At 47.9% G+C, this 288,358-nt stretch overlaps 1 protein-coding gene across 1 annotated transcript; it reads right to left on the bottom strand.

The window, feature by feature from the left end:
* Positions 1–32,860: 32,860 nt before the first annotated feature.
* On the bottom strand, positions 32,861–217,681 carry RRP7A (ribosomal RNA processing 7 homolog A). Its single transcript, XM_069652696.1, has 7 exons — positions 217,204–217,681; positions 191,990–192,132; positions 157,403–157,528; positions 118,850–118,970; positions 118,532–118,629; positions 79,563–79,761; positions 32,861–33,087 (listed from the first exon to the last, which is right to left on the bottom strand). The coding sequence occupies exons 1-7, from the start codon at positions 217,289–217,291 to the stop codon at positions 33,002–33,004; spliced, it is 861 nt and encodes a 286-aa protein (XP_069508797.1). The 5' UTR covers positions 217,292–217,681; the 3' UTR covers positions 32,861–33,001.
* Positions 217,682–288,358: the final 70,677 nt, after the last annotated feature.

The raw sequence follows: 288,358 nt of genomic DNA on the forward strand, positions 1-288,358 counted from the left end.
TGTCCTTGGCCTCAAGCCCAGGGATCGTATCTCTTCAGGACTGAAATCTCTACACTGGCTCCCTGTGGCTGCAAGGATTAAGTTCAAAACCCTCTTGATCGTCCACAAGGCCTTCTGGGGCCTGTGACCGCAATACCTTCAACTCTCTCTTCCTAAATACCTTCCTTCTCGAGCTATTCGCTCATCTGCCTCAAACTCCCTCAGGGTCAGTCGCTTCTCCAAGCAACGAGTTGGTGGTAGATCTCTTTCTTTGGCCAGGGCCTCCCTCTGGAACAGCATCCCTGAAACTTGAGGAGAATCATCTTCGGTTCCAGAAGCACCTCAAAACCTTTCTCTTTGCTTCTGCTTTTTCTCCTCCTTGCCCTTGCTGACACTGACATTGCACTGGTTGCCTGGCCGCCCTCTGATCTCGGGTCCAGGTCCCCTCCCCCGTCAGTCACACTCCTGCACTGCCCTCCTGGCAACCCTGCACTTGGGGACTGTTTTCTGTATCCCTACAGTCCCACGACCAGCACTTGACACATGATGTCTGCACTTACCCTTGCCACCTGCTGGCCATACTTTACTTACTGTTTATTTATTTCCTTACCCCATGTACTGCACTGTCCTCTCCCCCTTACCCCCGCATTTCTCCTCCTTCCCCTTCCCATGGACTTGTGCGATCTGAATGACACTTGGCCTAGTAGGATCGTCGTCTGTCTTCCCTCAGTTCCCCTCCCTTGCCTCGTCGCGCCTTGAAACGCCTCTGTATAGGCGCGTTATAAATGTCATATCATACACCTTTCCATACCTGGCCTTTCCACACAGTCTCTCTACAATTGTTGCTATCGTCTTTTCACGCTTAGACTGTTGCTAATGCCCTATATCTGGGGGCCCCTGCATCACAACTAAGAAAACTAACAGGTACAAAACACAGCTGTGAGGCTCCACCTTGCCCTAGGCCCTAGAGAACCCATCACACCCACTCCTCCATGTCTTTCAATGGCTGCCAATCAGCGACGATCCACCTGCAAGGAAATGTGCATCACCGACTAAGCTCTCCACAAATCAGGACCAGAATATCTGCAACACAAAACTACCCGTTACAGGCCTATTGGAAACCTCATATAAGGCGCTACATTCCTCCTTGTCGTTCCAGTGGCAAAATCAATCAGAATAGGAGGCACCTCTTTCTCAGTCCAAGCACCCACCATCTGGAATTCGATCCCATTTACTAGCCGCCGCATAGAGGATCACCTCCTCTTCTGGATGGCTCTCAAACCCTGGCTCTTCACTTCAGCATCCTCACAGACTTAGTCCCTCCCCTGGGTGAACTATTACCCACCCCGACAGGAAAGCGGGTCCACCTGAGGAGTCAACAAGGTTGGATATGGCCCACCTACAATAGAATACAGCTGTGTCCCACGAAAATATTTGGTCCGGCTGTTCACATAATCAGTCACCTGACTGATTATGTGACCTCATGGCACCCATCCTCTCATCTGATATCCTTGGGCTTCTATTAGGGACCTAGCCACCTCCTACCTACCTTTGTGCTGGCTATAAATGCACACACGCATTTTTCCTTCCTTCACATATCACATCTCTGACTATGGTCCTCCAAAGGGCATTCATCCCCACTGCACTTTGAGGCCATACCAATGGCAGTAGGCATTACACAAATGCCATATAACATAACATAATACTGTGTTCTATTGCTATTCATACTGTGTTTAAAAGTAGTGTTGGTACTTGTTGTCCAGAACACCCCAAAAGTGAAAGTAGTAGTGTATGTTTAGTGACTTACTTAACTTTGATTTTTCTATTGCTAAGAATTCTCCAAGGCTAAACAATAACTATCTTTATACATGCTGCACAACTTGTATCATTAAGAGTGATGTGTGTGCTTAACTGAACCCTTCACCACTCTCACATTCTCCTAAGTATATGCCTTGCTGCCCAGTCACACAACCTTAAAAGGGTTTCGCTAGACATTATGGTCTTTCCGTGTTCACCAGCAGAGGGTGGCCTCTCAGAATCCGTCCACAGGGCAGATTCAGAAAATCCATCTCAACAGAGACCAACTCAGGGGTCACAGTGCATACACATATGGAGCTCAGGCACAAAAGTGACCAATTTGCAAAAAATGTGGAAAAGCAGAGTGGATACAATAGGCAAAGAGAAGACACTTTAGACATAGGCTGTAAACAGAAGCAATACAAACACTTAGAAGGCACCAGGGAGTGCTGGTACACAGGAAACAAAGAATCAGAACAGGTACCTATCAATTCTATACAATACCCTCTTGACACTGTGTCTAGCACCCACTGATCTGATGTAATCCTCTTCCATGTTATGCAACCCCCTCCCACTGGGGTGACTTTTGGTGGGGCGTGAACGCTGGAGGTATTGTTTAGAGGCAGATGACGAGACTAGAGGTTGGTCCTCTTCCGCTGGGTTTTCCTATAACCCAATGCCTAGAGGGGGATGCGTAGGCGTGCTGTTGAGGAGTTCCTGTAAACCAGATACTTCCCTCATTTTGCATGAATTGAGCTGTTAGCTGAGAGAATGTGTTCAGCTGAAAAGAGCGGTTTGTCTGAGCTCCTCTAGACGGAAAAGACCTGCCTGACATTTGGCATAATATCTTTAGTGCGTCATGGCCCTTTTAGTCCTTTCTAGAGTTCCATTAACCTCTATACCAAACACGCGTGACCCCTCTATAGGTTTGTCTAGTATGGTTACCTGGGTATCTGATCCTCTAAGCCATGCATGGGGATTTATAACAGCTGTCCCGGCAATTGGACATCCGGCTGTGCCCAATGCATCAAGCTGGTTATTGATGATAGCATTAGGTGTCTTTTCCTTCCAATAATGTTTTGCGGAATGTTGCATGCACATCCGCTGGGAGTAAATCCTCCATATCGTCCCACTGTGCTATGCTGTACTTGGACATTACAGCAGTTGCGTTTGCAATTTTAGCACTGTATGCAGGGTTTGTAGCTGCCTTTTTTCCAAAATGGTATATATGCCTGCTCTCATAGGTCTGGGGGATACTGTGTTAGTCATGGGTGTATTTGCCCTTTTTCTTGTCGTGGTGACCACCAGGGAGTTTGGTGTGAGTTGCCCTCTAATGTATAATGTGTCAGAATTGGAGGGGTTATGTTTCTTATCCATTCTTCGATGTTATGTGTAGGCGGTTTTAAGTAAAGATGGGGTATCCTTTTTTTATTGCTGACAGAAAAGGAATACAATGAAATACCATCTTGTTCTCCTCTAAGATGGCCCCTCTAAAGTTCTTTTCTTGAGCTGATTCTGTAGAAACATTTCTAAATGTTCTGCTGCTCTTTAAAAGAGTTCTGAATATGCAAAGTTGTCCTCTGTTGGAGATGAGGAAAGTGAAGGGTCAACATCTGGGGATGGCACTATGTAGTCCACTGGGTCTATGTTTGGTACTCCTGATGCGAATAAGTGCCACCAGTGTCCACAAAATCTTCCTGATCTGAGAAAGAGTCTGAATGAATCTCTATTTGGCACAGAGATTTGGTTTTCTTTGAAGGGGGGTTTACCTTCTGCAGTGCTCAATGATTTCTTTGGAGGGAGACTCATGGTTTTCCAGAAGACAATTTTGGACATGATCTCCTTGAATTGCTGCATAGACCATTTGTTGTGATGTTTAGTTGTTTGTTCTGAAGCAGTATAACTAAGTCTTGGTGTTGAGGCTGAAATGTCAGCATCAGCGCCCTGGTCGTCTGCTATATTGTCTTCCTCCTCCTCGGAATGTGAGGATCTACCGTCCTATCTCTTTGCTTCCTTATCTTTCTAAAATCTTCGAACGTGTGGTCTGCACTCAAGTCTTGTCCTATCTTGATCACAACTCTTCTCCCTCTAAGCCAGGGGTCTTCAAACTGTGGGGCATGCCCCCCCAGGGGGGCGCAGCCCCATCCCAGGGGGGAGGGGGGAGGAGACGAGAGCCCAGCATGAAATGTGTAAAAAAAAAAAAATATATATATATATATATCTACATATATTTTTATTTTTTTAGATTGGAGGAAATGGCCAGGGGCAGCTCACATGGTCAGACTGGACCATAAAACTGCCTTAGGCATCAATGAAAAAGTGGCCACCAGTTGCAAATGGATATTCAGTCCTTAAGTCACTGACTGTTTGAATAGTACCAAAGGTGGTGTTTTTTGTTCAAATGTAAACAAATTGTGATATTTAAAGAATGTTTATTCAGCAATAATGGTCAAAACTTCTAGCTGCATAGTGAAGTAACTCCTCAAACTGGCCCACATTTGCCAAAAAAGTGGCCCATTTTGACTGGCCTACACTAGCATTTTGCATTTTTGGTACGGTCATCGCCCTATAGGCCAGTCCAAGTCTGGCGGCTCATCCATAATGGGTGAGGGGGCCTCCACCCACTGGCCCCCTCACCCATTATGGAGGAGCCAAGGAGCCAGCCCAGTGAAACACTGAGCACTCCCTCAGCTGCTTTTCCCAGCTGAGTGAGTGCTCCTGGGCTGGCTGAACTGTCAAAGGGAAACACTGTTCGCCTTTGACAGTTCAGTTCCCCAGCCGCACAGGATCACTGAGCCATGCAAAGCTGGGGGCATTTTGCTTCGCCAGCCTTGCATAGCTCATTGGAAATGTTGGCTGGGGCACTGCATTTATGTATGTGTGAGAGGGTGCTCCTACGCCTCCTCGCACATACGGGCAGAGCAAGCTGGAGCAGGGCATTTTTGCAACCACGTGCAGGCCGCTGCAGAAGGTACGTTTATGGTGATTTATCTTTTTATTTAAATATGTGTATGGATGCGTGTATGATTGTGTTATGGGACTGTGGTGGGAGCAGGATGGGCGAGAGGACTGGGATAGTGGTGGGAGCAGGGTGGGGAGAGGCCAGGGTCTGTACTGGGAGTAGGGTGCAGTGACGGTGTGCAAAGGTTCATCTGGTACATTTGGGGGGGCCCGGCCTGCCCATATTTTGCTCAGGGGGGGCCCAGATCAAAAAAGTTTGAAGACCACTGCTCTAAGCCAATCTGGGTTCCTGCTATTTCATTCCACCAAAATGGCCCTTCTCTCTGTCACAAATTCTCTCCTATCTGCCTGGCACTCTAAACCGTCCTCTATTCTCATCTTATTTGATCTTCAAGCTGCTTCCAATACCGTGGACCACTGTACCCTCCTGTACATATTACATTCTTTGGGTTTCTCTAGTACTGCTCTCTCCTGGTTCAAGTCTCATCTGTCTAACCAATCATTCTCGGTTTCCTGGGGTGGCAACATTACCCCTCTTTTTCCCTTGCTTTCAGGGTTCCCTCAAGGCCTAGTCCAGGGTCTCCTTTTTCATTATACACTTCACCTTAGGTGGAGTGCTACTTTGTATCCCCCTTCTCTCTACTCCTGTGACTTTCTAGTCACAGTGACAACCCTACAGTTATGGTTGGTGGCAGTGGACATGTTCTGCCAACTATTGTGCTATCTTTTACCACAAACTGTATTCACAGTCCCGATTGTGCACAATAGGGTCACATATGTCCTAACATGGTGGCTCCTTTCTTTTTCGCCTTTTCTCATGTTATGTTATATTATTTTGCATTTATATAGCGCCTTATATACCATTGGTATGGTCTGAAGGCGCTGGTAGGTTGAATGCCCTTGGGAACCGAAGTTCAGATCAGTAGAGGGAGTCAAAGGTGCATGTGAGCACCGGGTATGTGTGCAGCTGGTGCGGAATTCATGTAATAGCTGCTTTTTAGCGGTAGGTGTGGTGGTTGAGAGATCTGTAGTATGTGTTGGTTCTGGCAGGATTTATCCAGACCGAATGTGGCTGCGTTAGGCCTGAGGATAATGCCTGGCTGGGGGGTGTGTAACCAGCAGTGTTTACTTAGAATGATGGCGAGTGAGCGGCAGGTGTAGGTATGAGAACAGTTATACCGAATGGTGTCATAGTATCTCTGTATTCTAGTTGAGTGGTGGTGTAAAGAAGAGAGTAAGCATGGTGGTGAGATGAACAAGTTCCTCTCTTACCTGGTAACGTTCTTTCGATGGGATGGTCCGATGACGTATTCCATATCTATGACCGGTAATGTCCACAGCTGTGCTGCTTCGGAAAATTTTCAGCGCCTGTGTCGATGACGTCGATGCGCCGTCCCTGAGGACCTTCTCCGACGGCCGACGTCACCCGATGTGATAAGTAGGACACACGACGCCCGTAGCCTCAGTTGTAGTTTTTTCCCCCAGAACGTGCAACACCAGTTTTCCGCCAGTCAGACACACCAGGCCTTGTGGAACGCAAACTGCAATCGCATGAGAAATTCTGCAACAGGGAAGGTAGAGAGGGAGCGATATGGAATACGTCGGACCATCCCATCCAAAGAACGTTACCAGGTAAGAGCGTAACTTGTTCTTCGAGGGGATTGGGTCCTCCGACGTATTCCATATCTATGACAGACTCCCAAAGCAGTACCAAGCAAGGAGGTGGGAAAAGAATTTAGAACACAAATTTAGCATGCCCAATCAAATTGCGGAATAAAGGACTGCCTTGCCAAAGGCCATATGCTGCCCTCGGATGGAATCGAGGGAGTAGTGACGTACGAAAGTATGTACCGAAGCCCAGGTGGCTGCATCACAGATGTGATGAATAGGAACACCCCTCTGCAGGGCAGTAGACGCAGCCACTCCCCTGGTAGAATGGGCCCGCAAGCCAGCCGGAGGGTCCTTACCCGCCAACCGGTAACACTCGGAGATAGCTAAAATAATCCAACGAGACAAAGTCTGTTTCGTCACAGCTTGTCCCAAACGCTTTCCAGCGTAACCAATGAAAAGCTGATCGTCCACTCTGACCCGGGACATGCGCGAAATATAAAAGTTCAATGCTCTCCTAGGATCAAGCCTATGGAGCCTCTCCTCTTCCTTACCAGGATGTGGAGGAGGATAGAACGCCGGAAGAACAACCTTCTGGCTCAAATGAAATTCGGAAACCACCTTCGGAAGAAAGGAAGGACGAACTCTAAGGACAACCCTGTCCTTATGAAACACAGTGAAGGGTGGCTTAACTGAAAGTGCCTGTAACTCACTCACTCTGCAAGCGGAAGTAACCACAACCAAAAACACCGTTTTCAGAGTTAACAGTCTCAAAGGGCAAGAATGCAAAGGCTCAAACGGAGCACCCATAAGAAACTTAAGAACAAGGTTCAAATCCCAACCGGGCACCAGAAAAGGCGACGGAGGGAACACATTAGTGACCCTTTCAAAAACTGAGAAATTAAAGGAATCTTAAAATAGGAACATTCTTCAGACGAGCGCTTAAATATGGACAGTGGTGCCAGGTAACCTTTAATGGTCCCCACTTGCAAGCACCTGTGGGCCAAGGAAAGAAAAAAAGACAGAACCATGGGAATGTCACACTCAAAAGGATCCACATTCTTAACTCTGCACCAGTCGCAGAACTTCCGCCAACGGCAACGGTACGGAGACTTTTTTGCCGGCCGCCTGGCCGAGAGCAACACCTCCATCACGTCTTCCGGGAGGTCCCAATCCTTATACCTCAACCTTTCAGAAGCCAAGCGTGAAGGTTGAGGGATCTGACGTCTGGATGGAGAACCTGACACCCGCCGGAGCAATGAGGATCATACGGGAACCGAACCTCCGTAACCTCTGCAGTACTTGCGGGATGACAGGGACTGGAGGAAACGCGTACAGCAGTGGGAATGACCACTCCACCACGAACGCGTCTCCTAAAGCTCCTTTTGGAGGAAATTCCCGCGAGCAGAACCTTTCGCACTTCTGGTTGACACTGGAGGCGAAGAGATCCACTTGAGGGGTCCCCCACAGGGCGAAGATCTCCAGGAGAATCTCCTGAGCCAGCTCCCACTCGTGAGAGATCGTGCTCTGCCTGCTCAGAGCGTCCGCCGTCTCGTTGTCGTCTCCGGCCAGATGAACAGCCGAGATCGAAACTTCATGCTGGATGGCCCAGAACTCGAGCTGCATCGCCTCCCTGCACAGAGGAAGTGACCCTGCCCCCCCCCCCCCTTTTTGTTGAGGTAGTGCATGGCCACCGTTAGAATCAGGACACTCTTTCCTCGCACAGTCGGTAGAAAAGCCTTCAGGGCTAGCCTGACGGCCCTCAGCTCCAACAGATTGATATGGAGTCTGGACTCTGACAGAGACCAACGACCGCTGACTGTCAACTCGTTGGCATGAGCTCCCCATCCCGTGAGGGATGCATCCGTCACGATCGTCACCTCCGGCCAGGGCAGCCAAAATGGGGCCCCCCTTCATCAGATTGCCTTTCGACGGCCCACCACAAAAGGTCCTGAGCGACCGAGGCCGGCACCTGAACAGGGTCCGACATCCTGCCGGAGGACTGAGACCACTGGAGCTTGAGTGCCCATTGCAAAGATCTCATCCGCAACCTGGCCTCTGGCACCAGAAGAATGCAGGATGCCATGAGGCCGAGCAGTCTTAAGAACACGGACGCTGGGAGAGTCTGGGCAAGTTGAAACTTGTGCACCATCTGCTGAATGTGAAGAGCCCTCACCTGGGGAGGAAAACACAGCCCCAGGGATGTGTTGAGCACTGCTCCAATGTACTGGAGCCGCTGTGTTGGCGTCAAATGGGACTTCTTTAAATTGAGGGAGAAGCCCAGCTTGTGAAGGGAGTGGCAGGTGACGGACAGATGATCCAAGACTTGCTCGGGAGAGCTCCCCCTGATCAACCAATCGTCCAGGTAGGGGTAGACGTGAATCCCCCCCCTTTCCTGAGATGCGCTGCCACCACCACCATGAGCTTGGTGAAAACCCTCGGGGCAGAGGTCAATCCGAACGGCAGGACCCGAAACTGAAAGTGCGAGTTGCCAACCGCGAACCTCAGGTACTTCTTGTGCTTGGGATGGATCGGCACATGGAAGTAAGCGTCCTTGAGGTCGAGAGACACCAACCAGTCCTGAAGTTGAAGGGCCTGGAGGACTTGTCCTTCCTGAGGAGTTTGTTCAAACCGCGCAAGTCCATGATGGGTCTCAATCCCCGTCTTTCTTCGAAATCAAAAAAATAAGGGGAATACCATCCCTTGTTCCTCTCCACTACAGGCACCAGTTCTATGGCGCCTTTCTCCAGCAGGGCTTGAATTTCCTGCGCAAGGAGCGGATCCGGACTCTTCAAAGAGTGGTTCCCAGGTGGACTGTCATGAGGCCTCTGCCGAAAAGGAAGACAGTAGCCGTGGGTTATGCTCTCCAGAACCAACACATCTGACGTAATGGCACGCCACTCTACAAGATGCTTCGCCAGCCTTCCCCCAACCGCCGAACCATGGGACCTGGCCTCATGACTGAGTGGTAGCGGCTGCGGCGTTGCCTGAGGGCAAAGAGGCAACTGCCCGAGCGGCCTTGGCACCTCGAGTACCCTGTTTTCCACCTCTGGCACTCTTACGGTGGCCTCTTTGACTGACAGCTCCTTTTGCGTTACTGAAGGACGAGTAATAGCGAAAGGAACCTCCCGTCCATTGTTGTCCCCTAGGACGAAAAGGCGGAGGTTGTGGAACTGCAGCGCCCAATTACTTCGCTGCGGCTTTGGAGGTCTGCAACCTCTCAAGGCTCTCGTCAGCTTTGCTGCCATAAAGATGTTCACCGTCAAAGGGCATGTTGAGGAGCCGGGACTGCACATCAGGAGCGAACCCAGACTTCCACAATCACGCAAACCTGCAAACCTGCGTATTACGGTGCTCGCCGCCATGGACCGGCTGACACAATCTGCCATGTCCAAACCCGACTGAACAGCCTCACACATGCATTCTTGCCAACCCTACTGATTTAGGCGGTAGGATACCGCTTTTTAAGCAGTCCTACCGCCTACCGATTTATTGGCACCAAATACCGATTTTTTTTGTAAAAAAAAAAAAAAGTGTTTATTTTTTTTTTTACATTTTTATTTTTTTGCCCACGCCAGCTCGGGGGAGTCTTTCAAGGGTTCCCCGAGCTGGCGTAGCGGGAGAAGGCGGGGCATGCAGGCTTTTGATGTCAAAGGCACCCATGGCGGTGGGCTAAATGCGCCCCTCTGCCACGGGTGCCTTTGACTAAAGGCGCCATTAGCCCCCCACCACGCCAGCGCGGGGGAGTCTTTCAAGGGCTTCCCCGAGCTGGCGTAGCGGGAGAAGGCACAGCATGCAGTCTTTTGATGTAAAAGGCGCCCACGGCAGTGGGATAAATGTGCCCCTCCGCCATGGGTGCCTTTGACAAAAGGCGCCATTAGCCCCCCCACCATGCCAGCTCGTGGGAGTCTTTCAAGGACTTTCCTGAGCTGGCGTAGCAGGAGAAGGCGCAGCATGCAGGCTTTTGATGTAAAAGGCGCCCATGGCGGTGGGCTAAATGCGCCCCTCCGCCATGGGTGCCTTTGACAAAAGGCGCCATTAGCCCCCCACCACGCCAGCTCGGGGGAGTCTTTCAAGGGATTCCCCGAGCTGGCGTAGCGGGAGAAGGCTCAGCATGCAGGCTTTTGATGTCAAAGGCACCCATGGCGGTGGGCTAAATGCGCCCCTCCGCCGCGGGTGCCTTTGAATAAAGGCGCCATTAGCACCCCACCACGCCAGCTCGGGGGAGTCTTTCAAGGGCTCCCCCGAGCTGGCGTAGTGGGAGAAGGCACGGCATGCAGGCTTTTGATGTAAAAGGCGCCCACGGCGGTGGGCAAAATGTGCCCCTCCGCTGCGGGTGCCTTTGACAAAAGGCGCCATTAGCCCCCCACCACACCAGCTCGGGGGGAGTCTTTCAAGGGGTTACTCGAGCTGGCGTAGCAGGATAAGGCGCAGCATGCAGGCTTTTGATGTAAAAGGCGCCCACAGCGGTGGGCTAAGGGCGCCCCTCCGCCGCAGGTGCCTTTCACAAAAGGCGCCATTAGGCCCCCACCACGCCAACTGGCGTGGCAGGCACCTCATTGTCATTGAATGCACCCGCGGCGGCGGACTCATTCAATGACAATGGGCTGCTGACGCGCCCTATTCCTATCATTACCTCCTCGCCTGACTATTTTTTAAACTTTAAGATTCCTACAGATTTTTGGTCACAGAATGTTGGCATGTATGCACATGGCATCCTTGCCATCCTGAACCATAGCAAGGAAACCATCCCGTTCGTCCCCTTCGGGAATATGTTCAGCTGCTAATGCAACACAGTTCCACAGAGTGTGTGTGAAACGAGACAAGGCACATACGGAGTTGGCCGCCTGAATCGCCATACCCCCTGAAGAAAACACTTTCTTCGCCCAGCCGTCAAAACGTTTGTCGGTCCTATCCGGAGGGATGGTAGGATACGACGCCTGCTTTGCCGGGGCCGTAGCCGCCTGCACCACCAAACTCTCCGGAGTGGGCTGCCTGGACAAGTAGCAGGGGTCGCTACTGGCTGGCCGGTATTTTTACGACAAAAACTTGCCCACTGCCGGGAGACTCTCCGGAGCAGTCCAAGCCGCCGCCACCCTTCTCTGCAGAGCCATATGAAACGGCAGTACCAGGTCAGTGGGGGGACCAAGATCAAGGATGTCTGTGAGATCATCCTGAACGAACTCCCCTGGGGGAGACGACCAACCCAAGTACTCGGAGACCCGAGACATAAGGCGCCGGTACGAAGAATCGGCATGAGTGCCAGGCTCCGGCCTACAAAACTCCACCTCTGGAGAGGTGTCCAGTCCACTGGCATCATGCAGTGACTGCCTCAGGTCATCAAATTGGCTATGGCCCGAGAGAAGCTCATCTGGCACCGTGACCGGAACCAAGCCTTCATCAGAGCCTTCATCACCCTCTGAAATGTACTCCAGGCGGTGAGAGGAAGACACCTGTGGACCAAAGCTATGCCTGACCTTAGCCAGAGCCTTTCTAGGGGCTAGCCCCGTGCCACGGGGACCCTCCGACACCACCGCCTCGAAAGGCATCGAGGGCGCTGAAGGCGCCAGCGTTGAGCGAATCGGCGTCGGGCGAATCGGCATCGACATCAGCTGCAGCGCCGCCAGCATCAACGGCGTTGACACAGGCCTCGAAGCCAGAGCTCCGAACGTGTCTCTCGACGACCTAGGCGCCGACAGCGTTGATGACCCCCTCGGAGGCGGAGCCTCGAGAGATCGCCGACGACCTCGGCGCCACAGGCGTCGACGTCTACCTCGAAGACGGCACAGGATCACGCGGGTTTGAGAACGGCTACCCTTGTCCGAGCGGGACCTCTCCCGCGAGCCGTGCCGACCACCCGAGCCCGAAGGCGTACGAGCAGTGTCTCTCGACCGGTGCCGACTGACCCCACTCAGAGGCGCAGACGGACCGGTGCCCTGTGATTCAAGAATCTCGAACATCTGCTTCCCGAAGGAAGCCCATTCCTCCGGTGTCGCTTGCATGGTTGGATAAGCGACCCGCCGACGGGCGTAGTCCTCGGAAGAGGACGGGGAAGGCAACCTATGCTGGCGCTTCCGGGAATGCCTCGAAGAGGCACAGGAGCGGCGAGACCGACTCCTGGAAGGATACCCACTGGACCTCCGACGATGATGCGAAGAGTCGTCTCTCGAGTCATCCGTCCAAAGCCCCGTAGACCTCGACTTTCGGGGCTTAGACACTCGACCTACCGACAACTTCTTCTTGCGCTCCCGCAAGGCCTTGTCCGTGAGCAACTGGCAGTCGACACAGTCGTCCGTATCGTGGGCCTCCCAGAGGCACCAGAGGCAGGCGTCGTGCGAGTCCGTGACCGACATCTTGGACCCACAGTCCCCGCATTTCTTTAAGGCCGGACGCGGGGTTGAAGACGAGGTAGACATCGTCACGAACAGGTTTTCACAAAAACAAAACAGGTTCAAAGACCCGAGAAGAATACAACAAACTCCAAAGAGTCGAGGCGTACCGAGATTCACGAAGCGAACACGTTCGCGGAAAAAACGGAACTGAGGCTACGGGCGTCGTGCGTCCTACTTATCACATCGGGTGACGTCGGCCATCGGAGGAGGTCCTAGGGGACGGCGCATCGACCTCATCGATGCAGGGCACAGACGCCTTACATTTTCCAAAGCAGCACAGCTGTGGACATTACCTGTCATAGATATGGAATATGTCAGAGGACCCAATCCCCTCGAAATTATGGGTTATATGCTCTTTCAAACATTCCCAGGTTTCCAAACCATGCTATGTGACGCAATTCAATGCGCTCCAGTCTGTTCCATGCACTCTTATTCGTTCCCCCTCTACGCACTCATCCTTTCTACGCACTCATCCTTTCTACGCACTCGACCGCTCCCTGCACTCAACCGCTCTGTGCACACTACGAAAAATATGGTTACGATATCACTGTAAAGTGATATATATTTCATACAATGGATCACCATATGCATCCTTAATATCAGTGCGTATAGGCCCATATTACCAAATCACTGTGAATGCAAGCAGACGTCCAAGGCCAAACGATAATGATGTGTTGTTATAGAGCACTTACGCTTAAGCGCTTCATATAGAACAAATATACACACAATATCATCCAACCTGTGTAGGTACTCATTTATCAACCTCAGCAGGATGAAAGGCTGAGTTGAACTTGCTGGGAGTCGAACCTGCAGATCACACACACTGCAGCAGCCAGCGCTCAACCAACTGAACTATGTTTCCAGCTATAGCCATCAGCCACTCCAGAAACAAAGAGCCACATGCTGCTGGCACAGCCCATGATGCCTTTGGGCTATGGCGCGGTAGAAATAAATGAAATGAGCCTGAATGTAAAACCCCTGGCCACCCCTAAATGATGTTCATGGCTACCCTCCTGGAGGGTCAATGAATGTCCGGATGTCCCCCAAGGCTCTTTTTAAAAAGGGATTGAGACTCTTATAAAAAATAAAAACAACTAAGAAATATGAGCAGTTAGAGCTATAGTGTGGGGGTCGGGGTGGCTTAGTGCAAGCAGTGCTCTGGTCTGCCAGCTTGCTCCCTCTCCACACATGGCAGCCAATCCCCTTTCTCTGCCTCCTCCCCCAGGCACCTAGCCCAGGGATGCGCCAAATGCAGTGAGGGATGAAGCATACACAAACATAGCCGACACCCTCAGCAGCCACTTCCCGAGGTCAAGAATCCCATCCCCCCTACGGCAATAGGACAGGCGGTGGGCAATGGGAAGGGTCCCTTTACAGACTGGGGGCATCAGGGAAAAGGAAGAGGGGAGGGAGATGTAGGCAAGGTGTGAGAAAGGGGCAGGTGGGGGGCGAGCCAGGCCATCCCCTCAGGGCATGCTTATAAGCACAGGTATGGGGTGGAGACAGCCTCAATCTTCAGCGCCATAGGGAGACGGATCCCGCTCACCCTCCCAAGCGATAGGATCAGGGGATGATAATGCGTTGTATGTATTAATATATGTTTGAATTTTACAGCAGGATCGTCGCAGTGGCGGTATATGGTGCTCCAGGCTGGTAGGCCTGCTGGAATCCATGAGGGACTGGCAGTGGCCGAGTTTGACGGCAGCGGAGTACCTAACTCAGCAAGCCAGGGGAAAAAGGGGTGGTTATGTGCGGGTGGCGAGAAGGAATGTGGGGGTGGACAGGTGCAAGGATCAAGGTGGCAGAGGACTATGCAACAGGTGGTATGGACTGGTAGGCACAAGGTAACAGAGCGCAAGGGAATACAAGTAGTCGGGAAAGGGGACACATGCACGGAAAACCGGCACAGCCACGTGGGGAGTTGGCAGAGGACTAGTGGTTGGGTACCAGGGGAGAGCAAAGGGGGAGGGAGTCGCGGTTGTGGGGGGAGAGAACCCCCAGGGGAGCGAGGGACAGACAACGGGGGGAAGAAAGGAAGGGGACAAGCGCAACAGGGAATGAGGGAGAACAGGAAACAAAATGGGGGCATGCAAGAGGGTAAGTCACACAAGCAACGGGGAGCGAGTAGTAGGCATGGAGACCGGGGAGGAGAGGCAGAGGTTAGGCACCAAGGGAGGGGATGGGCAAGGAGGCGACAGAGTTACAGGCCCACTGGGGGGCGAGGAATGAGATAGGGACCTGGAAGCTGGGGTGTCAGGGTATGAAGGGGCTGGGGTAAAGGGAAGGTTTCAAGCACTTACGCCTGGCCAACAGGGAGAAAGGGGGGGGCAGGCGACATGGGTGAAAAGATGTTAAACGATCCTGCACCTGGGAAAGGGAGTAAAGTGGCTTTGGCTCAAAGTGAAGCCTTTGCTGAATTAGGGAGTAACTGCGTCAGTTTCGCTTAACAGATGCTGCTCGCCACCAGGATGGAGTTCATGCCAAGTAAAATTGGAAAGTAACAGCGTCAGTTCCGCTTAACGGAGGCTGCTCGCCACCAAGTTTGGAGTCATGCTAAGTGCAAGTGGAAAGGTAACAGCGTCAAATCCGCTCAACGGATGCTGCTTGCCATTCAACTTAGAGGGCATACCGATTATTAAAGAAGTAGTGTCCTTTGTTAGCCCTTCTACCACTCTGGGAGTGCGAGGTGTGTGTGTGTGGTTTTTGCCTTTGGTGGGAACCATTGGGTGTCTTCGCATTGGCTTCAGTGCCTCTGTAAAGGCAGGAAGTGGGGGAGGAGTTGAACACGCTTTGCCCTTTGTCTGCCAGAGTACCTGACTGGAACCGGTTCCTACTGGGTGGCTAGCTCTCCCGGTTTGACAGCCACCCGCCCACTTCTGTAAAATGTTAAGTGAGTGGGAAAATCGAATATAAGGTGCAGTTCCAGAGGTAGAAGGCAAGTCTACCACTGGAACAGAAGATCCAAAGCTGAAGACAACCAGAGACGCCTGCAGACCCTTCAAACTGAAGCGGCCACTGCTGTCCTGACCCCATTTTCTTATCGACAGAGGAGCTCCGAAGAGGACTGCTTCCCTTTGGCTGGTGGGGCCAACTAACCTCAAGACGAACTACAAAGCAAGCCATCTCTTGGGGTGCTGTGAACCTTCCTGGGCTGCAAACCGCGAATACCAGGAGACCTCTGACCCATTTGCAGTGCAACGTCTTTGCAAGGCTGAATCCGTCCAGGACTTTGCTGAGCTCCCGTTGGAACTCCAGAGGCACGATCCCACTCATCTGATCCCACTCATCTAAGCCCCCTCATCAGAGTGCAGGAATACAGAATCTAAGAAGATCGACCGGCCGATAACGGTCCTTTGTTGGAGCTGATAAAAAGGTGCCAAACTGCAGACCGACCAAGGAGACTGAAGAACTTCATGCCAAGGGTCCTCCCTCGCGTTCGCTGGTGCGACATCCCATTCAGAGTCCTTCCTTTCGTCACCAGCCCAAGGAATCAGGAGACCAAGTCAGTCGCATCTGCACAGGATAGAATCCAGCTACATTTGCTTCTTCTAACCTAAGGTACTGTGGGGCTAAAGGTAGAACTTGCCTTAAGCTGAAGAGTCGCACCAGTGTGACTGGAGCGAGTTACAAGGTGTTTGGGTGTCCACCCATACCTCTGGCCCAGGCTGCACAGCAGTTCTCCTTTAGGGTGTCCCTCGCCCCCTCCCTATACTTGTGTTATCTTGCTAAGCATTTTGATTCTAGTGACTAAAGTAGGAGGAACTTTGCCTTTCCAGCTGCTACATAAGTCTTTTTATTCACTCCTACACTGACTTTGTTGCTAGTTATGGATTGGATGTACAAAGCATTAGAAGCCTTACAAAAGTGTTACTAGAACGTCTAAAACTGCTCAAGTGTGAATAATCATCCTTTTCCTTCCCACAGACTGTCTGCTGTGACTTTATGATCTAAATGCCATTACCGTTTATAATCTATGCGGGTGTACGTCTTTACTAGCAACACGGTAGAGCTGTCATTAGTGTCCTTCACTGCAACAATCGTAACCGCGAGCAACTACAAATGACACGGTCACCATTGAAAAGTAGTGTTGATATTTCCTATGCGTTTTGGTTATCTAAAAATAGTATTTACTTACCTGCCTATGTATATAAAATAAATATATTTTGATATAACTTTAAGTGTAGAAGTGTTGGGGGGCGTGGCTAACTGGCCATGCAATAGGACGTGCTTCGTGATGTGCTCCTGACGATCCGACTTTGCCTTTGCTAAAACTGCCCACTGAAACTGTTGCGAGAGCCTGGAACTTTGGGGATCAGGTGTTGGAAGCTACACGCTGCACGGGGCTAGAAGGAGAAGTTAATCGTGCTGGTGGATTGCGAGTAAAGCGTACTTTCTTGGGAGCGGCCGAGTGGATACTTTGTTTCCAAGATGGCGGCGAACAAAGAAGAAGCCGGCGACGAGAAATTAATTGGCTCCCTTGAACTGCGGGACGCGGCTGCGGATGATTGCCTGAAGTGTAAACATTGCTTTTCCCGTGGAGATTTCGGGATTCATCTATACTCCCGGGCTGGAAGGAGGCGGGGACTGGATATTGCCACAAGATTGCTAGAACAGCGCTGTAGACGGTGTCCGCCTGCGCTACCGAAGAAAGGCTGGCTCGGCCGCTTACTTGAAGCGGAATGCGGGGGGTGATGCAACCCCATGCCTCGCGTCGTGATGAGGACCGCTTGCAGTGTAAGCAAAACGATAAGCGGCAACAAGCGCACGCAGAGCGCGGACGCATATAGTGTGAGCGGCGCCGGCAAATTTAATATACGCGGCTAGTGTATGGGAAGCTGCGCGAAGCGCGTAGTGAGCACGAATCCCCGAACTGTATGGACGGCGAGAACCCTGGAAGATACGGGTGTCGGGTGGTGCTGAAGCCTCAAGACCTGCGGGGATCGGCGGTGTGGGGGCCACTGCAGTTAGACACAGGTGGAACTTGGGGAGCCGGCCTGGGACGATTGAAGAAGGTGCTGGACACTGTGCTGGCTGTGGTGCGGCGGCCGTGCGCTTATGCCTACACCGTGCTCAGAGACGAACGTCAATCAGTAATCCAGCTAAGATAGCTGCACGGTGCGGTGCAATATACCTCACTGTCATCGGAGGTGGATGCACCATATTCACTTTTACAAGAGGCCAAGGTGGCCTATGATGCTAGGAGAGTGCAGTGTTTATGTACTCCTCTATGGGACGTCAGGCGACTCTGGGAAGAGATAAAACAACAGTATGGAAAAGTGCCTGAAATAGTCCCGAGGGGGCGCCAGGCCTGGCTTGCACCAGAGGGACCTGCGTGGCTTGATTGCAGGAGGAAGTGACATTGGTCACTTGAGGCGTCTAGGCCTGCGATTGTTAAGTATTACGTGGGAGGCCACAACCCATTGGAAGGACAATTCTAAACCCCATATTGGATGTAAGTTGGACAATTGAGACCCAGACGGCCGAAGGACTGCATACATTGTAATGCTTACATCGTGCCGGAGCCGCACAGAAGTGAAGGGAAGCACTATGTCGGCGAAAGGACAGAGTTAAAACCAAGCAACCTACGCTGGAGGTATTTACGAAAACGCAGAGGACCCCCTCGACGTCTGCACAGAGCATGGCTGGGACTCCTGTGGAAGATGCCCCAGAGGGAGATAAGCACCAGATCCTAGAAGCCATAACGGGACTGAGCGCTAAATGGGACTTGGCAATGGCAGACTTATGCACAGCACTTGAAAATAAGATTGATGCAGTGGGAACAGAACTCACCTTGCTGCGTCAGGATATTAGAGCATTGGCAGAGAGAACTAGTGGCCTGGAGAGCGAGGTAAAGATCAACACGGATGTTAGCACAAACACCGCGAAAGAAGTTCATGTCCTGAAGCAGCAGGTTGCCAACCTAGAAAATAGAGTGGAAGAGGCAGAAGGAAGGGCGAGGAGGAACAACATACGTGTGGTCGGACTGCCGGAGGGGGAAGAGGGCCAGGACCACACGAACTATGTGGAAAACATGATCCTACAAGGGATTGGAGCAGGGAATCTTTTGCAGGGATTCACGGTGGAACGGGCGCATCGCGCCCTAATGAGGAAACCTCGGCCGGGGGCCCCGCCGAGACCGATCATCGCAAGGATCCTGAACTATAGGGACAGAGAAAAGATCCTAGAATATTTTCGCAAGGGCGGAACGATAGAGAGAGCATCCACCAACATTACAGCATACCCGGATTATACGATGCTGGTGCAGAGGCAGAGGTACAGCTACGTCGCCGTCAAAAGACGGCTGCGAGCAGCAGGAGTCAAATACATGCTGCTGTACCCGGCGAGAATGAAAGTGCTACACAAGAGTAAAGCGTTTTTTTTTACATCCTGGAGGATGTGGCGACGTGGCTGGACCTGCAGGGTTGCCCCGAGCAAGAAGCGGATCGTGGACCACAGGAGCAGGACAAATGAAGATCTTGTAACAAGGCACTATGGGGGTAAGTGGGAGGGGGACACTGATTAGAAAGGGAAACTGACACCAACTGAACATTGAGCAACGTTTGAGCCCTGTGCTCTACAAGGACTAGAATATAGTGGGTAAAATGCAAATGATTACTGTATAGCATTTATAATATTTTTGAGAAAGGAGCAACAGAACGTGGACGACCTACCCCGATATAATAGTAGTTTAGCGGCCATTAGGGCGGCTTCACCCTACTGAGCCCTGAGTCTAGGCAGGGCTAGATGTGGGGGTGCCTGAGATCCAGGAATGGAGCTGGGCAACAGTTGGGGAGGGTGTTGTTGGGGAAGGGATGGGTGGGGGGGAGTGGGGGTGGCAGGGAGTTGAGTGTGTATATGGTTTTGGGGAGTTTAAGTTTTTTTATGAGCCTACATGGAGTAGTTAGAGTTGCACATGTGTTACATGAATGGGTGGGATTGGCAGAAGATAAGGGGAGGGAATACCAACTACCGATGGGAGAGCTCAAAGTAATAACATGGAATGTCAGGGGCCTTAACAGTTATCTGAAAAGAAATAAGGTTATGCTGTATCTGAGACAGCAAAAAATAGATATTGCTTTGCTACAGGAGACGCACTTGACACGGGAGAAGCTGGAACTGGTTGGAAGGAAGTGGAGAGGGACTGTGGTGGGCTCGCCATACTCTGCATATGCTCGAGGGGTGTTAATCTGGGTGGCGCCGCATGTACCGTTTCAATTGTTACAGGAAGTGGTTGAGACAGATGGTAGGATGGTCATATTGAGAGGGTTAGTGGAAAACAGAGAGGTATGTATGGTAAACACATATGCCCTAAACCAAAATACGGCGGCATACATTAGAGCTCTGTGCACCAACCTTAGTAGGTGTGTAGGGAGCACGGTGATTTGGGGTGGAGACTTTAATTGTGTGTTAAACCCTGTGGTGGACAGATCTGATAGCAGGATGAGAAGGCCCAGCCCGGCGGCAAAAGTGTTGCAGGTACTACTAGCGGATTTTGGCCTGATTGATGTGTGGAGAATGACACATCCTAATGAGAAGCAATACTCGCACTACTCAGCCCCGCATCAACTGCATACAAGGCTTGATTATGTCTTTGCTACAGCAGACATAATGTCAGAGATTACTCAAATTGAATATAAGGCAAGGATCCTCTCGGACCACTCGCTCCTGATCCTCGGATGGCAGTATTGGCCCCCGAGGACGAGGATCCCTACATGGCGCCTCCGAGCAGAGGCGCTTAAAGATCCGGTCTTTAGAGAGGATATAAGGGAAGAGATCACTAATTTCTTTGAAGAGAATACTGGGAGTGTTGATTCTGCGGGTACGTCATGGGAAGCCTTTAAGGTTGTGATGCGAGGGGTGGCCATTGCTAAATCAAAGGGGTTGCAGGGTGGGGCCTTGGCTGACTTACAGAAGACGAAAGGTGAGCTTGAAACAGCATTAAAAAGTGGTGATGTTGACACGGAGCTGGTACTCTAACTGCAGCAGCAATGTGTAGGGCACTGGGAAAGGCTTCGTAACCTCAACTATAGGAAGTATGTTGAGAGACAGCATGCGGGTGGGGATAAGACTGGCCGCCTATTGGCTTGGCTATATAAAAATGAGACCCCTAGGCCCCCAATCAGGACCATAACTAGAGAGGATGGGGATGTCGTAGCCACACAAGAGGGGGTTAATAAGGATTTTGCGGATTACTACAAAGTGTTGTACGGGGATGAAGGGCGGGGATGACCAGCAAAAAATAATTGAAACGTTAGAGGATATAGGACTGCCCAAGATCAGTGAAGAGGAGAGGGAAGAGTTGGATGAGCCAATTACCTTGGAAGAACTGGAGGCGGTTGTGAAGCAGTTGCCCACCAGTAAGACCCCGGGAGCGGATGGGTTCCCTAGCGAATTCTATAAGGTGTACAGGGAGGAAGTTCTCCCCCCAATGCTGGATATGCTTAATGAAGCGTTTGAGATGGGGCAGTTGCCGGAGTCACTTAGAGAGGCGATCATAGTCCCGCTTCCTAAGCCCAACAAACCAGGGCATAGATGTGGCTCCTATAGACCTTTGTCGATGCTGAATCAGGACAGCAAGATTCTGACGGCTGTCCTGGCAAACCGACTGTGGAGAGTAATTGGTAGATTGATACATCCTGACCAAACGGGTTACGTCCCAAACAGGAACATAACTCACAATCATAGGCGTCTTCACCGGGTGGTCGAATGGGGTTGCAGCAATGAGGGAGAAATGGCGATTGTATCCTTAGACGCAGTGAAAGCTTTTGACTCGGTCAGATGGTCATGGTTATTGGCAGCCTTGAGAGGGTACGGAATGGGGCCAGGTTACGTTAGGTGGGCGAAGATGCTGTATAGTGAGCCGCTTGCCAGGGTCCGAACAGGATCGGTGATATCCGAGAGATGGCAACTTAGTAGGGGCACCAGACAAGGGTGCCCCTGGTCCCCGATGCTATACATCTTGGCCCTAGAAACCCTAGCAATATACCTCAGGGAACAGTATGACATAACAGGTATCGGGATAGGGGGGGAGCGACATTTGATATCCTTGTATGCTGACGGTTTGCTATTGTACTTGCAATACCCAGAAGAAAACCTCCAGTACATACTTGAAGCGATGGAGAGGTATGCGGAGCTGTCGGGTATAGCAGTGAACCCTCAAAAGTCTAGCATATTCCCGTTAGGTACCTATAAGGGAACCCCTGTAAATAGGTTACCAGTACTACAAATACCATGGGCAATTAGCTCCTTTCGTTATCTTGGCATAGACGTGTATCACACGGTAGAAGAAGAACATAGACATAATACAGAAGTGGCCACTGAGAAAATCAGGAACAGCATGAAGTTTTGGGTAAAGTTGCCCATGGCAATGATGGGCCGAGGGGCTATGCTTAAGATAGTGGTCCTACCTAGGCTCCTGCATTATTTTAGTAATATTCCATATCTGATACCCAAGAAGTTTTTTACTAAGTTAAATAGTATGTGTAGGGACTTCCTGTGGCATGGTACTTGGAATAGAGTGGCGCTGTGGAAATTGCAGAACTTTTATGAAAACGGAGGTATCAGACTACCTAATTTTGAGGTTTACTATCTGGCAGGTCAGCTACAGTATGTTGTTAAGTGGCTCTCTGATGAAGTGACCCCTGAGCACAGGTTGCTTGGGCAGGACTGCACTCCATTTTATTTGCGGGAAATGATCTGGTTACCTGATACCGAAATGAAGGCGCGCCCTGAGCTGATGATGCTTGGGTGGAAAATCTGGCGTCGGGCATGCCGGTTGATGGAGATTTCATGTGCATGCCTCCCGCAGATACCGTTGGTTGCTTTCACGGGAGGGGATACGCAGCTGAAGGTGATTATCAGAACCTACTGGGAATCGGTGGGGCTGGTGACGCTAGGGGATGTTTGGCAGGAGGGGACCATTAAGGATTTTGAGGAACTTAATGAAGAGGCCGGGCTACACACGGGCCAATATGTTACGTATAGTAGATTGGTGCGGATGATTCGGAAAACTTGGTCAGAAACGGTTTTGGCAGAGGAGCCAGATGCAATTGTGGGAGCGATATATGATATATCTGAAGGGGGGCATGAGATCTCGAGACTATATGAGATGGGGATGGCTAAAGTGGGAATGGAATTGACACAGCTGAGACTGGACTGGGAGGCTGAAATGGGAGCTCCGATGGAGGATGGGGTGTGGGAGCGGGCCCTCGGCTATCACAAAAAGGTATCGAGAAACGCCAGGTTGAAACAAATACAGCTGTATATAACGCATAGGGCATACTTGACCCCCTTGAGGATATCTAAGTTTCATAATGCTGGAAGACAAGCGTGTCCTAAATGCAATCTAGAAAATGCCGACATGGCACACATGTTTTGGTCATGCCCTATAATTGAGAGTTTTTGGGGGGAAGTAGCCAGAAATTGGCAGATAGAGGGGTTACGCTTGCTATAGACACGGCCTGGGCCTGCTTACTGGGGGGGTTCCCCAGATCACGGAAACTTAAGCATGTTGAGAAACTAAAAGATTTGGCATATGTGCTCGCAAAACGAAGGATTGCCATGGGATGAAAGAAATGCCATATGCCATGGGCAGATGTATGGTGGGCAGAGTTGCAAAAATGGGCGGAGGCTGAAACAGTGGTATGGCAAGAAGCGAGTAGTGGGTTTGGAGAAGAAGAGGCGGGCACCCTGTTGGCATGGAAATCATCAATAGCAAAATTGTTTGGAGTAATACCTGACCCAACCGACTCCGAAGGAAATGAGGCCCTGCCGCATCTAACCGACACTGGACGAGAATAACAAATAGGCTCATGGGGGGATGGGGGATTAAGGGAGCAGTGTTTAGGGTAAAATGATGTATGATGGAACTGTTATGATTATACTGCTTGTTTGGTTTGCACAAAATTAATAAAAATATTAAAAAAAAAAAAAAAGTGTAGAAGTGTTTCTTTAGACTATTGTATTGACTGGGTTCAGTATTGACTGGGTTCAGTGTACTTGCCTACAGCTCACATCCTCCCCCCAAGAGAAGCCTGACTGCTCTTCCATTCTACCCGAACCTTTGGGTAGTACAGACTTATACTAAGAGTTGAGGGCCTGTATACCAAGGGATAGTTTTATAGAGTCTTACCCCAAGTGGACTTCAGGAAAATGAAGTTACTTACCTGTAACTGTTGTTCTCCAGCGGTTCTACGTGATTTCGCCGACCTATTTTTGGTCGTGGTACTTTTCATCGCCGGATTTTACATCGCCAGAAACCCTGTTTTTGGGGGGGGGAGTGGGGTTATTAAAAGGGGGGGGGCACACCTCCCCCTTACTATTATAATAATAACCCAACCCCAACAAAACACCCCCCAAAATAAAAAATAAATAAACAGGGTTTCTGGCGATGTAAAATCCGGCGATGAAAAGTACCACGACCAAAAATAGGTCAGCAAAATGCGTGTATACCTCTCCAGCATGGGTCTGGCATGGACTCACATGCTCATGAATATTCCCCATCAGGCTGGGAATCCTCGGTAAAGAAAAAAGTTTGTTTAATTTCTGAAGTGTCTTTCTCCTAACAACCAATCACTGAGCTCTGGGTCATACTGCCCCCAGCCAATGACTGCCCTCTACCTAAGCCCCTCCTCTGGCAGCCATCTTCAGATTTCGTAGCACGTAAAGTGGCAGTAGGACCAAGAGAAGAGCCGCAGAAGTGTAGGCGGGAGGGTTCGCATGTGAATCCATGCCAGACCCATGCTGGAGAACAACAGTTACAGATAAGTAACTTGTTCCTTCTCCAGCATGGGGTCTGGCATGGATTCACATGCTCATGAATAAAGAATACACAGCAGTACACGCATGCAACCACGCGAGGTAGCAAGGCTCAACATAAATATCTCGTACCTCCTCACCAGGCTCATCTTCAAGCGAACAGGTTGCACAGCACTGCTTGGCTGACTCTGGACTCCTCCCTGGAATCCCTGTCGACGCAGTACCATTTTGTGAAGGTGTGCGTAGACCTCCACGTCGCAGCCCTGCAGATGTCCAGCAGGGGCACACCAGACAGGAACGTCGTCGTAGCAGAGATCGCTCTGGTAGAGTGGGCTCTCGGACGGCCAGGCAGCAGTCGATTTGTCAGTGGGCGATACAGCCGGAGAGCCACCTGGAAATGGAAGCCTTGGACGGGGCCTTCCCATGGTTCACAGGACCAAAGTTCACAAAGAGCTGAGAGGTTTTCCGGAAACTCCTTGTGCCGGCCACAGAACTTCTGCAAAGGCCTTTCAGCCGTTGACAAAGGCATCAGAAAAAACACAGGTAACACCAAGGGCTTGTTTAGATGAAAGTCCAACGGCACCTTGGGCACAAAGGAGGGGTGCGACCGCAGTGCCACCCTCGTCTAATGAAAAGTCAAGTAAGGTGGTTTACAGGAGAGGGCCTGGATCTCCCCCACTCGTCGTGCAGAGGTGATGGCTATGAGAAAATCGATTTTCCATGACAAAAATCTGAGTGGTGCAGAATGCATAGGCATGAACGGAGATCCCATGAGCCTAGTAAGCACCACATTGAGCACCCACGCTGGGGCCGGAGCCTTCACCGTCGGGAATGAGCGGAATAGTCCCTTGACAAATTCCATGACCAAACGGTGCGAAGACAAGGATGGTCGTCCTGGGGATCTGGTGTAGCGGGATATAGCTGCCAGATGAACCATGGAGGCGTGGGTCAGTCCCGATTTGGCCAACGACAGCAAATATGGAAGTACCTGAGGAGATGTTCTGGGAACACCACCAAATAGGAAATCTCTTCCACTTGAGTCCGTAACATTTAAAAGAAGACGATGCTCTAGCCTTGGCGAGCACTTCCTCACAGTCCGCCGTGAGATCGTATCCACCAAATTCTAACACTGCAGGAGCCAGGCCTTCAGGTCCAGAGACCCTGGATCGGGGTGAAGAAAGGCACCTCTGTCCCGGGCCAAAAGGACAGCAACCACTGGCAGCTTGACTGGTGCTGCCACTGACATGCTGAGGTGGTCCGGGTACCAGATCTGCCTCGGCCACGCCGATGCGACGAGGATCATCCGGCACCAACATTGTTTGAGTAGATTGATGACTCGAAATAACAATGGCAACGGAGGTAACGCATACAGAAAGAGGCCTTCCCAAGGGAATGAGAATGTGTTCCCCCATGCTCCCCTGCTGGCAAACCTCCGGCACTTGGCGTTAGTCACCATCGCAAACAAGTCTAGCTGGGGATTGCCCCATTTGCAGAACAGAATCTCCATTAGGTCCTGCTGAAGCTCCCATTTGTGGCACGAGCAAAGTTCCCTGCTCAGAGAGTCGGCAACCATGTTCTTTACTCCTGCCAGATGAAACGAGATGAGGAACATCCCCTGAGCGATGGCCCAATGCCATAAATCCTGCGCTTCTTTGCAGAGTGCCGAGGACCTGGTACCCCCCTGCTTTCTAATGTAAAACAGTGTGGTGGTATTGTCAGTGAAGACCCGCGCCACCTTGCCCTTGAGGGACGGCAGGAACGATTTGAGGGCCCAAAATACCACCCATAGCTCCAGCACGTGGATGTGCAACATCTTTTCCTCCAGCAGTCACAGGCCGCTGGCATGAAGACTTGCGGTGTGGGCTCCCCATCCCTCCAGGGAGGCATCCGTCGTTACGATCTTCAGATGCAGTGCAGTCTGGAAGTCCGTAACTCTCGTCAGATGAGAGTGCACGCCCCACCTTATAGCCCGACAGAACCCCTCGTTGAGAGTGATCTTGTCCTGGAAGCTTCCAGACACTGGATCAAACGGGCGTCGAGGAACTCCTGCAGTGGCCACATCCGTAGCCTGCAGAGCCAGATGAGGTAAATGCATGACATCATGCCGAGCAGAGACTTGATGGCCCTCACCGTGGCGATCTTCAGAGCGAGCAGGCGTTGCACCATGCCCAGAATGGCCACCACTCTCTCTTCCGACGGTGACGCCAGGCACGACAATGTGTTGAGCCAGGATCCCAGCAACCGCGCGTCCTGCGATGGAGTCAAGCAGGACTTTGCATAATTCACCAAGAACCCCAGATCCGTCAGTAAGCGGACGGGCCTCGCCATGTGGTTGACGGCGATGCTCCTTGAGCTGGCCCGGATGAGCCAGTCGTCCAAGTAAGGGTAGACGTGGATCCCTTGCAGTCGCAGATGCGCCACCACTAGCACCAGACACTTGAAGACCCTTGGCGCTGACTTCAATCCGAAGGGAAGAGACTTGAACTGGTAATGCTTCTCTTGAACGACAAAACACAAACTTGCGGTGTCCCTTGTGAATTGGGATGTGGAAGTACGCATCCTCCAGGTCCAACGATGACAGGAAGTCTCCCACTTGTAGCTGACCTAGCACGTGCTGAAGAGTGACCAATCAAAACTTCCGGGACTTCAAGTATTTGTTCAGTCGTCAGAGGTCGAGAATGGGCCTGCAGCCCCCGGTCTTCTTTCCCACGAGGAAGTACCTCGAGTACACTCCAGACCACCGGAACCGCTTTGGGACAAGCTCTATTGCCCCTTTCTTTAGCATGGCCCGAACCTCCAGCAGCAGCTGAGGGACGTGGTTTTCCTGACAGGCCACCGGTTGTATTTGTGGACACTTCCGTTGAAACTCCAGGGTGTGTCCGTGGGTGAGAGCGTCCAGCACCCAACGGTCAGTGGAGATGGTCTTCCACACGCTGACAAAGTTTGCCAGCCAGCCTCCCGCCAGGGTGCACGGGTGGGGGCCCAACGTCACGGGCGGTTCATTCCTGCTTGGACGTCGACAGGCCGCCTTGGGGTCCCTGGTGACAACGTCCTCCTCCGTAAGCCTTGGAACGTCCCCTGTTGGTCTTCTGGGCCGAAGAGTGGGAGGGCTGGCGGTACGAAGAGGAACTCCCGCCGTAACCCTTGGCAGAATGGGGAGGCGCGGACGCTGCTGAGGAAGAAGCGCCAGACGACTATTTCTTAGCCACTGCCAGGACCACCAAGTCTGGTGACAGTTGGGCCCGCAAGCACTTGGGCGCAGAGTCTGGCACCCAGTACTTCTTCTCAAGGCGATCCCTCCTCGCCAGGGCTGTAGAAGGGTTCTTCATGAGAGACAGGCCTTCGTCCCAAATGTCATCCAAGAGTGGGACCGAAAGGATGGTCTTCCTCTTCGCCTCAAGGCGCTGTACAGAAAGCCCTCTTTCTCTTCTGGAGCGAGCTGGAAGAGCTCTGAAGCTCATCGTGTGAAACAAGCCGATCTCGTTCAGTGGGGAGGATCTGGGAGGCAGCAACGGGATGTCCCCCATACCACCATCATCCGTGCCAGTCATCACCGTGTCAGGGTCCGTCCCAAACCTCGGGGGAGGGGGTGGGAAGAGGCGGCGAGGGGTGGCAAGGAGGCAGTGGGTTCCTCTTCCTCTTCTTGGCCGGCGGTTCCCCCGTCACCAGAGGGTCGGCCATCACTGGTGCCACGGGAGGGACCGCCGGCGCAATAAGCATCCTTGTCTGTATCTTGGAGACCAGAGTATATAGTGCAGAGAGAATGTCCACAGAGAGATCTCTAGGTGGCAGCTGAGGTGGAGATGCAATAGGAAGCTGGGGCGCAGGCAGAGAGCCCAGGCCATCGTCTCCCTGCGGCTCTCCATCGCCTTAGACGGTATCCTCGTCGGCGCCTTCGTCAGCACCCTCGTCATAGGGCCTGATCCCAATGTTCTCCACCTCCTGGATGATCTGTAGGTAGACGAGCTCCTCCTCCTAGGAGATATCCGTGCCCTGGACCTCCTCCGCCCCCCGCCCCTCTTCACGTCAAGAGGGGACGGTCTCGGGGAGAAGACCGGCATCTTCTTCTTCAGGGTCTTCTCTATGGGCTGGAAAAAGACTCCCTCCTGGCCAGGAGGGACACTCTTGCCTTCGGGGGTGCGTCCTGCGGGTCCACCTCCACGGCCTTCTAGAGGGACGCCACCACCATCTCGATCGAAGGCAGGGCCTGTGTCGGGTGTACCTGGGCCTTCACGGTCAGGACCCGTCCCTTGTCCTGCTTGGCCTTGGTCGTCCCCGACACCTTGTCCTGCTTGGCCTTCTCCTTAGGGGGAGTGTCAGAGCACCAGTCCCCCTTGGCCTTCTCCAGCAGGTTGGTCTTGGACTTCCCCTTGGCCGTCTCTGGGGCCACCTTGAGTTTGCCCGGATGGTCCGACTTCCTCTTTGACGATGATCCCGAGTGCCGACTGAAGTCGCTGGAGACGTCAGACGCACCCTGGCCGCTGAGGAGCCCTCCACAACGGCGCTCCCGTTGCCAGTGGACTCGTGGTGCTTGGCCTTTTGTTGGACCCCTGTGCGAGGGGCACCCTCAAAGGACTTAGAAGCCTGCTCAGCATTCCCGGATCCAGGAGAGGCCTGCTTCTGGGACCCACCAAGTGCAGAGGTCTTGGCCTGTAGCCATTCCTTCAGCCATCTACGACGATCCTTCATCGTGCATGTCGAGAGCTCATGGCAAAATGCACAATCTTCCTCCTTGTGTGTCGGGTACAGGCAGTAAATGCATTGGGAATGTTTATCGGACATATAAACATTCTGCAGTCCGCAGTCGGTACAATCTTGAAAAGAGCGGGACATTCCTCCTTCTCGTCCGCCATGATCCACGCAGTGTAGGCCTTGTAGAATCTTCTGGAAGCCTCCACAAAGAAACTCGATGAAATTTGCCCTTGAGGGGTGTTGAAAAATATCAAAACGGATCCATGTTAATCGGAAGGTTGATCGATGGAGCACAGGTGCTCGATTGACTGAAAAATAGAGTAAAACTCTTCCAAAAAAGCAAAAACGCAGAAAAAAGCTCGAGAGCTAAGCATGATGACTGCCAGCACTTGAACATGCAGTAAAAATCTGAAGATGGCTGCCAGAGGAGGGGCTTAGGTAGAGGGCAGTCATTGTCTGGGGGGGAGGGGGAGAGGGGGGATTATGACCAAGAGTTCAGTGATTGGCTGTAGGAGAAAGACAGTTCAGAAATGAAACAGATTTTTTCTTTACCAAGGATTTCCAGCCTGACGACTGGGAATATTCATGAGCATGTGAATCCATGCCAGACCCCATGCTGCAGAACTCACCTAGTTATGCTATAAACAGAGTCTCTGAATTTGTGCAAGAAGCGGTACAGGGCAGCGGGCTAGCAGGATCTTAACACCAGGTGAGCAGCTGCGAGTCCTGCAAGTAGGGCATTATCCCTGTCAATATGCGAGCTTACTAGCACCACTGTGCACAAGTCTTGGGGAGGAATGAAGGGCTTCATCTTGCGAAGCGTAAATATCGGATAGTTGGAGCCTTTTTCGGAATGTGCTGTTGGAAATACAGACTGCTATCCATAATGAAGCCTATGGATTTTGCTGAGTGGGTGAGGCGAGGGTTGATCCCCATCCAAGAGCATTTTGATCAGCCACCATGGAGTGGCTTCTACTTCGAGGTGTGGCACAGGAGTATGAATTTGGTCTTGGTGGGGTTAAGATGCAAGTAGAAATTGGTCTTCCACATTTGAATAATTGCAAGGCATGATCGAAGGCGAGCAATATCATGTGGCCCTTGACCTTTCAATATAATGGTTTATCATCTGGGTGCAGATGTATGTACACAATTTTAAGAAGGTCAAACACACTGGCAGAGTAATTGCCACCAAAGCCACTGTTTTGAAATGAAATACCTAAAATTTCATGAAAGGACCTCTATTCATGAAAATGGGTACTTCCTGCTATTCTCTTCTCCCACTCACCCGGGTTATCGCAGAGGGCTGAATCCTAATCCCCGTGATCTGCAATCTGTCCATGGAGTCCTTGAGGACCCAATTTCAAAATAAAAACATTGAGCAACTTCAGAATGCTGATGATAGAGGATTATTAGTATCTCAGATACAACAGTAGGGCTCCTTTCCCATGTTAGTGCTTCTAGTGATCAAGCAGTCAAGCCCAGCCTCTCAGGGGTGGAAGATACAAATAGAAGTAGGGCTAAAATACTTGTTATTTTATAAAGGTTTTTACTAACACTGAGAGGCAGTTCCAATGTCTACGTTCAATCGTGGCATTTCACTAACCATTAGGTTGAGGTTCAGGGTATACTGGAGGTGGAGTGTGGGACGAGGTGCACAAGCCGCTTTAAGTCTTACTGGGGCTCTGCACTGCCCATATGCATTTGGTGAGTGTGACCAAAGGGCGGTGGAACCTTCTCAGCTCAATGAGAGTACAAAGCCAACTTGCGATACAGGACAGTTTCCTGAGTGGTCCAAGTTTGGCTGAGCAGAAGATGGTCCTCATGCGGAGCAGTTTACTCGGAGGGTAAAAGTAGGGTATGCAGCAAGAATGCTTTGCTATCAATTGGTTTTCGGGTGCCTTGTGCCGTACAGTTAGATTTCTCACAATCCTAATGCGACAGCCTTCTGCGCCGGAACCAGGTTGAGTAAGAGAACAGGTCTAGGTGTTCAGGGTCCGTCAGCTAGTCTTGGAAGGAAGTTCATATTTTAGGAAATAGTATCTACAACTATTTCCAAACTGAGATGTGAAACACTTGGCACCAGTTGAGGTTTGAGAGTGCAGGGGCAATTTTCGACAAGTCCCCAGAGTGCCCGTTAGGTCACAGTCAGCAGTGTCTTGAAGGATGAACAGCTTGACTCTGTGGAGACCATCCAATGAAGCTGGCGTATGTTGCAGTCTGTCTCCGTCTGGCAGAGGCACATTTCCAGGGCCATAAGGCTGTTGATTAACTCCAACGTCTGAACAGGTAATGAGAACCTCCTTGGAGGGTGAGACCATAGAAGGGTGGGGTAGTTCACAGGTTTAGTTTGGACTGGGTAGCTGCTGGTGTCTGACTCGGTCTAGGTTCTCATGCTCTAGCTTCTGTCGCCAGAATCAGCACAGTGACCAGGCCAAGCAAGGCTTCTGGAACACACAAAGTTGAAGAATGGCGTCCGCGATGGCTGGAAGACTAGGGAGCCAAGTACATCTCCTGCTGATATCAAGCAGCGATTTAATGTCAGAAGGGCTTTGGAAGGTTGCAGGTTTCAGAAGGGCATCATCAAACCCATTTTATTTGGCCAGCATATTCTTACACTTCAAAATTGAAAGATAATTGGAACAGACCCTTCACATTTCGGAAGAATTAGGGCGCTCCCAGACTCAGACTGTTGCAGTCATTCAAACATTTTGGTGAACTGCCAGTAGGCCAACACATTCATGATCTAGGGGTATGTTTGTGGACAAACTTCTGATGTGGAATGAACTATGAATCCAGACATCACATTCAAACTGAACTTAGTGTTTGTTAATAGCTATAAAAAGCAGATAGTGTGTCCAATTGTTTTCACATGGTCAAGTTATTATTGTTTGAAGAGGCATAGAAGCAGATGTATGTACTACTTATGTGTATTAGCAGCACCTATCTGTATTTGCTTGAATGCTGCCTGGGAGAAATAGCCTGGTAAGGCCATGGCGTTTGGTCTGCAATGCATATGCATTACAGGTATTGTTCCACGGGTCAAGGCTTGACTGCAGGACATTGCGCTGGATTTTTAAAAGAGGGATAACTTGCAGGCACATCACAGGACTACAGACATTTAGTGCTCCCTACAATTAGTTAAGCAGGGGGCCATCAAGCAGTAGGGCTCTTTATAGCCAGCTATGCAGGGTACATGTGCTAACACTAAACCCTGAGAAATGTCAGGTCTTCAGAGGGTGCACATCACTATTCGCATCCTTGGTAATATCTAGGAAAATGTCAGCAAACTAGCAGGGACAAAAGTAAAAAATTACAGGGATGCTGCTTCAAGCTGGAGCTTAAAACACTTTCATTCTCGCAAAATGTACTAAACTAAGTGATTCCGACCATCCACACTTCCCCCACACCCAGACTCTGTAAACTAGGTCTCAAATAGTCTCGCCATACATCACTTGCAATATGTTAATTATCTTTGAGATGCATCTTCCCCAATATGTACAGTGTTCTATGGCTTTCTGAAAGTCATCTCATGTTCTCGACTGGCTTCTGAGCATAATCAGAGGGTAGCCCTGTTCTTATGCCTAACAGTTGATTGATGTTCTGCAGCTGCTATACAGCCTTCAGCCAGAGCACAAAGTGTGCAGAATGCAATAAGTACTGAGCATAAACAGACCTTTGGTGGCATTTGTGAAACTTTGCTGTTTTTTATTAAATATTTTTCTTTTTTATACAAATAGTACACATGGTCCATCAGCCACTACAAATTACAGTCACCCCCCACCTCCCAAATCAAATGTTCATGCTTTGTCTGCAGTTCAGAAAGGACGGAACTTCCTCTGTGCTCGCATCACTGCGATCTTCTCCTTGTCCTCCTCAAACTTCCTGCGCAGCTGAGCCAAGTCTAGAAACAGAGAGGGTTGTGAGAGATGAAGTCACAAGTGCAAGGTAGGCATTTCTAGCCAGCAATACAGCAAGACGTAGGTTTAATCTGATGATCAGGGTAGGAGAGACTATTATATCATATCAGCCAGACTAGTCAGGGAAGTGTTCAAGGGCAGAAAAGAAATACTGTCCACTAAAGTTAAAAATAGGCTGTGGCATTCCTAAATTATGGGGGTTTGAAAATCAATATTATGTAGAGGGGTTCTACGGGGATGGCTGATACATCCAAAAGAAGAAAGGTAACATTTTACACTAAATGGAGAAAAAAGGTTATTGGAGTTCAGCATGAAGATATTTAGGTCAGTAAAGCCCCATTTGGAAACGGGGGCCTTCTGGACGTATGCCTATTCCTTTAAAGTAGTGTCAAAAATATGAGAGCCCCACTACTAAAAGGTGGGTCTACAATCACGTTTTGGCTAACTAGGCTTTACCAAAGGAGAAATTGCTATTTGTATATCAGTCTAGTGCTGCTTACAAGGACAGCCCAGCACTGAAACACTAGGCAATTCTCTGAACAAGCATACCTACAGCAACCACAGATACGTGGATTTTATGTATTGGGCGTGATCTGTGGCACTCTCTCTCTCTCTAAAGGAACACAACTCAGAGTTCACGTCTGAATTACCTTACTAACTTGGGGTAAAAGGTCTAGCGCAACAGAATGTGTCAAATGTATGAGCACACCCTTCCCCCACTAAGAATGAACAAGGCATTTCAGTCCTCGACTGTCAATGTGGGTGGGGCCAGGCTGATAATGGAAAAGGATATGTCTTCACTTGTAGAGCAGCGAGCAAACATGTAATTACATCCCTAAGTGGGGACCACCCCAAAAAATACGTTAAATGTCCTTGTGCATTCTCAGTAGAGGGGCTTTCATATTCCTGCCAAATTACCGACAATCGTGGTTCATTTTGTTAGAGAACATGATATGTCCTCCTCCGCATTTCCTTGACTAGTGTCTGTGTAGCCTTCTGAAATTGTAGTACTTTTAATAACCAAACAGTAAAGATAAGTGAATGTACTTTTCAGCCTTGAAAGAAAACCTAGGGTAAAGCAAGAGCTTGGAAGATGGGGAAAGGTCTAGAAGATCCAGATTGTAAGAGTTCACCATAGTTTAGTTTATTTGTAGAGCGCACCAAGCCCTGAGGCATCTGGGCGCTTATCTTACAGGTTACACAGTTAAAACAATTATTTTACAAATTACAAAGTTACATATATACAATAGTAACAGAACATAGAACGGAACAGTAGAATTGTCAAGGAGGGGCTTGACAAGCATAGTTACAAATTTACAGTAGTTAAGTTGTATGTGGTTCTAAGCTTATACCAATTACAGGATTGGTGCAAAACAGTACAGGGTGGGCAGTCTCTGCTTTCTAGTGGCTGCTGTACTCTTAGTCAAATATTCCCATTCCTCCATACGTATGGTGTTGGTCACCTGGATTGATATGGGAACTGTCTTTTTAATAGCAAAACCCTTCATAACAATTGGTGAATCCAGAGTGAATATGCAGCACGTAGGACTGCGTTGTCACATCTACAGTCTTTATCAGTCAGTCCTTTTTCATCTTCCTGGGCCAAGTCTAATGATTGCTATGTAACGCGGGAGGGAAGGGAGCTGTATGAAGGAAAGTGAACTATGGATTAGAAGTAAAGCAGGTCACTAAGGTGAGCAACTTTTCTACACTTCTATGTCGCAATTCCTTTCCTCCCTCCATACCTATGGTTGACTCTGTAGGATGAATGAATTGGGAGAGGGTAGCACTGAACTGCATATAGCCTAAGAGGTTACAAAGTGCCTCTTGGCCAAACTGAGTATCATTCAAGCTAAAGTGCATTTCATCAAGTGAACAAAAGGCAAATGCAGAAGCCCAGGTAGTGGCTTTACGGATGATAACGTCTATTGGTACCAGGACTCCAGATAAGGTTCGTACCAGGCCTTTTTATGTATGACAATCTTGTAAATACGGCAGCTTTACATTTTTCCTCTGCACATTTACACACAAGTTTAGCGTTCAAGGCAGTGCAAAGGTCAGGTTACTTGACAGAAACCAGAACGCTTCTTTTTTTAACTGCATGGATGTAAGTGCAAACCATGGAGAAATGCCGCAGAAACAGAATTTATTTCTCTGAAGCCTTTCAAAAAGGAAACTGCACACTGATAAAAGGAATGTTTCTTTCCATTCAGATTCTGCTCTTTTATGTGCAGAAAACAGAAGCAGTGTGCATATTTTCCTAGCATTTTAGGATTGTATAATTAATAAGATGGAAAACTAAGTTGCGATTGAGAATTCATCTTTTGTAACAAATGCTTTATTTTTCCAGTGAAAGCAAACCAGTATTGCACAATTGTATTCTTCAGAGTTCATGTGCTGTGTGCATAATAATGCGTAAGCAGATCATTTTTACACTTATAATTTAATGTACACTATAAAAACAATGTGTAAAAGGAGGAGTATGCACAGACTAGTTTTAACATCCATTCAACCTTGCAGTCAATGGGGTACATTACAATAAATGCTCAGTGCCAGCAGAGTCTTTGCTGAAGGGCGAGTGATTGTCATTACACCAATCACAGGTGTTATAGCCTCTCAAATCTTCAAGACTACAATTAAAACATCCACAACCTGACTCTCCAGGAAGTGCAAGCACTGCTGAAAATAATGTAAGTTATATTTGTAATTGAAATAGAACTCAGCAAAACATGTCCATGTGATAATCTAGATAGGTGTATTTAAATGTATGTAGCACTTCATACATGGTTCGTTAAACATCTAGGCATTGTGATTATTATACCTCAGTCGATACTCAGTTTACTGTACTATGAAGGATGTTAGCCAATAACATAGCTCAGCTGGTTGAGCGCTTGTTGTTGCGATCTGTAGGTTGCAGGTTCGAATCTCAGCAAGGCCAACTCAGCCTTTCATCCTTTCGAGGTCGATAAAGGAGTACCGATTCCGGTTTGGTGACAATTGTGATAAATATATCCCATGTACAGCGCTTTGCCAAAAGCGCTATATAAACAACCATTTGACTATGAGATTAGGTATAGAATTTAGCATTGAGTCCTTGCCTCTCTGCACAGTTGTATCATAATATTGGTATACCATTAGATAGTAATAGCTCCACGAAAGGAGGGGTATTCTGTCACAATGCAAAAAGCTGCCGCATGGTAATGATTTCCATACTGTTTTTGCACACGTCGGATGGATGTCGCATACATTTTACTCTCTTGCAAGGGCGAAAAAGTCATTTTTACTCTCTTGAAATCACATTTACTCTCAAAGTTTTAAAATAGAAAGTAAAATACTCCTACCTCAAAATCTTATCTGGAGCACTGATTGGTACAGATCCTTAAAAGGCCACTGGAGCAATTAATCCATCACAACAAGCACATACCTTCCCAGGAGAAACCTTAGCGGAACCTGTGACTCTTGGGCACAAGGTCCCATACATTTTAGGGGTGGACTTCATCAGACAGAGGGAACTGGGTTGTGAATATTCTCTCTAATCTAACTTTTTCTTGAATTTAATTACATACCCATTGACTACCGGTGTGTGTTCTCTCGAAAGGTGAAGGTATATATGTGATAAATGGTTTTTGAGTAAAATACTTATGACTTGTGTGTTTAGAAAAGCTTAACAAATATAAATAATGGTATATTTCACATACGTAATAACTTTAACTTTTGGTTGTGTTCCGTGTGGTCCTGCAAGTATCCTCTTGGTTTTGGATAGCTGCAACTGCAGGGGGAGACCTCTTGTTCCACAAGTCCAGGGTCTGCCTAGTCCCAAGACAGAACTCGGGACAGGGACCAATGTAGCGAAGTAGCACAGGTGGGAACTGATCCCAAGGCTTCCAAGAGCAGGACCCTCAAGCAGGGGTCAAGACTAGTTGTTCCGACCTGTCCAGTGGTCAGAGCACCAATGGCAGCCTTCTGGAGATCAACAAAGGAGCAGGGATTCGCCAGGACGGTTGAAAAGAACGGTGGTTGGCTGCAACAATGAGTTTCATCTTGTATTTTGGCTTTCTTCTTGCCTCTCAGGGCCGGATTTGCTATATATCGTAAGCCTTTTTTCGCAGGCACAGCCTTGGCGTTCCCAGTAAAGCAGCAGGATGCTCTTCTTCTAAGGTGTCTTGGCACTGAATAAAGATGATCTGCAGTATGGCTGCAAGATCCCTTTCATCCCAGATTTGAGCTGGAGTTAACCCCCCTCCCCGAACCCGCCCCCCATTCCACCAACGATAAGTATCTGTACCAAACTGGCCACCACATCTGCCTACCAACGGCCACACGTTGGCCAGAATGTGGACTGAGACCAGACCGTTCCAGTCCCCTCATCCAACCACAAACACACACTGTCACTTTGCCTGGGAAATCCAAGGTTTTGCCAGGAAACAAGCTTAGCATATACAGCAAATCCTATGTGACAGGGCAGGAAGAAATATTAAATACAAAATGGCCAAAGGAAAAGGTGAAATCTTGCAGCATGTCCCTTTAAGAGTAGGAGTACTGTAAAAGGCATTATGCAATAATATGCAGAAGTACACATGAGAATGTAAAAAAATGACAGTAAAAGAAATAACCGCAGGCACCAGCCCGTTCTGGACATATCATGGAATTAACCAAAAAGCATAAAGTTACCAAACACAATAGAGAAAAGGATACAACATATATCCACCACACTCCACCGTAAGGTGAAGTGTGCAATGTAAAAAACAAACAAGGAATTTCATAATGGGGGAGTCAACCTTCACTGATAAAAGGGACCAATCGGATCGCTCAAAACGGATGAGCTACACAGGGTAGGTAAAGAAAAAAGGCTTTACTTACCTTCAAAAGTCAATTCAGGTTAAAAACAACAGCAAAAGGTTTGGGGGTTCCATAGATGTCTAAATGGGGCAAGCAACATAAAGTCAATACATTCCTAGCACCTGTTTGCAACCATACAATCCATATGATAGGAGGTGGGGTGAAAAGTCTGCTTCCTAAAATCTCCCTTGCCTGGTTGTGATAGTTGGAGTTCTTTCCAAGGACCTCCCCTCCCGCAGGGTAATCCCTAGTGTGATCAGATTGGAAGAGTACTCCCAAGAACGTACGTACCTTCTAAACCTCAAAGGGGCTTTTGTTTTACAATTGTAGCCAACCTTTTGTCTATGCCAAAGCTTGTTCTAATGGGGACTTTGAACTTCCTGCTTCCTATTCAGGTACTTACCTGGCACTCTGACTATGTTGAGACCATGGGTCGGCTTACCTACTGCTGAAGGCATAGGCAAATTAAAATTGTAAGGCAAGTTATATGGTTACTGTTTTAATTATTCCTCACTTTACTACATAGTTTTCCTTGTTTCATTGATTTGAACTGCTTTTACTGTTCTTAATTGTAGAATGTCAGTGATCTCACTTTGAGATCGCCACCTGTGTAGATCTAGGTGCATAGACGTATGTTTTAGTGATAGTTGCCCGACTTGTCAATTGCTTAGAATTAAAGGACTAATATACGTGTACATTGTTGTACTCCTGTGCTGCCCACTATATTTGAATGCTTTATGAGTGGGTAACTACTATTAAATGACACCAAAATCTCTTATGTCCGTCTTGCTGCTCAGTCTGTTACCTTGACTAGCTGCTGTTACCTTGACTTGCTGCTAGGGTGTGACCTGACTGAACGGTCAAATACCACGTGCACTAACTAGAAATACCATGCGCACTAACTAGGGTGGGCTCTCAGAACCCTCCCGTGGGCCTGGTTCTGAAAATCCATCTAGATACAGGACCTCAAGCCATGGTTGCCAGAACGGCTCCTCCTCCACCAACCTATCCTGGCAAGACCACCACTGAAACTCTGAGGAGGTTCAACATCACACTGGAAAACTGATCACCGACTACGAAGCAGCCACTTTCCTGCCACAGACTTTTATGGGACACCCTTTGTTTTTGCTTGTTTTGAACCCTTTCCTGACATTTCTGGAGGCAAGTAACGCCTCCTGCTATACTTCCCTTGCTTATTTGCTCATTCCTATGGGGAAACTGATTAGTCCCCAAGACCATCAGTACTGAGAGACTGTCTCTCTTGTTGAATTTCTTGTATTGTTAAAATTGCACACATCACCTTACAGCAGTAGCATTAAAACCTTTTTATGCCAAGCCCCTCGAGTAAACATGTTGTTGCACAGCTCCCCTTGAGAAAAAGTGGTGATGCCTTGCTCAGAGCCTTCAGAAGTGTCCCTGGACCAACTGGTGGACTGGCCAGCTCTCTCCTGGGCTACCTTGCTGCAGCTGTTGCCTTTCCAAGTGCATCCTTGGAACTTGGTGGATCTTCAATTTGTGCTTCAATTTGTGTAGCAAGATGCCTACTTCATTTTCAGCCTTCTTGAATTAACGGAAACTGTGCTGGTACTGCTCCTTTGTCTACTGAAGATTGCCTGATCGTGGTGACCCCAGTTGCAACACTACTTCTAATCTTCCCTCGTCTGGTCATTCTACTGGAAGCTGTCTGGATCAGATTCTTAAGCACCGAAAACAAATCCGGATGCTGAAAGTAACCTCTGCACCCACGACCCCTGGGCGTTCCTCGATGGGACCAAGCACAAATGATTGTGTCCCCAACAGATTCTGGAACACCAGCAGTGGTCACTGGAGAAATTGGAGTAAGGGGGTTACTGTTTCTGCCCCCCACCCCAGTCCTCCATAGGGCTACATGGACAAGTTATGTCCCATAATCACTCTTTCCTCACTTTGGTCAGTGGAGACGTGTCAAGGATCCCTGCCACGGTCTACTATCCTATCCTACTATCGTAAACAATAGCAAAGACGTGTTGACGCTCGGATATTCCCCTCTGGGCCCGTCCCCCCCTCCCTCCGTTCCCCTGCAGAGGCCTTTACTCTCTGGGCCCTCTGTTCTATGACACCATAGTCTATGTGTTCCCTCCGGGATCCACCCGGTTTCCCAGGGTCCATCGGGCATTGATAGGCTTATAGGTTAGGGCGGGAAATCGCTCATCATATTCCAGTACCGGGCCCCAAACGTTCTGGAATCGGTGGAGCACCCCGGCCTTTGCTGCTGTCACCTTCTCTGCTATCAGAATGTCCCATAGTTTCGTCCACCACTGAGCTAAACAGGGGCCGTCCGGGGACTTCCAACAGCGGGCCAATACCGTTTTCCCAGCTAGAAGGCATTGGGTCAACAGTTTCACCCTGTTCCCGGAGCGGGGGTAGATCGCCGGGACCCCCAGCGGGACCGCCGCCCCTGTGATTTGTGTAATCGTCCCCAGGAATTGTTTCCAGAAGCACTGGATTTTCGGGCACGTCCACCACATGTGAAAGAAGGAGCCTGGGTGGCCACACCCCCTCCAGCAGGATTGGTCCACCCTGGGATTCATGTGATGGAGCTTAAGGGGGGAGATAGTACCACCTCAGCATAATTTTATATGCACATTCCTTGTTGGTGACACAGGTGGATGAGGAGTGCGCTCGAGTCCAGATGTCCACCCATGTCTGGTCTTCTATCGGGTGCCCCAGGTCGGCCTCCCACTGGGCCATGCAGCGGGTTGGTGTCCAGTCAACTGGTCGACTGCAATTTGGTCGACTGCAATTTGGTCGACACCATTTGGTCGAATGCCAAATGGTCGAATTTTTTTTTTTTTTATATATATATGTGTTTTGTGGGTTTTCGTGTGGGGAAAAAAAATAAAAAATAAAAAAAGGGGGTTGGGGGGGGGACCCCCCCCAAAAAAAAACCAAAAAATGGGAAAAAAAAAAAAAAAAAATTCGACCATTTGGCATTCGACCAAATGTGTCGACCAAATTGTCTGTCGACCAAATGTTTTCGACCATTTGACTGGTAACCCAGCGGGTTCTCTCGACCAGGAAATCGCCCAGAAAGCACTTATAGAAAGTGGATATCCTGCCTCGGATCGGGGGGGTCCTTGAGCGATAGTTCCAGGGATGTCGGAGCGCGCGTTGCTGCTTGTCGGATTTGGGGCTGCTAGCACCAATGGCGCAGTTGTGTGTAAGTAAATCTATCCTGTTCCTGAAGTCAGAACTTTTCCTCGCATCGTTCGAATGTGCAAGGCGCATTTCCCTCGTACATCTGCTCTAAAGTCTCCAGGCCACCATTTATCCAGCGTTGGAATTTGCGCGGGTTTGACCCGGGCGAAAAAGCTGGGTTGTGAAAAATTGGCGATTGCGGGTTCAGGCCCCTCGGGACGCCCTTCCGTTTTAGTGCCCAGTCCCAGGAGCTCAGGGTGTGTTTGGTCGCTAGTAGGAGATCTCCCCAATGAGTTCCGAGAGGGGCCGGGATGTGTGGCAGGAATCGTAGAGGTAGGGGCAGCCGTGATTGTTCCAGTTCTACCCATCTGGGGCGGTTTGTGATCGTTTGCCATGCGCAGACATGTGCCAGTTGGGCCGCCACTCTATAGGCCTGCAAGTCTGGGACTCCCAGTCCTCCCATTTTGGAGCCACCCAATAGAGTTTTGTAGGGGATTCTAGCTTTCTTACCTCTCCATATAAACTTCACCATTTTCCTTTGTAAATCTCGTAAGGCTGGTGCAGGAATTGCCACTGGGAGGGAGGAGCAGGCATAGAGAAACCTCGGGAGAAAGTTCATCTTGCAGGCTGTTATTCGTCCCATTAACGATATTTCCTGGGTCATCCAGCATCTTAGGTCCCGCTCCAGTTCTTTAAACAGCCGGGGAAAGTTAGTCTGGTATGTTTCTTTTGGGTCCGCCGAAATATAGACCCCTAAGTAGGGGATGGCACTTTTTTCCCACTTGATCGGGCTCATCCTGATAAATGATTCCCGCTCCTCTGGGGCGAGGCCAATGCCCAGGGCCGTTGATTTAGTGAAGTTGACTGAAAAGCCGGATACCTCGCCGTAGCTGCTTATTTCTGCTAGGGCATGTTTCAAAGAGGAGCGGGCTTCCGAGATCGTAAGCAGGACATCGTCGGCATATAGGGCGATTTTGTGTTGCGATGGGCCGACCTGCGGGCCTTTGATCTGGGTGTTTTGTCTTATTTTCTGGGTGAAGGGCTCGATGGTGAGTGCAAAAAGCAGGGGTGATAATGGGCAGCCCTGTCTCGTTCCACAGGACAGTGAGATGGGGGCCGAGGTGGCTCCGTTGGTCCTCAAAAATGTTTTGGGTTCTTTGTAGTTGGCCAGGACCATTGTCTGGAAAGCTGTTCTAAAGCCAAAGGCCCCCAAAGTGCGTTTCATAAATGGCCAGTCCACCTTGTCGAATGCCTTGGTAGCATCCAAGGCCATCAAGACTAGATTTTGGGAATTTCGGGCGTCAAGGTCTACTAAGTTTAAGGTTCTTCGGATATTGTCCCCTGTTGACTGGTTTAGGATGAAACCAGCTTGATCCGGCTGGATTATCTCCGGCAGGATGCGACCCAGGCGATTCGCAAGAATTCTGGAGTACAGGTTTGCCTCTATGTTCAGCAGTGCTCTCTCGGGTCTTTCCCTGGCTTGGGTAGTAGAATAGTGGTTGATTCCTGCATCGAGGGGGTCACCGATCCAGATTCCCTGAAGGAGTTGAGGAGAGTCACTAAGGGGGTGGTCAGCTGGTGCCTGAATAGTTTTTAGTATCTCGTTGAGAATCCGTCTGGACCTGGGGCCCGTGTCTTGAGCAACTTGATGGCTTTCTCGACCTCTTCTTCTGTAATAAGAGCCTCCAGGGATTCCCTTGCTGAGGTGGAGAGTTGGGGCAGTGCTGTGCTTTGCAGGTATTCCTCCTGTTTGAGCTGGTCTCGCGGAGTAGCTGTCATGACCCGAGTCAAGTGAGCTACCGTCAATTGCTGTTTTTTAGGTTCCGAGTAATGGACGACTCCCTGAGAGTCACGTAGGCCGGAGATAGTATTAGTTCGTTTGATTTTGGCCAGTTTGGCTACCAGAATTTTGTTTGCCTTGTTGTTCTTTGCGTAGTAAGATTGTTTGACCTTGGTCATTAATTGCGCTGTCTGTTCCGCGTAGTGGGCTTCTAGCTTTTTCCTGGCTATGCGTAGGGTTTGCTGCGTTTTGGGGGATGTTAGGGAGAATTCTCTGTTTAGGCTGAATTTCCTAACCTAGTGAGTCCCCCAGCAGCTTTGCTGGATTTTTGGGGTTTATTTTTTTCTCCTGCCAAGAGTGAGACTCTTTTACCCTCACTCTTGGACATGATTTGAGTGTGTTTCTTTGAATCTAGATGTGTTTAATGGGCTATGGGGTCTTTTACCCCATAGGGCTTCATGTGTTTTTGTGATGTGTGTTACACAGCACCCTCAGTGCAGTAACACAGGGGTGTCATAGTGACCCCCCAGTATAGACTCCATACCCTGGGACTGACTACTGTCTCCCAGGGCATGTAAAGTCACCATTGACTTTACTAGTCTTAAATTCTGAACAGAACCAGTACAAACCATCATATTGTGGACGTACTGGCTGGGGCAATTCAATTGCCCCAGGGTCTGTTAGTCGAGGGGGCACGTCTCCGTCCCCCCTGATCGAGTTTTGGCTGGTGGCAGTGGATACTACTTTTTATATTCAACCGCGAATATTTTCCTATGGGATTTCCCATTGTTTTAGGTTATCTTTATTTAATTATTTACGGTAGCCTCGAACATACCGCCGGTTTATTTAATTAATATTAATTCTCCAGTTGGTATTTTTTGCCAAAACTTGATTCTAAAATGGCGTTTGTGTTCTCTTCTGTGACTCCAACCCAAGTCGAGCCTTTTGTTCCACTTTTTGGCGGGCTTCTCCACAGAAGCCCTCCAAAGTGGTGCCACTCTGTCTGGGGTAGTTAGGAGGGGGATTTAGGCACCCTGGACTGAGTTGCCTAGGCAACTCAAGTCGCACTCCGTCCTGATTGGCCCAAGTGGTGAGCCGGCTCACCACTTAGCATGTTTGAGTGACAGCTAGGCTGAGTGAATGGGGGTTTTCTGCATAAAAGCAGGGCTTTGGGGACTGGAACTTCAGAAGTCGCCACAGGACCTAAGAATCCGACGAGGGAGAAGCCGAGCCGACCTGCCACGACACCACCACCGGTGGAGCCCTGCTGGACTGCCTCACCACTTTTCCCAACGACAGAGGAGATCTCCCGCCGGAGAGTCTTCTTCCTTTGACTGGTGGGGATTGCCAGTTTCACCGTCTTTTCGCCTTCCCGACGTACCTCGTGGCCGCCTTGCCTGTGCCAAGCACCCCGGCAACCGGGATACCACGTTTTACCACGCCCGCAAACAAAGGTACCACCTTTAACCAGAAAACTCTGCGGCTGGTTTCTTCCCTGGTAGTGCAACGACCTTCATCTTTCCTCCAAGTCGAGATCTTCTCTTCCCCTGGACGACGATTCAACTTGCACCCACTGCCAGAACAACTGCAACCCTGGAGGATCCTTCCCACTTAAGGTACCGTGTCCCGCCTGGCTTCCCTTGCTACCGACTGTACGGGGTAGATTTAGCCCCTGGCTTTCGAACCTGGGTTAGCCTGGGACACCCTGGCTAAACTTTCCTAAGCCTCTCTAAACTCTTTTTGAACTCTCTGCAAGACTTTCTAAGCCTAGAGTAACTGTGTGATCTTGGGCGCATTTGTGCTCTGCTCTCTCTAAGAGTGGGCCCAGCCTTTGGACTTTGGCTCACCAGTGACTTTTGCTCTTCTGCCTTGCTAACAGTGTTCCTGAATCTTAGAGTGGTGTACCTTTCCATATTCTGTCTTTTTCCCTCCCTTTCTCACAAACTTATTGGAGTGCCATCTAGTTAAGTGCTCACCTCTGTATGAAAATAAGTGGTGTTTACTGTGACTTATCTGATAAGGAAAAAAGGGGTGTACATATTACAATAGTAACTGTGTTTAGAAAATTTTACAACAAGAGTGCTGGAGTGTTTCAAACCGTGTGTTTTTAAATAAATAATTATATACTTTGATACCAAAGCTCTGGTCAGTGTTTGCTTGTATTATTGTACCTGGGTACCTATTGTGTATACTTTGCATACTGTCTAACTCTTCTTGAGAGAAGTCCGACTGCTCAGCCACAGCTACCAGGTAAATCTGGGTGGTACAGACTGCTACCAAGTGGGTTTACTGTCAACACCTGTAGTCTTAAATCTTTTGCAGTGTTCCCTAAGGGAACTGCACAGGTTTCTGCCTAACAGGGGACCAGCCTTTTTTCTTGTGGGTTTCCTCTGCCGCCTTCAGTTCTTCCTCCAGGGCTGTCCGGGTCTGCCTCCTGTTCCGATGATAGGCTACCCCCTGTGCAATCAGGATGCCTCTAATTACTGACTTCATGGCGTCCCAGTTGTTCGCCGGGGAGGTGTTGGAGGCTGGATTTTCTTCAAGAAAGTTCTTGATCGCCGTCGCTATTCTGTCCCTCGCCGACGTGTCATTGAGGATCGGGTCGTATAGTGACCATTTATGCGGAGAATCAGGTGTGGGATTTTGGGCCCGGATCTCCATGATCACTGGGGCGTGGTCAGAAAGGATTCTTGAGCCGATGGACACTTCCTTGACAAAGGCGAGAGTTTGTGGGGACGCCAGGAGGAGGTCGATCCGCGAAAAAGTTCGGTGGACATAAGAATAGAAGGAGTAGTCTATTTCAGTGGGGTGTAACACCCGCCACGAGTCCACCACCTCTAGGGATCTGAATAAGTTTAAGAGGCTCAGTGCCTGGGTGAAGTCGTTGGGGGTTGAGGGGTGCGACTTATCTCTCATCGGGTCTGGTACTCCGTTGAAGTCCCCTTCTATTATCGCCTGGCCCTCTATAAAGCGAGAGCGGGAAGAACTTAGTGAGTCATAGAAGTTCGATTGGCCAGAGTTGGACGCATACACAGAGACAAAGGTGTATAGGTCTCCAAACAGGAGACATTTGACTGCTGTGAACCGGCCCACTGAGCATGATTTGGTGTCCAGAATTGGGGGTTTAGGTCTCTCTTGAAGAGGATTGCAGTGCCTCCTTTTTTAGTCTCTCCTGAGGTGAAGAATTGGAGTGGATACAGTTGGGAGCGGGGACGCCAGACATCTGCTGGTAGCAAGTGAGTCTCCTGGAGCATAGCCACCGCAGCCTCCTCGTCCTGGAGTTTTTGCAGGATGGTTTTACGTTTGGCGGGAGAGTTCAGCCCATTGACATTGAGGGAGAGAAGTTTTAGGTTTTGGTGGTCAGGGGCCAGGTTTTCCCCTGCTGACTGGTTTGGGGGTTAAGGGTCGGTAGTGCTCGGGTCAACCGTCATCGCTGGTGAGAGTGAAGAAGGGGTCATCCTGCACTTGGGTTTTTAACACGAGCCCCCAACGGGAGGCCGTAACTTAAACCAGCGGGTGGGCCGACATTGTGTGAGCGGGCCCACCCTTGGCCAACGGGGCCAACAAATAACATAGTGCTGTGAGTTTCCAAGGACTCAGAGTTGGAACGTTCCTTGGATGGGCATGGGCCGTGGATATAGCCCGCCGCCGCAGCTAGCAGCGTATGTTCCTTACCCCAAAGATGATAGATCCTCGCAGGGCAGGGCCAAACGGACGGCGGGTCTCTGCGATGAAAGCCTTCAGGACGCAAGGCTTGTCCGTCCTTGATTACCTTTTGCGGTTACTCCGCTGCACTTTTGACCATGATGGCCGCCTAGGCTTCGGGTGCAGGCCGGATCTGGGCTTCCAGTTGTCTCCGAGTCTGGCAGGGCGGATTCACTAGGCGAGGCTGGGTGCATGATTTTACTAGCGTCCTCCAGATGACCAATACGTCGCACCACGCCTTTGTATGTGAACTGCAGGGCCATTGGAAATAGCCATCTGTATTGCACCTTTTGGTCTTGGAGAAATAGTGTCAGGGCCGGAGCGCCCTTCTTTTCTGGAGGGTGAGCATTGAGAGATCTTGATAAATCTGGAGCGGTGAGCCTTGAAAGGAGAGTTCATCCCCAGATAGGCTGATCTGGTAGAAAAGAAGTGGACCCTGGTGATGACATCTGGGGGGAGAGCCAAGTCTATTCCCTGGCATGGGCGTAGTCTATGGGTGCAGTCTAACACAAGCTGGGCTTCGTACAGATCCGGGAGGAAGGACCGAAAGAAGTCCCCAACGTATTCCGCCAGGTTTTTGTCGGATACAGATGACTGAATTCCTCGAATCCGGAGGTTGTTGCGGCGGGCCCTGTTTTCGAGGTCCTCTTGCTTGTACTCTAGAATCTCGTACTTGTCCTGTAAGGCTCTGATTGAGCGCTGGACTTCCCCCCAATGTGGATGTGTGTTCCAGAGAGCGGTCCTCAACCTCACCCAGTCTCTGCTCCATCTCAGTTACTCTCTGGTCGGTCTGTTCCACTTTAATGGTGAGTTCCGACAGGCATGAGCGGAATTCGGTCTTGATGTCAGCCATAAAAGCCACTAAGTCTCCCTTGTTCGCGAGGGCTTATTCTCTTCCCCGGGGTTTCTGTGGGGTAAGGCTGGCAGGGTCCTGTTTCTTGCCCTCGTCTGCCGTTGAGAACATAGTGGCTATGTCTGGGTTTTTGCTGGCCTTCGCTTGTTTAGACATAGCGGCTGCGTGGGACAGACCCAAAAGGTGCCAAAGTCCCTAGGAGGGGTTCTAAGATCGTGGTGGAGGTTCTGTAAGCAGCGAACTCTATGGCTTTCAGAGGAGGTGGGTCACTCGGGTTTGAGGCCAGTAGGAATGGGCGTGATGGAGGGTCCGGGGGGTGGGGGCCCTGGGACCTGTCCCGCTCCCCTTGAGGGGGCGATGTAGCCGAGCGAAAGTGTGGGCTGGGGCGCCCCAGGAAGCCTACCGGAGGCGGGTCTTGAAGGGGGAGGACACCGTAGGGGCCGTTTGGCCACTCCAGCGGTTGCGTTGTGTAGGCAGGGGGCCCCCAAGGGAGTGGGCCGTCCCAGTAGCGCGAGGACTCAGGGTGCTCCCAGCCCAGAGGGCACGGATCCGCAGCAGAGGGTTAGAGTTAGCGGCGGCGGAGGGCAAAGTTGGGTGCTGCGATCTTCCTGCGGAGCAATTCAGCGGTGGAGGCCGTGGAACGCAGGGGCAGAACAGTATCTGCGGTCTTTGCTTGCCTTTACAGGAGTCTCCGGACCACTTACTTTTCTATGAGTGGTGTCTCTGCTCTTTGGCACCCATCAGGGCTGAGAGCCTGCTTTGGGCTCCTGTAGGAGGTGGGCCCCAGGGTGACCTCCCGTGCAGCCCACCTTCGCTATGAGGGCCATCAGCATAGCCCCAGTGTGGCTCCCCCCGCTGGATCATGCGTTAGGCAGTGTCGCCTCTAGACACGGGAGCGGGCGGCGGGAACTCCAACCAGCCGCCCGCCTCAGCCGCAGCCCCGTCACAAGTGGATCCCCACCAGGGCCGCTTTCGTAGTTTCCCCTCTTCCGGGGTTCGGGTGCTGTTTGGTGGCCCCCTCTCCAAGGGCTCCGGCTCCAAGATGCCTGCAGGGCGCAGGTTCGCCGCGGTCTCCCCGGCCGCGTGACACACCCGGGAGCTGGGCTGACCCCCCCCCCCCGATTGATGGTCCGCCGGCCCCCTCGCCAATGTGCCCTTAGTGTGTCCGGATCGCCTCCTACTTCTGGATGCAAGCTGCAAGTTGCACCCGGGCTTTCGTCCCCATCGGCTCTTGTGTCACCGCAGGGTCCGCCTCCGAGTTCGTATATGCGCCCGCCATCTTGTTACCTCTGAGGAGTGCCGGGGGCTGAGCTTTAGGCGGCGGTTTCGGGTGCAGGGCTTCTGAACTGGATCCTCATCTTTGGACCGCCTGAGCTCCACCAGTTCCGTTCCCTGCAGCTGGTGTTAGCGACTCATTCCTGCTAAGGGAACCGCATGAATTCTGCTGCGGTAGCGGGCAATCCACGGGCGGCCTTATCGGAGTGACCACATCATTGGTGCTCCAAGCCCGAACTTTAACTTTTTAAATCTTATTGATCATAATCACTGGCATCACAAATGTCTTCATAAACATACCTGTGAAATATCGGCTTTGGAACTGGTAAGGTTTGGGCACAAGTCCCCAAACCATCTGAGGGTTGCACTTTATACGAGCTAGGGAAGCTGCTCTATGATTATCTTGAAGTGTTCTTTCTAGTTTTAATGCATTTTACCTGTGTTTCACTGGTCATTGAAACAAATGCTATTCTATTTATTTATTTATAGCATTTGTTATACGCCCAAACCCGGAGGTGTCACAGCGTAGGTTACATGGTGATCTTGTCTGGTTACAAAGTTAGTTACAGGTTAGGAGGAATTCAGTGCAAACATTAATTACGATACAGTTGGTACATTTCCGAAACACATAGTGCCAAAAGAGCAAGGATATTACAGGATATAGTGATGGGAGTGAGTTCAGGTGGCATAGAGGGTCACTGTTGGTTTAGAATTTGTTGAAAAGCCAAGTTTTGATTAGTCTCTTGAAGATCTGGTGAGAAGGCTCATTTCTGATGTGCATGGGGAGGGAGTTGCCAATCTTGGTTGCAGCTTATTTCTCCAAAGGTCCTAATTATCTCCTTTGGAACTTTGAACTGAACTGGAATGCGCCTTAAAGTGACTCTAGTGTACTTACGTGTGCCTGGAGATGTTTTTCTGGCTCCTCTACGGTTAATTGAGTTCTGGACTAAGACTCACTATTTTATTGCTATACTTGCCTGTGATTTTCTATCCATGTTCTTTTTTTTTTATTATTGATTTTCTGAAAAGAACAACGTACAACCAACACAGCATACTAACAAACCCCCCAATACCCTTCCCCCTCCCTTGACACACCCTGATATAACTTTGGCTGCCAATCTAAAACACAGTCTGCATTAATCATCGTTATCAATGTCACCCCTGAACAGTCATCACAATCTTCCAGCGTCTCTTGTCCCGTGACCAGCATCAAACGGTTAACCCCCAGCCAGCTCACCAAAGTCTTTCATCCAGTGCCACCCACCAAGGACTCAGTGTCTGCAATAGCAGGTTGCTGAAGCAAATAACATGTATACGCATCCCACATATCCAGATCACCACACCGTTGCCTGTTCAACAACCCCCACCCATTCTCCATGTCATTACAATACATGACGTCGTCTTTCCATTGGGAAATGTTTGGGGCTTTACCTTTCCCCCATAGCATGGCCACCCTCCGCTTAGCCAATATGAGGAGCTGGGTCACCAGTTTCCGCGTTCCCCTCGGGACCTCCTTAGTATAGCCCAGTAAACCCATCAGTGGATCCGGGTCCACTGTTCGGCCAACAATCCCTCCAATCGTTTCAAACACACCTACCCAAAACGGTCGTATATTCGAGCAGCTCCACGCAACATGAAGGAAATCTGCCCCCTCCAGGTGACGCTTATTACATCTCCCTGTGGCATCTGGAAAAAATTCCTTAAGTTTGGCAGGCGTATAATAAAACTGGTGGATGTATTTAAAATGGATCAGTTTATACCCTGCATTAATAGCGCCCTTCATTATGCCTTCACAACAGTATTTCCATACGTCCCCCGGGATCCCCCTCCCCTATGTCCTCTCCCATTTTACCCAAGGGTGCGACGTGCCCACGCCTCTGGACTGAATAGCCATTGAATACAATCCCATGGTCACACGCTTCCCCAGCAGGCCCTTACGCGTCTTATCCAGAATGGGGGATATCAGTGGTTGGTCAGGGAAGGTACTAAACACTAATCGGAGACTCGCCCTAAACCGAAAATAAAGAAACACATCCAAGGATGAGAGCCTCCCCCTCCCCCTCAATTCCTCCAAGGACACAAATATCCCCCCAGGGAACAGATCTCCAAAGCTTGTGATGCCCAGTCTTTTTTTTGTCATTTCCACAAAGCTTTTCTCGATAGTAAGGGGAATTCCCGGCGTATATATAACCGGAAGCTGGGGAGAATATAAAACTCCGTCCCTCCTTTTTCGTTCTAGTCTAGTCCAGGCCCTACACGTTACTTCCACCAAATTCTTTGGAGAGCGCGTCCGACTTTGGGCCAGCAAGATAACCGACCGGAGAAAACTAGGCACAGCAACCGCTCTTTCCACCTCAATATGACTCATATCATGCTGTAACCTTTGCCAGTACACCAGAAACCCAGCTTGCGCTACTTCGTAATAGACCTCAAACTCCGGCAACGCCAGACCACCCTCTGACACAGGGGCCACCAAATTGTCCCACGAAACTCTGGTCGGCTTATCTGCCCATATAAATTGGAGTATAGCCGATTTCAAGCATCGAAAGTAGTCCCCGGGGACCACCACCGGGGCATTCAAAAAGATATAAAGGAATCTCGGAAGAAGCGTCCTCTTTATCGCGGATACCCACCCATATAAATTCAGTGGGAGCTTCTTCCACCTATCCAAGGATTCCCTGGCCCCGCTCAGAGCCTTAAGGTAATTGTTATGATACACCAGCACCGGGTCCCTCGCGATAGAGGTGCCTAAGTAATTTGTAGAGGTCATGTGCCATTGAAATCCCCATGTGTCCTGAAATTGGGACGTGGCTGCAGTTAGTGGGAACAAGACTGATTTAGATGTGTTCACCTGTAACCCCGACACATCCCCAAATCTCTCAACCTCCCTCATCACCGGATCTAAATTTTCCCCAGGGTCCCTGATGAACAGCACCATGTCGTCCGGGTACAATGAAATTATTAATTTATGGTTGTACAATTGGATCCCCCTATGCAAATGTTCGTCCCGAACCCTTTCCGCCAATGCTTCAATCACCAAAGCAAAAAGTAGGGGCGACAAGGGGCATCCCTGTCTCGTTCCCCTCTCTAGAGGGATGGTAGACGTTAGTTGGCCATTCACTCTCACCCTCGCTGTCGGTTGTGTATATAAAAATTTCACCATATTTATGTAGAGGGCCCCCATTCCCATACGGCAGAGGACTGAGAACATAAACGGCCATTCAACAGAATCAAAACGCCTTGGTGGCGTTCAGTAAGGCTGCCACCACCGAGTCCCCAGGAGACAACACCGCCATCAACCCGAACATTCTCCTAAGGCCATATGAGGTTGAGCGGCCCGGAATAAATCCCGCCTGTTCCACTAGCACCATCTCTGGCATGAAGGGCGAAAACCTTGAGGCCAAAATCTTCGCTAAAATCTTATTGTCGATGTTAATTAACGAAATTGGACGATACGAAGAGCACTCACTGCCAGGCTTATCGGGCTTCAACAAAACCACTACCAGAGCCTCCCGCAGTGAGTCCGGCAGAAGTCCCGTTTCCAAACTGTGCCGGTACATCTCCAGCAAGCAAGGTGCCAGAGAGTCCGCAAAATATTTATAAAATTCCGCCGTGAACCCATCAGGTCCCGGCGACTTCCCAGACAGCAGAGATTTCATTGCATCAAGAACCTCCTCCAGTGACAATGGGCGATTCAAATGTTCCCTTTGTGCCACTGTACACCAGTGCAGCGCAACCCTATCCAAATAGTCCTCAATATCCCCACTGGACGCCTGCAGACTCGAGGAGTACAATCGCCTGTAAAACCGGAAAAACCGCTGGACAATCTCCAAGTCCTCGAATTTGTTATTCCCCTGTTCATCTGCAATCACCTGGATTCGTCCTGTGAAGCTATACATTCTAGTCGCCCTTGCGAGGGTACGACCGGGCTCATTACCTTCCCCATATTGCCGGCAGGTGGCCACGTTTCTCTCAACGCCAGAGTCTGGAACTTGTGGCGATGCTTAAGGATCTCAGCCCGAATTCGGTCTGAGGGTTCTGGATTGGCTACCTGTAGCTCTCGTAGGATTGCCTCCTTAGCCACCAGTTCCCTTCTAATTAATTTGAGAATACCCGCCTCTCCGGATATACATTCGCCCCGTATCACGCACTTCAGGCTCTAACAGAGTATTCCAGGAGATTGCACCGAGCCCACATTTAGCTCGAGGGAGGTGTTGATCGCTGTTTGTAGACCATCCCTAAATACGGCGTCCGAAAGGCCGTCGCTCTTGAACATCCACTTGAACTCCTCCCCCCCCCAGCCCGCCCACCTACGCCCAATACAAGAAGCACCGGTGCATGATCCGAAAGGGTGCGGGCGAGAATCCAACTTCTTTAACCCTACCCAATAATGACTGCGAGATAAGAAAAAGTCTAGTGTCGAGGCAGACCCATGTGTATCGGAGTGACATGTGTATTGCCGCGCCCCTGGGTGTCTTACCCTCCACACGTCAGCAACATCCCATAGGAAGGTCACATCCCGGAGACGAGCCCTGCCTCTGTTCCCACCACCCTGCACGCCTCTAGATCTATCAAGGTCGGGATGCATCACTGTGTTAAAATCCCCCACCCAAATCACCTCCCCGACCGACAGACCACCAAGCTGCCGATCAATCCAATCAAGAGACTCCACTGTGTCATTGTTGGGCCCATAGTAGTTTATTAATAAATTCTAATGAATTTTTATTAGGCGCCAACTCGCCTGCAAGCCTCGGAGCGCTCACAGACCATACAAACAAATACACAGAGGGGGAGAAAATGGCAGGACAGTGTTAGGTATGATTTTCAAATAACTGGTAAATCTTCCTGACCAGGGTCAACCAGAGAACTTTTTGCTTTACTAGTGGGATATTTTTCCTTAATACCTCAGTGAGTGGGAGCCTTATTCCACACTCATATAATCTTTAACTCTTTATGGGTGTCATTTTTAAGACTCTCCAGAGTGTCTTTTTAAAGTTATCCTCTTTAACAACTTATTGGCAATAAGTGCCTGTTACTGGGTTGCCCTAAGGGCTCCCCTTTTAACTTTCTTTTGCTAACCTTGAGTGAACTACAGTTCCCAAGGGTAGAAAGGATCTTTGGATCCCTTTTACATTTTATTCTGTGAAGCCAGCACACCCCACCTTATGTGGAGTGCTGGGGAGATACAAATTATAAGTTACTCACCGTAGTGACTAACGTACGGTTAGTACATAGTCTCCTTTCCTCCATACTGTATGGGCGTCCCTTCTAAGGTACGGGAGACAACCTTTTCCACCAGAAAAAAACCTTCCCTTTAAATTTAGAGGCGCGCAGGGGTGCGGCCCAGGGAGCATGCGCTGCCCTCACTCCGCCCTCTGGCGCCACACCTCAGTCCCCATTGACGCGTCGACAATAGATTTAACATTGCCTAATGACACTAGTATTATTAGGGGGGAGGTTGGTGGGACGTATGGAGGAAAGGGGACTATAGAGAACGTTAGTCACTACAGTGAGTAACATATAATTACTCTTACGTCCCGTCCCCTTTTCCATACTGTATGGGCGATTACAACTGATTGTAGCCCCAGGGTAGAAAGGAGACCCTCCTTAAGCAAAAAGGTTCCTGAGAACCGCCTGTCCGAAAGCTGCATCAGATCTAGAGCCGGCATCCAAACAGTAATGCTTGCAGAAAGCCGAGGGAGAGGCCCACGTGGCCGCCCTGCTTAAGACTTGCCAAGGGACATGGCGCTGGAAAGCGATGGCCGTTGCCTGGGCATGCATGTTGGCCAGGAGCGGCTTGTGCGGACCCTCATACGCTTCTTTGATGGCAGAGACCATCCAGCGGGATATGGAAGCCTTACAAGCCTGATAGCCTGGTCTTGAGCCGCCGAAAGTGACAAAAAGGGCGTCTGATTTGCAAAGTCCTTGGGTCCTGTCCAAGTAGAATTTCAGGGCATGCCTGACATCCAGGCAGTGCAGCACTCTCTGTGCTTCGTCCTTGGGATTGGGAAAGAACGTATGAAGGACTATTCCTTGTTCAAGTGGAAAGCAGACGGAACCTTGGGCAGAGGTATGTGCGGCAGGTGTCCACCTGCACGGCTAGTGGGCGAGGTGCGCCAAAAAGGAGAGCACGTCGTCCAGGGTGCACGCCAGAGGGTCGATCCCTTTGGAGTCTGCCCGGTGGCAGAATCTGGTTCATTTGCTTTTGTCCTGGGCCCTGGTAGCTTTGCTCCTGGCGCTCTGTATGATCTCCAGATCGGCCTGCGAGAGGCTAAGGTGCCGAAGCGTTACCTGCTCAGGTACCACGATGTGAGGGCTAGTTTGTCTGGCGCAGGGTGGATGACCCTGCCCCCCTGCTGTGCCAGCAGATGTGCTGGGCCCGTCGGGAGATGGATCGGGGGCACTTCCGAGAGACTGAGGAGCTCCAATAACCACGGCCTGGCAGGCCATCATGGAGCTATTAGAATGATGGAGATGGCGAGACTCCTTGATTTTGCAAATTATCCTATGAATCAGGGGAGTGGGCGGAAAGGCGTAGGCTTTCATGCCTGTCCACTGGAGGTGAAATGCGTAGCCCAGAGAGCCGGGGCTCTGGCCTTGCCAGGATGCGAAATGGAGACACTTCTTGTTGCGCCAAGTGACAAAGAGATTCACCTGGGGGCAACCCCAAAATCTCCTGAATAACAAGGTTGTTTAGCTGCCACTCGTAATTGTCCGCTGCCAGTCTGCTGAGCTTTCCGCTTCCAGGTTGGATTCCCCCAGGAGGTGGGCTGCCGTCAGGTAAATGTCGTTTTCCAGGGCCCATTGCCACATGCTGATCGCCAGTCTGCACAGAGGAGGGGATCTGGTGCTTCCCTGCTGGTTGACATAGTACATTCTGGTTGGGTTGTCTGTCTGGATGGGGACAACCTTGCCTCTGAGAAGTGGTAGGAATACCCTGAGCCAGATGGCGTTCAGCTCTAGCCAACTGATGTTATATTCCTGCTCCTGTCGGGACCAGGTGCTGTGGACCGAGAGATCGTCCAGGGTGGCTCCCCAGCCCTCGAGCGAGGAATCTGTGGTGATGGTGGCCTGCGGAGTGGGCAGCCGGACAGGCTTGCCCGTCCATAGGTTGCGGTCTCTGGACCACCAAGTCAGGTCCGGGTGGAGAGATGGAGAAATGTCAATCATCTTGGGTTGAGTCCCCGCTCGTGGTTCCATGAGGCCGCGAAGTGCAGTTGAATCCACATCCTTAGTCTTGTGTGCGGCACGGCTAATAGGTCCTCTGCCAGTAGACCCAGGAGATGTTGGTACCACCATGCCGAGGTCACTTCTCTGCTGAGGAAGTGGGTGGTGGCCCTCTTAATGGCCGATATGTTGTCCTCTGACGGGAAGACCTTCTCAGAGCACGTGTCCCAGATAAGGCCCAAGAATGTCAGAGTCTGCGTAAGCTTCAGCTGCGACTTCTTGAGATTGAGCGAGAAGCCCAGATCGTGCAGTGTGTTCATAAGGGCAAGGAAGAGTGGTGAACCGCTTCCGGAGATGTAGCCCAGATGAGCTAGTTGTCGAGGTATGGGTAGATGTGGAGGCCCTGTGAGGAGGGCCGCCACAGCATTCATGAGCCTGATAAAGACCCTGGGGGCCGAGTTGAGGCCAAAAGGAAGGACCTTGTATTGAAAATGTTAGCCCGTGATCCTGAACCGTAGGAAAGAACGATGGGGCTGCCAAATCAGGACGTGTGGGTACGCATCTTTCAGATCCAGGGAGCACATCCAGTCTCCCTTGTCCAATGTCTCCGCTATAAAAGCTGGCATAACCATCTTGAATTTTCTCAGGGGTAAGGAGAGGTTGAGGGTGGAAAGGTCCAGCACAACTCTCAGGTCCGCCTGGTTCTTCTGAATGGTGAAAATCCTGGAGTAAAAGCCAAAACCTCGCTGCGAGACTGGGACTTCATACATTGCCTGGTTCTCTACAAGCGAACAGATCTCCGCCAAAGAGTTGCTGTCCGAACCTGTGGGAGTGGATGTGAGGAGGGAGGAGAGGCTGGGATAGGAAGGCAGTACCCTGTGGATACTACGGAGAGGATCCAGGGGTCTGCGAAATTCTGGCGCCAGAAGTGTGCATAGAGAGCAAGCCTGCCCCCCACTGGAGACACGTGGACCCGAAGGGGCGCGTTATGCCTTCTTTCCCTCAGAAGCTGTCACTGAGGAGGGGGACTGGAATATGACCCCCCCCCCCCCTTTTTGTTGCTTGCGCTGGTTCTGAGACGGCGAGCGGCCCGGCTGCCTGGATCTGCGTTCCTGGAAGCCGCAGAACCCTCCATACGTACGCCCCCTTTCAGAGCGCTGCTGAGATTGAGTACTTTTTGGGCGTGGTCTTTGTGAGGATGGATAAAGACTTAGCAGTTTGTGAGTGGTTTCTCTTCTTGTCCAGCTCTTCGTCTGTAGAGGAATGGAAGAGGTCCTGACGTGCGGACTGTAGATCTAATATGCGTTCCTGGACATCCGGGTTGAATTTTGTTGCCCGGAGCCAGGCTGTCGTCCTCATGTCCGTGGCAATACAGATGGCACGGCCAGAGGTGTCAATATGGGCCACTCTGGATTCCATGAGGTCATGTGCCACCAGCTTGGCCTCGGCTAGCCCCGCCTTAAAATGTGACTGGCTATGGGTGGGCAGTTCTGGGAGGAAGTCTGCAATTTCCCGCCATAATCTTTGGTTGGCGGCTGCCATCATGGCATCGGTCTGATGCAGATATAATGAAGCGTTGGAATAGAGTTTCTTGCTATACGCCTCCAAGATCTACTCCTCCTTGTCTAGCAGCGCCGCAGAGGAGGCGGGTGAGGACGACTGATGCTTGGAGTATAGTGATGCTGCAGCGATCACCGAGGAGTGTGGCTGAGGGTGGGCCGAAAGCAAAAGTGTATCCCTCTCCATCTGCCTGAACTTGGCGTCCAGGCATCGATTGACCGGTTGGGCTGAGTGGGGTTTAAGCCAGCCCTTCTTGGCCAGGGAGACTATATCAGTCTGCAAAGGAATCCACGATTTGGCAGAGGGGTGCTGTGTGAGGACTTCAGCCAGAACCCCCTCTGCCGGCTGCTCGACCTCGGGTTGGGGTAGGCCCAGATACTCCGCCAGACCAGCGAGACGTTCGTGGAAGGCCCGGGCTGAGGATCGCGTGTCCAGATCCTCCTCCTCCTCCTCCTCCTCCTCCTCCTCGTCCACCGTATCCTGCGGATCTGGGGGATCCTGTGGAGGAGGAGGCGTAGTTTGTGCCGGAGGCTGGGGTACAGGGACCGCAGCCGTAGGCTGAGGAGGTGTCGGAGGTTGAGGAGTTGGCTGGGGAGCCGGAGGAGGCGGCTGCGCCGGGGTGCCGACGGAGGCGTCTGTGGTGCTGCTAGCATGGCAGGAAGGACTTCCCTGATGGCGTCCTTGAGGATAACGCCCATCCGAGGTGACTTCATGAGACTGAAGAACCTCTCAAAGAAAACCTCCTCCCTGACTGACGCAGTGGCAGGGGGTGTTGACGGGGTAGCCGGAGGCTGCTGTGGCCGCTGCATACCCTGTCCATACGGACGCAAAGGAAAGCTGCCCTGCGCATAAGAGGGATAGGCTGTAGGCCACGTACCTGGTTGAAGCCAGCCCCACCTTGACACTCGTTCTTCGCCGAATTCCTGGAATGGCGTCGGACGGTTGCCTCTTTCTGGTACGGCGGCCATTTTGTCAAGCTGCCTGCTACGTGCCTGCGACATGTTGCTCGGCCCGCTGGGCCCGGCCTCCTCCAAGACTCTTGTGTGTGGATCACGAGTACTACCCTGCTCCTCAGGCCTAGGCCCGGTAGGTGTGATACCCTCGACCCGTGGGTCGGTAGAGCTGCATTTAGGCGCCCCCTCGGACGTATTGCCAGTACAAGGGCGGAGTCCCTCGGGTGAAGACCTGGTAAAAGAACTTTCCGGTTCCTCAACACAGTCACCGGGAGAATCGAGGATCCCTCGGCCCGGAGGCAGGTAGCTGCAGCAGCCTCGGTGCACATGCTGGTAGAAGGACCTGACCGGCCCTTCCCGCGCAGGAGAGCCCCTGGGAAGGAATCTCCCTTGCGGGGTGCGGTGAAGAATATCAGCCCTACCTGTGGCCTGGTTCAATGCTTCACGAAGTTCTTGCGGTCCTCTGGAGGCGACTTATGGAAGAGCTCCCTCCACCTGGCTAGTCTGTTCTTCAGTGCTTTCGAGGACAGCGAGTCACACGCTGAACAAGATTGCCAACCGTGGTCTGGGCCAAGGCAACGTAGGCAGAGGGCGTGGGGGTCTGAAGTTGGGAAGAGCCCTTTGCAGGATAGACATCTGCTGAACCCGGTGGAAGTCGACATGCGCCGGGGAGGGTTGTGACGCTGTCAATACGGAAAAGGGGACTGGGGTGTGGCGCCTGAGGGCGGAAACAGGCAGCGCATGCTCCCTGGGCCGCACCCCTGCGTGCTTCTAAATTTAAAGGGGAAGAAGGTTTTTTGTGGTGAAAAAGGTTCTGTCTCCCGTGCCTTGGAAGGGACACCCATACAGTATGGAGGAAAGGGGACAGGACGCAAGAGTATGTATCCTCTTTCACATTAAAACTGTAACAATTCTGTTACAGAGACAAGCTTACCTTCAATGGCTGGTGGCAGTGATACCTTGTATTAATTTGGTACACCTTTACCGCAGGTTGTGTTCAAAGCTGTAGTAAAGGCACAGAAGGGTGCTCATTTTACCAAAATGGCCAGTCTTTTTTCACCATTTCAGTGTTTGTCGTTTCTTGTTCCTTCACCTGTGTGGTATCAAAGGGCTCCTGGTGGAAGCAACCCTATTCTACCCAGGAAGGCTAAAGTTACTAGAACAAAAATGAATGGAAACAATCCAACTATGTATCCTCCTTCCCTTCTATTTTTCTTTCCCAAAAGCAGCAAATACAAGTGCATTGAATCACACGCAGAAAATTCCAAAAAGTTTTACATTGGAAAAGACAAGCGTGTGTCCACCAGATATGAACAGACACTGCTGAGGGCGGTTCTCTGAGAGCTCCCCCGTCGGCAGCATCACGCAAGCATTGATCACGCAGCAGCCAGCTGCCCACTGCTCACACTCGTTGTGCACGGACACAGAATCCGCGCCCGGGAGTCCATTAGATGGGTCATTTTCCGAGCCTATGCCGTTGCTTTTGAGAGACATCTCCTTTTCATTGGCACTATATGTGAAAAGACAGATGCCATTGCGTGCTGACTTTTGGACGTACAGCCACCATTAATAGGTTACCTACGTCACCTTCACCTGTGGTTAGACTTCCGTCCCCACAGCATTTCCTGAACATCCTGACCACACAGTTTTCCCTTCGTCCTGATGAAGACCCTAGGTAGAAATGGCTCACCTAGCCCCGTTATAGGGCTGAAACACCTGGTGTAGGCACCAGTCTGTCTGTGAGAGCAGGAAGTGAGGGAGGAGTCCAAAACTCCCCAGCTCTTTGTCTTACGCCTTGCTTAAATGTGGGCCAAATCCCAGTGGCGGGCTGGCTGTCCTGATTGGACAACCAGACCGCCACTTCTAATAAAATGCAGGGAGAGAATGCAGAGGTTGTGCTGTAGTTCCTGATAAATAATGCAAACCTGGAAGCTGAAGAAAAAGTCGACCACTGGAACTTAAACCAAAGAGGATGGTGAAGGAAAAGTGGCAGAGACGATTTCCAGCGACCGCAAAGAGCCTGCTGTGTTACCAGAGCCTGCTGCAGCTATTCCTTCCAATCGACCCGTGGATTCTGAAAATGAGGACCCCGACCCAGAGCCTGGCGAGACCCACTAGACTCAAGAAGACCTGCATTTTGAGCCATCCCATGCATTGCTGCAACCTTGCATTGTTGCAATACCCTGGGACCTCAGGCCCTCGTGCGGTGCACGGTCTTCCGAATTCCGAATCTCGCGGACACTTCGTGGGCAACCTGATGGATCTCCAGAGACACGAATCGAGTCCGAAAAGTCTCAATAGATTGCTGGACCTTTGTAACAACGAGAATGCAACCACAATTTTCTGTCTTCTTCTCTGCTCCTTGAAAGGGCGCCAAATCCGCAGAACCGCATTCAGCCGCGAGGGAAACCTTGCCTAGAGCCTTCTTCATCGATCCCTGCTGCAAAGTCCCTGCTGAGGTCTTGTTTTCAGTCACCACGACAAGGAATACACTGACCGGGTATTTGGCTGCAGACCCTGAAGTTCTGCTGCTGCAAAATCTTCTACAATGCTGAGGTACTGTGTTGGCTTGGGTATGTACTTACCTTAAACCTGTTAGGATTTCTGTGTAGCTGTGGGTTGTTGTCTGTGATGGGGCGGCCTCTCATCCAGTGCACCCAGTCCCACTGCTAGAATCCTGCTAGGGTGTCTTCTGCGGGTATACATGCATTTCGCCGAATTAAATGTCACCGTGGGACATTTCATCGCCGGAATTCTCATCGCCAGAAACCCTTTTTTTAAAAAAATATTTTTTGGGGGGTGTTTTGTGCGGGTTTGGGTATGATTATTAAAGTAGGGGGGTCGGAGATTTCGGCGATGAAATGTCCCACAATGACATTTATTCGGCGAAATCACGTAGAACCCTTCTGCGAAGCCCCCGGACCCTCTTCTAACCCTAGAAGTAAAGTACTCCCCTGTTTGGCCAGTTTTCCTAATGAACTCTGGCTTTTGCTACTAAAGAACCTATTCTGATACTGCCTGTTGGACACTAGTCCTAGTGACCCCCCTTCTGCCACTGAGAACACGCATGCTCCAAGAATAAGGGAAAGACTTTCAAGGGATTGGGCCATTTGCCTAGAAAAGAAGATACGTGTTGTGAAGGTGTTTTACTCTCCTGTGATTAGGTTGTGCCTCTTCCCAAAAGTAAAGTGGTGGTTTCACCAGATCATTCCTGCAGAGTAATTGTATGAGTGTCCTCAAACTGTGCATATCACCAGATTAGTCCTTTGATGATAATTGTATGAGTGTCCCCCAACTGGTTCTTGCTTTCCCTGACTTGCTGCTAGCCTGTCCAGAATAAGTCTGTATTAGGTTGTTACCTACCTAGAATAACTTTGAGTCCTTCCGTAAAGTGTAACATTCGGTTTTACTTTCCCCTTCATTGGGAGGTTAAAAAAAGTATGTGGGTTTTACTTGCCTTGCGTTAGCTGTGTGCCATCCAAAAATAAGTTACAAGAGTTATTGCTTATCTCTATCTGGGGTTCCCTGATTTCAAAAGCACCGGTAATAGTGTACTAGATTTTACGCACCTAGTATAACTGTATGTCATCACAAAAATAGTTATAGATTTTTACTGCGCCTAGAATAAGTGTTCCACTATTCACCAAAAGTATATTATGCCGTTGACGGATTTAAGTGATTTGTACTAAGAGTCAGTGTCTAACTGGAATGGTCCACTGCCCTTGCATCACTGAATGCAATTGTGAAAAGTAACCATTGGTTTTAACTCCCCAAGAATAGGCTTGACCTATACTGAATGTGTATGAAAAGGTTTATGACTTCCCAAGAACTACTGTTAGGTATTTCACATAAGTTCTATACTTGGGTCTGTGTACCTGCAAGAATAGTGTTGTGTTTTTATATTGTGATTTCATATAATGTGTTAGTTCTTACTTACCCCTAGATTTATCTGGGCCTACCCGTATTTATTTTTACAATACAAAGTGTTTCATTGCTTCTTTGGACCATTTGTATTACAATTTCATTTGCACTGATTCTACAGCCCTCTCTCCCTCCTAAGATATACCTTGCTGCTCGGTCTACGCTACCATGAACTCAGGTGGACAGCCTTATACTAAGAGTGGAGTCTTGTACTGCCTCAGTTGAATGGTTTTACTAAGCCCTTAGTTGGAGTTCAGAAAAACTGTCCTAACAGACGGTTGCAGTCAAAGACCAGAAGAAGGAAGAGGTGACAGAGACCTAAGTTCCTCCTGATTAAATCATCCCTTGCATTTCTGCACTGGTAAATGTACCTGTAACCAATTGGTAATATTGTGTATAGTGTATAAAATATCAGGGAGATAACTATTGTTGGAATGTTCATTGAGATAGATGTTGCTAATGCTCACTGCTGTTCCATCCTCTTTGAGGCTTTAAGGTTTTGCTCTGGGCAATTGTGCATAAATACTGCAGTAAGGGCCCAGGAGGTCTACATTAATGGTGTGTCTCTTAGGCCTAGGGATTGTGAATCAATTTTTCCATTGGGTTAAATTGTGTTTCCCTTTTAATCCCACACCCTGCTATATGTGTTACGTGCTGGCCACCAGGCCTAGTGCGGTTTGCATCTACTAGGGGTTGAAATGAAATGATGTTTTATTTCTATCGCGCTCATACACAAGTGTTTCAGTGCGTGACCAGGCAAAGGGAGGGGAACAGTGGAGAACAAAAACAACGATCTTACTAGGCCCAGTGACATTAAGAGCGTGCGAGTGCATGGGAAAGGGAAAAGGGGAAAGTGCATAGGAGGGGGGAGAAGTGGAAAGTGCGGAACAGAGGAGAGAACAAAATAAAACAGTAATAAGTAAAATAAATAACAGGTAAAGGCAAAAGACTGTGGTAGTGCAGCCAGCATGTGCTAGGTTTGACAGATCTGGTGTATCTGATAAGTGCAGATGAAAAGTGGGTGGGGCACTGTATGGGTACAGATACAGACCCCAGTGCAAGGGGTGGCCCGGAGGCAGGGTAAACAGGTACCTGGGCCTGAGGAACAGAGGGTGGCCAGGTGCATGGTGCCGAAAGAGAAAGCAGATCAGCAGGGGAGAAGAGGGGCAAAGGCAGAAGCAAAGAGGAGGGTCTTGAGCTGCTTCTGGAACCGGAGATGGTTCTCAAGTTTCAAGGTGGCAGGGAGGCTGTTCCAAAGGGAGACCCCAGCCGAAGAAAGATCTACCCTGAGCTTGTTTCTTTGAAAAACGACTGACCCTGGGGGAGTTTGAAGAGGAGCGAAGGGCTCGGGAGGGGAGGTATTTACAGAGGGATAGTTGAAGGTATTTTGGACCCAGGCCCCAGAAAGCCTTGTGGACAATGCAGAGTGTTTTGAATTTAATCCTTGCATCCACTGGGAGCCAATGAAGGTATTTCCGAGCTGGAGAGATGCGACCCCAGGGCTTGAGGCCAAGGACAAGTCTCGCAGTCCTGTTCTGGATTAGTTGTAGAGGCCGGAGAGTGGAGGTAGGTAGATTTAGAAAGAGGCTGTTGCAGTAGTCCAACCTAGAGAGAACCAGAGCTTGAGAGACAGTGAGTTCTGGGGGAAGGAAAGGAAAGGCAGAGTACCTCTAAGGAGATGCAGTAAGAAGTTTGACTTTTTAGAGACGTCAGCAATGTGTGCGGAGAAGGAAAGTGTAGAGTCCAAGATGACCCTGAGGTTCTTCGCCTCGCAGGTAGCAGGGGTAGGGAGACAAGGAAGACCGGCCAGAGAGAGTGAGGGGTGAAAGGATGGTGAAGGAGTACCTATGAGGAGGATCTTAGTCTTGTTGGCATTTAGACAAAGATCGTTGGCGGGACACCAATTTTGAATGGCGATTAGGCAATCAGAGATGAGAGGAGGTGGCTGAAGGAAGCCTGAAAATGAGTTGTGTGTCGTCAGCGTAGAACTGGAAATTTGAGCAGAAGATGCAAATGCAGTAGGCGAGAGCTGCCAGGTATTGGTTGAAACGCCATGGCGAGAGGTTAGACCCTCCCAGGCAACCCCACAGGTAGAGAGGGAGATAGAGGATAGGAAGGACCCAAGTTGAACCTGGGAGGGTCAATCAGAGAGGAAAGAGGTTAGCCATGCCAGAACCTGATCGGCGATGTCCAGGTTATCACGGAGACGATTGAGCAGGATGGTATGGTTGACTGTATCGAAAGCAGAGGAGAGATCAAGCAGGATGAGGACAGAGGGAATGTTAGAATCAAGGTTGTAGAGCAGGTCTTCGCGGATGTTCAGGAGAGCAGTTTCCGTGCTTCTGGCAGCTCTGAAGCCGGATTGTTGGCCATGGAGAGAGCCAAAAGAATCTGAATGAAGGATAAGCTGAGAGATGGCCAGCTTTTCCAAGAGCTTACTCAAAAACGGAGTCATGGAAATTGGCCGATAATTGGCTGGACAAGAAGGATCAGCTGTGGGTTTCGTGAGGAGAGGATGCACAAGGGAGTGCTTCAGAGGGGAGGGGAAAGATCCAGAGTCAAAGGAGAGGTTGCAGAAATCGGCAAGGGCCGGAGCGAGGGCATCGATGTGGTCCTTAATGGTTTGAGGAACAGGGATGGACCTGTTTTGATGAGGCTTTCATAGATCAGACTTGTCTAGTGACCTCATCAGGGGAGGAAAGGAGGAGACGGAGGGAGGGTGGCGGAAGGAGGGTCATCAAACAGAGAAGGAGAGGAGGAGAGGGTGGACAAGATGTCCTGGGTTTTAGAGATAAAGTGAGTTTTGCAAGGTCATTGCAAAGAGTCTGGGAGGCGAGAGGAGGGGTGGAGACTGGAGTGCGGTTGGCTAGTTCCTTACAGATTTTAAAGAGTTTGGCTGAGTTGTTAGATGCCGCAGAGACGCAGGCTTGAATGTGGACTCTCTTCTTGTTGCAGACTGAGAGTCGGTATTGCCTTTGGAGCAGGCGGCAGGCCAGTTTGCCAGAGGATGAGCAAGAAGACCTCCATTTCCTCTCGGCCGCCCTACACTTAAATGTAAGTGTAGCTAGGTCAGAGTCATACCAAGAATTGCATTTGGCTTTGGACTTGAAGGGGATCCTCATGACAGGGGCGAGGGCATCAAGAGTAGCAGAAATAGAGGAGTAGAGCAGAGACAGGGCTGTGTCAGGGTGCGACTCAGCTTGGGGTGGAGGAGGGGGGTATAAGTGGCAGCGAAAGCCTCAACCGTCACACGCTTCATGGGCCGGATGTCCGAGAAGGTGGGTGGCAATCTTGGGGTAGGCTTGGCTTGAGGTGAGGAGATGGAAAGATGAGAGGAAAGGAGGCAGTGATCACTCCAGGAGAGAGGAGTGGTGAGGGAAAAAAAGAGGGGGAGGCCAGATGAGATCAAGACATCAAGTGTGTGACCAGCAGAGTGAGTCGGGCCGGAGTGGAGGATAGAGCGGGAGAGTGAATCGCAGAGGTTGCAAAAGAGTGCAGAAGAGGGACAGGTAGAATTAAGATGGATGTTGAGGTCACCAAGGAGGAGCAGTTGAGTGGTTCAAGCCAGGAGGGAGGTGGAGAGGTCAGCCCACTCTGAGAAAAGAGGTGATTTGACCAGGAGGCCGGTAGAGAGTAGCAACAGTAAGAGTGGCTAGGAGAGAGAGCCTGCAGACAAGGCATTCGAAAGAGGATTAAGTCTGAGTGGGGATGATAGATGCAGGAATCCACTCAGGGAAGATCAGGGCCACACGCCCTCTGGGCCTGGTGGATCTGGGGCGGAGAGGATCTTGTAGCCGTCAGGAAGGAGAGTGTCAAAGCTCATGCCAGAGCTGGCCGTGAACCATGTCATCAAGGTCAAGTTCTTTGAGGAGGTGGCAGGTGTCAGAGGAGTGTTTGACAGCAGAGAGTTGAGAGTGGCAAGATGACGAAAGTTGCCAGCCTTAAAGACCTTCAAGGGGGGGGGGGGGGGGTACAAATTAGAGTTATGCCCTGCGGAGGTGTGGAGGGGGCTTGGGATGAGGAAGAAGAGGAAAGAGAGGAGGGCAAGGTAGCCAAGGCAGGAGAGTAAGGAACACCTGGATATGAGAGGAAGTTGATAAGTCGAGGGAACCGCCTATCAAAGAGGAGGAGATTAGCCCGAGGTCCTTTCAACATGACAGTTCCATTTAGGTAGACATTAATGATGACTCTGGAGTCGAAGGAAGCCATGAAGACGTCCCAGCGGGTGCCACCATTAATGGGAGGATGAGGAGGAGGAGGAGGAGACAGGACAGAGCACAGAGATCATACGAGGGGTCCAGAGAACTTGTGAAGGGACGACCAAGAGGTTAGTGAGGGTTTGTCTGGCAGAAGCGCTGGAATAGGTATCAGCGATGGGGAGACCTGGGTTTGAGGACAAGATCTCCTTTTTAAATTTCTTCGTACCAGACTTAGTAAGAAGGGGAGGATAGTTGATAGAGAAGCAGTTGGAGTAGATGGGAGAAAAAGATAGCACCATGGGCAGGAAGAAAGAGGGGGTAATGGGAGAAATATGCAAATACACTGGTGAGGAACAGTCACTGGTCTGGCAAGTTGCAATTGAGGTCCAGAGCAAAGAATTAACAAAAAACACCCAGGCGCACCAAATGTGACTTTTTCAAAAACGCACACAAATGTGACTTTTTCAAAACACACCCAAATTGGAATTTTCAAAACGCAACCCAAACTGAGTACCAAGGCAGATGTTTAGGCACCGTAGGTACGAGAAATTAGTTATGATGAGTAAGAGGAGAGTGCAGAAATGAGAGTTTAGGGGAGCATGTAGGGAGAACAGTTGCAGCAGGGAGAGTGCAGATCAGTGAAGGGAAACGAAAGGGTAAGCAGAAAGGAGGGAACTAACACATGGAGAGGGAAGTAAGAGTCTTGGTAGTCCAGAATCATAGCAGAGTGAGTTTGCAGCCCCAGGGAGGTTCAGGGTGCGGTTGTAGAATCATTAAGCGACCTGGTAGCAGACAGGGGCCTTAGAAATGGGCCTTTGAATGAAGGGCCGCTTCCGCCTCCTGGTCCAACCAATTGGTAGAAGAAAGAGGTAGCCAATGGTCAGGGGACCAGGTCAGGCTACAGAGGCAGCATGGAAAAGTTAGCAGCCATCTTGGAAAGGGTTAATGGCTGCTGCAGTCCAGGACAAAGGATCCAAAGTCAGGCTGATTCAGTAGTACACACAGTTTTTGATGGCAAAATAACAAATGCTGCACACCACACTGCTTTTCATAGGCAGGCAGCTGCATTGAAAATTGAGCGCACTGGAAAAACAACAAAACTTCTTCTTTTCCTTAGTACTGCCAATTTCACTGCTCACGTGGAAAACAAGAAAAAAAGGGGCCTGTGATAATATTGAGAACCACAAGGCTTACCTTGTTGACAGTGGCTCCACTGCAGGATCAGATTCGGGACTTCAAGGTCAGCTGATCCAATATGATTTGAGCCGCGTTTGCAACGCAAAGTCAGGAAACGATTCAAATGAGCAGCTGATCAAGACTGGAAGTGTGCGGAGGGAGAGAGAGGTCCAGAGTTCTTGCTACAGATAGCTTATCCAAATAGTGTATGCGAGCGGAGAGTACGACGCGGAAAGCCTTGCCACACACAGCTGTTCCGAATGGTGAAAAGCGTGCATAGTGCGCGAGGCAGGCAGGAAATCCACACAAAAATACACAGCTGATCAAGCTTGGAATGAGCGCGTGGGCAGCGCAAGACCTGGAAGGTACAGGTGTTAAAAATAAAAAAAAGGGTTGGATGCTTCTCTAGGACACTGCACTTAGTTGTGCAGGCTACTAGAACCTTACCTGCTTGTTGGGTTGTATAGTATCCTGGTTATCCCCACCCCCTTGTAATTTTATGTTGCTGCCCATTGGCAAAGGACCCACATATAGACATTGGGGTTGGGAAGAGTCCTTTAGGGATTACTGTTTTCATACACATGCTTGTTAACTGCTTAATACTGTGTATTACCCTCTAGAGTACTTATTTGACCTGATCGATTTATATGTGTGACTATATGAAAGTATTGATTTTTCAGTATATCAGTGTGCTGTATTTTCTGGATTTATGTGTGTGGACTAATTGTACTTGTGGCAACCTACAACCCCTACCTCAAAGTTAAGCCTCGTCCGCTTTGCCCACGCTACCCACTTGTAAGAGGTTTGGCTTCCCTTTTTTGTCAGGTGTTTTAGCCTTCCCCCTAGGGTTAGTTGTGTTAGCATCCTCAACAGTGGGTAGTACAAGAACTTAGCCCGAAAGGAAGCACCTTGAACTGATAAAGTGTGCCTCCTATTACAAACCTAAGGACATTCCTGTGTTTCGGGTGGATCAGCACACGGAAGTGAGCGTCCTGGAGGTGCAATGACACAAACCAGTCCATGCGCTGCAGAGTCTGGAAATTCTCCTTTAAGGATTACCATCCTGAACCTGTCCAGGCTGAGAAGCAGGCTTCCTCCCTTCTTAGGGCACCAAAAGGTACAGAGGGTACCACCCGAGCCACTCGTCTGAGGCAGGGACTCTTTCCACACCCCCTTGGCCAAAATGTAGGCCAGTTCCTCAAGGATCACCAGCTCCGGATCTTGGAAAAGAGTTCTGTCCAGGGGTTTTTGGTGAAAGGGGAGGCAGGAACCATTGTAAAAAAAGTTGCAAAACCCACACGTTGTAGGTGACCGGCAGAATATTCTTGGCAAAGGCTGTGATAAGACCCCCAACAGGAGCAGCACAAGAGGAGTACTCTTTAAAGAGGCTTGCTAGGAAAGAGTTACTTTTTGCTGCTTTCACTCAATAGGCATAGAACCCCTCAATGTTTGGCTGTTTTGAACCCAACCTGACTTTGGGAGGTAAATAAAGCATTTTTGCTTTAATTACCTGACTAAGCTCATTTGTTTTTCGGGGCACTGATCAGTCCCCCTATGGCCATCAGTACAGGAGAACTCTGCTCCCCATTGTGAAAGTCCGTTTATTTTTAAACAGCGCAAATCACCTTACATTGAGGTACAGTAGGGATACGTTGTGCCCCTTTACCTTTGCCGTTTGCAACTTTATTGTTATTTGGCATATGTCATGTCCAAGAAGTGCTGGTGGTAGTCCATATTTTTCTTGTCTTATTCTCACGTGCACTTTTGCAGGCTATTGCCTTTTAGAGTACCACATACTCTAAAATGGCAGTGACAAAATTTCGCCTTGTCCTTTGGCCATTTTGTATTTTGGCCTTCTTCCTGCCCTGTAAGGGCCGGATTTGCCATATATAGAATAGTAAGCGCTTGCCAGACAAAGTGGTTGCCGGAAGCTGTCCATGACCCTGCCAGTTTGAATGGTGCAGACCCTTATTATATTGGTGTAGACATTTATATACTGCCTTTTCCCCCATGTGTATGTCCTCAAAGCGCTCTGTGGCAGGAATGCCCTCAGGGACCTTAGTCCAGGTATGACATGCATTACTTACCGTAAAAGCATTTCTGATGGTTGTATCTGCTTAGATTCACATGCTGTGCATATGATCCGACATCCAGTGGTAACCACGGAGTATTGCATCTTGTGTTTCGAGAATCGAAAGGGGACGTCGACATGGTCGTGCCTGCAACACTATCCCTACGTGACATGTAATGTACCCAAAATCCCTCACGCTTCGAGGTCCCTCCAATTGTATTTTTTCTGCCAAAAGGGAGCCTTGTGACCATCGTGAGTACAGAAAAGAGAGAGAAAGTGATAAGACGTCTATGTTCCTTCCATCCGAGCGGGGAGGAAGAATGGGCACATGTGAATCTAAGCATATACAACCATCAGAAATGCTTTTATGGTAAGTAATGCATGCCTTCTGATGTTTGTTAATCTGCTTAGAATCACATGCTGTGCATAGACTAGCGAGCAGTACCCGGAATTGGAGGTGGGTTGTGAGAAGGAACAGTAGTGAAAAGATTTCTTAGTATTGCCTGTTCCACCTGAGAATCAGACCTAGAATGAGTGTCTAGGCAATAGTGTTTTGTAAAGGTGTGTACAGAACTCCAGGTTGCCACTTTGCAAATGGATTCAACGGGAAACATTTGCAATGAATGCTATGAACGCCCCAGTGCCTCGGGTGGAATGTGCTCTAGGCTTGAAGGGCAGTTCTTTCTTAGCAAGATTGTAGCAGAGTGTAAAGCATTTGACAATCCACCTAGAGATAGTGGATTTGGAGACTGCGTCTCCTCCTCTTCCTGCCGCCACCGAAACGAAAAACTGATTAGTCTTTCTAAGTGGTCGAGTTCTTTCCATGTAGAACATGACAGCTCTGCGTACATCCAGTGTGTGCAGGGTTCCTTCTCCCAGACTTGATGGATTTTGAAAGAACATTGGTAGTTCTATTGACTGGTTCACATGGAACTTTGAAATGAATTTAGGCGCAAATCTAGGGTGAGTGCACAGAACCACCTTGTCTTTGTGAACTGTTATGAAGGGATCTAGGAGAGCGCTTGTAGTTCACTTACCCTCCTGATAGAGGTAATAGCTATTTAAAAAAGCAGTCTTAAGGGCGAGGTATTTAAGACTTGCTTGGTGCATGGGCTCGAAAGGAGCCCCCATAAGCCTAGTTAACACCACGTTTAGGTCCCATCCAGGAGCAGGGTTAGAAATGGGAGGGTGAATTATCTTCACTCCCTCCATGAAAGCTTTAATAACTGGTATCTTCCACCATGACACTTTCTGTTGTGATGTTGTGTAGGCTGAAAGTGCAGCTAGGTGTATTTATTGAGTTGAAGACCAGGCCTGAGTCAAGTAAATGAGTTAGGTATAACACAATGTGTGTGGGAGAGCAGTTAATTGGGTTAATGCTCTTTGAGTTGCACCAGATGACAAACCGTTTCCATTTACTGGAATAGCAGTATCTGTTGTTTGGCTTTCTTGCCTCCCTGAGACTGTCCATACATCTCTGAGGGAGTCCAAACTCTATGACCTCAGGAGCCAGGCTGCTAAGTTCAATGTCTGCGGGTATGGGTGAAGCGTCTCCCCTTTGTTTTGCGACAACATGTTGTACGGGCAAGGCAGTTTGACTGGAGGAGATGGGGACATCTCCATTAGATGAGGGAACCAGGGTTGGCGGGCCCACAATGGGGCCACCAGTATCATCGTGACTGGTTTCTGGTGCATGTTGTGCACAATCTTGTTGAGAAGCGTAGACAAATCTCCCTGACCATGTTATCCAGAGTCCGTTACCCTTGGAGCGGTTCTGGGGGTACCTGGAGCTGTAATCTTGGCATTGAGCGTTCTCCAGAGTTGCGAATAGATCTAACCCTGGGAAGCCCCATTCTGCGAAAAGGTTGGAGACGATGTCCCTGTGTAATCGCCATTCGTACTCCTTGGGCCACGGAAAGTCTCTGCTGAGTACGTCTGCCAGAAGATTGAGTTCCTCTGGAACATGTTGTGATAACAGGAACATGTTGTGTTTAAGAGCCCACTTCTAAATGTTCTGGGGCAGTTTGGACAGCCCTGTAGAATGAGTGCCCCCTTGTTTGTTCAGATAGTACATGGCCGTGGTGCTGTCTGTGAGGATGAGGATTGTCTTCCCCTGCAGTTGTGTCTGAACACTGCCAATAGTTCCAACAGGTTTATGTGGTTGGATGCTACATCTGACGACCAAACTCTGTGCGCTGTTTGTTGAAGCAGGTGAGCTCCCCACCCTGTAAGAGACACGTCTGTGGTTAGAGTGGCTTCCACTGCGGGGGTGGGAAAGCATTTCCGTTTCAATAGGTTGTCCCTCGACCACCACTGCAGTGAGAGAACGAGGGCCGGCGAGACGACCACTAGATCGTCCCACTGTCCGCTGGCCTGACACCACTGGCTGTTGAGCCACTCTTGCATTGGGCGCGGGCGCAGGCGCGCGTGAGGAACCAAGTAGATACATGACCCCATCATTCATAGCAGTGGCATAGTCTTGCGTACAGTCACCTCTCGACTGGCTACATACTGAGGGATCTGAAACATGTTTTGGACACTCGCATTGGAGGGGAAGACGAGGCCGTCCTTTGTTCAAATTAGAGCCCCTAGGAACCATTTGACCTGACTGGGGTATAGGCTGGATTTCTTCTCATTGATCGAGAATCCCAGACTGAATAAAAGATCCAAGGTCTTTTGAGTATTTGATAGACATGTTTCGTAAGAGTCCCTGGTTATGAGCCAGTCGTCGAGGTAAGGATAGACCAGGATGGATTGCCTGCGCAGATGTGCTGCTGCCACAGCTAGTACCTTTGTAAATACCCTTGTTGCAGATGCTATGCCGAAGGGTAGCACTTTGAACGGATAATGCTTGTCCTGTATCATAGACCGGAGGCATTTTCTGTGCACTGGCAACATTGAAATATGAAAGTATGCATCTTTCATGTCCAGTGTTGCCATGTAATCCCCGTGTTAGCATTGGGATTACTTCCTGCAGTGTGACCATGCAGAAATTTTGTGGCTTTACAAACTTGTTCGCTGGGTGCAGATCTAGAACACGGCGCATGGTTAGATTCTTTTTGGGTACAAGGAAGTACACTGAATAAATACCTTCTTTTACCTGTGCCAGAGGTACGATTTCTATGGCTCCTTTCTCCTGTAGTGTTTCTACTTCCTGTAGAAGAATGCGAAGATGGTCTGGTGCCACGGTCTTTAGCACCCACTGGTCTGTAGTTATCCCCTAATAAAACACAAGAAAGAGAAGGCTCAAGCTTTGAACCCTCCCGTCCTCTGCACACTGTTGTGTTAGCTAAACCAACTACCGTAAACTCAAAAATGATTAATTCTGTTTGTAAGTAATAATAATAGACCAAAAACAAATTTTGTAAAACACAAAAATGTGTAGATTTTGTTTTAGGGTTACAAAAAAGTTTTTTGAAGGCAATAACAGTCTTGAGGGCAAAAGACTGTTTTTGCCTTCAAAAACCTTTTTTGTAACCCTAAAACAAAATATACACATTTACAAAATTTACAAAATTTGTTTTTGGTCTATTATTATTATCTACAAACAGAATTAATCATTTTTGAGTTTACAGTAGTTGGTTTAGCCAACACACAACAGTGTGCATGGGACTGGAGGGTTCAAAGCTTGAGCCTTCTCTTTCTTGTGTTTTATTATGTGTGGAGGTCTTGTGCCTGGATCTCAGTTCCTCCCCCGCACCTTAATTTAAATTGACATTTGTTTTTGACTATTTTCATAAAAAGTTTACCAGATTAGGAGTGCACCAATTCTTGTATTTTTCCTGTAGTTATCCCCTCCCATGCCTGAAGAAGCTATGTTAGCCGGCCCCTGACCGGGGAGTCATGGGAGGAGACCCGAATCTTTGGGTCATGTTTTGCGCCTGAGGCCGGGGAGCCTCTGGGGGTAGAGATCTGGCCTCTTCCTTTGCCATGGCGTTGACCCCTTTGGGGGTACGGGGTGGTGTATCCACCATTTCCCTGTGTAGAATTCCAGTTGCTTCCCGATGAGTATTGTTGCTGAGGGAAGCGTTGGCCACGAAAAAGCTGCTTGGAACCAGATCCTGTTCTCCTAGAGGGCCACTGTGTGATCTGGTCCAGTGTAAGGTGTCATGCACCTTTTTGCGGTTTCGAGGGCCTCATCTACCGCTTTCTTAAACAGGTTGGATTCTTCAACGGGTTTGTTTATTAGGGGCGCTTGCGTCTCTGGCTTAAATCCAGAGTTCCGCAGCCAAGCATGTCTTTTCTGGGGTGGAATGACCTCTGATATATAGAGGGTCTGATGGAGAAGGGTGAAAGAGTTTTTCTATTCGTGGGTTGACACCTCTCGTGAGAGCAGGTGTCGATAAGGATGGCGCCAGATGTTTCTTAATTGAATTGAGGAGGGGAATGGCCTGGCTGTCCGGTGGTCTTTCCTTAAGGAGGTCTTCCACGAAGTCAGCTTCGGGGACCGCCTCATCCACAGCAATCTTAAAATGATCAGCTGCTTTACGTAACATTACGTTAAAAGTAAACTGGTCATCCACTGGCGATGGTTGTTGACTAGTGGGAGTGGAGAGTCTAGGGACAGGACATCAGGGTCTTGATGATCCAGGGATTGCCATGGTTGGGGGAGGGGTGGGGGGTCACCCACATCTGGGCTTTCTTCCCAGCCTTCTATGGGTTCATGCATGTCCTCAGGGTTGATGAATTCCTCATCCTGGGTATCAGCATGAATGTCATCTTCTATAGGTCGTAATTGTAGATGTCCTCTTCTGACTAAAGAGGGGTCAAAAAGTATTGGAAACTTAGCTTTGGGGTCCATAGGGCTCTCATTCCTTGGCCTCCTTGGTGTGGGTTGTTCTGAACGGGACACAAACCTGTCCAGCCTTTCCATGCAGTTCTCAAATTTTTCTCTAGTCCAAACCGAGGACCTAGAATGGTCGAGGTGGAAAAATGTCTTGATTGTGTTCATCCATCGAAAAGCGTCGAGATTTGTCTCATCGTCGAGAATAGTCCTTCACCATCAGAACTCCTCCTGATGCACCGACAGAGGTGAGACGTCTCTGTGCTTCTCCTTCGACTTATGGGTGGGTTCCGGTACCCCCCTCCCCCTTAGGCCATGCTTGGACCTCGACGGATCCCTGGGCCTTGGCGCATCCCGGGCCTGCCTCTGAGAATCGGCAGCGACAATCCTGGCTAAGCTGCCGGCGACGTCCTCTGCGGTGGGAAGGTGCGTAGTTCATCCTGCGGGGGGGGTCCTTTTTTTCGCCGGTGTTGGGGCCTTGTCCTCAACGGCTGCCTTTTTCGGCAGTGCCAGGGCCTGGTCTTCTGTGACCGCCTTCTACAGCAGAACCAGAACCCTATCGTCGCCGGACGTCTTCTTGCGATGTGTCTTGGCGGAACCTGATATATTGGGGGTAGCGCCCTTTGTTTTTGATTGCCCAGTCGCTAGGTGCAGCTGCGTGGAGGACTGCCGAACCAGACGGTCGGTGGGTGCCACTGGGGCTTCCGGTGTACCCGTTGGCACTGAAGTCTTCTTCGACTTGGCCGAAGACTGACTTGGGGTTGTGTGCTTTGTGCTGTGTACATGTTTGTCTATGTCGCTGGGGTGTTACTTCCCCATAGCAGTGCCTAAGCCGGGGACAGACTATGCGGAACGCGAGCGTTCCGTCGAAAGGTAAAAAACCTCTGGTTCGGAGGTATGATCGTCACTCTAGCCGTCGTCACATTTGGTGGCTGCAGGAGAAAATTCGGCCTTTAACATACTGTAGGCCGCCCACTGCTTGGCTCTACGCACCTTTAATGTTTTAGGGCGGAGGAGCTTACAAGCCGCGCATCCTTCCTCTTTGTGATCGAGCGGCAAGCACCGGTTACACCGTCTGTGCCGGTCTTTCCAAGGGAATTTGCTCCTACAATTAGGGCAAAACCTAAATGGAGTCCTCTCCATAGCTGAGGATGGTTAGAGTGACGGGGACCGAAAGGGAAAGAGGAAGGAAAGGGAAAGGCATTCTCAATTTGTATAGAAATGTCCACCCCGACTCCACTCTCCCTACTGTATAGGCCGCCGGAAGGCACGGCCACGTGGTCGGCAGTGCCGACTGGATCACCGTCTGTCGAGTTCTTGAAGGTCTTCAGCGGAGGTCTGCAACAGCCCTCGAAACAAGGGACGGATAGATAGGGTGGTATGGATATTTTATATAATTATTTGACCAAAGGTCAAGGGGACAATAAGCAAAGTCTTTGACGAGCTCCGCATCAAGGCGACCAGTATACTGGGTGGAAAAAAACTATCTGAGGGACCTCGACACGAGAGGGATTTTGGGTACACTACACGTCACGTAGGGATGGTGTTACAGGCACGCCCATGTCAACCTCCCCTTTCGATTCTCAAAAGACAAGATGCAATACTCCGCAGTTACCACTGGATGTCGGACCATATGCACAGCATGTGATTCTAAGCAGATTAACAAGCATCAGAAAGGAACATTTCTAAGAGTAGAATTAAGATGCGTGTGCAATTGGCCGAGATCAAGGCTTAGCATGGCTGGAAAAGCTCCAGTAAGCAGCCCAAGAGGTCAGGCACATGGGCGGGTGCTGAAGGAGATTACAACAGAGCGCTAGTGCAAGAGACTATGTGTACTCAGCTAGAGTGAATTTGTTGTAGGTGTTGGCTGTATTCTATCAGCAGAGGTGTTGAGGCGAGTCTGGTGTTTCAGCGTGAAGATTAAGTGACCAGCTAAACGAATTTGTCATAGTCTTAGCTGCATTCTAGAATGTATGGGTGGAAAGCAGGTGTCCACCGAAGTGGTGCGTTTATACATACCGTAAACATTTGTCGTCATTGTGTCAGATTTACTGGCACTATGGGCAGGCTACCCCCAAGTGTAAGGGTGATAGATTAGTTGTCGTAGAGCATCTTCTAGGTTGGACAAACATGCTACCATGGAAAAGCTAGGCTAATGGGATTCTCTGAGCGCAATAGCCTGGATGTCCTAGACAATATACAAAAAATTAAATAGACATAGCTACTACATGTCTTCCATTTTCTACAGACGCTGATCCAAGGTAGTCTATTAATAGCGATATCAAGGATACCTGCATATAACTTGTGCATTCCAATGGTTAACCTTAAGCAGTTAAGTGCAATGGGGGTTACTGACAAATATCTTGGAGTATCATGGGCTCCAAGTGGACCACGTGCGTTAACCTGGATGTGCTTTCCTCCAGTTGCTGTTCTAGGCCACCCACATATCAAGGCCCAGCCCCATTGGTTGTCCCTGCAGGTATTGTAGACAGGGCTAAGAACAAAATTGACAGGTCCAGTGCCAAGGCCCTGGAGTAGTGACAAGACATACTGCCATGTTAGAGTACAGTAGGGGCACTGCCAAGACATCTTTGGGCAGTAAGCACACAGGTCTGGTTCTCACTTATGATCTATTCCACATTTCCCACCCCCAAACGACTATTTAAGTGAGTCGGGTTTCATATCCCCAAATCCATCTTAGTGCGTCACCATTCTTACAGCTAAAAATCCATTTAAGTTAATTACATTTCTAATCGTTAAAATCCAAGTAAGCGCATCTCATTCGCTACCTCCAGTAATCCATCTAATCAAAGCTTCAGAGTGCTTTGGCAAGGCCTTTGATATTCGATAAGAGAGGAGCCACCAGTACAAGTCTTCTAGGCGTTACCCCTTGGCTTGAGTTTGGATGTGACCACAGTGCATATTTCATGACCTGACCGTATGTCCCAAAATTTACCAGTGGTAACTTACATGTTAACATCAGATTGTCAGGTGTTGTATAGCGGTCTCCAGAGCACACCAGTCGCAGTGGAAGGAGGCCCGCGAGTTGATGTGGGATTGTGCGCAAGGAGTGGACTGAGGGTTGAGTTTAGCAGTGCGGCTGCCGCGAAAGAAGCCAGCATTCGCTCCAACAAGTCTTGCTGATGTTTCAATAAGTCTGGGGCTGGTGCTTGAGTGAAGAAATGTCATGGGAATGAGCAGGGAGAAGGATTCAGGTTGTGGTAGTGAACAGCCCAGTTTTGAGGGCCTTTCTGAATGCGGTTATCAATGCAGCGGATGCGGAGAGGGAGAGAGTTCCAGATGGTAGGAGCTTGGATGGAGAAAGAGGACCCTCAATCTAGAGGAGTTTCAATGGGGGATAACAAGGAGCAGAGCAGCACCAGATCTGAGGTTCCTGGTGGGTTGATAGTGTACAGGTTTATCCTGGAGGAATTCAGGTCCGGAGCTGTGGAGGGCACGGTGAGTGGTGCAGGGCACGGTGAGTGGTGCACATGGCTTTAAAGGTAGACCGTCGACTAATAGGGAGCCAGTGTAGGAGACAAACAGCAGTGGTTTAGATTCTTTGGAGTTTCCTGGGCTGGAAAGCCAGGGCCCCTAGATAAAGGCAGTTTGCGTAGTCTAAGCGGGAGAAGATGATGGCGAGGATCACATAGCCCTCATGCGCCCTTACTTTGTGCAGGCCCATTAGATTCCTTTTTGGCAGAAAGTCCTGCCAATGTTGCTTATTTAATGCCCTCTGCCATTGTATCGTCTTCTGTGGAACTGCCAACATTCCAATTTTATACATATGGCACCAGTATAAGGCTGTACCATCTGGTAATGGCCTGCCGTCCTTTGGAAATCTCTGAAGCGCAGCAAGGGCATTACTTTGAGCGGTGGGCTATTTCCACACAGTTGCGGGTGAGGAACACCTAGACAGGGGTGCATACTTGTTTCCCTGCAAGGCCAACTTGTTTCCCTGCAGGGCTGAATGTACAATGCAGAGGGCAGCAACATCCACGGCAATGAGTGGGTGGTAGAGGTATCTGTGTGCATAAAGTTAAATAAATCATGAGTTTGAAGGTGTATTTTTAACTTTTTTACTGTAGCACGTGATGCATAGCAGTTTAATGGTATTAGCACTGATGTATTTGTATTATGGGAATGAAATTACATTTTTAAATAGAAGTAAAACCACATGCATCATGATGCAAAGACAGAGACTGGACCATAGAAGCTTCACACGCCAGACATGACCGACTCCGACTGACTGACTTTAGGCCAGGCAACTCTTCATCATTAATCTCATGTGACTTGGAGGGCCATATGTAATGTCCTCGAGGGCCACATTCGGCCCACATGTTGTGCAACACTGACCTGGAACAAGGCAGAGGTGCAGGGAAAGAGTATGAGCGGGAGAAGTGGCAGTGAGCAAGCAGGCTGGATTGCCGGCAGTGTCAAGGAATGTCGGTATGGGGAGCTGGGCAAGTGAAGGAGGAACAGAAAGAAGAGGTGAGGGAGGTAAGGGCAGGGCGATTGAAAATAAAATAGCAGATGCTGTCCGAGTGAGACTAACATGCACATGCTTATACCATCAAATAGAGACCACATGCCCTGCTATTTGGCGCACCAACATTCTAAGGGTGCCAAGAAATATTCCAGCCTTCCCGGTCTACTGGGAAAGTACCAAATATGTAAATGTGCACAGGATCGCCTGCTGGAGTATATGGCAAACGTTTACTATACTGCAAGGGAGTTCAGGAAATATCTGTAATGGGTGAAAAGTACATGAAATTGGAATATTTGCCATGCAGTGGAGCAAATGCAGGGAGAGAACCTTAGAAGAGAGGCGGGTGGACTATGTAAAAAGTGCAAAGAGTATTTTAAGAGGTTAGTACCTGGGAAATAATGTATTGTTTGGAGGGAAAGAATGCAGATCTAGGGGCATCTCTGTTGGTAGGTGTTTCTGGATATAGGTTTATCTGGAAAGCAAGGTGGTTCTTATTCTTGCTGAGACTTACGCTCTCGCTTGTTCTCTCGATGTTGCCAGGAATAGAAGTTCAGCAGCTCCTTCTGGGCCCGCCGTCTTTTCTCACGCTCCAGTACACGTATGTTGGCTGCCTCTGTGCGTGGCAGACCAGGCCGCCGTCCCTTGCGTGTGACTTTTACCCAGCCTTCCTCGTCCGGCACACCCTCCTCCTCCTCAGCCTTTGCTTCCTCCTGTGGGCAACATGGAAAAAAAAAAGGTTCAAAGGTTTATTTTCAAGCAAGACATTCAGATTTTACACTTAAGTGGGAGAAGGGATCTGAACCAAAGACGGGACATATCCAGGAGGCACCTTATTGCTTCTGCTTCTTAACCAACAGTATGGGTTTTGCACCCCAGAAAAAATATCCCTGTAGATCATCTTTTCTGATCCCAACATAATGATTATACAATCTACCTGCCGATCTAATTTACAATGAACAATAGCCTGCTTTCTAAACTCACCCCCAATGATGAAGGCCGTCTATTGGTTACTCATGAAGCGGTAAGAAACTGCACACATTTCTAATTTATCTAAAAGGAATTATATGATGTTGCATCAAACTGCAACACTAGAGTATTCATGCCTAGAAATTAAGTAGAAGCCCACGGTAGGTTTCCCAAAACTGGAGGTGGACTGTTGTCCACAGCCTCCTTCTGGTTTCTTTTTGTTTTGGTAAAGAAACTTTTTATTGGTTTTATGGCATAATCACCACAATGAACACTTAATACAAGAAATGAAACAATGGGTGAATAGTCCCTTCCTTCTCCCTCCACTCTGGACACCATAATATAAAATTGAGGTACTATCATAATACATGTAACCATTAGTACAACAATCTCGTTTTACTGGTCACAGCTGTTCTATTAGGCTCAAAGCTACGACAGTGGACTCCCCTTACGCTTCCTCCCCCTGGCCCTTCCCACCAACCTTCCTGACACTACCCTTCTCATGAGCCCTTCCACCCAGCTCCTGCACTTCCCCACCGCTCTATTCGCTTGCACTTCTCGTTACCGCAAATGCACAATCTGAATGTTGCATGGCCTATTAGAATTGCTACCCTCCCCCTTTCTGCCCCCCCGCCTTGCTGCGCCTCGAAACACTTGTGTATAGGTGCATTACAAATGAACAATAAATATATAAATAAAGCTTGAAGATGTATGGGGCAGGTGAGCCCATTATAGTTGTATCTTCATATAATCAATAAAGGGAGACCAAACCCTGTAAACATTGATGTGGCATCTCAAATGCTTGACGAAAGCTTCTCCATCACTAGAATATGCCAACATTTATCCAGCCAAAGGTCAACAGGCGGAGATGGCTTTTGCTTCCAATTCCGCAAAATAATTTTTGCTCTTCCCAATAACAGATGTACAATGAGCATGATCCTCCCTGTATTTATCAAATAAGCATGCATCTCGTAAGCTTCCAATATGCAAAACATAGGGTGAGATGGTATATCGACGTTCAACATGGCTTATATCGACATTCAACATGGCTTTAAGGCTAGATAGGATTTCCAACCAGAAACTGTGACTAATTGGGCATCCGCACAGGATATGCGGCAGGCTGCCTTTTTGCCCAAAGACCCTCAAGCATGGGTTTGATAGTCTAGGATTGACTGTAGTTTGGAATGTGTCTGATACCACCGCCTAAGTATTTTCATTTCGGTTTCGGCCAAGTGTGAGGAGAAATAGTTCCATCCTATATCCCATCCCAAATCTTCGTATCAATAGGATTTCCCATCTCCCTATCCCATCCCTTACAGTCGGATTTACAGTCCGTCGCCCCAAGTGTGTTCAGTACTCTGTAAAGTGTGGAGATCAGGCCCCTTGAATCCGTGGAAGTTTGGAATATTGATTCCAATGGTGTGGGTGTCCTAGCCACAGCTTCTTTATCTATTGGGTTAAGAACCCAGTGTTGTACTTGTAGGTAACAGAATCTATCCCCTTCCTCCAGCCCCAGGTCCGCCTTACACTACTCAAAAGGAGCAAATGTCACCTTTCAGAAACATGTCCACAGCCTTCCAGAGGCCTCTAGAGGGTGACTTAGTAAAACCAGCGTCCGAGGTTCCTAATGTGAAATCTGCATCGTGTATAAAGAGTGCAGGGGTGATCTGGTGGGAGCGGAAGGTGGAGGAACCCTTCCATTTAGTAACCCTATCCCATGCTCCAAGGTGGCTTTCATGATCAAATTGTTCTACAGGCTTTGGGCCTTTGAGTATTTGGAAAGCCAGGGTTGAGTCTATAATTAGCGACCTGAAATCGCCTGTTCCATAAATAGCCATATCCTGCCCAAGTATTTTTGTACCCACTGTACCATGGGGCCTAACTGCGCTGCCCGCTAATAATTCAATAGCCTTGGGAAGGCAAGATCCCCATGCCCACCACCTTTAGACAGGAATAGGGTGTGTTAACTCACTCTGGGAGCTCCACCCGCCATAGAAACCCGACCAACAGTGTTTCCCATTCCTTAATGGTTTCGGTAGGGCTCGGGATAAGGACTGATTGAAAAAGGTATAGCAATCTGGGAAGCGTGGTCATTTTAATTATTACTATCTGCCCAAACTACAAGTGCAGAGTTCCAATCGCTTAAGTCTTTACAGATTGTTATTAGGGGAGGATAGTTAGCCCTATAAGTCTCTAAGATTAGGAGTCACATTAATTCCTATGTATTGTATGGATCCATGTGCCCAGGCATATGGAAATTGAAATTCCATCAAAGTTGGAAGATCTGGAGGAATACTGAGGCTGAGAATTTCAGAATTAGAAAGGTTTATCTTAAAACCAGACACCAGTCCAAACCTCTGTAGCTCATTTTTTATGGCTGTGCGAGATGCTTGAGGTTTTTAAAAAATAATATGTCTGCAAATAAGTTGATTTTATGATGGATGCCCCCAAACGTTATACATGAAATTTCCTATGCAGCGAATGGCTCCAGGTCTAAAGCAAACAAAATCTGAGAAAGGGGGCATCCCCGTCAAGTACCTCTGGCTAAGCCGATTGGTGCAGGGAGATACCCATTAAGCATAAGATACAAAGGTGGCTGTTTATAATTGGCCAAGATCATATTCAGCATTACAGGTGCAAGTGTCAAATGCTTTCTCAGCATCAAGCGCAAGAACAAGCGTGTGGGACAGGTTCCTCCCTGCTTTATCAACTAAGTGCAGTACTTGTGTATTATCCACTGTTCCTCTAACCAAAATAAAGTCAGACTGATCCGGATCCACCAGCAGAGGGCATATGACAATGCATTACTTACCGTAAAAGCATTTCTGATGGTTGTATCTGCTTAGATTCACATGCTGTGCATAGTCCGACATCCAGTGGTCACTGCGGAGTATTGCATTTTGTTTTTCGTAGTCTGTGCTTTCTCCATTGAGTCCGGGAGATCGCCTCCCGTTCTAATGTGATTAAAAGCTAGTACCTGGCTCATTGATCTGTAGAATGGGGTCGTCAGGCCATGAAGTCCAGGCGACTTATTCACCTTTAACGTCTTTTATAGCAGCGAACACTTCGTGCAGCTCTACTGAAGCATCAAGAAGGGCACTACTCACTGTAGACAATTTAGGAGGTTTCGCCTCTTAAGTAGTAAAGCTGCATCTCAGGGTCAGACGGATTTGCTGCATACAGTTTTGAGTAGTACTCATGGAATACCCCTTCCCCACTCTGGCTCTCAGAAGATTAGCAATGAGCTTCCCTGGTTTGTTGCCATACTCATAGTAGCCCTGCCTCAGTCACATTAATGCGCACTCTGCTCTCTGGGATCGGAGTAGGTGTAGCTTGTTTTTAGAGGCGGTCCATTGCTTGAATACAGTTCTAGAAGGGCATTAACGATACGCCTTCACGTGTCCCCTAATACCTTCTAGGAGTTGCTGTTCGGTAAGCCCTCTCATTCGCTTCAAAGAAGCAGCGCTAGCTATTATATTGACCTTTGCCACTGCTTTTAGAGAGTCTCAATAGTTACCTACCCATGTGTCTTCTGGTTGGTTAAGCGATATGTAGTCTGATTGTTTGAGTTCCTCTAGACACTGCGGCTCCCTCAGGATACTCAGAGGTAAGCACAACATGGGGGGCCTTTTTAGAATGGATAATTGCTGGAAGTTAGCTGTGACACTTTTTAGAGCAGTTTTTCTGAAGTTCTACCCACCTTCATCAACACCATTCAACTGAGACAGTACAAGACTCCGCTATTAGTATAAGGCTGTACCACCTGAGTTTGTGCTAGCGTAGACAGAGCAGCCAGGCGTATCTTAGGAGGGAGCAAGGGCTGTAGGCCAGTACAAAGAATCTTTGTTGGGCTATTTTCCTCTGGCACCGCACTTCTTGCACGGACTGCAGATTACAGCACACTCTGCTGCCTCACTCCGCGGTCTGCTCCATGGCCAAAATGATGTTTTAAAGGGTCTTGCAGAAACTACTACACAGTCTCCTCCCTCCAGGCACGGTAGCAATAGCAGAAAGACTCGTTGACAAAATGCAGACAACGCTGGTGAACACAGACTGCAGCTCACTCTGCTGCCTCACGCCACGAAGAATCCAACACAAATGAAGCAATAGAAACACCGACAACCAGAAGTATCATAAAAAATAAAGGTTTCTTTTTAAATACAATTAGGCAAAGTTAAGTCTTGGGGTAAATACTGGTAAAAGACAAACACATTATAAAAAAGAAACACAACACAATGCTTAAAAGGTACACAGACCAACACATTTAACCTTATTTGAAACACCTAACCGTAATTCTAGTGAAGTCAAACCTTTTTAAACACATTCAGTATAAGACACCTATCCTAGGTAGGTAAAACCTAATGCAGACTTATTCTGGACAGGCTAACAGCAAGTCAGGGGAAGCAAGACCCAGTTGGGAAACTTACACACTCACGTTTTGGAAATAAATAGGTAAGTGAAGCCAACAGCATTACTTTTGAGGAAGAAGCACAACCAATTCACAGGTGAGTAAAATAACCTTATATCTACTTTTCAGAATGGCAGAACATTTCTAAGGTAAGTAAACCAACTAAATAATGAAAACATTTTGTTAAAGGGACGTTATGGTTAAGTTGCATTAATAAAAACCTATGAAATTCAGTAAAAAAACGTTAAAAGGACGTTATGGTTACAATTAAAATCGAAAAAACCCTGAAATTCGGCAGTTTTGGTAAGCTAAGCAACCATAACCCGCGCCACCACTGTGCACTGCTAAGACTAACACCCAGGACATCAAAGATGACATCACAAATATCATTGATGACATCACATGTCTAGCCCCTTCTTTTTTGTTCACTGCCATATCTAGGCCAGATGGGTTTATTTACTGATATTCAGAAACTTAACTTTCAAAAGGTATTACATTTATAGATATTGCTATTCTGACATGTTCTTACACTACTTTCCTTAGAATTTAATCACATCTTATGATGTACATATATAGAGGAAGAAGCAGGCCTGAAACACAGCCATCATTTTTGTGCGTCAATACAATCATGTAGATTATACACAGTTGCTAATGATACTGCCTCGTTTGCTTACATTACTCTCCATATATAAGCCCCATATTTGTATGCATTGTAGTCTATTTATGTTTTGTGTGTATTAGTAGAAATATGTAGTAAGTGATGCATTATTAGCTACTTAGTACATGTTTCACAGACTGGAAAAGTCTGATACAGAAGCATTCACCGTTTTATTATATAACTTTGGAAAATTACAAATATAGCACCTCTGTGGTGTATGCTGCAGCCAATACCTACACATTTCTGTATGAGTCGGTTCCTGTACTAGAAAGAACACTGCAATGGAATTTTCTTTAGAACACTACATTGCGTGATGAAGTATGTTGTTTATTATACATCTCACGATAATCCATGAAATTTTTTTTGCCAACATTAAATGCACAACCCCTTGTATGAAAATTAATTGAACATGTGATGTCATCAGTGATGTTATCAATGATATTTGTGATGTCATCTTTGATGCCCTGGGTGTTAGTTTTAGCAGTGCACGGTGGCGGCGCAAGTTATGGTTGCTTAGCTTAGCAGAACTGGCGAATTTCAGGGGTTTTTTGATTTTAATTGTAACCATAACGTCCTTTTAACAACTTTTTTTTACTGAATTTCATAGGTTTTTATTAGTGCAACTTAACCATAACATCCCTTTAACAAAGTTTTTTCATTGAATTTCATAGGTTTTTATTAGTCCAACTTAACCATAACGTCCCTTTAACAAAGTTTTTTCAGTGAATTTCATAGGTTTTTATTAGTGCAACTTCCATAACGTCCCTTTGACCACGTTTTTCTGTGAATTTCATGGGTTTTTACCAGTGCATGCTATTTTCCTACAACTAATATCATACTTACCAAATATAACAATATTTGTGTCCAATTTACAAAGTGTCACCTTAAAACTCTGCCTGTCATTTCCCACCTTCTAGAATCATTTTTAACACTTCTATACACTTTTTGCAACTATTTCAACTAGTTTTGCATCCGTAGACATCTACGAACATCTGACTTCATTGCGGACCTTCCGGACAGTGCCACATGACCATACGGTGGCGCGCGGCATGAGGACGTGTCCGAGAACTCGGGCGCACTGCACGATAAGACCCGTCTTTCGCGCACAGTTCGGAACTGCATTTTCTACTGATCTAGGAACTTTCAACTTCAACATTTCCCTAGCACACCCCCTACACATTTTCATTTACTCATAGCCATTACCAATCTAGTACAGAGTACATACTTGGAAGAAATTTATCAAAACTGCTATTTATCTTAAAAATGGCATACGTTATTACCATCCCTCCTCCCCAAGAGCCACCACCACCACCAGCTTGAGGACCTTCACAACAAAAATAGCGCAGTACTTTCAAAGACAATGAAGAGGACCAAGAAGATGAGGTAGAGGAAGTGCCTACTTCTAGCACCAAGATCGAATCATGGGTGTGCCAGTTCGTTGCTACTGGTGGGAGTGTACCAAAGGCTAAAGCTACCAAAGTGAAATGCACTGAGTGCAATTTTGTACTCAGTCGCAGACTACCTGGGCAGCACACCTACAGGACCACTTCCATGTGCCGCCACACCAAATCCAATGACCGCAATGCTCTCAGAAAGGTTATTCCTTTCTCAGCAAGTAGTAAGCTGTCTTCCTCCACCTCATCTTCCTCAACAAATACTGTAACCACACAGCCTGATGTCTACGGGCATTGGTGCGTTATAAATAAATAAGGAGGGCTACGTACCATTATCGTCCATTGCAGCCCTTGAAATGGCGGATAAAGGCCATTAGCACCCCTGGTTCCCAAAGCGGGAACCCAGGGTGCTAAAACAGATTTTTCTTCCTGTAAGAAGAAAGGAAAATCCTTTTCCAAGACAGCCAACATGGAAAGAGAAGGCGGGGCTCCATACACAGCCCCTCTTCCCTTGCAATGGCAGCCTGCAAAACCCTATGAACATATTACCAAAAGCACTTTTTTCCCCTTTCAAACCTATCCTACCTTCGAATAACTTTACCACATAGCTGGTCCCAGGTAGACATAGCCACTTAACACCATTTTCTGTCCCTAGCGGTCATGGCCAGTAGCCAGATTGTCCGTGTCATAACCTTATGCCATGACCCAGAAAATCTGGCTACTGCCCATGGCCACAGGCTATTCCTCAGTCACCAAAGGTATATGACTATTTTTTGTAACTACACTTGTCAAAAAATAAAACGCGGCACATTTGCAAAACCATGCTTTAATGTCCTTGCCAATGCTCCTCACAAGTTTGCTCGAAATACACCCATGTTTTATTTTTTTTAAAGTGTCAAAATGTATGTACATACAATAGTCATATAACTTAGCCCCCACTCGACAAAATCCATTCAGTCTTTACACAAACATTGAAGGTTTGGTCTATAATCATTCTCAAAACTTTTGTCCACATTCGTCAAATAGCAAAAAAGTTAGAAGCCATAAAAAAATGTTGAGACCCCCCCTAATTTAGCCCCCTCTTGAGAAAATCCCACCAAACTTTAGAAAACCATTTATATCTAGATCCAAAATCGTTTTGCTAATTGTTGTGCAGATTCGTCAAATGACACCACATTTATATGCCTTTACAATATTTTGGGACCCCCCCCCCTCTAATTTTGCCCCCTCTTGACAGAATCCCAATTGCAAAACCATTCAGGACTAGTTTCAGAATAAAATTGCAAAATGACATGCAGTTTCATAGAGTGGCACAAAAGTTATAAGCCATCCAAAAACTGCTTTTCCCCAACCCTGTAATGCAGAGATAGGTACAGATGTCCTAGGACATCTGAAGTGTCCGCGAACACCACAGGACTGCCCTAGGACATCCAGAGTGTTCGTAGACTTTTGGGGGTGAAACAACCAGTTTTTTGGCTTCTTATGGCCATATCCAATCCAATCCAATCCAATCCTCACCCCCCCCCCCAACATGCCCAGAGATTGTCTGTCGAGTTTGACAAGTGAAATGCTGTTTTTTAAAAAAAAGTTTTTCACTGCGCTATTCACGGACCCAAAACATCAGTGAATCCAAGATGGCGGGCATATCAGGGAAACTGATGCATTTCACGTTTTCTCACCGTCCAATCAGCGGCCGCGTCCTGGTGTCCGCAGACCGTGCAAAAGTCAGCAAATTTTTCTTGCCAGTCCGCAAACAATGCAACCAATCAGAGGCCAGTCCGCGGACCGAACAGGGCAGTGAGTCCGCGGACTGGTCATAGATAACACTAATTTTTTTGCTTTACGTTTTGGTCATTAAAAAAAAAACAAAAAAACTACTGGACGGATTTACACCAGATTAACAAAAGCACACTTTCGGGGCCAAGCCGCCGCTCCTGCCGCATTGTGGTGTAAATCCTTCCAGCGGTTTGGGCTGTAGGCGTGAGCAAAGTTTTTTCCCATTATGTCTATGGGAAAAAAAGAAATGTTGGGGCCCCCCCTATAACTTTGACCCCCCCCCCTGGACCAAACCTCACCAAACTTTGCAAAAAAATTCAGAGTAGGCCAAAAAAAAGAGGGTGGATGTTCCCAAAATGGCGAACACCCGTCCCCTGCACACTATCTATAATCTCTATGTACAGAAAAGTAATTTAACGATGTGGTGTACTCTCATAAGGCAATGTGATGTGACACTGTCGTATAGTCACCAAATGGGCTTCATATGTTTTAAGTAAATGTATATAGTCCTAATCTACTGTGAGTCAAATTGACTAACGAATTTCAAGCCAAGCAAATTATAAATGAGTGACAGTACAAGGTTTTTTACACAAGAACTGGACTTTAATCCATAATGTGATCACCCAACGCGTTTCAAGATTTCTCTCTTCATCAGGGGTACATAAAATCGAGAATTTTCATAGTTTCTATAAAACAAAAATAATATGAGTTAACAGAATTCAATGAGTGCAAATTAGTTAGCAACGAACAATTAGTTCAAAATTCAGAGCTTCTACTTTAGATGATTGCTATGGCAAATATCCTTATTTTTGTGAGCTCATCATCATACAATGTCATAACAATATTTCCATGAAATCCCAAAGTATTAATAAAGCATAATAGCTGTGGTTTTCAAAATACCATTGCCGATGCTTTTCAATCTAAGAATTGCAAATGAAAAAAAAGGTTGCTAACCTTGTGTGTAGTATTAAAGGTTTCTCTGGAGGTATTGTCTCAGGAAGGACGTTGACATCCAGAGGGGGTTTAGTTTAGGAACACCGGTTCAACAAATGCACGTGGTTGCCTATAACAAGGATCATATATTAAAAGATAGTGCATGGTGGCTTATAAAAAGTGTATATGTATATACAATGAGAAGGGGCTAACAAAGTATTAGTTCTTTTCTGAAGAAAATACAAGATTGCATAGAAATGCTTAACACGTGGTTGCCTATTACAAGGATAGTAGGTTAGAAGGAAGGAAGCTCATGGTTGCTCATGATAAGCATATATGTATATTTAATGAATAGAGGCTAAAAGAATATAAAAGAATATATGTTCTTTTCTAAAGAAAATATAAGATTGCAAAAAAAGCTAACCTTGTTGGCATACGTAGAAGCACCAATCAGGAGGTATGGGTGGAATGGTTGTAGGCAGACCAACATTATTTGAAATGTCACAGGGCGGACACCTCGACACTGTAAAAGAATCGAGCAGATATCGTTGTAATAAAGTGCTCTAAGCTAGATACGTGGCTAAAATGAGCGTGTGCCCATAGAAACTTACTTGGAAAGAGCGTTTTCATGCGATGTGTGGAGAATCGCGGTAGCAGACGCCGTCGCACTGGAGCTCGATTGTCCACGGCGTTTGTTTAATATTTATGACGTCATAAGAGTGACGTAGGCACGCCAATGCATGCTCATGACAAATAGTTCTAATGAAGAAATGCGCACGCGTAGTGTGACATTTTTCTATATGAAATGAACGAAAACCGAACGGGTTGCCGGCACTGAGTAGATAGTCGTGAGATGTTGGATATGTGAGCCTTATAAATGGACCAAATGTGTTTTTAGATAATGTGACAAACCATCATATACATAAGGTATATTTAGTATCAATGGTAAATCGCAACGCATACGCATGATGAGCATTGCATGGCAGTCAAAAAAAGGGGGGTAAGTGGGTTCAAATCGGAAACCATACCAAAACGGTAGTGGAGTGCATAAATTGATTGTATGCCTAAGATCACAAAAGGCATTGGTATTAGTAGAGAAATAGTATTTTAATTGTGTTTCCAAGTAAAAAGATATGACTTAGAAATTTTGCCAAAATTCTCAAGATGTTGTTATAAAATGGGTTTATGCATAGAACAATCCAAAGTACTGTTCCATTTGAGGATTCACAATCTGTAAGGAGTAATTATATCTCCAATAGGTATTGACATAAGAGTTGTTGTATGTATCTGGCTAAGAGACAAAGAGATGTTCTTATTCTGTTCATAGTAAGACATGGCGAGAGGCGATCGCCCAAGGTCACAACAGGATGTTTAAAGTATGTAACATTTATAAATCTTTCCACAAAGAAATTCAAATGCTGTCCCATATAAGGATTCACAATCTGTCTATATTTGCATCTTTTTCCACCAATGTATAGTATCTCAGATTTCAAGGTTAAGTGCAGTGATATAGATCATGCTTTAAGAGTTAGATGTTTACAAAAGATGGCCCCAAATAGTAGTCCTCATTAATACCTAGCGGGTTTAATGAGTCAAGGCGATGGATCCAATATAATTCTCTTTGGGATAGTCTTTTTTCAATGTCACCACCTCTGGGTAGAGGATGTAGAACTTCTAATACTACTACCCTCATTTGTGCAGCACCCTATACCACTAGTTATGTCATTTTCTAAAATCAATAAGCTGAGCCAAAAGAATACCGAGAGGCTTACGAGTATATTTACGCCCCACTTTATGCAAAGAGAACAAAGAGTTTGTAAAACGCTGGGAACAGATACTTAACAAATGTTCTTTGGATCTCATACTATTGATGATAGAAGAATTAGCCAAATCCTTGCCTGAGATTAACCAAGAGATTGAAGAAATATCTTCGTAATTGTCAAAACTCAAATCTGCCACCGAACTACAAGCAATTCTAGAAGACACTAATCAAAAATTAGACAATTATAAAAAAGAAATTGAACAGCGGAAAATAAGAAAATTCAGACGTGATACACTTGACTACGCCTGGGATATTGTATGCTCCTGGCAAGAGTATTACAACAACAATAGACCTACCCCTAGGCCAAACAAACCCTCTAAACCACAATCTGAAAACATTAATACAGATAGCAGTGACATCACCAGCGGAGAATTAGAGGAAAGAACATCTGTAAGTACTCTAGCTACTCCAACTCCAGATTTGACCAACATACCACCAGCTTCTGCAAGCATAGCAAGTATACCCATACCTGAACCTTTTTTAGGCGACGGAAAGCCAGACGAGGCAAAAAGAAAACCAAGACAGAAAAACAAGCATTAAAAGACCCCATAGGTATCAATATCTCCTCAAGACAACTTTCACAATCTCAAATGGACACTCTAAATGTAGGAATATCTTTTATTCCGACGAACAATACTAGTTTATTTGAAGAAGAAATCAAACTTTTTAAACTTGTTCGGAAGATGGAACTTAAAATATTTTTTGATAATCTGACAGAAGACACACAAGAAAGATAGTCCCCAGAATATTTGGAAATGAAAGGCAAAAGTAATTTTCATCCCCAAATTAACCATCCATTAGTGAACTTGTTCACGATCAATACTACCAAAGCTCTCAAAAGCCTGAAATATACCACAACCAGAAAATTGAACATTAGGAAACATCAGCTCAATATAATTAAAGACCTAGCATCTGACAACAGCCTGACCATCAAACAAGCTGATAAAGGCGGAGCTTTAATCATCATGGACACTTCTCAATACAATGAAGAATGTCAGAAATTACTATCGGATCAAGACACCTATCTGAAGCTGGATGGGGACCCAATTCTATCAATCAAAGAAACCATCAAACAAATAATTTATAAAGCAGAGGATCTAGATTGGATCACAGAAAGAACAAGTAACTACTTAATCAACAAATATCCAGTGACTCAGGTCTTTTCTGGCCTGCCAAAAATTCATAAAAACAGAATGGATCCACCCTTAAGACCAATAATAGCGGGTACTGAAAGTGTCTTTCAACCTCTTGCAATATATTTGGACACAGCTTTACAGCCTTTTATACAAAAGACAGAAACCTACCTCAAAGATACTACACATTTTTTGTAGATCATTAAATTGATCAAAACAGATGAACCTAACTTGCTATTGTTCACCATGGATGTAAGCAGTTTATACACATCAATTCCACACAACCAAGGCATCAAAGCTTTAGAATGGTTTCTACTAAAACCAAGACATCAATATACATAAAAGCTTTGCCATAGAACTCATCAATCTCTTTATGTACAATAACTATTTCCGCTTCAATAACCAATACTATCTTCAGAAATCAGGGACTTCCATGGGCTCGTCTGTAGCCCCTTCATATGCGGATATTTTTATGTACAAATTTGAACGGACATTCGTTTTGGACAATCCTATTTGGAAGGACAAAATGAAGAGTTGGTTACGATACATTGACGACATATTCGGCATTTGGATCGGTACAGAATCAGAACTCAATCTCTATTGGAAATATCTCAACCAATGTAACCACAGGATTCAATTCACTATCGAAATTGGAAAACCATCAATACATTTCCTAGACATGACAATCGAAATCACCAATCAAGGATTCAATACAAGGATTTACAGAAAACCCACAGATGTCAACAGCTCTCTGCACTTCCACAGTTTCCACCCCAAACATCTTAAGGACAATCTACTTATAGTCAATTGCTCAGACTTAAAAGGATAACCTCAGATACTGAAAAACTGCAGGATGAATATGCCACCCTCAAAAACAGATTTATGGACAGGGGCTTCCCAGAAGAGTTATTAGACAAAGCAATTCGAAGAACAGATGTACAAAGCCGAGAAGAACTTCTGACTCAAAAGACCAAACAAGTCAAAACAAGTCTAATACATACCTTGAGATACTCCAGCCAAAGCTTTCAAATCAAGCGGATAATCCATAAAAACTGGGATTTAATCAAAACAAATCCTCAATTAAATTCCCTCTTTCCAGAACCACCGGTGCTAGCATTTAAAAGAGGCAGCAATTTCAGAGATCGACTTATCAAAGTGGAGAAACAAAAACAAAAAAACACTCAAACATTCTTGAGTAAACCTAAACAAGGAACCTTCCCATGTCTCAGCTGCCAACATTGCTCCAATGTGATCAAAGGGGATCATATTAGACATGCAAACACAGGCAAGAAAATTCCATTGAAGCATTATGCAACCTGTGACTCTAAAAATGACATTTATGCGCTACGTTGCCCGTGTGGTAAATACTACGTAGGCAAAACAGCAAGGAATGCCAAAGAAAGATGGACGGAACATAAATCAAATATCAGAACCAAAAACATCAAATCACCCGTCTACAGACACGTTAGAGACCACAATCACAATGTTGCACAAATGAGGGTAGTAGTATTAGAAGTTCTACATCCTCTACCCAGAGGTGGTGATATTGAAAAAAAGACTATCCCAAAGAGAATTATATTGGATCCATCGCCTTGACTCATTAAACCCGCTAGGTATTAATGAGGACTACTATTTGGGGCCATTTTTGTAAACATCTAACTCTTAAAGAATGATCTATATCACTGCGCTTAACCTTGAAATCTGAGATACTACACATTGGTGGAAAAAGATGTAAATATAGACAGATTGTGAATCCTTATATGGGACAGCATTTGAATTTCTTTGTGGAAAGATTTATAAATGTTACATACTTTAAACATCCTGTTGTGACCTTGGGCGATCGCCTCTCGCCATGTCTTACTATGAACAGAATAAGAACATCTCTTTGTCTCTTAGCCAGATATATACAACAACTCTTATGTCAATACCTATTGGAGATATAATTACTCCTTACAGATTGTGAATCCTCAAATGGAACAGTACTTTGGATTGTTCTATGCATAAACCCATTTTATAACATCTTCTTGAGAATTTTGGCAAAATTTCTAAGTCATATCTTTTTACTTAGAAACACAATTAAAATACTATTTCTCTACTAATACCAACGCCCTTTGTGATCTTAGGCATACAATCAAATTATGCACTCCACTACCGTTTTGGTATGGTTTCAGATTTGAACCCACTTACCCCCCTTTTTTTGACTGACCATGCAATGCTCATCATACGCATGTGTTGCGATTTACCATCGATACCAAATATACCTTATGTATATGGTGGTTTGTCACATTATCTAAAAACACATTGGGTCCATTTATATGGCTCACATATCCAAAATCTCACGACTATCTACTCAGTGCCGGCAACCCGTTCGGCTTTCGTTCATTTCATATAGAAAAATGTCACACTACGCGTGCGCATTTCTTCATGAGAACTATTTGTCATGAGCATGCATTGGTGTGCCTACGTCACTCTTATGACGTCATAAATAGTAAACAAACGCTGTGGACAATCAAGCTCCAGCGCGACGGCGTCTGCTGCCGTGATTCTCCGCACATCGCATGGAAATGCTCTTTCCAAGTACGTTTCTATGGGCACACGCTCATTTTAGCCACGTATCTAGCTTAGAGCACTTTAATACAACGATACTCTGCTCGATTCTTTTACAGTCTCGAGGCGTCCGCCCTGTGACATTTCAACTAACGTTGGTCTGCCTGCAACCATTCCACCCATACCTCCTGATTGGCGCTTCTACATATACCAACAAGGTTAGCTTTTTTTTTGCAATCTTATATTTTCTTTAGAAAAGAACATATATTCTTTTATATTCTTTTAGCCTCTATTCATTAAATATACATATATGCTTATCATGAGCAACCGTGAGCTTCCTTCCTTCCTTAGAAAACTGCAAACCACAGCTATTATGCTATATTAATACTTTGGGATTTCATGGAAATATTGTTATGACATTGTATGATGATGAGCTCACAAAAATAAGGATATTTGCCATAGCAATCATCTAAAGTAGAAGCTCTGAATTTTGAACTAATTGTTCGTTGCTAACTAATTGCACTCATTGAATTCTGTTAAAACTCATTTTTGATTTATAGAAACTATGAAAATTCTCGATTTATGTACCCCTGATGAAAAAAGAGAAATCTCGAAACGCATTGGGTGATCACATTAGGGATTAAAGTCAAGTTCTTGTGTTAAAACCTTGTTACTGTCACTCATTTATATTTTGCTTGGATCGAAATTTGTTAGTCTATTTGACTCACAGTAGATTAAGACTATATAAATTTAGTTAAAACATATGAAGCCCATTTGGTGACTATACGACAGTGTTACATCACATTGCCTTATGAGAGTACACCACATTGTTAAATTACTTTTCTGTACATACAGATTATAGATAGTGTGCAGGGGACGGGAGTTCCCCATTTTGGGAACATCCACCCTCTTTTTTGTTCTAGTACCAACCCAGATGCCAAGGTTGAGATCATCTCCCCTGCACCTCAAATCTTCTCAATCAAATAACCAAAGATACCTGGTCTTCCTAAAAAATCTTGATACAACAACGATTTCGAATTGAGGTGTGCATAGTGTTGAACACTTGGTTTCATATACTTTTTTTTGCAAAGTTTGGTGAGGATTCGTCCAGGGAGAGCGAAGTTATAAGCTACCCAAAAAGTGCTCTTCGTATGGAAACAGCAACTTAACCATAACTACACAGCCACGGTAGTGGCTGTGTATGTAATGTAATGTAATATATATATTATTCAAAAAATGGAGGAAAAGGCAAACCGCACTCCTGCAGGCACATGCATTAATGTCATGTTCAATAAAAGGTTGGACAAAACACACCAGAAACAGTATAGAATTACTAGTGTTTTTAATGTTTGCAAAAATGTTAAAAAAATGCATCATGCAAAAACAATGCACAATACATAAACAGCACATAGAAACAAAACAACAGCAGGAGGCCAAGGTGTAGCAGCCTGCAAGCAACGTGTTTCGCGCTACACTGAGCGCTTAATCACGTGAGGGGGAGTGAGTTCAACAAAAGTAAATACACTTCAAAATTGCAGTCCCTTAACTGTGTCAATGACATCAACTAGTTAAAACATCATGAGGAAACAAAAGTGGCCATATTTGAAAGGAGTAAAATAGCAGGCAAGGTCAGAGAAATAAATGCACAGTGCATAGATAAAATCTCTCCAAGTTATAAATAGACCAAACCAGGATGCAATAAAACAATATATGGAACCTCATAGTACCCATATAAAGTCAGTCGCTCATAAAGATAATAATACGAGGGAAGTGCTAAATATATGCGCACAGAAATTATGGTAGCAAGGCAGCCAGTAATAAATGGGCAAAACCACCATAATATAGCAAGCAATAATTTCCCCACATGGTTACACAATGCCTGCACTAAGAATAAAAAATGCATTAATAATCAAACAGCCATATCTATCATATGATATACAACTGAGCATATACATACCAAGTGACCCATATATTCCCTGTTGAGAAACAATTAACATCAGTAGCAGTAAAATCATGTCATATTGGAGTCACGAAATGATATGGAGAATGTTACCAAGGCCAAAGCATACAAAAAAGAAACCGCAATTGTCCAATCAACCTCATGAAATGAGTGAGTAAGTCATATTGTTCCCATCAATCAAGTATGAACGGAGTAAAAAGAAGCCAGGCAAAATTTTGTTAGAAAAATGGTCAGTGAATAGGGCTATGCCAACACTGTATATCAGACAGCGTGACAATGCATAAGGCATGATATTATGTGCAAAATGCAAGAATAGCAGCAAGACCGTAAAATGTCGGTTGTTCAGTGCAAAAGAGCAAAATGAGCAGCAAGACAACATTGTGTCTATCCATCCTCATGGAATGAGGATGTATTTAAAGTGCAAGTGCATACATATGGTTCTCTGTGCAAAGTGCAAAAGTAGCAGCAAGACCATAATATATACACACACACACACACTTTCAAGAAAGGTTAGAACATACTTTCTTTTAATGTGAAGGCAGTTTAATCCTCTAATGAAATCTAGGTTAGCCTTTCCCAGCAGTAAAAGTGTTCAACAAATTACAATTTATGAGTGGACAAGCAATGCCAAAGTCAACAAATGTAGAAGGATGCCTTTAAGGAGCCAGGACAGCCAAAGTCAATTAACTACGTCTAGTTCTGATGCACTTCTTCTTGGACAAAGTCTTTCACAAAGTCGGATAGTTCAAGAAACTCAGTGAAGGAACACAAGCTGTTAGGCCTGTGCAAGGGGAGTTGCGATCAACTCCGAAAAGGTAAGCCAGTGCACTTCTCAAGTGAGAAAGCACGACTTATGGCAATGAGGTAAGTACCCCAAGCCCACCACAGTACCTCTGGTTTGAAGAATGTGTTCCAGCTGGATTCCTCGTTGCTACAGCCAAGCAGACCCTTGTTCCCGAGTCTCAATCGTGGGGACAAGAGGGAGTACGTCTGGTGGGCTTCTGCGGCAGTACCAGGGAGAGGACTTCGTCAGCTCTGGGTTTTATTAGATTCAGCAGCTCTTTGTGGTTTCAGCGCCTCGCAAACAGCACTGATTAACGAATATTGCTGGTCGGATTCTCATTGTAACAAAGTTCCAGCACTCTGGTGAGGGGACTTTTCAGACTTGAATCGGGTCTCCGGAGTTCCAGCACTGCCAGATTGGCTTGAGGTCACAGGCTATTGGGGTATTTCAGCCCCGCAAGGTCGCAGCATGACGTGGGGTGGCTCAAAATGCGGGTCTTTTCGAGTCTAGTGGGTCTCACCAGGATCTGGGTTTGGGTTTTCAGATCCCTAGGTCGATTGGAAGGAAAGCCTACAGCAGGCTCAGGTTACACAGCAGGGTCTCCGGTCGCTGGAAATTATCTCAGCCATTTTTCCTTCATCTTCCTCTTCAGTTTTGGTTCGAGTGGTCTTCAACTTTCAGGTTCGGAGTATTTAACAGGAACTACAGCACAACTTCTGCATTCTCTCCCTGCATTTAACAACAAGGGGCGGTCTGGTTGTCCTATCAGGACAGCCAGCCCCCCACTGGGATTTGTCCCATTCAGACAAGGAGCCAGACAAAGGGCTGTGGAGTTTTGGACTCCTCCCTTGCTTCCTGCCTTCAGACAGAATGGAGGCTGGGCGGTAAAGGTGCACCAAATTAATAAAAAGCTATCACTGCCACCAACCGTTGAAGGTGAGCTTGTCCCAGTTACAGAATTGTTAGTTTTAGGGTGAAAGGGGATACATTGCATCTCCCCAGCACTCCACATAAGGTGCGGTGTGTGCTGGTTTCACTTAATTCTAAAAGGGAACCAAAGATCCTTTCTACCCTTGCAAACTGTAGTTCTCTCAAGACTAGCCAGAGAAAGTTAAAAGGGGAGCCCCAAGGGCAACCCAGCAACAAAAGGCAGTAAGAACCAAAAGTTGTCAGAGGATAACTTTAAAAAAGGCACTATGGAGAGTCTAAAAATGACACCCATAGAAAGAGTAAAAGATTCTGTGAGTGTGGGAAAAGGTTCCCACTCGCAGAGGTATAAGGAAAAAGAATCCGCCAGCGAAATCAAAAGGTTCTGGGGTTGACACAGGTCAGGAAGATTTACCATTACTATGAAAATCTTACCCAACAACCATAGCATGGTCCAACAGTGAATGGGTTCCAGAACCGTTTTCTCTAGTTGTCGCATAAGACCTGCTGAGGCAAAAATAAAATCTATTCTGGGGCTGATCGAGACGCGCACCGGAAGGCGCTAGCCGGATTTACAGATAAAGGATCTCGACTAAGGATCCTGTCTTTGCCCTGCATTCCACGTCCGCCGCCGCCGAGGGCAGGAGCCCCGCACCAAAGGAGGCAGACGTCGGATGAGGAGAGGCCAGCCCTCGACCTCCCCCATACTGGGTAAGGCTCTGCACAGCCACCTGCACACAACGCTGCATCCAGCGTTTCCCGAATAAGGCTGCACCCATCTTGCATTATCTAATCTACTTATCAAGCAGCCGCCGGCACCGCATTGCCTGCGAAACTCGTGCATACAAGATGGCCGCATGGCGATCAGAGGATCTGATCGCCTAGCAACCATCACAGGCCAGCTGATTCGGCCACCCCATGCCCGCTACCTATTTCCGGCTGACACGCACACCGGAAGGTGCTACAGACAAAGGATCTCGACTAAGGATCCTGTCTTTGCCCTGTCTTGCCAAGTCGTGGGCGCATTACTCTGCTCCTTAGCCAGTATATGGTAAATTTTACACAAATGCATCCGGGGAAGTCTAGAGCCTAGTGCCAGACTACCGCACCCGGTACCCAAGGTAACTCTAAATGAAAATCGCAGTTGCACTCTTCTATCTATATATACCATCAGCTTGGGGCTCCTATGCTTTTCAAGTTCCAGATTTCAAACTTTATAGTTGTGCTCCATGATGATACATCAACAAATTAAGCTCTAGTAGCCAGTGAAAACTCTTAGCATCATTTAGCATCATATAATGCCTGCCTGCCTAGGCGACTCCACTGTGATTTTGACTGTCCTTGCCAAACTATAACCTAGATGTACCAACAGATAAGTTTAATAAGCTGTGATTTGGTTGTGTTTGCTAAATTCGAATCTAGTTGTACCAACAGATAAGTTTAATAAGCTGTGATTTTGGCTGTGCTTGAGCCGGCCTTAGGTGGCTCCACTATAATCTTAGGTTGTCTCTGTTAAACTCAGACCTGGATGTACCAACAGACAAGTTTTATTAAGCCTGGCAGAGTTACAGCGCCTAGCATCACATATTTGTGCCAACTCTCCATGACGCATTAGTTTATCTGCCTAATGACGCTATCAGACTAGTGAACCTTACCACCTAGACCCAATACACCCCTCTTATCCTACAATGTACCTAATGTTGTACAACCTAGTACAACTGGGCACTTTACTCACACTCATGATCTTGCACACTATATAGGCTCCTGTAGGGGACGACAGACACCTTTAACAACCTCCTATCGCCCCCCCTACACCAACTAGCCTCCAGTACAACTAACCACGCAATATAACATTACCTTGAGAAATGCTAGACTACGTGCACGACTACCTAGAATCTATGATCCTCTCATCAAATATGAAATTAATACCCGCCGAACTAAAATGCCTTCCGATCCCATCTCTAAATCAAATTATCACAACTACAAAAGGCATAACAAGCCCCTAATGAATAGAGAAAAAACTACCACCTCCACAGTCCCAATAAATAGCATCTCACTCCCTCCTACCAAATCTAAACCTAAACTCAAAGGCGCCTTAATAAACGCCAGATCTCTAGCTGCCCATGCTATAGAAATATCTGAACGCATCTCTACTGAAGGCTATGACTTCTTAGCCATCACGGAAACATGGCTCCATGAGGCATCAGGCCCAGCATTGTCCTTAGCTGTTCCTAACAACTATACCATCCTTAGAATGGACAGACGTGAAGCTCGAGGTGGCGGACTAGCCATCATAGTCAAAACTGAGCTTGGTATGAGACTCACCCCCCTCACTAACCACCGAATCTTGCGAGATAATGTCCACAAAAATACCTATAGCCAATTCTCAAACACTCAACCTCCACTTGATATACAGACTTCCTGGTCTTATCAAGTCATTCATAGAAGACTAGTCTACCATCCTCTCAGAAAACCTAAAAGACACTACCCACACACTTCTACTTGGCGACCTCAACTTGGGCTTTAATGACACCAATGACCCACAAGCCACAGCAGCCGCTAACATCCTGACAGAATTGGGCTTCTCCCAAAATGTGAATGAGCCCACACATATCAAAGGGAGAATCTTAGACTGGGTTGCTGACCATAATTGCAACATTTCCACCCTTACTATCTCACCTCAAATATGGACAGAGCATCACCTGATATCATTCACACTTAATGCCATAACCTCTAAACCTCAACAACGCTGTGCACCACCCGCACTTACCAGAAACAAAAAAAATACGACAGTAGATAAACTACTCCCTGGCATCATGCCCACTCTAAATGCCTTGCCAGACAATCTAGATCCAAATGCCCTAGTTGAAGAATTCAACAAAATCATGAACAAAACTCTGGACATCATTGCTCCGTTAAAGCTCAGAAACAGCAAACCACAAAGCCATCTAAACAACTGGTTTACGCCTCTCTTAAAAAAACCTCAGAGTAGAAAAAAGAAAATGCGAAAATACCTGGAAACTTCACCCTACTCCGGAAAACAAACTGAAACTAATCAACCTTGCATTTCAATATAAAAAAAGAGATCCTCTCAGCCAAACAAGAGACTTACAATAACAGAACCAAACAAGCCAACTCAAGTACTAAAGAATTGTTCTCTATACTCAGAGAACTGGAAAATCCCATAACGTCCCAAGACAATTGCCTTAAAGATAAAAAATGGTGCTCTGACATCCAGTATGCATTATCCAACAAGTCCTTAATCCCCAAAAGAAAATAGAATTCAAGAGAGACATTAGCATCCTCCTCATTGCCTACCACAACAAAACTGCCTAAAAGTAAACCAACCACCCAATTCTACTTCTCTAAAGTATCTATACTAGAGGTGGAGAAAGTAATACTTGGATTAAAGCCTTACAACTGCAAAGGAGACCTCTGGCCAGCACAACTTATCAAAGATGCTGCGCGGGACCTAGCACCTTTTATCACGAAGCTGATTAACGCCTCCTTTACCACCGGCACCACCCCAAGTAACCTAAAGGAATCTTGGGTGCTCCCACTCCTCAAAAAGCAAACTCTAGACCCGGCTATAGCCACCAACTATAGACCAATCACAACTGTGCCATTCCTTCTAAAGATTCTGGATAAGGTGGCATACATCCAAATCCAGAACTTCCTCGAACTAAACCAACTACTAGGCTCCCGCCAATCCGGTTTCCGTCCACTCCACGGCACAGAAACTGCACTCATTGATCTTAAAGCCCAAATTGATAAGCTAAGGGACACTGGCAAACCAGCACTACTCCTTCTATTAGACCTATATGCCGCATTTGACTTAGTGGACCACAAGGTCTTGTGCAACCATCTAGACACAACAGCACACTTCTCCACTGAAGCCATAGTGTGGATCCAATCATTCCTTAGAGACCGTACCATGAGGGTCTTCTCCCCAACAACAGCCGCGGACCCCATCCCGATCACGTGCGGCGTGCCACAAGGTTCATGCATTTCACCAAAGCTATATAACATCTTCACCAAGCCCCTGTTTGATGACTTGGACCATCTGGGTATCACCTACACAAATTATGCAGATACCCAGATCCTCCTCCCACTTACAGGGGAGTATGATGAGGACCTAGCACTGGTAAACAGAATCTACAGCATCGTTCAGGCATGGATGGCCACACATGGCCGATGCCTGAACGATGACAAAACAGAGCGTCTCATCTTGGGCACCACATCCCTCCTCAACAAACTAAGTACTAACTACTCTTCCTTCATCATCGATGAGAACTGTATCCAAGTAGCCAAGGAAGTAAAAACACTAGGCATATACCTTGACTCTACCTTATCATTTACCAAACAGGTAAACACTCTAGCCTCTTCAACAGCTTACACTTGTAAACTTATTAGAGCGGGGAAACAATTCCTATCTCAGAACAGCTGCCTAACTCTAGCCAGAGCCCTAATCCTCTCCAAACTAAACTATTGTAACAACCTGTACATTGGCGCAACTAAAGCCATCAGCAACAAAATTCAAATACAGCAAAATAACGCCCTCCGAGCTGCATTGAATATTCCTAAGAGAGAACATATCTCGGAAACAAGAAGGAAACACAAATGGCTCACCACCCACGAGAAAATTAAACTCAAAACTGCATCTCTCACACATAAATCACTAAACAATAAAGCCCCACAATACCGAGCAGAGAGATTCTCCAGAACTAACTATTAGACAAACAAGACTAGCTAACACTAATCGCCTTCAAGTACCCAGATACAAACTCGCCACTATAGGTGGAACTAGTTTCCCAGTCAGAGCCGCACAACTGTGGAATGAGCTACCCACCACATTGAGAACAGAACACTCTTTCACCATTTTCAGGCAAAATGTGATCAGCTGGTTGATAGCGAATAATGTTAAATGAATGTATGAATTTGCCCTCATTACTGTTTTCTCATTGCCAATGCCTTACCAAATCACTAACCTGTCAACTATCTCTCATGTATGACATGTTGTAACCTGCAACCTGCATGTTGGATCCCGCAACCTGCAATAAGCTGTATGTATTCTTACCTCCTGCGCCCTCATACCCTAGGGTCTGGTGCGCATAATAAATACTAAACAAACAAACAATGCAAGAAGACATTATCTGTTGGGTGGTGTGTTAGCCAAATATCGACCAGATTGAGCTCAGCAAAGCAATGTTTCAGTTTATCGGAAGCTGTGCCAATTGTAGAATATGAACTTTGTACTGATCTGCCCATAAAGCCTTCCATAACCAAGTTCATGTTGCCCAATATAATGATTTCACACTTGAGGAAGATAGTGAACATTCTGTGTGCTGGGTTGGGTGCATAAAAGGAAGCCACCATGACTCCTACCCCGCAGATCACCCTTAACAACAGAGCTCTGTTTTTTTGTTGTTGTAGGTCTGTTTGAAGGCCATATCCTTGTGGAACAGAAGAGCCACCCCCATTCTCTTACTATCTGCTGTCGCATGATCTTGTACGCGATAGTGCCCACGAGGCAGATCTGAGCTCAGCAAGTGGGTTTCCTGCAGGGCTGGCACTCCGACATGTAGACGTTTCAATTCCCTAAATAATTGTAGTCTCTTGTTGGGTGCATTCAACTACTGCATACGTGTATGCATCATGTCTTGTACCAGTGGTGAAATTCATCCCGTAGATTTCCAGTGGGTATTTGGTGCGCCACGGTACTTGTAGCCAGTTATAGAGAGTGCTGCTCAATGTGACTTCACGGGTGAGGCCCAAAAGCTTAGAGCTGACCTCGGCTAAGAACACTGTATTCTGCTCTCCATCGTGAACTGTAAACCAAAAGGATATGCCCACTTGTATCTAATATCTCTCTTCCCGAGTTACTCTGTTATTGGTTTCAATAATCTCCTATTCATTAATATTGATCTGCACGACATCCTGGAAAATTTGAATAGTTCTGTTGTGAAAGGATATTAGTTTTTTCTTCTGGCCTCCCCCAAAATCAGTTCCTTAACTTTGTAATTGCGTATTTTGGGCACGATATCCCAGAGTGTCCGCTCTCTGTCAATTCTGATGGCACCCACAGTTTCAATAGGATTACCTTCAGCACCTTCCTTTACGAATCGCTTTCAGAGATGATGCCCCCCCATATCCCATTTTCCAGGTCTTGACACTTCATTTGGAGGGTTTCGGTGGTCTCCCGCAGCAATGCCAGTGCTTCGTTCACAGTTGTTAAGTTAGCTTCAAGTCAAGTGTGTATCCTCTCATTGTGGTCAACCCGGTCACCCAAACTCAAAATGTCTCCTATTCTCACCAATGTATTGCAACATTTCTTACCTCAATTATCACATGTCAGGATGAAGGGAGTCCCCCAAGTCCTGTTTTAAGGACTCCAGGAAGTGCAGCATAAATTCAGTTGTAAGAGGCATTGTAGTAGATGCAGACTCATTCACACTTTATTCCCCCTTGGTATGCTTCTCCAGTGTAGACAGTGATTTTGCAGGCATAGTGAGTGTTAGGGAAAATTCTCAGAAATGTACTAATTGCTTTCTACCTTGGAGAACCCCAGCAACTTTGCTGGATTTTGAGGACTTTAATTTTTAACCTGGACAGAGCAAGACGCTTTTTTTCCCCATTCTCCCATGTATTTGTTATGTGATTTTACCTCAGTTTTTCTTTTGGTTGTGGAGTCTGAAACTCCATAGGCATCATCTTTTACATGGTCACACAGCACCTTCAGTGCAGTGATACAGGAAAGTCTTTTTCAGATTTCCCATGGTTTAAATACCTTCTCTTGGAAAAAACTACTGTTTCCAAGAGCAGTGAAGTGAAATTGACTTTACTTACATTGTACACTTTCAAGACCCAGCACACACTATCTTACAATAGGGTGCTGGAGGGGTTACTTAGTATCCCCTTTTGTCTACCTTCTCATGTACATTTTTGTTACCCTTTCCTCGATGAATGGCTTGTGGCAGTGGTTTACTTTTAACTGCCGTGGTGTGCATTTACTGTGCACTGCGTTTGCAGCTGCAGTAAAGCACCCAAGGGTGCCATTTTTGTCAAAATGGCCCTGGTCGTCTTTTTTCGCCATTTCTTTGTGGAAAGGTCCTTCTTGAGATTTACTCTGCACGCCAAACCAGGTCTGGTCCCTTTGTTAGTTTGATCTTGGGCGGAATTCACAGGTGAAACCCACCTATGGCTCCAGGGTGTCTGGCAGGGGCAGGAAGCGAGGGAGGTGCCCGAAACTCCATGTGTTTAGTCTCCTAGGAGAAAGCAATGCACTCTTAGGCGATTGGCCGGCTGGCTGTCAGGCAACGACAGCAACCCTGCTGGGTGAATGACAGCTAGGCTGGAATGAATGGGAGAAACCTGCATAAAAGGCAAGGCTTTTTGGCTCGGAAAGCAGAGTCGACCACTGGATGAAGGAATCCAAAGAAGAACTTGGAAGAGACATCTGCTGCAACTCCTGGACTGTTGGTTTGTCCGGTGAAACTCTGCTGCTGTGCTGAAGCTCCGAAATTTGTTTATACTAGACAAGCCCAGCAAGGACGACTTCTCCCTTTGGTTTGGTGGGACCAATCAACTCCAAAGTTAACTCGTTTGGACATCCTCTCGGAGCTGGCTGTACTTCCGTTGCTGCTGCTGGAACCGAAATGCGAGGGAGAGGAACACCAGATAGAGTGCATCGCTTTTAAGTTCGGACCCAAGCCTCAGGAAGATCCTCCGGACTCCTTTGAAGCAGGACTGACGAAGCCCGAGCCATCTCAACAGAGTGCTGGACCCTAGTTGTGAGGAAAGTCTAGAGTTGTATCCGAGAATTCCCGATGGTGCCATTTGCTGAGACACAAAGAGCTGAAACCGCGTGAGCACCAATCAATTGAAGTTTTACCTTTCCTGCCGGCGACCTTCCCATTGTGTTGCAGGAGTCCCCAGAAGTTCTCCCTCTTGTCCCCACGACTGAGGCAGAGGAACAACAGGCTCTGCAGAGCCACACAGGCACAGAAGCCAGCTGGAACCATTTCTTCTAACCAAAGGTACTGTAAACCTAAGAGACCTTACCTCTTGTTGTGTAGCATTACTTGCTCTCAGTTGAGACTTGTCTTGGTTGCCCTTGTACAGATGCTTGCAGCTTTACCCCTCACAAGCCCCCCAGCTTGTGGCCATTCAAGTGAATCTTATTTCTACAAACATTTCTAAAAACATTGTGCAAGACTTTTACTCGCCTACAAAGATGATCTTCAGCTCCCCTAGACTTTGCTCAACTAACATTGGCCGTCCTGGCTCCCTGAGAGACTCTTCTACCTCTGACTTTGTGCTTTTGCCTTTCCTCCAGGAAAGGGTTAATTTACTTTGCATTAGGGTTTCAAATGTAATTACCAGTTTATGAACTATTTGTTAACCTTTGTTTTATTCCTCTATCTAACCCTTTGCACCCAAACTCAGTATTGCTCTGAATGTACCAGGGACAAATCAATGTCCACAGTGTCCTAGATATTTAAGTCACCTGAGGGTGTAGCAAGTGTCTGTGTGCCATCCCCAATGGGTATCATCTGATTTAGAGAAACAAAGTGTGTTTTGAAGTGTATTAGAATTGTTACATGTTTTGCTCCCTTCCGAAGAAGGCTTATATAAAACTGACTTAAAAAAAAAAATGTTTAATCAAGAAACCTCAAGAGGAAGTGTTTATCTGAATAACTGTCATTGTGAAACTGTTATAACTCTACTCCTCACATTGACCCCTCGAGATCAGCCTGGCTGCTCAGCCACACTACCAACCTGTGTAGTACTGACTTATACCAAAGGTTGGGTTCCTATTGCCAGGAGGTCAAGGCTGCTGTAGTCTTGCAAAGGATACTGCACCCAATCTTGCCTAACACCTCATTTATCTCTGACCGGCCCTCCCAGGTGGAACCCAGGCCCTTTCTCGTCTCTACCACTCTCTCTCTACTTGTGGTGTCCCTCAGGGATCTAACGTTCCCCCCCCCCCCCGAGGTCTTCAATATCTACATGGCCCCCTTGGCCCACAGGATCTCAACCTTTACCTCCAACTTTCAGTGTTATGCGGATGACACACAGCTTTCTTTAAGGCTACCCTCGCGCACGTTCTCACTCATCCCCAGACTGTCTATCTGCAATTCAGGCTTGGTGTGCTGCAAATTATATATGCCTGAATGCCAGTAAGACAGATCGTCCTCACTGGGACACCTTCTCCGACATTCTCACTGGCCTGCCTCCCTTGGCCCTGTGCCCTCACCTACCAATGAGGCAAAACATCTTGGGGTCACCTTAGACTCCACTCTCCTTCTCTTCTCACATCTCGGACATCTTAAGCCGGTCAAGTGGCACAGCGAGTAGCTCGCTTTGACATCTGTGCAGAGCCTGCTGACGCAGGTTCGAATCCCGGCGGGGCCAAACTCAGCCTTTCATCCTTCCGAGGTCGATAAATGAGCACCACACACCGTGGGTAATAATAAGCAGCGCTCAGATACCTGAGGGTTCGTAGCGCTATATAAATGCTAAATTATTATTATTATTATTATTATTTTATCTCCAAAAAGTCCAAATTACCAACTGCACCTCCTCAGAGGTATTCTATCTTTTCTCACTTTCCCCCAGAGGCTCATCACCTCGAGAGCCCTGGTTCTCTCCAGGCTGGTCTGTTGCAACAGCCTCTTTCTCAATCTTCCTACTTCTACTCTCTGTCCTCTACAGCTCATCCAGAACAGAACCGCAAGATTATCCTTGGCCTCAAGCCCTGGGACCGCACATCTCCAGTGCTGAAATACCTCCACTGGCTCCCCATGGCTGCAAGGTTCGAGTTCAAGACGCTCTGCATTATCCATAAGGCTTTCTGGGGCCGTGGCCCGCACTATCTACAACGCTCTCTTCCTAAATACTCTCCCTCTAGAGTCCTCCGCTCGTCGTCCTCAACTCTCTGCGGGTGAATCGCTTCCACAAACAGAGATTTGGGGGTCGATCTTTATCCTCTGCAGGTGCTTCCCTCTGGAACAGCCTCACTGCCGCTCTCCGTCTTGAGCCACAGCACCTTAAATTCCAGAAACTCCTCAAGACCTTCCTTTTCTCTCCCTCTCCCCTGCTAACCTCCTTTCCTTTCTCTCCACCCTCCTTTCTCCTCCCTACCTCGGTTCAGTTTTTGCTGACTGGTTGCCTGGTTCACCTCCAGAGCCTACAAGTCCCCAGGTTCCCCAGCCAGTCTTTTGCACTTGCCTCCAGGCTGCTGCACTTTGTCTTTGTTCAACATCACTTCACCGGAGCTTGGCACTAGGAGAAATGTCGTCAGGCCTAGTATGTACGTTTTTCTGTTTGAATCATTCGGAATCTTCAAGGCCTAAGATGATTACTGCATTCCCTCGTTACCTTCCCGCTTTGAAGCACTTTACCTGGGTATAAGTGCTATATAAACAAAGACATATAAGCTAAGTAATAACTTTTTGTATCTATTCACTCAGAGTTTAAAGTCACCAACTAACTCTATTACAAGAAGGTACACTTTTCAACACTTGTTCTACTTTTCAAGGCAGACCCTTCAAATTGCCCAGTCCTTCCCAATTCTAGTAAATGAGTTCTCTCAGAGGCAGAAGGACCCCAGTGGTCAAGGAGCCAGCAGTAGGCAGGGTGGGATAGGGCACAGTTGCAAGCAAAATCAGAGTTCCTGAGGAAGACTGGGCAAACAAGTAAGTAATTCACTTTGAAAGTTAGTTAGGGTTCAGAGAAGACACCCTGGAGGATTCCAGCAGTGGGCCTGGGTAAACTGGACAAGAGACCTTCCAATCACAGTAGCACCCCAAGGATACACAGGAATCACAAGAGACTGTTTGTTCGTTTATTGAATTTCTAATGCGCACCAGACCCAAGGGTAGCAGGGCGCAGCAAAGGTTATGCGAGGCTTACAAAGTTACATAATGGCAAACGAAATACATTGACGCAAGAGATACAAAGTAAATAGGACACAGACTATAGAAGTAGTAGGTTTCACGAAAAAGGTTATTTACAACATAATGTACAATGGTATACAATAGTTTATGATATTGGAAGTAGTGTGTGCTTGTGTGCGGTAGTCTCCGTAGAGTCTAGTCTTCAATCAGATTTAAGTGTGTGATAAGGTTCTTTCTAAAAAGTGGGAAGGGTAGGTCGACTCTCAACTCATGTGGCAATGAGTTCCAAAGTTTAGCGGCCTTCACAGGGAAGCTATTGCCACTGATCTTGGAAGATTTGAATCTTGGAACCACCAAACAGTTAGTATTGACAGAAGGTAAGTAAATTCCTCAGCCAACACAGAAGAGGTGTTGCAACAGGAGAAGTTCAGGATATAACCCAGTCGATGAATTCCTTTGTCTAGAAGATGGAAGACCGGACTTTGGAAGGACTTTTGCGGCAGGGATCACGGAAGAAGGCTCCAGGAAAGATTTGCCTCGTGGCTGGCTGTGGCTCTCTGGATTTGGCGCCTTTTTCAGGAACACAGAAAACAGAATATCGCCAGTCAGATTCTCGTTGTTTCGAAGCTCCAGCGCTCTGATGAGGGGACTTTTTGGACTCAATTCACATCTCTGGAGGTCCAGCAGGATGCCCACAAAGTTTCAGCAAGATTCTCAATTCGGAAGACTGTCCACCGCACAATGGCAGGGTATTGGGGTATTGCAGCCCTGCAAGGTCACAGCACAACGTGGGATAGCTCAAAATGCAGGTCTTCGAGTCTAGTGGGTCTCACAAGGCTCTGGGTTGTCATTTTCAGAGTCGCCAGGTCAATGGAAGGAAGGGTTACAGCAGGCTCTGGTTACACAGCAGGCTCTCTGGTTGCAGGAAATTGCTACAGCCTTCGTTTCTTTATCTTCCTCTTTGGTTTTGGTTCCAGTGGTCGACTTGTCAGCAACTTTCAGGTTCAGGGTTTTTATTATTAGGAACTACAGCACAACCTCTGCATTCTCTCCGCATTTTACAGAAAGGGGCGGTCTGGCTGTCCAATCAGGACTTTCCCTTTCAGGCAAGGTGGAAAACGAAAGACTGCAGAGTTTTGGACTCCTTTGTCGCTTCCTGCCTTTCCAGACACACTCGAGTTTGGTCAGGGAATCCACAGTATCCCCGCCAAAGACAAAACAGCTACTGAGGTCGTTCCCGCCTACAATGGCAGAGGAAGACCTCGGAAAAAAACAAGCACACGAAAATGGTGAAAAAAGAAGGAGCCCACCATTTTAGAAAAATGGTGGCCCTTCTGTGCATTACTGAGGCTGAATTAAAGACATTTCCAATTGGCCGGCTGGCTGTCCTGACAGCCACCCTGCTGTGTGATTGACCGCCTAGGGCTGTGAATGAATGGGAACTTTCATAAAAAGCTAGGTTTTTGGGACTAGAAGAGGAGTTGACCACTGGAGCACAACATCCGAAGCAGAAGACGGCAGAAGACGCCAGCAGCACCCTGCTGGACCGCAAAGTGCCTGGTGAAGCCCTGCAGCTGTGCTGAACCAGTCTTCGAATCGACAGGGAAGACCTTTACGGGACGACTTCCTCCCCTAACCTGGTGGAACTAACTAGACTCAAGACAAACTCTTTGGGGTACCTGGAGTGCATGGACTTCCGAAGTGGGAATCCGGCCAATGCAGTCCAGTTGGTGTGGGATTACATAAGACTTATCTCTTGGTATTAGGTAACCCACCTTTTAATATAGGCCTGTACTACGCAAGTTGGTAGCACGACTGAAGGAATGCTTATCCTAGGAGGGTTAATGTGAGCTGTAGAGCTGTAAAACGAAATCAGTAAAAACAGGTATCAAAGTAAACACTTACACACTTAGTCATATTATAAATATATATTTATACATACACAAAGATATTTAAAGCATTGTTTAATAAGCAGCAATAGTAACATTAATCCCAAAAGTTAGGATTCAATTTGTAACAAGCAAAAAGGCAGGTTAGTAACTTCACATGTTACACATTTTCCAGAACTTCAAGTGATGTCATGTGAGGTCAGTAATAACACTTATTATGATCACCATTGCAATATTGAGTTATAAGGAGGGAAAGGTTATAGTTAGATCAGAACATACTTTGTACTTACAAAAACAGTTTGATTCTCCCAGAGGGATGTAGGCAGTCTTATCCCAGCAATAAACATTTAAAACCTTTAAGTGAACAAGCCTTGCCAAAGCCAATAGGTTCAGAAGGGGGCCTTTAGGGAGCCAGGACAGCCAAAGTCAATGGGCTAGTTCAAAGTTCTGATGTTCTCTTCTTAGAAAATAAGTAGTTCAAATAGAAAATCACAGCAACTCAAGAGGAGTCACCTTGAAGAAGCACATGCTGAAAGGCCAGTGCAAGTGAGTGGAGGTAAACTCTAAAGAGGGTAAAATAGCACTCCCCAAAGGAGGAAGCACCGCAAATGGCAAAAGGTTGATGTACGCCAAGCCCCACAGTATCTGTGAACTGAAGAATTTGTTCTAGCTGGATGCCTTCCTGTTGCAGTGTAGCAGACCCTTGGTCATGGTGACGAAAGGGAGGGCAACTGGCAGCCTCCTGCGGCATCACTTGAGAGGGGGGACTCCGCAGCAATGGATTCTGCTTGATTCAGTGGCTTTGTGGTTTTGGCACCTTTATCTCAGCGCCAAAGAAGAACGAACAGCTCTGGTTAGAAGTTACTTGATCCCCTCGGTCCTGGAATCTGGTGAGGGGACTCTGGATTAAGATGTCTTGCTTCTGTAGGGTCCTTTGGATGCCCACACATTATTGTCCAGATTCGCACCTCAGAAGAAAGTGCACTCTATGATGCTCAAGGGTCCCCGGGTATTTGGATTCTGCAGCCTTGGTAAGTCACAGCAAGTCGGGGGTTGCGGCAAAATTAAGCTCGTCTTGAAGCCTTCATCCCAAGGGAAGAAGTCGTCCTGTGCGGGTCTTCCTAGTCTAAACGAAAACGGAGTCAGCACAGCTGCAGGGCTTCATCACTTTGCGGTCCAGGAGGGTGTTGCTGTCGTCTCTTCACTTCTTCGTCGGATGTGGTCAACTCTGCCTCTAGTCCCAAAAACCTTGCCTTTTAATGTTAAAGGATATTTATACTGCGCAATTTCACCACCGGAGTGGTCCCCTGGCTCAAGCAAGTTCCCAATCATTCACAGCCTTAGGGTGTCAATCACCCAGCAGGGTGGCTGTCCTTCAGGACAGCCAGCTGGGCAATCAGAACTGTTTTCACTCAGGCACACCTAGAGAGAAAGGGACAGGGAAGTTTCGGGACCCTCCCTCACTTCCTGCCTTTCCAGACACACTGGAGCATGGGCAGGATTCAGGGCTGAAGCCCCCCAAAGGCAAAATACACAAAGGACTCAAACCCGATTCAAACAGCAGAGTAAAAGCCCAGAAGAATCTAACGGACAAGAAATGGTGAAAAAAGATTGGGGGGGGGGGGCATTTTGGGAAAATGGTCAACCTTGGGTGCTGTACTGCAGCCGAGGATTCAGCCTGCAGATACAATGCACAAGGTAGTAAAAAAGAAACGACTGCCACCAGCCATTCAAGTGAGTTAGTGTAACAGAATGTTACATGAGGAGTGGGATAATGGAATTACTATGTAAACCCCCAGCACTCCACATAGGGTGGTGTGTGCTGGACCCACAAAAGAAAAGGGCATATTACTATTTTTGGGAACAGTAGTTCTTCACCCAAGAAAATGTAGTTAAACATTAAGAGTCAGTGGCACTGCACAAAAGGTGCTGTATGTCACAATGTAAAAAGCAGGAGCCTATGTGGTTTACCAGACACCATTAAACAGTAAGAAACACAACAATCTTAGTCAGAAAAAACACATGAGAGTGAGAAAAAAGTCCCACTCACTCAGGAGTTAAAATTAAAAAGCACTGAGTCCAGCAAGAGAGCTGGGTGTCTGTAAGGTAAAAGGGAATTGGCATAGAAATGAAAATTATTCCTAACAGTATGTGAATAGATATATGGTCAGCTAAAGTCTCCATCCCGACGATTCCTCCAGTCTATGGTTGCTCACTGCACACCACTGCAACATAGCATGCCTGCACGGGTGAGTGATATGACTCGGGGATCTAATAGCGCCAACATACCCCGCCATCCTGCGACGGTGAGTGGCCATGCCAAGAAAACTATCAGGTGGTGTAATTCCATGAAGCCCGATATTAAACCCAACCTTTATAATTCCCTCCTGGCGAACCTGGAAGCAATATGCAATGTACTAATGCCAAAGAGATCCTGACAGAATTTAGGCATTGAACAATATATTCAATCCCACATATCTCAACTCAAGTAAAAGACATAAAAACACAAACATTGAAAAGAAAAAAACAGGGTGGTAGGATAGTGAATGTCACCAGGCAAAGGTGGAAATCTTAAATTGTATAAAATCGAGTGGGAGGTTGGACAGAAACTCTGAGCAGCAAACAATATATAAAAATCTGATGCCAATTAAAAAAAAAAAATTAAAAAAAGGGAGGGAATCACTCACTGTTCTGGAAATTGGTTTTAACGACCAGAGGTGTGGGCAACCATTGATCTGTCATATGAAAATTGTTGGGGTCTGCACTTTGCAAATCTCTACAAACCGATTGCAGCGCCTCAGATAATGACAACTCTTTCGAATAAGTTTGCATTGGATGTTAAAGTTCTGACAATATCTATTGAAGAGGCGTCTATAGCCCTCGATTCTCTCAAAAGTGGTAAAGCAGCAGGCCCAGACCTTATTCCCATTTAATTTATTAAAGACAAATTAGATATTTGGGCCCCAGTTTTGTGCAGGGTGTTCAATGCAGTTTTGTGCATGGGGAGAAGTCCCAGAATCGTGGAGGCAAGCAGCGATTATAGCAGTTTATAAAAAGGGAAGTAGATATAAACCGGGAAACTGCTGCCCAATCTCACTCCGAGATAGTAGGGGGAAATCTTTTTGATAAGTTATTCTTAAACACCTAAAAGACTGGGTTGATGGGGAACCAATAATCCATTACCTCCAGGCAGGCTTTAGAGAAAATAGAGGAACAATTGATCAATGTTTTATGATTTTCATTCTACTACAGAAATATATAGCCTTAAAATAAAAAAAATGTGTCTATGTAGTATTTGTTGATTTAAAAACCGCTTTTGATTCAGTTTGCAGAGAAACACTGTGGCAGATATTATATAAGCGGAAAGCCCCATGAGTCCTGATTAATATAATATGCCAGTTATACACAGTCAATAGGGCACGTGTACGTTACGGGCTAAGAAGAGATCTTACACTGCCCTTTGATGTTGAAAAGGGGGTTAGGCAAGGCTGCACAGTGGCCCCCCTCCTTTTCAACATCTATATAGGAGAAATCATAGATGCACTTCTGAGAGAGTGCGAAGATTGCCCTAAAATAGAATCTAATAAATATCCAGCCCTATTCTACGGTGATGATGCAGTCCTTATTTCGACATCACCCCAAGGGCTGAGGAAGACACTTGCTGTGTTCCTGTAAAAGTGCAGGGAGCTTGACCTCAGTCAGAATATTGATAAACCGAAGATGATGGTCTTTGGCCCCAAATCTACTAAATGCAAAACACTGAAGATTGAAGTAGACGTTTAGTCCTTGAACAGGTCAACTATTATGACTATTTGGGGCTTAAATTTGAAGAATATGGCAGCTGGGATGCCCAGATCACAAACTCGACTGCTACACTAGAAAAAGTAAGTGGAGCAAATCCTGGCGTTCCATGCGAAACATGGAAGAGGTGCTGTTTCCTCAGCTCTGGATTTATTCCAGAAGCAAGCCATCCCTGATGTGATATATGGCTCCAAATTATGGGGGTCTAGAAATATCCAGAAGCTTTGCGTGTACAAAATCATTTTTTGCAGAAATTGTTGCTCCCTGTAAATTCCCCCTCAGCTTTGGTCTTCCTGGAGCTAGGTGGCAACTCGGTTGCCGAACAGATCCGTGCAAGACCAGCATTATTCTGGGCTAGGCTATGGGAACAGCATCGGTTTTGCAAGTTATCGAAATGCAGCACTTCATCTGCTGGGTATGGTGGGGGAGTTTAAAATGGGCATCCCACGTCAGGTCCCAGTTTCAGGACATTGATTTGACTGATGTGTAGACGCACCCCTTAATTTCAGGTTTACCCTCGATCGAGACCATTAAGGAAAAGGGTTAAGCAGAGAAGTAATGATCGTCTCCTGGTTGATGCCTCAAGTCTGACACTGGGGCCCGATTACCTTGACTGGAGGTATCAACGGGTACAAATTATATCTGCATGTGATTTACCCCCCCAACGATCTTTTGATTTCGACTGGGGACTATTCAGTCTCCTGGTGGCCTCTTTTACCGAAAACTGGCTACAAACCAATACGAGCAAATGCCCCCTATGTGATCAGGGCAATGAGACAGTCATGCATTTTCTGTTGCTCTGCAGCGGGACTCTGTGTTAGGAAGAATTCTCATAAATGTGCTACTTACCTTCACCTTAGGGACCCCCAGCAACTTTGCTGGATTTTGAGGACTTGATTTTTTTACCCGGAGAGAGTGTGAGCCTTTTTTTCCCCCCACTCTCTCATGTATTTTGATGTGCGTTTTACTCTTGTGTCCTTAGATTATGGAGTTTTAGATAACTCCATAGACATCATCTTTTCATATGTGTCGCACAGCACCCTCAGTGCAGTGACACATGGAAGCCTTTTATGCTGTCCCAAGGTTTAAATACCTTCTCTGCGATAAACTACTGTTTCCCAGAGAAAGTAAAGTGAAATTGACTTTACTAGTCTTTTTAAATTCCTAGACCCAGTACACCCTATCTTACAATAGAGTGCTGGAGGGGTTACTTAGTATCCCCTATGTCTAGAAACTCATGTAGCAGTCAAATGCTACCCTTCCCTCTCTAAATGGCTGGTGGCAGTGGTTTTACAACGAACTACCATGATTTTTCCTGACCCCGAACACTGTTAGCGTTAAATCGCGGGAGCCATGTTTTTAAAGATGGAGCCTGAGCCCCCTTTGTTTAAACAGGTCTCGGTCTTCTTTTTTCGCCATTTCTTTTTGGAAAGGTCCTTCTAGAGTTTGTCTCTGCGCGCCAAACCAGGTTTGATCCCTTTGTTCCTACACCTTTGGCGGGCTTCAGGACTGAAGACAGCCTCTGGCACCTGTGTCTGGGATGGACAGGAAGTGAGGGAGGTGCTCGAAACTCCCTGTGCTTAGTCTCCTAGGAGACCCAAATGCACTCTGGTGTGATTGGCTGGCTGACTGTCCGGCAAGGACAGCCATCCTGCTGGGCGAGTGGCAGCTACGCTGGAACGAATGGGAGGAAACTGGATAAAAGGCGAGTCTCTTGGCATGGAAGGCTGAGTCGACCACTGGAACGAAAGAACCGAAGAAGAGCTGGAAGAGGACGGCTGCTGCAACTCCTGGACAGTTGATTTGCCCGGTGAAGCCCTACTGCAGGTCCGAATCGCCAAGTTCCTCTCGACAGAGAAGCCCTTCAAGGATGACTTCTCCCTTTGAGTTGGTGGGACCAATCTACTCGTATGCCACCTGAATACCATTCCGGAGCTGGTTGTATTTTCCTCACAGTGCTGCAGGAAACCGAATAGCCAGGGAGGAGGACACCAATTTGTGTGCTTGACTACAGCTACAGGAATTGAAGATTTGCCTTTGCCAGCTTTTTGACCAGTCCCAGTGCAGTGCAGGAGTCCCCCGACGTCCTCCCTCTTGTCCTCACGACTGAGGCTCAGGAACAGCGAGATCTGCAGGAACTGCCAGGAACAGACATCTTCAGCTGCATCTTTTTCTTCATTGTAAGGTACTGTGAAACCGGACCGAGAGAACTTACCTCTCACTACTAAAGTGCTTGAATCTTTGGCAACTTGCAGGCCTAGTCAGCTTGTGACCCAACATATAAACCTTTCTTTTACTAACTACTTCTGAGAACTTTGGCAAAGACTTTTCCGTTTAACTTCCAGAACTGCTTTATCCTATACAGGACTTTAGGCCATTGACTTAGGCCTAACCTATTGCATTGAATCAGCTACTCTGGTGAACTCAAACTGTTTTAGAGTAACTGTAATATTAACTTATGCCTTTTTGCTCCTACTTCAAATGCTCTGAATGCCATTTTGCTCCTCCTTCAAAGTAGTTTAAATGCCTCAGAACCTGATCTTGTGAAGTACTGAAGTATATTTTTGTGTGATATAGATTGCCTCATTCTAGTGAATGTTTTATAACTGACTGTGAAATAAATGAATAAGCGTTTTACCAAGAAACCTTGAGTATAAGACGATTTGAATACTTGTAATTATAAACCTCTAACATCCTTACAGCTCACATTCCCACTTGAGATAAGCCACCTGGTCAGCAACACTACCACAAACTGTGTAGTACAGACTTATACCAAAGGTTGGATTTGCTTACTCCTGTAGACTTAGTTGTGTGTAGTGGTCCCAAGGGTACTGCATACAAACTCTGCCTAATACTCTGAAGCTGAGGAAAATGTATCTGAAGCCAATATTGAGAGAGAGGCAGGGGGCAGACATTTGGATGGTGCTGTGAAACCTCTGGGTCAGTGTATAAATAGGCAGGTGGTCAGCAGTAGATGAGGATGCGAGCCGTAGAGACTCCTCATCCTGCTTTATCTGTATAAACACTCAAATTCATAATGTAAAGAACTTGCACTTTGTAACAAAGATTAATTCTCTGTTATGCCGGGATATGCCAATTTTGATATGCTGATTTTATTAGGTTTTGTCTTGAACCCATTGTCTTTACTTGGGTATACTTTTATGGGCGACTAACCAAAAAAGTTTACGAACATGATAACAGGCCTGTGGGTCTCTAAAGAATCCCAAGCCCGAAGATGAAAATGCAAGAACAATGGGTAGATAACCAAGCTAGACAAACTACAGAGTTGCACCCTTAGTTGGACAACGACCTATGCTTATATGATGTCCCATTATTGCAGTCAGGAAGGGAATTTAAATGTAATGTTTAAAGAATCCAAGTGGCACTAAGTGACAGTACACAATTTGTAATAGATGCCCATCTTCCTAGACTAAAGAATTCTTGCCCCATCATAGATGTGTATATCCAGCCTGCTAGCTCTTTCTCAAATGTACGTGGTTCAGTCTACGGGGACATTAAGCATCACCCGTTGAAAGTTCTGCCAGCACTTGATACATCCCCCAATGCTGCAAAAAGAGACACACCTCTGAGATCTTGCGGTCATATTCCTGCATGAAGGAATCCACTTCAGCTTGTAGCTCCTCAGGATCGGTCAGGGACTGGGAATAGGCAGTGATCCATTCTAGAGATAGCAAGAGAGAGGGCGCATAAGCAACTTAAGCATACAAAGTGAGCATGGAAAAGCAGTACAGCAAGAAGGAGAACACAGAGAAGATTGTGTACAAGTACATAGGATCACAGAGGAAAATTCTTATGAACAGGAGCACTGATGAAACTATATTTAGGAGTATAAATGATGGGTACAGGTGCACAGCCGATCATAAGGTTTTTGTTCTACTCACTGTGAACGCCCGTCAGTTCTTGTTGGCCCTTCGACATAACAAGTGGCTCCTGATGAATAGAAGACCTAAAGGAAAGTACACCTGCACGATTTCGGAATATCACATACGCAAACTGGAAGCCCTATGACAAGTTTAAAAAAATCATTAAGACTTCCACACTACAATCCAACAGTTATGTCATCATACAACCTTTTGAACAGGACACAAACCCACAGAGACCCAATGTATACCTTGCATCACAGGAAGGAGACATCCACAAGAAGATGAACCAGCATTTAATTCCACCACAGGACAGATCCAATATCTTAAGCTACGAGGGGGCCACAACCCTGCAGAGATTTGGCTTATAACTTCCATTACACGACAAACTCTGAGAATGAATAACCACTCAGGAGCTTATCAATATTGAACAAGAAGAGCTGGACAGCTGCGCCTAAACTGATTTACAGAGAAGCCGGATATTCTGGCTAGTAAAAGGGGAAAGAATTGGAGCATATGTACATCTCAATAGAGAATAATGTGCACTGATTATTGTCTATGCTCGACATTCACTGCAGTGTAAACCTCAATATATTGTACCAGGATGAAGCTTGAATGGTAGGTGCCTCTAGTAAGGAGTGTGCGTGGGTCATCTATAAATAGCCAAAGCTGGTCACTGATACAGAGTCTTCTGACATTGAAACATGTTTGGAACTTTGAATGCTGATCACTACTGAATTAATTCCAGGTCATAGACCGTTTAAAAAAAGCCTTAGGTTCCAAACCATTGATTTGCTATGGGTTGTATTTTCCCCACTGTGCGTTACCTGGAGATATGACTTTGTTAACTGTGTTTCTAATGTACATTGTAGCTGGAAAGGTCAGATGCCTTCTTTGTCTGATAGTTTAGATCACACACTTTGTTTACGTTTGTTAGGCAAGATTGTGTGCAGTATCCTCTTCAGCAAACTTGACCTCCTGGCAATAGGAACCCAACCTTTGGTATAAGTCTGTACTACACATGTTGATAGTGTGGCTGAGCAGGCAGGCTTATCTCAAGAGGGGTCAACGTGAGCAGTCCAGTTTTTACACAGAGATACACAATGACAATTATGCAAATAAACAACACTCAAGGTTTCTTGTTGAAACAATTTATTTAACATTCAGTTATATAAGCCTTATTCAGAAGGGAGCAAAATATGTAACTTCAAAATACACTTCAAATCACACTCCTAGTTTCTCTAATCAGTTGATACCCATTGAGGATGGCACACAGATACTTCCTACACCCTCAGGTGACAAATAGCTAGGACACTAATTTATCACTGGTACATTTAGAGCAATACGGAGTTGGGTGCAAAGGTTAGATAGGGGAATTAACAGTTAAATAATTCATAAACTGGTACTTTTTAAGCCCTCCAATGCAAAGTAAATTAACCCTTTCCTGGGGGAAAGGTAAAGACACAAAGCCAGAGGTAAGAAGAGTCACTCAGGGAGCCAGGACGGCCAATGTTAGTTGAGCAAAGTCTAGGGGAGCTGAAGATCTTCTTTGCAGTTAAGTAAAAGTCTTGCATATTCTTTTAGAAAGGTTTGTAGAAATAAGACCACTTGAAGGGCCACAAGCTGTGAGGCTTGTGAAGGGCAAAGCTGCACACAACTCTGCAAGGTTAACCAAGACAAGTCTCAACTGAGAACAATAAGGCTACACCACAAGAAGTAAGTCCTCTTCAACTTTACAGTACCTTTGGTAAGAAGAAATGGTTCCAGCTGGCTTCTGTTCATGTGTAGCTCTGCAGATCCTGGTGTTCCTGGGCCTCAGTCGTGGGGACAAGAGGGAGGACTTCTGGGGACTCCTGCACTACAACTCAAAGATCAGCGGCAGCAATGGGCAAACTTCAATTCCACTGCACTTCGCGGTTTCCGCTCCTCACGTCTATAGCAAATAGCACCAGCGCGGTCTCACGGATACCTCTCTGGACTCCTTGCATCTGGGGTCCAGCACTCTGTTGAGGTGGCTCAGGCTTGGTCAGTCCTGCTTCAAGGGAGCCCGGGGTATCTTCCTTCAGCACGGGTCCGTCTTAAAAGCGATGCGCTCGGTTTGGTGTGTTCCTCTCCCTGGCACTTCAGTTCCAGCAGCAGCAGCAGAAGTACAGCCAGCTCCCAGAGGATGTCCAAACAAGTTCACTTTGGAGTTATGCAAGATTGTATGCAGTACTCTTTGGATGCACTACAACAACCCTGACCTCCTAGCAATAGGAACCCAACCTTTGGTATAAGCTTGTACTACACAGGTTGGTAGCGTGTTGAGCAGCCAGGCTTATCTCATGAGGGGTCAATGTGAGCTGTAGGGGAGTTCCACAGAGATTCATAGTGACTATTATTCAAATAAACACTTACACACAAGGTTTCTTGAACAATTAGTAATTTATTAATCAGTCAGTTAGAGTAAGCCTTCTTCAGAACGAAGCAATATAAAAGCAACACACAAGTACACTTCAAAAACTGTACACGCTTAGTTTCTAAATCATTAAAGATTCTTTTGGGATGGCCCACAGTCACAACCTACACCCTCAGGCGACTTCAATAGCTAGGGTGCTGGGGACATTAATATATCTGTTTGTATTTAGAATACTCTTAGAAATTGGTAAAAGGAAAAGGTTATTAGAACAAACAAGAGACCACAAATATTCTTAAGCAGATAAATACTTTTGGATCTCCTAATCCGAGTCATTCAGTGTTATAGGCTAAGCCAAAGTCAATGGGCAAAAGTCTTATATAGGCTGAAGCACTTCTGGTAGTGAAGTAGACAAAGTCTTTGCACAATGTTGTTGAAGTCTTTGAAGAAAAAACACAAGCTATTTAGTCTTGTGAGTAGTAGAAGATGCAAGCAACTCTACAATGAGAGGTAAGTTCTCTTACACTTTACAGTACCTTTGTATTGAAGAAAAAGTGCAGCAGATGACTTCTGTTCCTGTGCAGCTCTGCAGATAGCACTGTTCCTGGGCCTCCGTCGTGGGGACAAGAGGGAGGACTTCTGGGGACTCCTGCTCTGCGATGGGACAGTCACTGCTTGCAACTGGCAATCTTTCAAATAAGTGGCACTTCAGTGTTTCAGCTCCTCGGGACTAGCGCAAATAGCAACACTGTGGTTTCTGGCTGTCGAGATGGACTTTCCTTGGTTCTGGGGTCCCGCACTCTATTGAGGGGGCTCAGGCTCGGTCAGTCCTGCTTCCTGGGATTCCGGAGGATCTTCCTGGAGCTCTTGACCAACTTAAATGCAATGCACACAATCTGGTGTTCCTCTCCCTAGCGTTTTGGGTTTCCAGCAGCAACTCTGTGGAAATGCAACCAGCTCCGAGAGAATGTCCAGGTGGCTTACTTTGATTGGTCCCACCAACTCAAGGGGAGAAGTCGTCCTTGCAGGGGCTTCTTCGTCAATACGAATGTGGAATTTCAGCACAGCAGCAGGGCTTCACCGGGCAAACCAACGGTCCAGGAATTGCAGCAGGCGTCCGCTTCAAGTTCTTCTTCGGTTCCTTCGTACAGTGGTCGACTGCCTTCCAAGCCAAAAGCCTTGCCTTTTATTCAGTTCTCTCCCATTCATTCCAGCCGGCCAATCATCACAGAGTGCATTTGGGTCACCTAGAAGACTAAGCACAAGGAGTTTCGAGCAACTCCCTCACTTCTTGCCCACCCCAGACACCCTGGAGCCAGAGGCGGGCTTCACTTGTGAATCCCGCCAAAGACAAAGCGAACAATGGGACCAAACCTGGTTTGGCGCGCAGAGTAAATCTCAAGACCTTTCCACAAAGAAATGGTGAAATAAAGAAGACTGGGGCCATTTTGACAAAATTGGCACCCTTAGGTACTTTACTGCATCTGTGAACGCAGCCCGCGGTAAATGCACACCACAGTAGTTAAAAGTAAACCACTGCCACCAGCCATTCATCGGGAAAAGGATAACATAAAAATGTTACGTGAGAAGCTAGACAAAGGAGATACTATAACTCCTCCAGCACCATATTGTAAGATAGTGTGTGCTGGCTCTAGAGTGTTACAAATGTAAGTAAAGTCAATTTCACTTTACTGCTCTGTGAAACAGTAGTTTATCCCAGAGAAGGTATTTAAACCTTGGAGAAATCTGAAAGACTTCCCTGTGCCACTGCACTGAAGGTGCAGTGTGACAATGTAAAAGATGATGCCTATGGAGTTTGTCAGACTCCGCAACCAAAAGGAACACAGAGTCCAAAATCACAATAAAAAAAAAACATGAGAGAGTGGGAAAAAGGGTCATCATTCCCGCCAGGTTAAAAAAAAATAAAGTCTGCAAAACCCAGCAAAGTCGCTGGGGGTCTCTAAGATGGAGGGAATTAGCACATTTCTGAGAATTCTCCCCAACAGTTGTCGATTGGTCCCACCAACTCAAGGGGAGAAGTCGTCCTTGCAGGGCTTCTCTAGTCGAAGCAAATTCAGAGCTTCAGCACAGCCGCAGGGCTTTACCGGGCAAACCAACAGTCCAGGAGTTGCAGCAGGTGTCTCTTCCAAGTTCTTCTTCGGATTCCAGTCGTCGACTGCCTTCCCAAGCCAAAAGCCTCGCCTTTTATGCAGGTTTCTCCCATTCATTCCAGGGTGGCTGTCCTCCAAGGACAGTCAGCCAGCCAATCACCTCAGAGTGCATTCCTGTCTCCTAGGAGATTAAGCACAGGGAGTTTGGGGCACCTCCCTCACTTCCTGCCCCTGCCAGACACACTGGCGTCAGAGGCGGGCTTCAGCAGTGAACCAAGCCAAAGACAAAACGAACAAAAGGGACCAAACCTGGTTTGGCGCGCAGAGTAAATCTCAACAAGGACCTTTCTAGCAACGAATGGGGAGAAACGAAGACCGGGCCATTTTCACAAAACGGGCACCCATGGGTGCTTTACCAAGGCTGCAATTGTAGCCCGCATTAAAAACACACAATGGTAGTAAAAAGTAAACCACTGCGGCCAGCCATTAATTGTAGAATGGCTAAAATAAAAATGTGACAAGAAACTAGACAAAGGGGATACTAAGTAACCCCTCCAGCACCCTATCTAAGATAGTGTGTGCTTGGTCTAGAAAGTTACAAAATGTAAGTAAAGTCAATTTCACTTCACTGCTCCTGGTAACTGCAGATAAACCAAGAGAAGGTATTTGGGAAAGCTAAGAGACTGCCCTGTGCCACTGCACTGAAGGTGCAGTGTAACACAATGTAAAGATGATGCCTATGGAGTTTGGCAGACTCCAAAGTCAAAGAGTACAAATCACAGAAAAATACATAAGAGTGGGAAAAACGTCTCACTCTCTCCAGGTTAGAAATTAAAAGTCCTGAAGTCCAGCAAAGAGAGCTGGGGGTCTCTAAGGTAGAGGGAATTAGCACATTATTTAGAATTCTCCCTAATAACGTTTATGGAAGTCCTTTGAACTAGAGGCTATGACTTTTAAAGACAAAGCTGGATTTGTGCACCGCATTGTGCATGCAGGCACATGGAAGCAATGCTATTCTTTTGACGAGTGATCCCTTGTGCATGGGAGCTGCTAAGGAGAGCCCAGTGAATTGCACGCTACTAGGCAAGCATAAAAAGGTCACCCTCTCCCCTCAATTCTTCATGTGTGCAGGGCACACCATTTCTTGCTCACCAAGAGTTACTCATCAATTTCTAATAAGTACTGGGACAGGTCAATTCTAAGGCTTCTAGATCTTTTATTTAGAGCTATGCAATATATAAAGTAGAAAAGGCTGCAGGTTATGTATGGCCTGTGAGAGGGCGTCTATGCAATTTCGCCAATATGTTCAAATAAAGAGTAATGTTTAAGAAAGTAAAAAAAAACTAAAATAAATAACTGCGTGTTATGTTGGAGCACTATACAGAACGCCACCATGAGTATCCTTGCAGATGGGCCAGACTGGATGAAGCCACGTAAAGAAATGAGTCAATTGAAGTAGTGGTGAATCTGGCACTCAGCTGATGAAGTGGATAACTGCACGCTGTGAATGCTACAGTAACCATGCATTCAGAGCACTCTCACAGTCATGAAGGTGGCATGGATGACAGGCTCTTACGCTAATGTTTGAAGGAGATTAAAGAAGAGGAACTGAACGATGAACAGGTTTCAACACTGAACAAACACGTGATCTGGGTGGTTTGGCTGTGTCTATTCGGGAAGTGCAGTGTTGTAAACTCTCCATAGCCAATGGATGAGACCGGTGAGATTGGGTCAGAAATCCTTTTTTGGTTTCCTTTCGTTAACTGAGGTGGTCCACTAGGGGTTCTTGTGGCTTTTTGGTCTGTTGACCTATTTTTGTCAACAGTGAGCCTATTTCCAAAGTGTCACTATTAGGAAGATGTTGCACAACCCTTTGTTGAGGGCTGTTTTTAGGGAAATTGTTAGACGATCCTCTGCACACCAGAACACTGCTCACATCTCCCCAACACCTTCCTCGGGTTCCCACACAGCTCCCTCCAGGGTTCGAGGCTCATGTGATTCGGTTTACCCAAAGGACCGAAAGTTCCGTACCAGGTACAGTTTACGGGCTCGATTGCAACCCTTCCTGCATTGGCAGTTGCCATGGAGAACATACAGCAGAAGGGGCGGCGGAACACCTCCACGCCGATCGTTCACTTGCTCACGTGACTCAGAGCGGCGTTTTCCACGTGACCTTGGTGGACGTCACATGACCCCGAGACGCACAGTATTTAAAGCCTGATGCACGGAGCACTCATCGCTTCTCAGCTGTCTTCAGACCCTATTTGGCGCTACGTCTTGTTAACACTACTGGTTTACCTTGATCTTGGAACTCTCATTTGGACTCCTTCGGATTACCCTTTTGTACCTTTGCTTGGAACTGCTTACCTATTGCTGGATTTCTGGATCGACCCTCACTTGTCTTCGGATCATCCCTTGGTACTTTGTTGAACTTCTACGCCATTTCCCTTCTGGGATTCAAGCTTCGCCTTCAGCTCTACAGGTGGCTTATCCTGGATCCACGCTTGCCTGCGGTCCTCTTTTTCCTGGTACTGCCTCATCTGAGTCTCGAACCTCCTTCCTAGGTTTCCTGGGTTTTCCAAACACCGGATAGGTAAGACTATTCAGATCCTTTGGTTCTTGTGATATATTGTTATTGCCTGTTGCTTAACCTCGTTCTTTTTGCAGCAGCATCGGTGTTCCTGAGGTTCCGTGGATCCGGGAAGTAACATCTCCCACCTGTGGCCCCAAAGGTCGCACAGCGGGTTTCTTTTGGTTCCCCTGTGCGTCACTTGGGGACGGAGGTCTCAACGGTCTACACGACACTCAAGTCAGAACAGAAATGTATAATTGTTATGCTTCATCCCCTCTGCTAGTGAGACCGCCAGGACATTTAGCTGGATTTCTGGACCATTTTCTGAAATCCTGAATGGGTGGTGCCTTTTTCCATTCACTCATTCTTATGGGCCCTGTCTTTTGGAACTCTATTCTTCGTAGTTTACCTGTCCTATGGAGACGATTTTCCTCCATAACTCTTAAAGGCATCTGTATTTTACTATTGCAGCACACAGCTCCTTATGGGCACTGTTGCTGGGGACCCTTAGGGTCCTCCCTTGAGATTTGTTCCTCTATCCTATAGTAACTACAGTTCTTATGGATAGAGGAGATACTTCATATCTCTCCAAAAGCATGATCATCTGAGAGATGGCATACAACATATGTGGAGCACCATATGGATACCTAGTATCCCCCCTTCTCTCCGCTCCTGAGACTTTTTAGTCACAATCTCCTGATTATGGGCTGGTGGCAGTGGACATGGTCTACCAACTATTGTTAAATAAACAAATCATTATGTCATTTTTCTACCGCAGGCTATGTCCATAGCATCGGTAGTGCACAATAGGGGCACCCAAGTAATAACTTGGGGGCCACCCTTCTTTATTTTGCCATTACTAGTGTTATCCTTCGTCAGCCTTTCTTCTACAATTCTGGGAGTCAGGGAGGGTGGGGGCAGGGGGGTTGTGTGTTTTGCCTTTGGTGGGAAGCCTTGGGTGTCCCCCACCTAGGCCTCAGAGTGTCTGGGCAGGCAGTAAGTGGGGAAGGAGTTTGTCCTTTGTCTGTCATAGTGCCTGCATGGGACCAGGAGAAGGAAAGGAGGGGTGTCAATGATATTAGCTCTTACCATATTTTCCATCTGTTCGAGGACCATCTTTTTGCAGGCTTCTGGTAGTTGTTATGGTTTCAAATGCACCACTTTACCTACAGGAGTACGTATGCAATCAAAGGTTCCTTTTACACTAAAGACATCAAGAAACGGTACAATAAGATTGGTTAGATCTTCCTTCTTATTGTTTTGTAAGTTCCTGGGGGATTAGGTTTAGCTTATCCATTTCCTGTGGCACTAAACAGGATAAGATGGTAGAGTGAGAGGCTGAGGGGTTCTCTTTCTCCTCTTAAAAGATTGATGTGGTAAATATGATGTTTTCTGGCACCTATTATGTTGTGACACTCTCCACCTGCCGTAGCAAGTTGCTGCATCAGCACCTGAAGGCCCCTTTAGCTTCCCGGCGCTTCAGGTAAGCTTGGTGGTGTGCAGACCCTCCTGGGCCTTGCATTGTATTTTGGAGTCCCCATTGAGGCCCTCGGGACATGCCCGGGACCTGCACGCAGCTTTGTTCGGTCCCCTTGTGTCCGCTTCCTTTTCCTCCCTCCTCCTAGCCCGCCCACCTCCCCCGATTGGTGCGTCCACCTGGTCGTAACTGACCTTCCCAGGTCAGCCCTCTGCCCGTGCAGCTAAGGGCCCCAAGGCAAAGGGCGGCTCCTACAGAGGCGGCTTCATATCGTGTCAGCAGGGGAAGCCATCAACCAGCAGGTACAGTCAAGATAGGACTGGTCAGGGTGAAGGATGGAGAGTTCACTCTGTCCTTGAACCCCTACCACTTGGCAAGCTAAACTACAGTGTGTTAGTTCTGTATTGCTAGCCTGCGCTGTACCCCAGAGAATTGTTCAGATTGACCCGATTCATATCTAGAAGGCTCCACACTGTGATGGTACTGTTAATGTTGGCCTGCACCACACGGTTATATCATTGTTATTAGTAGACTGCATCGTACCCCAGACAACTGTTCAATTGCCCGCATCCCTTTGTTTATTTTATTTAAAGTGTGCCTGACCCAGGGGTATCTGGGCGCTAGGTGAAGATGACGGTTACACGATACAGTTTATACAGAGTACAGTTAATACATTCAAGATACGAAGGATAGGCAACAAGGGTATGTGGGAAGCATATAGTGGTATGTGATACATAACGGGGAGAAGAAAAAAATTACATACATATAATGGGAATAGGAGCGTAGCAGTGCAGAGTGATGTCAGATGTCAGGTAAGTAATGTTAGTTTTTGTTGAGTAGCCATGTGATGACGTGACTTCTGAATTTATCAAAGGTTTGAATAGATTTGATGTCCTGTGGAAGTGTGTTCCATAATTGGGCAGCTAGAACCAGGAAACTGGTTCCGCCGGCTCTTTTTAGGTTGTACCTAGGCACCACCAAGCAGGAGGCGTTGGTAGATCTTGTGATTCTGGCTGACAATTTCAGAGTAAATTTGTCCTGTTCATTATATGGTGAAACCTACTGCATTGTGAAACCTAGGCCTCTCTCCCACTATACAGGATTCTCACATCTAGGGGCAGCCTCGATCTTTGTTCATTATATGGTGAAACCTACTGGATTCAGAAACCTAGGCCTCAATGATATTGCACTCCCAAATCTAGGTCTGTTTCCTCCGTTAGGAACAAACGGATGCCATGCAGCAATTGAACCGCAGATGGGCCAGCAAGCCACGAGCCAGGGTGACTCTTTCTGATGCTCCAACGTGAGCCCCATAACAACCCATTAGCCTTGAGAAAGACTTCGGTTGAAACATGCGTCGGCTGTTTTTTCTGTGTTATCACCATGGCACACTGTGGCCCACGTGCCATACTGCACTTGAATTAATAAATAAGAAAGCACAAACAAAACTCAAGACTATAATGTGAATATCTGACAATTCAGGAGTACCTACTCCCTGCCAGCACCTGCAACTAACAAGGTTTTGCCGCTCCACCAAGTACTTTCAAAACTCCCGGGATCCTTGGAGTTTGGCTCCCTGACAAAACCATGTGCTAGGCTGCAGGCCATACACTCACCAAAGACAACTGGGTTGCGCAGGGGACCTGCTTGTCCCGACACCAAACTCCCTACTCTTCCTAACCTGTTCCCTCTGTTACACTGGACAAAGACCACGCCCCACCCGAACAATTTCACAGTTTACGGTTACGGTACGGTATGTACATCTCACACCACGTGGACACAGGCTGCAGGCACAGCCAAACATCCAGCATGATAGAATGCTGCTATGGCTAAGCACATTCGATCTAGCATCACATATAGCTGTCCAGACAAACACCTAATGTACTTCAACACCTCTGCCACTAGCATACAGCAACTACCATCCGAAAGGAACTCTGTACAGCTGGCCACACATCGACTCTCTCAACAATTGCAATCTATCGCAAACCTCTCAACAGAGCCCACCCACGTGCCTGACCCCTCTTCGGGCTGCTAAGTCGAGCCTTGCCAGCCACTCAAGTCCTACACCGGCAACATGCACACATGCATCTCCTAAGCTAAACTCCTTAGAATATTCTATCACATTGACTTCGGTCACCGAGAGCGTTCCAACCAGAAAAAAAGCGCATTGAGGCCACACAAGTGAGGAAAGTGTGCTATATAAATGACCAAATACAATACAATATGGATAGAAGTGTCGATTCCATTCCTCTCATGGGTCTGAAGCCCACTTGGGAGTGGTTGAGTATTCCATTGCTTTCTACTTGACGGAGTAGTATTTTGTAGATGTGGTTCTCCAGTAGTCGCCAGGTAGGGCAGGTCGATATCTGTCTATAGTTGGGTGGGTCTTCTGCATTGCCGTTTTTGTTTTTTAGTAGCTGCTTCAAATACACAGATTTGAAAGTTTATAGTACTATTCCTGCGTTTAGGGATTGGTTCATCAGTAGCCCGGAAGCATGATGCTGGTGTTCTGTGGTGGAGGATTTCTCTGAGAGCCAGAGCGGGGGGTTCCAGCTTCCCATATCTTGCACCCACACACTGGAATGCCCTACCCCCCACTATCCGAGGTGAGGCCTCCCTCATCGCCTTCCGTAAAGCTATGAAAACCATCATCTTCACATAAGGTCCCTCACATCAGCATGAATACTATACATTTTGACCCACTGCATAAGCTGGAATGTAATGACCAATCGCAGAAGCTGTAAGTATTGTATTATGTCTGTAATACTTATAATGTACCAACAACTGCTACCATTCCTGTACCTCTGTAACTAAGCTCTCACAAGTAACAGCGCCTCAATGCCCGTGGGCTGCTTGCGCGCTATATAAATCTAAATAAATAAATAAATAAATGAAGATGCTAGGTGGGCATGGGTCACTGGGGGATCCAGAGAGGTTAGTCTCTTTCTTAATTTGTTCAAGGTTTCTTTGTATATACGTTAGAATCAGTCATGTGTTGCGGCGGTAGGTGGTGCGCTGGTTTTTGTAGGTTCCGGATTTGTGTTTGTTGTCACGCGGCTTGCGTTGATGATCTGTTAAATTGCTTCTATTTTTGTTCTTGCGTGGTTTGTGATGTGGTCTAATACGGAGTGTGATGGTACGATGCATTGGTTGCACGATGTTGGGATTTTGATTTCCTTGGTGATTTCGAAAGTTTCTTTTTGTGGCTTTGTTGCCGATTGGACTCCTGTGATGTAGTATGCCTTTTCTGTTTTTAAGACTGCTGATTTGTACATTGCGAGATGTCAGTATGTGTTTTTGTCCTATTGGTTGTAATGGTTTCTCCACTGTTTTTTAAAGTTTTATTTTAGTTTTTTAGTTCCCTATGTTCTTCTGCGAACCATCTTGCTACCATTTATTTAGCAGTGGCTTTGAAGAGTTTTGCAGGTTCCAATTGGTCTAGGCCACTGTAATCCAGGTAGCCGAGTGTTAGGACAGTTTTTCTAAAGTCCACCCAGAGGCTTTATAAAATTATACCTTGGGCAATACAGAACCTCCAACTCTTAGTATAGACCTGTACCACCTGAGATAATGGTAGCAATGACAAGATCAGCCAGGCTGCTCTTAGGAAGGAGAGAGGACTGTAGATTGGACCATATGTATGCTACAGGTTTTTTTGTACCAATGAAACACTGATACAACCATGTATTGTAAATATAATTTATTTATTGCATTTGTATAGCGCGCACAAGCCCTCAGGCATCATGGCGCTGTGGTGTACAGGTTACAAGAGGCCACATTAGGCCCAGAAGGCAGTTACAAGTTACATTGAAGCATTGATTATATATTGTCCAGAGTCCATAGAATCCAGAATAAACAGTATGTACCTATTGCTGAGGAGCTAATTGAAAAGCCAGCTTTGGAGGGCTTTGCAGAAAGCCCAGTATGAGCCTCCTGATCGGAGATTGAGTGGGAGCGAGTTCCATTGCTTAGCTGCAATGACAGGGAAGATTGAGCCACCTGCCTTTGCTTGTTTGAAGGTAGGTTGCACTAGCCTTTGTGCATAGGGTGTTCCGATGGGCCTGGTGGATTGCGGTATGGAAAATCTTTGGGACAGATAGCGGATTTGGTGCTGATTTGGAGATGCATCGGTTTGTAATGGTTAAGGTATTGAAGAGAATTCTTTCCCGGATGGGGAGCCAGTGTACCTTCCTACGGGCATCTGATGTGTGTTCAGGTTTGGGGATGTTGAGGGCAGCTCTTAAGGCATTGTTCTGTATTATTTGCAGTTAGATTGTGGGATGAGGTGCCGGTGAATAGAGCATTACAGTAATATAGTCTCGCTCCAACACGGCGCGAGCAAACGTTGTGCAGTTATCTGGTAAAAGGAAGGGTCTTGAGGCATTAAGGAGTTTTGTGGTGTATGCAACTGAGGAGGCGATGGTGTTCACTTGTCGGTTGGGTGTAACCGATTGTCTATATAGACTCCCAATGTTTTTACTGAAGGCGAGACTGGGATAGGGATGCCATTAATAATAAACGTTGATCAATCTGGGTTCAGTTTGTTCAGAGCTGTAGAGTGTCCTATGATGAGTTCCATATGACCAGCTCAAGCCATGATATTGGAGGCGGGGCCAGCCCAAACCATGGTATTGGAGGCGGGGCCAGCCCAAACCATGGTATTGGAGGCAGGGCCATGGTATTGGAGGCGGGGCCATGTATTGGAGGCGGGGCCAGCCGAAACAAATGTATTGGAGGCGGGGCCAGCCTAAACAATGGTATTGGAGGCGGGGCCATCAGCCCAAACCATGGTATTGGAGGCGGGGCCATCAGCCCAAACCATGGTATTGGAGGCGGGGCCATCAGCCCAAACCATGGTATTGGAGGCGGGGCCATCAGCCCAAACCATGGTATTGGGGGCGGGGCCAGCCGAAACAAATGTATTGGAGGCGGGGCCAGCCGAAACAAATGTATTGGAGGCGGGGCCAGCCTAAACCATGGTACTGGAGGCGGAGTAATGGAGGCGGGGCCAGCCAAAACCATGGTATTTGGAGGCGGGGCCATGTATTGGAGGCGGGGCCAGCCCAAAACCATGGTATTGGAGGCGGGGCCATGGTATTGGAGGCGGGGCCAGCCAAAAACCATGGTATTGGAGGCGGGGCCAGCCCAAAACCATGGTATTGGAGGCGGGGCCATGGTATTGGAGGCAGGGCCAGCCCAAACAATGGTATTGGAGGCAGGGCCAGCCCAAACCATAGTATTGGAGGCAGGGCCAGCCCAAACCATAGTATTGGAGGCGGGGCCAGCCCAAACCATAGTATTGGAGGCGGGGCCAGCCCAAACCATAGTATTGGAGGCGGGGCCAGCCCAAACCATAGTATTGGAGGCAGGCCATGGTATTGGAGGCGGGGCCAGCCTGGTATTGGAGGCGGGGCCATCAGCCCAAACCATGGTATTGGAGGCGGGGCCATCAGCCCAAACCATGGTATTGGAGGCGGGGCCAGCCCCCCAAACCATGGTATTGGAATGGTATTGGAGGCAGGGCCAGCCAGGCGGGGCCATCAGCCCAAACCATGGTATTGGAGGCGGGGCCAGCCCAAACCATGGTATTGGAGCCAGGGCCATGGTATTGGAGACAGGACAAGCCCAAAACCATGGTATTGGAGGCGGGGCCAGCCCAAACCATGGTACTGGAGGCAGAGTAATGGAGGCGGGCCAGCCAAAACCATGGTATTGGAGGCGGGGCCATGGTAGTGGAGGCGGGGCCAGGCGGGGCCATGGTATTGGAGGCGGGGCCAGCCCAAAACCATGGTATTGGAGGCGGGGCCAGCCCAAAACCATGGTATTGGAGGCAGGGCCATGGTAGTGGAGGCGGGGCCAGGCGGGGCCATGGTATTGGAGGCGGGGCCAGCCCAAAACCATGGTATTGGAGGCAGGGCCAGCCCAAAACCATGGTATTGGAGGCGGGCCATAGTATTGGAGGCGGGGCCAGCCCAAAACCATGGTATTGGAGGCGGGGCCAGTGTATTGGAGGCGGGGCCAGCCCAAACCATGGTATTGGAGGCGGGGCCAGCCCAAAACCATGGTATTGGAGGCAGGGCCAGCCCAGGGCCAGAGTATCGGAGGCGGGGCCAGCCCAAACCATAGTATCGGAGGCTGGGCCATAGTATTGGAGGCGGGGCCAGCCCAAAACCATGGTATCGGAGGCGGGGCCAGCCCAAAACCATGGTATCGGAGGCAGGGCCATAGTATTGGAGGCGGGGCCAGCCAAAACCATAGTATCGGAGGCGGGGCCAGCCCAAAACCCATGGTACTGGAGGCGGGGCCAGCCCAAACCATGGTATCGGAGGCGGGGCCAGCCCAAACCATGGTATCGGAGGCGGGGCCAGCCCAAACCATGGTATCGGAGGCGGGGCCAGCCCAAACCATGGTACTGGAGGCGGGGCCAGCCCAAACCATAGTATCGGAGGCGGGCCAGCCCAAAACCCATGGTACTGAAGGCGGGGCAGCCCAAACCATGGTATCGGAGGCGGGGCCAGCCCAAACCATGGTATCGGAGGCGGGGCCAGCCCAAACCATGGTATCGGAGGCGGGGCCAGCCCAAACCATGGTACTGAAGGCGGGGCCAGCCAAAACCATAGTATCGGAGGCGGGCCAGCCCAAAACCCATGGTACTGAAGGCGGGGCCAGCCCAAACCATGGTATCGGAGGCGGGGCCAGCCCAAACCATGGTATCGGAGGCGGGGCCAGCCTGGTGGCAGGGCCAGCCCGGAGGCAGGGCCAGCCCAAAACCATGGTATTGGAGGCGGGGCCAGCCCAAACCATGGTATTGGAGGCGGGGCCAGCCCAAACCATGGTATTGGAGGCGGGGCCATCAGCCCAAACCATGGTATTGGAGGCGGGGCCATCAGCCCAAACCATGGTATTGGAGGCGGGGCCATCAGCCCAAACCAAGGTATTGGAGGCGGGGCCATCAGCCCAAACCAAGGTATTGGAGGCGGGGCCATCAGCCCAAACCAAGGTATTGGAGGCAGGGCCATCAGCCCAAACCATGGTATTGGAGGCAGGGCCAGCCCAAACTATAGTACTGGAGGCGGGGCCAGCCCAAACCATGGTACTGGAGGCGGGGCCAGCCCAAACCATGTTACTGGAGGCGGGGCCATGTATTGGAGGCGGGGCCAGCCCAAACCATGGTATTGGAGGCGGGGCCATGGTATTGGAGGCGGGGCCAGCCCAAACCATGGTATTGGAGGCGGGGCCATGGTATTGGAGGCGGGGCCAGCCCAAAACCATGGTACTGGAGTCGGGGCCATAGTATTGGAGTCGGGGCCAGCCCAAAACCATGGTATTGGAGGCGGGGCCATGTATTGGAGGCGGGGCCAGCCCAAAACCATGGTATTGGAGGCGGGGCCAGCCCCAACCATGGTATTGGAGGCGGGGCCAGCCCCAACCATGGTATTGGAGGCGGGGCCATGGTATTGAGGCAGGGCCAGCCCAAACCATGGTATTGGAGGCGGGGCCAGCCCAGGGCCATAGTATCGGAGGCGGGGCCATGGTATTGGAGGCGGGGCCAGCCCAAATCATGGTATTGGAGGCGGGGCCAACCCAGGGCCATAGTATCGGAGGCGGGGCCATAGTATTGGAGGCGGGGCCAGCCCAAACCATAGTATCGGAGGCGGGGCCATAGTATCGGAGGCGGGGCCATAGTATCGGAGGCGGGGCCAGCCCAAAACCATGGTACTGAAGGCGGGGCCAGCCCAAACCATGGTATCGGAGTAGGGGCCAGCCCAGACCATGGTATCGGAGGCAGGACCAGCCAAAACCATGGTATCGGAGGCAGGGCCAGCCCAAAACCTTGGTATTGAAGGCGGGGCCATGGTACTGGAGGCAGGGCCAGCCGGGGCCATGGTACTGGAGGCGGGGCCATGGTACTGGAGGCGGGGCCATGGTACTGGAGGCGGGGCCAGCCAGGGCCATGGTACTGGAGGCGGGGCCAGCCAGGGCCATGGTACTGGAGGCGGGGCCAGCCAGGGCCATGGTACTGGAGGCGGGGCCAGCCAGGGCCATGGTACTGGAGGCGGGGCCAGCCAGGGCCATGGTACTGGAGGCGGGGCCAGCCAGAACCATGGTATCGGAGGCGGGGCCAGCCCAAAACCATGGTATTGGAGGCGGGGCCATGTATTGAGGCGGGGCCAGCCCAAAACCATGGTACTGGAGGTGGGGCCATAGTATTAGAGTCGGGGCCAGCCCAAAACCATGGTATTGGAGGCGGGGCCAGCCCAAAACCATGGTATTGGAGGCGAGGCCATGGTATTGGAGGCAGGGCGAGCCAAAACCATGGTTTGGAGGCGGGGCCAGCCACAACCATGGTATTGGAGGCGGGGCCAGCCCCAACCATGGTATTGGAGGCGGGGCCAGCCCCAACCATGGTATTGGAGGCAGGGCCAGCCATGGTATCGGAGGCGGGGCCAGTCAAAACCATGGTATCGGAGGCGGGCCCATAGTATTGGAGTCAGGGCCAGCCCAAAACCATGGTATTGGAGGTGGGGCCATGTATTGAGGCGGGGCCAGCCCAAAACCATGCTACTGGAGGCGGGGCCATAGTATTGGAGTCGGGACCAGCCCAAAACCATGGTATTGGAGGCGGGGCCAGCCCAAACCATGCTATCGGAGGCGGGGCCAGCCCCAACCATAGTATTGGAGGCGGGACCAGCCGGGCCATGGTACTGGAGGCAGGGCCAGCTGGGGCCTTGGTACTGGAGGTGGGGCCAGCCCAAACCATGGTATTGGAGGAGGGGCCAGCCCAAAACCATGCTACTGGAGGCGGGGCCAGCCCAAAACCATGCTACTGGAGGCGGGGCCAGCCCAAAACCATGCTACTGGAGGCGGGGCCAGCCCAAAACCATGCTACTGGAGGCGGGGCCATAGTATTGGAGTCGGGACCAGCCCAAAACCATGGTACTGGAGGCGGGGCCAGCTGGGGCCATGGTACTAGAGGCTGGGCCAGGCGGAACCATGGTATGGTTTGGGCTGGGCCAGGCGGAACCATGGTATGGTTTGGGCTGGGCCAGCCCAAACCACGGTATTGGAGGCGGGGCCAGCCCAAACCATGGTACTGGAGGCGGGGCCAGACCAAACCATGGTACTGGAGGCGGGGCCAGACCAAACCATGGTACTGGAGGCGGGGCCAGCCCAAACCATGGTACTGGAGGCGGGGCCAGCCCAAACCATGGTATTGGAGGCGGGGCCAGCCCAAAACCATGCTACTGGAGGCGGGGCCAGCCCAAAACCATGCTACTGGAGGCGGGGCCAGCCCAAAACCATGCTACTGGAGGCGGGGCCAGCCCAAAACCATGCTACTGGAGGCGGGGCCATAGTATTGGAGTCGGGACCAGCCCAAAACCATGGTACTGGAGGCGGGGCCAGCTGGGGCCATGGTACTAGAGGCTGGGCCAGGCGGAACCATGGTATGGTTTGGGCTGGGCCAGCCCAAACCACGGTATTGGAGGCGGGGCCAGCCCAAACCATGGTACTGGAGGCGGGGCCAGCCCAAACCATGGTACTGGAGGCGGGGCCAGCCCAAACCATGGTACTGGAGGCGGGGCCAGCCCAAACCATGGTACTGGAGGCGGGGCCAGCCCAAACCATGGTACTGGAGGCGGGGCCAGCCCAAACCATGGTACTGGAGGCGGGGCCAGCCCAAACCATGGTACTGGAGGCGGGGCCAGCCCAAACCATGGTACTGGAGGCGGGGCCAGCCCAAACCATGGTACTGGAGGCGGGGCCATGGTACTGGAGGCGTACTGGAGGCGGGGCCAGCCGGGGCCATGGTACTGGAGGCAGGGCCAGCCGGGGCCATGGTACTCGAGGCATACTGGAGGCGGGGCCAGCCGGGGCCATGGTACTGGAGGCGGGGCCAGCCGGGGCCATGGTACTGGAGGCGGGGCCAGCCGGGGCCATGGTACTGGAGGCGGGGCCAGCCGGGGCCATGGTACTGGAGGCGGGGCCAGCCGGGGCCATGGTACTGGAGGCGGGGCCAGCCGGGGCCATGGTACTCGAGGCATACTGGAGGCGGGGCCAGCCGGGGCCATGGTACTGGAGGCGGGGCCAGCCGGGGCCACGGTACTGGAGGCGGGGCCAGCCCAAACCACGGTATTGGAGGCGGGGCCAGCCCAAACCATGGTATCGGAGGCAGGGCCAGCCCAAAACCATGGTACTGGAGGTGGGGCCAGCCCAAACCATGGTATTGGAGGCGGGGCCAGCCCAAACCATGGTATTGGAGGCGGGGCCATCAGCCCAAACCATGGTATTGGAGGCGGGGCCATCAGCCCAAACCAAGGTATTGGAGGCGGGGCCATCAGCCCAAACCATGGTATTGGAGGCGGGGCCATCAGCCCAAACCATGGTATTGGAGGCAGGGCCATCAGCCCAAACCATGGTATTGGAGGCAGGGCCAGCCCAAACTATAGTACTGGAGGCGGGGCCAGCCCAAACCATGGTACTGGAGGCGGGGCCAGCCCAAACCATGTTACTGGAGGCGGGGCCTGGTATTGGAGGCGGGGCCAGCCCAAACCATGGTATTGGAGGCGGGGCCAGCCCAAACCATGGTATTGGAGGCGGGGCCATGGTATTGGAGGCGGGGCCAGCCCAAACCATGGTATTGGAGGCGGGGCCATGGTATTGGAGGCGGGGCCAGCCCAAAACCATGGTACTGGAGTCGGGGCCAGCCCAAAACCATGGTATTGGAGGCGGGGCCATGTATTGGAGGCGGGGCCAGCCCAAAACCATGGTATTGGAGGCGGGGCCAGCCCCAACCATGGTATTGGAGGCGGGGCCAGCCCCAACCATGGTATTGGAGGCGGGGCCATGGTATTGAGGCAGGGCCAGCCCAAACCATGGTATTGGAGGCGGGGCCAGCCCAGGGCCATAGTATCGGAGGCGGGGCCATGGTATTGGAGGCGGGGCCAGCCCAAATCATGGTATTGGAGGCGGGGCCAACCCAGGGCCATAGTATCGGAGGCGGGGCCATAGTATTGGAGGCGGGGCCAGCCCAAACCATAGTATCGGAGGCGGGGCCATAGTATCGGAGGCGGGGCCATAGTATCGGAGGCGGGGCCAGCCCAAAACCATGGTACTGAAGGCGGGGCCAGCCCAAACCATGGTATCGGAGTAGGGGCCAGCCCAGACCATGGTATCGGAGGCAGGACCAGCCAAAACCATGGTATCGGAGGCAGGGCCAGCCCAAAACCATGGTATTGAAGGCGGGCCATGGTACTGGAGGCGGGGCCAGCCCAAACCATGGTACTGGAGGCGGGGCCATGGTACTGGAGGCGGGGCCATGGTACTGGAGGCGGGGCCAGCCAGGGCCATGGTACTGGAGGCGGGGCCAGCCAGGGCCATGGTACTGGAGGCGGGGCCAGCCAGGGCCATGGTACTGGAGGCGGGGCCAGCCAGGGCCATGGTACTGGAGGCGGGGCCAGCCAGGGCCATGGTACTGGAGGCGGGGCCAGCCAGGGCCATGGTACTGGAGGCGGGGCCAGCCAGGGCCATGGTACTGGAGGCGGGGCCAGCCAGGGCCATGGTACTGGAGGCGGGGCCAGCCAGGGCCATGGTACTGGAGGCGGGGCCAGCCAGGGCCATGGTACTGGAGGCGGGGCCAGCCAGGGCCATGGTACTGGAGGCGGGGCCAGCCAGGGCCATGGTATCGGAGGCGGGGCCAGCCATAGTATTGGAGTCAGGGCCAGCCCAAAACCATGGTATTGGAGGCGGGGCCATGTATTGAGGCGGGGCCAGCCCAAAACCATGGTACTGGAGGTGGGGCCATAGTATTAGAGTCGGGGCCAGCCCAAAACCATGGTATTGGAGGCGGGGCCATGTATTGGAGGCGGGGCCAGCCCAAAACCATGGTATTGGAGGCGAGGCCATGGTATTGGAGGCAGGGCGAGCCAAAACCATGGTTTGGAGGCGGGGCCAGCCCCAACCATGGTATTGGAGGCGGGGCCAGCCATGGTATCGGAGGCGGGGCCAGTCAAAACCATGGTATCGGAGGCGGGGCCAGCCCAAACCATGGTATCGGAGGCGGGCCCATAGTATTGGAGTCAGGGCCAGCCCAAAACCATGGTATTGGAGGCGGGGCCATGTATTGAGGCGGGGCCAGCCCAAAACCATGCTACTGGAGGCGGGGCCATAGTATTGGAGTCGGGACCAGCCCAAAACCATGGTATTGGAGGCGGGGCCAGCCCCAACCATAGTATTGGAGGCGGGACCAGCCGGGCCATGGTACTGGAGGCAGGGCCAGCTGGGGCCTTGGTACTGGAGGTGGGGCCAGCCCAAACCATGGTATTGGAGGCGGGGCCAGCCCAAAACCATGGTATTGGAGGCGGGGCCAGCCCAAAACCATGCTACTGGAGGCGGGGCCAGCCCAAAACCATGCTACTGGAGGCGGGGCCAGCCCAAAACCATGCTACTGGAGGCGGGGCCAGCCCAAAACCATGCTACTGGAGGCGGGGCCAGCCCAAAACCATGCTACTGGAGGCGGGGCCAGCCCAAAACCATGCTACTGGAGGCGGGGCCAGCCCAAAACCATGCTACTGGAGGCGGGGCCAGCCCAAAACCATGCTACTGGAGGCGGGGCCATAGTATTGGAGTCGGGACCAGCCCAAAACCATGGTACTGGAGGCGGGGCCAGCTGGGGCCATGGTACTGGAGGCTGGGCCAGGCGGAACCATGGTATGGTTTGGGCTGGGCCAGGCGGAACCATGGTATGGTTTGGGCTGGGCCAGCCCAAACCACGGTATTGGAGGCGGGGCCAGCCCAAACCACGGTACTGGAGGCGGGGCCAGACCAAACCATGGTACTGGAGGCGGGGCCAGACCAAACCATGGTACTGGAGGCGGGGCCAGCCCAAACCATGGTACTGGAGGCGGGGCCAGCCCAAACCATGGTACTGGAGGCGGGGCCAGCCCAAACCATGGTACTGGAGGCGGGGCCAGCCCAAACCATGGTACTGGAGGCGGGGCCAGGGGGCCAGCCCAAGCCATGGTACTGGAGACAGGGCCATGGTACTGGAGGCGGGGCCAGCCGGGGCCATGGTACTGGAGGCGTACTGGAGGCGGGGCCAGCCGGGGCCATGGTACTGGAGGCAGGGCCAGCCGGGGCCATGGTACTGGAGGCATACTGGAGGCGGGGCCAGCCGGGGCCATGGTACTGGAGGCGGGGCCAGCCGGGGCCATGGTACTGGAGGCGGGGCCAGCCGGGGCCATGGTACTGGAGGCGGGGCCAGCCGGGGTCATGGTACTGGAGGCGGGGCCAGCCGGGGCCATGGTACTGGAGGCGGGGCCAGCCCAAACCACGGTATTGGAGGCGGGGCCAGCCCAAACCACGGTATTGGAGGCGGGGCCAGCCCAAACCACGGTATTGGAGGCGGGGCCAGCCCAAACCACGGTATTGGAGGCGGGGCCAGCCCAAACCTTCGTATTGGAGGCGGGGCCAGCCCAAACCTTCGTATTGGAGGCGGGGCCAGCCCAAACCACGGTATTGGGGGCGGGGCCATGGTATTGGAGGCAGGGCCAGCCAAAACCATGATACTGGAGGCGGGGCCATGGTATTGGAGGCGGGGCCATCCCAAGCCATGGTATTGGAGGCGGGATTGGAGGCGGGACCAGCCCCAACCATAGTATTGGAGGCGGGACCAGCCGGGCCATGGTACTGGAGGCAGGGCCAGCTGGGGCCTTGGTACTGGAGGTGGGGCCAGCCCAAGCCATGGTACTGGAGGCGGGGCCAGCCCAAGCCATGGTACTGGAGGCGGGGCCAGCCCAAGCCATGGTAATGGAGGCGGGGCCAGCCCAAGCCATGGTAATGGAGGCGGGGCCAGCCCAAGCCATGGTACTGGAGGCGGGCCATGGTACTGGAGGCGGGGCCAGCCCAGGCCATGGTACTGGAGGCGGGGCCATGGTACTGGAGGCGGGGCCAGCCCCAACCATGGTATTGTTTGGGCTGGGCCAGCCCCAACCATGGTATTGTTTGGGCTGGGCCAGCCCAAATCATACCATGGTTAACCATACCATGGTTAACCATACCATGGTTTGGGGCTGGGCCAGCCCAAACCATGGTATTGTTTGGGCTGCCATGGTATTGGAGGCGGGGCCATGGTATTGGAGGCGGGGCCAGCCCAAAACCATGGTAACGGAGGCGGGCCAGCCCAAAACCATGGTATCGAAGGATGGGCCATGGTACTGGAGGCGGGGCCATGGTACTGGAGGCGGGGCCAGCCCAAACCATGTTACTAGAGGCGGGGCCAGCCCAAACCATGGTATTGGAGGCGGGGCCATGGTACTGGAGGCGGGGCCAGCCGGGGCCATGGTACTGGAGGCGGGGCCAGCTGGGGCCATGGTACTGGAGGCGGGGCCAGCCGGGGCCATGGTACTGGAGGCGGGGCCAGCCCAAACCATACAGCCCAAACCATGGTATGGTTTGGGCTGGGCCAGGCGGAACCATGGTATGGTTTGGGCTGGGCCAGGCGGAACCATGGTATGGTTTGGGCTGGGCCAGGCGGAACCATGGTATGGTTTGGGCTGGGCCAGGCGGAACCATGGTATGGTTTGGGCGGGGCCAGCCCGAACCTTCGTATTGGAGGCGGGGCCAGCCCAAACCTTCGTATTGGAGGCGGGGCCAGCCCAAACCTTCGGGCCAGCCCAAACCTTCGTATTGGAGGCGGGGCCAGCCCAAACCTTCGTATTGGAGGCGGGGCCAGCCCAAACCTTTGTATTGGAGGCGGGGCCAGCCCAAACCTTCGTATTGGGGGCGGGGCCATGGTATTGGAGGCAGGGCCAGCCATAACCATGATACTGGAGGCGGGGCCATGGTATTGGAGGCGGGGCCAGCCAAAACCATGGTATTGGAGGCAGGTCCAGCCAAAACCAAGGTATTGGAGGCGGGGCCATAGTATCGGAGGCGGGGGCCATCCCAAGCCATGGTATTGGAGGCGGGGCCATGGTATTGGAGGCAGGGCCAGCCCAAACCATGGTATTGGAGGCGGGGCCAGCCCAAACCTTCGTATTGGAGGCGGGGCCAGCCCAAACCTTCATATTGGAGGCGGGGCCAGCCAAAACCATGGTATTGGAGGCAGGTCCAGCCAAAACCAAGGTATTGGAGGCGGGGCCATAGTATCGGAGGCGGGGGCCATCCCAAGCCATGGTATTGGAGGCGGGGCCATGGTATTGGAGGCAGGGCCAGCCCCAACCATGGTATTGGAGGCGGGACCAGCCCCAACCATGGTATTGGAGGCGGGACCAGCCCCAACCATGGTATTGGAGGCGGGACCAGCCCCAACCATGGTATTGGAGGCGGGACCAGCCGGGGCCATGGTAATGGAGGCGGGGCCATGGTACTGGAGGCGGGGCCAGCCGGGGCCATGGTACTGGAGGCGGGGCCAGCCGGGGCCATGGTACTGGAGGTATTGTTTGGGGCTGGGCCAGCCCAAACCATGGTATTGTTTGGGCTGCCATGGTATTGGAGGCGGGGCCATGGTATTGTTTGGCCGGGCTGCCATGGTATTTGAGGCGGGGCCATGGTATTGGAGGCGGGGCCATGGTATTGGAGGCGGGGCCATGGTATTGGAGGCGGGGCCAGCCCAAACCATGGTATTGGAGGCGGGGCCAGCCCAAACCATGATACTGGAGGCGGGGCCATGGTATTGGAGGCAGGGCCAGCCAAAACCATGGTATTGGAGGCAGGTCCAGCCAAAACCATGATACTGGAGGCAGGGCCATGGTATTGGAGGCGGGGCCAGCCCAAACCATAGTATCGGAGGCGGGGCCAGCCCAAACCATAGTATCGGAGGCGGGGCCAGCCCAAACCATGGTATTGGAGGCGGGGCCAGCCCAAACCATGGTACTGGAGGCGGGGGCCAAACCATGGTACTGGAGGCGGGGGCCAAACCATGGTACTGGAGGCGGGGGCCAAACCATGGTACTGGAGGCGGGGGCGGCCAGCCCAAACCATGGTATTGGAGGCGGGTCCAGCCAAAACCATGGTACTGGAGGCGGGGCCAAACCATGGTACTGGAGGCGGGGCCAAACCATGGTACTGGAGGCGGGGGCCAAACCATGGTACTGGAGGCGGGGGCCAAACCATGGTACTGGAGGCGGGGGCCAAACCATGGTACTGGAGGCGGGGCCATGGTACTGGAGGCGGGGCCATGGTACTGGAGGCGGGGCCAGCCCCAACCATGGTATTGGAGGGGCCCCAACCATGGTATTGGAGGCGGGGCCAGCCCCAACCCTGGTATTGGAGGCGGGGCCAGCCCCAACCCTGGTATTGGAGGCGGGGCCAGCCCCAACCCTGGTATTGGAGGCGGGGCCAGCCCCAACCCTGGTATTGGAGGCGGGGCCAGCCCCAACCCTGGTATTGGAGGCGGGGCCAGCCCCAACCCTGGTATTGGAGGCGGGGCCAGCCCCAAACCATGGTATTGGAGGCGGGGCCAGCCCCAAACCATGGTATTGGAGGCGGGGCCAGCCCCAAACCATGGTATTGGAGGCGGGGCCAGCCCCAAACCATGGTATGGGAGGCGGGGCCAGCCCCAAACCATGGTATTGGAGGCGGGGCCAGCCCCAAACCATGGTATTGGAGGGGGGGGGGGGGGTGTGGATCATCTCCATAATTTGTATATGCAATGCCAAGGGAGTCAAGAAGGTCGAAGAGGGGCTTCGTGATTATGTTATAGAGTGTAGGTGAGACACATGAGCCTTGGGGGACTCTGCAGTTAATAGGAGAGTGTGTGGCGCTAGCATTCGCAGAGAAGACTCATTTTTCTACCTTCTAGGAAGGAGGCTATCCATGCTGTTGCTTCTGGTGAGACGAAAGCTGCTTCAGTAAGGTGTCGGCAGAGTATGCTTTGGTCAACTAAATCGAACGCTGCAGTCCGGTCTAGTAGTAGCAAGAGGGCAAGTTTACCTTTGTCCCAGTGTTAGGCAGAATTGCATGCAGTTCCCTCAGGACCACCACACACAATTAGGACTACAGGTGTTAGCAAGACCAACCTTTGGTATAAGTCTGTACCACACAGTTTGTTGGTAGCGAGCTGAGCATCCAGGCTTATCTCAAGAGTGAATGTGAGCAGTACAAGTAGTTACACAGAGGACTTTCAATCATAGTGGTTCAAGTAGACACTTCTACTCAAGGTTTCTTGGTAAAACACTTTAATTTATGACACAATTTATAAAACATTTCATTAGAAGACAATTTATTATATACCAATACACTTCAATACAAAACTGAGCTTTTCCGACAGTTTGAGCTCCCCTGAAAAAGGAGCCAAATGGCAGTTCAGTTACTTAGTGAGCAAAAAGGACAAAAGTAGAATAGATTGCACACATTTTCTAGGCAGTGCAAATTGTTTCAGTTCACCAGAATATTTCATTTCAAGTCAATAGGCCAGGCCAAAGTCAATGGGCTAGTGTTCTGTATAGGAAAGAGCAGTTCTGGTATCAAATGGTAAAGTCTTTGCAAAAGTTCTCAGAAGTAGTAATCATTTGTGGGGTCACAAGCTGATTCGGCCTGCGAGTTGGGAGTTTCACAAACTTTCACCGCGAGAGTGGCGTTCTCTCAATCGGGTTGGCACAATGACTTTGTATGAAGAAAACAAATGTTGCTGAAGTCGTGGTTCCTGGCAGTTCCTGCAGATCTCGCTGTTCCGGAGCCTCAGTCGTGGACGTTGGGGGACTCCTGCACTGCAGGGGATCGTTGAAGAAAGCAAACAAAATGGAGTCACTTCAGTTCCAGTAGCTATAGATTCAAGAACACAAACTGGTGTCCCTCTCCCTGGTTAAACCTAACCATCCTTGAGAATGGGTGTCTTACGTGTTGATTGGTCCCACCAACTCAAAGGAAGAAGCCGTCCTTGAAGGAGCTTCTCTGTCGAATGGAGTTTGGCAATTCAGACCTGCAGCAGGGCTTCACCGGGCAAACCAACGGTCCAGCTCGTCTTCGGTTCTTTCGTTCCCGTGGTCGACTCTGCCTTCCAGTCCACGAGACTCGCCCTTTAAACAGTTCTCTCCCTTTCATTCCAGCCTAGCTGTCACTCACCTAGCAGGGTAGCTGTCCTTGCCAGACAGTCAGCCAGCCAATCACACCAGAGTGCATTTGGGTCTCCTAGGAGACTAAGCACAGGGAGTTTCGGGCACCTCCCTCACTTCCTGCCCACCCCAGACACTCAGACGCCAAGGGCGGACTTCAGTCCTGAAGCCCACCAAAGGCACACGAACAAAGAGACCAAACCTAGTTTGGCACGCAGAGGAAAAACACTAGAAGGACCTTGCCAAAAAGAAATGGCGTAAAAAGAAGAGCGGGACCTGTTTAAACAAAGGGGCTTAAGGCGCCATCTTGAAAAACATGGCTCCCGTCATTTTTTGCTACCGGTGTTCGCGGTTGGAAAAAAATCATGGTAGTTCATTGTAAAACCACTGCCACCAGCCTTTTCAGTAGGAAAGGTTAGCATTGGACTGCTACATGAGGGTTTAGACACAGGGGATACTATGTAACCCCTCCAGCACTCCATTGTAAGATGGTGTGTGCTGGGTCTAAGAATTTGGAAAAGACTAGTAAAGTCAATTTCACTTTACATTCTCTGGGAAACAGTAGTTTATCCCAGAGAAGGTACTTAAACCTTTGGGAAGTCTAAACGACATCCCTGCGTCACTGCACGGAGGGTGCTGTGTAACATACATGAAAAGATGATGCCTATGGAGTTATCTAAAACTCGATAATCAAAGAACACAAATGTAAAATACACATGAAAAAGTGGGAAGAAAGGCTCACACTTTTTCCAGGTACAAAAATCAAGTCCTCAAGTATCCAGCAAAGTTGCTGGGGGGCTCTAAGGTGAAGGGAATTAGCACATTTATGAGAATTCTCCCTAACACCCCGATGTCGTCCATCTGATTTGTTTATTATTTATTTTTTTTTAAATCGAGGAAGGTAGATTAGTTTCCCGATTGGCGGATTCCAAGTATGTGATTATTTTCCAAATGTTGCTGTATTTGGACGTCTGCAGCTCTGGCAAGTATTTTTAACAGGAAGGGGACGGTCGTGATGGGACGGTAGTTATTGGGGAATGTTGGGTGAAGGCTTTTTTTTTTTTTTTTTTAAAAGAGCGGTTAGACCCCAAGCTTCTTTGAGGCGGTCTGGTACTACACACGAGGTAAAGGATGCATTTATGACTGCCGTGGTGCACAGGGCCAAGGTTTCAGCGTAGTCTTTGATCAAGGGGACTGGGCATAGGTCGCCTTTGCATTTAGATGGCTTGAGGCTTCTCATGTTTAGGGTGCCTTGGTCGGAGATGGTATTGAATTTGAATAGTGGTGGGGCAGAGTTGGTGGTCTCTGGCCCGATGAAGGCCCGGGTGGGTTGTTTGCAGTTCAGGGAATTTGGTTTGGAGAGGATTTTGTTTTGGAGTATGCTGATTTTATTTAACATAGCGCTCTTTGAGGATGGAGAAAAGTTCTCTCGTGTTGGAGGTTCTGGAATTAAACATATTGGCTTTGGCTTGAATAATAGCGTTTTTATATTGTTTGGATACGATCAAGTAATCTTGTTTGAGAGTGTCACATGGCAGGTTCTTCCAGGAGATTTCAGAATGTCTCTTTTTTGCTCGAGTTCAGCAAGGTTGTGGGTAAACCAAGAGTTGGAGTGTGCTAGAGGTTTGGCTTTTAGGAGCTAAATGGGGCTAATTTCGGTTATGGTATATAGGTTTACCAAATAGTTTGTGTCAAGGTTGGTAGGGATAACTGGGTTGAGGGTTTACGGGCAGTACATGCGAGGGAGGGGGGGCATCGTGGTGGTGGGAGTCTTGGTTGATCGACCGATGGGGATGATGAACTCAATATGGTGGTCTGACCATGGGTTTGGGGGTTTTGACGAGAGCGATCTTGCAGTTAAGGTCAGCTATCCAGTCTAAGGAGCGTCCTTCGTTGTGTGTGGGGCTATGGATGCAGTGGCTAAAACCGTGCAGATAAGGAGTTTGCGAGTGAGGTGGCTGGTAGGTCATTAAGGCCTAAGTTCCTGTTGTCAAAGAGGAGTATTTGGGAGGTCGGTTTGGTGTTTTCTTGTAGGATTTGAAGAAGGTCTTCTTCGAAGGTGATGATGGGGACGGGCGGCCGGTAGACTAGATTGGTGGTGATAGTGGTGGATGGAGCTATGGGAATGTTTAGTGAAAGGGTCTCACTGTTGTTGTGTTAGATGTTGGTTTGTCTGATGCAAAGGTGGTCTTTGCTGATGATGGGTACCCCACCTCCTTTGGAGTTGAGTCTATCACTCCTGTGGATGGTGTATCCTGGTGGTATGGTGAGGGAGAGAGCTGGTCCTGCGGCCGCGTGGAGCCAAGTTTACGTGATTGTTAATGCATCAAGGTTATTAGGAGGTCGAGGATGTCTAGGGCATGGGCTGGGAGGGATCAGGTGTTAATGAGGACTAGTTTGAGCAAAAGGTTTTTAGGGGCAGCTGATACATTGTGGTTGGTGGTAGGTAGTGGGTGGAGAGGACAGTGTGTCCATGCTGTATGGGGCGCACCAGCACTGGCCGTAGGCGTACATATAGACAGAGAGGGCATGCCGGCATTGTCAGAGGGCACAACGTCAGAGGGAACACAAGCAGCTGGTGGAATTATGCCTGCCAGTGGCAATGGGTCAGGTACAGCTAGGCCAATTGGCATTGAGCAAGCCGTTGATGGTTATGATGCTAGCATTTGTCAGTGGGTACAGGTTTTGGTCAGGTGGGCATTGGTGTTAGTTGCAAGATGCATATGTGCATTGGGGTCGAGCATGCAGGTAATTGTAGTGGGCAAACATGCATTTTCCATATATTCCATGGGCCGGGGTAGACTAGAGGTCTGGCATGAAGGCTGTGTGTGTGTGTCAGGGGCAGGTTCCTTATATTCGTAATACATTGTGAGGTTTGCATGGGGCGTGGTGAGAGCCTTGAGCCGATTCTGAGGTTGCGCGATTGCGTAGATATCGGCTAGCTGATGTAGGGGCTGCGCACAGAGAGGCGTCGTTTTAGATGCATGCGGCCTGGTAGGGTTCTAGATGCAATTCTATGATAGCGTGGATGCCGGACGGTTGATGTAGGGGCTGCACACAGAGAGGCGTCATTTTAGATGCATGCAGCCTGGTAGGGTTCTAGATGCAATTCAAAGATTGCGCGATTGCGTCGTTAACGGGCAGCTGATGTTGCGGCTGCCGGCAGAGAGGCGTTGTGTTTGCTGTATGCAGCCTAGTGGTGTTCTACCGCAAATTCTAATATTGTGTGGTTATAGGAAGACTAAAGATTGGGCTGGACCCTGGGAAGGTTGTGGTACAGGGCGGAGGCCAGCAGAGATTGGCGGGGTAAGGGGTGGGGGTGTTAGGTGCACTGTTTGGGATGGTCGCGGTGCGGCGAGTAAACTCTTAGGAAAGTAAGGCTGGCAGGAAGGCGGTGGGGGGATGGTGGAATGTGGTGGCAATGCGGTTGCCATGCTAAGAGTGCGATTGCTACTTTCCCGGTGAAGCAGGAGCATGCACCGTGTTAGTCCGGTGGGCGGTTGAGGTGTGGCCATCTTAACCAGCTGGAGCGACAAGCGTGGCGGCTCCAACCCGCAGTGCCTAACACCTGCGGAGCACAAAACCGCACCTTTGGCCTGCGCTGGCTTTGCAGTAGAGGGTCGGGTGCGTGGATTTAAGCATTGTGTAGAACGAAGTGTCGGGCAGCATGCCCTGCGGACATACGGAGCAGAACACTGCACCCTTGTCCTGAGCAGGCTTTGCCACAGAGGGTCAGTGCATGGATTTTATTGTACGTGAAGGTGGCGAAAAGGCATCGAACGTGGCGTGCCACAGAGGGTCGGTTTCTTTCATATATACACAGGCAAGGAGAACTCTTTAGAAAGTTAAGTACCATTATCATTCATAAACAATTATTAAAAAAAACAACACAATACCTATAGCATGCAAACCAAAGTATAAACATTATTTAGAATAGCAGTATGCAGTTCAAGGTGAGTAAACCCTAGTGATAGACATTTAAAATGGCAGAATGCTACTCATGGTGAGTAAAACTACATTAGTAGACTTTTAGAATGACAGTATGTAATTCAAGGTAAGAAGACCCTATTGGTAATAACCTAAGGTGTTATTCTGTTTCATGAATCTTATAGTTATCCAACTTATTCTTCTTTCAGAATGGATACAGTTACACTAACTTTACTTTCTAGAATAGAGGAACACAATTCAAAGGTAAGCAATACATTACAGATCACTTAAGAGTGGCAGTGTGCCTTTCAAAAGGTAAGTAAGAATGTCAGGTTTACGCATTTAGAATGGCAGTATGCTGTTTAAGGGGAGTAAAAACCTTATTGGTTATAAACTCATGCACTACTATTACAGGAATATGTAGTTAAACCAACATTACTTTGCAGAACAGTGGAACACAATTCTAAGGCAAGCAAGAACTATATAGACTTTTTCAGACAGGCACTCAGCAGTTCAAGGCAAGCAAAACCTAATGTTACACATTTAGAATGGCAGTATGCTATTCACAGTGAGTAAACCCTATTGGTAAACATTTACACTTATTCAATTTCAGGAATAATAAATACCAACTCAGTTACTTTCTAGAAGACTTGAATACTAATCAAAGCTCAGTAAATAACTTCTTATACGTTTCAGAGGGACATTAAGCAACTCAAAGTTAAGTAAGAAGTTAGTAACCCTTTGTAACTTTCTGTTTCAGTAGTCAAAGTTACACACTAAAGCAAGTACTTGTCAGGTCTTATCTTTTAAAGTCCTTCCCTATTCTAAGGCATGAGTGATCTCAGAGGCAGAAGGGGGGCTCTAGTGGCCAAAAGTAGATCAGTCAGGATGAAGCTCAGATGCAGGAATGTCGGAGTTCCAGAGGATGTATCATCCAACAAGTAAATAGAGACTTCAGGGTTAGTAGAAAGGGTTCAGGGACTTTGTAGAAGGCTCCCTAGATGCATTCTGTTAGGGGAGTTTTCCTAAAGTCCTACTGGCAGTAAGACTGTAGTAAGCTGTCCCAGTGGTGTGTAGATCCCCAACTCTTAATCTATCAGTCTGCACTAGCTCAGGACCTTGGTAGTGTGGCAGAGCAGTCAGGCTTATCTTAAGAGGAAGGTGTGACCTGTAGGTAAGCATCCTGAATCTTAGTTAGACAGGCACAGCAAAGAAGCACTTACACGTATATTTATATGAAAGACATATTTACACCAGAATCACTTTAAATACTTCAGACGTTTACGCTACAACACTTAGGAATACTAGATAATACACTTCAAAAGGGCACTTTCACTTTTGTGTTTGTTCGCGGTTACAATTGTAGCAACGTTAGAAAAGACAAGGTTATCGAATTATCGGCAATTGCGCACTTATGCAGTTTTCAAAAGGTCATACAGTAATGCATTTACTCTGCAAACACATAGGAAAGTCACTTAAAAGGGAGAAAATAAGTGGTTAGTGCAACATGAGCTTCGTTCAAGGTTCTGGAGACGGTCTCTTCGCCTGGCAACCCTAGCTAAAGGCAGTTCGATGAGGGCTTGAAGTCTTGGCAAACAGCGAATAATGAAGAGTTCCTGCAGATTTTTTCCAGTGTTTAAAGTTATTGTAGCAGCAAGTTAGCGACTAACAAAGGAAACCCAAGCAGCAACTTGGGTCAGAGGTAAGAGGAGGTTGCCCTGCACACCTCTATGTGCACTCCAACGCTCTGGAGCGATTTCTTGGAATCAGGTAAGCAATACCTTTTTCCCCATAGTAAAGTGTTGGTTGTTGGCTCTTCCGCGATGTGGCAGCTCTAGACTCGACCTCCGGATTCCTTGGTGTGGTGATGAAAGGCAGGACAATGGAGGGGTCTCTCAGCAGCAGTCTTGAGGGAGGACCTGTAGCACGACTTTAAGCAACCTCTTGGTTCACTCTGCGGTTTTGGTGCCGTTTGTTAAGAATTAGTGCAGTCCAACTGGTGTGGGACTACACAAGACTTATCTCTTGGTATTAGGCAACCCCACCTTTTAATATAGGCCTGTACTACACAAGTGGGTAGTGTGACTGAGCAGCCAGGCGTATCCTAAGAGGGGTAATGTGAGCTGTACAATGAAATCAGCAAATAAAAGTATCCAAATTAAACACTTAAACACTTACACACAAAGTTGAATAATACATTATTTATACACAACGATATTTAAAGCATTATTTAAAAAGCAGCAATTAGCTGTAACATTAATCCCAATGTAGGATTCAATTCAAAACGTGAACAATAAAGCAGGCAAGTTAATTCATTCATACGTTACACATGTTCCAGCACCAGGAGGCAACGTCATTTGAGGTCAGTATAGCATTTATATAGTATCACCTTTGCAATATTGAGTTTGTCAAGGAAGGAAAGGTTAGGGTTAGATCAGAACAGACTGATAGGTTATAAGAACAGTAAGATTCTCCGAAAGGGATGCAGGCAGTCTATTATCCCAGCATTAAAGTGTTCAACATTTAATACCTGTAAGGGAACAAGCACTGACAAAGCCAATAGGTTCAGAAGGAGGCCTTTAGGGAGCCAGGACAGCCAACGTCAATGGACAAAGTAAAGTTCTGATGCTCTACTTCTTAGAAGTATGTTTTAAATAGTCAGTGTTCAAAAGAGAAATCACAGCAACTCAAGGAGTCACTTTTGGAAAGCACAAGCTACAAGGCCAATGCACTCCCAAAGATAGGAAGCACCCCAAATGACAAAAGGATAAAGCACTTCAAGCCCACAGTACCTTTGAAATGAAGAAGTTGTTCCAGCTGGTTGCCTTCACGATGCAATGCAGTAGACCCTTGTTCCTGGTCCTTGGTTGTGGTGACGAAAGGGAGGACAGCTGGTGGGCTCATGCGGCAGCACTCTAGAGAGGGACTCGGCAGCAATGGATTTCCGTCGATTCAATGGCTCTTTGTGGTTTTGGCACCTTTTTCTCAGCACCAACGAAGAACGAAAAGCTCTGGTTAGGATTTCCTTGATCCTGGACTGTGGTGAGGGGGCGCTGGATGCAGATTTCTTGCTTCTGTAGGGTCCTCTGGATGCCCACAAAGATCTGTCTGGATTTGGACTTCAGAAGACAATGCACTTACCAGGTGGTCGAGGTACCCAGGGTATTGGGCTTCTGGAGCCTTGGAAAGTCACAGTAAGTCCAGGGTTGTGCCAAAATAGAGTTTGTCTCGAAGCTAATTGGTCCCACCAGCATAAGGGAGGGAGTTGTCCTTTACGGGTCTTCCCAGTCAATTCAAAAACAGGGTCAGCACAGCTGCAGGGCTTCACCGGGCACTTTGCGGTCCAGGAGGGTGCTGCTGGCGTCTTCTCTCGTCTTGTGCTTTGGATGTTGTTCTCCAGTGGTCGACTCTGCTCTTAGTCCTAAAAACCTCGGTTTTTATGCAAGTTCCCATTCATTCACATCCGTAGGCTGTGATCACACAGCAGGGTGGCTGTCCTCCGAGTCAGCCAGCCGGCCAATTGGAAGTGGTTTCACTCAGGCACACCTAGAGACAAAGAACAGGGAAGTTTCAAGACCCTCCCTCACTTCCTGCCTTTCCAGACACACTGGAGCCCGAGCGGGCTTCAGGGCTGAAGTCCGCCAAAGGCAAAACACACAAAGGACTCAAACCTCATGCAAACAACAGAGTAAAGGCCCAGAAGAAAAACTAACAAGAAATGGGCGAAAAAAAGAACACTGGCGCCATTTTGAGAAAATTGTCACTCTTCGGTGCAGCACTGCAGCTGCGTTATCGGCCTGCAGATACATGTCACTAGGTAGTAAAAAAGAAACCAATGCCACCAGCCATTCAAGTTAGTGCACCAAAATGTTAACATGAGGAATGGGCTAAAGGAATTACTATGTAAGCCCCACCCCAGCACTCCACATAGGGTGGTGTGTGCTGGAACGATACAATATAGGTAAGTAAGAACGGGGTCAACTTACTATTCTTGGGAACAGTAGTACACCCAAGAAAATGTAGTTAAACATTAAGAGAAGTCCAAGGGACTTCACAGTGGCACTGCACAAAAGGTGCTGTGTGTTAGAATGCAAGAGCAGATGCCTCTGGAGTTTACCAGACCCCATAAAACAATAAGTAACATAGAAAATCATAGTCAGGAAAACACATAAGTGAGTGAGAAAAAGGCCCCACTCCCTCAGGAGTAAAGATTCCAAAGCCCAGAGTCCAGCAAAACAGCTGGGAGTCTCTAAGGTTAAAGGGAATGGGCACAGAAATAAATATTCTCCCTAACAGGCGCCTTTTCAGCAGCACCATCAAAGGACACAGACTGTATGGTCAATCTTCTTCACTTCCTGCTGTCCCACACTCTGGTGAGGGGGTCTGGGCAAGTTGGATCGGATCTCTGGTGTCCTTACGGGCTGAGCACAGATTTGGACAGATTCGGCTTTCCACAACGATGCACTCAAAATGGGCAGTAGGTCTCTTGGTATTAGGGTTCCGCAGCTCTGGAAGCTCCTAGGACCTCGGGAGATAGCTTGTTTCAAAGTTCATTTTGGGACAGGTTGGTCCCACCAGCCAAAGGGAAGGAGTCCACTTCGGAGCTCCTCTGTCGCATAGAAAACAGGTTCAGGACAGCAGTGGTCTCTTCACCCTCTTGCAAAGCGTCTGCAGGCGCCTCTGGTCGTCTTCCTCGGTTACTTCTGTTTCCAGTGGTCGACTTGCTTTACACTCCAGGAGCCTCACTTTTTATACAGTTCCAGCGGTGTCCAGTTAAAGTACCTAATACAAAAGGATCGAATGCCAAAGGGTCGACTCAATCTGACCTAAAACCAAAGGATCGAATTTTTTTTTTTGTAAATCTATTTTTCTTTGGCATTCAATCCTATGCATTCGAAACTCATCTTTAACCAGCTCCAGCATACCCTCCTCTGCAATTTCTCTCAGAATTCTACAGAAAGAGGCATTTGGCTGTCCAATCAAGCACTCCGACAGACAAAGAACAGGGAGTGGGGGGGGGGGGGGCTCCTCCCCCACTTCCTGCCCGTTTGACTTCAAAAGTGCTGCTGTTATGTGTTTGGGCTCAGAGCTTGCTCCAGGCTCCTCCTGCAAGACAACAAAAAATGATCGATAGCCTGAACAATCACTCACAAACAAAAATTGTACCAGATCTCAAAAAAATATATGAAATGTTGCCAGGGTGTAGCTTTAGCCCCGTTTTCTTTGTTGCATTCGGATCTGATTTGCATCCCTGAGCAATCCCTGGCCAAAATATCTTCAATTCATCTTCCATTAGAAATTCCTCTCAATTTCAAACAAGCAAGACCGGTCCCAGTAAGGGACTGCCTGTAAAAGAATGGGCACAGCAGCTCATTCAGCATAGTTCATTTAAAAAAGGCAATGGTACATGGTTGGGTAGTGCCTTGTGTGGACATACTTAATATGATTACTGTTGAATCTTAGAGGACTTTCCAAAATCTCTTTAAGGTGGTAAAAATGGTCCACTCTTTTTTTCTACACAGGGTGGAGTCTTCTCTGGGCCTAGTATTCATACCTGGCCCACCCGACACCTACAAATGCAGGCGACATACCAGCGGTCTCTTGTTCAGATCCCAGAGCCGCTGTGTATACCACCAGTGCCACAGCAGAGACTTTACCCTGTCCAGCCCAAGGCTGGTGTTAGGAAAGATTTTCTCTTTGCTGCTTTCCCCTCACCAGAACCCCATTTGTTGCTACCGTTTCTAACCAGGCTTGACTTTTGAAGGTAAGTGAAGCATTTTTGCTCTACTTACTTTGCTCAGCTCATCTATTTTGGGGGCACGGATTAGTCCCCATGGCTATCGGTGCAGGGGGAATCTGTCCCTCGTTACTAAATTCCTTGTTTGTTTTACACTGCACTCCTCATGCTATAGTGAGTTGTGGTAGATGTACTTTGTATCGCTTTTTTCTTTTGTTTTTATCAACTCTTACTTGCTTGATGCATTCAGGATGGGCTCATAGCAGATATTTTTCAACCGTGTTTTTAACTTTTCTCGCATGCTCTTTTGCATTTTACAGCAGAATGCCATTTAGACTACCATATACTCTAAAATGGCAGTACCACAAGATGTTTGCCTGTCCTTTTGCCCTTCGTGTGTTGGCCTTAAGGTGGATTTCCAAAATCGGCCGTAGTTGGAGGATTTTGGTAGGCCACCCTATTATGTTGAACAGGGAAGACACAGAGGTTAGCCAAAACCAATCGAGGCGAGGTAGTTCGAAGAATTAAATCTTTGGAAAAGTCTGCTTCCTTTAAAATGGGATTTTGGCATAGGGTTTGCTTCAAGTTGTTGTAACAAACTTCATCCTCATCTTTCCACTGGAGTCTTTGTGTATATGCATTTCTAAGCTTATCGGTCAGTCTGGAGGTTTTATCAGAAACATTTGGGATGAACCTATGATAGTACCCCATCAATCCCAAGAAGGTCCTTGGATCTCTTTTGGTTAAGTATTGGTGCAAGGACTGCTTTTACTCTTTCCACTTGGGATTGCACACTACCGTTCCCTACGAAGAAGCCTAGGTAATTTACGACTGACAGGGCCAATTTACACTTTTTTGGGTTGGCTGCGAGCCCAGCTTTACGCAGAGCCCTCATGATGGACTATAGGTGTAGGTGATGGAGGTTCTTCACATGTCTTACTATATACTATGCCATCAATGTATGCCCCGCTGAAACTAGAATAAAGTTGCTACATTATATCCATTAATCTTTGGAACGTTGCTGGGGCACCATGGAGTCCAAAGGGCAAGACTTTAAATTGGAATAGTCCTGTTGGGGTTGAAAAAGCAGTTTTTTCTCTGCCAGGCCCATGTAGCAGGATCTGCCAGTATCCTTTCATGAGGTCTAAGGTCAAATAGACTGCATCTCCCAATTTGTCTATTAATTCGTCAATATGGGGCTTGGGATAGGCAGCGAAGGAGGAAATGGAATTTACCCTTCTGAAGTCTACGCGGAAACTCCAGCTCTGGTCAGGTTTTGTCACCCGTACTATGGGAGAGGACCCTTCACCTGCCTGGTGGAAATGCTGAGGTGAGCATGTGTAAGGTTGCCACAAACATAGCACTTGTGGTGCCAACACGTGTTTCAAACAAGGGTCAAGGCTGTATTGTTGTAGCATGGCGAGTTTGAAACTCACCCGTACGCAGCTTGCCCTCCCAATAACCCTCCTGGTATACATCACTGCTCACACAGTCTACGGGCAAGTTTTAAATTTCAGGTGGGACATGCCGACACCGCTGGCATTGGGCTTTCTTCATATGGGTATGGACTAAATTTCACCACATCACTCAAATGGCAAACTCACCACTTTCATTTTTTAAGTCAGTAGCTACTGCCTGGTGGAAATGCTGAGCACTGTTTAAATACAGACCATAAATGTGAGAAGGGAAAACCTCCCAGATAGGAGTCCTATCTGAATGAAAGAGTTCAGACATTAGTATTAATCTCTACATGTTAATTCCCCAATACTTGTATTTGTATTTATTTTAATTTATATAAGGCTTTAATCCAAAGCTCTTTACAAGAGGAACAAGTAAATAGAACGAGCAATACATGACAATGAATCTAAACCAGAAAACAGTACAAAGAACAATTTACATTATTGATGAGGTTAAGTACAAATGGAGAGGGTCCAAAGTGAGAGAGGGGGTAGGAGGAGTGGGTGGAGGTGGCAAAGGGTGCTGGGGGGGGGGGAGAGTGGAAGAGATAGGATTTTAGAGAAGTACGAAATGAGGGTTAGGAGGTAATAGAGTGGATGTGGAGGGGAAGGCGGTTCCAAAGGAAAGGAGCGTGAAGTTGGAAGGAGCGGAAACGGGAAGGGGCACAGGGAGGAGGAGAGAGAAGGAAGTTATCCGCAGAACGGAGAGGAGGAGAAGGAGTATAGAAAGTGAGAAGGGAGGATAGGTAAGGAGGGGCAAGACAATAGAGGGCTTTGTAGACAGAGGAAGTCTTCATCACTGTGCACAACACCAGATATTTGACAATATACACATACAGACCCACCGGAATATACTGCGGGAGGAAGAACTTCGACTCCGGCACCTTAGTGGCCTCAGCAGGGCCAGGTTTCTCCTGAAGTTCCACAGACTGCACAGGGCCATACCGAGAGCAAAGGCGCAAAAGACATTTCTGAAAAACAAGGCGAGAACATCCTGAATAAGACGAGTTTTCCCAAAGCCTCCGCGGCTACGGATTTTGTCTCGTTTATTAGGACACAAAATAAAGCATGGCATGTGCAGGTTGTAAGATTACTGATGGGCGAATTTCTTGTTACGGTTAAGAGTCACATATGTTACATAAAAGGTGACATTTCATCCTGTTAGAAGGGTTTTGCAAGGCCACTACCTGGGGTAGGACATAGAAAAGCCAACCTAGGGCTAAGCAAGATTATTCACAGCCTCAGTTGAGCAAAGTCACTATCTTAAGTAGCGCTGACAGGCACGAAGGAGGAAGTGGGCACTGTTGAGTAGTGCAGTCAACTCAACACGTAGCAGAGGATAAGACCAAAAAAATGGAAGTAACGGAAATAACACTATTTTTTACAATAGTGCAGCATTCATTTAAATAGTTTAAGGTAAGTAAAAAAAAATATATATATATATATAATATTATATTTTATTTGCATCGCGCTCGTACACAAATGTTTCAGAGCGCGACAAGGCAAGGGAGGGGGACAGGGGAGAACACAACAACGATCTTACCCAGTGACATTGAGAACGCACAAGTGCATGGGAAAGGGAAAAAGTGCACGGAAGGGGGAGAGAGGAAAGTGCGGAGCAGAGGAGAGCAGATAAATAATAAATAAAAAATGGGGGGGGGGGCTGCAAGGGTACAGATACAGTCCTCAGTGCAAGGAGTGGCCAGGAGGCAATGCAGGAGGGTGGCAGGGTGAGCAGGTACCTGGGCCCAGGGGACAGAGGGTGGCCAGGTGCACAGTGCCAAGAGAGAGCATATCAGCAGGGAAGAGGGGGAGAGGGGGAGCGAAGGTGGAAGCAAAGGGGAAGGTCTTGAGGTTCTTTCGGAACCGGAGATGGTTCTCCTCAAGTTTTAAATTGGTAGGGAGGCTGTTCCAGAGGAAGGCCCCAGCCGAAGATAGAGATCTACCCCCAGCTCATTTCTTTGAAAAACGATTGACCCGGAGGGAGTTAGAGGTAGAGGAGCTCGAGAGGGGAGGTATTTGCTGAGGTATAGCTGAAGGTATTTTGGACCCAGGCCCCCAAAAACCTTGTGGACAATGCATAGGGTTTTGAATTTAATCCTTGCATCCACTGGGAGCCAATGGAGAGATTTCAGGGCTGGAGAGATACGATCCCAGGCCAAGGACAAGTCTTGCAGTCCTGTTCAGGATAAGTTGCAGAGGGCGGAGAGTAGAGGCAGGTAGATTTAGGAAGAGGCTGTTACAATAGTCTAACCTAGAGAGAACCAGAGCTTGGGAGACGGTGAGCTTCTGAGGGAAGGAGAGGAAAGGCAGAGTACCTCTGTGGAGGTGCAGTAGGAAGTTTGACTTTAGAGACCTCAGAGATATGGGCGGAGAAGAAGTGTGGAGTCAAAGATGACCCTGAGGTTCTTAGCCTCACAGCTAGGGGTAGGAGCAGGGCCAAGGGAGGCCGGACAGAGGGTGATGGAGAAGGATGGAGATAGTGTGCCGATGAGGAGGATCTCAGTCTTGCTGGCATTCAGACAAAGATCACTGGTGGCACACCAATCTTGAATGGCAGTAAAACAGTCAGAAATGAGAGGGAGAGGAAGTGGTCATACAACTCAGTTAGGTAACCCACTATGGGTTACACACTACTTTAGAATTCGAAGCAGTTATTCAAACAATAAACCAGTTCAACAAAGTAGGGAGAACAAATGTTAAGAACACATCAATACACAGGCCTTATAATTATACAAAGTACCCATCACCATGTACTAAAACTTCAGAAGTCCAACCTCAGTTTGTACCAAGTCTCTGGTAGTCTTTTTGTTGTCCGAATAGGTTCCTCAGGGAAGACGTCGAGTAGCCCAAGACATCCTAGCGCTAGTGCAGGAAATGTTAGTTAATGCAGGGCAAACGCAACATGTGCGTATTAGGACAGTTTTTCTATAGTCCAGCTAAGGGCTTCATAAAACCATACATCAGAGGCAGTACATAAGCTCCACTCTTAGTATAAGGCCCTACCACGGGGCGTGGCTTGTGGCCGATGGAGTAGGACTGCTCCTGTGACTGCTCCTGCCTGATCCTTCCTGATCTGAAGGGAAATACAAGTATATACAAGCATACGAAGTTCCAAAGCACTTGTGTGAACCTCTCTAGAGTGCGTGGGTGAAGTGGAGAGAAAGGTAGAATAAAGGCGAAGGAGGTACGCCATGTGTCCCCGAGTACCCTTTGGAGCATCCTAACAGCAAGATGTCCGGCGCTAGATCAGGCGAACAAAAGCACAGAACGGGCATCTGTGGAATTAAGGGTGCCGGCTAAGGGACAGAACATAGTGAGGGGCAGCCGCGGGATGCGCCGTCAATGAAGGGCGTGAGGTGCAGAGGACAGTAGCAACAAAAGGAAGGTGAAGCGGGCACTCTCTGCGGCAAGCTACGTGGAGTGGAGCGGAGACAGCTGTAGCTCGCCGGACATGGGCACATAGATCCAGTCATGCAAGCGCAGAGTATGCGTCCTGGAGAAAATGAAATCCCCCATTGAAGTCAGGGTATGAAATAACCCTGAGTGAATAAAGGGGCTGGCGCAGCTCTGAGCAGAGGGACCGGTCTGGCTGATGTACCTGTGCTGAGCCCTTTGGATCATTGGATTCGCCAGCAGCTGGAGCGGACAGCAGGGTAGAGAGCTGCAGACGGAACGATGGAGGAGCCCTGACAAACAGGTACGGGCTCTTAGAGGAGCGCTGCCCCTTGAAGTAGGGACTTGGACTGTAGGAGAGAGGGGGGAAGAGGCCTGAAAGCTCCCAACTACAACCCGGCCCCAGGGGTGAAAACAGTCAGACCTCCCAGTCAAAGTAGGGGTGGAGGAGGAGTAACAAGAGGACCAAGACCCCTGAAAAAGAGAGGCGAATGGTTACAGTGCACATAGGACCCTGGGCCGTGTGGTGATTTTGAGGGCAAGATCTGAGGTGCATGAGGCCGGCGAAGTCTGTGGCGCAGAAACTGGCAGAGAATCAAAATACTCAATCCTGAGCGGAGGGGGCGCACTGGTAGAGTCCAGCTACTGTCGTAGTGGGTCCGACAGGCACCATGAGAAGAGAGAGCAGGGGAACCCTGCGAGGAGCCCTTGGTTGAGCTTGTGTTGCAGCAGTCAAAGCCAAGATATGTGAGACCTAGACACAGACACACTAACATAAGACCTGGTTCTTTGATGTCCCGGAGGATGCACAGGCATGGAGGGACAGGGAAAAGATTGGCCTGGGCGAGCAAGAAGGAGAAGATAGTCAGAGGCCCCATAAAGGAAGTCCCATTCAGCCAGAGGCCTTGCATGAAAGCAAGGAGTTGGACCGCAAGTGATCTCGGACCGCATTGTGCCAAAGGAACAGCAAGCATATAAATAGCATCTTAAACACTGCCCAGACTATTACACGTTTTTGTGAATGTCCCGTTCTACATCACAAGGCCCTTTTGTAAGACCTTAGAAATCATCTGCAGAAGCTTCCTGTGGCACAATGGGAGGAGTAGGATCGCACTATCAATGCTGTACAGACCGCATGCAAAGGGTGACGTTCGGTTCCCAAACTTTCAATTGTACTATGTAGCGGGACAGCTGCAATATGTGGTAGATTGGCTCACTGAAGACCCTACTCCAGATACACTGATGTTACAAGCCATTGAGAGGCGCTTTTTTGAAGGAATTATTGTGGTTCAGGAAACCTCGGGTTGGCGGGGACAGGGGTCGCAATTGGTATGCCTAGGGTTGAAAGTGTGTGATAAAGCCATGGGCGTGATGGGGTTGACAGACCCAGTGTCAGAACAGATTCCTCTAGTATCAATAAATGTATCCTCGCCCCAAGAATGAACACCCGTAAGTACTGGGAGGCTAGCGGGGTGGCCACTATAGGGGACTTGTTGCAAGATACTACTTTCATACCCTTCGCAGAATTGGCACAACAGACGGGAGTGCCCGGAGGACAATACATATTACATAGAACTTTTGGGAAGGAGATTACAAATAGGTGGCCTACATATGGTGAGTTGATGAAGAAGTACTCGATAGTAGACATTCTATAGGATATTGCCGAGGGCGGGCATACAATTTCGCGAATATACGACCAACTACTAACCAACGGGTTTGCCTCCCCTCTGGAGATAAAAAGGAAATGGGAAGGATTTAGGTCGTCACTTTTACTGAGGAACAGTGGGTGAGGATACTGGGTTACCATAAGAAGGTGTCACTTAATACCAGACTACAGCTCACACAATTGCTGGTGACGCACAGGGCTTATTTGACACCTCTGCGGATCTCTAGATTTCCGGAGGCAGTAGCTAGGGATTGCCCCAGGTGTAATGCGATGGATGCGGGTATGCTGCACATGTTCTGGGCATGCCCGGTGGTGGGACTGTTCTGGCAGGGGGTAGCGAGTAGACTACGGAAGGCAGGGGTAGAATTGGATGTGAATTCTCCCGGAGCTTCATGTGCCGCAAGGGCAGGAGACCTGTTAGTAAGTTGAAGGATTTGGCGTGTATTTTGTCAAAACGCAGGATAGCCAAGGCATGAAAATCATTTACAAGCCCGGGGATAGAAGAATGAATGGTGGAGGGATCCGTTTCGGTGGGGGCAGGAGCTGGGGGGTACTAGAGACTGCAGCCTGGAAAAAAAAAGCATTGCAACGAGACCAGACGGATGTCCAAGGAGGAATTAGAGAGTGGGAGGGCCTATTACACACCTTGTTTGCCAGGACGGGTACAGTAGATGCAGAGGTGGACTGACTTAATTTCTGCCTGTTCGGAAATGTGAAGTGCTTATGAGGAGAATGTGAAGCAGGCTACGAGAGGGAGGGGTGGACAGTGTTGTGTGAGGCATATGTTTTAAGTTGATGTTGGTGGGTGGCATTTGTATATGTGGTGCCAATGGTTTATTTGTATTATTTGGAAAACAATAAAATCCATTTAAATATATATTTTTTTTGTTTTTAAAGGCTGTACCACCTGAGAATGTGGTAGCATGGACAGAGCAGCCAGACTTATCTTAGAGGTAGAGAGGGCTGTAGCTTTGTACAAAGAAATTGTAGAATACACATGGTCCAAAGAAACACTGAAACACTATGGAACACTATGGGCCTGATTCACAGAATGTTTTCCTATGGGATTGCACCATTATAAAACGCAATGTGAATCGGGCCCTATGTATTGTAAAAAATAAAGGGTGCATTTAATTACAAGTAGACCAAGAAAATTCTTGGTTAAGTAAGTACTATAACATCATATAAATACAATCATAAAAACCAACTCGATACCTATGGTATGCAAACCAAGGTATAACCTTATTTAGAGGAGCAAGAAGCAAGTCCAGGTGAGTCAAACCTCAAGTTATACATTCAGGATAGTAATATACTCTTCTTGGGGACTAGGTCCAGGTTAGATATACTTTTAGAATACAATCGGTATTTCAAGGATAGTAGACCCTGTCAGTCATGCAGTGACAGTTATGAAATAAACATAACAAACCAACCCTGTTACGAGAATACTCCTTGCAACATTACTTTTTAGAACTCAGTTCAGAACTAGTAAAACAACTCATACTTTCTGGAGGGGCCTTAAGCTACTTAATGGTAAGTATGAACACAATAACTATTTTGGCAGTTCTACCTTTTGTGCAGGTTACTTGCAAGCTGATCAGCTGCAGTACAGCACCCATGGGTGACCATTTTCATAAAATCATTTCCATTCATTCTCCCATCATTCCAGGCGGGGGTGGGTCCTTTGTAAATGTTGCCTTTGGCAGGCTTCTTGTGTGAAGCCTGCCCAGGCTCCAGTGTATCTAGGAAGGTAGGAAGTGAAGGAGGGTCCCAAAACTTTACTGTCCTTTGTCTGATGGTGTGCGGCTGTCCTGCAGGACAGCCAACCCGCAGGTGATCCGACAGCTCCATTGGAGTGAATGAATGGGTTCCAGCATATAAGGCGAGGATTTTTGGACCACCAGCAGTCGACAACTGGAACTGGAAATCATAACCAGAAGACAAGTGGAGACGCCTGCAGCACTTTCAAGAACCAAAGTAGTACCAGTGAAGCCCCGTCACTGTCCTAACCCTGTTTTCAACTAGACAGGGAAGCTCCGCCAAGGACGACTTCCATGTTTGGGCTGGTGGAAACTATCGGCCTCAAGACCATCAATTCAGGCCATCCCCCCAACGCCCTGCGACTTTCCCGAGCTGCAGAACACCAATACCCAGAGTACCCGGACGATTTCGCAGTGCATCGTCTTGGACCGAATGAATCTCGCTGAAACTTTGCAGATATCCTTGTGGACCTCCAGAAGTTGGAATTCTATTCCAAAAGTCCCCTCACCAGAGTTCAGGACTAAGAAACCGAGGAGAATCTGACCGGCGATATCCATTGTCTCTTGGCATTAAAGAAAAGGCACCAAAACCACTTGCTGCTGGAGTGAGCTGAATCCTTTGCTGCCAACCCCTTCACTCAAGTGCTGCCGCAGAAAGCCCCCAGAAGGTCCCCCCCCTTTCATCTCCACGACCAAGGTGCAGCAATCAGGAAGGCGACCAGCTACATTTTCAACTTCACGCTTCAGATACTGTGGGGTTTGGGTTACACTTACCTTAGCCCATGTTCGGTGCTCCTTTGCTTTGGGAGTGCCGTTTTCCACGTTTGAGAGTTGACCTCAACTCCACTGTGCAGGCCTTGTAGCCTGTTGTGAGAAACCCAACGGTATTCTCCCACGGGATCTTCCATTCAGATGGCCAGGGAAGGACGCAAGAGGCACGATAAGAAAGCAAAAGGAAGGTGCAAGAGTGCACGGTGGAAAAAAGGAAAGGGAAGGTACAAGTGCGCACGAGGACCAAGCAAAGGAGAACGAGTGCAGGAAGCACCTGAAGGTGAAAGGTTTTAAAGAAGGTGCAAGAAATAAAGAGGGGTTACAGATAGGAGTGGTCACGCCTAGGAGGAGTAAAGAACCAAGTGGTTTCAAAAGTCTCCGATTGTACCCCACAAGTGAAGGGTGTGTGAAAGAAACTGTATCTGAAAGGAGAGTTACATCCCGACAAGCTGAACTTGTGTTTGAACCCAAAAGGGTCCCAAGCTTGGGGAAGGGAACACAGAGATCAAACAAAGTAGAATATCTATTTCACGATATTGAAGGAAAAGCAAAGTGCATCCTGACAAAACTGAATTTTGTGTTGAAAACTGAAAGGGGCCTGAGCGTGGGGACTACCAAAGATAGAGACTTGTTTTGTAGTGTTGAAAGGATTGAAGCTCGTGAAGGGAACCTTCAGAAGTTTCAAAAGGAACAGTTATATTTCTTTTGTGGTGTTTGAAACTTTAACAAGTTGACGCTTGGAGAAGGGAACCCAAGGGACTAAAGATACTGAAAGTATTTGAGAATATTGCAAGGGTTCTGTGGAGAAGGTCTTATGAACGCCCCCTTTGACTGAACTCATTTATGGGACATTGACTAAACTACACATGTTGAGAAGACCACCTGAAACCAACCTTGGTTTCCTATTTTTGTTTGTTTTCTTCTTCCTTTTTAAAGACTTCCTATCACATTTTTGTACAGAGTGAGGGCAAGCATAGGTTTAGACACAAACAGACTTTTATTTTGGACTAGAAGACGTTGACGGCCTTTAGAAACATCAGTTAGGGGAACCATTGTTTCAGAGTTCGGGCCAGTTAGACATTATACCAACCCTGCAACCTTGGTAAATAAAGGTTTTGAAACTAACATCTTTGAGTTTGTGTCTCTCTTGATACCATGCCTGTCTCACACTGTATACCTACAGGAAGGTTCCTCTTGAGCTCCTGTGCTTTCTACATGAACTGACTGGTTATTTAACTTTTCTCTGAAGATTGTATTAGAACTGGTGCTGTCCGTTTGACTGGCTTTGCTGATTTCGCAAAAGTCCATCTTCTGGATCATACTGGCTTGGGCAATGCTTGTTCCTCCACAACTTGAACTGTTAACTCTTTTCTAGATAGGAAACAGACTGCCTAAACCACTCTTGGAGAGTGTTATATTGTTACTTTCCAGTTGCTAGCTGTGTTCTGTTGAACCTTTACTTCCACTTTTTTGCAAAGGTGATACATATACGTGCTTTTACTGACCTTTGTGTGCTTCATATGAAAAATATATGAAAACGTTACTCGCCTGCATTATTGTTCCTTTTCCAATCTTATTCCATTTTCAATTGAATGTTATTAGGAGTTGCTGCATTTTAGAATTGCTTGTGTGCCTTATGTATATGACAATGCATTACTTACTGTAAAAGCATTTCTGATGGTTGTATCTGCTTAGATTCACATGCTGTGCATAGGTCCGACATCCAGTGGTCACTGCAGAGTATTGCATTTTGTTTTTCGTAGTCGAAAAGGGGACGTCGACAAGGCGTGTCTGTAACACTATCCCTATAGTGACGTGCGTTGTACCCATAATCCCTCACGTGTCGAGGTCCCTCTGTTAGTATTTTTCTGCCCTGAAGGAGCCTTCTAGACGTGAGTGAGTACAGAAAAGAGAGATATAGAAAAGGATGTCTATGTTCCTTCCATCCGAGCGGGGAGGAAGGGTGGGCGCATGTGAATCTAAGCAGATACAACCATCAGAAATGCTTTTACAGTAAGTAATGCATTGTCTTCTGATGTTTGTTAATCTGCTTAGAATCACATGCTGTGCATAGACTAGCGAGCAGTACCCGGAGTTGGAGGTGGGTTGTGAGAAGGAACAGTAGAGAAAAGATGTCTTAATACTGCTTGTCCCACCTGGGAATCAGATCTAGAGTGGGCATCTAGACAGTAGTGTTTTGTAAAGGTGTGTACAGAACTCAAGGTTGCCGCTTTGCAGATGGACTCAAGGGGAACATTTGCAATGAATGCTATGGATGCCCCAGTGCCTCGAGTAGAGTGTGCTCTTGGCTTGAAGGATAGTTCTCTCTTAGCAAGAGTGTAACAGAGAGTGATGCATTGTACAATCCATCTAGAGATAGTGGATTTTGAAACTGCATCTCCTTCTCTTCCTGCTGCCACCGAGACAAAGAACTGATTAGTCTTTCTCAGTGGACTAGTTCTTTCCATGTAAAACATGACAGCTCTGCGCACATCAAGTGTATGCAGGCTTTTTTCGCCTAGATTTGAAGGATTTTGAAATAACGTTGGTAGTTCTATAGACTGGTTGACATGGAATTTGGAGATGAATTTCGGTGCGAACCTTGGGTGTGTGCGTAGAACCACTTTATCCTTGTGAACTGTTACAAAGGGGTCTAAAACCGAAAGGGCCTGTAGTTCACTTACTCTCCTAATGGAGGTAATAGCTATTAGGAAAGCAGTCTTAAGAGTGAGATCTTTAAGCGTTGCCTTGTGCATGGGTTCAAAGGATGACCCCATGAGCCTGGCGAGTACCACATTTAGATCCCAGCCGGGAGCTGGGTTTGCTATTGGAGGGTGTATTCTCTTTACTCCTTCCATGAAGGCTTTGATTACTGGGATCTTCCACCACGATACTTTGAGTTGTGAAGTGGTGTAAGCAGAAAGCGCTGACACGTGTACTTTAATAGAATTGAATACTAGACCCGAGTCCAGTAAATGGGTCAGGTACAGAATAATTTGTGTGGGAGAGCAGTCAACGGGGTTGATACTCTTCCTTCTACACCAGATGACAAATCTTTTCCATTTGCTAGAATAGCAGTGACGAGTGTTAGGCTTTCTGGCCTCTCTGAGGATGTCCATGCACCTCTGTGGAAGTTGTAAATGTCCAATTTCTATGACCTCAGGAGCCAGGCTGCTAAGTTCATGATCTGAGGGAATGGGTGAAGTGTCCTGCCCCTGTCTTGTGACAGCATGTTGTACGGGCAGGGCAGTTTCACTGGAGGAGATAGAGACATCTCCATCAAGTGAGCGAACCATGGCTGTCGGGCCCACATAGGGGCCACCAGTATCATGGTAACTTGTTCCTGGTGCATCTTGTGCACTATCTTGTTGAGAAGGGGAGTCGGGGGAAAAGCGTAAACAAATTTCCCGGACCATGGAATCGATAGACCATTCCCCTTGGACTGGTTCTGGGGGTACCTGGAGGCGTAATCTTGGCATTGAGAGTTTTCCAGAGTTGCGAACAGGACTATTTCTAGGAAACCCCACTGTGTGAAGACGTCGAAGACGATGTCTTCTTGTAACCGCCATTCGTACTCTACGGGCAGGGGGAAGTCTCTGCTGAGTTCGTCTGCTAGCAGATTGAGTTCCCCTGGTACATGTTGTGATAGTAGGAACATGTGTTTGAGAGCTCACTTCCAGATGTTCTGGGACAGCTTGGACAGTCCTGGAGAGTGAGTGCCCCCTTGCTTGTTGAGGTAGTACATGGCTGTGGTGCTGTCTGTGAGGACCATCACTGTCTTTCCTTGTAGGTGTTCCTGAAAGGCTTTCAGTGCTTTGAACACCGCTAGTAGTTCCAGCAGGTTTATATGCTTGGATGCTAAGCTCGGAGTCCACGCTCCGTGAGCAGTGTGATGGGATAGGTGAGCCCCCCATCCTGTAAGGGATGCGTCTGTGGTTAGAGTGGCTTCCACTGCGGGTGTGGCAAAAGTTTTCCCTAATAACAGGTTTTCTTTTGTCCACCACCGTAGCGAGAGAACCAAGGCCTGCGAGACCACCACTAGATCGTCCCATTGCCCGCTGGCCTGACACCACTGGCTGTTGAGCCACTCTTGCATTGGGCGCATGCGCAGGCGCGCGTGAGGTACCAAATAAATACATGACGCCATCATTCCTAGCAAGCGCATTGCTTTGCGTACCGTCACCTCTCGACCTGCCACATAATGGGGGATCTGAAACAGCATGTTTTGGACCCTCTCGTTGGAGGGGAAGACGAGGCCGTCCTTTGTTCGAATTAGAGCCCCTAGGAATTGTTTGATTTGGCTGGGGTCTAAGCTGGACTTCTTTTCGTTGATGGAGAAGCCCAGTTGGAACAAAAGGTCTACAGTCTTTTGGGTATTGGAGAAGCATGTTTCGTAAGAATCCCCTGTTATGAGCCAGTCGTCGAGGTAAGGATATACCGGGATGGATAACCTGCGCAGGTGGGCCGCTGCCACTGCCAGTACTTTCGTGAATACCCTTGGTGCAGATGCTATCCCGAAGGGTAGTACTCTGAACTGATAGTGTTTGTTCTCTATCTTGAACCTGAGGTATTTTCTATGCGCTGGCAACATTAAAATATGAAAGTATGCATCTTTCATGTCCAGTGTTGTCATGTAATCCCCCTGTGATAACAGTGGGATTACTTCCTGCAAGGTCACAATACGAAACTTTTGGGGTTTGACAAATTTGTTCGCTGGGCGCAGATCTAATACAGGGCGCATGGTTAAGTCCTTTTTGGGTACAAGGAAGTACACTGAATAAATACCTTCTGTTACCTGAGATAGGGGGACAGCCTCTATAGCTTCTTTTTTCAGTAGCTCTTCTACTTCTTGTAGAAGAATGGTGAGGTGTTCGGTGTCATGCGTCGGTTCCGTGGGGGTCTGTACTTCGGGGAACCGTTGAATTCGATGCAGTATCCCTGGGCTATGGTGGATAATACCCAGCGGTCTGACGATATTCCCTCCCATGCTGAAAGGAACGATGTTAGCCGCCCCCCGACCGGTGTTGCATGGGAGGGGTCCCGAATCTTCGGGTCATTTGTTGGTATTGGGCGTGGAACCTTTGGGGCTGGAGCCGCGACCTCTTCCCCTGCCACGGCCTTGGCCTCTTTGACTGAACTGGGTGTTGTTACCCTGGTTAGAGGGCCAGTTGGTAGCAGAGTAAAATTGCTGTTGGTTTTGCTGCTGGCGTTGGCCACGAAAGGAGCGTCTATTGCCATAGCCGCGTCTGTTAGGGGGCCTAGAAATTTGGTCAAGAGTTTTAATGGTATCAAACTCTTTCTTCGCATGTTCTAGGGCCTCATCAACTGCTTTCCCAAACAGATGTGTTTCTTCTATGGGCTTATTTATCAGGGAAGCCTGGGTTTCCGGCTTAAATCCCGAATTGCGCAGCCAGACATGGCGTTTGAGAAGTGTTCCCTGAACCAGGGAACGGCCAGCCGTCTCTGCGGCATCTAAGGAGTTCTTTACGATGCCCTGGTTTACAAGAGTTCCCTCTGAGATTGTAGCTAACAGGCGTGAACGCAGGGGTTCTTGTGCGTCCTCTGCTTCGCTGCGCAGCTTGCTCCACTGTGCATCTGCGTAGCTAGCTAGTAGGGAATTATTATTTGCAATCCTAGTTGAAAAGGCGGCGGACGTCGTGATTCTCTTACCAAGTGCGTAGAGCTTTTTGCCCTCTTTGTCAGGTGGTGCCTCACTAGTGGATAGTGGTACCCCTGCTCTTTTCCTTGTATTAGTAACTACGAGGGAGTCCGGAATAGAATGGCCTCTGATGTACAACGGGTCAGAGGGCGAAGGGCTGAAGAGCTTTTCTATCCGAGGGTTGACCCCTCTGACTAAGGCAGGATTGGAAAGGGAAGGAGTTATTCTTCTCTTTATAGAAGCCAGGAGCGGAATAGACTGACTAACAGGGGCTTTTTCTTTAATAATTTTCTCTACAAAGTCTATGTCAGGAAGAGTCTCCCCTGTGTCTATTTCAAAATGCGCTGCTGCCTTGCGCAATAGTGCATTAAGTGAAGGTTGGTCATCTATGGGAGAGGTGTTTCCAATAGGTGAATCCTTGGGAGGAGAAGGGTGAAAGACATCAGGGTCTGAGTGCACTGATGGGGATTGCCAAGGATGCGAGGTAGCTGTATCTTCTTCGAAAGCTCCTGTACTAGTGTAAGGATCTTCTTCAAACCCCTCTTCCTCAGGGTCTGAGTGCACTGATGGGGATTGCCAAGGCTGCGAGGTAGCTGTATCTTCTTCGAAAGCTCCTGCACTAGTGTAAGGATCTTCTTCAAACCCCTCTTCCTCATGTTCTTCCTCTCCACCCAAACACTCATCATCTTCCTGGAGGTATTGCTCCTCTTCCGTGAGGTCATATACGTCTGTAGAAGGGGGAAACAGCCTAGGAATTTTAACCCTGGGGTCATCCTGGGGCCATTCTCTTAGTCTTTTGGGTGTGGGTGGGTTTTGGTTTCCCAAAAACCTTTCCATTTTCTCCATACAAGAATGGAGTCTTTCAAGGGTCTCATGGGGGACCCCTGAATAGTCTAGAGGGGGGAAATCAGTGTTTTCACCTTCAAAACGCTTAGAACGCTCCGAAAACGTCGAAGAAAGGTTTCCGTCGCCATCTGAAAAGCCCTCCGGTAGTTCCGAAGTGCCCTTAGATGAAAGGGGCAGTTCCTGGCTACTCTTATGCTTTTTCGGCGTTTCTATAGCTTTTTGTGCGGTATTCGACGTTTGTTTTGTCGTCCGCTTACGTGTGTCTTCGGAAACAATTCTCGCCAGGCTCTCGACAACGAGTTTGTCAGAGGACTCTGGTGTCGACGTTGCCTGCGTTACGCGTTGTTCCTCGACGGCCGCTCTATGGAGCGTTACGTCGGATGATTTTGGGGTAGCGCCCGTGTTTGATGAAAGCCCAATCGCTGGTCGCGACTGCGTTTGCGGGTGGGGCTCGAGACCCTTACGGTCTAAGGTAGACACCGGAGTGCCCTGCGTCCCCTTCGGCGCTGATGGATCCTTCGTCTTCGACGAAGAAGAGCCGTGGGTTGTGTGCTTAGGCCTATGGGGTCTGTGTGCGTCCCTGTCGCCGGGGTGTTCATCCCCATGAGCAGGGCGTGAGCCGAGCCCGCCGGGGCCGGGGACGGATGTCGAGGAGCGTGAGCGCTCCTTCTGGGGGTTAATGACTTCCGTAACGGACGTCGAGTTATCACCCTCCTCGTCACTTTCTGTAACAGCGGCGGCGGGTGAGGAAACTGACTTCGACATAGCGTAGTCCGCCCACCTCTTAACTTTGCGTTCTTTAAGAGTTCTTGGTTTCAAGAGCTTACAGGCCGCACAGCTGTCCTCCTTATGATCGAGGGGCAAGCAACGATTACAGAGCTTGTGTTTGTCCTTCCAAGTGTATTTGCCCCTACAGCGTGGGCAAAACTTAAAAGGTGTCCTCTCCATAGCTGAGGCAATAATAACTGGTGATAACAACCCCAAGGGAAAGATATGGGAGAAAGAAAGACATTCTCAAAGAGAAGATAAAAGTTCGAACCCCCACTCTCCCTACTGTATGTTGGCCGGCGAGGCCAGGCCACGTGTTCGGCAGCGCCGAAGGATCTCCTCCGTCTCTTCCCCTCCGTCAAAAACTTGCTCGGCGGAGAAACAGCTTCACAGCTAACGTCGAGGGGAGGGATCTTTAACAATATAATAAGTATAATTAAGGACCGAGGTCCGATAGTAAGTATTTGCAATGTCTCTCTAGGAGCTCCGCGTAAGGCAACCAGAAGCTGGGCGGAAAAAACAATCTGAGGGACCTCGACGCGTGAGGGATTATGGGTACAACGCACATCCCTATAGGGATAGTGTTAGACACGCCTAGTCGACGTCCCCTTTTCGACTACGAAAAACAAAATGCAATACTCCGCAATGACCACTGGATGTCGGACCTATGCACAGCATGTAATTCTAAGCAGATTAACAAACATCAGAAATACATATATAATAATGTTGATATAACTTTAAGTGAGTAAGTGTTTCCTTGGATCTGTGTTTGTGCCAATTTGTACTGCTCTACAGCTCACATTTCTCTCTCCCAAGATAACCCTAGCTGCTCAGGGTTCTTCCCTGTCGATTTAGAATGTCGATGTTTGCAACATAGTGGAATTGGCTTAGCCAATGCTTGTTTCGGCTGCAGTCCTCCACTGTCCCTCGGTCGTTGTCTTCTTAGGATCTTCTTCAGCTCAAGCGGTCGACTTGGTTCCTGGATCCATCTCATCTCCTTATATCCATAATCTGGGCTGGGGGCGACACCCGCCTTCTAATAATGATACTTACAACATTCAAACTTCGAAGTGGCTGTCCAATAGTTGACAGCCAGCATCCCAGAATCTGCCCAGCGACATCCAACCCCATGTAGAAATGTGGATTTGGGTATAGACAGCACCCCCCTCCACTTCCTGCCAGAACACTCAAAGCAGAGCCATCGCAGGCTTCTTGCAGGAACCCTCACAAAGTTTGATGAATAAAGGGGGACATTCCCCACCTGGCAACAAAGGACAGGTCATCTTTAATCTATTATAACACGCTGAATACCGGACTCCAGTCCGCGCGAGACCGGGATTCAAACCTTTGTTGCTCTGCCTTGTCTTGCTTTCAAGGCAAAAGCATTGCACCGGCGCTATCCTCCCGGCCCATATTGAACTGGGCTTAAAGCACGCAAAGGGGCCATATTTTGTGTATATGGTTCCCTTGAAGTGCATTATCGCAGCTAAAAAAGCAGCCCAGGATAATGCATACAGAAGTGTCAAAATGTAAGATTGCATCTACTAGCAAGGCAAACAAGTAAATTGCCCCCTCAATTCTCCACATCAACACAGCACACCATTTCGTACTCGCCACAAGTCGGTTATTAGCCAATGACTACTGGAAAGTGCAAATTTGGAGCCCTGTGTAATAGGTTTAGGATTCAGGAAGATCAGTATATGCCAAGGTTGTAGAACTTCTCCCTATAGGAAGACTCTACCCTCGAACATTAAACCCCAGGGAAATGAACAGGCTGGGGACACCCTACGTGTCAGGATGGCGGCCCAGAGGAGGTACCCGGGGATCCCTTGGGGCAGCACAATTGCACGGCTGGGCAATCTGCTGGAACACTTTGGGGGCATTCCAGAGCCTCTGATGGGACCCTGAAAACTGCTGTGGTCCCCTCCACCAGGAGACAAGCCTGCTAGAAGTCTGAAGTCCTGCGTCCGAGTGCCTCCTGACTCCATCCAGGGTCATTGAAAACATGCATCCGTGAAGATCTCAGTGAGTGTCTCTTTCATAGTGGCACCACATCTGGGCCCCAATCCCACCCACTACAGTCTGAGGTCTCCACAAGAACCTAGAGATGGTAATCGCCCTTGAACCCGCAACCCGAACGACAGCAAGGCACGTCTTGCACAGCGATGTACTTTCACCTGGACCATTCTTCACTTCTCATGGGTTTGAGGGCCTGAGATTCCCCTACAGCTCTAAAAAACACATTGTTTGCAATGGGCACAAAGTCCTGTTAACGGAACGCTACCTGACCTCAGAAGATTTAGCTGCTACTCCTTTCACTACAAACCGGTTGAAGTCTCTTGAGTCTATAGTTCACTTGTTGGATCTGCTCCGCACTAACTAACTTTAGTACTTTACCTGCACTAGCTGAATGGGTCCTCCTGGACTACTCGCCTCTTGCCACAGAAAGCTTTTGGGATACCTAAAATAGTAAGAGACTTGGTTCAGGCTATGGCTGGACTTCGACAGTTTTAGTATATGGTGTTCAGTGACTTCTAATTATAAATCCTACGTTCTGAGAAGTGTGCAACATCTTTTCCCTTTAATTTGATAACCACAATTATTGTGTGAATAATTGCTTGGGATTCTAAAGTAGTGTGCGTTAAGATAGATTTTCATAATCCTCTCTGTGGTCAGATTCTGACATGTCACCCTGTTTTGGTTAACAGAGAAACACTAATGTCTAGCCAAACTATATGGGTAGCTTGACTGAGCAGCAAGGCTTAGAGAGTGGTGAATCGTTCAGTTAAGCAAACACAGAGCACTGCCATGTCTTTTTTGGCATCTGTGGTTAAGACCAAGTGTCCCAGTGACATGCCTGTGGATCCTGCCACTTTAATGGAGAAATGCAAACTTTTACAGCGGGTGATCGCCTTGTGCTCGATCTGCTTCAGTATGCCGTGGAAAGAGGCCTTAATGGCAATTTCAATTTGGCCGAAGTGGAGACTTTGTGCTGTGGTGTCCCTGTCCGTAGTTTCCACTATTTGGTTGAAGAATGTCGACGGGTGGCCACTTTAGGTCCTGTGGACGTAGTGACAGTGCATTATGGAGCATTGCTTTTGGGTTCAATAGCTTGTGCAAGTGTGTACCATCAACTGAAAAAGATGATGGAAGAAGTGATGCACATTCTTCCCACTGAGAAGGTGCTTTTCTCCATTATACCACCAAGTCCAGTATATAACTATTCCGTTGAATGTTGTCGACAGCCAGAGGTGGGAAGGAGTCTTCTCAACAGAAGTATGTGCAACTTTTTGCATGCTGCTGGGATGTACTCCTGTACGAATGAAAACATTGGTAATCAATATGTCCACTTTATCAATGGAAGGGGCATTTCATTGTGGGTCAGTGACAATGACATTTGGTTTTTGATTCTACAGGCTGCAGTGAAGATGCTATTGTAAGAATGTGAGGCACAGAGAAACAAATAACCCCCCAGTACAAAGGACAACCCCTACGTTGGTTGACATTTATTCCCCTAAGCAGACATTACTACAGTTGCAGGGTTGCAAGTGTAACATATGCCAATTTTGCGAATGTACATTTTCTGTTTGAGATTGTGGAGGACACCGGATTGCGCAATATGTTTTCTGCATGTGCAATGCACGCCCAGAATGTGCTATACCATATATTTGTTAACCTTACTCTAGAGGGTGAACTTATGGCTGTGTGCTGTATGACGGCCAGTGTATGCTCTGTGGGTGAATGGCGCATGCATTACTTGAGTCAATGAAAAAGTGTGTCCGATGGCAGTTCTGTGCAGTGTATCATGGAGGTTTGTATATGTATGAAGCACCAACACTGAAGTGCTTGCTTTTGGTTTGTTTGTGTGAGACTTTGGCGACGCTCGATCTAGACTACATTATTGTTGTCGATTGTGTAGGGAGAAATAAACACCATGTAACACAATATATAGTGGCGTTTGTGCGGAGGGAGGTAGTAGGGCAGGCAATGTTTCTGTTTCCGATCTCCTGCATAATTTTGTTTCCCAATATGTAGCTACCCATTTAGGGATGTTATTTTTAATTTGGTGCCGAAATGGACACAGCGTAGTATATTGTGCAGAAGAAGTGCATTTGTGTCTATTACAACTTGTGCCATTGTCCTATTATACAAATGGGATTATCTTTTCACAGCACAAGCATTTTCCCCCCACAAACATCATTCTTTTTCCTAATACTGCATGTTCCTTTTGTGTCCCCTGTACACTCATTGCTTTGGTGCACTTTTTGGAAGTGCAGGAACAATGTTTGTGTTTGCTGTTGCGCACTTGCGCCCTTCAAAACGCACTGCAACACGCACAACCATTTCTTTCATTAGGTACCTATTTCTACCTATTTCAACTGCTGTGTTTTCCACACTACCACCGTTTCTACTATTTAGCAAACAACTGTGTGGAGTGTCTATGATGCGCGTCACACTTACTCCCTTAATTGCCACTTGCTTTGTGACAATGTAAAAAGGAGCATTCTGTGATAATCCCGTACAAAAACCCATTCCTAAAAGGAACGTTATGCTACAGGTGCGCTATTACAAACATAGCCCAATTTCTAAATACAGTATGCTACAGGAAACTTAGGTTTACAGTGCCATACTAAAAACCAAATTCAATGGAAAAACGTTGCTACAGGGACGTTATGGCTACAGGTAAAACCTAAAAACCCCAGCTCGCCAGTTATGGGGAGCTAAACAACCATAACTTGCGCCACCACTGCGCACTGCTAAGACTAACACCAATGACATCAAAGATGAGATCGCAAATGTCATTGATGACATCACATGTGCATTTACTTTTCATGAAAAACCTCCACAAGGGATTGTCATCATCATTTTTGGCAGGAAACTATCAGAGGTCACTGCGAGAACTATCATCAGATACATAGTTCATCAAGCAATGCATGGTTATAAACACCATTGCATTACAGAGTTCTTTCCAGTACATGAATATACTCATGTAGAAACGTAGGCATTGGCTGCAGCATGCACCATAGAGGTGCAATATTCAAAATGTTTCTATGTTGGATAGTGAAATGAGTGCTTTTGTTTTAGAGTTTTGCCTACTGTGAAACATGTAAATAAGTAGGCAACAATGACTCACTTGCTACATAATTGAACTATTACACACAAAACATAAAGAGACCACAACGCATTCAAACATGAGCATGTACAGGAAAAGTAAAGTAAGCAAAAAAGCAGCAGTATTACCAGAGTGTGTTCATAACCTAACTGATTATCTTCATGCACAGAAATGATTGCTGTATTTCCGGCTTGCTTCTTCCCCTATGTCTATGTATCATATGATGTGACTGAACCCTAAGAAAAGTAGCGTAAGAACATATGAGAAGGGTAAGGTCTACAAATATAGTGTACCTTTTTAATGTTTAGTTCCCAATTGTCGGTGAAGAAAAATCACCTGCTCTAGATATGTAGGCGAACAAACAAAAAAAAAAAAAAAAAAAAGGGAGGAAGTCAGACATGTGATATCATCAGTGATGTCATCAATGACATTTGTGATGTCATCTTTGATGTCATGGGCATTAGTCTTAGCAGTGCGCGGTAGTGGTACGAGTTATGGTTGCTTAGCTTACCATAACTGGCGAATTTCTGGGGGTTTTCGGTTTTACTTGTAACCATAACGTCCCTTAAACAAAGATTTTTCATTGAATTTCGTGGGTTTTTATTAGTGCAACTTAACCAAAATGTCCCTTTAACTAAGTTGTTTCATTGAATTTCATAGATTTTTACCAGGATAACATTAGCTCCTATAGATTTCCCATACAATATACAGAACCACCTTGGCACCAAAGCGGTGTCTGCGGACCATGCGACGTTTGGAAACCTCCACACTGCCCAAAAGCTCAGGGGGTAGGTCATATTGTTGTAGCATACATTAACAAATTAAACAGGTTGTAAGAGCAGCACATTATTAAATTACAAAGAAAGATATAGTAAATGTACAAATTGTAGTCTTAAGAAAACAGTGCAATTCCATAGGTTATACAACATAAGGGAACAAACCAAAAATGAAAATAACCTATGACTCAAGCAGAATTACCTCACTGCTGCTTCATACAGAAACTACAAACCAACCGTCACCAGCATACCTTGACAACCACTAACAGCACAACCTAAGAACAAACTGATAAGTACATTACATTTATTTGTACAGCAAAACACTTTGTTCACTATAGTAAACTAAAAAAAGATATTTTTATCTTTTTTTAAAACACAGAAATGACTAACACCCTGGACTGGCTTGACATTTTTTTTCCTCGGAGGAAATGAGTGAAGGCAGCAATACTATTGGTACACAATGTAATTTATGAAGTAAGCCAATTAATGCACATCATTTCACATGTACCGGACATCTTTTTTCTTTAACAGTACAAACAGACAATCAATGCCCCAGAAACAGTAAATCATGTACAACTGCAAAAGGATATGAAACAAGAAAATGACACTGTACAAAATCATGTAGTGCACTTAGAAGAAAAAAATGGATTATTGAATTATTTTGTTGATTTGAAAGACTTTGTACGAAGACATACCATGGAGAATATTAAATATCACTGCCCCACATGCACCTGTACCTCTTCTCCCTGTCCCAGCCAACCATCCCCACAAATTCCCTGTAAGCAAAGACATTATGATGAGACCTCAATCCCTTCCTCCCCCAATACCGAAGCTCTAGAAAATCCCAATATATATATATATATATATATATATCTCCATTTCTGCCTCCCCCTCTTTCGTAATTTGTATATTTATGTGTATAAAAAAAATGTGTACTGTTGCTGTAGGTCTCTACGTTTAATTTTTTGAAAGCCCCGTTTGGTGTCTGGGGACACAGTGACTGTCCGGAGTGTCTGCAATTAATCAAAATGATTGTGTTCTGCGGACATCAACCCTATCCGGCCTGTCCGTAATCGAGATGGAGGTGTGCGTGGAAGTGTCCGTTGAACACCAAGCCTGTCCGGAATGTCCGTAATTAGGCAAAATGGGGGTGCCCTGCGGACACCTTACCTGTCAGGGCTGTCCGAAATTAAAGTGTCCGTAGAACACAAAGTCTGTTCATGTGTCCGCAAAATTGGGACACATTTTATTAGTTCTAGGACATGAACCCTGTCCGTAGAACACCTATGCGCATCCCACGCAATAGCTGTCCTACGGACATGCGTCCCATCCGCAAACGTACCCGCAACGTCATCATGTGACCGCACCCACACTGAGCGTGGGCCCTTGTCCGGGGGCCCGACACTTTAATAGTGTTTTTTTGAGCAATCTGTTTTACTGTAAAACTTCACCCTTGCACATGTCCCAGACCATGCACCTGGCGATCTGGATACTTTTTGGAACTTTGAGCCCTTTTTGGTGTTCCAAGTGTTTGCGGACAGCACGGCTGTCCACAAAGCGCTCCCCATCACCCCTATTAAAGGCCACACCCTAGAGCTGCTCCTCATTCGTTTTTGGCTACCAGAGAGAGCACTGCTCAATATTGCTGGTATCCTATATTGGATTGGCTGCTGACCTCTGCCTGCTGCGCTGTCCTGTGCTACATTCGAGATGGCAACCATGGCTTCAACTTCTGCAGCTGCCTCGGCTTCAGCACACCCACACCCCTCCAACACCACCACCTTCCCAAGGGAGTGGAGAGGGGAACAGGCGTTGGTAGAGAGTGATGAGGAAGACAAGGATGAGATAGACCCAATGATGAAACAACACAAACTGAGTAGATTGCACAGTACACTTGTTTAAAACATAGTATTAACTATGAGGGTCAACAAACTATAAAAAATGTCTGCAAGGTAATGCAATACAACCTTACAAAGTACCTACCCTAACATGCTATATTTTCTTTTATAACGGAGAATTAAAGAAAAATGTATCATACATTTACACAAACCATGCAAACAAAACAGAAGAGACCCTCAACAATACCAACAGTAAGTATACAATTATTGGGGGGCGTGGCTAACTGGCCATGGAATAGGACGTGCTGCGTGAGGAGCTCCTGATGATCCGACTTTATTTTTGCCAAAGTTACCTGTTGAAACTGCAACGAGCGCCTAGAACTTTGGGGATCAGGCGTCGGAAGCCACACGCCAAGTGAAGTTCGCTGGAGCAGTTCATAGTCCCGGGGAATCGTGAGATATACATGTTTTTGTTGGTACGGCTGTGTGGCCGCTTCGGCACCAAGATGGCGGCAAAAAAAGGAGAGGCCTCCGAGGAGAAACGAAACTGATTTCTCAGAACTGCGGGACATGGCTGCGGTAAATTGCCTGGTGGAATAGTACAATAGGAAAATATGGCAGAGTGTTCGAACTAGCAACATGAGAGCGCCCGGCCTGGCATACGCTAATGGAGCCTCGGCGATCTGACTGCAGGAGGAGATAACATTGGATGCTTGGGCGACGAGGCCTACGGAAGCTGAATGGGGAGTGTGAGGCCATAGCCCACCCGTAAGACAATTCGAAGTGCCTTCTCGAATGAGAGTTAGGAGACCTGGGAGCCAGACTATTGTCGGACCAAGGACAGTGCAACAGCTGCACTAAGGCAGAGGCGTACGGGAGTGGAGGGCAGCGCCATGTCGGCGAAAGGGTTGAGAGTCAAGACTAAGCAACCCACGATGGAGACTTTCACGAAAACGCAATGGACCCCCTCAACATCGGTGCAGAGCATGGTCGCGACCCCTGCGGAAGACGCCCCCGAAGGGGACAAGCACCAGATCCTGGAGGCTATAACGGGACTGAGTGCTAAATGGGACTTGGCAATGGCGGACCTACGCACAGCTCTAGAGAATAAGATTGATGCTGTTGGTACGGAACTCACCCTGCTATGTCAAGATGTTAGGGCGCTTGCAGAAAGGACCAGCGGCCTGGAAAGTGGGGTGAAGATTAATACCGATGTTAGCATGAGCAATGCGAAAGAGATTCATGTCCTAAAACAACAGGTCGCCAACCTGGAAAATTGTGTGGAAGAGGCGGAAAGAAGGGCGAGGAGGAACAACATTCGCGTGGTTGGCCTTCCGGAGAGGGAAGAAGGCCAAGACCCCACAAACTATGTCGAAAACATGATCCTACAAGGGATCGGAGCAGGGAATCTTTCGCAGGGATTTACGGTGGAGAGGGCGCACCGCGCCCTAATGAGGAAACCCCGGCCGGGGGCCCCGCCAAGACCAATCATTGCGAGGATCCTGAATTACAAAGACAGAGAAAAGATCCTCGAATATTTTCATAAGGGCGGCACGATAGAGAGAGCATCCACCAACATTACAGCATACCCGGACTATACGATACTGGTGCAAAGGCAGAGGTATAGTTATGTCGCCGTCAAAAGAAGGCTGAGAGCGGCGGGAGTCAAATATATGCTGCTGTATCCGGCACGATTGAAGGTGCTACATAAGAACAAAGCGCTATTTTTTGATACCCCGGAGGATGTTGTCACATGACTGGACCTGCAGGGCTGCCCGGAACAAGAAGCGGATCGTGATCGGCAGGATCATACCGAATGAAGATTTTGTAAGGAGGAGGAACCGGATTGTACAGAGAAACTGTAACTGACTGAACCTTGAACACAATCTGAGCCTGGTGCTCGATTTGGACTGGAATATAGTGAGTGTAACTGTAATTGGTAACGATTTGGCATCTGTATGCGTAATGTTTTTTGAAAGGAGCAACAGAACGTGGACGACCTACCCCAATAGATTATTAGTTTCAGCGGCCATTAGGGCGGCTTTACCCTACTGAGCCCTGAGTAGAAGCTTGTGCTAGGCAGGGCTAGATGTGGGGGTGCCCGAGATCCAGGAATGGAGCTGGGCAACGGTTGGGGAGGGCACTGTGGGGGGAGGGGTGGGTGGTAAGACGGTGGGGGGATGGGAAGTTGAGTGTGTGTGTGTGTGGTTATGGGGAGTTTAAGTTTTGTTTCGAGCCTATTTGGGGGAATCAGCATGTTGTACTTGCAGTGCATGAAGGGGCGGAATCGGCGGAGGATCGGGAGGGTGCTTACTAACGACCTATGGGGGACCTCAGGATAATAACGTGGAACGTCAGGGACCTTAACAGTTATTTGAAAAGAAACAAAATCATGATGTATCTGAAAAGGCAGAAAATACATATCGCACTACTACAGGAGACGTATTTGATGCGAGAGAAGTTGGACCTGGTTAAGAGAAAGTGGAGGGGGATTGTAGTGGGCTCGCCATACTCTGCATACTCCTGGGGGGTGTTAATTTGGGTGGCTCTGCATGTCCCGTTCAAATCGATACAAGAGGTAGTTGAGACTGATGGAAGGAAGGCTATATTGCGAGGGCTGGTGGAGAGCAGGGAGGTATGCATAGTAAACACGTATGCCCCCAACCAAAACACAGCAGCATACTTCAGAGCCCTGTGTGTCAATTTTAGTACGTGTTTAGGGAGCGCTGTGATCTGGGGTGGGGACTTTGTGTGTTGGATCCTGTGGTGGACAGATCTGATGGCAGGGTGGGTAAGCCTAGCCCAGCAGCGAGAGCGTTGCAGACACTGCTAACTGATTTTGGCTTTACAGATGCGTGGAGGATGAAACATCCCACTGAGAGGCAATACTCACACTATTCAGCCCCGCACCAACTGCACACTAGGCTTGATTACGTCTTTGCTACAGCAGATGTGATGTCTGAGATTACTCAAATCAAATATAAGGCTAGGGTCCTCTCGGATCACTCGCCCCTGATCCTCGGATGGCAATATTGAAATATCCGAAAGATGGCAACTTGGCAGAGGCATCAGACAAGGGTGCCCCTGGTCCCCGATGCTTTACATCTTAGCCCTGGAGCCTCTGGCAATATGCCTTAGGACACAATATGATGCGATTGGCATTGAGGTAGGAGGGGAACGACACTTTGATATCTTTGTACGTGGATGATTTGTTACTGTACTTGCAATACCCAGAAGAAAATCTCTTATACATACTTGAAGTGATGGAAAGGTATGCAGAGTTGTCGGGCATCTCGGTGAACCCCCAAATGTCTGTCATATTCCCGCTAGGTAGCTATAAGGGGACCCCTGTAGACAGACTACCGGTGCTACAGGTACCATGGGCAACTAGCTCTTTTCGCTATTTGGGTGTAGATGTATATCACACGGTGCAAGAAGAACACAGACACAATACGGAAGTAGCCGTCGAGAAAATTAGGAACAGCATGCAGTTCTGGGCAAGATTGCCCTTGGCGATGATGGGGCGGGGGGCTATGCTTAAGATGGTGGTTCTGCCCAGGCTCCTGCATTACGTTAGTAATATCCCATACATAATACCCAAGAAGTTTTTCAGTAAATTAAACAGCATGTGTAGGGATTTCCTGTGGCACGGTACCCGAAATAGAGTGGCGTTTTGGAAACTGCAGAACTTTTACGAAAAAGGAGGTATCAGACTGCCTCATTTTGAGGTTTACTATTTGGCGGGACAGTTACAGTATGTGGCCAAGTGGCTTTCTGATGAAGTGACCCCTGAGCACAGGGTGCTTGGACAGGACTGCGCCCCGTTTTATTTGAAAGAAATGATTTGGCTGTCCGAAACTGAAATGAGGGGGCGTCCCGCGATGCTGAGGCTTGGATGGAAAATTTGGCGTAGGGCTTGTCGTTTGATGGAAGTTCCAAGCCCATGCCTCCTGCAGATACCGCTGGTTGCTTTGACAGGAGGGGATGATCAGCTGAGGGCGATTGTTAGGACCTACTGGGAAATCGGTGGGGCTGGCAACGCAAGGCGATGTCTGGCAAGAGGGATCCATTAAGGAGTTTATAGAACTCAACGAAGAGGCGGGGCTACACACGGGCCAATATGTCACGTACATTAGATTAGTGCGGATGATTAAGAACACCTGGCCAGAGACAGTTTTGATAGAAGAACCAGATGCAGTTTTGGGAGCAATGTATGATATATCCGAAGGAGGTCATGAGATCTCGAGACTGTATGAGAGGGTGATGGCTAAGGCGGGGAAAGATTTGACACATCGGAGACTGGACTGGGAGGTGGAAATGGGGGCCCCGATGGAGGATAGGGTGTGGGAGCGTGCCCTGGGCTACCACAAAAAAGTGTCTAGAAATGCCAGATTAAAACAAATACAGCTGTATGTAACGCATAGGGCGTAGATGACCCCCCTGAGGTTATCCAAGTTCCGAAACGCTGGAAGACAAGTGTGTCCTAAATGTAACCTGGAAAACGCTGACATGACACATGTTTTGGTCATGCCCGATCATTAGGTGTTTTTGGGGAGAAGTGGCGCAGAAACTGGCTGATAAAGGGGTTACTCTTGTCACAGACAAGGCCTGTGCCTGCTTATTGGGCGGGTTCCCTAGGCCACGGAAATTCAAGCATATTGAGAAACTGAGAAATCTGGCGTATGTGCTTGCGAAACATAGGATCGCCATGGGGTGGAAGAAATGCCACAAACCTAAGGTGGATGTATGGTGGAAGGACTTGCAGAAATGGGCGGAGGCTGAAACGGTGACATGGCAAGAAGCGTGTAGCCGGGCTGATGAAGGGGAGGCGGGCACCCTGTTGGCTTGGAAAACGCTAATAGCAGAATTGTTTGGAGTAATATCAGATCCAACAGACTCCGAAGAGAACGAAACCCGGCCGCATGTGCCAAATATTGAAAGAGATTGACAAATAGGCTCACGGGGGGAGGGAGGGATAATTGGAGCAGTGATTAAGATAACTTGATGTGTAATGGAACTATTATGATCATGCTGCTTGTTTGGTTTTTGTTGTTTTGTTTGCATAAAATCAATAAAAAAAAAAATTTAAAAAAGTATACAATTATTGGTGTCACTTCTCTATAATCTGCAAATATACATTCTCTACATACATTTTTCCAAGCCTTATACCAGCATGAAAATATTGCCAGCATGGCTGTATTATACTGCGGTGGTTGTGGTCAGGGCCTGAGTCTTGGGTGCCACAACCACCGCAGCATAATACAGCCATGCACAAACACATCTGCCCACTTACCACAACACAAACACAAACCATATACTTCAAACCCTATCCACTTCTGTACACATAGTACTCCAATGCATACAACCACCATAGCACAATAAAAACATTCTCATATTATCTGCAATGCACTCCCATACACTAATAAAGCCTGCTTGCAGTCACTAAATTAACTGTCCGCCCGAGGAACCATCCATGGATCCATGGACTGCCGTGGTGACTATGGACACACCAATGGCATCTTGCACCTAAACAAATGCATCTTATTACCCACCTTTCACCACCAAATGCCCCAAAACATGTTTTCAAGGCCCTTTCGCTGCCGCGCTGTCCGCGGTCATCCGGGGACACAAGATGGCGGGCGTTTCTCAAAATGATGACGCTCCCGATGCTTCCTTCCAGCCAATCGGCAGACGAGTCGGGTGTCCGCGGACATGACGCAATCGTTGAACCAATCGGAATGCTGTCCGCCGAGCGAACAGGGAAATGTATCAGCGGACCGGACACAGATAGCACTAATTGTTTTTACTTACTTTTTGGTCGTTTTAAAAAACTAGACGGATTTACACCAAATTAACAAAAGCACGCTTTTCGGACCAAGCTGCTGCTCCTGCTGAATATTTGGTGAAAATCCGTCCAGCAGTTCGGGCTGTGGGCGTGAGCAAAGTTTTTCCCCCATTATGTCTAGGGAAAAAAACAATTTTAGGACCCCCCTACAACTATGCCCCCCCCCTTGAAGAAACCTCACCAAAAATGGCAAAATAATTCAGACACAGCCATATACTTTTTTTTTGCAATGTTTGGTGAGAATTCGTCTGGGGGGGAGCGAAGTTGTAAGCTGCCCAAAAAGTGCTCTTCGTATGGGCTGAGCAACTAAACCGTAACTACACGGCCGCTACTCTGCCCATCTCCTCAGTCCAACCATTCGCGTATATATTCACGCACTGCATACACCCATTAAAAATAAACACATTGTGTAAACAGAAACGCCATACCTCTGTATTGAGCTGCTGTGAAGTGCAAGTGCAAAATCTAAACTGCACATGGAATGGTACAGATATCTCCTACTATAAGTGTGGGGGTGGTGATCAGATAAGAGCCTAGGTCCCCGTCTCATGGTTCTGGTGTAAGCATTAAGAGCTCAGGAATGCAGCCACCATAAAACATGGTGGGGGGGGGGGCGTTGAGGGTGGTTGAGAGACGAATGGAAAAGGAAATTTTCTGCAAAAATACAGCCAGTTCCACCTGATAGGGAAATGGACAGAGAAAATGCTAGGCTACTTGTTAAAATTAGGAGAGTCACCTAAGGCTGTGTGGAGACAATGGGTAAACATTGAGCAGTGGAAAGGAATGCAGTGGGGAGGGGCTTTCAGTGTAAAATTTGGGTCTTCCATCTGTATTTTTACATAGGGACGCCAAACTAATAAAAGCTCACTGCAGAGCTATATCCCATGGGTGTTGCATATTGGTGGGACCGTGAGAGGGTCAGTGGCAACACTAACTCTTGCAATCCATATGAGGAACAGTGAACAATCTTGTAGAGCAAGCCTACTCGCACCGCAACCTTGGCCATCTTCGTGCACTCATAAAACCAGCTAATTTCGCCCCCCCCCCCCAAGCCCCTTCCCTAGATAAGACTTTTTTCCATATTAATTTCCCCATCCAATAGATATTGAGCCCCCACACATTTCATCCATTGGCCAGACTTGTACTTTCAATTTTTTTCTCATGTGGTTTCCTTTCTTTTTCATGTTTTTGTGCAATCTTTTCACTAGGCTACACCCATTGTATTTTTGTATTATCCACCTAATAATTCCTTTTATGCTTACACTGAAAGGGCACCTTTCCATTGCTCAATGTTCCCCCCATTTTAACACGTGGCCTAGCATTTTCTCTGACACTTTCCCCATGAAGTGGAACTGGCTTCATTTTTGCAGAAAAAGTCCTTCCCCATTCAGCTCACCATGTTTTATGACGGCTGCATTCCTGAGCTCTTAATGCTCACACCAGAAACAGGAGACAGGGACCTAGGCGCTCATCGCCAACCCCACCCCTACACTTACGTCAGGAGGCAACTGTACCATTCCACATGCAGACATGATTTTGCTCCTGCACTTCACTGCAGTTCAATACAGAAGTAAGACATTTTTGTTTACTGTCCTCCATATTATCTGTTTATTTTTAATGGGTGTATGCAGTGCATGAATATATGCAAATGGGTGGACTGTGGACATGGGCGGAGCCTCTACGTGGTCCTCACAGAAACCTTCATCCAGATAAAAGTACCAATTCTGCCCTAGATTTGTGTATTTATATATTAGTATTTAACAAAAAACGTAGCTTAAGTAAATTCAAGAGCACCTGTAAGGTAAGCGTTAGTAAAGATTTTCTTTTTGCAACTTTCCCCTCCATAGATTTCTATGGGACAACTTTGGTTTTACCTGTTTTGGACATTCTTGGAGGTCAGTAAAGCCTTCTGCTTGGCTTTACTTTACTTCTCTTGCTTGTGGGCTCATTCTTATAGGGGAACTGAATAATCCCCAAAACTATCAGTACTGAGAGACAATGCAGGGCAGCTAGGAGCTATTTAGCTGCTGGTTGTAGACCAGAAGAGCCCGTTTAGCTCAGTGGTCAAAGTGGGCTGGAGCGGTGCTCCTCTACTTTTAGAAAATATTTTACTGTTCCTATACTTTTATTTTAAAAAGTAACCTTTCGGGAATGGTTTGGTTTTAAAATAAAAGTGTAGCAAGAAGTTGAAACTTGCACTTTCAGTGCACTGCACATTCCCTTAAACAGCAGTCGCATCTGTTTGGGGTTTGTATTGTGCGTGGGAGGGGGCGTGGTGATGGGGTTGGTGGGCAGCGGGCCAGACCAGTAGAACATAGTCCTAATACTTCTTTTCGTACACTTCAAACACTGGTTTAGCTTGAAAACAACAGCTACCAGCAGCTACTTTTGGCTCCCCAGGCCAGCTGATGACTAACCAACATACCTATGGGACATTAAATCTATGCATTTGGGACAATCATTAAATAAGCATTAGGACACATCTATATGACATAAAGCATAAGGGGTCATAAATAACGGACGCCATCTACTAGTCCCTCATTCCCCAGTGGCAACTCCTTCTCACTGGTTAATGCAGGATATCACAGGAGCTGATTTTAGCTCCCGCTTATCCAATCTTCATTTCGATCCCGGCTATGGCTCTCTTTATGAAGTCTTGTATAGTAACAATTTCACACATCACCTTATAGTGAAGTGCACTTGGGATACTTTGTATCCTTATATCTTTTCATATAATGGTCTTTAGGTTACTTTTACAATGGGCCTAAAATAAGCTAGTGGCAGCTTTACAGTTTTTGTGACATGTTACTCTTGCACTTTTGCACTTACCTTGAATGGCTACTAAAGGTCGCTAGCACCCTAAGGTGGCCGTGCCTCAAGGTATTTTGCTTGTTCTTTGAGCTTCTTCCTGCCTTCTCAGGTCAGGAAATAACTTTCCCAGGGAAAGAGAGAGGGGTGTGTGCGTGCGTCTGTCTCAGAGAAGGGGGATGGTACTGTCTGGTCCTGATCCACATCTCCGTTGCCAGAACGTCTGTTGCTGGCCAGATGTGTTCACCAGTGGCTATCCATAATTGGATAGCCACTGGCTGCTTAGATGGGTGCAGATCACCACCATTGGTTGGCTTCACCTTGCTTCCAGCTTTAATCTTGGGTAAAAGGAGGGCTCCTCAAACTGTTCATCAGATCACTGTTGGAACCAAGCAGAAATCAGCATCGACTCCAGTGTTGTCCAGTGAATCACTGCTCCTCTGTCCTGATCTCAAGGAGGCCCTCAATGGTGCTTCGACACCTGGACCAGTGGTAACAACCAGTCTCAACCCCAGCTCAAGGATCTGTACATGCTAAGCCTTCGGAGGTGTCCCTGGGCAAACTGGTTGATTGAACAACTCTCTCCTGGCTATCTTGCACAGTCGTCACTGTTCCGAGCACAGCCCTGGAACTTTGCAGATCTGCCACAAGTCACCTGCTCCTGCATTTTCAGCCATCTCAAATCCAAGGGAAGCTGTGCTGGGCCTGCTCAGTGTTCGCCGCTGGATGATTGCATGTCCGTGGTGACCTTGGTTGGATCGGGTCATCCTTGAGGCGTCCCAAGGCTGTCTGTCCCATAGAGGTCTTTACCTGTCTTGTTTGGTTCTTCTACTAGAAGCTATCTGGAGCGAGTCACAAGTACTGCAACCAACCAAAGCGAAAATCCTGCAAAACAAAGTATTTCTACAGTGTAGTCATCTAGACGACCCTCGGGAGAGGACCCAAGACAGATGAACAAGCCAGCAACGAAGTATGGAACCTCCACAGGTGGTATCTGGAGAACTCTGTACCTGTAGCCTTTCCCCCTGCTTCCCATAGGTTAACAAGGGCATAAGACCCTAACTCAATCTTGGACCTAACCTTTGGTGGTGGAACCTGGGTTAAGGATCCTTCCCTAGACATATCCTAGTGTGTTGGGATTGCCAACATTCTTGATCTCAACTTTATCTAACTTTTTATAACTTTGTTAACCATAACCACTGGCACTGCAAATCTCTATATAAACCTACCTGAAGAGCGAATACTTTGAACTGGTGATTTTTGGGCACAAGGCCCAAACCATCCTAGGGTTGGACTTTAGAAGAGTTAGTGGAGCTGTTCTGCGATTATTCTGAAGTGTACCGTCTGTTCCTATGTATATGACTACTGGCCTGCATTACACAGGTTATTGAAACAAATGCTAATTTCTCTCTCTCCCCTAAGGGTGAGGGTATATATGCATTGTAAGGGTTTTGTGTGACAATATTTGTCTAGTATTTTTATCTACTCACTGTGTAACTAAATGCCTAATAAATAATATTTGTATACTTACCCATCTAACTGGAATTACTGGTGTTGCTCTGTGTGGACTCTTGTAGCCCTAAACCACTCTCACACCCTTCCTGAGACTAAGCCTTGCTGCTCATTAACTGTTCACGACAATAGGGTGGCCTAGCAAACTCCTCTCCCCGGGGATGATTTTGGAAATCCTAACAGTACGTAAAACAAAAATATACATAAACAATATTTGTGTCCAAAGTGGACACTAAAAACATTTCAAAATAAATACAAATGTGTACTTCGTAATATACAGGGACACTGTAGCAGGTTCAAGTGGGGAAGGAAAACAGTGGTTAAACACTTAATAGCACCTTAGTGGTAGAAAGCCCACACTTACAGTCTGCACTTTGCTTGTGCCCTATCCCCTGGACATGTGTTCACAACCAGAATCAGGTAAATAGCCACAGTAACTTATGGGATTACCAATTTCCGCCCTTAAGATTCAGGCAGACCAAGCCAATAGAGTAGGAACATAGTGAAAAGCCATGTTATGTACACGGTCCAGTGGTGAACAGAGGAGGGATCAACTATCAGGGGAGCTAGAGGGACCCCACACAAGATATCCTACGTCAGGATTCGACCACCAAAGATAAGGGACAAAGAGGTTGTCTATAGGGAGTTTTAACTATGCATTTTGGCACTGAGGCAGCGAGCAAAAAGATTAGGCAAGCAAGCCCCAGCTTCCCCCAAGAGGCAGACCAGAGACTCCATGTAAGTCAGAAGATGTGTGGGAGACTATTCGTGCCAAAGGTTGCAGTGAAGAATGCCCGGGGATCCCAAGTTTAGAGGAGAGTTTCATTGTTGGGATTGGTTACAGCTGGGGGGCAGTTCTGGCCTCTGCTTAAAGACTCGGACGTCACAGAAAATGCCTGTAGCTGAACCTGAGAATCCGGAAGGACGACGTGCGATTGGAGTCCCACGATGCTGGAGAAAGATAATTGATGCAAGTCATGTCAAGAAGACCCAGTAAGGACCTGCAGGCAGCACTCAAATTCGAAGAGGTTCAGTTCTAGCAAGTGAACACAGTCTGGTGACGAAGACCAGCAGGAGAACAACAAACCAAGGGGTGCAACAATGATGCAGCAAGGGAGCAGCCCAAGGAGGTGTGCTCATGTTAGGATATACAGACCTTCAGGACTGTGGCAGATCTGTGGGACCCCTCGAGCTTCCGCAGAGTGCCACTGAAGATGGATGAAGAACGAGCTGTGCCCACAAGATCAAGAGAGGGAAGGAGACATATATACAGGCTTCTCTTGGTTGAGAGAGGCAGAGCTTTGCCTTGCGTGTATCGACTATAACATAGGCTGCTGTAGTGAAATCCCAGCGTCCTTTAAGTGCTTCAGATACATGTTCCAGTGGTCAGAAAGTGAATGTCTCCAAAATCTCCCCTCAATCTTCACAAAACTGGGCTGGGGGTGCCCCAGCCCATCTCTCAGAATTCACGCACCATTCAAGCGGAGGGGTTTATCCATCCTAGATAGCCAGCTCAGATCCCTGCCATCACACCCATCCCCGACATCCGAAAGTGGATTAAAATGTCTGGGACCCTTACCAACTCCAGACCAGTTCCAAGCAAACAGGTGGCCTTTCTTGTCTCGGGCAGAGGCCACAAAGTGACATGGCCATATATTACCATTCGTACCTTTGAACAGAAGAAAGACGGCCAAAGGCAGTGATTCGAAAAGAGAGCTCAAACACAAAAGTAGTCATTTTGACCACTGTAGTGGCCCAATTGCCTTCTTGCAATAAAAATAAAGCACAGCAGTGCACAGGTAAAACATATGATACACTGCTACCAGCCTCTCAGGAACGGACTATAAGAGTTGAAAAAGACATTACTGAAAACGACACGGCAGACAGGGTTCCCATATGCTACTAGTCACGAGGAATGGAATAGTCGTGCACAAAAATGTAAAGATGGAGAGAGGGCCTCCGTGCACGAATGGCCAGTGCCAGTTCCAAGAGCAAACTTGGAGCGGCAAGTGGAGTGGAAAAAGCACTTCCGTTGCTAGGAAAAAAGAAAGGACTCTGGCCTACCAAATAAGTTAGCAACTATGCTCGGTGTCTCTTGGAACAAGTCTGCAAAAGCAGCAAAAAGGAAAAACATTCCTAACAGCTGAACAGAAAATACAAATCGTAATTAACAGCGCAAAATAAAAAATTACTCAATAGCTTATAAAAAAATAAAAATACTTGGACTGTTCAAGTTGGCTGGGGAAGGAGGCGGAGGAGGATAAGTGTGTGTTGGGGTTTTTGCCAGAAAACACACAATATACTGTACATTTTTAAGCAATACATATTAGCCAATTTGTAATGGTTGACATTTTACATTAGTCTCTTACCAAATGAACAGGCGCTGGAAAGTGATAATGTTAGGATATTCAATGTACTAAATGGCATCTGTGCACAAATGTATGATCGCCATTTCTAGTTTGTTACGAGTAGAACGTTAGAGAACCGTTATCTGTAAGCAGAATGGACGTCTCAAACAAGAGCCAAATGGGGAAGGCATACGGCTTTTCTTAAACTGTTTTGAAATTGATCTGCATTTTCTCCAAGCAGCGAGCCATTTTGGGCCAGTCATTTGGGGGCCTTTCTACAAGGGTATAGCCCGCACTTTTGCCCATTTCACGATCACTACGATTCATACCTGTGTGCAATATGGGGGTATATTGGTGATGAACAGGGTCCGGTCTTGTGGCCGCTTAGGGTCCAGGTCCTGACGCACCTTGTGCTCCTTTACGTACAAGTAATGGCATGAGCGGGAAGCCTCTTTAAACTTCACAGGAACGGCTACAAAAGAAAAGAAAGGATGTTTAAAAAAAAAACAAAGAGGAGACAGATGGCCTTCGAGACAGAGGTATGAGCCCAATCAAACTGCCACCAGAATATTGCTCTGTGGACCACCAGCTGCATAAAACTACCTCATCAGCACGCTGCCACATGTGAAAGGAACAGCGCACCGGATGGTTATGGGCATGCCAAATAATGTAGGACAGATTTTCCCCTCATGTAGCAATCCTCCTGCTCCCTTCCCCATACTCCCAAATGGCCCGCTCACCGCTTTCATCACAAAGTTGCACCTTGTTTGTCCATCCTCCATCTACCACCAAAAGATCTATAGCCTGCTAAGAAGGTGCGTTTGCCTGGGCAAAAAGGGACCTTCAAGTGAATTGTTCATCCTCGCAAATCAGTGCATATTTCTTGGACAGCTCTCAGTAACTAGGTTGGAGTTTCGTCATCTTCCAGGAAGATAAAAGGCTGAGAAAAGTATTCCCAGGAACCAGTTACCAGCCTTCAGGCAACCCAACAATTTGAAACAAAGTCTGCTTTTGACAAACAACAAAAGGGGACAACCCCATGCCAAACAATATGCAAGCCTGTGCACACAACATAGCAATCGACAAAATGAATAAAGCAACTATTTCTTTAAAATACAGGGTTCCATCACCTGCACATCCACCAATGCAAAATATTGGCTAGCTTGCACACAAAAATCCCTACTGGGAGGGGAAGACACTTAGACAAAAGAATACACATCGGTACAGCATTATACAGGAATAAAGACTTCTGTAATGGGGAACATTTCTTTGGCCCAGGACATGATGACATCAATGATTTGAATAGGACTACCATTAATCTGAATTTAAAAGCAGCTAGTCAGAAATACATTTAGGATGATGCAAGTCTTTGGCACTCTTGAAAATAAACACAAAAAAGCACCAGTGTTTTATGTCACAGTACCCACCATAACGTCCAGTTTTTCTGACTGCCCCAACTTCAGACACTTCAAAATTAACTTGAAAACGACAACTGTGTCCCCCTCCCCTGTTCCGAGTTAACTTCTGTTTTCTGCTCTTCAAATTGATCAGACATTCTTTTCATCCCTCCAGTACGCACAGCCACATTACTATGCAAGGGTTCAACAAATGGACAGTTAATAACTGTGTGTTTCGCCAACTTTGTAAAACATCTTTACAAAGCCCCTGTTTGATGAATTGGACCGTCTGGGTGTCACCTACACTAACTACGCAGATGACAACCAGATACTCCCACTTCTATCAGGCACTTATGACTTAGACGTACGTCGCGTGAACGAAATATACACCATCATTCAGGCATGGATGGCCACTCATGGCCTCTGCCTGAATGACAAAACGGAACTCCTCCTAGTAGGTTCACCAGCCAACTTAAACAAACTCCGCCCCAACTACTCACTCAGTGTTGAACATATATGGGAACAACATTCGAATTGCCAAAGAAGTAAAAAACACTAGGCTTCTACTTTGATGCCACATCTAACCTTAACTAGCAAGTTAATACCACTGCCTCTGCCACGGCCTATATGGGCAAACTGATAAGAGCCTGCACACCCTTACTGTCCTCAGAAAGCTGTCTCATACTAGCCAGAGCACTCATATTGTCCAAACCCGACTACTGTAATGGTCTCTACTTAGCTGCTAATAAAACTGTCCTGAATAAACTCCAGATAATGCAGAATAATGCTCTTAGAGCTGCTCTAAACATACCTAGAAGGGAGCATATCTCAGCCAATAGGAATAACTGTAAATAGCTTTCCATAAAAGAAAAGATTGAACTCTGCCTCGCTTTCAAAGCACTTAACCACACAACCCCTTCCCCGTACCTTGCAGAAAAAAATTCACCCTCAGACCTTCGACACGCATCACAAGATCTTCTGATACAATTTGCCTGCTGGTCCCAAAATGGAATCTAAAAAGATCTGGTGGATCCAGCGTCCCAGTTCTGGCATCCCAACTATGGAACACACTCCCTGCTGACATCAAAGCTATCCAAGTATTCTCCAACTTTAAGAGAAGTGTCATATCCTGGTTACTCTGGAAGAACTAACAGTTACTCAGATCCCTCACCTCTTAACTCACTGTCGCTTCGTCCTTTCTGACCTGCATATCCTAGTGACCAACAACCATAGCCATTTGTTCTGTCCCCCTCCTGCTAGTCTAGCCTTCTATAACCTCCCCTCTAGCATTGTAACACTTGCATCCGATTGCCATTGCTGTGTTATTTGTTAATGTATATATGTATTCGGTCACCTACCTGTAACGGTCTATTACCTTCATATATGTACAAATTCCACTGCTAATTGAATTTCCTTGTATGTAACATTTACTAAGAGCGCCCAGATACCCCTGGGTCAGGCGCGCTATATAAATAAAATAAACAAACAAACTGGCGCCCTGTTGTGGCTCGCTTAGCTGCATGATATTAGAAGCTCAGATCCATGTATATCGGCTTCCTCCCACACACTGAAAATGCTATTCAAATGAATGGATATAAAAGAAACATTTTAAAACAGCATTGCCCTCTTCTGCTCTGCACCAAATTCCAATTTCCCTTTAACACCCCATGCCATACAAACCTGTCTCTTCAGTCTGTGTTGACTTGTAATCAACCCGAGCTTCCCCATCTATATAACTTGCACTTCGCTGTCTGCTGTGGATAATCATGTATGCAGGCCAGTTGCACTTTACAACCTCGTGTTAACGTATACTAACCCTGTAGCTTACATACAACAAATCGACAGTTGTATTTTATTTTTTTCACCAGTTTCACATTTCCCTTCAACGGTTCACAACATGGAAACCTGCTTCTTTCTTGAGCTCATTTTAAGTCTAAATGTCCTTCTCTCTATATATAGGTTCTGTTTCAATTCTACAATGAATATCAGAGGAACAGAGCCATGTGGTCTCGAGAGCAAGCAGACATAAATATGGCATTAGGTATTATAATAAAAAGGTATTATTGCTGCAAGATCCCTTCCTGTTTTTTGTCCATCATTTAAAACCCTGCACTGTTCAGTTGGCTAATGTGGTATTCTTCCCACTCCTTAATGTGGACCAACAAAGCACCAGGACGAATATCCCGGAAATAAATAAATAAAATGTACAAAAATAAATAAATAAAATGCACAAATGGTGTCGAACATACAGACGAATGAATGGGCCCAAAGAAGCCTGGTACCCGTTGATGGTAAGCCGAGGCAAACCTTTCAGAATCCAATGGACATGCACTAATAAGTAACACATGAGTGCTCCAATATCACTGCGGGTAATCAATCCCCTGCAGCGCATGTGGGAGAGAGGGGTCGGTCCAGAAGGAGAATTCCTCTCCTTTGCATGTAGACATTAAGCATAGAGTCCACCTAGTCAATTTAGACAGTGCAACGTGGGTAGGGCAGGCAATCTTGTAACTGATGGCATTCCACCCCCAAAGGAACTTTATCTCGATTAGAACTTTATCTGGATTAGAAATTAATGTTACAGGGCCAAAGATGGGTCTGGTAAAGGGGTGGTGAGAGGAGAGAGAAAGAGATCGAGTCCCAGTAAGGAGTTTCTATTCGATTCAAACTTGCATGCCTCTTCTAGTATGTATGATTGAGGACAGCACGTGCTACAAGAATGAGGCTGTAGTCAGAAGGCTCAGTTTAGCTTCCACCTTAATTAGCAATTTACGTCAGGTACACGATGGAAGGAGGCAATCTGAGCACGCGCTGGTCTACACGCTCAGGATGGGCACACAGGGGAAACCGACAGTCCTGGAACACTCACTTGTCAAGCTCCCAGGAATCCACATCATCCCAGCTGTGACATTATGCGCAGTGTTAATCATGAGGTCACATTCATTCAGGATTCTACACAACCTCTGCCTTCTATCACACACTCAATCGTTTGTCGCTATAATTACATGAATTAGCACAAAATGACCGTTGGTAGCCTAAAGTATAAATACATCACTAATACAATATATGATCAGCAACACGGAATAGAGAATATTCAGTGTATGCAGATAGGTATAGAAGAAACGGTACGACGTTCTCTCATCGTCAGGCATTTCAAAGCCTGCAGTTTAAACGTGTTTGACAGTTCATCTAACTTTTTAGGGGGGGTGGGAAAGGGCAAATAAGTGGTTGGGGGGTTGAGTATTGGTAAAAATAAGTGCATGAAGGAGGATCGGGGGTACACCCCCCAAAAAAAGTGTTTTTCGATGAACTAGCCACATACAAGAGTTTTTATCCCACACTGAAACACTAACACAAAAGCGAATCCGCAGTATGGACCAAAACAGGATAAACCACAGCTTGAAATATCCCCCAGCTACAATAAATTTTTCAGGACTTTCAAGACTACCCAGACATGACAGCTCAAAGTGACACCAGAGATGTTCAATAATGGAAGGGCATGTCCCGTTCCCATGAAAATCAAGTCTATGTGACGCGAGAACAAAAGCACCAGCATTTTCAAAGAGTTACAAATGGATCCATTCAAGCCCCATACACAGTCTAGCACATAAACAAAGACTGCTTACCCGACAACGTGTGAGAATACATTACTGAAGAGCTAAACTTTTGAACTGAAAAAAAAGACAATGCTTCTGCAAATGAAATGCAGTTCTACATAACGCCAGTAGACAATGAGCACTACGCACAAACCTGCCACTAAAGTCCCCTCGGTTGAAAACAAGTGAAACTTCTTTAAATGCACACATCAGTCTTGTGTGCTACAGTCAACACAATAAAAAATCTAGTGAAAAGCAATGCGCGTGCATTATCAGAAACGCAAAAATAACCACAAGTCTCACAACCTCATGCCTTACGTTACTAATCGGGTTGATCCGTTAACCTATATTAATTAGCATGGGCCAGAGAACAATGTATTGACTTATTCATAGAGAGAAAGCCCCCTTCATGACACGAACATGACATGGGCTAGGATGAACCTTTAGCTCACAAGCCGCTCATACCTTACACATTCAAAAGCTTCACAGGCAGGAGTGAGAAGATAACAAATATACCAATTTCAGAAGGATTTCTGCCACAAACTGCTGCTAAGAACTATTACCAACCTGTTACAATGAAACTCTTTAGCATGAGTTAAAGCAGTTCTCTTTATGCCAGGTTCCATTACGATTGTTATAGCTGAACTGGTATTCCCCACTTTCCCGAAATACACTTTCCCCAATTTTGTAACACTTTTTTTATTTCCCCCGCATAAAAGCAGATGGTAAGTTGGGGGATTGTCTATAGAAGGAGGGCGCAAGGGGTCTCCCCCTGCATTTTGTGGTTCAGAAAAAGTAGCAAAATCAGTAAAGGTGTATTTCGGCAGAAAAATCGGGACAACTTAATAGATCCGCTAAACTAAGAACTAGGCCACTTTAGGATGTACTAAATAAGAAATATAATGTTAACACCCATACTGAATTTCAAGCCAACATCGGCAAGTTAAACTGATTATGAAATTATGACAAAATGACTACTAGCCTGCACAAGTACAGGGGCTAGTAGTGGCTAAACAGTACGCTAAGCCCCCAAAAAGCAGATGGTAAATTGGTGTAAAGTATATAGATGGGGGAGGTGCGGGGGGGGGGGGTCTCCCCCTGCATTTTGCTGTAATAAATAAAAGGTAGTTAAATTGGCAAACAGCAGTGATCCCAATCATAAAGGTGAAACAGGAATTGCCCAAGAAGTAGACCTTGGCCTCTTTTGGTAGTGCAGGCTAGATCGCAGGGAGCGATGCAAGAGCATACCAGCAACCCCAAAAAAGTTTTCGAACAAGGATTCCAAAATTAAAGAATGTGTAATCAATGTACTATAAAAACATAGGGACTTTAATCAAACGATAATATGCAAAAAACGAATCAGAAAACACTGGGAAAAAACACCCCTATAGAAGAAACAGACTTTGTGAAAAGGCAAGCTGTGTTGATAAGCACGGGTAGTCAGACAATCAGTTTGGGTAATAATGTCAAGGTTCAAGAATATTTTCTTGTGGAAAAAGGTAGCGAAGGAGGGCTTACAAGTCATTATTGTCCAAAAAAGTGGACCGAGAGATTGCCTCTTTTCAGTAACGTTAGGTCTTGTCTTTGGTGCTAAACAGTGTTGAGCCAGGCTTTGCGACATCAAGCCTGGAGTCTTAGCGCTTTCACAGCGGGACTGGGGGCGGGAGTCGAGTAGTAGCGACAGGACCCAACGATGCAGTGGTCAACGTGCGGGTTGGGATTGGCAGGCGGCGTCGGGTCACTGAGGGTGAAGTCTCTATTCTCCAGCATGGAGACTCCTTTGGCCACAAGCAAAGTTGGTGGCTCAACACAGCATTGTTGCACTGTAGCGGAGCCAGCTGGGATCTCGAAGGAGCAGTTAACTAGGCTGCAGCGCTTAGTTGGATATTCTAGAAGACTGCGGGTCTCCGATACAGATATTGTGGGGCATCAGGATGAAGTGAATTTGGAGGTGTGCAGGTTGATGAGCATTGAGGACTCCACAGTTCCCTTGCAGCAGCTTGGAAAGCATTGAAGGTTCCCAAACCGGCATCGAGACAGTTGGTAGGCCAGGCACCTCACCCTGTCAAAGGGGGGTGCGGACCAATCTCAGCCTCGGGTAGAAGGGCTACCAGGGCTTTCACCAGAGCCAGTCCCGTCCCGAGAAGCAAGATGTGGGAGTTGGGAGAGCCCCAGTACCCGTTTCTTCTACATGTGCCTCCATGTTTGAAATGCATCAACATCAAGCATGTTCAGCCATGGAAAAACGAGTTAGCAGGTTGACAACAAGTAGAAAACAATTAACTGCCGTTATCGCAGAACAACCTGCAGAGCCGACTGGTGGGCCAAACACTCTACCGGGCACGGACCAGTGCGAGATATTTGACTTCATCTGCAGCAGGCCGTGGAATGGTCTGCGCTGCAACCTGGAAATTCCTGTGCGCTACACAACACCCACAGAGACGATTACCTTTCTAACAGCAGGGCTGCAGAGCAGTCCAAACATTAAGCTAGCAGAGTGAATGCTCAAGTAAGCCCTCACATGAACTGGGACACTGATTGTGATTGTAGCCACCATTTCCAAATTCAGGTAAACACACGTACGAGATGGGGCAACGCTTTAAAAGCTAACCCCACACGCTTCATGTGTCCACCCCACACACTTCATGTATTTGAGTACCTGTAACACCTCACCATGGAAAAGGAAAGTCAGCAGTTGGCACAGGGAACCAGATGAGGGAGAAAGCATATGCATGGGGAAGGTGGAAAGAACAGTGTGGGGAGAATAAAAAGGCGGAGAGAAAACAGGAAGTTGTGGCTTGTTCGGGTGAGGTCAAAGGAGAACTAATAGACCAAGTAGAGAAAGGACGGTGCAGAGAAGGATTGCTGAACAAGTGTGCAAGCGGAGTGTGTAAGCAGAGAAAAAGTGGAACTTGCGTTTGAGAGTGTCTGCAATGAGTGGGACTAGGGCTAATAGAGGGAGACTATGAAGTGAACGAGTAGGTGACTGAAGGAGTGAAAATAGTGACTGGGAGATGATTGGAGTGGAGAGTAATAGTGTTGAGAGGGGAGTGTAGTAGTTGTCAGGAATGCACACGTGACCTTTCAACCTGCCATTTGCCACTGCAGGGTTGCTGCAAAGGGCACAAGGAGGCTTTTTCAGCAAATGCACATGGGTGCACTATCATTTTGGCATTTAGACATTATGAAATGGGATTCTGATTAGCAGACCTCCCATTCAGCAACAGATCATTTTATTTAATGAAAATCAAAAAACCTAAGGCTTTCACACCGTACAGATCCCTGTCACAGAGACACAAAACGGGAATGACCTGGCAAGACCAGCAAGTACTGGAAATAAACAGCTGCAGCTAAGCATAAATCAAATGCGTGCACATCAGCAACAAAACGTGTCAAACGCTCCGAACCATGCAGATCGTCAAGTTATCAGATTAAAGCAATATGGGGCACAAGGTAACATTTGTTCTGCTACTTGCATCCATAGAGGAAATTACACTAAACTCTACCGGCCTCATGAATAGCTAGCAGGTTAAGATTCTACTACAGATTAAAAGAGCACGGTATAATGTTCTTTAAGAGTCACCAATGCTGTCCAGCAATTTGGCACCAAGGTAGAACCTCAAAACCAACAAAATATCAACTTTGCATATGCAGTATCTTGTTGAATCTGCAATCCCAAGCCTGCTTCGAAAAAAAGAGTTATTACCGTCTCCAGCTGCCGAATTGGGGCTATTCGCCACCTGAAATGACACATTTATGTACCCACACTGGACACCTCAGCACTTACACATCATCTGATTCCATCGCTGTACTCAAGCTCTCAGGTTACCATGCAACGCAGGGGAAACAACGGATCCACTTCATGTTGGCCACCAAAACCCTCACGTAACTTTCAGAGTACTGAAGCGCTGGACACAACATTCACAGCACTCTGTAGTTCCTGCTGACTCACAAGGCCTTCAGTCACCAGCGCAAGGAACATGCAATTCACCCACATTTTATAAGTCAGTCATAATTTGTACACTATTTTGGTGCAAATTATATGGAGAAGGAAAAGGAAGAAGTGCATTTCCAAGAAGGAATTACTGTAAAGAAGAAATCCAGCTAAGAACAGTACCAGAAACCTAAAGAAGAAAGAGTAGAAATCAATGTAGGATGATCTACAGTGTCAAACGAAGCGCTCAGGTCTAACAAAATCAGAATGGAGGACAACTTAAGATGATGGGCGAGAAGAGTAGAGTTTGAGGCCGATAAGAGTGCAGTTTCAGTCGAGAAACCAGAGTCGGACCCAGAATGTTAATGTTAAAGGACATTTGTACCGCGCACTATCACCACCGGAGTGGTCCCCTGGCGCTCTGGCGGCTCTGAAAGAGGGAGGGGGAGGTGGGTTAGTGGGTGGAGGCTGGAAAAGTGCAAGATTGCAGTGATGTGCTGTTGGCAGCCTCAGCCCGGTGGTTTCGTCGGCTGGGCCTGGGGTGTATGCGGCCGGTAGTCGTCGTGTGCTGATGTGCGAGTCTGTGTGTTTTTTGTTTTGTTGTTTGTATTTGTATTTATTTTATTTATAAAGCGCAGCCAGGCCCGGGGGCATACGGGTGTAGTGAAGTTAGTGCGGTCTGTTGTGCTGGAGGTTTGTGGTTGTGTTTGGTTTGGAGTTTGAGAGGTGTATGCAGAGAAGGAAATTGTTAGTGGTATCTCTATCCTGGATTGACCGGTTGGGCTCGTGTAATCTTACACGACGGGGTGCTTGCGCACCCTGTGCCTCAGAAGGTACGTAACCGTTTTGTATTCGAGGCCGCTTGAGCATTTAGCTGTCCCCTCCCTCAATAACTTTGCATACTCCTCACCCCCACCCGCATGACCAGCGCACCTGCTAGTGTCCATACTTCCGATTGTGTGGTGAGTGGTGGTATCTCGTCCGTTCGACAACCCTGTGGTACCTAGTTGTAGCTGTACGGGCGGTGGGGGAATGGTAAGGATTGGCTGGGGTTGTTGCCTCCGTCTCCCTGGGTCTCGCAGGTGGACCCCTGTGTCCAGCGTCAGCCCTACTGGTACTCAGAGTACTTCTGTCGGTTCTAGGGGCTTGTCAATGTCCTTTCCTGTTGAGTCATTTGTCTTATTGTTGTTTCGGTTTTAGTCTCTGGTGTTGAAGAGCCAGGTTTTTAGTAATTTTCTGAATTTAAGGCGATCTTTGGTGTTCTTTATTATTTTTGGGATGTTGTTCCAGGTTTTCGTGGCTAAGTGGTAGAAGGCGGTGCCTCTGAGTTTTTTTTTTTTATGTAAGGTTTTTGTTCCAGTCGGATTTCGTTGGTTGACCTGAGCGGTCTCGTTGGCTTGTAGATTGTTATTTTCTTTTGTAGGAATTCTGCTCCTTGTCCGCAGATTGCCCTGTGCGTTATGCACATTGTTTTGAAGGTGATAGTGTTTTACTGGGAGCCAGTGTAGTGTTTTTAGGGCTGGGGTGATGTGGTCTCTTCTGGATAGTTTGAGGAGTAGTCTGGCTGCTGTGTTTTGGATCCGTTGTAGCTTCTTCAGTAGGTATTCCGGTATACCGAGGTAGAGGCTGTTTGCATAGTCGATACTTGACATGATGAGGCCGACGATAGTGAGTGTTTTGTGTGTGAAGGAGAGGAAAGGTAGTATTTTTCTTGCCGTGTGGAAGAAGCATTTCTTGACTGTTGCGTTTATTTGCGGTTCTAAGGTTAGGGTGTGGTCCATCAGGACTCCCAGAATTTTTACTACCTTAGATGGTGATGGTGCAGATCCCATTTCCGTTGGCCATGGGATGGCGGTTTCCTTCTCTTGGTCTTTGGATATGATCACGATTTCTGTTTTTCCTGGGTTGATTTTCAGGTTGTTGGCATTCATCCAGTTGAAGACTTCTTTTAGACAGTCGGTTAAGTTTGAATGATCGGCTTGGGTGTCTTCGATCTTATAGATGATTTGAGTGTCGTCTGCGTAGTTGTAGCATTTGATGTTGTGTTTCTTGAAGATTCTGATAATTGGGGTTTGGTAGATGTTGAAGTACAGTGGTGATAGTTAGGATCCTTGTGGTACTCCACAGCCGTTGACTCGTGGGGTGGATTTGAAGGGTTTGATCCAAATGGTTTCAGTTCTGTCTGCTAGGAATGATTTAGTCCAGTGTAGCGCTGTGTCTGTTATGCCTATGTCCTCTAGTCTTTTGGTTAGGGTGTCATGGCTAACTGTGTCGAAGGCTGCGGAGAGGTCGAGCAGAATAAGGGCTGATGTTGTGTTGGAGTCTGCGTTTGTTTTTAGGTCATCCCAGATGGATAGTAGTGCTGTTTCTGTACCTCTTGTGGGTCTGAAGCCGACTTGAGCTTGGTCTAGCAGGTGGTGTTCTTCAACATATTCTTGGGTTAGTTTGTATACGTAGGTTTCGAGGAGTTTGGCCGGGTAGGGGATGTTGGAGATTGGTCTGTAGTTGGAGAGATCATCCATGTCCCCGCTTGTGTTTTTCAGAAGTGGTTTGATGTAAGCCGATTTGAAGATCCTTGGTACGGTTCCTGTTGCCAGTGATAGATTTAGAAGGTTTCTGAAGTATTCTGCTGGCTTCCTTGTTTGAGGATTGATTTGTAGATGTAGGGGGGACAGGGCTCCATCGGTGAGCCCGCTTTCTTGCTGTGTTTTCCAAGCATTGCGAATGCCTCTGCTGATATTTCAGGGAAGTTATTGAGTTTGTGCTGCGGTTCTAAGTTAGGTTCGTTTGGTTGTATGTCGCTGCTGGTTGGCCTCTGTTGGATGGTTTGTCGGATGTCATTGATTTTTTTTTTGAAGTGGTCTGCAAGGTTGTTGCATAGTTTCTCCGAGGGGGTTGGGGTGTTGTCACAGCCTGGTGGGTTTCTCATTTCTTTAATGATGCGGAACATTTCTTTTTGTGTGTTGGTGGCATTTGTGATTCTGTCATCATAACGCCTTCTCTTTGCTTTTTGAATTTCCTTCTTGTATGCGCGAATTTGCTTCTGGAACAGTGTTTTTTTGTCTGGGTTGTAATCTTTCCTCCATTCCATTTCCATCTTTTTGTTTTCTTTTTTCATGGTGCTTAGTAGTGGGGTAAACCATTTTGCCATTGCTCTCTTTTTTGATGGTGTGAATGGTTTTTCTGGGGCCATCTTGTCAATTGTGTCTGCAATCCATTTGTGTAATATCACAGCTTTCCCGTCTAGGTCAGCTAAGTCTAGTTCTGTTGTTGAGGGCTTGGTTAACTCCAGTTGTTCGAATAGGTTGCCTTTTTTGACGTCTTTCCAGTTTCTTTTTGTGGTGGTTGTGAGTTTAGGAGGTTGGATGCAGACTTGAGTAGGCAGAGTGATTACGAATGGGATGATGAGATGGTCGCTCCACAGTATTTGTATTGGCGGTGCCGTGGTGATGAGTTTTTCCTCGGCGAAAATTGCGTCCAGGGTGTGTCCTGCCGAATGAGTTGCCCCTTTTACTAGTTGTCGTAGTTTCATGGTGGCGAGTTGTTCAATCAGTGAGTTTTGGGAGTTGGCATGACTGTCTTCGAACCAGATGTTGAAGTCCCCCAGTATGATTAGGTGTTCGTGGTTGATGGCTATGTTGGTTATGGCTTCTATGAAGTTCTCGACAAAGGATGCATCATAAATTGGGGGTCTGTACACCAGGATGAATGTGACGTTGGTTTTTGGGCTGGCTGTTAGGTGTATGACCATGGACTCGCAGTTCAGGATGTTGAGTGGTTCGTCTGTTCTTATTTTTAGCTGTTCTTTAAATGCTATTGCGATGCCTCCTCCTTTTTTGTTTTTCCTGTTTATTTGAAGGCATTTAAAGTTTGCTGGAAGGCAGCTTTGGAGTGTGATTTTGTAGTTGTCGTCCAGCCAGGTTTCTGTGATGAAGAGGATGTCAATGCCGTTGTCGTCGAGTAGGTCGAAGATCTCTGTAGAGTGTTTTGACATGGATCTTGCATTTATTAGATTGCAGTGGAGTTTAGAGGTGTAGTTTGGTTTGGCTTTTTTTGTTAGGGTCGTTTTCTGATCTTGTTCAGGAGCAGGTTTCAGGTTGTCGGCGTCCTCTAGTAGTTCTTCTAGGTTTAGTCTAGGGTTTTTGTTTTCATCTGGTTCGTCTTCCAGGGGTTGTGGTTGTGGGTTCTTCTTGTTTTGGTGATGTAAGGTGTTATTGCTTCAGTTGTGTGCTTGTTGTATCTGGTGGGGTTCATCCTTCTTTGTGATTTTGTTAGGTTGTTTAATCTAGTTGGTTTTGGCGTTGCGTTGGTTCGATCTGGTGAGCTGGTCTCAGCGAGGTATGGAGTTAGGTAGAGGGATTTGTCTCTTCTTTCAGTGTTGGTCCGATTTTCGAACCTGTCTGTGGGGGTGTGTTCTGTTGTTGCGGTTCTTAGTTGCAGTTTCGGAGTGTTTGTTCTTTCTTCTCTTCTTTCCCTCTGGGTGGGTCGTTTGCGCGGCATTGTACGATTCCGAGTTGTTTTAGTCTTGTTGTTGTCTCGGTCGGGGTATAAGGGTGGAGTTAAGGGTTGTATAGTTAAATAGTTGGGTTTTAACAGTGGCACTCTTTAGTCTGCGTCTCCCTGAGCGTGGTTCACTGTGGTGAGCTAACCATGTATGTTTAGAGGGGATCACGTGCTGGCCCTGGAATGACTTTGAGGGGCGCAGCTAGGGCTTACTTCCTTGATGTAGTCAGGGCATCGAAGCCCTGCTAGGTTTGAGAGACAGGTCTATTAATGCAGTCTGAATATGATACAATGTAATATGGAGACGGAACCCTAATACACGAGAGACCTGTATAGTGGGAGAGAGGCCTATCAATGCAATCTAAATATCGTACTATGCAGTCTAATATCACAGGTGCAATTGGGGACAGAACCCCAGCTAGATTTGAGAGACCTGTATAGTGGGAGAGAGGTCTAGCAGTGCAATCTGAATATCGTACTATGCAGTCTAATATCACACAGTGCAATTTGGGCACGGCGGCCCTGCTATCAATGCAGTTTGGAGAACAGACAATGCAATTTAGGGCACGGCGGCCCTGCTATCAATGCCTTTTGGGGTGACGAGGCCAGGTATCTAGGGTAAGGCTGTACCTCTCCCGACCCCAGCCCCCCTACCTTACTGGTCCTTGTAGTTGCTGGTTGACGACTGGCCACTGGGTTGGCTTCCCCTGCGGACACCTGCTGACACTTCCTGGAGTCGCCTCCGTTGGAGTCGCCCTTGGCCTTGGGGCCCTTAGCCGCTGGGGGCTGCCGGGCAGAGGGCACACACTCACCGCGCTCCAAGGGTCTGGAAAAGGAGCCGGTGGGGGCCTCGCGAGTCAGTAGACTCAATGCAGGAACTGGATGCACCAATGGGAGGGAGGGAGGGCGGGCGGGTCGGGAGGCGGGCGGGCGGGCGGACTGGGGAACCAGGAAGGGGTGCGGGGGAGGGAGGGGATGCAAGGGCCTGCTCCTGGGCACGGGCCCACAGGTCACAGGGCTGAAACAAACACCAGGAGGGTGTTACTACTGGGCACACACTCACCGCGCTCCAAGGGTCTGGAAAAGGAGCCGGTGGGGGCCTCGTGAGTCGGTAGACTCGATGCAGGAACTGGATGCACCAATGGGAGAGAGGGAGGGCGGGTCGGGCGGCGGGCAGGCGGACTGGGGAACCAGGAAGGGGTGCGGGGGAGGGAGGGGATGCAAGGGCCTGCTCCTGGGCACGGGCCCACAGGTCACAGGGCTGAAACAAACACCAGGAGGGTGTTACTACTGGGCACACACTCACCGCGCTCCAGAGTGGGACCCAGAATGTTGAGGAGAAAGTTAAGTTATGGGTATTAAGATAAAATGAAAGTAAATTGTGAATAGACAAGCCTCTCAAGGGCTTCCTACTTGTGCCTAGTGTCAACCAAAATTCACCTACCTGCAAGAGGATTCCTCTCGTCATTCCTGACATTATGCTTTCAATATTAAATTGTGCAATAAGGTGGTGGAATTGAGTTTCATAGTCACACACCGCTGCCGTTTGTGTGGTCTCCTGGCAAGCTTGGATCAGCAAACAAGGTGGATTGGGTTTGGTTTATACGATCGAGGTAATAGTGCAAGATTGCTTTGCTGTTGCGTTGATGCACACAGATCAGAAGTAAATCCGCTTTGTGCTAGTATATCTGAGCGATTTGTGATAAGGGCACTTCATTTACATGCACCCGGGAGGAAGCTTTGTGTGTCCTTAAGTTGGGGTTGGTGAACTAGTCGGTTTTGTTGAAGATGATGCAAAAGATACAGATCTCCGATGTTGAAGGTGTGTATTGGAGGTGCTAATTGGTGTTCCACTGCTTAGTAGATATGCATAGTAGAAGTTGGAAAGTAGAATATGTAGTGTGCTAGATAGGAGAACAGACATTTGATTAGAAACTATCACAGCAAAACTTCACACATAACTCCCCTAGGTATAGATATTACAGTTGAAGTATCCCCTAGGGCACCCTACTTCGAGAGCACACAGCACAGATGATCCGACCCAGGAACAGACACCATACGGCTCAGCCAAAAGCAATGCAGTGCAAATTAACCCTCTGTGGTGCATAATCATAGACCCTCCCCTCCCCCCCCCCCCCCCCCCAAGTAGAAGCAAAATTACAGATGGCCCCTGCCCAGAAGCAAACATAATGCAAGTCTCAAAATGAACACTCCTTAGGTGCAGATATTACAGTTAAAGTATCACAAAGGACCACTCCCCCGGGGAAGAAATCCCAGATGAGCCCACCCAGGATCAGACACCAAAGATAACCCCAGTCTGAAGCAACGATCACGATGCAAGTATTAACGTGACTCCACCCTAAGGGAAGCGTCACAGGATAAATATCACATATAATCCCAAATATGAGCCAGTAGCACATAAATCCGGAAGGAGCACCCATCAGAGCTCAATATATCATCATGTGACCCCATCCAGGAACAAATAACAATATGGACATAAATTAGGATCCTATAAACATAATAGAACTACCCTTGGGCCTTCCAGTGGCCATGACACACTGGTCTTGTGATGCATGGACGATGAACGCATGTCAAAACACAGTCCTGGGGTAGAAGCCGAAGAGTCAAAGAAGAGTTCTTTGACAATGCCTTCAACGCTGGAGCTTTCCAGTTTGTCACAGAAAGCCATCTGAGAGGGTGAAACGACATGCACATTTTTGATTAATACCAAAATGATGCGGATAATTCAGTTTCTGGCAAAGGGGGCGGGGGGGTCTGCTAATCAGACCCCACTTTTATAATGGTCCATGCCAAAAAGGACATTGCACACATGTACCTTACTGCAACCGTCTCCTTACATACCTAACTGATGCCCAGCAGCAGCAGTGTAGATTCAAAAGTCACATGTACATTCCTAACTCAGATGCCGGAACTCAAAGTTCCAAAAGGCAGAGGTGGCTTTTTAACCGTCTGCACCTATTGTACAACATATTATAATAGTGTCAAATTTGTACCCCGGCAAATATAAACCGATTCTGGTTATGTCACGGTGGCTATGACAATTACAGCCACAAGCATTGGATGTCATTGTCACCTTGGTGAACAATGACACATGCCTAACAGGGCCTTGTGTGTATTGGCTGTCTGGCCTTGGTGTACTTAAAACCATGTAGGGTCCAGTACAGGAAGATTCTCTTTTATTCACATAAGGATGGTCACCACCTTTCTCCAGGGAACAGGAATCCTCATTGTGAGGTACCCTGGAAACCAGAGCTTCAAAAGGCCAGTCCTTTCATGATGACATCCATCTCACAACAATGTCCCGATTACTGGAGCCCATTTAAATAGGAAGAGAAAGGTGCAGTGTTAGTATATCCCAAAGGAGCACTTCTCTCCACATAGGAATTATCCATCTTAGATCTGCTAAGGCTCTCAAACTTCCAGTCTCCGCCCCCTGCCTCCCCTTGCTGCAGACATGGCACTATTGACATCAGATGGCAAAGAACACCTGTTACAGCAGCAGCTAGGATTGGACCCTTAAGAGGCTTGATGTTGACCAATATGCTGTAGCATTTTCCCTATATAATTAGTTGAGTCATCTTTGGAACACTTTTGAAGAAGGATTCACTGGAGCCTAATTGGAAGCACAGCCTACTCCAGTGTCCTCTGCCAGAGAGGTGATGAAAAGGGCTATATGTGGAAGGAATAAATCTTTTCCCCAAACATTCCAAGGGCCTATTTGGGATGCCAAGCTGGCAGGACAAGGATCGCTGCAACTGAGATTCCGATACCTAGGACCCTGCTCACTGGAGGGAACAGAACCCTTCTAGTGTTCTCTACAATTCTTCCAGGTTGGGAAAGGAAGATGAAAAGGACTCACTTTGCTCGAACCAAGGAAGGGACTCCTGACTCTCCCTGCATCTCTGAACCACTTTGGGTACCTTTGTGGCTGTCCAAACTGCAAGGGAACCTCCGGAGTCATCTCCGACTTTCAGTCGCCTCTGCATCTCAATTTTTCTAGACGCCGAAGCTCTGCCGTCACATCCGACGGCAACCTCGCTTTCTAGCATCGCCATGGTAATACCCACTGCCTGGCTACCAGCTACTTCGATCTCCAAGCCGTTGCACTACCACATTGCTGTGTCGATCCTGCTCGCTGCTGAAGAGAAGTCTTTGCTTCTATGCATTAGAGGCTACTGAGTTTTCCGACGCAGCAGACCTGACATTGCCTGCAAATTCCCACCATCTATGACCCGCAAACTGTCACCACCGATGAACCGCACAGCAATGCTGGATCCCATTGACGCCCCTCCCCGACTCAAGTCTTTATCAACTCTGAAAATCCCCAGACTTCCGGTTTGATGTCAAAAAGCCTGGCTCGATGTTGTTGAGCTCCAAAAATGTGTTTTTATAAATATAAATTGTATTTGAAGAGGCTACGTCACCCTGGTCCACCTTAAACGAAACTAACAACTCCAGCACCCTTCTCTAAATTTTGAAAGTCATATTCAATAACTGACATTGTGCTGCTGAAATCTTTGCCTGAACACAAACCCAGAACCCAGAATGCCCCTTTATCTCAAGAGTCTGCTTCTCTGTGTTTCTCCCCCCCCAAACAGGATTGATACAGTAGTGTATTAATTGTGTGCAGTTTTATTATTTTAAACCCCGTTATATAGAAGCTTGGTTTGACAGGCTTTTATTTTGAAATTACCATAAGATTGATGTTTGGATTGCTTCTGTACTAGTACAGGCCCTATAGCCGTACTCGGCACGACCTACCAAAATCGGCAAAGAAGGTATACTGGCCAGACTTGCCCATTTCACCATTGTGATTTGGATCACTGCTGGTTTAGCAGTAGAGTGTGGACTGTTAGATTTGCCTAGAGAGCTGTCAAGGACCAGGTCTCACTTGCTCTTTTTACCTTTCTTTTCAGAGAGTGGTCTTCAAGATCCTTCCGTTCCAGCTGTTGTTAGAATGGCACTGTGAAGACTCCCAAACAGAGATCACTGAGAGGTTGTTAACCCGGGATCCCCTTGGAAATCCTCCCAATGTCACGATCCTTCTTCAGTCTTAACGTGGTACCAGGACAGTGTAGACAACACTGGTAGGGGAGACGATGATGGCAAATTTGTTCTGCCTGCATCCTCTATATTTCAGCAGATGAAGTGAGGCAGAATCTGGAAGAAGGCAACAGGACAAGCAGGCTGAAAGGCAAGCAGGGCACAGAAGCAGGAGGCAAAATAAGGGGAGACATGAGGCAGATGGCAGGAGCAAGAGAAAAGAAACTGGTGCCAGACTGACTGGCAGCCAAAAAGAGACAGGAGGGAAAATTGAAGGGAGGAAAAAGAAAAGAACAAGGAAAAATGAAGGAGATAACCGACAAGAGGAAGGCTGAATGGAGCTCTAGAGAACAGGACTGATCGGAGCTCAAACAGGGCACTGAACAGCTGTGAAAAGGCATCTAAATAGGCTCCAGCGTGCTGTGCACGGAACATGTTGCCATGGCAACCAAGAGCACCCGTCCTGTGGTGTGCAACAAGTGTCTGGGGGGTGCGGGTCTTCCTTGCCGTCAGGGCCGCAAGAACATGGCAACCCCCACACAGCCTGCCACGCCGCATTGAGCGTGGAGTAGCTGGGACTGTGCGCCCCTAGAAAAGGCAAAGCGCCGGGAGCAGACCGTCAGCAAGGTTAGATCGGCCACAAAAAGGTGGGTGAGCAAGCCACTGCGCATGCCCGGCAGGCATAACACCATAGCCCTTCCCAGGGGCCCCAAACTTCCAAGGATAACGAGAATAGAAAAGCCGGACCAAGCAAGGGGTATGCACAGTGGAGGCAGACTCCCAATAGCGGTCACAAGGGGCATAGCCTTTCCAGTCAATCAGAAAGTACAGACGCCCACTGCGCCTTTCGGGAGTCACAAATGGCTTGGACTTCGAATTCCGGCTGACTTTAAACAAGGAGCGGAGTAGGTCGCGGGGGAGAACAGCTACACGGGTCCTGGGAAAACAAGGGATACCTGGAAAACAGGATGTATACGCCAAAACTGAGGTAGGCGCAAACGGAAAGCCACAGAGGAGATGCAGCGAGTAATGGAAAATGGACCCAAGTAGTGAGGAGCGAGCTTGGTCGGAAGGTTGGTCAGAATAAGGTTCTTAGACCACAACCAGACCAGGGAACAAACCCGAAAAGCAGCTTCAGGGGTCAGTTTGTCAGCCTGTGCCTTGTATCCCTCCTGCACCTCCCACAACAGCCGAGATGCTCTCTGAAGCTGGTCCTGAAGACGATGAAGCAAGGCATCTGCAGAGGGTCGGTACTAGCTGCAATGGGCTGTTCAGGAAGCAGAACAGGGTGCAGCCCATAGTAATATAAAGAAGCACTGCATTTGATGGCTGAATGAAGTTATTATAGACTACCACGGCCATGCCCAGGCAATGAAAAGTAAGCTATTGGGTGTTCAGTATGTGTGGTATCATCTTCCTGTGATAGTACTGCCCCAATAGCTGTGCTTGAGGCATCAGTCTTGACCAGAAAGTGTTTGCGATCATCCGGGTGATGTAGTACAGGGGCCTTTCAAATCTTGGAAAGCCTTCTCAGTTTCTGATCCCAAACAAAAGAATACATGGGACTAACAAGTATTGTCGGATCAGCAGACAGATATGGGAAGCCGGTATAAACTGGTGGTAGAAATGTGCGATGCCGATAAAACTGCAAGGCTTTTACCGGAGGAATTTTCCTTTTGTTTTCTTAATATCCATATGAATGTCTTCTTTAATGATCACATAACCCAAGAAGTCAATTTGCGACTTGTGAAAAAAGTAACTCGAGCTTGGCAAAAAGGTGGTTATCTGCCAGTCTGGTTTACACTGTTCGACATGTCCGATGTGTTGACCCAAAGACGATGAAAACACCAATATGTCATCAAGATATATCCAGACCGACAACCCTACAAAAAGGTCTAAAAAGATCTGGTCCATGAAAAGTTGAAAGTGTCCCTTCCTGTTTGGGTACAAAAAACAGGGGTGCAACAGCTGGGGAACTAGACGGTGCAATATAACCCTTTTCATCGAGAGAACGAGGTAATTCCAAGCATTCCTGAGAAGTTAAAGAATAGATCTGCCATGTGGTATTTAGGAACCAAGGATACGCTTGATGGGGCAGTCATGTGCACGTGAGGAGGCAGCGGAATGAAAGTAGGTTCAGTGAATACATCATTGAGGTCCCGATACTAAACTGGAAGCCCTAGCAAAACCCCAATGCATGGGTGCTGTGGCCGAGTAGTCGAAAATTCTGTCAATGAAGCTTCCGTTTTTTGTGAGCAACATGTGCTGGTACAAAAATCGGAACAGAAAAGAATGGTTCGGGTTGCCCAATTGATACAAGGGTTATGCTGTTGTAGCCAGAGTAATCCTAGAACGACCGGAAAATTCAGAGTTTTTAATCGCATACAAAGCTAGCGTTTCATAATGGCTGTGATGAGTAAACCCAAAGGTCTGGTGTGTTGAGTCAGGTGTGCAATCAATAACTTTGATGCGAGTGGTTTCCATTTTATCCAACCGAGGAACAGCACGTGCTTGGGCGAAGCGGACGTCCATATAGTTCCCTGATGCCCCAGAATCAACTAAGGTGCGGGATTGAACCCGTCTCTTACCCCAAGTAAGGCAGATAGCAACCATGAATAATGTTGCGGAAGACATGGGGTTTGATTAGCTCACGGGGGGAAACGGGAAGGACGGCTGAAGGTAGTGGGCTTGCTGTCACCTTCTCTAAAGAGGGCAAGCCCATTAGTTAGCTGATGACTTCATGGGACGCACTGGACAAGTACTGAGCAAATGCCCTGAATTACCACAATATAGACAGAGCCTGTTTGCTCGGCCTTGCCCTCTTTCTTTTTTATTTATTTATATTTCAATTTTCAAGGACAGACAAACAGTAATACGTTTAAAGGTTTCTACAATATTACAACTAAACAAAAAAACAAAAAATAAATAAAATAATCACATTGAAAACTTTAAATCGTCAATTCGGATATATTAATAGAATCTCACCCCAACAAACAAGGAAGAAAAAACAACAATTAGAACCACTCATGCACAAACATATGGTCAAGAGCCGTAAATCAACCATCATATTCACCACATAATTCATTAAAGTCTGTCCAAATGTTGGCACAATCATCAAAGCATTCTCTTCTTTCTGACTCCGATAATGGACCACATAGTACACCAAGGTGCATTGGCTCCGCAGTTAGCTCTTGTACTTGTGTAGTGACTCGAGATGGCGTGGTTCTGGGAGGATAACGCAATGACTCAAAAGGTCTCTCCCCCCGCCCCCACCATGTCTTTCTTCAAGACAATGTTCGATACAAATCACGTTTTCAAAAAGAGCTTGTATGAATTCCGGCTCCAGTATGCACCAACTCGTCCTTGTATTCATCTCGAAGCCTGGTTCGAAATAGCGTTTTTCGTGTGAACTCTGGCCACTATACATAAGCAGGTCCTGAGACCCCTGTTGGATGTCCACCAGTTGATTTTGAACACTGGCAACCAAATTTGGGGAACAGAAAGCTTTCAAAGGGTATTCTTAAAGTCTGCAATGGTGCTCAGGATGGGCTGTTTGCAGAGATGTATGGTGCAGCCCAGGCCAATGCACGTCCCGTGAGATTTCCTAGTATGTATCCGATCTTGGCTTTGTCCGTCTGGAAGTGCATTGGACAAAACATGAAATGCACCTTACAGTGGTTACACAATTCTGATAACTGGCATGGATCCCCATCAAATTTGATTGACGCCACAGGAGATACTGTGGCTTCAGAGTAGCCTGAGGTGGCAACTTGCAGCATTGCTTGGAGTAAGGCGATATTCTTTTGCCGCAGATTAGTCATTTCCAATTCAAGTTCTTGTACTTGGTCCCCGATGATCCATGGCCACATCAGATACAAGGCATCTCAATCAGTCAAGGACCAGGTCCCACTTGCTCTTTTTACCTTTTGTTCCAGAGAGTGGTCTTCAAGATCCTTCCGATCCCGCCGTTGTTAGAATTGTACTGTGAGTACAAAGAGATCAGAGAGGTTAACCCGGGATCCCCTTGAAAATCCTCCCAATGGCACGATCCAGCTTCCCATCATTAACGTGGCACAAGGCCAGTGTGGACAACCCTGCCGATGAAGTAATATAGGGGAATGCAGGCAGAACTAACTTCCCAGCAGATGCAGTGAAGGTAGAATCTGTAAAAAGGCAATGGGACAAGCAGGCTGCCAGCGGAAAAGCAGGGAGGGCGCAGGAGGCAAAAGACGAGTAGTCCAGACAAGGAGGCAGCTGGTAGGAGCAAGAGAAAACAAACAGGGACCAGACTGACGAGCAGCCAAAAAGAGACATGAGGGAAAATTGAAAGCAGGCAAAAAGAAAGGACAAGGAAAAATGAAGAAGATAACTGACAAGAGGATCAGGGTTCTTGGTGCCGAATAAGGTGGTACACCATATCCCGCCGAAGCGCAGGGTTGTGCATCGACGAGGACTACATCACTATTAAGTTGTGTTGTTTTTAGAACACTGTAGTAAGATTTTCCTGTTCATATTAGAGTCAATTTGTCAGTTTTTACCTGTGTCTCTTCACATATGATTGTCCCTTCTTGGGTTATCACATTTTGTTTGACATTGTTAAGAACAGTGTGATAATATATAAAAAAATTACTGAATCAAATGTTTAGGATTAAATCAAAATGTTAAGAGTGTGCTCCAATAATGTGTGCGTCGTTTAAACCTGAAAAATGAGATGTTGAACACATCCGCAAAAAATAATGTATAATAATAATTTGTTTTTTATATAGCACTTTAATCTAAAGCCTTTTATATAGGACATATGTACATACATTACTATTATCACCCAATCCAAATGAGTACTCATTTATCGACCTCTGAAGGATGAAAGGCTGACTTGGCCTTGCCAGGATTCAAACCTGCAGATCAAACAGATCACAGCAAGAAGCGTTTAACCCACTGAGCCATCTTACTGGCATAATTTGGGATCTGTTACTCTGGTAGGAACCACTCTTGCATTTTTCAACTGACAATAGGAATGATGAATGGAGCTTTCGAAACACGACTGTCCAGAGCTCAGACAGGGCACTAAAGGGAGCGTTGAAACAGCGTCTAAATAGGATTCAGTGTCCGCGTACAGAACATGTTGCCATGGCAACCAAGAGCACCGTAAATATATGGTGTGCGCGTGGTGTCTTGGGGTTGGGTCCTCCATCTGGTTGTGGCCACAAGACCATGGCAGACCCCACAGGGCCTGCCAGCCCGTGTTGAGCGTGGAGTCGCTGGGACCGCCCGCCCCTAGTCAAAGCCGAAGTGCCGGGAGCGGACCACCAGCGAGGCAAGATCCACCACGAAAAAACGGGGGAGCGAGCCGCCATGTGGCAGTCATGACAGGATCAGGCCTACGAGCAGCTCAGAGGCAAGTGGGAGATGCGAAGGCACACAGTGTGCTGCCATTTAAAGGCCACAGAGCGAGCATGTGCGACTTGCAATGCAGTTGTTCTCATTGCATGTGCCTGCTGTGCTGCTCCACTCCTTTCCCTGCTTCTGCTGAGCCCTGCAAGCCCCTACTGGCATACGCCGCTGTTATTTGAGCCTGCCAGCATTCAACATCCAGGCTCCTATTTACCCTGGCAGCCCCCTACCAAGGTTTCCTCGGAATGACCCAAAAAGGCAGAAAATAATAAACCGTATGCTATATTTCACCGAATTAAGGCTTTACGAAAATCCAGTACAACCAGATATAATATGCAATACATGACCATTATAGCAAACAAGGGGAACTGGGGTTGCGGAGTTGTCCCCCGCTCACCTTACCCACTATAATGGGAACAAGGGTTGCGGGGGTGTCCCCTACATAGGGGAATAAAGTTTCAACAAAAAAAAGGGGGGGAGGGGACCCTGCTGTGCCAGTTCCCCAGCACGTTGTGTGCCGCCGGAGTCAGCGGCACCCAACGAGGTGTGCTGCCAAAAGGTAAGGAGGGTATGGGGGGGGGGGGGGAGTGCGTTTGTAGGATATGCTTGGGGAGGCATTTACTTTGGGTTATTTGACCATAACGGTCAGGTTAGCTACGGTCTTTTCGGCCGCAAACTTTTCTGTTATGGGCAAACTCAAATCCGGTTTCCCCTACTGCCAGTACAGGTAGATAGGCTTGCTCATGCGAAGATTTAAGCAGCAAAATGTAAAAGTTATTGAATAGGCCTTTCAAAAAGGTAGAGATGGGGGGCTAGGAGCTTACGTCGCTAGGGTTCCATAAGGCAAACCAGAAGGCCAAATACATTTTCTTGTTTATTTCCTGCGTGGCTCACTAGCCATTTCTGGCATACGCGGCCACCCTTTCTCTATTTACCTTTTCCCGCCTCACTACCCACAGCAGGTGGCCACTCCTGACAAAAGTGGCCACCATTGATAGGGGTTCCTGGGCACTCTTTCGGCATCGCTGCCAGCAGCTGCTCTTAGCATAAAGTGCCAAACTAAATGTCACGAGTAAGTATAATGTTTTGGGAATACTAGTGCGGTTTAATGTTAATAGAACAAATTAGCCTTTTGAGATTTGTAAAAGAAATGCCAATATGACTAGCAAAAACATGGTGTACCCGTGATTTGTGGTCATCTAGTTGCCCCAACACTGCATACACACACGCTTCTGCAGAAGAAATAGTGGAGGAATGCACAACCGAACATATCATAAAGGTATAGAAAGAAATGTGGATAACATTGTATATAAACTTCAGCAAACATTTTCTCTAGAAAACTTCGCATAAAGGTCCCATTTAACCTTGCACATTATTTCTACACTATGTCAGCATACTGTCACCTACAGGAACCCAAAGGATTTTCAGCTCAATTCTCTGTTGAACATTTCACTTATTTGTCGGTGTTTTCTAAAGCGACAGCTTATGACTTCGGAGCACTAATGATACAAAATGTGTTTGATAAGTGGTTGCAAATGAGAAGGAGGATGGCAGAGACACAGCAAAAAAGAATGTCAATGTTTTTTCGAAGCTGAGTGGAGAGCATATTCTCGACTTAAAGCATAACATGTTTGAAAACATAAGTGACATAACATTACCGGTGTAGCCTGATGGTGCTTGGATTTGTACAGCATTGGTGCTCCCGCTGTCTCCATTTTCACGTTGCTGCTTCCTGGGTGGCGCCATCTTGGTTGGGGTTGCTCGCGGAGGCTGACGACAAAGCGAAGGGCACAAGAAACCAACTTGATTACTTGCTAGTTTCTTTTCTTTGACTAGTGTGACATCATCGCGGAGCGCCACGTTCCATTTGCAGGAAAACGGAACGGGGTATTTTAGAAGTTCCTTCTAAAAGCGATTAACTTCAGAAGGAAATGTTTGGGGATCGTGCTGTGGGAAAATATATAGTTTCCTTATCAATGAGAGGCTCGCTCCGGCCACCTTTTTTTAAGAGCACATTGCGATTTAAAACGAGGCCGGAAGAGCGTAAAAAATAGCAATATTGTGCATTTAAAAATCGAGAGTCTCCCGCATGCCCAGCCGACGTGTTCACAAAGCCACGCCCACATGTTGCTTGTGGGGTTGGGTCACGGGTGTCATAGCCTGAGCGCCTTTCGGTAGGGCGCTCATGCATTAGCATTTGTATTTATTTATTTGTAAAGCACAGCCGAGCCCTGAGGCATCTGGGTGGTAATCTTACAAGTTGCACAGACAGGAAAATACAGGAATAGCATAAGTAGTGGACATGAATAACATATACATGAACATTTTGTAGTCATAAAACATGAGTGTCCTATTCCAGTGTAACTCCTTGCTCAGGCGCTGGAGCAAGAAGTTAATAAATTGGTTTCCACACCACCACCCGCTCATTGACTAAGGGCGCTGAGGTGAGGGCGGTGCAACATTTTTCATTAACCGCCAGGGGGCGCTGCCACGGCTAAGGCCAGCATCCTGGAGTTCCTGGAGAAACTGGCCATCTCCCTGCTAAATCTTCACACCGAATCTGTTGGTTGTCTTCATTACCATCAATCTGGGTTCAGAGCTGCCAGAAGTACGAAAACTGCTCTCCTGAACATCTGTGAAGATCTGCTCTCCAACCTTGACTCCCAACACCTCGTGCATCCTCATCTTGCTTGATCTCTCTTCTGCCTTTGACACTGTCAACCATGCCATCCTGCTCAACCGTCTCCGTGATAACCTGGGTATCACGGTCAGGCTCTGGCATGGCTGACTTCTTTCCTCTCCGACCAACCCTTCCAGGTCCAACTTGGGTCCTTCCTCTCCGATATCTTTTTCTCTACCTGTGGGGTCCCCAGGGATCTAACCTCTCTCCCTGGCTGTTCAACCAGTACCTGGCACTCCTTGCCCACCGCATCGCCGCTCTCTGCCCCAACTTTCGGTGCTATGCGGATGATACCCAGCTCATTTTCAGGCTACCCTCGGCCTCCTCTCCTGTCTGTCTGCTATCCAGGAGTGGTGTGCCGCTAATGACCTCTGCCTTAATGCCAGTAAGACTGAGCTTCTACTCATCGGCACACCCACTCCCTCCTTCCCTGCAGCTCTCTGGCCAGCCTCTCTTGGCCCTCTTCCTGCTCCCACCTGCAAGGCTAAAAACCTAGGGGTCATCTTCGACTCCACACTATCCTTCTCACCTCACATCTCTGACGTCTATAAGAAGTCACACTACCTGCTGCACCTCCTCAGAGGTATTCTTCCTTTCCTCTACTTCCCCCAGAAGCTCACTGTCTCCAGAGCACTGGTTCTCTCTGGACTATTGTAACAGCCTGTATGATGTAAATCTGCCTGCCTCTACTCTCCGCACTCTGCAATTTATCCAGAACAAGACTGCAAGACTTGTCCTTGGCCTCAAGCCCAGGGATCGTATCTCTCCAGGACTGAAATCTCTGCACTGGCTCCCAGTGGCTGCGAGGATAAAGTTCAAAACCCTCTGCATTGTCTACAAGGCCTTCTGGGGCCTGGGGCCTGGGGCCAAAATACCTTCAACTCGCTTCCCAAATATCTTCCTTCTCAAGCTCTTCGTTCATCCGCCTCCAACTCCCTCAGGGTCAGTTGCTTTTCTAAGCAACGAGTTGGTGGTAGATCTCTCTCTTCGGCAGGGGCCTCCCTGTGGAACAGCCTTCCTGCCTCCCTGAAACTTGAGGAGAACCATCTCCGGTTCCGGAAGCACCTCAAAACCTTCCTCTTTGCTTCTGCTTTCTCTCCCTCTCTCCCCTGCTGAATTCCTGGCTGAAACTGCACTGGTTACCTGGCCACCCTGTCTGATCTCGGGCCCAGGCCCCGCCAGCTGCACACCTGCACTGCCTCCCTGGCAACCCCTGCACCTCAGGACTGTTTTCTGTCTCCCTACAGCCCCCCTACCAGCACTTATGTCTGCACTTACCTTGCACTTGCCACCATCTGGCTGTTTTTATGTATCTTATTTATTCTGCTATCCCATGTACTGCACTTTCCCCTCTCCCTTCCCCCTCCCACTTTTTCCTTTCCCCCTTCCCATGCACTTGCGCGATCTGAATGACACCTGGCTTAGTAAGATCGTTGTCTGTCGTCCCTTTTTTTGTTCCCCCTCCCTTGTCTCGTTGCGCCTTGAAACACTTGTGTATAGGCGCGTTATAAATGCCATATCATGGAGAGGGCGCTAGAGGGCCGACCAAGATGGCGGCTCCCTAAAGAGCTCCATGTAGCTCCCACAAAATCCTGCAAAATCGACGCATCTGTGGTGGATTTATCAACTCCTTTGGCTGCCAGGGGTCTACAGGGCACGCTACCATCCATACCGTGCCCTTTATTGTAGCTGACGGCGGTGGCCTCGCCGAAATACCCACATCCAGTGCGCCACCAACGGAGGCTTCCCGTCCGCGCAGCCTGAGAGCCCTTGCTGGTAGGAGCAGGGCCGACAGCGCGGCAGGTGTCCACCGAGAGAGAGGCTTACTGGTGACCAGGCCAGCGACATGAGGAAGAGGCCGGCGAAGGGAGGACTCGCCGGGGTCTCCAGACCACAGCTGCGCAGCCAGAGAACGGGCGCGACCAGAGCGCCTCAGGGAGACCGAGACACGGACGCACCTGGCACTGCGGCAGGCCCTGCCCGCCAGCCCATCGTAGAGAGAGGAAGACAAGGTAGGATCGCTCCTCAGCGGGTGCAGCCCCGCGGGTGCACGCACGCTCCTAAGGCCGGCCCACCATCAGCACGTGCCGGCTCTGTAAACACCCCAGCCTGCCCGTATGACATTAGCAACTACCTGCGGCATCGGGGAAGCACTCGGCTCGAGCCGACACCGGCCCCCCACCCCTCAGGGTAAAAACTGCCATACCCGCGACCCTGACACAGCAGGGTAAAAAGCAGGATTTTTTTAAAAAAAAGACACTATCCTCAATAATATACAGACCCCCAGGCAGTGGCGGGCCACTATCCCCGCCCCTTCACGGCAGACGCATATGACCAGCGAGGCATCATAAGCCACGCACCGCTCCCCTGCCCCCAGATGCCTTTGGGCCTGGCGCGCGCCACAAATAAATAAAATACAAATACAGATTAAAGAAACGCGCCCAGATAACAAAAATCAGGGCGCACAGCCGCCCCACACCAAGCTCAGCCCTCAGGAGCATCGCAGCAGCTGCTCCTGGCTCCAGACAGCGGCCACAGCAGCCAGGACCAATATCGCCCCACCTGAGAACCCACCTTACAACAGCACATAGCAGAGAAACGGCGCCAAAGCAGAAAGACAGCCGTATCCCCAGCCATAACGGACCCTCATAGGGCTGGAAGTAAATCCCTCCTCTGATCTGGCACCAAAGCTCACACTTCAACAAAATGACTGCGAGCCCCGCATAAGCAACGCCTACTGACGGAGCCAGCGAACAAGACTGCAGTCCCCCTAAGATTCCTTGGCAGAAGCAGTCTGAAGGTGCGCACCCCGACATCCAGCCGACCCAGGATCCCCAAGTCTACGCCAACCAGTGATACAAGTCCTGTTCAGAGTGCGGGCCTGACCCACGCACAGGTGACCGCCACACGCAGAAACCAGTGGTCAGACCTCACAAGCCACCTGCAACTCTAGCGCGGTACACCAGACGCGGTCAACACCACCAGGTTATCACTATCAACACGCCACCCGCTAGCCCCGAAGCTGACCATGCGAAAAACCGATAAGTCTCAGAGGAAACAACATTTTGAAGCCAGCTCCTCCTCCAAATCAACTAATCCCAACAGCCGGCCAGAGTCACCATTACAAGATGTTTTTCAAGCGGAAGAGCATTCTCAGAACTCTGACATCAGAGAGATTCTACTGGACCTAAAAGCAGGAATTGGAGGTTTCGGAAGCAAACTAGACACACTATCCTCAAAAGGTCGACCAGCTACAACATCGTCTGGACAAACATGCGGCTAGGCTAGATGCAGTTGAACAGCGCGTGTCGGACCTGGACGATGGGGCAGCATCTCTGACAGCGAGAGTACCTTTGCTAGAAACTCAGATGAAAGTAGTGAGCGCCGAAAATGAAGATTTAGAAGGGTGCTTGCGTAGGAACAACATCAGAATCATCGGGGTCAGAGAGCAACAACTCAGAATCAAAATGGAGGAACATGTCGAAAAGATCTGCATGGAATTATTTGGAGCCGAAACCCTCTCCCAATTGTTTGTTATCGAAAGGGCACACAGGGTCCCCAACACCAAACCAATCCCAGGAGCAAACCCACGCCCAATCATTGCGAAGCTCTTAAATTACAAAGATCGCAACGCGATACTCAGAGCTGCCAGAGAAAAAGGGGACCTCCAATTCGAAGGAGACAACATACAATTCTTTCCAGACTTTTCCCCAGCTGTCCATTCACAAAGAAGGTCATATACAGCCGTCAAACGCCGACTGCAAGACAATAAAATACAGACTCAATGCTTTTTCCCGCAAAACTCTGCATCCAGTATGATGGCAAAGTCCAATTCTTCAACACACCCGAGGAAGCCAATGACTACCTGGACCGAACTGGCTGCAAACCAGCCTCCAACAACGCGAAGCCACAACGCAGCGACCGGATGAGGAGAGAGCCACCATAGACCACCTCTCGCGCAGCAGGCGAAGCCTACACCAGGGCGCAACTGTTACCAAGAGGTAACCACCACCGAGTCAATATCCTACAACTTAAGGGTGCCATTCCCCCTTGGAAGGCTACTACCGCCCCAAGCACAGCAATGTTAACTTTTTTGGTTTTAAAGGGGGAATTATTGTGGGCCAGTTGGGGGTTGCCTACGCAGGGGAGGAACAACAGTTACATGAAGACGCCACCTACAATTCACCTACTCTCTGTCATGGAAACACTGCAGACCCCCGCCACAACTACCTCAAGAACAAACGGCTCCTCACTCATGACCGTGATTCCACCAAAACCTGCCATCCGTGATAAGACCGCTACCAACCATCCACTCATCATCCTTTAGATCAGTTTAAAGTAGCCACCTGGAATATCCGAGGAGGCAATCAACCAGCAAAAACCATGAGGATTCTCCAATACCCCAGGAGACACAAAATCAGCGTAGCCATACTGCAAGAAACCCATCTCCTGCCGCAATCAGAACAGCACTGGGCCCGGTCGTGGGGATGTCATAGGTACTTCTCGTCATACTCATCCTGTGCAAGAGGAGTTGCCATTCTAATTGACAAAAAGGCCAACTTCAGTCTGATCGAATCAAAGAAAGACACAGAGGGAAGAGCATTGCTGGTAAGAGGGATCCTCACACAGAAAGAAATAGCACTAGTAAACTCGTACGCCCCAAATACAGATGGACCAAACAACTTCAACTGGGTCATGTCACACCTGGGAGTAATCAATTCAGCGACAATCATCTGGCGAGCGGACCTTAATACGCCAATGGACCCCCTGGCAGACAAATCGCACAACACAACTAGTAGACCCTCCAAAGCAAGTCTCCATGCCAAAGAAATTTGCCAAGCATTTAACCTAATTGACATTTGGAGATATTCCAACCAAGGTGCAAGAGAATACACGTTCCACTCAGCCGTCCACAACACCAGCTCGCCTATAGACTATTTTATGGTGTCTGCTCGCAGCCCACTCTGCTGGGGACTTGGTCAAATCCTCCCAAGATCCTTCTCCGACCATTCGATGGTGACACTCGAATACGCTCTACCTAGCTTTAAAACACCAGTACTCAACTGGAGATTCAAACCAGGATCGCTATCGGACAAGGTGTTCGCAACAGAACTACAACAAGAAATCACATAATTCCTTGAGGTAAATCAAAACTCTGTCAGCTCTGCTAGCACTCTATGGGCAACACTAAAATGCTATATACGTGGTGTATGCATGGCAAAAGAGAATGGTATCCTGAAACTGATTCGACGCGAACTGGCGAGCAGTGAACAACGTCTAAAAGAGCTCGAACTCAAACGCACCACCTCCAATGAACCACAGACTCAGGCTGACCTAAAGGAAGAGCTTCTGAAGTTTAATGAAACAGCCGATCGTGTGCTGAAATTCCTGGGGTAGCAGACATCAGATCCAACAATACGGCAAGGGCCAGAAACCAGGGGCGCTACTATCCCACTTAATATCGATCGATAAAAAACCTACCCGTGTGGAATGTGTTCGCAACACGCAAGGTACCCTAGTCTACACAGAGGAGGAGATAGTTGACACGTTTCGCGGTTTCTACCAAGACCTATATAGCTCCAAACACACCACACATCCTGAGGAACTACAGAACTTCCTTAACAATACTGAACTGTATTGGGTCGCCGACAGTCTCTGTGAACCTCTAAACGCACCCATATCACTAGAAGAAATTCTGGAGGCAATCAAACACCTCCCAAACACCAAAGCACCGGGCCCTGATGGCCTTACAGGGGAATTTTACAAAACTTTCGCAGCCACCATAGCCCCGCTACTACTTCAGGTCTATGAAGAAGCCCTAGACCGCAAGATTCTCCCACCCATGTTACGCGAAGCCAATGTGATCCTGCTGCACAAGGCAGGTAAAACCCAGAAGACTGCGCCTCCTACAGGCCAATTTCCCTGATCAACCTCGACTACAAAATTCTGTCCAAAATCCTAGTGGCACGACTGCTACCTCTGATGCCCGCGCTGGTGCTAGGCGACCAGGCCGGGTTTATCCCTGGGCGCAGCACAACCTATGGCATCAGGAGGCTGTTCGGCGTCATAGAGGCACTCGATCCAACACAACAAGCAATAGCGGTCCTCCTTGACGCCAAGAAGGCCTTAGACTTTGTCGAATGGCCCTACCTCTTTGCGACACTTAAACAAATGGGACTCGGGAACCTCTTTATCAAACTATTCTCGCTGCTCTACAATGACCCGCGATCCTACATCACTTTAGGTAATACAAAATCCCCCAGTATCAGACTAGAACGTGGTACCAGACAAGGCTGCCCCCTATCAGCCCTAATTTTCACCTTGATAATGGAACCCCTAGCCTCAAGGCTGCGATCCAACCAACGTCACAGAGGCATTACTCTAGGACCCCATAAACTAGTAATTTCCCTATATGCCGACGATGTCGTCCTATTCGTCAATGACCCTCAAACTAACCTCAACCCGAAAAATGCGAGAAGTGATTAAGTTAAGCAATATCTGTGGCCTTAAAACCAACCACTCCAAATCAGTGATATTCCCACTAACATCGAGCACCTCTAAGTTCGCAGATGACCACGGCTTTAGATGGGAAACCTCCCAAGTCCAGTATCTGGGCATCTATATGTCCCTTAATCACAGCGATATATTTAAAGACAACTATGTGACAACGCTGGGGTCTCTCCAGGAACGCGTACATAGATGGAAATCACTCCCACTGACACTCTGGGGCAGAGCCTCACTGATTAAAATGGTGATTCTCCCCAAACTCCTTTATTTATTCACAAACATACCTCTATTATTACCACGGTCCTACCTCCAAACAGTTAAAAGCCTTGTTCTGGAACTACTGTGGGCGGGGAAACCAGCAAGGGTAGCTCATGCAACACTAATACTACCAACGTCACAGGGTGGCCTCGCACTCCCAGATATAGAGAGATACTACTGGGCGGCCCAAGCACAATTCCTAAGTCACTGGTACACAACACACTTTATCCGACCGCAGGTACAGGTCGAACGGGCCCTCGCATCCCCCAATCTACTAAGAGCTGTCATTATTAGCCACATACCAGTGCCACACAACACAATGAACACTGTCCTATCCACCTACGCCATCTGGAAGAAAATGGCACAGAAATACGGTGTGCAAATAAGATTCTCCCCCCTGCTGCCAATTAAATTTATCCCAGGTATCCCCCGGACAGCCGAAAAAGTATTTCATCTATGGCTCAACAAAGTCAACTTCCAATCTCTTGGTGACCTCTTTCCTGAGGGCACATTTATAACTCCACAGATGGCCAGAGACCAAGGTGGTAACTCATCACTTGACACATTCATCTACTTCAGGCTACGCTATACCTTGCAATCCTTGATCCCATCATTCCCCCAGCAACCAGAAACATGGGATCTATAACACAATGCAATCCAGGCGAAGGGGGAAGGGAGACTAGTGTCAATGATATATAAGTCCCTATTAACAGACACGGTAACCATCGACCTTCGAATGAAATTACGCTGGGAAGCTGCTATCCAAACCACAATACCTGAGGAAGACTGGGTTTACATTCTCCGGCAAACTCAGAAAGTTGCTATAAACACACGATTTAAACAAATCCATTTCAACTTCGTGCACCAAACCTACTACACCCCTGTCAAAAAACATAGAAATCATCCAGACCTGACGGCACAATGTGAAAGATGTGGCACCGCAGCCGCAGATTTTCTCCATCTCGCCTGGAACTGTCCCGAGATATCCCAATTCTGGACTCTGGTCCTGCAAACAATAGCTAATATATTAGGAGAGGAGCTGTCGCCACTCCCGGCGGTAGCCCTCCTAAGCCTGACCAAATACTTACAGCCCTCGTTGAGGAAACTAGCAGCCCTTCTCCTAGTGTTGGCGCGCAGGAGGATCACTATGACATGGGGTCATGGCCCAGCTCCTACGCTGGCAGCCTGGAAAAAAGACATTTTGTACTATCAGGATATGGACACGGAATTCTTACGGACACTACTCCTTCATGCACGACCCCCGACATCTGGTGTCCCTACATTGCATATCTACTTTCCAACTCAGATGCCTCAGATTCTCAATCACAGTCCCCATAAACACTCCCCACCTTCCTACAGCAGCTCTTACTGAATCCAAACAGCAAAACAAACCCATGAGGGATCAGTGGTGCACAAAATACAGCCCGCAGGCTGAATGTGGCCCTTCAGGACATTGTGTATGGCCTTCCAAGTCACCTTGCCTAAAGCCACTTTTTTGTTTCTGCATCCTGATACCTTCAGTTCAACTTCTATTTAAAACATGATTTCAGTCCCATAACGCAAACATCTCAAATAGAAAATGCCATTGCAAGGCAATCTATTGCACAGATTACACTTAAAAAATAAATAACAAAATAAAATGACACCTCAAATCTCATGTTTCTTTTACTCATATTTGCGCACCGACACCCCTACAACCCACTTATCTCCATAGACAGTGCGTCCCACTGTAGGAGGCTTTTGTGGTACCTTTGGCAAAATCAGAAACTTTGACTGGACCTCACATTCCATAAGGTTTCGTATAAAGAGGAACCCACTAACATTAGCATAACTGTTCATAAATGAACCACATCAGTGACCATCAATCTGATTCGAACCCACCACAACACTAACACAGCATCCTCAGATAATCTCAATGGCTTAGTGTCCATTCTCAGCTGCATTACTGCTTCTTTTGGGTTCTCTGTGCTGTATTTATTTTGTACTGGGCAGGATGGGATGGGCGAGCAGATCCATGCGAATACATCAGCCAGATACACTTCCACGAGTGTTGTAATTGGGAAAAGGGACAGAGCCCCTTTAAGAGGGGAGCCCAGGACTATGGGAGGGAGCGGGAAGCGGGAGGAAAGGGAGGGGCAAGGGAAGAGGGAAGCCAGTAAGGCCATGGAGGAATAAAGAGAAGGTTGGAGTGCACAATGGCTCCTGTGTGTTTATTGGGCATACTTGAAGCAGCCCCAAGAGGGGGCCCAACAACTGGCGACGAAGGGAAACGTCCCGCGCCGTGGAGGAAATGGTGAAGGGCCCGTGTGCCCAGCAGTAACGGGGGCCCGTGTGCCCAGCAGTGAAGGGCCCGGGCGCCCAGCAACAATGGAGGGCCCGTGTGCCCAGCAGTAACGGGGGCCCGTGTGCCCAGCAGCGACGGGGGCCCGTGTGCCCAGCAGTGAAGGGCCCGGGCGCCCAGCAACAATGGAGGGCCCGTGTGCCCAGCAGGTGTGGTGATATGCCTGGGGTCTATGCAGGAAAGGGAGGCATGATGTCCCACTCCTGCGCTATGTTTTGCCACTACGGAGGAGCACACCCTGGAGGTGAGTGATGCATCCTGTTGCCCTCCCACCCATTTTAACTCTGCATTCAAGGGCATAGAAACCAGTGAGCTTTGAGGGGTTGGGGACTACAGCTGCCAGCGAGTGGGTAGGGAGACATCGGGTATGCTCATCAACTCTCTGTTGCGCGTTCCACAGGAGAGCAGCACCACACCCATGCTCTTGATTACGTACAAACCTTTTTATTTTTGCAAGAGCCATACAAAATTGCGAACAGCAACAGAGATGATCATTAAATTCCATACATTCATCAGAGAAAACATTTTCCATTTTAGACAATTTTAAAATCTATATAGGCACCCAAACAAAAAGAATGAAATAATATACTAAATAATTCAGACCACAAAACAAACATTAAACAATCATGAGAGTTCATACAGTCGAGGTTAAACATTTTCATTTGTATCGTCCAGCAGCCCCTAAGCATTTCATAATTGCAAATAGCAATTTTTCATCTGTAGTCATGTTCAGCAGCTTATATACTTCTTTAGTAGTCCTTACTTTCTTGTGGATGAACAGCCGTCATAAACAGAACCTTCTTATGTTGTTATATCAGTAGTTCCACCTTCGCCTTGCACCATCGCAACTACAAAGCAGAAATCCGAACAGCCAAAAAAGCCCACTACAACAATCGGATTCTCAAATGTGGAAACCACAGCAAAGAACTCCACAGAATCATGTCTGAATTCGTCAAACCCGCTTGTACCTCTGCCCAATCTACCCCATCACAATCGCTCTGCGATTCTCTCTCCCTCCACTTCTACACCACTGCTCTCAACAGAACGACTTCCCTTAACAATAAACTGTCCCTCCTCTCCCCGCCCCAAATACCATCCAATCCAACAACCACCCCCTGCCCGCCGCTGCAACCCCCTCCCTACCCACCTTTGACTCCTTAAAACCGATCTCCAGAGAAGAATTTCTTGACCTTATATCTGCTCGAAAATCCTCTGGTTTCCCCCTTGGCACCTGCCCCGCCTCAGTCCTCAAAGAAATATTATTGTCCACTTGTGCAGGAGAGCATGCAAGAAGCATCCTAAATGACACCCTCAGCTCAGGAATCTTTCCTGATGCCTTCAAAATTGCACATGTCAAGCCTCTTCTTAAAAAAACATCCCTTGACCCCCTCTACCCCAAAAACTACCCTCCCATCTCAAACACCAGATTCCTTGCAAAACTCATTGCCGAACTGCATACTCCCAACTAAACACCTTTGTCGAATCTAACAACCTCCTTGACCCCGCCCAATCAGACTTCAGACCGCGACATGGAATCAAATCCACTCTGGCCTAAATCTGGGATGATCTTAAGATCATTGCTGACTCTGCAGGTTGCGCTGCACTAATACTCCTCGACCTGTCTGCTGCCTTTTACACAATTAACCATTCAATCCTCCTTGACCGCCTCCACTCCCTAGGAATCCGTGGAACCACTCTCAAATGGATTGCCTCCTTCCTCAACAACAGGAAACAAATAACCCTCCTCTCCCCTTTTGTGTTGGCTGCTCGCCCAGTTAATACTGGAGTACCACAAGGCGCCTGTCTATCAGCTCTCCTATTCAACCTCTACATGTCTACCCTCCCTGGAATCATCCGCATGCGCAATATCCTGTGTTACAACTACGCTGACGATACGCAAATCATCCTTAAACTCCACAGCTCAGATGCCAACTCTCAGCCCGACCTCGCAGCCTGCCTCCTAGATATCGACCGTTGGATGACCACAAACACCTCCTCCTAAACCCGACTAAAACTGAAATCATGGTGTGTAGCAACACTGAGCTTCTCCCTCGTCCACTCCCTTGGCCCCTATCCATGGATCTACCGCCCACCCCCTCCGTCTCAGTAAAAAACCTTGGATGCACTTTGGACTCTGACCTAACTCTCTCCCGACAGATCAACAACCTATCTAAATGTTGTCACTACCATCTCAAAATTATCAGGCGCATTTTTGCCTACCTCTCCTTCCCGAACAGACTTGCAGCTGTTATGTCCATTGTAATGTCGAGACTGGACTATGCAAACTCCCATTACCTAGGAGTCCCAGCATACCACCTTAACAAACTCCAAAGAGCGCAAAACGCTGCTGCTAAAATGCTACTAGCCCTGGGTCCAAGAGACCACAACTCTCCAGCTCTCAGACCCCTCCACTGGCTTTCAATTGGATTGTCTTGAAAAGGGGAAAATCTTCCTCGGGACCAGCCCTTGAGAGCAAAAATTACCCAATTCAGCCCAAAATACAGGTTCTATCGTGCTGAGCAGTGAACTCATGCTAGTAACAAATGACACCTTCAAAATGTTTACCATTTATTAGACAAAAGCATAAACAGTAAAATTTAGCAGCACTTTGGGATTCAAGTTAGAGAAGATTACAAAACACAAAACTTAGAGCAATACAAAATATAGAGAAACATAGAACTTAGAGAAACATAGAGAAAAACAGTCTTACGCCCCTTCAATCAGCGCTGGGAGACCCTGGCCCTCATAAACTAGCTGTTGCAAGCACCGCTCAGATGACAGCGCTGCAGGGTGCCGACAGAGCATCAGGTTCCGGACACTTGATCTTGCTCGAACCAAGTCCACGGATCGATCTCCCACCTGATCCATGTGGGCATGCATTTTTGTAATCTTGTGCTGTCAGTCACCATGATGCACAGTTCCAGAACTTTCCCTGTGCAAAATATGTGCTTGCTCATGGAAAAACCCAACTCTCTCTGAGATGCTCCCTGCTCGCTCCTACCCCTCCCTTGGAGCCCTCTCCGCGAAAGCACTGGAATGTTCTTATCAGCGTGTGGGCAAGGCCGTACCAGGCCTTCTCAGGGAAACAGGATTTGTTTACGAAGCTATGCAGGGCTACAGTTAGAAAAGCAGAATATTGTAACAGAAGCCGAGATGAATTAACCCCATGTGAGCAAGCTCTAAAAGGCATGCACTCATAGCTTAGTGCCCATAGCGCTTGAAAGATCTAAGCGCTATATAGGTGCTATAATGCTCCAAACCCTCCAATAATGTCTCTATTAGCTACAGAACTGGGGCCTTCGCCCTGCCTGTCTATCTACAATGCATAAGGTGACCTACCACCCCTACTGGGCCTGCATATTCCTTGTAGCTCCCTAAAGCGTAATGGAGGCACTATTACACATTACTTTCAGCATTACTTTCAGCATTACTTTCAGCATTACTTTCAGCATTTAGCACATACTTTGAATAAACTATTGGCTTTCAGCAGCTAATGCTGTCATCTAAAGCCCTGATTGGCAAATTGGCACTTTGTATATCACGATATTCCACCTCTTTTCAAAGTGTGGGCGACAATGCTGGCTAATACCCATCAACATAGTATGTAGTGCAGTGATAAATGAGGTGGTTAAAGACCTTGGGGCTTTGCAAGAGGTTTAAGCAAACTATCTTCTAACGGTTAGTCAGCGTGGCATGCAAAGTTAATAAAAACACTACCTAAACAAAAATGTACACAAAGTGAACATGGACATTTACTCTAGCCAAAACCTGGCCTACACAAAAATACCTAAATAATTATCGTATAACTGATTGTCAGTTAAAAAGCAGCATGCAGTTAGAATATCAAGGCAATCCGGTGTAGTATAATCTACAATGCACTATTGCATTTATGTATGGTTACCAACTCTAAACCTGGCAGCCTTTCACTCTAAGGGCCTACCCTCCCCCTGATCCCAGGGCATTCAAACGTGACTATGGGCTGTGTGATTAGACACTTCCCCCATGTATGTGGAATCCAACCAAAAACCATCTAATTTCATGAGCAAGGTGAACCCATGGGCACCAGGCTATCTAAATAAAAACAATTCTACTAATTTGCATTAAAGCATGGCATGTGTCATTCATGCAATCAAAAGTAAGCGGTTTAATACATATGTTTGCTGGTAACTGTAGCTCTGTGTGCCAGTGGGTTGAGGATGGTCGCCCCCACTCGGAACGAAAAGCCAACACCTGCTGATTTAACAATGTTTGCCATAAAATGCATTGTGTGTGTTTAGCAGTCTTGTTGACCTGCCCTATGGCAGAAAAATGTCTTCATAGCTAATGTTTTTGCCATTTCCATTGGTTGCCAATACTTGTAGCAGTGTTGTGCAGGGTAGGGCTTATCAATGGACCCCACTAGGCCAGAGGTTTTGTAGCAGAGCTGGCATCAGAACCCATAGTGGCTAGCTTATTGCGCACAATTTCTATGTCAAAATCGTTTAAAGCTCCTGTTACCCCCCGCTGCTCCCGCAATTAATGAATCTAGCTCTGTAGCTACGCGCACTTTGGGGATGGGCCATAGAAATTGACTCCCTTTGTAGCAGCTTGGTAGTACTAAGGAAACATTGCCTTGTGATAAATCTATGTCTAAGTGTATCACTGTAATAATAGAGGTGTGCATTACCAGCCTAAAATTTAAATGTTGCCTTACTACTGGAAAATCTAGCATGTTCACAGTTTCTACCTTGTGTGACTTGGAGAATACCCTTCTCCAAGTGGGATGACTACCATATACAATATTAGTTTTAGATACAAACACCATACTACCATCCGGCAGTGGCTGTTTCATCGTACAATTGTATGAAATGCATTTAGTCAAGTTATAGTCCATAAAATCTTGGCGAGAACACTTGCGGCAGTTCTTTGGTCAGAAAAAACATCAAACAAATCGTTGGATCCATTCACTGAAACATTTGGGCCTAGGATTTCATAAGCACCAGTCATATGAGTCAGTGACAAAAGATGCCCGACAATGTGCCAGGCCAGTACGTTAGCAGTTCCATGTGAATACTCATTTGTAGCGCTTTTCTAATGAATTACTCTAAATGTCTACAATCAAAATGTGACTCCTTGCATCAGTGTGCTGGAGACAGCCGTCCCCACAGAAACATGAAACTGGTTGGTTTAACAAAAATCATGTCACACACTGTGTCATAAAATCAAGTATCAAGTCAGTCATGGTTTCATTTACCCGCCTTAAGGCTGGCTGTAAAAATATCCAGTGTTTCAAAGGTTACCATCTCTAATTAGAGCTCACATACTTGGCAGCATTACTACAAATTAAGTACCTTAACCTACGCACAGCTGACTTTGGTGTGCGCACTCATTTTATCTCAAAATATATTACGCTCCTGCTTGGATAACCCTTCTGCCCTAACAATCCATAAATCATTTTCCTGGCTACGTGCAACGTAGTAGTTTTTTTTCAAAAAAAGGCAAAGCATCTCTAGTTAAAGCAATTCAGTTGGAAGAGCAAAACATTTCACTTTTTTCAGATCCATCTCAAAAGTGCATTTAAAAAAACATTTTTCAATGTGTTAGCATTCAAGTGCTGTGTCACACAGCTGTTTGTGGTGCATGATGTCAGTCCACAACCCATTACGGTTGCTTTGTCCACAGTCCTTTAAACAAGAAACAGGGGGCTCCAGTTTCCCGTACCTCGCTGCCGTACACTGGAACACCCTCCCTAGCTCCCTGCGCTCTGAACCCTCACTGACCGCCTTTCGGAAAACCCTGAAAACGACCCTGTTCATCTAACAATTACATGGCCTAGCCCTCATAATTGTATTGTATGATGTATTATGTGGTATATCTGATCACAGGTCACTGCCTACTGTAACCCAAGGCACAACCTGCTCACATTGTAACTAAGTCTTCCTTGCAAGTAACAGTGCCACAATGCCCCTGGGCTGCCTGCGCGCTATATAAATTTAATAAATAAATAAATAAATAAGAAAGGCAAAACATATCAAATGGGTTATTTAAAACCTTCAACTGAGTCATTTGAATGTGCAGCATCAAATGTTTGACAATATGCCAAGTCTGCACAGTGCCGGTTCAGCAAAAGTTATTACTCTGTTGGACACTTCTAGCAGGTTGCAGAACAAATGTCCTCACGCGTCACGCACGTTAGCAGCATTGAGTGCGGTGCAGGACAGGTTCAAAGTTGACATAGCATCTCGCAGTGACCCGCTTTCTCTGAGAATGCATCTGCTTGACTGATCAGTGTCACCCGGTAATTGCACACGTCTACCCCAATCATGGCACGCAACTGTCTCGGTTTATTTTGCCTAGGCAAAAAACAAACAGAAATGTTAGAATTTCACAAAAGTACAATATCATTGTTATCCACGTTAGGATGTCATCAAAACTACAATATCAGCGTTATCCACCCCTTCCCTTAACACCACCCCCACCTTCAGAAGTCTCATCAGGTAACTACACACTTTATCATTGCTACTGCAATTATCTGTCACCCTTCTTTGTGTTACTGGGGGATTATTTACACTCAACCATACGGGGTGTAATTGCCTAATCACAAACTCATTTGTGCAATGCGATCATAGTTGGTCAATGGTACTTCAGACTGATCTGTGATTTTACAAAAGCCATATAATAAGTACCCAGGTCGCACCTCTCAATGGATCAATGCTTTTCTTTGTCACCAAAGCGATCACGAATGCCAGTCGCCAAGCGCCAACTTGCTTCCAGTGTTTCATGATCTTAATTTGGGTTGCCCTGCTGGCATCACTTCATTTTTCAAAGTGGCATCACTCCATATTTCATAGGTAAAGTCCTTCAGTCCAATACCGCCTGCAGTTGCACAAGCAGCTTTGTTTATTTTTCTCCATACAGCCAGTGTCTTTCAAGCCTCTGGTTTTCCACTTGTCATTTTCCCAAAGGGTGTCTGCTGATTTCTTGGGCCACCCCTTTGAGAGCGATAGTCTAAGTCAGTTTCTTTATTTGCTTCAACAAATCATTCATTCTTGCACTAAGCCGTGAGGCTTCTGGATCATGACTAATGTGCAGTGTTCATGTTATACTCAGTTCTGCATGTTGTTTCTTGCAAAACGGCTATCTTTGTCAGTTTTGCTTCCATCTGGAACGCCATAATGTCTTTGTCAGTTACTCCAGCCCTGGCAATGTAGGTTGTATTTTTGCCAGTTGTGTATTTTCACTTCTTAAAGCGCCTAGAGGTTTCTTCTCCAGTGCACAGCGCTTTACTTCAGTTCACATCACATGGGGCACTGGGATGCAGCTTGCATGGCAATGTCTCTTAAAATGGGCAGCTGTCTTTTCTTAGCCCATTCACAGGTGCACAGTTTTCCCCAAATGCGCCCAGCTTGCCATCTGCATGCAGCATTTCTTTTTCTTCCAGTGTTGATACTGGGCAAATTCTTTGCTTCTGATCAGCTCTGTTATTGCATGCCAGTGTCAGAAAGCATGCGTACATCAGCATGTGTAAGGTAGATTGCGCTCTTTTTCATCTTCTCACTCACGGCAATTATTGCCTTCAGTTCAGTTTCAGCATTCTGGCTTTGCACCCCCACCTCTTTCTTTGCTCACACTGACGGTGTCTCTCACAGGGGATGGAATGCAGGAATGTCATTGTTTATCTTTCCTGTGCACATGGCAGCGCCATATGCACGCGGCAAGCTTGTCTCTTTGCCTATAACTCATAAGCTGGGGCGGCTTCAATGGAAGGCACTCGTTTCAGACAGTTCACCCAGATTAACTTTTTTCTGCACTGCTTCAGCAACTCAGAAAAGCTCCCATATCTGCCAGCTTCTGTAAACACCATTTCACTGAACAGGAGCGCAGCATTCTTTGCTTTTCTCACTTCTTCCACTCATAGCCATTTCACGCAGCCAGCCCCTGACAGGAATTTCTGTGCAAGTTATCTTCGAGCCACTAGCTCTGCACAGCAACATCATTGTAGATAACAATTTCCAGTTCAAAAGTATCAGTTTTCATCATGGGGCCCAGTGTGATGTAATTCTGCAAAGCGTCCTTAGCTTGCTGAAAGACAGACTGTTGCTCTAGGTCCCATGTAAAATCATGTTTCTTCCTGGTGACTTTGTAGTTTGGCTTCACAAACTCACTCCAATGTAATGTGCGATCTTTCAAAAGAACCCGCAACCCACTGAATCTTTGTGTTGTCTTATCACACACAGATTTTTCATTCTGTTGTACCATTGCCAAATTAAAACCAATTATTTCCTTTACAGCGCCAAACCATAGTGCATTTAGTGTCATTTTTAGTGCAGCTCCCTGCACGATTCCTGCATGAATAACCCACACTCTGTATTGCTTGTGGGCTGTTCATTTGTCAACAACTTTTTTCACCATATATCACAGTCAACAGGTCACTATTTCCAAAACATACATCACTTAATAGCAACAGTACTTTAATCCATGGCATAGCGTGGGAACAGTCACATACTCTAGGGGCAATTTAGGGGCAATTTAGAAAATATAAATTGTCTTTTCCCCCAAACCATTGCAAACTGATTCTGCAATTCCAAATCAATACACAAAAATCGAAAATCCAAATACCATTCACTCACTTTATTTTTAAGTGAGTCTCTCACCCATTGTAAGCATAGCACAGCTCAAATGCAATGTAGCCATTTTAGTGTGTTTCCTTAAACAGAATGCACCACTAGCACATGGAATTTACATTTGGCAAAAAAACAAACCCTTTAGGCTTTCAACACAGATGATACTCTTTCTCCTGAACCTCGGCTCATTCCCACGTTATCTTCAGGAATGTCAACACTTCAAAAGCATACATTATAAGAAAGGCGCACCTTCGCCTCCTTACATTACAGCCCCCCACTCGCTAGCACACTGGGGCTGGATCTCAATGTCTAAATCACTATTCACAATTTGTATGTCAAATTCTTGCAACTTTTTTTCTTTTCTCTGCCCTCATGCCAAAATAGAGCAAGAACTTTCGTCTCACTTTGCAATCCAAATTACAACTTTGTCAAGGGAAACCGCATGAAAAAATTATTTCCTAATTGAACATAAATCTTTCTTCACCATTCATCGGAGCGCTTTGAACATAGCCATTTCCCGCTTGTTCATCGCCTTCTACTCCCTGGCTCCGTTCCCAAGCAGTAAGTCAGCCACGACTGATTCACTGAAGGGGAAAGTCTTAACCACACAAGCTATCGGCCGCGGCAAGCCGACACAAAAGTGCTGTCTATTGGGTGTCTCAGAGCTGCAGTGAGACGACCAAGGAAATGCGGCAGCCTGCTCCTCAATCTGCACTGTGTTCTCTCACACAATTTGTCACTTCACAGCAAGGCACTGCTCTGCACGATCCCACCACTGCTTACCACCAAATGTGTTGAAAAGGGGAAAATCTTCCTCGGGACCAGCCCTTGAGAGCAGAAATTATCCAATTCAGCCCAAAATACAGGTTCTATCGTGCTGAGCAGTGAACTCATGCTAGTGACAAATGACACCTTCAAAATGTTTGCCATTTATTAGACAAAAGAATGAACAGTAAAATTTAGCAGCACTTTGGGATTCAAGTTAGAGAAGATTACAAAACACAAAACTTAGAGAAATACAAAATATAGAGAAACATAGAACTTAGAGAAACCTAGAGAAACACAGTCTTACGCCCCTTCAATCAGCGCTGGGAGACCCTGGCCCTCATAAGCTAGCTGTTGCCAGCCCCGCTCAGATGAACACGCTGCAGGGTGCCGACAGAGCATCAGGTTCCGGACACTCGATCTTGCTCGAACCAAGTCCACGGATCGATCTCCCACCTGATCCATGTGGGCATGCATTTTTGTAATCTCGTGCTGTCAGTCACCATGACATACAGTTCCAGAACTTTCCCTGTGCAAAATATGGGCTTGCTCACGGAAAAACCCAACTCTCTCTGAGATGCTCCCTGCTCGCTCCTACCCCTCCCTTGGAGCACTCTCCGCGAAAGCACTGGAATGTTCTTATCAGCGTGTGGGCATGGCCGTACCAGGCCTTCTCAGGGAAACAGGATTTGTTTACGAAGCCATGCGGGGCTACAGTTAGAAAAGCAGAATATTCTAACAGAAGCCGAGATGAATTAACCCCATGTGAGCAAGCTCTAAAAGGCATGCACTCATAGCTTAGTGCCCATAGCGCTTCAAAGATCTAAGCGCTATATAGGTGCTATAATGCTCCAAACCCTCCAATAATGTCTCTATTAGCTACAGAATGGGGGCCTTCGCCCTGCCTGTCTATCTACAATGCATAAGGTGACCTACCACCCCTACTGGGCCTGCATATTCCTTGTAGCTCCCTAAAGCGTAATGGAGGCGCTATCACATATTACTTTCAGCATTACTTTCAGCATTCCTTTCAGCATTTAGCACATACTTTGAATAAACTATTGGCTTTCAGCAGCTAATGCTGTCATCTAAAGCCCTGATTGGCAAATTGGCACTTTGTATACACGACATGGATGAAGGGCCACTTTCGAGACCCTGTGCATCAACTCATCGTGCAGTGCAGAAGACCGGCCCTCTATACCTGCAAGATAAGCTAAAACCTTACCCCGCACCCTAAGATCAAGCTCTGCCCTCCTTTAGTGATCCCAACCGCCAACTCCGTCAGGATCGGGGATCCTCTTTCTCAGCATTGGCCCCGACTCTGTGGAACTCGCTCCCACCTCACATCCGACACACCCAAGACTGTATGACGTTCCGCAAATTACTAACAACATGGCTCTTTCCATAACACCAACGACAACCCTAAAGATATGTCTCAACTCCCAACAACCCAATGACCAAATACACAATGAGACTCTCTACCATGTGTTCAATGACCTCTGATCCTACCCACAGGCTAGGAAGGATGGATGGAATGGATGAAGGGAATGGATCGGGGGAATAGATGGATGGATGGAATGATATGATATGATATGGCATTTATAAAGCACCTATACACAAGTGTTTCAAGGCGCGACGAGGCAAGGGAGGGGGAACAGAGGGAAGACAGACAACGATCCTACTAGGCCAGGTGTCATTCAGATCGCGCAAGTGCGTGGGAAGGGGGGGGGACAGTGCAGTACATGGGTTAATAGAATAAATAACAATAAGTAACAGTAAGGCCACCAGGTGGCAAGTGCAGGGATAAGTGCAGGCATCAGGTGTCAAGTGAGGGTAGTGGGACTGTAGGGATACAGAAAACAGTCCCCAAGTTCGGGGGTTGCCAGAAAGGCAGTGCAGGTGTGCGACTGGTGGGGGAGGGGACCTGGGTACCGAGTTCAGAGGGTGGCCAGGTAACCAGTGCAGTTTCAGCCAGGAAGTCAGCAGGGGAGAGGAGGAGAAAAAGCAGAAGCAAAGAGAAAGGTTTTGAGGAACCGAAGATGATTCTGCCCAAGCTGAGGAAAGAGATCTCCCACCAATTTGTTGCTTAGAGAAGCGACTGACCCTGAGGGAGCTGGAGGCGGATGAGCGAAGAGCTTGAGAAGGGAGATATTTAGGAAGAGAGAGTTAAAGGTATTGAGGCCCCAAACCCCAGAAGGCCTTGTGGACAATGCAGAGGGTTTTGTACTTAATCCTCGCAGCCACTGGGAGCCAGTACAGAGATTTCAGTCCTGGAGAGATACGATCCCTGGGCTTGAGGCTAAGGACAATTCCTGCAGTCCTGTTCTGGATGAGTTGCAGAGGACGGAAAGTAGAAGCAGGCAGATTTAGAAAGAGGCTGTTGCAATAGTCCAGCCTAGAGAGAACCAGAACTCTGGAGACAGTGAGCTTCTGGGGGAAGGAGAGGAAAGGAAGAATACCTCTGAGGAGGTGCAGCTGGTAGTGTGACCTCTTAGAGATGTCAGAGATGTGAGGAGAGAAGGAGAGTGTAGAGTCGAAGATGACCCCAAGGTTTTTTGCCTCACAGGTGGGAGCAGGAAAATGGCCAAGAGAGGCCGGCCAGAGAGTGACAGGAAAGGAGGGACCGGGTGTGCCGATGAGGAGAATCTCGGTCTTACTGGCGTTGATGGAATGATAGAGGGAATAGATCAACAAAATGGATGGATGGAATGGAATGAATGTTGTGGATGCATGTATGGAGTGACGGATAGAGCGAACGGATGGAGAGGATATACATATAGACGCATGTGAAATGAAGGGATTGAATGTATGGCACGGATGCATGTGGAATGAATGGAAGGTATGTATATAGGGTGGATAGAATGGATGAACTAGTGAGAATAGACAAAATCAATAGAACTGTTGGACGGAGTTGAGGGTGGATGTAGTGGATGGATGGATGGAGGGGATCGATGGAATGGATGCTGGATGAAATGGATGGACACAATAGATAAAAAGACGGCCGGATAGAAGGGATAGATGACATTGATGGAGTAGATGGATGCATATAGGGCAAGTGGATGAAACGGATAGCGTAGATTCATGAACTAGAGAGAACATACGAAATCAATAGAACTGATGGATGGAGTTGATGGGTGGATGGATGGATGGGCGGAATCGAAGAAATGGATGCCGGATGGAATGGATGGACGCAATAGATAAAAAGACGGACGACAGAAGGATAGATAACATGGATGGAGTGGATGGGTGCATATGGGGCAAGTGGATGAAATGGATGGCGTGCATGCATGCGGAATGCTTGGAAGATATGTGCAAAGCATTGACAGTGGATGGAGTGGGCGGAGCGGATGGAACAAGTGGAGTGAATGGAATGGATGGGGTGGGTGAAATGGATGGAATGGATGGAATAAATTAAGTTGATGGAGTAGATGGAATGGACGGAGTGGATGAAATTGATGGAGTGGATGAATGAATGAGATAGACAGAGTGGATGGAACAGATAGAGTGAATGGGGTACATGGAACGGTTGGACCAGATGGAGTGAATGGGGTGCATAGAACGGTTGGAATGGTTGGAAGAGATGAAATTGATGGAGCGCATGGAACGCACGGAACGGGAGTGGATAGAGTGGATGGAATGGATAGAGTAGATGAAATGGATAGAGTAGATGAAATGGATATGATATGATATGGCATTTGTAACGCGCCTATACACAAGTGTTTCAAGGCGCGACGAGGCAGGGAGGGGGGAACAAAGGGAGACAGACAACGATCCTACTAGGCCAGGTGTCATTCAGATCGCGCAAGTGCAAGGTTAAGGGGACGGGAAAAGTGCAAGGGGGAAAGGGAGAGGGGAAAGTGCAGTACACGGTTAGTAACGAACAAGATAAATAATAAGGGCCAGCTTCTGGCAAGTGCAAGATAAGTGCAGACAAGTGCTGGGAAGAGGGGCTGTAGGGATACAGAGACAGTCCCGCAGTGCAGGGGTTGCCGGGACGGCAGTGCAGGGGAGAGTGGCTGGGCCAAGGACCGAGATTGGTGAGTGGCCCAGTTGCTGATTTAGTACAATTTCAGTGATTTAGCAGGGGAGAAGGGGAGATAAAGCAGAAGCAAAGAGGAGGGTTTTGAGGCGCTTCCGGAACCGGAGATGGTTCTCCTCAAGTTTTAGGGAGGCAGGAAGGCTGTTCCAGAGGGAGGCCCCTGCAGCGGAGAGTGATCTCCCACCAACTCGTTGCTTAGAGAAGCGGCTGACCCTGAGGGAGTTGGAGGCGGATGAGCGAAGTGCTCGAGAAGGAAGATATTTAGGAAGGGAGAGTTGAAGGTATTTGGCCCCAGGCCCCAGAAGGCCTTGTGGACAATGCAGAGGGTTTTGAAATTAATCCTTGCTGCCACAGAGAGCCAGTGTAGCGATTTCAGTCCTGGAGAGATACTGTCCCGGGGCTTGAGGCCAAGGACAAGTCTTGCAGTCCTGTTCTGGATGAGTTGCAGAGGGGGAGAGTAGAGGCAGGCAGATTTAGGTAGAGGCTGTTACAGTAGTCCAGCTTCGAGAGAACCAGGGCTCTGGAGACAGTGAGCTTCTGGGGGAAGGAGAGGAAAGAAAGGATACCTCTGAGGAGGTGCAGCTGGTAGTGTGACTTCTTAGAAACGTCAGAAATGTGAGGCGAGAAGGAGAGTGTGGAGTCGAAGATGACCCTGAGGTTTTTAGCCTTGCAGGTAGGAGCAAGAAGAGGGCCAGGAGAGGCCGGCCAGAGAGCTGCAGGGAAGGAGGGAGTGGGTGTGCCGATGAGTAGAATATCGGTCTTACTGGCATTAAGGCAGAGGTTGTTGGTGGCACACCATTCCTGGATAGCAGAAAGACAGTCAGAGATGAGGGAAGGAGAAGAGGAGGCTGAGGGTAGCCTGAAAATGAGCTGGGTATCATCAGCATAGCACTGAAAGTAGGGGCAGAGAGCAGTGATGCGGTGGGCGAGAAGTGCCAGGTACTGGTTGAACAGCCAGGGAGAGAGTTTGGAACCCTGGGGGACACCACAGGTAGAGAAAAAGATGTCAGACAGGAAAGACCCCAGTTGGACCTGGGAGGGTCGATTTGAGAGGAAAGAGGTCAGCCAAGCCAGAGCCTGACCAGTGATACCCAGGTTATCACGGAGACGGTTGAGCAGGATGGTATGGTTGACAGTATCAAAGGCAGAAGAGAGATCAAGAAAAATGAGAACACAAGTTCAAGATAGAGTGGTTGAAATTGATAGAGTGCATAGAATGGGTAGAGTGCATGGAACGGGTAGAGTGGATGAAATGGGTAGAGTGCATGGAATGGATAGAGTGGATGAAATGGAGAGAGTGGACGAAATGGATAGAATGGACAGAATGGATAGAGTGGACTGAATGGATTGAGTGGATAGAATGAATGAAAGGGATGGAATGATCAAATGAATAGAATGGATGGAATAGATGAAATGGATAGAGTAGATGGAATGGATAGAGTAGATGGAATCGTTGAAATGGAAAGAGTGGATGGAATGGATGAAATGGATAGAGTAGATAGAATGGATGAAGTGGATAGAGTGGATGAAATGGATAGAGTGGATGAAACGGATAGAGTGGATGAAACGATAGAGCGGATGCAACGGATAGAGCGGATGGAATGGATAGAGCGGATGGAATGGATAGAGTAGATGGAATGGATAGAGTGGATGGAATGGATGAAATGAATAGACTGGATGGATTGGATGAAATTGATAGAGTGGATGGATTGGATGAAATGGATAGAGCAGATGGAATGGATGAAATGGATAGAGTGGATGGAATGGGTAGAAGTGGATGAAACGGATAGAGTGGATGAAACGAATAGAGCGGATGAAACGGATAGAGCGGATTGAATGGATAGAGCAGATGGAATGGATAGAGTGGATGGAATGGATAGAGTAGATGGAATGGATAGAGTGGATGAAATGGATTGAGTGGATAGAATGAATGAAAAGGATGGAATGATGAAATTAATAGAATGGATGGAATAGATTAAATGGATAGAGTGGATGTAATGGATAGAGTAGATGGAATCGTTGAAATGGAAAGAGTGGATGGAATGTATGAAATGAATAGAGAAGATAGAATGGATGAACTAGATAGAGTGGATGAAATGGATAGAGTGGATGAAATGGACAGAGTGGATGAAATAGTATCCGGTCATTGCATCGACAACCAAAGCATCGACAGCCATACCATATAATGCATTTTTTTTATTTAGATGGTAAAGGGTTTAGTTTAATAAAAATGGGGTTTAAAGGTTAAAAAAAAAGGGGTTGGGGGACTCCCGATAACATTAAAAAAAAAAAAATGCATTAGATGCTTTTTTTTAGATGGTATGGCATTAGATGCTTTGGCTGTCGATGGAATGATTGCAAAAGGATGAAATGGATAGAGTAGATGGGATGGATGAAATGAATAGAGCGGATGGAGTGGTTGAAATGGATAGAGTGGATGGATTGGATGAAATGGATAGAGTGGATGGAATAGATAGTGATTGTGTACTCTACCCTCCAGTTTCCCATGTTGTTGGTACATATTCTTATCCCCCCCCCCGTCGCTGTAATCCCAGCCCCTGTCTGTATATGTCTGTGTGTCGCTCTGTACCCTGCCACCCTGTACACGTGCCTGGTCTCGGGCTCTTTAAAGATAACCATCATATCACATCACTACGCTTACTCTCTACTTTACACCGTCATTCAACTAGAACACAGCTATACCCCTGATTAATTCGGACTAGCTGTTCACATACAAATATGACCCGATGAACACCTCATCACCCTAATAAAATGCAGCTAGCCGAGCACATTCCGGCCTAGTTGCTCACATATGCGTGCGTCAGGCCTAACGCAGCCACAGCCCAGTCTAGGTGTCCACCCACCAGACTGCACACATACAATTGATATCTCCTGCACCACACCTAACGCTAGGATGCAGCTAGCACCCGGCAATTACATCTGCTGCACACATATCCGGTGCACCCATGCACCCTATGACTCCACCTCTCTCTACTGACCAGAACTACGGTTCCCGAGGGCGTTCAACCTACCAGCGCTTTGAGGTCATACCAATGATATATAGAGCGCTATATAAATGCCAAGTAACATAACAATGTGCGCCAGGGAGGTAGTCCCTGTGTCCTTCTCCTGTCCCCCTTCTGAATGACTCCAGTGCAAACTATTCAGACATTACAAGAGACTTCCTCTTGTTGAGACGTGGTTTGTGCCAACCACATGGAGGCATGGGTGAAGGAGAAGTTCGGATGGAGGGAGGGAAAACCCAGAGACTCCACGCTCTTCCCAGAGACCCGGACAAGAGCATAAAAACCTGCATTCTCTTGGGTAAATCCAGAGGTTAGGCAGGTATGGTAGGAAGGGCACTGAGTTGACCGATGGTGATCTCTCCTGCCACTTACTGTGAATGAGTAGGTGTGCAGAGAATACTCTAATTTTTTAAAATTTTTTACTATTAAGTGGTGTTGAACCTGGGCCTATTGTAAGGAACTCATGGTGGCAACAGTAAAGACAGACACAAGAGATCACAGTCAAGGGTACTTATTAAACTGTATATGTGGGTTGGAAAAACGACTAATCTAAATGTAAAATCGCAGCAAGCTACAACCATCAAATAATAATAAGGCAGTCCTAGTGCCGTCTTGTCAAATAAAAGGGCCTATACTAAGAAAAACCTATTGCCAATCCTTACGCTAAATACAAACAAAGAGTGTGGGATAGGATTCAAAGGAAAGAAAGAAGTGTTCACAAATAATAAGTCGGGATGTGTTAGCCGGTGTTCTCCATTCCCCACGTTTTGAGCACAGGACAAGGTGGGATTCCGGAGCACAGCACCCGCTCAAGCTTTCCCAGCACAAGCTAACAGTTCTGCTCTCAGCTATCAGGGCCTTCGGTGGTTAAGTCTCTTTTCTACAAAAAGTCTCTTGCCTCCGAGGACTTGATGCATCCAATATAATAAACAAAAGGTCCTTTCTGTTTGTACGTTGGGTGATATCTTTTCACCCCTGTATCCCGCTCTTCCGTGCTCAGATCCTCAAACAGTTCCTTTTCACAAAAACACACACAAAAGTTCTGGTTCTGTTAGCATTTGGCTGAAGCTTTCTCGCTCCTGAGACCCCTCTGCCGGCTCACACCCTCTCGAATCTCAGCCTCTCTCCGTCGGGTTCACTCTGGCTCGTATTCACAAGATTTCTCTGTTGCATTCATATGTTGGTGGTGTGATGATTTTTCACCCCTGGATCCACCTCTTCCAGGCTCAGATCCTTCTCAACTGTTTGCTTCCCTCCGTCGGCTTCACTGCAGCTTTTAACACCATCACATCTGTGACATTCACGAGTCTTAATGTTGTCTTTTTAAACAGTTGACTGTGGACATCCCTCTGCCGGGTTCACTCTTGTCAACATACTATTTATCAGGACTTTTGGCTTCACCCCCTATTTATCGGCATCTCTCCGTCGGGTTAACTCTTGTCAACTTTGTCAATCACACAATTCCTTGAAGAGTTCTTTACGATGCAGGATTCACTTCCCTTAGCTTTACGATCATCTGCCGATCAAAGACTTTTGACTGTACAGAGAATTTGACTAGATCCCTGCATGACCACCTTGACCCCTTTCTCGCCTTTCCCAAGGCCTTCTGGTAACGGTAGTTTCAACAATAAGATAATGGGCCAGAGTTTCCCGAAAGAGCACCCACGTGGTGCCTGACTCCTCTGTAGCTGGTTTTTCCTTCTCGTATTAACAGTTCTTTGTACTTTCTACAATTAACTGTATGCTACTTTTGTTCAACACAGTTTGGTTTCTTACCAGCTCTCCCCTCGACTCACCGGCTGTAATGAACCGCTTTGCTTTTTTTGTCTCTGAAGTCAAGGTTGGTACCACAGTGGCAAGTGTCTCTCCCGGCTTGGTTATCAGCGGAGGAGGGCCCTGTGTACCGTTGACATCTGCTGCAACACAGGCTGGCTATTGTCCACGGTTTTACGATTCCTTCAGTGGAGGTTTCACGGGCCTTGGTTGGAAAGGGCAATGTCGCTCTCTCCTTGTCACCCTCTTGGTTTGCGCCGTCTTTCTCCTCCTCTTGAACTGCTGTGCTGAGTTAGCTCTCTCATTGTGCAGTGTGCCTTGCTCGTATTGTGCTCTCGTGCTCCACCTTTTATCCCTGTGTAGAAAGGAAAGGGCCATCAGGCGTGTGTGGTTCTTGTCAATTGCCTGACCCTCAGGTCGGGACATGTCTGGTAAACGGTTTTAGTGTTAGTGGTGTCAGAAAAGGGGGGTGGGGTAGAGTTTCTAAGTATTCTACGTGGTAGGATGGGGAGAAGGTGTTATAAGAAGGGGGAATTATATTATCTGTCCTAGGAGGTTTTTGAAATGAATAGGGGGGATTATGGGAACAGTAGTGTTTTGTCAATGCATTCTGGGAGTTCGGAAAAAGATAAACAGAGGGACGTGGAAAAGAATATCCAGGAGTATTCGAGTAGGACAGAGGAAAATAGGGATCCTGGGAGAGATCATTTCTGCGTGTAACAAGGTTTGAGATCCAATGGGATTGGTGTATACAGGGGTTTGATGGTATCTGGGCAAGAAAGATTCAATGGGAGGAAGGGAGGCAGATGTAGTGCAACCTACAAAGGTCTTAGGGATCTTGTCCTCTCCTTCCCCAGTATAATACCACGTCTCACCTGGGGTATTTCCCTGAGCACAACCCCGGGCTCCCCCATCCAGGTGATCCTCTCATCCGTCCCTAGGGTTGGGGTCTGATAGCATCGGGCCTTCCCAGGCCACCTGAATAAGGGATACTCGAGGCTCACTTGGAGCTTCCGTTGTGGAGCACCTAGGCTGCTGGTCCAAACATTCCAGCATGTAACAGGGACTATTGCTGCTGGAACTCTCAACCCTTTCTTGGTAAATCAGGGCTTGTGGAGGAGATGTTTTCAAGAGTTCTCTTCTCTTTCTCTCTCCATCTTCCTTTCCCTTTCTCGAGCTGCCATCACCTCCTCCTCTATATCTTCAGTGCATAGCTCCATAATGTGGCCCCACTCTCCACAATATAAGCATTGTTCTATGTGGGAGTTTTTCAAGTCTTCCAAAGATATAGTGGATATTGATCCTCTCTTAGCCTTATTCAGGGGGCTAAAAGGTTTTTTTCAGGGCGTTCTTACTTTCTACAATTTGTTCTTCTTGTGTTCTTTCTCTTATTTTCTCACCCCTTATTATTCCCTTTGAATAGTAAAAATGGGGTTCTGGGATTTGGTTTTCTGTAGAAGGGGTCTCTAGAGCCCTTCCTGATGTTTCATGAGAAGATATTTCTCCCATGGTTTCATAAATTGGGTTCTCTTTGGGCATTTTCCTTAGCTTGGGTTCCCTGGTTGTTTCATTTTCTACACTTCTCAAATGTTCATTTTCCTGTACCCTCAACCTGTGAACCTGTGGGAGCTTGATGTATCTTGTGCACCTTTTCTTTTTCCCTGGAATGGATTAGCGAGTAATTTCTCTAGCGATGGGTGTTTGTACTTCCTATGCCAAGGGAGAGGAAGGTTTATTAGAGTTTCCAATTTCTGCGTTGCGGGATGTGGGCCTTCAGGGGAGAGGAAGGGATGATCTGTCGAAGGCTCATCAAACACACCTGAGTTTTTAGTAGTTCTTTAGAGGGAGAGTTCCACAGATGGTCATATATAAGGATCCCCAGGATTTCACCTCGATGAATGTCTCGGGGAGTAGGAAAGAAATTGAGAAAAACTAATTTCAACTCATCTCCACAAGCTAGAAGGGGAAACATCTCTACATCCTTCTTCGTGTGGGGTGCCACGTAGATGGCTGAGGTGGTAGAACAATCCATTTGTCGGCCCAGAGAGATCCCAAGTTTATCTCTCCCTGCTATCAGATAGTTCTGGGGACATCAAAGGTGATAAATATTGCCCTCTACTGTTACCCGTTCATGGGAAATGGCCTGGGCTGTGACATGGAGAAATGTAACCCCCATTCTAAAGGGGGAGTCTCTGGGAGGCAGATCAATTTCCTCAGGGTTGGTTTTCCTGGCATTCTGGTCTCTATTTTGGTAGGGTTCCCGATTTGTTTCAATTGAGTCAAATCCCACTCTGGCACCATATGTAAGGAACTCTGGGTGGCAACAGTAAAGACAGACACAAGTGATCACAGTTCAAGGGTGTTTATTAAACTGTATATGCAGCTTGGATAAATGACTAATCTAAACATAAATCTAAGATGGGAGCAAGCTACAACCATCAAATAATAATAAGGCAGTCCTAGTGTCATGATTCCTGCCCCTAATGTCGCCAGCCCTCCAAGATGTCAGGCTGGAGCCAGGCCACGATCACCTACATGGTCCTCAAGGGCCTCTCCATCCCTCCAAAGACCCACTTGGAGTCAGACTTGGCGCTTGTGGCACCAGACTCACTCACTCCCATAGGATAACATTGGGGATTGGACTTGTAGTGCATTGATGGGGACAAGATGGATGCCCCACATATTTCGGTTCCCAGAACTGCATGTGCAGTCTAGTCTTTTGGGTGTGGTTCAGCCCAGAGACACCTGGGATACCCAGAGACTATTTAAGCCACGCCCAGGCTGAGAAACATGCTTTGTGTTTTCTTCACCTGCAGCGTGACACTCACCGTGTTCGGATCGGTCTCCAGTAGGCCTGCATCTTTCTTCTGCGCTCAGCTCCTGCAAGAACAAGAACACTGTTAGGAACAGCCTTCCCTTGCAGCGCTTCTGCCCATCATTCATCGCTCCTTCTGTTCTGCGGGCATCTTCGGCGGTGTCATTCATATCCCGGCACGCCTATTCCTAAGGAAAAGGGAAAAGAACAGAAAAAAGGCATTAGTAAGCATTCAGCAAATCTTCACTTATTTTTAAAGACTGTACAAGCTTCAAACGCTTACCTGAGTCCCAGCCGCTCTGGGGGAACTCTGTCTCCGGAACTTCTCACCCATCTGCAAGAGGGAAAAGACACTCCAGGTTAGCGTGGAAACATCTAGAGGCGCCGCTTACCGCACTTACTCACCGCATTTCTTCTTCATAACCGGCATCCATGCTGAAAACGTCGCGCCACCTAAAAGACACAGAAAAAGAACCCAGTTCAATACAAATACGAAAGGGTTGCATCGCGTATCGCGCTCTCACTCACCTTTAGCGCTACTCATCTCAGCAGCACGTCGCCATCCCCGGACGCCGGCCATCATCTAAGGAAGGAAAGGAACGAAGTTAGAGAACAGTTCAAAAGACTCATTATACTTACCTGTCTGACTTTTGCCAGTGAAGTAACTAGGCAGCAACGAGCCCTCATCAATCAACGCGCCCCTGCGCTGAAAGCAGGACGGAGAGCACCCTTTCCAAGAAAACAAGGTGAGCTGTGGATCAAAGGGAGGGGTTTGACCCCGGGGAAGAAGGGGTTCAAGCACACAGAGACAATAGGGAGTTAAACTCTACCAATCCTGTGTTTCAGGCCCAGTCTCCAATCGAGTAGACTCCAGGGAAGGGTTTGAGGTCGTAAGAGGTCAGAACAGGCTGAGTGATGTCCCTGTGGATACCAGGTGAGCGTTACAGAACACAAAGCCTCACATCAAAATCCACCTGGGCGTCATGGAAAAGTCACAAACTGACCAGTTAGCCCACATGTTGGGGCAGCTACGTTCCGAAGTACATGCAGCCAGGCAGGAGACCAACACCCTGAGGAGAGAGCTGATAGTAGCCGAAGAACGCACTGATGATTTAAGCCGGCAACTTCTCCAGTTACAAGCAGGGCATGCACCATTGCCGGGAAGCAGGCCCTCGATGCCAGCACCATCAGCCAATCCCGTTCAGATAACCCTTCCTGGGGCAGTTCCCTTGGCCCCGCCCGAACGATTTACGGGGGATCCCAAGAGGTTTGCAACGTTCATGAACCAGTGCCGCCTGCACTTCCTTTGTAGACCAGGGGCCTTTCCAAATGACCAATCACGGGTCGCTTTTGTGCTATCCTACCTGAGTGGTAGCGCCGCGGATTGGTCTGTACCCTTTGTGGCCCAAGACAATCCTTTGCTGCATGACTTCAGGGGCTTTCAGCAGGAGATGGAAAAGCTGTTCGCCCGTCGTACTCATGGGCAGGCATTAGACAACAAACTTCTGTCCCTACGCCAAGGGAATCAAGACCTATTAACATACATAGCCACGTTCAATAGACTTGTAGTTGAAGCAGAATGGCCAGTGGAGAAGAGAACCACGTTATTTCATCAGGGGTTGCGGGGGGAGCTCAAGGATGTTCTCGCACAAGTAGTGAACCCCCGAAAGACTGCTCAGAATTCATTGACCTTGTTCAACTGGATCATAGGTTGCAGGACCGAAGAGCAGATCGAACCAGACGGGACCCTCGCCCCATGTGTGTGCGTTCAAAGGACAATATTGCCCGCACAACGGAAGGTTCAGGAGAACCAATGCAAATAGGGGAGGGGGGGTCAGATCCCCCTTGACTAAAGTGGAAAGGGATAAAAGGAGACAGCAGCAGTTATGTCTGTACTGTGGAAGGTCAGGGCATTTCCTTAAAGAGTGCCCTGTGAAGCCACTGAGGAGGACGGTAGGGGCCACGGACAAGGAAGATACCATCAAGGAATCGGAAAACTCCCCAGCCCGGCAAGTGTAGGTGTCCACTTGTCGAGCAAACAAAGTGAACTACAGACCTCCCATTTTGCATTATCTGTGGTCTTGATCAATCACCAACAACCATCTCGGATGCACGCAGTAAGAGCGTACATTGACAGTGGAGCAGTTGGGAATTACATCGACCAGGATCTTGCGGCAAAGATGGGGCTTCCGTTACGCCCTAAATTAACCACTGTCACTGTTACCACTGTCGACGGCACGGAAATAGCTTCTGGTCCAGTATCCCAATGCACTGCAGCTTTAACCCTTCTGTGCCAGGATGGACACCAAGAATCTATCGTTTTCGACCTCATTAAGGCACCACAGTTCCGGTTGATTTTGGGAATGCCATGGTTGGTAGCTCACAATCCTCGAATCGATTGGCGAGCAAAAGCATTGGCCTTTCCCGGAACTTGCGACCACACATGTTATCGCCAAGAGAAACAACCAAAAGACACCAGAACCTCCACGCTTGCGACTGTGGCAATCGGAACCCTACCAAGTGAATACCAGGACTTTCATGATGTCTTTCAGAAAGAACAGCCTAATACCTGCCACTGCATAGACCATACGATTGCCAAATCGACCTGATACCCGGCGCACAAATCCCTTGTGGGTGAATTTACGCACTCACGGAACCAGAAAACCAGCACCTGAAGGCCTATCGTGACCAATACCTGGCCGACGGGTTCATCCGTCCCTCTAGGTCTCCAGCAGCCAGTCCTCTATTCTTCGTACCGAATAAGGAGGGGGACTTGAGAACGTGCATCGACTATCGCGCACTGAACCAGATTACTGTAAAAAACCACTACCCCCTGCCACTGATCCCTGAATTGCTTGATCAAGTCAAAGATGCCCAAATCTACACAAAACTAGACCTGAGGGGGGCATATCACCTTGTTCGCATAAATCAGGGGGACGAATGGAAAACTGCTTTTCGTACCAAATACAGCTTGTACGAATATCAAGTAATGCCCTTTGGCCTTTGCAACACGCCTGCAGCATTTCAATACTTCATGAACGATGTCCTATGGGAATTGATTGATGTCTGTGCTCTAGTGTACATCGACGATATTCTAGTATATTCTGCATCAAAGCAGGACCACGTTTAACACGTCCGATCCGTATTGGAGAAACTCCGTCAACACCAGCTCTACGCCAAGCCAGAAAAGTGCTCATTCCACGTCTCCGAGGTGGAATTCCTGGGCTTTATTCTCAGCCCGAATGGAATCCGAATGGATGTACACAAGGTAGATGCTATCCTGAACTGGCCATCCCCAAATTCATTCAAGGGGGTTCAAAGTATGCTGGGTTTTGCAAACTTCTACCGCCGGTTCATCCCAGGATTTTCGCAAATCGTGCATCCCATCACATCATTGCTAAGGAAAAGCAACAAAAAGTTCCAGTGGACAACAGAAGCCGAGAAAGCTTTCCAGGAACTCAAAGCAAGATTCACATCTGCCCCAATCTTACGCCACCCTCGCCCTGATCTCCCATACCTGGTGGAAACGGACGCCTCAAGCATGGCTATGGGAGCCGTCCTCTCACGAAAGGACCCCGAAACGGGCCAGTTACACCCTGTTGCCTTCTGGTCGCGTAAATTCACACCCCCTGAACTCAATTACGCTATCACAGACAAAGAACCCCTGGCCATTAAGTCAGACTTTAAGGCATGGCGGCACTACCTCTTGGGCGCCAGACACACAATCACCGTAATAACTGACCACCGGAACCTCCAGTACATAAAATCGGCAAAGGCCCAATCCTCACGACAACTACGTTGGGCTCTTTATTTTGCTGAATATGACTACGTGATTACATTTCGACCAGGGATGAAAAATGGAAAGGCCGATGCCCTTTCCCGTATGGGTTGGAAGAGCAAGGGAATCAGACCCCTGACCCAATAGCAATCATCCCGAGTGACAAGCTCCTAGGAATCACAGCAACCATAACTCAGAAAGAATCACATGAAGACATCCAAAACCTGATGAGTTCGGAGCAATTACAAGCGTGGAGTGCACTAGGAGAACATTACATGATAAAAGATCAGTTGCCCTACTTCAGGAATCGTTTATTCTTACCAAACCAAGAACTACGAGACCAAGTCATGTCCGGTTATCATGATTCATTGATCGAGGGCCACCCCGGAATCGCTAAAACCCTAGCCAAGGTAAAACGAAATTATTGGTGGCCCACGTGGTGTAAAGACATTATCCAATTCATCCTATCTTGTGGAATGTGGGCTCAAAACAAGTCATCCAAGCAGAAACCGGCTGGGCTATTACAACCATTGGAAATCCCACCAGCAATCTGGCACACGTTGTCCCTCGATTTTATTACTGACTTACCACCCGGCCAAGGGTTTAACACTATTCTTGTGGTCGTGGACCTATTTTCAAAAATCGCACATTTCATTCCTCTTAAGGGGCTCCCAAATGCTTCCACTCTGGCAAAGGTATTTCTTGAAGGCATTGTACATCTCCATGGGTTTCCTTCAGTTTTGGTCTCAGACCGAGGTACTCAATTCGTATTTAACTTCTGGAGAAAATGCTGCTCTATGGCCCAGATCGACATCCGGCTATCCAACAGTCACCATCACCAAACGGATGGTCAAACTGAGAGGACAAATCAGACGCTCGAGCAGTATCTGCATTGCATGTTAAACCAAACTGAAGGAAGCTGGTTCAACCTATTATGGATAGCTGAATATGCTTATAATAATTCCCTACACACCAGCACTGGGGGAACACCCTTTTATACCATCTATGGCAGGCACCCAGGTACTTCTGAGTTGGACGTTCCTCCAACCCTGGAAATGCCAGCAGTCAAAACCTTGCACACAACCATTTCTCAAACCTTTAAAACGGCAGCTGAACACCTACTTCAAGCGAAGAATCGCCAAAAGAAGTTTGCTGATGAACACCGAGCAAAGGGCCCCAACTACCAAGTGGGAGACAAAGTCTGGCTGGCATCTAAACACGTGATATGATATGATATGATATGGCATTTGTAACGCACCTATACACAAGTGTTTCAAGGCGCGACGAGGCAGGGAGGGGGGAAACAGGGGGAGGACAGACAACGATCCTACTAGGCCAGGTGTCATTCAGACCGCGCAAGTGCAGGGGTAGGGGGAAGGGAAACATGCAGTACAAGGTAAGTAGAATAGAAATAAATAGATAAATAAATAAATAAATAGGGCCAGCTGGTGGCAAGTGCAAGGTAAGTGCAGACAAGTGCTGGGTAGGGGGGGCTATAGGGATACAGAGACAGTCCCGCAGTGCAGGGGTTGCGAGGGAGGCAGTGCAAGTGGAGAGTGGCTGGGCCCAGGACCGAGGTCGGTGAGAGTGGCCAAGTTTCAGATTCAGTGCAGAATTTAGTGAAGAATTTAGCAGGGGAGAGGGAGAGAGAAAGCAGAAGCAAAGAGGAAGGTTTTGAGGATCTTCCGGAACCGGAGATGGTTCTCCTCAAGTTTCAGGGAGGCAGGAAGGCTGTTCCAGAGGGAGGCTCCTGCCGCGGAGAGAGATCTACCCCCAGCTCGTTGCTTCGAGAAGCGGCTGACCCTGAGGGAGTTGGAGACGGATGAGCGAAGGGCTCGGGAAGGAAGATATTAAGGAAGAGAGAGTTGCAGGTATTTAGGCCCCAGGCCCCAGAAGGCCTTGTGGACAATGCAGAGGGTTTTGAACTTAATCCTCTCAGCCACTGGGAGCCAGTGTAGAGATTTCAGTCCTAGAGAGATACGGTCCCTGGGCTTGAGGCCAAGGACAAGTCTCGCAGTTCTGTTCTGGATGAGTTGCAGAGGGCGGAGAGTGGAGGCAGGCAGATTAAGATAGAGACTGTTACAGTAGTCCAGCTTCGAGAGAACCAGGGCTTGGGAGACAGTGAGCTTCTGGGGGAAGGAGAGGAAGGGAAGAATACCTCTAAGGAGGTGCAGCTGGTAGTGTGACTTCTTAGAGACGTCAGATATATGAGGAGAGAAGGAGAGTGTGGAGTCAAAGATGACCCCGAGGTTTTTTGCCTTGCAGGTAGGAGCAGGAAGAGGCCCAAGAGAGGCTGGCCAGAGAGCTGCAGGGAAGGAGGGAGTGGGTGTACCGATGAGTAGAATCTCAGTCTTACTAGCATTAAGGCGGAGGTCGTTGGCAGCACACCATTCCTGGATAGCAGACAGACAGTCAGAGATGAGGGCAGGAGAGGAGGAGGCCGAGAGTAGCCTGAAAATGAGCTGGGTATCGTCCGCATAGCACTGAAAGTTGGGGCAGAGGGCGGCGATGCGGTGGGCAAGAAGTGCCAGATACTGGTTGAAAAGCCAGGGAGAGAGATTAGATCCCTGGGGAACACCACAGGTGGAGAAAAAGATGTCAGAGAGGAAGGACCCAAGTTGGACCTGGGAGGGTCGATTGGAAAGGAAAGAGGTCAGCCACGCCAGAGCCTGACCAGTGATACCCAGGTTATCGCGGAGACGGTTGAGCAGGATGGCATGGTTGACAGTGTCAAAGGCAGAAGAGAGATCGAGCAGAATGAGAACACACGGAGTGTTGGAGTCGAGGTTCAAGAGCAGGTCCTCACGGATGTTCAGGAGAGCAGTTTCCGTGCTTCTGGCCGCTCTGAAGCCGGATTGGTGGTCATGAAGACTACCAACAGCTTCAGCATGGAGGTTAAGCTGGGAGATGGCCAGTTTCTCCAGGAGCTTGCCCAGGAAGGGAGTGATGGAGATTGGGCGATAGTTAGCCCGGCAGGAGGGGTCGGCAGAGGGTTTCTTAAGAAGAGGGTGCACAAGGGAGCGCTTGACGGGGGATGGGAAGACTCCAGAGGTGAAGGAGAGGTTGCAAAAGTCAGCCAGGGCAGGAGCCAGGGAGTCGATGTGGTCGTTGATAGTTTTGGAGGAACAGGGGTGAACCTGTTTAGCCTAGACTTTCATAGATCGGACTTGTCTGGAAACGTCGTCAGCAGAGAAAAGGGGAAAGGCAGAGAAGGAGGGAGGAGGGGTGGCTGCAGAAGGGCCGGAGGAAGAGCAGGGAAGCGAGGGAGGTAGGTGATAGGAGGAGAGTGAGGACAGGATGTCCTCAGTTTTAGAGATGAAGTGAGGGGCCAGTGCAGTACAGAGGGCCTGGGAGGGGACAGGAGAGGTAGAGACTGCAGCAGGGGTGGCAAGCTCCTTGCAGATTTTAAAGAGTTCGGCCGAATTGTTAGATGCCGCAGAGATGCGGGCTTGGATAAGGGCTCTCTTCTTGGTGTGAACGGAGAGACGGTATTGCCTTTGGAGCAGGCGGCAGGCCAGTTTGTCAGAGGATGAACAAGAAGCACGCCATTTCCTCTCTGCCACCCTGCACTTGCGTTTTAGGGTGACGAGATCCGAATCATACCAGGAGTTACATTTGGCTTTGGGCTTCAGGCGGATTCTCATGACAGGGGCAAGGATATCAAGAGTATCAGAAATAGCAGAGTGGAGCAAGGAGAGGGCTGTGTCAGGGTGGGAGTCAGCCGAAGGGGGAGGGCTCCCGGCGACCGCTCTCCCAGGCTCAGCTGAACAAAGAAGCGAGCAGGGGGAGCGGGCGTCGAGTAGCCAAGAAGGGAGGCGGCCAGGCAGCCAATCAGAGGGGGGGGTGGGCTGTCAGGGAGGCGGGAGGGAGAGGAGAACCAGGAAGTGGGAGGGGAGGGGAGAGCAGGCACAACAACGCGCTCTGAGCGCAGATGCAATTTCACTATTTTTAAAGGAGCACACAATTTACTCACGGATGCCCGCTAGGGTCGGGCAGGGCTTCCAGGGCCTGCAATTCCCTCAGGGCTCCCGGCGACCGCTCTCCCAGGCTCAGCTGAACAAAGAAGCGAGCAGGGGGAGCGGGTGTCGAGTAGCCAAGAAGGGAGGCGGCCAGGCAGCCAATCAGAGGGGGGGGTGGGCGGGCAGGGAGGCGGGAGGGAGAGGAGAACCAGGAAGTGGGAGGGGAGGGGAGAGCAGGCACAACAACGCGCTCTGAGCGCAGATGCAATTTCACTATTTTTAAAGGAGCACACAATTTACTCACGGATGCCCGCTAGGGTCGGGCAGGGCTTCCAGGGCCTGCAATTCCCTCAGGGCTCCCGGCGACCGCTCTCCCAGGCTCAGCTGAACAAAGAAGCGAGCAGGGGGAGCGGGCGTCGAGTAGCCAAGAAGGGAGGCGGCCAGGCAGCCAATCAGAGGGGGGGTGGGCGGGCAGGGAGGCGGGAGGGAGAGGAGAACCAGGAAGTAGGAGGGGAGGGGAGAGCAGGCACAATAACGCGCTCTGAGCACAGATGCAATTTCACTATTTTTAAAGGAGCGCACAATTTACTCACGGATGCCCGCTAGGGTCGGGCAGGGCTTCCAGGGCCTGCAATTCCCTCAGGGCTCCCGGCGACCGCTCTCCCAGGCTCAGCTGAACAAAAAAGGAACCCAAACTTTCCGTCCAAGATACCTGGGTCCATTCACCGTCACCTCTGTGATAAATCCTGTGGCGGTCAGACTAGCTCTGCCGTCAAACATACAGATTCATCCTGTGTTCCACGTGTCTCTCCTTAAACCTGTTCAACCTGGGACCCGGGTAGCAACGCCACCGCAGCCAGTAGTAGTCGCCGGGGAGCCAGAATTCGAAGTCAAGGACATCCTGGATTTAAAGTACGTCAGATCCAAATTATACTACTTAGTAGACTGGAAGGGTTATGGTCCACAAGACAGGACATGGGAGCCTTGTGAGTACATCCATGCACCTCACTTGCTTAGACGATTTCATCAAAACCATCCAAACAAACCAGGACCACACAAAAGAGCCACCTTGAGAGGGTCCTTGGGGGGGAGTGCTGTCATGATTCCTGCCCCTCATGTCCCCAGCGCTCCAAGATGTCAGGCTGGAGCCAGGCCACGATCACCTACATGGCCTTCAAGGGCCTCTCCATCCCTCCAAAGACCCACTTGGAGTCAGACTTGGCGCTTGTGGCACCAGACTCACTCACTCCCATAGGATAACATTGGGGATTGGACTTGTAGTGCATTGATGGGGACAAGAAGGATGTCCCCACATATTTCGGTTCCCAGAACTGCATGTGCAGTCTAGTCTTTTGGGTGTGGTTCAGCCCAGAGACACCTGGGATACCCAGAGACTATTTAAGCCACGCCCAGGCTGAGAAACATGCTTTGCGTTTTCTGCACCTGCAGCGTGAAACTCACCATGTTCAGATCGGTCTCCAGTAGGCCTGCATCTTTCTTCTGCGCTCAGCTCCTGCAAGAACAAGAACACTGTTAGGAACAGCCTTACCTTGCGGCGCTTCTGCCCATCATTCATTGCTCCTTCTGTTCTGCGGGCATCTTCGGTGGTGTCATTCCCATCCCGGCACGCCGCTTCCTAAGGAAAAGGGAAACTAACAGAAAAAAGCCACTAGTAAGCATTCAGCAAATCTTCGCTTATTTTTAAAGACTGTACGAGCTTCAAACGCTTACCTGAATCCCAGCCGCTCTGGGGGAACTCTGTCTCCGGAACTTCTCACCCATCTGCAAGAGGGAAAAGACACTCCAGGTTAGCGTGGAAACATCTAGAGGCGCAGCATACCGCTCTTACTTACCGCATTTCTTCTTCATAACCGGCATCCATGCTGAAAACGTCGCGGCACCTAAAAGACACAGAAAAAGAACTCAGTTCAATACAAATACGAAAGGGTTGCATCGTGCATCGCACTCTCACTCCCCTTCAGCGCTACTCATCTCAGCAGCACGTCACCATCCCCGGACGCCGGCCATCATCTAAGGAAGGAAAGGAACGAAGTTAGAGAACAGTTCAAAAGACTCATTATATTTACCTGTCGGACTCTTGCCAGTGAAGTAACTAGGCAGCAACGACCCCGCATCAATCAACGCGCCCCTGTGCTAAAAGCAGGACAGAGAGCACACTTTCCAAGAAAACAAGGTGAGATGTGGATCAAAGGGAAGGGTTGGACCCCGGGGAAGAAGGGGTTCAAGCACACAGAGACAATAGGGAGTTAAACTCTACCAATCCTGTGTTTCAGGCCCAGTCTCCAGTCGAGTAGACTCCAGGGAAGGGTTCGAGGTCGTAAGAGGTCAGAACCGGGTGAGTTGCGTCCCTGTGGATACCAGTTGAGCGTTACACCTAGTGGCGTATTGTCAAATAAAAGGGCCTATACTAAGAAAAACCTATTTCCAATCCTTACGCTAAATACAAACCAAGAATGTGGGATAGGATTCACAGGAAAGAAAGAAGTATTCTCAAATAATAAGTCAGGATGTGTTAGCTGGGGTTCTCCCTTCCCCATGTTTTGAGCACGGGACAAGGTGGGATTCCAGAGCACAGTACACGCTCAGACTTTCCCAGCACAAGCTAACAGTTCCGCTTTCAGCTATCAGGGCCATCAGTGGTTAAGTTTCTTTTCTACAAAAGTCTCTTGCCTCTGAGGACTTGATGTATCCAATATAATAAACAAAAGTTCCTTTCAGCTTGTATGTTTGGTGATATCTTTTCACCCCTGGATCCCACTAGTCTGGGCTCAGATCCACATACAGTTCCTTTTTACAAAAAACACACAGAAGTTATGGTTCTGGTCGCACTTGGATGATGCTTTCTGACCTGTGGGTACCCCTCTTTTGTGCTCCGAACCCTCTCAAATCTTAGCTTCCCTCTGTCGGGTTCACTCTGGCTCGTATTCAGGTGGGGTGATGATTTTTTTCTTCCAGGCTCAGATCCTTCTCAACTGTTTCCTCCCTCCGTCGGGTTCACTACGGCTTTTAACGTAATCTTATCTCTGACATTCATGAGTCATAATGTCTTTTTAAACAGTTCACTGTGGACATCCCTCTGCCTGGTTCACTCTTGTCAACACACTATTTATCGGGATTTTTGGCTTTGTCCCCTCTTTATCGGCATCCCTCCGTCGGGTTCACTCTTGCCAACGTTGTCAATCACACAATTCCTTAAACAGTTCTTTACGATGCAGGATTTACTTCCCTTAGCTTCACGTCAAAGACATTCGACTACAGAGGATTTGACTAGACCCCTGTATGACAACTTTGACCCTTTCTCGCCTTTCTCAAGGACTTCTGGTAACGGTAGTTTCAACAATAAGGTAATCGCCAGAGTTTCCCGAATGAGCACCCACGTGGTGCCTGACTCCTCTGGAGCTGGTATTCCCCTGTGGAAAATGACCTTCAGGAGACAGGTAGGTGCTGAAAATTATATTTATTCCACTGGATAAAGGGTCCTTAATAAAACAAAATATAATGTCCTCTGGTTCACTTCACCAGTGTTTGACCCCTTCAGAATACGGTGAGGCAGTCCTCAAGATTACTCTAGATCGTGGTGTCTGGATAGGCCCACCACTCTGGTCTTCGTTCCTCCTCTTCTTCCCTTCCCTGTAAAATGAGAGACCCCCGTCAGTTTCTTCTGGCGGGCTTTTATGGACTAGCTTAGAATCAAGCCCCCAACAATCGCCATCAGCCCTGACCAGCCAACATCCTATTGGCTGCTGCCGTGTTGACCCGCCTCCCATAAAGGCTGCCGTGCCTGCATGATCCCATCCAATCCGCGGGGAGCTGCTGAGGCGATCACGTGACCAAAAACGTGGTCGCGTTGGATATGGGTGGGCCCTGGCTCCGGGCGTCTTCTAGCCGCGATCCGCGGCACGCTGAAGGGCTGGTCGCCCCCCCTCCTTGTCACGGAGGGTCTTCGCTCCCCTCCCGTCCCTGGGTCTGGGACGTCCAACGGGTGAGTGCGGCAGCTACGCGCCGCGTCCCCGAGCAACGGCCCGCCCTCCGGCAGGTAAGTACAGCGGTGACACGCCGCGTCTCTGAGCATCGGCTCGGGCTTCCCGCTGCCGGCGCAGGCGACCGCCGCGAGAGGAGCGGCCGGTCCGCTGCCTCGGCTCTTGGTGCCCCTAATCCCAGGTGCGCCCATCACCCCCTGCGCATCCCCACATCCCCTCTCGTATTAACAGTTCTTTGTACTTTTTACAAACCTACACTATGTCAAACTTATACAATGAGAGAGTATCAACACTCTCCCCTGAACCACAGAAGCCAAATGGATTCGACCCTCCCACTGTGGTTGGCACGGGCGCCTGAATGTCAAGACCACAGGTACCCACATGGCAACCAATTTGGGGAAGAGGGATTAGGGAGAGGTTGTGGATAGGGTGGGGGAAGTTAGGAAAACCAGAAAGAGGTATAGGGAAAACATGTTTGGATAGGTAAGGGGGAGCATAGGAAAAATACATACACATACATCAATAACCTGACACAGTCCTGTAACCCTACTCCTGCTTGACCTCTACTGAGCTCCTCACCCCCTGTACCTAAGGCTCTTTGCAAATAACATGTACCCTTTCTTCCTATTGAGAACATATATCTTAGAAGACCAAACATATAACATGAAACAAGATGAGCATGAAAACATGAAAAACACTTAGCAGGCCAGATGGAACATACTGGTATACCTTCCCAAATGAATATACAAAAGCATGGCCCCAAGGGCAAGCAAAATCAAATATGACATGAACATAAAGTCAACTTCCCAAACGTAACATAAACGTTCTTGAAATTGTCTGGTGTAACTGACATGTGTTATCTGGCACACGCGCCTGAATAACTCAAATTAGGAACCTGCTCTCTTCAGCAGACCCATAGCACCTTTGTATTCTTTTCCCTACTCGGGATGTAATGGTTTACAAAATAAACATGTCCCTCATTCAGAACATGATGGTTTATAGAATAAACTTGTCCCTAATTAGAGCTTAATTGTATTCAGAATAAACATTTCCCTCATTTGAGCATAATGGTTTACAGAATAAACATGTCCCGCATTCGAGGTGTATGGCGCAACTGCCACAGACAGTCGATATCCCGACCACAAGCACTCATGCAGTATGCAACAAAGCACTAGCCACTTAGCTTTTTGTCCGGAAGCCCCACGGGGCTACCTGGACGAGAAGAGGTTCAGCTTTGGGAGCGGGCACGCCTTCCATAACCACCGCATGGCCCGGAAATGTTCCCTCACTGCCCAGACCTTTTGCGTTCTGCTACTGCTCCCCCATGGATCTTCTCACACGCTGTAACTGCCCATGCTAACAAAATAATCCGCACTTGGCATGGGCGGACGGCTGATGATAAGCATGCTGCAATTACTCACAGCTGCCACACCGCGCACGAATGCGCAGAACTATAAGATTTCCCCAGTGCTGCTGGGAAATGAAGTTCAAAAGGCCTAATCCAGTCTCCACAGCATTGGCCCTGCTTTAAATGTCTGTAGTCATTTCCCATGCTGCAAACCCCCTTGCCTGCCCCAGCCATTACTCCTGACAGTACCTCCTCTCCCAGGGCCCTTCCCAGGGCCTGGTTTCTCAGGATATTGCAAATGAAATAGTCGCACCAATTTAGGAGCATGCACAGCCCCTGTCGGTTCCCATGAACAGTCTTCAGGACCATAACCGGACCATTGAATGAGATACCATAAACTTTGTCACTTTCCTTTGGAATCCATGATCCGTTTCACCTCGTATTCCACTTGGCCCTCTTTCAGAATAGCTGGTGATCATTGCATGATCATTCCAGGAGCTGCAGGTTTAAGCAAAGACACATGGAACACTGGATGTTTCTTTAAAGTCTTTGGCAAATGCAATTTCATAGCCATAGATGACACGCACTGTATGATTTCATAAGGCCCAATGAATCAAGGTGCAAACTTGCGAGGACCCACCAGGGAAAGATTCTGAGTAGATAACCATACCCTATCTCCCACCTTGTACTTCGGAGCCTCCTCACATTTCTTGTCAGCCTGTGCTTTATACACAATCTTAGCTTGTTCCAAATTCAATTGTTCCTTCTGTCTGATATGGAGAAGCAACTGCTTGCGCTCCTGAAGAATAGAAATCTGTTCCACCTTAGACAATTTTTCTGGTATCATGTTTTACTCCTGACCATACAAACATTCATTGGGTGCCATGCTCAATGACGCATGCTCTGTGTTATTGTATGTGAATTCTGCCAACCATAAGGCTCTCACCCAAAATTCCATACCGTTCCCCAAATAACAGTGCAGATATTGTTCTAATGTTTGGTTGACTCTCTCCATCTGGCTGTCATTTTTAGTGTGATAACTCGTAGACAGAGCACAGCTGATTCCCAGCATCAGGCAGAAGTACGCCAAAACTTAGAGGTGAATTGTGGTCCTTTGTCCCAAACAATACTTTTAGGGAAACCATGCAGCCTCATAATATGCTGTAAAACAACTCTGCAAATTGTCCTGCCCCAGGAATTCCTACACACATAAAAAAATGAGCTTGCTTAGACAAGTAATCCACTACAACCCAAATAGTGTCATGCTGGTTGTCTGGTGGAAGGTCCGTAATGAAGTCCATGGAAATGTTTCTCCATGACCTCTCATGTGTCGGTAGTGGCTGTAACAATCCCATCTTTTTAGAATGGTCCGCCTTGATGCACGCACAGTTTTCACACCTCAGAATATAGGCAACAATATCCTTTCTCAAATCAGGCCACCAAAAGTACTTCTCCAACATGCTTTGGGTCTTTTTTTTACCGGAATGACCGGCTAAAGTAGATTTGTGACACCAGTACAAGGCTTTGTCTTGTAATTCCTTGGTGGGTAAAAATAACCACCCTGCATAATAAGGCAGGCCTTTCCATTCCTTTTCCCTGGCCGAAAAGGTACCATGAAATCAAATTCATTAAAGTATTGAGACCACCGTAGTTGCCTAGGGCTAAGTGTCTGGGCTGTATTGAAGTATTGTAGATTTTTGTGGTCCGTCACCACCATCACCCGATGCCGGCCCCCAACAAGTAATGCCTCCATTCCAAAAAGGCAGCATGAATGGCCAACAACTCCTTATCGCTGATAGAATAGTTATGGTCACATCTGGTAAGCTTCCAGGAGTACAATTTCTGAGATAATATTGCCCTAAAGCTACATTATATGCATCCGTCTCCACCTGAAAAGGCTTACCCGAATTCGGATGTCTCAACACTGGTGCCTTAGTAAAGGCTCCCTTCAACTCTTGAAATGCCTTTTCTGCCTCCTCACTCCAACTGAAACTAACTGCATTTCTTAGTAGCTCGGTGATCAAGGTCACAATTTGATAAGAATTACCAATGAACCTCTGATAGAAGTTGGCAAACCTTAAGAAGGACTGAATATCTTTTACACACTGAGGGGAGGGCCAATCAGTAACCGCCTACACCTGTTTCCTGTCCATCACAATGCCAGCTGGTGTTAGAATAAAACTCAACAATTCCACTTGTGTAGTGTTAAAGGCACTTTTTTGAAATTTTACATAGATTTGGTATTCTTGCAGGCAATGTAGCACTGCCCTTACATGCGCTACGTGTTGTTCCCCGGAAGCAGAGTAGATCAAGATGTCATCTATATATACAATGACAAACACATCAATGAATTCCCCAAGTACCTCTTGCATGAAAAACTGGAACACCGCCGGGGCATTGCACAGCCCAAAGGGCTCATTTGAGGCGTAGGGCGCAACTCCCACAGACAGTCGGTATTCCCCGACCACAAACACTCATGCAGTATTCAACAAAGCACTAGCCACTTAGCTTTTTGTCTGGGAGCCCCATGGGACTATCCGGACGAGAAGAGGTTCAGCGTTGGGAGCGGGCAAGCCTTCCGTCACCGCTGCATGGCCCGGAATGTTCCCGCACTTCCCAGACCTTCAGCGTTCCACTGCTGCTTCCCCATGGATCTTCTCCTCACACGCTGTAACCGCCCGTGCTAACAAAATAATCCGCACCTGGCATGGGCGGACAGCTGATTATAAGCATGCTGCAATTACTCACATCTGCCACACCACGCAAATGCGCGGAACAACAAGATTTCCCCAGTGCTGCTGGGAAATAAAATTCAAAAGGCCTAATCCAGTCTCCACAGCATTGCCCCGGCTTTAAATGTCCTCAGTCATTTCCCATGCTGCAAACCGCCTCGTCTGCCACAGCCCTTAATCCTGACACTTTCTTCAATAAGCCGTTTGCTACTTTTGTTCAACACAGTTCCGTTGACATCTGCTGCAACACAGGCTGGCTATTGTTCGCAGTCTTACGATTCCTTCTGTGGAGGTTTCAGGGGCCTTGGTTGGAACCGGCAAGGTTGCTTCTCTCCTTGTCACTCTATCGGTTCGCATCATCTTTCTCCTCCACTTGAACTGCCGTGCTGAGTTAGCTCTCTCCTTGTGCGGTCTGCCTTGCTCGTATTGTGCTCTCGTGCACCATCTTTTATCCCTGTGGGGAAGGGAAAGGGCTGTCAGGTGTGTGCGGTTCTGGTCAATTGCCTGACTTTGCCTGGCCCTTGGGTTGGGACATGTCAGGTGAACGGCTTTAGTGTTAGTGGTGTTATAAAAGGGGTGGGGGCTAGAGTTTCTAAGTATTCTACGTGGTTGGATGGGGAGAAGGTGTTATAAGAAGGGGGAATTATATTCTTTGTCCTAGGGGGTTAAGTGAATTTGGAAGGGTACTTTTGGTAGGGTTTGTGAAATGAATAGGGGGGGTTCTGGGAACAGTAGTGTTTTGTCAATGCTGACTGGGAGTTCGGAAAATAATAACCAGAGGGACGTGGAAAAGAATGACCAGGAGTATTCGGCTAGGACACAGGAAAATAGGGATTCTGGCAGAGATCATTTCTGGGTGTAACAAGGTTTGAGATCCTAGGGGATGGTTGTATACCGGGGTATGGTGGTGTATGGGCAAGAAAGATTCAATGGGAGGAAGGGAGGCAGATGTAGTGCAACTTACAAAGGTGTTATGGATCTCGTCCTCTTCTCCTTCTTTCCCGTTAAAATACTGCATCTCACCTGGGATATGTTCCCAAGCACAATCCCGGGCTCCCCCATTCAGATGATCCTCTCTCGATTGTCCGTCCCTAGGGTTGGGGTTTGAGAGCATCGGCCCTTCCCAGGCCACCTGAATAAGGGATTCTCGAGGATCGCTTGGGAAAATACCCTCAGGTTTCTCACACTATACAGTGAACCTATTGCTTTGGAGTACCTCTACCACTATGAGGAAGATGGGTAGGGTAACCAGACGGCTCGGACTGGCCTGGAAATGGGGCCCTGTCAGGATAATACAGATTTTCCACACTAAAGGAAAATCATGATTCTATTAAAGACTGGAAGACAAAGTATTATTCCTTCTCTATCTTTAATGCCAGAAAACAGCATCAAATAAAATCTTTGTTTTTTTTCTAATGCACTTCATGCCAGACTCAAACCTCTAAGTGCAGGACTGGTATCGAAGCATGCTGCTAGGCACTGGCGTCCCAGGCACTTGAATTCATTACTGTTCCCATAAACCCATGGAGGAGTACTCCTAGTAAACAGAACATCACATGACCCAGTAACCAATCACAGTCCTTTAACGCATGGATAACATATTAAAACTGTGTTGTGACTACAGTACGGGTGCGTTCTGGGTCACGTGTGAGTTGCTAAAAAAAACAGCTAGCGGCTTCCTGCTCGCCAGTTGCCTCCCAACTCCTGTTCCTGTGTGGGCCTTGCAATTGCTGCGTGCACAGCGACCCTGGAGCAGCCGGCCTGCCTCCCAGGCTACCTAACCGATGCAGGCCTGCCACCCTGGCCCCACAACAAGCTGTATCTTTCGCCCTCTTCTTCGCTGTGAAGATTAGACTTTGACTTGCTCCCTCTGCATCAACAATAACAAACTTGTCAACTGTTGCAAACCTAATCCTCCTATGCTTCTTTGAGGTTTTCAAACTCTGCTCCTGAAAGTAAAGCAGTGGAAATACTCCCGTTATGCATTGGGTGGGCAATCGCTTTTTAAAAAAATGTCAGTTTGCAATACACCATCAGAACATAACATCAATTCTTGTCATATATATTAGCAACTCTTAGCTTTTGCTGGCACATCTCCTACAGTATTCACAACACTTATAAACCATTCAATTTAGCTTTCCAAGGAACATCATCACATTTTCGATTGCTTGGATGGGCTAACTCTTCAACTCTGTGGGCCTCTTTACGAGGAGGGCAGTAAGGGGTTAACAGCACCGGTAAAGGTGCCGGACCCGTTAACCCCTTACCGCCCCCGTTACGAGGTCTGCTTGCGGGAACCTGCTAAGGATGCCTGGTTTTACCAGGCGTCCTTAGCCGGTCCCGCGAGCAGACCAGGATGCTAACAACGGGCCAGTTATTAACGGGCCCGTTGTTAGCATCCTCCCCATTCCCATTGAGCCCTATGGAGGCTCGTATGGGAATGGGGATGTACCAGGTCCGGGTTCCTTGAATGAGGAATTACCGGGCCCTCCAAAGTCGGAATGGCCTGGTAATTCCTCATTCAAGGAACCCAGACCTGGTGCCCGGTAAGGGGGTAGCCATGCCGCCAAAAGCGTCATGGTTGCCTCCTTCCTCGTAGTGAGGCCCTGTGTCTTTAATAGAATCATGATTTTCCTTAATATTCATGTGGAAAATCTGTATTCTATGTCAAACAAGGAGGCTCGTATTATGCTTGTTCAAACCTTACTCCCAACAAAGCTATTTGGTCAATCAGTTTAAAAAACACTGATTCTCCTGACCAGTCTGCTGCCTTATTAATGTCCTTCAGCCTGGCGCATGCCATTGTGGGGGAAACCGGCGGTTTTGAAAATGTTAATAAACTGACCCCGGTTGCATTATAATCCTGTGCTGCTAATGCAAACTGCCATGTTTCACAAGTCCCTTATTGCCATTGTGAGGTGAGCCCCATGTTCTACTGCTCCTGTTTTAACCTCGACAGCTCCAGCGCCCAGTGTGTAGCAGCACTTGGCTCCACAACTCTCGCCTCGGCATGTTTCCCTTTTGACATAAATACGCGTGTGTTAGGCTGCTGCTTTCTAGGCAAGGCAGCTTTAGCAGATGGAAGTTATATAGAAAGCGGGCTTGCCTACCCGAACCGTTTGAGAACTGTAGAAGTATCTAACCTTGCATCATCATATGTCTTCCAGCCTGATTATATTGTCTTGAGCATGAAAATGCAGCCACTGCCTGAGACGTGTATGCTGAGACACTGCCCTTCCACATGTAACATGTTTCTGTCTCATGTCCACACCTCCCATGTGTACCTTCCAGTATATAGCCAAGGCACTGAGGTGGGAGGGGGTTCCTCATGCCGAGTCTCGTAACTGCTGTTGGTTTGTTGTCCTGTGACTTTGCTATCTATATGTAACGCTCACCTGGTATCCACGGGGACGTCACTCAGCCTGTTTTGACCTCTTACGACCTCGAACCCTTCCCTGGAGTCTACTCGACTGGAGACTGGGCCTAAAAGATATGATTGGTAGAGTTTAACTCCCTATTGTCTCTGTGTGCTTGAACCCCTTCTTCCCCGGGGTCCAACCCTTCCCTTTGATCCACAGCTCACCTTGTTTTCTTGGAAAGTGTGCTCTCCGTCCTGCTTTCAGCGCAGGGACGCGTTGATTGATGCGGACTCGTTGCTGCCTAGTTACTTCACTGGCAAGAGTCCGACAGGTAAGTATAATGAGTCTTTTGAACAGTTCTCTAACTTCGTTCCTTTCCTTCCTTAGATGATGGCCGGCGTCCGGGGATGGCGACGTGCTGCTGAGATGAGTAGCGCTGAAGGTGAGTGAGAGCAGGATGCGCGATGTGACCCTTTCATATTTGTATTGAACTGAGTTATTTTTCTGTGTCTTTTAGGTGCCGCGACGTTTTTAGTGTGGATGCCGGTTATGAAGAAGAAATGCGGTGAGTAAGTGCGGTATGCGGCGCCTCTAGATGTTTCCACGCTAGAGTGTGTTTTCCCTCGTGTAGATGGATGAGAAGTTCCGAGACAGAGTTCCCCCAGAGCGGCTGGGATTCTGGTAAGCTTTTGAAGCTCTTACAGTCTTTAAAAATAAGCAAAGATTTGCTGAATGCTTACTAATGCCTTTTTTCTGTTCTTTTCCCTTTTCCTTTGGGAAGCGGTGTGCCGGGATGGGAATGACACCGCCGAAGATGCCCGCAGAACAGAAGGAGCGATGAATAATGGGCAGAAGCGCCGCAAGTTAAGGCTGTTGCTAACAGTGTTCTTGTTCTTGCAGGAGCTGAGCGCAGAAGAAAGATGCAGGCCTACTGGAGACCGATCCGAACACGGTGAGTGTCACGCTGCAGGTGCAGAAAACGCAAAGCATGTTTCTCAGCCTGGACGTGGCTTAAATAGTCTCTGGGTATCCCAGGTGTCTCTGGGCTGAACCACACCCAAAAGACTAGACTGCACATGCAGTTCTGGGAACCGAAATATGTGGGGGCATCCATCTTGTCCCCATCAATGCACTACAAGTCCAATCCCCAATGTTATCCTATGGGAGTGAGTGAGTCTGGTGCCACAAGCGCCAAGTCTGACTCCAAGTGGGTCTTTGAAGGGATGGAGAGGCCCTTGAGGGCCATGTAGGTGATCGTGGCCTGGCTCCAGCCTGACATCTTGGAGGGCTGGGGACATGAGGGGCAGGAATCATGACAGGATTCCGCCCCAAGGCCCCTCTCAAGGTGGCTCTTCTGTCTGGTCCTGGTTTGTTTGGATGGTTTTGATGAAATCGTCTAAGCAAGCGAGGTGCATGGATGTATTCACAAGGCTCCCATGTCCTGTCTTGTGGACCATAGCCCTTCCAGTCTACTAAGTAGTATAATTTGGATCTGACGTACTTTGAATCCAGGATGTCCTTGACTTCGAATTCTGGCTCCCCCGGTGACTACTACTGGCTGCGGTGGCGTTGCTACCCGGATCCCAGGTTGAACAGGTTTAAGGAGAGACACGTGGAACACAGGATGAATCTGCATGTTTGACGGCAAAGCTAGTCTGACCGCCACAGGATTTATCACTGAAGTGACGGTGAATGGACCCAGGTATCTTGGACGGAAAGTTTGGGTTCCTTTACTGGACACGTGTTTAGACGCCAGCCAGACTTTGTCTCCTACTTGGTAGTTGGGGGCCTTTGCTCGGTGTTGATCAGCAAACTTCTTTTGGCGATTCTTAGCTTGAAGTAGGTGTTCAGCTGCCCTTTTAAAGGTTTGAGAAATGGTTGTGTGCAAGGTTTTGACTGCTGGCATTTCCAGGGTTGTAGGAACGTCCAACTCAGAAGTACGTGGGTGCCTGCCATAGATGGTATAAAAGGGTGTCTGCCCAGTGCTGGTTTGTAGGGAATTATTATAAGCATATTCAGCTATCCATTATTGGTCGAACCAGCTTCCTTCAGCTTGGTGTAACATGCAATGCAGATATTGCTCGAGCGTCTGATTTGTCCTCTCAGTTTGACCATCCGTTCGGGGATGGTGACTGGTGGATAGCCGGATGTCGATCTGGGCCATAGAGCAGCATTTTCTCCAGAAGTTAGATACGAATTGAGTACCTTGGTCTGAGACCAAAACTGAAGGAAACCCATGGAGCCGTACGATGCCTTCAAGAAATACCTTTGCCAGAGTGGAAGCATTTGGGAGCCCCTTAAAATGAATGAAATGTGCCATTTTTGAAAATAGGTCCACGACTACAAGAATAGTGTTAAACCCTTGACTGGGTGGTAAGTCAGTAATAAAATCGAGGGACAACGTGTTCCAGGGTGCTGGTGGGATTTCCAATGGTTGTAATAGCCCAGCCGGTTTCTGCTTGGATGACTTGTTTTGAGCACACACTCCACAGGATAGGATGAATTAGATAATGTCTTTACGCCACGTGGCCCACCAATAATTTTGTTTTACCTTGGCTAGGGTTTTAGCGATTCCGGGGTGGCCCTCGATCAAGGAATCATGATAACCGGAAATGACTTGTACTCGTAGTTCTTGGTATGGTAAGAATAACCGATTCCTGAAGTAGGGCAACTGATCTTTTATCATGTAATGTTCTCCTTGTGCACTCCACGCTTGTAATTGCTCCGGACTCATCAGGTTTTGGATTTCTTCATGTAATTCTTTCTGAGTTATGGTTGCTGTGATTCCTAGGAGCTTGTAACTCGGGATGATTGCTATTGGGTCAGGGGTCTGATACCCTTGCTCTTCCACCCCCATACGGGAAAGGGCATCTGCCTTCCCGTTTTTCACCCCTGGTCGAAATGTAATCACATAGTCATATTCAGCAAAAAAAAGAGCCCAACGTAGTTGTCGTGAGGATTGGGCCTTTGCCGTTTTTAGGTACTGGAGGTTCCTGTGGTCAGTTATTACGGTGATTGTGTGTCTGGCGCCCAAGAGGTAGTGCCGCCATGCCTTAATGGCTGACTTAATGGCCAGGAGTTCTTTGTCTGTGATAGCGTCATTGAGTTCAGGGGGTGTGAATTTACGCGACCAGAAGGCAAAAGGGTGTAACTGGCCCGTTTCGGGGTCCTTTTGTGAGAGGACGGCTCCCATAGCCATGCTGGAGGTGTCCGCTTCCACCAGGTGTGGGAGATCAGGAAGAGGGTGGCGTAAGATTGGGGCAGATGTGAAGCTTGCTTTGAGTTCCTGGAAAGCTTCCTCGGCTTCTGTTGTCCACTGGAACTTTTTGTTGCTTTTCCTTAGAAATGACGTGATGGGATGCACGATTTGCGAAAATCCTGGGATGAACCAGCGGTAGAAGTTTGCAAAACCCAGCATACTTTGAACCCCCTTGAATGAATTTGGGGATGGCCGGTTCAGGAGAGCATCTACCTTGTGTACATCCATTCGGATTCCATTCGGGCTGAGAATAAAGCCCAGGAATTTCACCTCAGAGACGTGGAATGAGCACTTTTCGAGCTTGGCACAGAGCTGGTGTTGACAGAGTTTCTCCAATACGGATCGGACGTGTTTAACGTGGTCCTGCTTTGATGCGGAACATACTAGAATATCGTCAATGTACAAGCACAGACATCAATCAATTCCCGTAGGACATCGTTCATGAAGTATTGAAATGCTGCTGGCGCGTTGCAAAGGCCAAAGGGCATTATTTGATATTCGTACAAGCCGTATTTGGTGTGAAAAGCAGTTTTCTATTCGTCCCCCTGTTTTACGCGAACAAGGTGATATGCCCCCCTCAGGTCTAATTTTATGTAGATTTGGGCATCTTTGACTTGATCAAGCAATTCAGGGATCAGTGGCAGGGGGTAGCGTTTTTTTACGGTAATCTGGTTCAGTGCGCGATAGTCGATGCACGTTCTCAAGTCCCCCTCCTTTTTCGGTACGAAGAATAGAGGACTGGCTGCTGGAGACTTCGAGGGACGGATGAACCCGTTGGCCAGGTATTGGTCAAGATAGTCCTTCAGGTGCTGGTTTTCTAATTCCGTGAGTGAGTGCATTCACCCACAAGGGATTTGTGCGCCGGGTATCAGGTCGATTTGGCAATCGTATGGTCTATGCGGTGGCAGGGTATTAGCCTGTTCTTTCTGAAAAACATCTTGAAAGTCCTGGTATTCACTTGGTATGGTGCCGATTGCCACAGTCGCAAGCGCGGAGGATCTGGTGTCTATTAGTTGTTTCTCTTGGCGATAACATGTGTGGGCGCAAGTCTCAGGAAAGGCCAATTCTTTTGCTCGCCAATCGATTCGAGGATTGTGAGCTACCAACCATGGCATTCCCAAAATCAACCGGAACTGTGGTGCCTTAATGAGGTCGAAAACGATAGATTCTTGGTGTCCATCCTGGCACAGAAGGGTTAAAGCTGCAGTGCATTGGGATACTGGACCAGAAGCTATTTCCGTGCCGTCGACAGTGGTAACAGTGTTAGTGGTTGATTTAGGGCGTAACGGAAGCCCCATCTTTGCCGCAAGATCCTGGTCGATGTAATTCCCGACGGCTCCACTGTCAATGTACGCTCTTACTGCGTGCATCCGAGATGGTTGTTGGTGATTGATCAAGACCACATATAGTGCAAAATGGGAGGTCTGTAGTTCACTTTCTTCGCTCGACAAGTGGACCCCTACACTTGCCGGGCTGGGGAGTTTTCCGATTCCTTGATGGTATCTTCCTTGTCCGTGGCCCCTACCGTCCTCCTTGGTGGCTTCACAGGGCACTCTTTAAGGAAATGACCTGACTTTCCACAGTACAGACATAACTGCTGCTGTCTCCTTTTATCCCTTTCCGCTTTAGTCAAGGGGGATCTGACCCCCCCCCCCCCGATTTGCATTGGTTCTCCTGAACCTTTCGTTATGCGGGCAATATTGTCCTTTGAACACACATACATGGGGCGAGGGTCCGGTCTGGTTTGATCTGCTCTTCGGTCCTGCCACCTATGATCCAGTTGAACAACAAGGTCAATGAATTCTGAGCAGTCTTTCGGGGGGTTCACTACTTGTGCGAGAACATCCTTGAGCTCCCCCCGCAACCCCTGATGAAATAACTTGGTTCTCTTCTCCACTGGCCATTCTGCTTCAACTACGAGTCTATTGAACGTGGCTCTGTATGTTAATAGGTCTTGATTCCCTTGGCGTAGGGACAGAAGTTCGTTGTCCAATGCTGCCCATGAGTACGACGGGCAAACAGCTTTTCCATCTCCTGCTGAAAGCCCCTGAAGTCATGCAGCAAAGGATCGTCTTGGGCCACAAAGGGTACAGACCATTCCGCGGCGCGCCTACCACTCAGGTAAGATAGCACAAAAGTGACCCGTGATTGGTCATTCAGAAAGGCCCCTGGTCTACAAAGGAAGTGCATGCGGCACTGGTTCATGAACGTTGCAAACCTCTTGGGATCCCCCGTAAATCGTTCTGGTGGGGCCAAGGGAACTGCCCCAGGAAGGGTTATCTGAACCGGATTGGCTGATGGTGCTGGCATTGAGGGCACGCTTCCCGGCAATGGTGCATGCCCTGCTTGTGACTGGAGAAGTTGCCGGCTTAAATCATCAGTGTGTTCTTTGGCTACTATCATCTCTCTCCTCAGGGTGCTGGTCTCCTGCCTGGCTGCATGTATTTCGGAACCTAGCTGCCCCAACATGTTGGCTAACTGGTCGGTTTCTGATGTTTCCATGACGCCCAGGTGGATTTTGATGTGAGGCTTTGCGTCTGTAACGCTCACCTGGTATCCACGGGGACGTCACTCAGCCTGTTCTGACCTCTTACGACCTCAAACCCTTCCCTGGAGTCTACACAACTGGAGACTAAGCCTGAAACACAGGATTGGTAGAGTTTAACTCCCTATTGTCTCTGTGTGCTTGAACCCCTTCTTCCCCGGGGTCCAACCCTTCCCTTTGATCCACAGCTCACCTTGTTTTCTTGGAAAGTGTGCTCTCCGTCCTGCTTTCAGCGCAGGGGCGCGTTGATTGATGCAGGCTCATTGCTGCCTAGTTACTTCACTGGCAAGAGTCTGACAGGAAAGTATAATGAGTCTTTTGAACAGTTCTCTAACTTTGTTCCTTTCCTTCCTTAGATGATGGCCGGCGTCCGGGGATAGCGACGTGCTGCTGAGATAAGTAGTGCTGAAGGTGAGTGAGAGCACGATGCACGATGCAACCCTTTCATATTTGTATTGAACTGAGTTCTTTTTCTGTGTCTTTTAGGTGCCGCAATGTTTTCAGCGTGGATGCCGGTTATGAAGAAGAAATGCGGTGAGTAAGCGCGGTATGCGGCACCTCTAGATGTTTCCATGCTAACCTGGAGTGTCTTTTCCCTCTTGCCGATGGATGAGAAGTTCCGAGACAGAGTTCCCCCAGAGTGGCTGGGATTCAGGTAAGCGTTTGAAGCTCATACAGTCTTTAAAAATAAGCAAAGATTTGCTGAATGCTTACTAATGCCTTTTTTCTGTTCTTTTCCCTTTTCCTTAGGAAGCGGCGTGCCGGGATGGGAATGACACCGCCGAAGATGCCCGCAGAACAGAAGGAGCAATGAATGATGGGCAGAAGCGCCACACGGTAAGGCTGTTCCTGACGGTGTTCTTGTTCTTGCAGGAGCTGAGCGCAGAAGAAAGATGCAGGCCTACTGGAGACCGATCTGAACACGGTGAGTGTCACACTGCAGGTGCAGAAAACGCAAAGCATGTTTCTCAGCCTGGGGGTGGCTTAAATAGTCTCTGGGTATCCCAGGTGTCTCTGGGCTGAACCACACCCAAAAGACTAGACTGCACATGCAGTTCTGGGAACCGAAATATGTGGGGGCATCCATCTTGTCCCCATCAATGCACTACAAGTCCAATCCCCAATGTTATCCTATGGGAGTGAGTGAGTCTGGTGCCACAAGCGCCAAGTCTGACTCCAAGTGGGTCTTTGGAGGGATGGAGAGGCCTTTGAGGGCCATGTAGGTGATCGTGGCCTGGCTCCAGCCTGACATCCTGGAGGGCTGGGGACATGAGGGGCAGGAATCATGACACTATATAAATAAAAATGTAAATGTTTGTTTGTTTAAAATCTTAAATCTCCGAAAGTACTTCACTGATTGCTTTGAAATTTTGACATTGCATTCGAATGCGCGCTTGTTTTTATATACCTACCATACATAGATGTCACACCTGTGACAGGTAAAAACATGCCTTTTCTGAAAAACAACGCCATCTGTTGGACGTAAAAGCAATACATGCTATACTAAATATTTTCATGCTTTTTCGGAAAAACATCACCATCTGGTGGATGTAAAAGCAACACACGTTATACTAAATATTTTACAATTCCATTTCAATGTTTCCGATTTAGAATCGCTCAAATACGTGCCGAGGAAGCAGCAGAGCGACGTGCAGCCAGACTTCAGGATGCACGGTTGCGAGCACGGCGATCGCGTTCTGCAACTTCAGATCTGCTTCGTACTCAACCGAATGAATGCGACAGGCTGAGAGTGGCTGAAGACGTCAACGAGAAACAGCAGATGAGCGTCAAACACGACTCTGTGCTCAGCAATCACGCAATTACAATCGCCTTGCATTCTGGTACAACCCAGCTGATGATTATAGTTTGAGCCGGCATGTTCTCATCAGCACTATGACTGAAGTGTGTCCTTATTGCAAGGCTCTGAAATTTAATGGAGAAACGAAAGGAATGTGTTGCACCGCTGGGAAAATTATACTGCCTCAACTTGGAGAACCGCCAGAGCCATTAAAAACTTTGCTTGCCGGATGTACCGCTGAAACAAAGCATTTCCTATCTAACATCAGGAAATACAACTCATGCTTCCAAATGACGTTGTTCGGCGCAGAAATCGTAACAGCTCAATTCAGGCCAACTTGCGTTTGCAATCACCATCAACAAAGCTCAAGGCCAATCTTTAGAATTGTGCGGTTTAGATCTAGACACGGATTGCTTCTCACATGGACAATTATATGTTGCGTGTTCCGACTCCAGAACACGCAACATATCTTTCTTTTCCATTTAACCAGATTGAGCCACAGCAACGCGTGGCCGGGTACAGCTAGTTGCTAATAAAACCGTTCACCAATCCACCAGAATAGTCTGTGGTTCTCTTCCTCGACAAGAGTGATGACTCTGAAGTTGTAGCAGGGCACGACTCCCAGCGATCCCCTTGGGACAAGGATACTATTCTGCTGGTGGGGAGAGCTGGCAGGCATGCCTGGGGATTACAGGGAGTACACAGAGCAGACACAGAAGGAGAGCTGACTGAATCGTGAGTTGGTGAACGCACGTAATTGCAGTGTTATGAGTCATGTCTTGTGTAATATCTGAAACGGGTTGGGGAAATGTTAGTCTCTAGTAAAAATAATTCAGAAGTCTGACATCTGGAAGCTGTCTGGTGTCCTGGGACATAGGAGGGAAGGTACCCTGCCTAACAATGTGATCTGATCAGGAAAACTGTAAAAGCGGGTAAACTTTAAGAGTAAAGGAGCGCATCCATGCTCCCTACTGACTCGAGAGGGCATGAGACCACTGTGCAGGTCAGAGTAGGGTAGGGTAGAACCAAGGACTGGGATGAGAGAACCTTGTATGGATGTGAAGAAAATATATGGGATGGGAGCCCTGTGATTGTCTTGTCAAACCCCATCCACACTATTGAAACCTTGTATGTACCACCCCAACTTTGTAGTCTCACTCTCATATATATCCTAGACCAGGAGCTGTAACAAGCTTTGTTTCCACCATTTAAATGTCTTGTCTTCTACCCTTTCCTACCCTTGTCCCTGAAAAAACTGAGCACTGCTCTGCACTATGGGTAGCATAACAGAGGCCAACGACTGTGAATGGCAGTCATCTGAAACTGACCAACAGCTGCGGGTGTCCCTGAAATTTCGGTAACGAGGCAGGAGCAGAGGTCAGGGATCTCTACCTGAGCCTCTGAATAGACACAGCAGAACGGTCAGCTATTAGCCGAGCCAGCTACCCCAACCTCACGGACACAATAGTGCAAAGGCGCAGATCAAGTTAGGCATGCACTTGGCCCACCATGATATGATATGATATGATATATGGCATTTATCACGCGCCTATACACAAGTGTTTCAAGGCGCGACGAGGCAATAGAGGGGGAACAGAGGGAAGACAGACAGCGATCCTACTAGGCCAGGTGTCATTCAGATCGTACAAGTGCATGGGAAGGGGAAAGGGAGAAAGTGCGTGGGAGAGGGGGAGGGGAAAGTGCAGTACATGGGATAAAAGAATAATAACAATAAGTAAAGTACGGCCAGCTTGTGGCAAGTGCAAGGGTAAGTGCAGACAACCGGTGTCAAGTGCTGGTAGTAGGACTGTAGGGATACAGAGACAGTCACGAGTGCGGGGGTTGCCAGGAAGGCAGTACAGGTGTGCGACTGGCGATGAAGGGGGCCTGGCAAGCCACACCTTGTCATATCCACTGCAAGAATGTATTCAGGTCAGTCTAGGGATGTGCCACGTCCTCCTAAAGGAAGTCCATCTTATTTTGTTTACACACTATTTGCCCAAAGCCTTTACATTTCTGGATAAATTGCACAAATATAGACAGAATGAGTCACAAAGGCACTTTCCGCAGGAAAGCACATTCGATTTAGACAAAATAACAATCCTGTGCAAAGCGCCAGAGAAGAAAGGTGTCTGAGTGCATCATCAAAAATGGGATAGGTACTTATACGGGTACACGTAAGCTACCAAGAGACAGGCCAAATCAAAGATCAGGGCCCTGTGAGATATCTAAGAGAAGCTCCAGGAGCAGGCCAAGCACCTAAAGACTGGGTACTCCAACTTGCAAGTTCTAGTCTGAAAAACAGGGTACAGCCGCTTATATCCCCTAATCCAAGAGGGACCCTCACCAAAGGAATCTCCTGAAGACATTATGGACTCTTACAATCCAGCCATTTTAAATGCCGCACCCTACAGCCGGTCCGATAGACCAGACTTACCCAACCACGACCTATCTCCAGTCCACCCCAATGAGCTCTATGACTAGCTCAATCTCAGCTGAGCTATAAGCCCTGATCTCCAGCCTCTTTCAGTCAACTTCATCCACCACAAAAACCTTTGATGGATTCCCAGTTCCTCCCGCCAATACCAGTACAGGTGACTATATGTGCTTAGACAGCTCCCTGCAGGAGGGGATACCATATTCATGGTACACGCACCCTGGGGTGCCATTGACTTATTTAATATTGTTCAAAAATTCCCAAAGATACATGAGGATCCTGTCGAATTCCAGGAAGAGCCTCAAGTCATTGTAGACTGCTACTGCCCTACATGTGCAGACCTTAATCAATTACTGCGGGTGGCACGTACCCAGGTATGCTCCAACTGGCCAGCTGATGAACCTCCCACCACAGATGGGTTAAAAGCATTCACTGATAGGGTCTTACAGACTTTCCTCGAAATGTGTCCCTGGAAAATGGACTGGTACAAAATAAATGCCTGTAAACAAGCCAAGGTTGAAAATCCTGTTGGAATATTTTGAGCATCTGAAGCAATGTTTTAGAACAATATTCTGGATTCTGTGATGATCCTTAAGATGGCGTCACTTCTCCCCAAGAGGAAGTACCTTTCAATAAGGCTAGGGTGGTGAGGCCGCCAACCAAGAGTCCCCCAAGGGGTGACGGTCTCATGAGGAGGAAATCCCCTCCAGGGGACAAGGGTGTAACTCTGGGGAAAACCTGTGTCGCATCCCAACCTGATAACATAACTACATCACCTAAGCCTTCTAAACATATAGTTAATTCAGAAACTATGTGCTACTGTACTAGTTTGGACATTCTCCCAACAACTGGGATGACAAAGAATTCAAGAACGCTCCCGGAAAGCACAAGGACTATTCAATCCGGTGTTGACAATTGGGCTGACGCTGCTTCAGAAAGGATCTGGATATATAAAGCAAACAGTGAGAAAGGACGATGAAGAAGAAGAAAATGACCGGAGAATCGAGAAGTAGAAGCTGAAGCCAGAGGGGTGGTTCAAGGGAACCGTCGAGAATATCTTGCAGGTCCACAGGATGGCAGCAGTAATAGCAGTGGTCAGAGAAGCTGGAGAAGGTATGTTGCATGTATGCAAGACGTTGAGAGCAGTAGCGGTAGAAGCAGAAGACGAACGCCGGAGGGTGCAAGGGAAACTGAACCAAGGAAGAATCAGTTCCACTCCCCTCGCTTTCCAACATTGTGAAGTCGGTGGTGCGAGAGTGAGCCCAAAAGGCGTCTGGTCAGTCGGCAGGGTACCGGTAGAGTGAAGCAGACAAAGAAGCGAGAGCGCAGCATCTTACGAGTCGGTTGGGAACTGGCACAGTAATCCTGGAGAGATGGAAAGGTGGTGGCACCACATGTAGTGAGTGGACCATCAGGTCCGAAAACAGTGCTGAGACCGTCCACCGTAACCTACAGCAGAGCAAATGTAAGGAGAGAACAAGACACTGTGGTGGTGGCGTGACCTGTCGTGGGTGACCCGAGGGGTTTGACAACTGCGCCTAGACAGCCAGCAGTAATTGCCCACAGAGAGAAGCAGGTCGCAGAAGTACTGTGAAAGAAGAGGCTGAAGTTTTTAGAGTGGATCCACAACCCTTTGTGAAGCCAGTGAAGGGTACCCCGACAGAAGGTAACGTGAATAAGTCCAGGAGGGGTCCGGGAAGATGCGAGACTGTAAGCCATGAAGAAGCAGATGAAGTAGTGCATTACTTTGTAGCACAATTTCCTGGGCAGTTCCACAAGAGTGTGGTGCTGTAGAGTCAAGGGGGACTCAGGGAGCATCTTTGTTTGCCCCAGTGGGGGCAGGATAAAGATTATAAAGAAAGTTGAATGTGTGGAAACATCCTTAAAGGAATTACAGGATTTGCTGAAAACTAAAAGGAACATTGGGGAACCAGCTAGGAGAAGGTAGCCATTCTCCTAGCCCCACGAGGATCCTGTAGAACTGTTTTGTTTGTGTGTTACATAAAGCCTGAAACTTTAATGGAACTTTTACTTTGAGAATACTTGGCGTCTTTGGGACACTTTACATCTAGGAGAAGTTAGACATTCTCCTGGATCACGATGAGAGCCTGATCTTTATTATTGTTTATTGTAGTGACAGGGCTAGTGTAGGAGGTTTTTGACTGGGATGGTGCCTTTTTGATTTAGACTTTCACAGACTTCCTGACGAGCATCCGAGTTTCTTTATTTTAGGTTTGGAAACCCCTTTAGAGTTAAAGGGTCGTTCAGTCAGGAATGTTATTGGCCTAATTGATCGGGCACGTATTTCATAGCATACATCGATCCTTCTTATTTATTTATTTTTTATTTATTTATATGTTTATAACGCGCCAGAAGCCCGCAGGCATCAGGGCGCAAAAAGAACACAAGTAGAACAAAACAAAAAATAATGGGACAAGGAGGTCTGAAGGTTAGGTATCAGTTCAGGGTCTTCACTTTAATAGGTGAGTTTTCAGGGCTTTTCTAAAAAGCTTCAAATTAGGCAAGAGTCTAAGTGTTGCTGGTAAAGCATTCCAAAAAGAGGTTGCTTCGACTGGAAAAGATCTACCAAGGCCCCTTGATCATGTGGATTTTGGTCCCTGAATTAGACCTAAGGTAGAGGATCATAGATTTATAGTCAGTTGGGTCGGAGGTACCAAGACTTCAAGGTATTCTGATAAAACGCCATAGAGGCAGCAGTGAATCAGGGTGCCCATCTTAAAAGGATACGTTTGCGAACGGGCAACCAGTGGAGTTCTCTCCTGAAGTTGGAGATATGGGATCTTCTAGGAACATTCCTGACAATGCGAACAGCGTCGTTCTGGATGGTTTGACATGCCTTGATATTTGTTTTGGAAGCCCCCACATAGCAGGGCATTACAATAGTCCAATCTGGTCAAGATGGTGGTCCGGCCTATATGTAATGCGTGTGCAAAAATTAGCTAAAAAAACATGGCGCCGGTGTGTGGCCATTTTGGACATTCACTTCCAAAACTGCAATGGAAGGCTACATTTCTGTGAGCTCAGTTAGCAGACATGAGTTCTGCCACGGCTGCGATATGAATATTTGGAAGCAGATGAGCTCATTATGGAGGATAGCTGGGGTATTGTTCAATCAAGGGTGCGCCAAGAAGGGAGTCAGAGTTGTGCAGGGGCAGTCATAAGGGGTGCTGGGAACGGGCGTGCGGTAGACAAACTGGGTTGCACTTTTATCTGGATTTTTCCGCTCTGTGCTCCCCATGCTTGCTGTCTGTCCTTCGGCCAGGGATGGTTGGCAACCTGAGGTGGGCAAGGATATTTTCCCCATAAGAGAAGAGGTATCCGGGTAGTAGAGAAATATGGAACCCCGGGTGATGAAGTCTCGCTGAGAGGGAGGGCGCTCCGCTCCAGACCCTGTTAGCATGTCGTGACTTCTCTGCCCACCTGCCTTGGGACTGGGTAGTGTTCTAGTGGTCGAGATTAGATTTTCTCCTTCGACTGTACTAATGGTGATGTAACTTGTCTATCTTTATCTATGTATATGTCTATGTATAACCAACTCTATTCACTTTTAGAGTCGTTTGTATGCTGATATCTTATATGAATAAAGGGCCCGTAAACAGCCAATTATATTCAAACTATTGGTCTAAGTGTGTGTTATTGCCTCCCTGAGTCCAAGAACGTTTGGTCCGTGTAATAAGGTGAGTGGTTCTGAGTCCCTTACACGTGACAGAAAGTCAAAACACTATTCTTTTCGTTGAGGTAGGGGCGAATGCACCTGAGTAGCCTTAAGTAGTAGTTACAGTTTTGGCTGAGATGTTTTACATGGGCATCTGAATTGAGGCAAGCCTCAATTGGAACCCCTAGGGTTTTTACTTTCTTGTGGATCTCAAATTTGATGTCTTGTATATAAAAGTTGTTATATAAAGGGCTAAGTTTGGCATGGGCCTGAGATGAACCAAATATCAGGAGCTCCGTCATGCTGCCATTCAGGCACAGCCAGTTTTCAGACATGCAGCCCTCGATGAAGCAATAGATGTTGTTCAGGTTAAGAGAGTGACCAGCTGGGTGTCATCGGCATAGTTTAGTTTAGTTTAGTTTATTCATTTGTATTGCGCACCAGACCCGAGGGTATGAGGGCGCATGAGCAGCAAGGTGATTCAAAGCTTGGTTACAGGATGCTTATACTTTACATTACATAATTATACTTTACATTACATAATTACAGTGTGACGATGAAGGAACATGTGTACAGTTTGGCAGGAGAGAATGCAGTAGATGTATTTAAAGAATTACAAATATATACAAGTTTAGTATTACAAATTTACAGATTCTCTTAAAGCATGCAACGCGGAGAGCAGCCGTGTGGTGTTAGAGGTGTTAGTGGTTCGTTTAGTGGTAGGCATAGTTTGTAAAAAATACACCCATGTCCTCCAAGAGAGTGCAGAATGACCTTATGTAAAGATTGAACAATAAGGGCGAGAGGGAGGCGCTCTGGGGTATGCCACAGTAGATTAGCAAGACTGGGGCAGAGGCTAGTACCCATTAGATTTTAGACTCTCGGTTTGAGAGGAAGGACTGAACCCAATCCATCGCTTCTTTGGAACATTGGCCTTGATCCTTCAGACACCAATACAAAGCAGGAAGCACAATGCCCCACCACACAAAACTACAACTAAACAACAGTCCCAAGGATGTTCACCCCACGGAAATCAAAGAACCAGTCAGGAAAGAAGGATACAAACGTCTGAATACACACGCTCACCAAGACGGATCCACTAGGACAACACTTCAACTCGACCCTGACCCTGAACCACTCAAAGCCTTACCTGACCAAGGTCACACTAGATCACCTGAGAATAGATATCACCCACCCAGTCCCACACCTGAAGATTAGGTTCAGACTCACCCACCAACCCAAACTATACTCAATAGGATACAACTGGATCAGCGCAACACCACCTAATCGAGTCGGCCCACGAGGAACCAGCGACATCCGAACCCACAGGTATACAACTCTAACGGAATCATAAGTACCTGAACCAGGATACAGACCCCACTAACCAAACCTTCAATCTTCTGCATACTTAAACCCACACAAACCACACAACCATCTCTCTCAGCAATCCGCATGCACTTTACAACACTGCAGCAACAACACATAAACTTCACCCACAGCACTCAAGGCCTTCATCCGATCCGATACTAGCACAAAAGCCCAGAACTCTGTGTATACCGAGCTGAAGCTGCCAACAGCACACCACTTCTCCTACTCTCCTTCTCCCCCTCCTCCCAACTAACCCTAACCCCACCCTTCTTGTTTACAGATCCGCCAGAGCGCCTGGGGACCAATTCCGTTGGTGACAGTGCGCTATACAAGTACCGGTAACATAACATAACATAATAGTAGGAGACGATTGTGGTCGACAAGATCAAAGGCCGCGGACACATCCAATAGAATCAACATCCCGGCCATTACTTTATCCGTCATTCTTAAAAGGTGGCATTGGAGGTCCACGAGGGCACTCTCTGTACTAAAGGAAGGGCAGAAGCCTGACTGTCGATTATGGAGGATGTTATTCGATTCAGTGAAGGCTTGCAGCTGGGAGGTTGCGAACTTGTCCAATATTTTCTGAAGAAATTGACAATTGGTAATTGGTCTCAGGTTACTTGGGTCTTAAATACATTTCCAATGCAATTTACCTGAGTTTTTCTCACTTTAACACATTCAAAAACAACAGCTCAGGTACCGCCATCTTGTGCTATTTGTATCTGTTGAACTATCGCCATAAGTTCAAGTGCCCTTGTGGCACTGATTCGGATGACCCGCCCCCAACGCTGACATCACTTGATGCTCAGGCCCCATTTCACAACGCCAATGCACGTCTCATGTCAACGTCCTCTGTTCACAATCTATTGACGTGTCTCCATGGAAATCGCAAGAAGCCTCTTTCCTCGACAAGTATAAAAAATACCTTTCTGATAACACATCGTTGGAGTTTCTTTTTCCTTTGTGTCAGTGTATTTCATTTTGAGCCTCCCTGACTTGTTTCTACTCTGTTCAGCGCTCTGCCAGGTGCAACACTCTGAGAACAGGCATTTATACAGCCTAAAATCAATTAACCCAGTAGTTAATTTCTTACATTGTGTACAGAGGTCTTTTCAATACCATATTTTAATTCAATTATTGGGTTTATTCCAGTAAACTACGTCTGTATCTCTTACTGTCACACTCTGCCCTTTTTCTCACCTGTTTTTCTCGGGGTTGGGTCTTCTTTGGAGACTTCTCTTTCTTCCTGGTTGTTCTGGACTTGTACAGGTAAGGGCGCGTGTCCTCTGGGTCCAGTGTGAGGTTCGCAGTATGCTTCAGAAAGCTGGGTGAGGTTCAGTATCCAGGATGGAAGCACTACGGTGGATTCCAGGAGGGAGCAGCGGCGTAGATTCAGAGTTGAAAGCGAGCGGAAGACCCGCTAACACGGGACCGCGGTCCGGTAAGAAGAAGGAAGGAGTCAAGAATTGCGGGAGCAGTTCAAAACAGGGGAGGCAGCCTGGAAGGAAAAGGATAGAAGAAGCTGGAAGGAGCTGACAAAGGGAGCAGTTGCAATCGTTAGCAACATGGACAGTAGCGTTGAGACGCGCAGAGCCGCGGGGGCGTGCCTATTTTCTAGAAGGTAGCGCATCCGACGGAAACGCTAGAGAGCAGCGCTCCTGTGCAGGCGGGCCATGTTGAAAGGATGATTGTTCCAATGATGCTGTGTTTTATGGACCATGAAGTCCATAAAGGGCGAAAGTGGCGATTCATGACAGCATGCCCCCTCCTAAACCTCGATCCACCAGGTTTCCCTGGATGGGTTAGATGGGATTTCCGCACCAAACGGGGAGCGTTCATGTTGGAGGTGGGTTCCCAGGTTCGTTTGCTGGGGGGATATCCTTTCCATTCCACTAAGTATTGGAGTCGGCCCCGTCTGTATGTAGAATCGCATATCCTGAAGACTTCGTATTCCATCTGGTCATTGATGAGCACAGGGTTAGGTCGAGGAGTTGATCTGGTGGAGGGTACATGTGGTTTCAGTAGGGAAGTGTGAAAAACAGGATGTATTTTCTTCCAAGATTCGGGTAGCTGTAGACGAAAAGCCACGGGGTTAATGACTTCCTTAACGGTGAAAGGCCCGTAATACTTGGGCGCCAGTTTATTAGGCCGCAAGTGTCGAGGTAACAGTCTCGAGGATAACCAAACCTTGTCCCCAATTCCATATAAAGGGCTAGGTCTTCTCTTGTTATCAGCATACCTCTTGATGTCTGCTCTGGCCTTTTCCAAGTGATCCTTGGTATCCTTATGTACACTCACGAGACGTTCAATCCAGGAATCGACCGAGGGTACCGGGGTAGGATAGATGGTAAAACTGATGGATGGAACCCCTGGCTGCAAAAGAATGGGCTGGTCCTGATGGCAGAATGATCTGAGTTATTGTAAGCGAATTCAGCTACCGGAACCAAGACAGACCAATCATCTTGGAACTTGGCAGCAACACATCGCAGGTATTGTTCTAGGGTCTGATTTACCCGCTCAGATATACCATTGGTCTGAGGATGGTACCCTGAAGACAAGGCACGTTGGATGCCCAACATTTGACACAGATGTTTCCAAAACTTGGAGATATACTGAGGCCCGCGGTCAGAGATGATCTTGGAAGGAAGCCCATGAAGTCTGAATATGTGTTTTAAGAAAATTCCTGCCAATTCAAGCGCTGAGGGTAACTTGTATAAAGGAGTGAAGTGTGCCATGTGGGTGAATAGGTCAATGGTAACCATTATGGTAGTATACCCTCGGATGGAGGTAGATCCACGATGAAGTCAGTGGCAATTATGTCCCAAGGGTGCTCCGGCAAGGAAGGTTGGAGAAGGAGGCCTGCAGGCTTTCTATTATCACACTTGTTTTGACTGCAAATAGAGCAGGCTTGAGTGTATGCCTTAACCTCATCGATCACCTTCGGCCACCAGAATTGTCTCTGAATAGAACGGAGAGTGGCGGTAATGCCTCTATGCCCGGAATGAAAAGTATCATGGCAGAGAGTTATGATCTTGGCTCTCAGTCTTTGTGTGGGTATCACAAGTCTCTTATCGTGGAAGAGGTAACCATTCTTTGAGACCAGGTTCCATTGGTTGGTGTTGGTATAGCTCTGCCAAAGACCAGAAGATGGTGTTTCGATACGGATTTCTTCCAACAAGGAATTGGCCTGGGCTATGACGACGGTATCGGGAAACATTCTCTGAAAGGTACGATCTCCAACAGGCTCATAATCGGGACGCCTAGACAAGGTGTCTGCGATTACATTATTGGATCCAGGGACGTGTTGTATGTGGAACTGATACTGGGCAAAGAAAAAGGCCCAGCAAGCTTGACGACAGTTCTTGCATTCCAAGGACTGTAGAACTTTTAGGTTTCTATGATCGGTTCGTACCTGGACTGGATGTTTGGCACCTAGAAGTAAATGTCACCAGTCAGTAAAGGCCTGTCGAATGGCTAGTAGTTCTTTCTCCAGGACTGAGTAATGTGTCTCACTGGGAGTCAAGGTTCGAGATAGATAGGCGAAGGGGTGTTCCATCTTGTCTTCGAGTTCTTGTTTAAGAACTGCTCCGATGGCATAGTCTGAGGCATCCGTTTGCACCAGGAAGGGTTTCTTTATATCTGGTTGAGCCAGGATGGGGGCTTGTGTAAATCTTTGTTTTAATTCCTTGAAGGCTGTTTCTTGAGCAACCGACCACGTGAATGGTGTGTCTTTTTTCAGCAAGGCGACAATGGGATGCACGATGTCAGAAAATGTGGGAATTAACTTCCTGTAAAAGATTGCGAGACCCAAGAAGGACTGGATCTGTTTTACTGTGGTAGATGCTGGCCAGGAAAGAATCGAGGTTACCTTGGCAGGATCCATTCCAATTCCTTTGGAATTCAGTACGATAATGAACGGTTCGAACATGAAAAAGGCATTTTTCTGGTTTAGCCAGGAGCTCGTTCTCTCTTAATTGGTGCAGTACAGCGTTTACATGTTCTTGATGGACTTGGGGTTCATTGGAATAGATCAGTATATCATCCAGATATACTATGATGAAAAGAAACAGCATATCCGAGAAGACTCTTTCCATGAAGCGCTGAAAAACCGCTGGGGCTAGGCCGAAGGGCATGACCAGGTACTCAAAATGACCAAAAAGGGTTTTGAAGGCGGTCTTCCACTCATCCCCTTCCTTAATTCGAATAAGATGGTAGGCACCTCGTAGATCAAGCTTGGTAAAAATTGCAGCTCCTCGGACGGCCTCCAAAATATCAGAAATAAGGGGTAGCGGATACCGATCCTTAAGGGTACACTGGTTAAGACCTTGGTAGTCCAAGCAAGGTCGGAGCTCCTTAGTATCTTTCTTGGGCACAAAGAACAATGAGGCACCAGCAGGGGATTTTGAAGGACGAATGGTTGCATTAGCGAGATTTGTGTTCAGATATTCTCTTAGGGCTCTTTTATCCGGTTTGGACAGTATAAACATTCTGCCAAATGGATTTACTGCTGATTCTTCCGTGTCAATAGCAAAGTCCTCTGGTCGATGGGGTGGTAAGGATTGGACAATGGCAGTTGAAAACACATCAGAATAGGACTGATAGATCTCCGGCACTTGAGTAATGTTGGAGACACACAATGGTGGTTGTTCGGGAGTCTGGGAGTCCACCTGAGGATCTGGCACCAAACCTTGAGACAAACAATGGCGCAAACAGAATTCTGAACCTAGGAATAAGGATCCTGATGCCCAGTTGATATAAGGGTTGTGCTTCTGAAGCCAGGGTATGCCAAGAACCATGGGATAATGTGCTGCTTTTATGATATCAAAACAAATTGTTTCTTGATGGTCATTTATCGAGAGTAGTAGTTTCTTGGTCTGGTGGGTAATGGGTCCGGAGGACAATGGTTTCCCGTCAATTCCTTCGACAGCTTGAATCAATCTCTTGTTTTCTCAGGGTATGTTGTGCCTTAATGCCCATTCATCATCCATAAATACTCCCATGGCACCGCAATCCACTAGAGCCAGGATGGGAAAAGTGTCCTCTTTAGTGGACGACAAGAATGTTTGTAGAACCACCAATGTATTTTGGCGAGGAGAAGTCAAGGAAGGAAGAGAAGTGGAGCAGACATCTTTCTCCCGAAGCTGTGCTCCGCTCAAGATCGGGAGCTGGCATTTCCCGAACGCCGGGGTGGTGCTATTGGGTAATTCCTTACAAGAGACTTTTTTAATACTAATAATGTTTTATATTTCTTTAACAGATCATAAGGACAATCGAACAATGCCTTCTTGTAGCATTTTTGATTGCAGTAATACCAGCCATGCTAAAGGTGATAGTACAGTACTTCATGTTTTTCTGAAGGATTTGAATGTAATAAGTACATGGCTCTCCAACTGTGGATTTCCAGTGTCCGAAATGTATGCACTTCTCTGAAGATATGTACAAGCAATCACACTACACCAAAAAGCATTGCCACAGACTACTTTGAAAACAACTGCCCAATGCAGTTCCAACTCAATTTCAGCACACGCTGACCCAGGTGAGTTGTGGACGCTACATTTTTTAATGTATTTTACAATTTTCTATGTTTGCATGTATAATAAGTCTTTGAAGTGAACACTTGTATGGAAGTAGTCAGTGGGCAGGTATTACATAAATAATTTTTGGGGAATAAGTCCATTGATATTTCGTTGCATGTCTTTCCTTCTTGACACAATCTTCTTTGGTTAATACATATGTAACTTTA

This window comes from Ambystoma mexicanum, chromosome 3p (assembly GCF_040938575.1).
Source record: "Ambystoma mexicanum isolate Mex_15411 chromosome 3p, UKY_AmexF1_1, whole genome shotgun sequence".
Lineage (NCBI taxonomy): Eukaryota > Metazoa > Chordata > Amphibia > Caudata > Ambystomatidae > Ambystoma > Ambystoma mexicanum.

Excerpts from the sequence above, each read along its gene's own strand:
- RRP7A (XM_069652696.1), bottom strand. The coding sequence starts at position 217,291 with ATGGCGCCACCCAGGAAGCAGCAACGTGAAAATGGAGACAGCGGGAGC. Across the intron at positions 118,630-118,849 it reads AGAACTGACGGGCGTTCACA|AATGGATCACTGCCTATTCC; the intron begins GTGAGTAGAACA and ends TGCTATCTCTAG. Across the intron at positions 79,762-118,531 it reads ATGACCGCAAGATCTCAGAG|GAGGAAGCAAAGGCTGAGGA; the intron begins GTGTGTCTCTTT and ends TGTTGCCCACAG.